The sequence below is a fragment of the Brachionichthys hirsutus genome, unplaced genomic scaffold, assembly GCF_040956055.1.
Source record: "Brachionichthys hirsutus isolate HB-005 unplaced genomic scaffold, CSIRO-AGI_Bhir_v1 contig_1025, whole genome shotgun sequence".
In the NCBI taxonomy this organism is placed as follows: Eukaryota; Metazoa; Chordata; class Actinopteri; order Lophiiformes; family Brachionichthyidae; genus Brachionichthys; species Brachionichthys hirsutus.
Window position 1 is genome coordinate 228889 of NW_027180325.1, and position 288358 is coordinate 517246.

At 40.7% G+C, this 288358-nt stretch overlaps 3 protein-coding genes across 3 annotated transcripts; 2 read left to right on the forward strand and 1 right to left on the reverse strand.

Moving 5' to 3' along the window:
- The first annotated feature begins 7239 nt into the window (after positions 1-7239).
- On the forward strand, positions 7240-10491 carry LOC137912779 (F-box only protein 40-like). The gene is made up of 2 exons (XM_068756917.1): positions 7240-9087; positions 10209-10491. Exons 1-2 carry the CDS (start codon positions 7240-7242, stop codon positions 10389-10391), a joined length of 2031 nt encoding a protein of 676 aa, XP_068613018.1. The 3' UTR covers positions 10392-10491.
- Positions 10492-11246: 755 nt separating this feature from the next.
- On the reverse strand, positions 11247-12771 carry LOC137912780 (tetratricopeptide repeat protein 36-like). Its single transcript, XM_068756918.1, has 3 exons — positions 12666-12771; positions 12256-12444; positions 11247-11512 (listed from the first exon to the last, which is right to left on the reverse strand). The coding sequence occupies exons 1-3, from the start codon at positions 12769-12771 to the stop codon at positions 11247-11249; spliced, it is 561 nt and encodes a 186-aa protein (XP_068613019.1).
- A 51431-nt stretch (positions 12772-64202) lies between these two features.
- On the forward strand, positions 64203-198123 carry LOC137912775 (nectin-1-like). The gene is made up of 10 exons (XM_068756913.1): positions 64203-64248; positions 110897-111376; positions 113031-113330; positions 114400-114517; positions 118399-118550; positions 166516-166663; positions 168006-168101; positions 175764-175857; positions 183815-183916; positions 197881-198123. Exons 1-10 carry the CDS (start codon positions 64203-64205, stop codon positions 198121-198123), a joined length of 1779 nt encoding a protein of 592 aa, XP_068613014.1.
- The last annotated feature ends 90235 nt before the right edge of the window (positions 198124-288358 follow it).

Genomic DNA, 288358 nt, shown 5'->3' on the forward strand with positions numbered 1-288358 from the left:
AATGATCCTGGCATTGTTAAGAATATTCTGACTTTGGAATTTGGGAATTGAAAAATAGTGATTGTCTAAACTTGCTACATAGAAAGGTAATTTTGGTGCAAGAAATGTTTTTGGCATTTTGCAATACATATGATAAGATACCAGTTCTGACATTGCATTCGCATTCATCAAGTATTTAGTATTGAAGCTCTTTATTCCAGCGGTCAGTGGAGTTTGGCTAAGGTTATATGCTTTCAGATGGTTTACGAAAGTAAGCAAAGATTGATGTCTTCCAATAAAATAACTAGTAAATTATTAGTAACATATAAGACATGTTTGTGTAAACATGTTTATGCTGGGATAGCCATTTACTTGCAGATTTGAGACTTGTGAAGACTGCTATTATTATTATTATCTGGAGCACAAATACAGGCTTTTAAGACAAATGATTAATGTTGACAAGTTCTGTGCCTGTGGTGAGTTTGATTCCTATTTTCTTTCACATAATTTGAACAGTGCTACCATGTTTGAGTCTTGACTTTCTGCTGCTGTGTTATTCAGTATTTCAGGCAATATAGATGGAGGACACAATATTTCTACAAAACCGGGATGACCAATTCGCAGCTCTGCCCAGAAAAAAAGTCTGAAAAAAACTTCATATTTGCCTGGTTAGCCATTCACTCCAGACTGCCAGGTTTTCCAAACAATAGTCCCATTCACGTGTACATTGTACTGATGCATAAACATGATCTGCATGCATTTAATAGTTCTGGATTTGAAGGAATTGTTTAAAAAAATAAAAGCAAGATTTGAATCTCGGAATAATATTTTTTTTTGGGGGGGGGGGGATCATTGTAATGCTGGAGTTGTTTGCTGAAGTCGCTCACAGACTGCAGTAAAGCACTTGTTTGCTGCTGACACACCAAGCTGTTGAGCTGTTGCTATCACAATTTCTAATTTAGTGGGCTTCCAGTGGAGATAGTCCAGTATTTGCAGTTAGACCAAATCAATACCATTAGTCACCCATTAAAGGAAGTCATTTTCAATTGACCTATCTGTCCCTGTTTTCCTCTATTGACATGCGCTCTTTGTGTTGAGGCTATGAATGCAGTAGCCCTGATATCTCTATGCAATGCAACATAATAAACATTTTGGAAACAAGTTAAACAAGTTAAAACTTGGAAGCGAGTGTGTCTCAGCGTTATCCTGGGATGTTTATTTGGTTATTTCTATTCATTCATTCATTTTCCAACCGCTTTGTCCTTTATCAGGTCACGGGCCAAGCTGGAGCCCATCTGAGCAGTCAATAGGCGAGAGGCGGGGTACACTCTGGACAAGCCGCCAGTTCATAGCAGGGCAAGACAGAGACAGACAATCAGCCACACACACACTCACACCTACGGGCAATTTAGTGTCACCAATCAGCCCAAGCTGCATGTTTTTGGTGAGGGGAGGAAGCCGGAGAACCCGGAGAGAACCCACGCAGACACGGGGAGAACATGCAAGTCGGATTTGAACCCGCAACCTCCTTGCTGTGAAGCAGCGCTTACCACTTCGCCGCCCTGGTTCTTCTTATTGCAACTTATTATTTCTTCCATTTTACAGTGCTCTTATGGTAGAGTATGTCGAGCTATGAGGGTCCTTGTAAGATGACCCGTTTTTGTCTTTAGGCTCTGTGCTTGCTGCTCAGCAGTACATTCCACACCATAGTTGTGCTATTCTGCTCCTTTCGTATGATCTTAGTTATTCTATAATGTCAAAAGGTGAAAGATACACACTTACACACATACACACACACACACACACAAAAAAAATGTATATGTATGAACTCGCTCCCACACACCTCTAGTGTGCATCAGCCAAGTCGTTTAGGAAGTGAAAGGGTAGCAAGAGAGAGTGACATCCTGTGGCTCTGCTGAATCCCTTATCTGCTCCTTATCACTCAGCTGTAGCACAGAGCTTATGCTAGCACCACTACGTGAGGAGAAATTATCTTCATCACTGTTGTATGAATTTGAGGTGTGTTTCCTCCCAGACGGAAACAAATGGATGATTTCCTGAGAAATACTTTTTTAAACACAGTAAAGTTCAGATGTTCGACTGAGAAAGATCGTCATCATCATTGGCCTATTTTTGAATCTGCATGCTTTACCTTTAGAGTCGCCAGGATATATAAAAGTCATGAAATCTGTGAATGCCCCAAAAAACAAACCAATCATACTGACATAATGTATTCATGCACTCCTTTTTTGCTGCCGGTTTTCCAGTAATAATGGCCCTGTGGTCATGACAGGATGTGTGGCACTAATATCCTGACCTCTGCAAGGCCTATCTATTATCAAGCTGATATTGTGGAATCTATATTTGCACTAATGGTTGTTCACAGTGAGAACACATTATACATATACGCTTCCTTCAGCAGGGACAATCTAGAACTGCTTGATTGCTTCAGTGCACTTGATTAGTTAACTTCATTGAGTCAAGCTTTTTTACTACTTTCTTGAATTTGATATCATCTGTCATTTATTACAGCAATATACTGGGCATGAAATAACTTGGTGCTGAATCCTAACCTCTCCACCTTAACGTCAAATGCATTAAACCCGTTTCTTTTCAAAAGCAGGTGGAGTGAGATATCTCATTTCACATTCTAGGATTTTGTCAGTCTTCATCGTGTCCCCCATTAATGATCCAAGATGGCATAATGTACGCTGCCCCCCAGGGAAACCTACAGACTTCATTACAGGGTGCTTTTAATTAGTCTTAGAAATTAAAAGCAGAATATTGGGTGCAGAATTGCTGGAAGGTAAATTGATATGCCCATAAACATTTGCATGCTCATTGGTCAGGGTTAGTGAACCATCTCGTTTAACTCAAGACTGAAGGAAGCTGGAGAGGAATTTAAAAGTGTATGACACCTTAGTAATTAAAAGGGAAGGGAGGAGGGAGGCTCTATAATGAGACGTGGAAACTGGTTGTGAAGTTGGCTATCCCCCGCCCCCCCCGTTTTGGCTGACCATATGTTACAATAAGTCATCCAGAAGGAGCTTACACGATAATGCTCACCCAAAGGCATATACTGTTAAATGTATCCTACAGCTGTAATTTGCCATGTCAGATAAAGTGACTTCAGTGCCTTGAGTTACTAATTTTAATGAGTTGAATAGACCTTTTATTTTTAACATTAAAAATATTTTTTTATTTATATTTTCTGATCCCTGGTGCAATCCCACCTCTACAATAAACACCCCTGTTACTCCGACTGTACACATTACTGCTGTCCTACAACTGTCATACATGTCCTGAACTACTCTGACATACTTCTCTGCCACTCCAGACTTCCGCATGCAGTGCCACGGTTCCTTTCTCTAGATCTACAAAGACACAATGCAGCTCCTTCTGACTTTCCCTGTACCCCTCCATTGCTAGCCTCAACACAACCGTTGCATCTGTGGTACTCTTTCTCAGCATAAAGCCATACTGCTGCTCACAAATACTTACTTATGTCCATAGTCCAGCCCAGGGGTTGGCAAAGCTTTTGCTTTTGCCTTGCCAACCCCTGGGCTCACGGGCCACAATGGATTCTGGCCACAATAGATTCTAAAATTTGACAGAAGGGCCGGCCAGGAACAGATGGATGGAGTGTTTGTGTGAACTAATATAAATGACATGTTAAAGCCATTACATGAAAGGATTTGGGCCTTATACAGGTACCTTTACAGGGAAAAGGTCAAATGAATGAGGTTTGATTATAATAAAATGCAATTTAATTATATAATTTGGACAAGTTCGCCGGGCCGGATTAAAAAGCCCAACAGGCCGTAGTTTGCTCATGCCTGGTCTAGCCTGAACTACTTTTCCCCACAACTTGACTCATTAGTTTTATCCCCTTATAGTTTCCACACTTCTCCATTCTTCTGGCATCTTTCCCCCTTGAGGATTGTATTAAACAATCCTGTTACGGCCACCTCTCCTAGACACTTCCACACCTCCATAGGTATGTAACCCGGGCCAACTGCCTTCCCATTCTTCTTCCTCTTCATTGCCTTTCTAACTTTATCCTTGCTAATCTTTGGCACTTCCTGGTACACAACAGGTGCCTCTACTACCCTTGTTCTCTCTCATTTTCCTCATTCATTAATTCCTCAAAGTAATTCTTCCATCTTCCTAGCACACCACTGGGCCTCTGTCACCACTTTGCCATCCATATCCTTAATCACTCTAACATGGTAAATCATGAAGAGCAAAAAAGAAGAATCAACTGGACTTGTTCAAGTTTGATTGAAGACAATTCAACTCTCTTCCATTCTGCGAGACTGGTAGATAGCTTTGATACTTATACTCTTGTTGGAGCAGAAAACAAAGAAGGACCCGAAACCACCAAGGCAATCTACCTCCCCAGGAGTATTAGCATTTGCTTTACGAATGCCAATACTCCCCGGCAGTCATGACACCTGACTAGCAAATCATCTGGAGTAATTAGCACCCATAAGGTGAAGGGTTGTTGCCCCCCTCCCTCAGGTTAGCCGTTATGCTGAGACGCATACAGGTGTGGCTGGGGGTTGTGGATTTTGGGAACAACAACAACAGAAATGGAAAAAAAACACACAAAAACAAAATTGGAGCAATTTTCTTGAGGAATAGTAATAAACAGTAATCGCAATGAGGTCAGATTTATGCGAGGTTCTGGAGGCTAACCTTTAATATGAAATTTGAAATCAATTAAGCTCTTATCAATCCTGCAGACTGGTGGCGACTGTTGAATGACTTTAAAATCAATCAAGTTTGACTTTTTTCTCTGTCATGTAAAACTACTAAATCACATTGGAGAACTTCTAATTAGAGTTAAAGGACTTTGCATTAATCATTAGTCCTACATTAATGAATTGCTCAACTATGTGCTACAGTGAAAAAGGAAAAGCAGTCACCTTTTTAGCTGTCAGGTTGCATAAGAAGAAAAGTGAGAAACACTGTATTATATGAGAGTTCTGTGCTCTTTAAAACATTGTGTTGCTTTTTTATCTGCCACTCATGATGATTATTACATTTTAAAATTAAAAGTTAGAAATAAATGTTAATGTAAAATGTAAATAAACCAACACAATTTAAACATGAACAACCAGGTGGAGAAGCAGTGCAATTAAATATATATATATATATATATATATATCAATTATTTTGTTCCTTCCTATTTTTAGGGAATATATTTAGGAAGGAGAGGTACATGAGGCGACTGATACCTCTGCACATTAATATACAGCTGCAGAGGCCTGCTGGCTAAGAGAAACAGTTTTGCTATCAAAAAGGAACAGAAAGTCGACATACCAGAACCTTATAAAGCCACAGACATCGTTTGATCTCTCTTAAAAAAGAAAAAGCATGAAAATGACACACATGGGTGGAGTTACTTCCTGGAGTCTCCAGTGGTTGCCAGGCAACTGTGCAGCATAGCCCCGTAAAACTCTAAACGGATGTTTTAAGAATTCGTTATTGTGTTGTGAGCTTCAGATGCGTTGATATTAGAACATTTAGCAGCAGCCACACAGAACTAATCCATTATTTCTGTACTTGCTTCAAAGAATTTTAAAGTCTGCTGAACTGATGCAAACCCAACCATAGAACTCTTCACTCTGTTCTGCTGCTTTATGGCAACAAGATGCTCTACGAGCAAGTGGGATTTTATTTTACTCTCTCTCTCCCCTCTTCCTTTTTTCTTTCCGTTGATGCATTCTGATTCAGCCCATGGAGAGTGCAAAGCAGCTGCCTCGGATAAGAAGTTCATTGTAATCTTTGCCAGGTGAAAAACAAATAAATACATTTCGCAAAGGCTCCCAGATGCAGATTGGAGATCCAGCACACTTTAACATGTGGAAAATGATTTTCAGTAAGTGTTTTTGGGGCAGTGGTGGGAGTAAACGGGGTGATGGTACAGCCAGCTTTAATGTAAATGAGTGTAATTAGCAGTTAGATTGGATCAATGCCCATTATTGCACAACAAAGCATTTCTGCAGAAGAAGGCATGAATGATGGACAACAAGGAACAGCTGCTATAGACTAGGGTGCAAAGTATAGGAAGACTTTGCAGCCTCTGCTGTTCCCTGAAAATATAGCATTCATACTTTAATGGGAGTCGACAATAACTCAGCTCCTGTATGCGTGCCATTGAATTACTGATGTTGTGGAGCAGCAGGTTTGTGTTGGGCTGAATGTTGATTTAATGAAAAGAAGCAGCTGCTTTGGTGCTTTTTTCATGAATGGTGCAAGGTGTTGAAAAATCACTTTCTGTAATGCATCAAATCATCTTGAAGAGATTCCTTTCCTCCAGCTAATTCTCTGAAAGAATTACAAACAGATCCTAAAGCTGCCAGACTTCAAACTCGGATATAATTAACTGCACAGACGTCAGAAGACTTTACATCGCCTGTGTTAAAAAACATCTTTTAGATTTTTACCTTGTAAACCAGCTGGATTTAACTAATCCATCATATGGAGCCGCTGGATAAAATGACAAAGGTGTGACTGACATCTGGTGGAGAACATCCATCAGGACAAACAGATGGTGCAACATTTTACTGAGAATATTTACACCGGAAGAGTCACTTTTAAGAAGGGATCGCTGAAAAATAATTAGTGGTTTATGATCTTAAATATTCAGAAAAATCCATTGGTAAAATAATCAGTGTCTTATCATGAATTCTATTTAAATATTTGAATTGTAGAATGGAATGGTGGGGCATCTGCAGACTGGCAATGCAGAGGCTAAACTGTTGAGAGCCTGGATTACCTGATACAATCATCGCCCTCTCACATACAGCAGCAGTGGGGGCAGTAACTTGACCTTCCCTCTTTATAGCCATGTGACAATGGTGCCCCCGTCCCACTGGCCTGTCTGCCCTCTGTTGTGTCCATTTATAATTTCCAGACACATTGCAGTTTACTCCGAGGTCCCAGTAACAGAAGGTGACAGACTCAAGAGGAAAGAAAGGGTGAGCGATGCTGGATTAGTTCTTACAGTTGCAGTTTTTAGAAACCTAAATATGCAATTAATCTTTGTAGAGCAATGGCACAGTATTCAGTTTCCATATTTAAATGTTTAATTTAATATACATTTATCTAGAACTATAATGGATATTTATGATGCATTTATTCTCTAAACAAACCTAAACATTATCTTTACTTTTCTATTGTTTACTTCTTGTGTGTTTGGAAATTATTGTCCATTTTGTGTTATTTCCCCCTTTTAAGGTGAGGAGCAGAAATATGCATCGTCATGAACATTGTGACAAGTGTTATAATATTGACTGTCAAGTTCCGGTGCAGATTTCCATGTCATGTGCGATCGTCAAGTGCGATAAAAACTGCGGTGCCATCTTTCATATGTGCAAAAAAGAGGAGCACCAGCTTCTTTGTCCCAATGAGATGGTTCCGTGCTTCAATGTCATCAATGGCTGTCCTCTCACCATGCCGCGACACAGGCTGGCCCAACACCTGCAGTTCTGCCCTGCTAGCATGGTCTGCTGCTCGCAGGAGTGGATCCGCTGGCCCGTCTCCGAAACTGAACTGACCTTCTATAAAAAAATCTCTGAAAGCCCTTTAACTGAGGTAAACCTTGATGTTTCTTTGGCTCTCAGGGACCAAGAGCTGCTGTTTCAATCTATCAAAATGAAAGATGTTTTTCCTGAGTTAATAGCTGAGGATTCTGCCCTTCAAGATGTGTCTGCTCGAGCCAGTAGCGCTGCAGAGAAAGCAAGGTGCGCTTTAGTTTGGGGTGAATTTAAAGAAAATGGCTGCATGAGGACCGAGGGAAAAGAACAAAGTCAAAAGGAAAGGGATGTTTTGGCAAAGAGCAAAGACGTAGCTGGGATTCAGAGACACAACTCCTGGGAGAAAATCTTCAAGGAGAATATGGATGCATGTGAACAACCCAGAAACCTGAGCAAGTCACAGGAAAGAGGAAGGGAAAGGGAAAAGCAAGAAACGGCAAACTGTCAAGGGGAGACGAGAGTTTCACACCTGAGCCAAGGGAGTGCTGCAGCTGTCACAAACACAACTGGTGCAACAGGCTTTGCACCATGGAACGACGGGGTCCTCGAGAGATTAAGTAAGGAAGCCAATATTGCCGAGTATAACATGTATCTGGCGCACAATGGGGCGATGTTGATCAACTTTGGCCAGCTTGCTGCATGCACTCCGAGAGAAAAGGATTTTGTTTATGGGAATCTGGAGCCCATCGAGGTCAAGAGCGTCCACACATTCAACATTCCCACCAGCTATCGAGCAAAACGCCATTACCTGAGGGACCCCGCACGGAAGCCCGTGAGCAGACACCAGGGTGTTGGCACTGCAGAATTGCAAGAGGATCTTCCCATGATTGACGAGGTTGAAGCCACACTTCTGTGCTGCCTGGAAAAGGAACTGAAAGGACATTTGATTTCTGAGACAGTGGGGCTCGATGGCCTCTATGTCAGCACGGGAACGCAGACGTACAACTTCGCCTCTGCTCCTTTCAAAGCAGATGCATCTCTTGCTGATGTCATCGCAGATACACACCATGGTCTTTATGTAAACATTGAGACAGAATCTGTCACAAGAAGACATAACAAAACAAGCTCCGCCTTCAGCTACATGTGTGGCCGCTTCTTTCGGCGTGACGAATTCTGCTGGCATTTCAGGAACGTGCACTCGGACATACAGGCTTCTCTAAGTGGCTGGTTCCAGCAGCGCTGTCCCTTAGCATACCTCGGCTGCACTTTCAACCAGACCAGGTTTCAGCCTGCAGGTCACACAGGTACAGTAACATTCTGCCAAGATGCCGGAGCCCTTGTCCTCCAGCCAGACACCCCATTATCCACCGGGGAACGTGGGGGACCCTTCAGCTCTCAGATGAATACTGAACATAATCAGGATCCTCTGAGCAGACTGCCCCTTGAGATTCTTCAGCACATAGCTGGTTACCTTGACAGTCTCACATTAGCTCAGCTGTCCCAGGTCTCCCCTCTAATGAGAGAAATGTGTGCAACACTGTTGCAGGAGAGAGGAATGGTCTCCCTGAAGTGGGAGAGGAAAACATATTCCCAGGGGGGGAGCTCATGGAAATGTCGAAAGAAAGCAAGTATCCTTAAGATGTTTTTATTTTGTCCTTTTCGAGTGTGAATATCCTGAATTTAAACAATGTGTAATGTAGTGTACATGCAAATTCAAATTCAAAAAACAATCAATCAATACACGATAGATAGATGTAACATAATGGCTGCTACATGGTAAACTATTGGTGATCCAAAACATTCTATGTGCTTGTTTTTGTTGTTATTGTTGTCATTATAAGAAAAAAGAGCAGAAAATAAGATGATTAAAGTTGTTGGAGAGGAATAACCAAGCTTAACGCACCTACCATGATGTATTCTTTTTAATGATAGTTAACAGTAGAAGCTTTAGGGGGGGGGGGGGGGGGGGGTTATTTGGCCATAGCTGGATTGCAACCAGGATTGCTGTGTTTATATTTACATTCGACCAGTGAGCGTGACCTTACAACACATGACTCGGACCACTGGGCCACAGGGCCACCGGGCCGCCCAGTGGCCCAGTGGTCCGAGCCGGTCGGATGCCACCAGCTGCTTCGGTTCTACAAGATTATCTAAATCCTGTTTTGGTATGATGAACTTTGAGGTAATTCCAATGCCCCGAGCTATAAACATTCAAATTCATCATATTGCTATAAAAAAGAAAATAAAAAAAATCTATTAATGAAACGCTTGGTGCCTGCCATTTAATTTTGGTTGCAAATGTATGCTGCCTCTCTGCTGGAGCTGATCTAATGTGTATTTTTACACTGACTATCTCAACACTGCAGTGATCATGGGATAGAGAGTGTGCCAGTCGCATCAGCGATGTGGAATGGCCTGAGGTCTTGCTGCAAGTAAACATAGTCCAAAACAAGTCAGATGTGTGATCATTCAAAGGAATCAAGGTGTTGATAAGTCTGTGTGCCGGTTGCATACATTTGCAACGAAAATTAAATGGCAGGCTGGGTATTTGCTGCGCCAGTGTAGGGCAGAATATTTATCTAAATTTGTCATGAGAGATATAAAACTAACATGCTCTGGCATGAGAAGAAATACTCTGATCTAGATCCCATAGAGAATTAAACACATCCTCCTGGAAATAGCTACAGTTTATTCCACGACAACCGCCTCCTACATGCACCTCATTTCTATCTCTGTGGTTTACAGGTGTGGGAGTTCAGCTCTTTGTTTTCTCCCGTGGACAGATGGAGCTTCAGAAATACTCCTTCAGTGTCAGATCACCTGAAAACCTGCTTCTTCTACCAGAAAGAGATGTGCACTGGTCCGGTGGCTTTGGTCTGCCTGGGAGAAGTTCAACCCCAGAAAGAAAGAGCAAACCATCAAAAATAATGATCATAAAACCTGCAAGCAGTGTGTGTGCTCCACGACATGAGAGATGCCATGTTTAGAATTAGTTATGCTATTTATCTAGTCACAGAACTGTTTAGGGGATAAAGCCTCTGAAACATTAACTGCTGTATGCACACAGATGAGAAGTAGTTAGCTGAAGTCACTGCAAACAGAAGGGGTGATATGCAAATGAGCAGAAAAAGCAGTTCATTCTCAGTGTTTGTTTTCTTTTATCATTTCATTTTGTCTGCAAGTAGTTTTTGTACATGGATTTATATTTAAGCATTGAGGAGAAAAAGACTCATGTAAACTGGCAGCCTGTTCCTTGACTCAAATGAGCAGTTATTGGAAATGAATAAGTGGATAAATAATAATTATCCCTCTATGAACATCAAATATATTCAGTTATTAAATTTGGGAATTTAGAAAACTCCTTAAAGTAATATAATTTCCCTTTGCATGGCTGATTGTTGTGTTGTTTCCCCCCCATTTGTATTCATTCTTGAGGTTAAAAACTTCAATTGTGATATGTTCAGTTTTTAGAATGACAAGCCTGACATCTACTGGAGAAAATGTGTATTACGTTAAATCTGTTGAGCCATGAACTATCCCCAACCTGTACTTTATGCCATCTGCTGAGACGGTGTGCGCTTCCTGATGATAATAGTGACAACTTTGTGTCTAATTTAGCGAACACCTCTTGAAGGAAAATAACAGGACTGTCATTTGTTTGTCACTTCCATTAAATGCTGCATAGCAAGATGAATTACTACTAGTCTCAATTATTCTTTAACAGCAGTGGAAATAAAATACCAGAAATGGGTAGAAACTTTAATTTATTGTACGTATAAACATCTACAACATATCAGACACCGGGTTTCTCATTTTGTAAATCACCTCTGACAACATTTTGTTGCACAGGGCTGCATAAGGATTTAGAGTCACAGCCTGTTGTCGGGCAAATTCGCTTCCAAGTGCAGCTGCCTTCTCAAAATCTTCCTTGGCTCCATCGTCCTGGCCCGCTAATCTGCGTAAAAGACCTCTTTGAACGTGCCCCTGGCAGGCAGTGCGTCCAGTCCCACCACTCAGGGAGATGGCTCGATCCAGGTCCTCCAGCGCTCCTGAGAGGAGACGCAGAACTGTGAGGCTCGCACATGCCCGGAAAGTTAATTTCCAATTCAGTATGTAAAGAAGGCCTCTCAGGCTGGATTTAAAATCTGTGTAATGCCTGCAGTAGCAGAATAACTTTGCTGCTATACACCAAAGATTATGCAGGCAAATAAAAAGGATTTAAAGTCTTTATATTAACTGAATAATGTAATATTTTTCAATTACTCATAAAATCTCAGATGCAGGAACAATAATCTCAATTATTCCCTATTATGCAGAATATTGTGAGATGAATCACGTGTCCTTTCTCCACCTATTAATCCGGCAGTAAATATAAGTGCCCTGCAGAAGCTGAAAGTGCTGAAGAAGTTATCTGATGTTACAAGAAATAAAAAGTGCAACATGAGCATTAGCAAGAACACGACATTTGGTCAAAGCTGTATACTTTAACACACCTAATCTCTGAAACACGGTAGAAGCTTGTTCCTTCCACTGAAGCACACAATAAATCATACACTTTTAGATGTTTGAGAAATTTCTGTGGCACTAAATTCCCGAGAGTCTGTACATTCGATTTCTCTGTCCCTGCTGCCTTTGACACAACAGTACCTAGAACAAAGCAAACTCAGATTCTTTATTGACAGTACATCAGACAAAGGTCAGACATGCTGCCACTCTGAGCTCAGGGTTGACAATCTGATATGTTGGCGCGCTCGTATCCGAGAGGGTCCTTTATTGAATTTGTGGCTTGTACCTGCTGTGTCCCCCTGGAGCCGCAGGGCCTGTGCCCGGTTGTTATAGGCTGAAGCTCGCTGAGGGAGAACGTGGATTGCATGGCTGAAGAGTTGAAGTGCAGTTTGCAAATCCCCGGCCTCTGCTGCAGAGACACCCTGCGACTCCAGGTCTTTCACTTGCTTCAGCAACTCTGTGTCAAAGCCACTGTCTGGCAGGGAGAGATAAACAGGTTGAAAAAGCATTCAAACTCAATTGACAGGTAGCTCGGCAAACAACACAGAGATGTCACCCGCAAATCATCTTGGATTAAAACGTCACGTGTTTAGCTCAGGAATAGGATGCGTTGAAATGAATTCAATATGCTGTGAAATGATAAACTGGAAAGTCGTTACATGATATGTAGAGAAACATCAAGCAAGAAGAACTCACCATTATCGTTTAATTCCTCGTCTCGGTGAAGACCAGGGACGTCTCCAGAAGGAGCGGTGGGGTTGAATATAGCCTGGAGAACAGCTTTGTCATGTGCCGAAGCCATTTTTGCTGGTCTCTGCAGAGATTGCCAAAAAAGATTCTAAAAAAAAAGAAGAAAGAAAAGTAGTGAGAGGTAAATTAAAGCAGAGTTTGAATTTGTTCCATCAGCCAATCAAAGCAGGGGGTGGCAACAGAGGTGGACTTTGAGATTTGACTCTCCTGAACACATTTGTATTTGGTTTACGAAAAAAAAAACAGGCACGTCACAGAGCTGCTGTGAGCTTAACAGAAAAATGATCCTGTATTCTGATGATTTCTGCTCAGTGGAAAGGGATTATATAAGTGAGGCAGTCGCTTACTGCAGTATTTATAACAACAATAATAAGTAATTTAGTTTTGTTTCTGCGGTATTTTGCTCTGAGCATTACAAAACTTTTTGCGAAGTAGCATTTTCACCACTCGGGAGTATTTTACCGTGTAATGTTGCAATTCCATGTAATTAATATATCAAACCACTGTCATCCATCATTGTGCCAGACAAATTAATCAGAGTGAAATCTCTTCAGGCAATGGCAAGTTTCTGGATTTCGACTGCAAACTCTCGAAGCAGAACCAGCTCATAAATTTTGACAGAATGATCAGCGGCAGGATTCCAATATTGTAAACAATGCGGAACCGTTATCGAGTAATGTCTGGTAAATAGCTTTTCATTGAAGCTTTGCAGGACGGGACTGATAAATCTGTGGCAGACCGGTTCAGGGACTATATGCTGTCAAGCCAGAACAATCAAACTGTATCAAGAGAATTGTCCATGGACCATCACTAGGCAATATACGCAGCTCTGATTATACGTAGCTGGAATTTAAATAGATGAGTTATAGAAGGTCTATGAAAAAAAAAAAAGTCTCCAGTTTCCCCTGTTGACTTGGAGCCGGATGCATGTTGACAACATGACAGAGGAAGCGATGAGATGAGAGTCTGGATCTGTTGTGGTGCTGGCTGGTTGAGCGATAGACTGTGGTCTAGTTGAGCAGAATATCCCAGATGTTCAAATAGTGACGGTTGCTTATCTTCTTCTGCTCGCCCTGACTGTCACTGTGGGTTCTCAGGTATTATGTGATACCATCTCATATCTATATGCACAAGGAAATTAGATGGACAGTAAAAACAATACATGGGTGATCAGGAGAACTGAAATAAATGTTGTCAGGTAGAAATGTAAAATTATAACAGAATAAAGTTTTCTCTCGTCCTCGTTTCTCTGTTCTGCAATGATTACTATACAACTTCAGAATCAGGATTGGTTTGATGAAACAGAAAAAGAAAACTCTCCCCCTGCTTAAGTCTCAGGCTATGATGAGGAATGATGGGGATTTGAGGTCACTAATGTGACCTGTAGCATTTTAATAGCACCTGTAATATGCAACATAAGCCGCAGTGTTTTCCAGCATACACAGTAATATGTGACCAAACGAAAGTGCTTTATTATAGCTCTGACAATATGTGCAGTGCATTCAGATTCAGAAAAAGAAAAGAGATCCTACTCCTCAGGGAGCGTTTTTGCTCCTATCACCATAAAGAGTGAAGAATGCTCTTACTTACGGATGAGAGGCTAGCTAATGGATACAGTGTGAATGGACAGAGTGAACGAGTATATGGGTAATGATCAAAGGACGCCAGACACAGAATCCGTAGAAGATTCCTTCCCTTAAATTGCTGAGTTTCAGTGGTGAATTGAAGAGCAGGAGCTCTGCATGGATCTCCACAGCAACAGATTCAACAGATTAGGGGAGGCAGAAAATAAAGGGATTTTGTTTCATGTAAAGTTAACTAGAAAAGCACTCAGAACGCAGAGCTCTGCCGAGCAGCTCATTCCCCTCATAATTGGATTCGATTCTGAATTAATCAGAGTTGATGTGTATTTTTAACAGATTTTTGAATTCGTAAATGGAGTTTTCAATGTTAAAATGTCATATTTTTTCCTCCAACGTCATACTGGATCCGATCTGGATGAGATAGAGGTATCCACCCTACATGACTTCCATAAACATTGTTCAATAATTAGCTGAGATATTAGGAAACGAATTTGAAGCTGCATTGACATCGAGCATTTCAAACTGATCCAGAATCCAGGATCTCTTCTGGATCATCACCAAAATTTAATCATCTGTTTCTGGTACTATTCCCAACATTTCCTGAAAATGTCATAAAGATCCATCCAAAACATTTTGAGTTATCTTGGCATCAGACAGACGGATGGAACAGAAACAAACGGCGCCGATCACATAACCCACGCCTCGGCGGAGGTAAATATTGCCAGCTGGGTAGGCAATAACAACCAACGTAGATGGCATGAATAAAAGAGGGACTGATCTGAGCATTAGAATCGAACTTGGAAACACTGTGCCGTGTAATAGTTCTCTCATAAGTGCCTGCACTTATGAGAGAACCAACATGTTTAAGTGAGTCTCAGATAGGAATGGTTCCAGCTCAAAGCCTTTTTCACTTGTTTCCAATTACAGACAGCAGTCAGCTGGAACAGGAGAGAGATCATGGAGGCACAGGCCTTTTAGACTTTCAAGTAGCTGGAGCATGGGGGGGGGGGGCTGGATGGTGCAAGTACAGCATGGGGGTCGCAGAGGCTTGCTCCCATGTTTTACCTAAGATACAGACACACACACACCAACACACTGAAAAACATGGTGGTTCCACAAGAAAATGTATACGTACAAGTATGAATGTGGAACGCTTAACGATTAGAGGTGGGCGACTATGGCTATAACAGCGGTGACGGAAGATCAAAAAGTAAGCGCTCCAGCGGTTTGTTTGTGGAAAGACAGAGGAGGAAGTGGACCCGCAACAATAAAAGTCATTGAGCGGGTTGGATACATGTATGATATTCTTAGAATATTCAAACCCTTAATGGCACCAGCTTGACTGGTCATGCAGGCTGAGGTTTCTAAGTTATATTTCTATCACATTATGCAATTCTGTATTTTATGGCCATTCCAGGACTTAATTGAGCTATAAAATGAAAATCTAATCTAAACAAATCATTGCAAAGTTTTGAAAAAGCAATGAAAATCCTCAGACAGAACAGTTATTTGACTGACTGATTTAAGAAAAAAACCCAATAAGATTAAAAACACTCCAAGTTGCTGTGCAGAAAGAAAAAACTTCTCTTTGTTACCACTTGAGAGAGCTCTTGCTGCTTTTATGTCTTCTGGGTCTCCATAGCTCCAAAGTCAGCAGCACAGAGAGTTTGATCCCGCTGGATTCCCGTTTTCCACAAGGTAATAAGTGATAAAGCGTGAGGGCTTGGCTATCGTGTTCACGGCTACTTGATAAGAAGCAGATTTTCAGCAGGAGCACAGTTTGTCTCCTCATGGACTCCCCAACAGGCGAGAAGCAATCCCGTGAAGATGATCAATCTTCTATTACTGCAAATGTCACGGCATCAGCACCGTTCAACGTGATTATGCCAATAAGAAAACAATTTGACAGTGCTTTTGCTGAGACAATAGCGCTGCTTCTGCCGAAGATCAAGAGGGAAATTAAGGGATAATAAAATCACACTGACCCTCAGTGGTTAAAAAAAAAAAACCCAACAACAACACATCCTGTTTGTTTCCTCTAAGCAATTTGCAAGGACAAAAAATAGATTAAATCTGACTGAAACAGTGGAATATAAATAATGGAAGAGCATTTATTGGAGTCTGAATACTGAATGAGACAACATTACTACTCAGTAGCTCCTCGGCAGAAATAGTGGACAGCTTCATTGGGCAGGCCTGAATTAAAATATTCTGTTGGAATGTCACAATTACAGCAAAAAAAATGGACTTGGATATCATAATAACCCTGAGAGGCTTTAGCTTTGCTCCACGTCTGTCTGTAAATCTGACATCAAAGCCTATGTTTCTAATCCTTCTGCCTTATGGAGGTAAACAGGGGACCCGTGTGTCGATACTTGGCCTGTTGTGGTGACAGGTAACTATTGCGCCTTGTGCATGGGGCACTGAGCTGGATTAGAACAAAGTAATCCTCTCTGCGGAGATAGGGGGAATAACTGCAGAGGTGCCACAGGTTACGCAAATAAAAAAAATGTGCTTCTTTTATGAGAGACTGTATGAAACACACAGCACTACAATAACTGCATGCATCTTCCTGCCTCCATTACCATGCAGGGGAAATGTTCACATTTCATTCTGATGGCTTTATGTGCTCTTCATAATGGGTTGCTACACAATATCTTTCATGCAGATAGAAAACAGAAAAAACAACATGAAAGCAATATATATCCAGGACATAATTAATTAGAATGTGCTGAAATACAGCAGGTATGCCCACTTCCCCAGTCATACCTAGTTAGAGCATGTGCTGTATTTCATGCATTTATTTGGGAATGTGTCGAAACATTTTATGGCACCACCTGTGAAGGAATGTCGGAATTCTCATCTTGTGGTTCAGCCAAGGCTGCCAGGCATTAGTCCCGTCTCCCACAATAGGATGTTGCATATAATGGGATCTTCATTTCAGCATTGTTTACTAGGTTATATCGTTATAGCAATTTGTTCTCTCAATTCAAGAGATTAGTTCAGGCACTGTATATGACTGTAGTCTGAATTCAGAAGTAAAATAAAATGTTTGCAGTAACATTCCATGTGTAATTGATTAACAAGCCACAATTCTCCATGAATAATTGGCTAGCGCAAATGCTAAATGGATGGCTAGCCTTCTGTTTTGCTCTGACAGATGTTAGTGTGATTCTGCATGTGATTAGGGGAGCCTTCCCAATTTATTTTATGTTTTGTTTTGTTTTGTGAGATGGAGAGACAGGTGAAAAGTTGTTGCAACATTTAACTAGAAAAGCACTCAGAGAGCGCAGACCTCCGCCAAGCAGCTCATTCCCCTCGTAATTGGATTTACACATCCACATGGTGATCTGGATCATCATCAAAAGGTTCTAAATTATTCTTGGTATCTTTATATACCAACCATGAAAAGTAAAAGTGAATCGGAGCTGATTTTTGATTCCATAAATGGGATTTGAAATGTTAAAATGTTATATTTTTTCCTGACTTCATTCTGGATCCGATACAGAAGACATTTGGCCTGATAGTGCATATCGGACCCATTTATGACTGTGATTTTTGGTGAGTGAATTGATACAAGATATTATTTTTGAAAAATCCTCCATTATAAGAAAATGAGAAAATCTGTATTTTTATTTTTGTTTCCAGACGGGTATCTGGATCACTCTCAAAATGTAATGGGATCTTAATTTGATCAAGACCAATCTTCAGATTTTTTTCCCCATCAAGATCCATTCAGCATTTTTTCCATAATCCCGCCAACAAACAGACAAACAACCGTAACCCGAACCTCTGTTCATACATCTCTTTGCCGGATCCATGCAACACCCCTCCATAAGGCTTTGTAGAAATTGTTTCAGCTGTTTTTGGCTGTCAAGAGAAAATTCTGAAAAGTCATCCAGCAGTGTTAAAGCGACTGGGGGGGAAATCCAGAATGCATCCATATCTGTGCCTAAATTTGAGATGTTCTCTACCATTTGTCCTACTTTTCCAAGAAGTTTCATGAAAAAAGACAATTGGTGAAAGCATGTCACGAATCCATTGTCTTGAATCCATTGTCTTACCTTCATCTGTGTTTTTTTGTTTTTGATCTTGAAACTTGGATTGGATTTAGTATGGTGTCGCTATACTGCTCCCCTCAGGCACTGCTAACAAAAAGCTTGTGATTGACTTTAATGGTTTCAGTCAATCAGCCTTAATATATATGCAATACTCACGTTTAAATAATCCAGACTAATTCCCCCCTACAGGGTTCAGCGTATATTGTACACACTGGAGGAACATTGTAACAGTGAGTAGATCAAGATTAAATAAATAAATAAAGGCAAACTTGTACGGAGATCAAGAGCAGAAAACTTGCGTTAAGCAAACATGGTTTCAGCGTCAATGCACACTCCCAGTCACTTGTTCCTCCAACAAAACAGCCATGATTGAAACCATGTTTGCAGGCACAGAGGCACTATGGGGACACAAAGCAAATCAAACTGAATGGCAACTTTAGGATTTGGGATATCTGGACATGTAACTATAATGTCCTCCTAAAGCAATGTGGTGGCGCGTATCTGGAACTGTCATAACCAACCATGGATGATTTATGGTTCACGAGGACACAGAGGACTTTAAGGTGCTGCAGGTGGCTTTATTAGAGGTGCTGGGTCACTGCTCACTGGCTGATAGAAAACAACACACTGAGACACTGAGGTAAACCAGTCATAGATTAGTGCACATTTCAGGCCTGCTATATAAGAAGGTGTTGCTGTTGTTGGGTGTAACCTGATTGTACTGTCAGTGTCTTTGTTCAGCCACTCATAATCGTTTTAGTTTCTTTAATTTCCTATATCACTGAGTATTCTATTGGCCGGATCCATACATATGTGAAACTATGAAGAATGTACCATGTAGTTAAAAGAAAAGTTGCAAAAATATAGAATCTATCAGTTCCAGCAAACAAGTCCTCTAGTGAAAGCCAGTATGGAGACAGTCCATGATCTGACCATTAGCGTACTGCCAACATCATTCTTAAAAATCCTACAGTTGGGAAACCTGCTCAAATGTTTATTTTCTGTGCAATAATGCAGCACCTGCTTGCATCACCGTCTCCTGCAGCAGGAAGAGGGGTCGCTCCTCTGAGGCATAGCGTTCTCTTCAAATTATGAATGGAGCTTCAAGTCAAAAGTAGACAACCCTCCAAATCAACTCACTGGGGCTGGAGACATGTGACCATTTTCCTCCAAAAGTCATTGTCTTGCTCAAATCAGCAAGAGAAGCATTACCCAGAGAGAACGTGCTCTAAAGAGGTGTGCTGCATTCATTTTGTTTCTCTCACTTTGTCAGTGCTTGCCCTCCATAAATTCATAAATTGTAATCTCAGATGATGCATCTGCATGTTCAGGGGATTATACAGTACATTATGGCTACAGCCAGTGTCTCAGATAGGCTGCAGCCTGTGGACACTGACTCTTTTGTTGTTGTTTTGCTATATATTTTTGTTGTCTTCCTAACTGACATCTCATTTAGGACAATAAACCAAACTCGACATGTAGAGCTCGTCAATCCTGATGGTGACACAAGAGAAGCTATCAGAAAAAAATCCAACATTTGCTCCATGACTGATAATTTTAAGACTTCAGATCTAAATAAGCAAAATCAAAAATGTTAGAATTTTAGTGGAATACCAGTAACTAAATATGTTTTCCATCCATCCATTCATCTTCCACAGCTTATCCGGGGCCGGAGAGCGGAGGCAACAGACTTTCCTGACTTGGCATTAGCACAAATAATGGATTGTGATTTAACTTTTGTTGTGAGTTTGGACCAGGCTGAACATCTTATAGGCTGCTTACGCTAACACAAGGTAGCATCCTTGGTTTTGTTTTGTTTTTTTCCAAACTTACTCTTCCTAATGAGCCATTCATTTAAATCAAGTGCAGGGAAACATCTAACATATGCAGAACAAGGTTCCTCAGGCCCAGGACTGAACAACACTGCTCTAGACACATGATGGAAGTTTAAATAATCATGCTCTGTGCCATTCTGCTGACAGACATGCATGTCTTTGTTATAACAATGTATAAAGCCACCTCAAATTTCCCTCCAGCTCAAAGCACTTCCCAGGGTCGCATAACATGATCACAGTGGCTAATTAATGGGAACGATTTTAAATTCAAAGCCCAGATGAAACCGAAAAGACAGCTTATACCTCCACAGACATTGTGCTGTGTGAGTGAGTGGCATGTTTAATGATGACTCTGGTACAGACTGTCCTGCATTTCTCCTTTATCTTGCCTTCTATTTTTCATCCTCTCTTCATCCCTTAAACCCGGGTCCTGAATCAATGCTGCACAGCTGCTGTGATATTTTATTTATGGCATTGTGTTGAAAACAAGCGCTGCATGCTATTTATGGGTCAAATGAAATCTTTCTATTGCATTTACCAATTCCTCTAATGTTATTCTCTTTCTAACACTGACAGTGCACACAAATACAGTCATCCAATAAATGTTGTTGTTTTTAAATTATCATTATTTGACAGTTCTGTTTAGATTTAAAAGCATGACTAAGCGTTTCCCTCTGTGCTGCAAGGACTTGTTGATACTGGATAAAAAAAGAGGAGCATTGCTATTACAGATTGTAGAAAGTCACTGAAATAAACGGTGTCATTTTAAATAGCTTTACAATTAAGTTTTCTGTAAGTGTTGTTTTTGTATGCATGTATGTATGTATGTACCCGTATACATGCATTCAGTGCTGGAATTTAATATTGCATGACGGATCATTTTCAGATAATTAGATCAATGATATGTAACTACTGGGGTTGAATAGTTTTAACCCATATCGTGCCGATACCTGCAATGAAAGAAAATAAATACACAATACATTTTTTTTTGACATGGACTTTTTCCTTGAAAGCACAGCTCAAAGCTCCGTCACATTTCCCATGCATTTTTTAGTCAACTGCTCTCATGGCAGGATGCACATGAAAAGGCCAATCCAGTCCTTCTGTGAAGCCATCTGCATGTTTTTAAAGTCCTCTATTAAAAAGCTGAAGAAGCACATGAATATCCCTGGAGATCGTTTACCTGCATTTGGATAGAAATAGGATTTTTATGGTGGAGTAGACAATGCAGTGCAGCCGCAAAGTAGAATGAATAGCCTTGGTCCAAAGCTTATTTAACACTTGATGTCATGCGGCTACATCATTTGTGCAGGCGGGATAACTCATTTGGAAAATGAAAAGTCCCTCGGAGTGATGTGTGGGATCTAATCAGCTGAAATATTGTATGGATTGTAGATTGCTTCTCGTCAGAGAGTTCAGTGGGTGCAAAAACGGTTGGTTAATATGTCATCCCGGATTGTCTGAAGGGCTAAGTGTGGCTGTGTAGGAGTCAGATATTTCTTCTGCCTAAGGGAACTTCTCATTACAGATATATATATCGCTCACTCCATCTGTGATAATGTCAAGAAACAGGAAATTCATTCTGTTGATGATATTCATTGCTTTCAACACTGCTCAGTAACCTAAAAACAGATTTGTTCCTGTAGTAATGCATGCTGACCAAAGGATGGAGCCCAAAGGCAGAGCTGTTATGGCTGCTTCTGGTCACTTCGTGGGATTCAGTCTGTGGGCTTTCATGGCAACTGAATTAAACATGATGCTTCTCTTATGCTTTCAGCAATGTGACAGCAATCAGACTTCATGTCATTACTGTCTGCCTAAATCTTTTTTTGATTTGTTTTGTTATAGCAGCAACTACTATGCCTACTTTGAAACACTTCAATGACATATGAGTCTGAGCTTGTTCTAATGTTTTTTTAGTTGATGTATTTTTTGTGAAAATTGGAAGCCCTTGTGCTTTTTCATTTATACACGTCACTCCCCTGTATCTATAAACGTTTGTTATAGGATTATTTTGATCATTGGAATCAGGGACCTCAGTTCAGGTCTCGTTAATATTCAACGTGGCGCAATGTCTCCAATTATTAACTTTACAAGAGCATGAGGTTCATAAATGGCGAAGTCCAGACATCCTCTATTGGGCAAAGCCCACTGATATTATGAATGGAGCCCATACATGGATGACTTCAAGTGGAGTCACCAATGGACAGGATGACAGACATGCGGGGCAGCTGCAAACACCCACCCACATATCCCACAGGTCATTGTGGAACCGTGACGGAGAGGGAAGGAGCTACACTCATACCAAATACCCCCCAGAGGGTAAGAGAGGTTCTGAGACATGAACTCACTGGGAGAAATAAAATCCAATCCGTCAACCAGACGCCCTACCAGTCATCAGATACACAGCTGGAATAGTAAGCCACCTCAATAGGATGTACATGCCACTGATATCAAAACTCAAAAACAGAAGGTTCCACCCAAAGACCAACACCCTCACAATATTTCGAGGGGGGTCGAGAACTCGTGAGCGTTAGGTGCCACAGCCCGTTTGAAACAAGGTGCATCCATGATCGCAGCAGGAAGACAGACAAACACACATGACCCCACCTTGTGCCTCACAGGTAACTTCTATTATTTGATATCATGAATATTTGCTTCTTGAATGAATTCAAACATTTCTGCATGTGTTTTCTTGGGGATTTTGTTGTCTCACAAGTTGAGGTTAATACACTCTATGTGGAGGAGAAAGCATCGGCATGGATCGTAACAAAGGGACATAGGGGAATATGTTGACATATCAAAAGCTGCAAAAGGCTTGCCTGAAGGACACCACATAATAAAGATCATGGCATCACAAGAACAAGCTTGAAAAGAGTCGATCCCTAGAGACGGTAAGCAGGACCCAAGATGCAGGCTGTGCAAAAATGTTCCTGAAACAGTGCAACACATTCCGCAGTAGCAGGGTGTGAGCTGCCGGGATACGAGAAGCTGACAGGCATGAGCAAATGGCTGGGACGGCGGACGAGAACAGCTGCAGTGAGTGTGAATTAGACGTCCCAAAATCTCAGTGGGAGGCGCCACAGAAAGTGGTTGGGAGCAGCAAAGCCGAAAACATGTGGAACTTCAAGTTCCAGATGGAATAACTACTGGCTATCCAACCAGACATAGTGACGGTTGATAAGGGGCATACGAGGGCAGGTATATGATAGCTGGCAATACCAGGTACCGGGGGGGCTGAAGGGGGAACTGGAACAGATGTGGACAGTGAGAGCCAACGTGGTTCCAGGGACGATAGGGGCATTTAGCCGTTGTGACCCACAAAGTAGCTCCAGCAGACTCCAGGTATGATATCTGAGTAGAACCTACGAGCAACCAGGGCTCTGGAATATACACATATATATATATATATATACTTTTTCCTGTTTACTTATTTGAGACTCGATATTTATGTCTGACAATTAAAAAACAACAACACGTATAAACACTTATGTTCACTTACCCATAATGTTGCTTCTCAAGAAATTCAACAGGAAAGCAAATGGTTTCAAGAAGTCTCAGTGAACATTAGAAAATAAATAGTCACATCTTGAGTCACATCTTCGCTTTGCGGGGCACTCAAACAAAAGTAGAAAAATTGAATCTGTTTAAGTGGGTCATATCAGCTTGGATAAGCAGGTGTATCTGTTCTGAGGAACAGAAATCCAAATGGGGGTGTTTAAATTTGTGTTCTCTTGAACGCTTTGTCTCGTAAACAATCAGCTGCAGCAATCATTATGCTTTGATCAAGAAGCCACCGCAACTAACAAGTGGATTCGTATAATAAACAGGCTTTTATTTCTCTGATCATTTACATGCTTACTCAGCCCCGGCTTTCCTACATGGCATAAGGTATCATTTAAAACATCAGAATCCACTCATGAAGGCTTTTTGTGATGTGTAATGCTGTGGGCAGCCTTGCTAATATGTTTTTTTTTTTTTTCATTTCAAACACCAACCACGTCCGACTGTCTCTCCTGGGTTTTTCTCCTTTATTTGCTCCCTCTCACCTCCACCTCTTCTCTTTATCTCATCCTGTCTTTCTTCCTGTGCTGTCTATTTATTCCCCACACCAAAAGGCCGTGCACACTCCCAGCACGCGCTGAACATTGTGTCGGTGTGATTCTTACGTCTAAGGCCAATCTTGTTTAATAAGCAGACGGTGATCACGCCACCAGATTAAAAGCAGTCAGGGGGGATGATGACGGGGGCTATAGTTGAGAGGGACCACATGACGTCTCTTGATCTAGCCATTCATTGAATATTTTTAACACTGCAGGCCAATCAGACTGCCAAACAACCCGTTATTCTCTTGATGCTTCCGATTGCCAGTCTGGTTCCGTTGTCAAGTCAAGCAATCTGGTAAGACTGTTTTGCTGATTGGGGCACAAGACGAGTGGAACTGCTTGTTGAGTCAGTGTGTTCGTCTTGTGATTTAGGCAGGACTGTTTATTGTACTGGGTCGCATTCATTATCATGCCTGATTTGACTGTTTTAATAATATGCACATAGAACTGTGATGATTAGTTGATTGGCAATGGAATGCCTAATATGAATATGTAAATGTCTCAGTTAACAGATAACTTCTTATACCGAGCCAAATGCCTTAATAATTGCTGTTTCCATACAGAAATGTAATGATTTCCTGTCAGATGTTTAATATATTTGTATGATTTTTTTAGGGTTATTTGATAAACAATTGGGATAATGAATCTATGACAATGATAATCGCCGTTGACCAACTCCAGCCAGTTGTCTCAAGAGCGCTTTGGCATGTTGACATGCAAGACGTATGTAAATCAATAATACCTCATTGATTGATGTCTAATTCACTTCTTCCCTTCGCCTCTGAAATCAAAACACAGCCGTTCCAGTCTCAAGTTTATGGATTTCTAACTTGGCTAACTAGTAACTCGAAGAAATAAGTGTATGCTGTCATGTGCACTTGGTTTGGGATGTGGAGAAAGAAGAAACACGACTCATGCAAAGTGAAGAAGGGAACGCGGCCGGTCTAAAAAAATAGAGCTGAAGATCAATGAAGCATCGACTCATTCTCTACACGTTTTGTGTGTAGTTTTCATTGCTGATTTGCTGCATGGAAACACTGTTTATTTATCAAGCAATCTTATACTGCAGATCAAAGTGTCGACTAACGTATGAAGATGTGAGAATGTATGGATGTTCAGACAGAGAAATATATTTTAGATTTGGTAATTTCAAATGGATTTAAAATCTATAGAGAAGCTAAATATTACTACATTTCAAGCTGATGCTTTTTCAATATCAACATCTTACCATTTAAAAAACATATATTTTATATAATAAAAGTCGATGTTCATGCAGCATTATTCATTTAATACATTTTACAATGATGATATCAAAAATGTTTTTGGTTGCGTAGAGCTGCTTAAATATGCTCCAACCACCATTAAGCATAAGGCCGTTATTATGATGACATTGCTTGTCAGAAGTACTGGTGTATAATTGCATAATATGATACCTGCAAACACAAGTAAATTAAGATAAATAGAAATGTATGTACTTTTGGTGTCTAAATGTAACCAAAACAAACTGAAACTGAGGTGTGAAAATAATTGTATAAATATTTTTCAACAGCTCATTGTGAGATCCTCTTCACCACAGCACCACATTGGCTTTGCCAGCTTTGTAGCTCTCTAGATACCGTTTTCTTTTTTTTGCCAGAAAGCCTTCAGGTCATCACTGATGACCTGATGCCAGGCTTTGTCTGACTGGCAGGTGAGCAGAGTAGCATCGCCGTGCATTTTGTCATGCAATGTGACAAAGGCCCACAGGAAAAATTGCATTTCTCACTGAGCCATGACTTTATTGTATTCAGTGAGGAGATTCTTCATTAAGTGCGCTGCTGAACTAAAGTAACCGTTGGCAAGTTGCTTTTGGGGCTGAATCGGCAACAAATTGTCTCAATGACAGGGAACATACTGTGGGTCATGGTGCAATTGTAAGCAGTCACATAATGCAGAGGAACTAAAGAATGCAAGTCGTCATTGACTGATATTCATTAATTAAGATAATGCATGCGCCCCTCGGTCACACACATTAAGAAAGCAGCATCTACTGCAAAGCAGACCTATACTCACAGCTTGTCCAAGCACGTTGGTGATGGGGTTTGTGAGATAATGTTGAATGACAGGTTTCATCTGCAGCGGGGGGGGGGCATGTAATGTGACAGCAGCTAACACCCTGGAACTAATTCATTCTCATCTTTAGGAAAATTGCATTTCTTGTCCGCCTGACGCACACTCAATACCACATATTATGTAGTTAATGAATTATAGCGACAGCTCATTGGCTGACCAGAGGTGAGAAATTAAGTGTTGGTCTGCCTTGGTGGTGTAGCAATTATTTCAGAGATACTTTGAATATTCGATGAGTTTCTGAGTTAATGTTCCTTGCAAATGTGAAGTGCTGATGGCAGAGCAGGTAAGCATATGACAAAAAAAACAAAAATAAAAAATGAACGTCACTTTTATAAATGGATCCGACTGTGAAATCAATTATAATTGATCCTTCATTTATGAAGCTTGGCATGAACATTTACTAAATCTCTGAGGGCTTGGACTTTGATTAAATGAGCTCAAAGCCAGGGTCTAGTTGTTTTCATGTCAACACAACACTTAGTTTTAGAGAGTACTTTTAATATTGTGTCACAGGAGCATTTATTGGCAAGGTGCATCTTACCAATTTATCAACAGTCATCCTTCCCACGCCCATGCTGGTATTCTTTAGCTCTGAAATATGAGCCTGTTTGTTAAATCAATGTTTCAGTTAATTGTGAAAGAAAGAAAAATCAAATTCATCTCAACACACACAGTGCACAAGAGAAGCTATTAAATTACAGGTAGATGTAACCTGTCGTTGTTCTGACATCATACCCTGAAGCTCTTTTCCATCTCGGAGTTATTCTGCTGTGAATTATTTTCTATGGTATTTTGGAGTCAGAAGACTTGAGTCTGCTCAACCAATCAGAAGCAACACAACTAACAAGCCGGGATGTGAGCAGCAAGCCATGTGTAGGCAGCGCATTATTGGAAGCATTATTTATTTGAGATTATGCCCAAACCCCATTCTGGATCAAATAAATTTAAACCACAAGGAAATATGGTCAAGGTATAAAATGAATCAGTGTTTAGTGTCATAGATTTGCATTAGGGCATTAGCCCCCCCCCCCCCCCCCCCCCCTCCCCCCATGCACACACACCACACACACGTAGTTTTAGTACCGGTGATCAATTTTATTTGCACCACAGACAATGTTGTTTCCACCAGAGGTCAATGTTGGAACCTTATATCAACATACTGACACAGTCTCCAACGCTGATGTCGAATTTACTTTTGGCTAAATGCCGCTGAGCTAATTGAAGATTTAAAGTATTTGGATAATGAAGACAAATCAATAGAAAGTTTTCCACCCGAGTGGAAAGGGGCTGACTGAGGTCTGCAATCTCCAAAAACAGCTCCCTGCATTTGACTGCTCCACCTTTTCCTCTGTGATCTGGCTGTTGCACATTCACTCTGTGTGATGCAACAGAAATGATCAGACGGGTAATTTATACCCACTCTTTCCCACTCTAATCGTCAGTGGATGCGCTGTAATGACAACATCTCTGTAATTATGGCATCACTAGCTGCGATATGAGAAAAATGTTGGATGCAGGCTCTCGCAGAGTAAAGTTAAGAATTTAAGTGGCGGTGTCCTTTTATTAATGCGTCATTCACTCATCCAATTTGCATCTGTCTGTTTCAGCTCCAGTATCTCTTCACGACATTTGAATAACACAAACATGATGCAGAGAAGGAAAGCCATGGATGCATGTTGAAAATGATCGCAGCACATTTAATCGCAGCAGTTTGGTTGTAGTCTTGGGAATTGAGGTGTTTCATACAAAGACCTTTGGAAATATAAAGGTGCTAAAATTCACATTGAAATGCTGGGGAAGGAAGCAATTTGCATGTTATCGAAGCTTGAAAGTCTTCCATGTCAAGAGGGATTGACATCAGTGCAAATATATGTGCAGTAAGTATCTGCATGGAGAAAGCCATGGATATGATATATAAAAGCCCGAAAAAATCCAGTTTACGGATTAAAATAACACTTTTTGAAACATTATGATATAACTAACAGCATGCTGTATTCTGCACTTCAAATGTTTGTTTCGTTTCGAGTAGTCAGAACAAAAGTTAAAGGATCTCTTATGTTCTGGTGCTCGAACCTGGGAATCATTCACATCAGCTGCGCGCTCAGATAAAACCATGGTTTAGTTTCAGCTGGTCGCCCTTGTAAACCCCGCGAGGGACCGGCCTTTAATTTGATAACTGCACATGGTGACCAATGACAATGCGATTGAAGTCAGTGGGATCTCAGTGCTAGTTCTTTGATCACAATCATGTTATAGATGTGCCTTTTAGGACATTGGAGTGCCATAATGGATTTATACTTGGGCAGACAGTCGGTCCTGCCCGAATACAGTCGGAGAGAAGAGAGGGAGTTAAAACTTCAGGGCAAAGTGAACTGTGTTAAACATTAAGATGTCATTACAGTATATCCTCTGGCTTACAATTCAAACTGAATTAGCATATGAAGTCTCCATTTGGATTAACTGCTTTGATTTATTGGGCTTTACTTATATGCAAACCTCACCGTTTTACCATGTCAAAAAATTCCTTTATTTCCAGAAACTCTTCTTGGTATTCTTGGACTCAAAGTGGGCTGATTTTGAAAACCGAAAGCATCATGTGTTCTAAAATCATGAATACAAGTCAACGAAAGACTGTTTGAGGCAAAGTAAAAACAGGAAGATTCAGAAATTGATTTAAAGAATAGCAGAACAATGGTAGAGGGATGGCGTTAATACAAATGTGGCGTTGGGTATATGGGGTTGAACGAGCGGCCGCTCTAGGACGATCGCATCGTTGCCGGCCACACCACTTTAGGCCTTTAACCTAAAGATATCTACTTTTTTAGTTAATTCCTCCCCCAGCTCGTTCTAGCGGGTTTCCCGAACACGCTTACGCACAGGTCCACTCACATTGAAGACCAGCACGGCATTAGTAATTCACAATCTTTATTCAATACTCTAAAATAAAATTCCATTTATAAACACTTTTAAACAAATTAATCAAGGTTAAACAAAGGGGGTGGGAGCTACTGCTAAAGTAAAGAAGAAAATCAAACAAAGAGATATAACCAACACACTCAAACTAAAGTCCAAACAAAACTAACAAAATAACTAAACAGTTTCTCCACCACCCGCCAGAATAACCCTAATCAATAAGGACACGCGCAAGCAACGAAGGAAGCTGACAAACTAGTAAATGAAAGTCTACAACCAAATAAACAAGTACAAAAAGAGAGGCAGTGACACTCCACGGCCAACCTGAATGAAAATAACAAACCCCGGTCCCTGGGATGACATAGCACCGTGTTAACGGAGTCAGTTTAACCGCCTTCGAGACGTGGAAAACAAGATGCCCACACCCAGCCGGCTCACTCCCACCGACGCTCCCTTCAGCTGGCCAGAGAGTGAGACCGGGAACGAGGGAGGGGAAGCGCCTATATACGCCCCCCCCATCAGTGGCAAATGTGTTACAGGTGCTCCCTCCCACACCTGCCTGCCTAATTACATCCAATCATCCGGTTACACAACCATGGAATTATCACTTGTGATTACAGTATTACCAAGATAGCGCTTTACTGTTAATGACTTGGAAGAAAATAGCTTTATAAGATATTTGTCACTGGTGTTTAATGGGTTCCTGTTCCTGTACCTTATCAAATAAATCCAAGCACAATTATGTCAGATGTGTTAGATTACTTTTCCCATTACATAGAAGGAACCAATCAAAATTGCACAGAACTTATTAACGGGGGAACAAAGGTGAGCCTTTATCTGTTGATTTCAGTGGCCTGGTTTCAGCCAGTGCACCTTGCCTTCAAATTACAGACCTCAATCTTGTTCAGGGAGGTGGAATCCACTTTGAAAAAATATGTGAAACTTTTCAACAGAATAACTGGAAATGTTCCTGTTCCACATTCAGAGGATATGGAATGAATGTTGCCATCAAAGTTTGCCTTGTCAAAAATCAGAATATAGACAAATGTGTGTTAGAAGAAACCAAACCGTGATCTTCCAATTTCCCAAAAAAACAAGTATTACAATAGATGTCAATTAATTATCTTCCTGTTGACTAATTATCTCTTCATTTCAGCACTAATGCCATGTCAAGGGGACGTGAGCCACAAACCACAACGTTGTGTCAGACAGTTGGTTAAACTAAACTAAATTAATTATATTTTAACAATTCCCAATACAATCCCTGCCATCTGAGCTGTAGATTTGGGAGCTACCATTTTAAATGGATAAAGGTCATCTTATTATTACATTGTTTAATACCAGATGCTGAAACTCTGCCATGGACAATGTAAATGATGGTAATTACTATCCATTCCGGAATATATTTAACACAAAAAAATCATCTGAAAAGGTATCCTTCTAAAGGAGCCCTTCCTCAGTGAGGTGGCAGATCATTTCCCTCCACAGAAATCCTACAGTGACATTATTTGACTTTTTCCACCTCATTATTTTAATTGGAGCATACAGAAATGCAAGCATCTCCTTTCACAACATTTGCATCCTGTAAAAGGGCGTGCGAGGACATCGTAGAATCCTTCACAAAGACACGATGTGTTGTTATCTGAGACCCTTTTAACTCCGACAGCCAAGCAGCGTGAAGAAAACAGACTTAATGGGATTTTGTAGTTTTAAAATACACCACTGAAGGTCACTCAGACTATACCTGAGTTCCCAGTTGCATTTACAAGAGCTGACCATTTCTAATTGCGCCTATATATGTTTATCTTTTTTTTCATTATAATGATTTGGCTTCTAGAACGCAGATGATCCGAGGCATGTAGAAAGTGGCGCACCGCGTGAAACAAGGAAAAGTTTACAGAAAAAACATAGCTTCCATTTAATCGCTGGGACGATGCAAGGCTCGTCGTGACACATTTGCTAAATGTAGCATTTTATTAGGGCTCACATGTGACATTCTCATCTGTGGCTTCCTGCAAGGGTTATATAACTCAAACATCCCTGCAGCCAGTCAGACAGAAAATGCCGTCTTCGGTTCACTGAGGCATACCAGCCCCTGACAACCATTACTGTTGCCCTGTGCTTCCTCTACATTGTGAGCATGAATACATTTCAATGAGTCCCACATGCTCAATCTTTCATGACAAGGATGTGTGTGTGTGTGTGTGTGTGTGTGTGAAATCTTAAGCTAGCCTCGCTTACCTATTGCGTAGTGCCAGGTGCACAGCTAGCGGTAGCAGGATACTAAGCTGACTGGCAGAGGAAGAGCATTTCATTTCCACACACATGTCCTGTCAAAGCTTTCCTCCCCTCACATCCTGTGAGCGCGTTTAAAAGGGGCGCGCCATCTCTTATGAGGCAGTGTTAAAAACAAGGCCGAGATAAAACAGTAACCAAGAAAATTTGTCATTTGCGGACGTGGTTCCGTTGGCATTATTAAGTAGACAAGATCATTTTCTTGATAATTGAATTTTGCCGCGTTGTAGTGGGCAGATAAGAGTGAGAATTCACTGTGAAGAGCAGTATCGCACTAATCGCTGTACTGTGCAGAATCAATTGTAATGCTGTCTAGTGCCACATGGATGGTGCTAAATATGCAAGAAAGAGCGGAGGCTAATGATGCTTGCCAACCGGAGCCCGAGTTGATATTATAACAGATTGCACTTCAGTCGGGGTCTAGCCAGAGGGAAAAAGGAGCAGCTTTTTTATTCATGTAGAAAATTGCAAGCACAGAGAAGAGAGGTAAGCGTCATGGATGGGAGAGAGTTGTTTACACTCGAAGGGAAATTTTACACTTCAAAGGATTGGTTGTGTCTCAGCTCTGACAGTGAAAGATAAAGGTTATTTGAAATATTTTTTTCCCCCCCTTTTATAGTTTCAAATCCAAGGAGCCATTATTGGTCCTGTAAGATCTCAGTCGTATATACATATTTTCAGAAAGATTATCAAAGTGTTCTTGAGTATGGACATTTTGGCTTTCCTCATCTGTGATTGTTAACGTTCCCATTCAGTCTGCACATCACAAAAGACCCCATGTGCAACTGTCAATGTGATTTGCTGATTCTTATTAAATGAAATGACATATGTAGGGGAGATTTGATTCTGGGATATACATTTGCTGGTGTGAAATATTGTAAGATGACTGACAAGAACAAATGAAGGCATCTATATGTACTGTTAGAATGATACACACACATCATTCATTTCTGTTAGAGGCAAACTGCCTGAATAAATGCTGCACATTTCCTTTGACGTGAGAAACAGACCCCTTCAGCCATAACAGTCTCCCATCCGGCCATTAATTTTCATGTGCAGGAGAGGAAATGTATCAACATTTGTACATGTATCAAACATGTTGATGAGTTTGTTTGATGACTCTGATGGAGATAAAATTCACGGCCAGGATAAGAGTACGGGCTTTTTATGCAAGCCACTTTCTCTTGAAACCTCTGTGCAGCTCTTACCTGGATGATTTGTCAAATAAGTTGCCATTTCCCTTCTTTTGATGTGCAGTATTTTGTCGTCTTTCCATGAGCGCCCTTTTCAGATCTCACTTTCAAAAATGTGCATCTGAGCTAATCAGATGAAAAGTGGTTTGAGGCATCGCAAAGCGTAAACACCCCCTTCTCTGAGATAAAAGTGGCATCGCTATGATGGAAGTGCTTACTAGATGTCTGGCTAATTTCCCCTTATTTCATTCTCAGCGCCGTCAGCAATTGGTTGGCATGACAGTTTTACAAGTTTAAATGCACCAAGAAAAGTGTGGCAAAAATACACAGACAATAGATACATGCAAGTAGCATTAAATAAAGGTAACATTTCATGACAAGTGTGTTAATTGTGCTAATTATATTGTGTTTGAACTTCAGCTGTGTGTTGCTGACTGCTGCTGTCAGGTTCCAGAGGTGCTAATGTGCTCTTCATTTCCATGATTAATCAGGTTGATCAGAAAGCCGTCGTGCCCCCGCAACAGGCTACAATCAGCTCCAACTTCTGCATGCGTCTGACCGCTCACACTGATTTCCACAGCGTTCTGCTACAATGTAAAATTCTCACTCAATCGCATCCCCCTCCTCCCCCATCATAAGTAACTATTTGCCTGTGCATTTAACATTATTGCACTGAAGAAGAGTTTACCGGTCAGGTTACGGTTAAGTATCTCATGGGTGTCTGTGAGATGTCATTTGTTATGCGGCATTCTTTTTTTTTTTGTCCTTTAGCAATATCAGTGTGAGGCAATAAAACATCCAAGTTCACCTGAGAGAAGTAAAAAGAAGAGAAGTAATTGCCTTGTGCTCAGCCGGCCACAGTCAGGGAGGAAACACAACGACACCACTGCTCGCTCTGTACGGGTACCGGTACTAACTGTTTATGCATATGTCCTCTCGTCTTTTGGGGTTGGTCCTTTCAGCCATTTATAAAAACTAGACTTTAAAGCACATGCTGTTGTACATAAAGGCTCGCTGCCCTTTCTTAAACCGCCAAATACTTACTCATACTTCTTTACAGATTCTTTACAATTCTCCATCCTTAATGACTTCCCAAGTCTTTGCTTATGTACTTTTGAACGAGGGATAGCTGCAGCCAGAGACGTTATGCCTCCAGAAGACATTTTGCTCATCCATCTGTTCCCCGCTTTAGAACGTATTGCCTCAGCAATGCCTGGAGGGGCCCAATTTCGCACAAAGGTCCATTTAAAATTATTCAATGCACTTCTAAACTAATTCCATTTTGGCGGTCAAAGATCACCGGTGTGAGCTCATAAAACATTTTCTAGTCCTACAACTTTCATCCTTTCAGATTATTTCCATCTTGTCAAAAAACATACATTTGATTCTTTACATTAATTTGTCTTTGCGGCAGACGTAGACGTAAACGTCAACTTGAGTGATGGTTGACTGCACTGATATGTTTAATTATCATGCTGTTATCTTATGGCGGCATTATATTGTTTCTCACTTATTGCTCTGATGATGGAAAAAATATGAAAGACCACAAATCACAAGTCAATATGACTGAAATGTTCTACACTGTAATTTTCCCAACAAGGGAAACATTATTTCGATAAAGCGTGGTGAATGCTCATTGTTGTTGTTGTTGGTAGTAAACATGTTGATGTGGGCAACAAGCAGAAACAACAAGAAACCTTGCTCGCAGCTTGGTAATAATATTATTTGTTAAACTAGTGTGCACACACAACTGATGGGCTTATGCTTAGGAGGTTGCTGGTTCTGCAGTCCGTGCCTCTGTTGTGTTAATAAAAAGATAATTTATACCGAAAGGAAGGACCAGCTCTTTCGTTCATTAGTGCTATGGTATTGTTATGATGAAAAATGTGGACTAACATTGGTTTCATTTTTTTGTGATTCTTACACATCAGCACACACAAAATAGATTTTTTCCGATGGCGGTGTTCATTTTAATATCCAGGGTCGTCTGTAAACGTGACGGTCTGCTCATCAGCATTTTAGGGAATTCTATAAGCGTTCAGGAGAATATGAGAGGAGCTGCTCTCATTCCGTGCTCTGCTCTCTAAAGCGTAAGAGGTTCTGGCTGATGCTTTCATTCCGTCATCATTTTCAGTGCTCCTTTACCCAGCAGCCTCAGACTCTTTCAAAGATAACTGCAGGGAAGCCAGTTTCACTCGTCTTCCTTCAACGCTTGTTTAAACCAGCCAACAGTTGTTTTGTTTTTCCTTTGTTTCACTGTATTATAAACTCCATATATTATATTTAATGACTGTATCTGAATAGATTGTAGTTTAAAGTACACAATATGCAACAATCTCATATAAGAACAATGCTGGCAGTTAGCACCGAGGTATGCATCTTGGAATTGAGTTCATCGCAGGCCAACACAGAGACAGGCAATCAGCCACACACACACACCTACAGGCAATCCACCTAAACTGGATGAATTTGGTGGTGTGAGGAAGCCGGAGAACCCGGAGAGAACTCACGCAGACACGGGGAGAACATGCAAACTCCTCACAGAAAGGCCACAAGTCGGATTCTAACCCACGACCTCCTTGCTGTGAGGCAACAGCACTTACCACTGCACCCCCTCTATAGGTAAAATATAAGAGAAAAATAAAATACATTTAAATAGTCGTTTGTCATTCTCATCACTGTGTGTCTTACCGTCGGTGCAGCATTACTTGCCGTGGAGAGAACTCTGTCTCACTGCCTCCCGACAGTTCTGCTGCACTCCTCCTGAACAGGAGGCAAATCCATCCTCTGTGAAGGAGAGGGATTTTCTCTCTGCAGAGATCCAGGGCCCGTTACTAAATCAGGCTGTGTGTGTCATCCCCACTCATGACAGACATAAATGCTTTTTACTGCTGTTTTGAGACCCACTCTCGATTTTCACACCGTTAACCAGTGCATCATTTAGAATCCACAATTGCTATCCACCAAGGTGGTGCTGGAATTAGCCCAGCCAGTCAATGGGTTTGACATCATTAGACTCTTTTAGATTCACATTTTCATGTTGAGATGGCAATAAAATGCAGCTTATAAGTATAACAGGCGGTGGGCAGGTTGCTCTCTGCCCCCCCGACTGCTTCAGCAAACATATAGACACTGTGCTCTGCCCCCTCCACAACCACGGTCTCTTTTATGCTATTTTACATTCCACACAGCACAATTCATTTTCAGTTTAAGCATGAAAGGTTATTTTTGCAATGACCTGGCAGAAAAGTGACTCTCTTCTGTGTCAAAGGGCTACCCGAGAGTTGTGTCTTTATTAAACCGAGTTCAGTGCTTTTATTTTGGAACTCCGATGGATGTCACTTCAGCAAACAGTCTGCAAATTCCTGGATGGCACTATTGTAAGCAGAGGAGGAACCCTCTACCTATGGAGTATAGTTTCTTTGCCCCTTTTGTACATATTGAGTTTTTCACTTATCGGTAATCCCACAGTGTGTGTCTGTAAGTCTAGAAGTACGGAGTTAGAATTCTGCCATCTTTGTTTGGCATGGGTGAATATTGCTTTTCATTGTACGATGCTTGTCTACAGGACGCCACTGAAGAGCATTGACCGATAATACCAAAAGCTGTCCTCAGGACATTTCTGTCTGAATAGTTCTATTATAATTCAATGTCACACCATGCAGATTTGCAATGAAGAGAAAATGAAAATGTCCTAAAAATACAACAGGTTAAATATTCTGTGCAGTTTTAGGTCAGTTCACTACAGGGGAAGTGTTTTCCTCTGACAAACTGCATGAACTGTGACACGCTCAGTTTCAGCCCCTGAACGACTGCTTTTTTCATTCCTTTGTTATTGATATTATTCAGGAGAAGCCAAGAGTATTTTCTTCTCCAGTGCTTCTGAACATCATTTTTTTTGTTTTTAGAAAGTTTGTAAAAAAAGATTTTTTTTTATATTTTCCTAGAATACAAACAACATACACAGTTCAAACAGTTATATTATTGTATCCTTAAAGGCCGTAAAACAAGAATGCTTATGTCAGTAAACCCCTTATGGTTTCAGATGAATAAAAATGTCTGAATTTATACATATTCATTAAATATTGACATATTTCTTGTGTTAAATCATTAGAAATCTGACATTGTTGTTACACTCCTCGTAGTTCCTTATCTGTGCTTGTGTAGTCTCTCTCTCTCCCTCCAATTACTCACCTGGATTAAAATCGCAAAGTATGAATTAAAAATTAGGAAGCCTAGTCATTTCTTTTAACGAGCGCAGTTGCACTAACCTTAATTGTCCTCACTGTGTTACTTTTTCTATCTAACAAGGCAGGAGATCTTCTGAGAAAACACACTTCACAAAGTCGCAGTAACCACTGAGCCGAATAATCACTTCAAACCAGTGTGTACTGCATTACCTTTGACTGGAACACTCCATTGTCAATTTTATGGCAAAAAATACACACAAAAATGAATGTCAATGCCTCGTTTGCCTAAATTGGGACCCAGCAGAATCAAACATACACCACAATTTATGCTGCTTTGCATTTTGGCCCACGATAATGGTCGCTGTTGTAGAAACAGTCGTGGTACAAACACAGCAGGCTACAGATGTGACCGATAGTTTTACACACTTTACAGTGATGTCTTTAGAAACAATTCTTAACATGATAAATTATTCCCAGACCAGAGGGAATTATAGACACACACCCAGTGATTTTAAGTCATTCATTCATTCATTCTCCAACCGCTTATTCCGTCATTGGGTCGCGGGCCAAGCTGGAGCCAATCTCAGCAGTCAATGGGCGAGAGGTGGGGGACACCCTGGACAAGCCGCCAGTCCATCGCAGGGCAACACAGAGACAGACAATCAGCCACACACACACTCACACCTACGGGCAATAACTAATCCACCTAGGCTGCATGTATTTGGTGGTGGGAGGAAGCCGGAGAACCCGGAGAGAACCCACGCAGACACTGGGAGAACATGCAAACTCCTCACAGAATGGCCACAACCTGCGACCATCTTGCACTCTTGGTCCAATGGCTCTCAATTAAGTATGTATACAAAGAATGCAGTCCCAGCTCATTAAACTACAGCATCTTATTAGCGCCAACCATCCAACCATGATGGTGCACCTTCCACCATTATCAACTCTTCTGCACTTTCAGGGATCCTCCATCAAGTGAGCGCTCATTATCTGATATCCAGTATTCAAAAATCAAACTTCCTGCTCTAATGGAGAAAAATGTGCCATCACTTTTGATTCAGAGGCTTTGGCTTAGGGAAATGTGTAAAGTGAAGTCCACTACACACCGGTGAGAGAAAACACGGCGTGATTACTCTGTAAAGTCAGTTCCTTTTCCTGTTATTTGGCATCTTTTGATATAAAGTGACAGGCTGGTAAACAGCAGCATGCTGTGTGCAGTTTACTGTCAGGACTTTTTGGATATTCAACCAGTTTATTCAAATATGCATTGCTCGTTGCCATTTAGTGCCAGAAAAGCTGCCTATTCTGGCTTTAAGTGGTTGGAAGAATGAAGAGCAGTGCACTTAAATGGAGCTATTAAACAAATGTGCACACATGAAACTACGAGATGAAGTTTTGAAATCGGTATGTCTCATTTTGAGTGAGGGATGCACTCTCCAAAGAACATTTAATCTGCCGGAACAGATGGCAGAACTCTCTATTACACATTAATTTTGTGCATCTTTTACACATTTCCAGTTGCATGAAAAAAAGAGGAAAAAACAGAGCAACGTAACAAAGCAAAACAGAGAGATGAGAGAAAGCAACATATGTGGCCATTAGGACATGGCGTTGCATACGAATATGAGAGGTTGCTCGCATCAACACTATAATGTCAGTACTTAAATATTCAAACAAATTAAAAGGGATCATTGGAACCATCATCTTATCATGACAATTGTCTGAGGTTAAGTAAATATGGCTACCTTGAGGCTTTTTAAAGGCCCTTTAGGAGCTGAAATCAGAGAGACTCGTTTACAGGACAGTAGATGCAATGCTGTATAGGTGGCAGTGGTTCAGTGGGAAGTGTGTGCTGGTGGCTTGAGAGGGGGTCAGTGTTAACCTTTTTTTAGGTTCTGCCTCATCACCTTCATCGTTCTCATTGTTGTCGAGGCAGAACAGAACCAGATTAGATGAATGCTGTGGAGACACCACGTCACGTATTTACACAGAATAACAAATATGGCGGAGCCGCCAGCGACAGAGCAACGGTGTGGCTATCAGTGCGCACCGAAGTGAGACAAAAATACAGCTAGATAGTAAATCACTAGCTGTGGCTCCTCGGCAGGGACCACCGATGGCAGTCACACTGCGGCGCTGCATTGGGGATGAGGCACTATGCTGGCAGTGAGCTGGGGATGTGTTTGACGTGATGAATAGTGGCACCCAAACACACAACATATCTGGGCACATCCCTTCTTGCTTAGTACACAGCCAGGGTTTTCTTTGCAGGATGAAACAGAATCACGGTCTCTGCTCAGCAGCAACGCCTTTCTGTTTTCGTCTCGTCCCATGTTTCTGCTCAAAAAAGGAAGACTGTGTGCACCTTTCCAGATTTTTCAATCTTGTGCATTCTAAATTCTGTATCGAAATGAAATCTTTTCGACATTCCTCTTGGAAGGATTCTTCAGTGATCCTTTGTGCTCATCTAGCGGTTCAGAATGTCTGCTCAATTCTTGGCAGAATCTTTTTTTTTTTTGTAGACTACATTCACGAAAGCATTTAAGAATCAGGAGGCAAAACATATCTAACTCTGCCAAACCGTTCTTCACTCTTTGCGTCAAAGTGCAAAACTCTCATCCACAGAAGTATTTTTTTGCATTTTGATCATACAATAATTATAATATTCAGTTACATATATACATATATACATATATTATCACTTGCACAGATCCCCTGAGATGAAGAGAGAGTCTTTTCAATGCAGCATCAGAGAAAAACATTGTATTGGCAGTGTTAAAATAGCACGCGTGCCTGAGGTGAGCTAATCCCTCAACGTTATGTTACAGCACCAGCCATCAAAAGTTTGCTGGCACTGAGCTGTATGGACAATGCTGCTGTGGCTGTCATTGCAGAGGGACCTTTAAAATGTAAAACAACCAAATGCTGGAAAACAATTTACACAGCCAATGGAAATATTTGTCCAATCCTCTAAAAAAAATAAATGCTGAAGCTTTAAATTCACTAGGGAGTAAAACCAAAATGAAAAACAAACCACAATTTAGTTTTAAGATTGTAAGTCCTTTTTCCCCCCCGGTCTCCCGGCTGTGAAACACAAGAGGGGCTCTGAGGATTAAAAAAAAATACCCACATCTAATATCAATACATGAGAGTGTTTGCTCCTTTCTCTGACTATGTTCCTTTTTTAAGAAATAAGAGGGAATATGGGGGGGGGGGGATATTTTTCAGATATTGTCACAGGGGATTAAAGAGGTTTGGAACATGATACACAAATATGACAAATTTGTGATAACAGTGACAGGATGGAATTGGAAATGTTGTATCCAGTTTAGAAAATGTCCTTTTATATCACAACAATACCTACCTTGCTGTCATTGTGATGTTTTCTCAGCTCTGCTCGGGAGTACCAGTATTAGAAAAGATGCTCTAATAGCTTTGCAGATTGTGAAGTATTTGTGTGTCCTGGCAGCTAAATGGTTCAAGTCTGGCTTCACCTCATCAACGTAACACGCTTGTAAGTTCAGTTCAGCAGTAGCACCATCGGAATATAAAACACAACAAAAAAATCAATAATAATCTGGTGATGTGTTTTCTTACGGCCATGCTACCACACTGCTTGGGGAGATGGTTTGAATTCAAATACAGAACGTTTCTTACATAATTTCTGATCCAACAGGTTCGGCGTGTCTTCATCGTAGTGGTCAGTGTATTTTTAACGAGTATAAAAAGGTCAGCTTGAAGGCAACAAGCAAAAGAAAGAAGTCAGAACTGCTGGCCAAGTTTTAACTGGGTATATTGGGTTGATTGACTTTGTTTAAATACAAAACCTTTGTAACAACCAAATAACAAATTCTTCTCCATGCACTGCAATAGCTTCCCAAACAGCAATGGCAGGCCACTTTTTCATGGACTGAGCATCTGTGTTCTTTGTTTCAGTATACCGATGGATGGGTCCCTGTCTTCCACATGTCTGCTTTCAAAACAGACGTCTCACAAGCAAGTTCCTCTTTCTGAACAGTATACTGAACTATATCTCTGAAAACCTCCTGAGAGAGAAATCAAATGACCTTCCTGTGCCTAATGGTAGAGTTTGATCAGCGATTATTCGACAGCTTGTGTACTACTTTTTGTTTTTGTTTTGTTTATGTTCAACTTTGTTGAGCAAATGGCTCAACACTTAATGACATTGCACCTCTCATAACATCAGCCATGAATTCTGCTCACATTTAATGAGATGATGAATTGTGTGTACTGGGTTGCTTGTTTGTTTGTTTTTGGAGCTTCCATATGGCTGTCACTCAGCTATTAATTTTATTTATAACATTTGAAAGGTAAGCTTATACTCCAAATTGCATAAATTGACATCAAAATAAAGTAGAAACACAGCTTTTAGATTCAGCTGCTGTTCTCTTCCTCTGCTTCTCCAGCGGCTGTGTGTGTGTGTGTGTGTGTGTGTGTAAAAATCCATTTGCATATATTTTAAACGTTACTCACAATCCCCATTCCAGCTTTATGGTGATATAAGATTTCCTCTGCTGCACAATAACCCTTGGGGATGAACAAGCGTGCATGCTTTCTTATAATTTTATACTTAGATATGAGGATTATGATTGGTAAAAATGCATAAAACAGAATAATCTGTACATTTCTATAATGTTCAGATACCAGTGATTACTAAAAAATAAATGGACTTTCAATTTTTGCTGTGCCTTATTTTGAAAAATGAATGAAGTAAACATGCATCACACAAGCCATGTATAAAGGATGGACTTTATCTTGTAATTCTGCAGCCTGCTCGACCTGTGCTGCCTCAGCAAACAATGCCATCATTCCTGATCGGCCTCTGCTCCATGGGCAGAAGAAGGTGTAAATTATACTGCGGCTCTATGTTCCAAGAACCAGACAGTGAATTCTCCCCAACAGTCACATTAAATCACTTGTGCTCAACAGAAAAGTATCTCCTTTGGTTTTAACTCTTTTCAGCATAGTGCCTCATCTCCGTTTTTAAATACCTCTCCACACGCCAATGTCCTGCAGCACAAATTACTGAACAGTGGAGTGGCAAAGATGGACTCCTTTGGAAGATCCAAATTCATATTATGGAAATGAGTAAATGACTTTATTTCACGACTGAATGCAGAAAGTGAACTATCTATTTGTATTTTTATTTTTTGCCAACACTGGATTCTGCTAGCCTGGAAGGTCGTCCTCTTTTTTCATTAAATGCCTGGCCTTGAGGTACTGCAGACCAAGTATAATCACTATTCAGCATTAATATGCTGATCAAATGCTGGGCTTCTGGCACAGATAATTTTCATCCTTGCCATCATGGCCCCACATTCCTCATCAAATTTTAAACATCAAATATTCACTAGCATCATCAGCACAGTTTTGGGTACACGGTAACAGCTACAGGGTTACTTCTTGACATCACACGAAGGATTGCACATTCTGACTTCCCATTTAAGAATGAAGAGATGGCTCTTGCAGCTACGCCTGGCTGCAGACATCATCTACAATCTTTTTGAGTCAGAGTGTTATGCATTCTAAATGTGTTTTGCATCACCTCACTATGAAGACTGCTTAACACACACTCTCTCATTACTTCTTCCCGGCAAAAAAACATGACAATCCTGTGTAATGCTGCCTTCTTCTACTTTAAACAAAAAAAATGCATAGCTTTTCCACCAGCTGGGCTGATCTATGGACTATGAGATCATTTGCCAAAGTTCAACATAAAGTGGATTGTTATCCACCTTTGTATTGGATTATTTTGTCTCTCTTCATTTTTTTCCCAAGGTGCAAAAATAAAAAAAGCTTTTCAGCAAGTAACCATGCATTGCTGAGCTTTGCATGAAAAACTACATTTTTTTAGACATCCTGTGGCGATGCCCATGGAGTCAGAACAAGCACAACATACCTTGCAGCATCACTGTCATGCCCATAATCACAGTAAAGAATGTCCCCTCAGCTATCATTTCTCTTCGGAATTGCATAAAGAGAAGTTTGCCATCCATGCCAAAATGATTTTACATATGATTTCCTGCCTATCAGAAAAGCCATATCATGTTATCCTGCCTGTATATTACAAAAATATATGTAAATAGAATAAAAAAAATTACAAAAAAACATAAAATCCCATAAAAACTTAAATTACCGGTAATGAAAATGTGAATAAAAACAAATAAAGAGGAGGAAAATTTGTAAAACTGTTTAGCTGGTGGTCATTTTCATAATTCAGCTATTCAGCCAAATCTTTAGGTATAAATTAAATATTGTGTAACACAGTTGCAAGGATCACTAATCCCTGCAGTCTTCCAACATTTGTACTTCACAAACTCACAGGACACATGGAATCTCTGTACAGTGATAACCATCATCCTGAAGGTCATGACTTTCAATAGCATGTCTTCAGAATTTAAGGTAGCCATAATATGAAGAAATAGGAAAAAAATAGATAAAAAGATTCGAGTGGAATCTGGCATTTTCTGGATGAATGCTCTTTGGCACTCTGGGACTGATTGTGAGTGACACTTTATGACCAGCCCAGCCTTTAGAAGCATCTGTGCTGTCAGCGACAGATCAGGGAGGTGCGGGGTGTAGGCTGTGTTATCATGTGGCTGTTATTCTCCAGCTGAATAACTTACAGCAAAAAGATTACATTTGACAACAGTATACGGTGAGAGTAAAGTAATTCTGGCATTATTTCCCTTTCCAGCAGAGGTCTGTCGGAAGATTTAACACAATGACAGTAAGAGTGGCAGTCCCTGTCTCTCAGCCTTGATGTTTTTTAGCAGCTGATAATTAAGACTGCCAACACCAGCCAGGGAACCTAAGTCCATCTTCTGGGACAGACACAAAAACAAAGAAACAAAAATTAGATTGAATGATTTACTAAGTGGTTTGCTTCAAGGAGTTGAAGTTACAAAGGGACACATTTTTGGTTGTTTCTCTTTGCTATGGAGTTTATATTATCAACTGAGCTGGTCGGTTGGTTGGTTGGCTGATTGTTGACTGATTAGTTGACTGCTTGGTTGGTTAGTTTATCAGAAACTATAGAGCAATTTCAAAACAGTTGGTACAAAAATGAAAATGAGCCATAAAGTCTTTTTGGTTTACCACATCTTCTAACTATGCCACTGTGCCACCCAAAGCTCGGGCTCATCCAGGATTTGTACCCAGCAGTACTTGCACCCGAAGCTAGAATCATAACCCCAGACCACCGAGCCACAGCTGGAATCAAAAATAAAAGTCAATAAGTGATTTTTTTTCTTTTCATCTTAACTAGTTGTCTGTCATTGCTCAGCAGCTGATAACAGAAATGCTACATGACAGCACTGCATTTCAGGTGGTTTTGTCTGATTGAGCCGTTTGGACAGTTTTCCGGTGGACTTTCATGATGTTTTCGGCCGTGGCTGTCAGGAGATTGATGATGCAATATCACATCCTCTGGGAGAAAAAAGAAAACCCTCATAAGATGACATTGGTCTTATATTTCTGCAACCCCTTCCTTTAATAAAAATTATCGTGAAATGTCTCAGTATTACCTTATCAGTGATATATGATGATCTCTGCACCTCCATTGTGGTGAGATAACATATTTGAAATCCTGATCTGATTCGAGTGCACATGAGCTGCATGGATCCTGCTGCAGAAACAAAGGGGTTCTGAGACTGTGGGAAGCAGTTAGGCTGCTTGCTTTTGTTCTCTCTGCAAAGCTCCAGCTGGCTTGACCTAAGTCAGGATGACATGTTCACCTCCTATCCGCAGTACCTATTTCTGGATGACTGTAACTTAGTCTGACATTGCTTGAGGCAGCATTTCCTTTGCCTTGCTCACAATACACAATCTCGGTAATTTATTTTGGCTGTTATTTATCTCGCCCCCCCAAAACAAAAAAGAAAAAAATCACAAAAATCCATTTCAGAGGAAGAAAAGGGAATCAAATGCATTTTTTTTGGAACATCATGACTGCTATCAGAAACATGTTATCTACAATTTTGAAAGTGTGAAAGAGGAACCAGATTAGTAATTTCATTTTGTTCACAATCAACAAGAGTTGTAATGTATCAAAGAACATGAGCACAGACACAAAGCAAGTGCTCCAAAATATGCAACGAAATCAATTCATGTTCCAGGTTATCGTTCAAACTGTGGGAGTGAATGAAAGCGAATGAAAGCCTCACAAAGGAGTAAATTATGTTCTATATGTGCTAATGAACAATGCACTGAAGAAGGAACCAGGATTCTTTTTATTGATGTGGCTTGTTTTCACACTCTCACACACACACGCAATCATAGACAAAGATCAAAGATCTCTAGACAGGTTCGTACAAGTGTAAGATAAATACTACAGGTTGAGTTATAGGATTACAAGCTTTTGCTCTTTCTGCAGACCAGAAAGATGCATTTCTGTATTATCATTTGTATTTTTGTATGGTATTTATGGAGAAAGCTCTACTACGACATGAGTAGGAACAAATAATACAAAAATGTAAAGAGCATCCTTGTGACTCGTGCAAATCTAAGAAGGCCCTGGGGCCATACACAGTCAGAGAGAGAAGGAGAGTTTCAAAAGGAGGAGGCAGAGTCAACTCAAAACTCATTTTAATCAACCTTTTCTCACCAGACATAATAGGCTACATTCTGATATCTAGTCCATCAGGATAATCACCGCTGCTTTCTCGTGGTGCAACCCGTTTGACTCTGTATCAAAATTTAAATCACAAAATGCAGCACAAAGAAGTCTTTCAGAGGACTGATATACCAAGAGGGTTCAGGCGACAAGGACGTTTTCAATAAAACACGCTTGTAGATTAAAGCTGGCTTTTGTCATTTTAAAAGATACGGAGGAATTCCAACAATCAAAGGTGCTCTGATGAAAAGCAGTGAAGTTTGCTTTGGATTAGAGTTGATTATTTTTCTCTTTTTCCAAAAGGAAAATAAATGAGAGGGATGCCAATAAAATGCATCTGATGCAATCGCTCACGCACTCAATGCTGCGATTTCGTTGTTCCCAGAAACATCCATTCTTCTGATTTTTTTAATGTTCTCTAGCTCCTCATTTTGAGCAGCACTTGAAACTATTGCCAATCATTTTTTTGAAAATGTTAACCCTGAGTCAATTTATCAGCTTCAACTGTGAGCAGAGAAAACACGACACGATCGGGGTATCAATCTCAAGCTTGCTGTCTAATATTGACTTCACCGTGGTAATTAAAGAATGTCAATAAAATTGTCAAATGAAATGATGCTTCCCCAGGAGGGAGGGAAAAAATGAACAAAACTGCTCCTTTTTGTCAACTATTATTTGTATGAAATGATGTCGCTTTGTGTCCATATTTCAGAGTTGCTGCATTACAGAGCTCAGCAACTGGCAAGATGCAGGTAGATCCTGAGCATGGCTGAAAGTGCTGCTCTATTTATAATGCATGGTACACTTGCCTGTCGTCATGAATAAACCTTACTCGGATGAATGCTTCCCACCGGTACTACAATATGTCAGTGAATAGGGTAATGTCCATACTTCCATCACACTGAGATGGAATACATAACTAGAACAGGTTAAAATACACAAATTAAATCCAATCACAAATAGATAAGGTCAGGTATGTGGATGTGGATGTGGATATATATTCTAAAATTATATTTTGCTTAAAAGAAAAATCCGGGGACACCCTGGATGAGGCGCCTGCTCTTCAACAACAAACAGAAATATTTAAAACTTTAGGTTTTAATACAAATATAAACTTCATCAGAACATGGGCAATTCAATCACATGAAAAGAGACAATATTCACTGTTATATAATCAATATACTGTAATTATTATATTATATATTATGTTATATAACTAAGAAAACATTCCATCTGTTGTCTTTGACAAAACACGAATGCTGTCTGCATGGCTGATGTGTTCTATGTGTGTTTAGGATTAGCTAACGGATGAATAAAAATAAATTTTGCTATTACAGATTGTTTGTGATGATTGATTATCTTATTGACCTCTGGATTGAGTGGGAGGAGAAAACTGATGACTCAAGCAAATAGGAAAAAGATAATGTGACTGCAGGAATGAAATTAGTTTCCTGCTTTTTTTGGGGGGGGGTTCTTCTTTTTTCTGTAAACACATATTTCTTCGGGATGTCTTGTAAGTGCACCGTGAGCAAATCACAACCGGTGTGCTGCTTAAACTAACACAAATGCTGTGCATCTCTGTAAAGCCAGACAGAGAGTCTCATACATGTCTTTTTAAAATAAATAATTGACTGACTGCTGATTAATGTTTGGGCCAATAAAATGCCAGTCAAATTTTACCAAAAGTGTCACCTTTTTTTTTTTTTATGAAATACCAATACAGACTTACTAATTTACTTTTAAATTCCCATCTCCAGCAAGGAATGTATCAGGTGACTGAATTTGTACACAACTGTCTCTGTTTTTTCCAACTCAGTGCTTTGATGTGACCCGAAGGTGATGCCAATGGGATTGACAACACGCTGCTGCAGGGCTTCTGGATTTGGAATAAATCACCAAGCTAGGCCCTATCCTCTCTGCGTTGTGCTCCTGGACACTAATACATCTCTCATATAGCTCACTGCCCCAGTCGCTCCGTTCAGATGAGAAAAACAACACGCTGCTCGGGGGGCAGACACACACACATACACCAGAGACATAACACCTAATAAATATCGGTATGTAAGGGGGGAGACTGTCAATTTGACAGCAATTAATTTATTCTCAACAACATGCTGATTGTGATACAGAATGAAGGTGTGAAACGTCCCATTTTTAAATTTAGGTATGTCACCATGGCAAAGAGAGAAAGTATCTGCCGTTACAGTTTACTTTAAATGTGTTTTCTACCAATATTTAGACAATATAATGATTAAACTGTATGGACGTCAAAGTGAAGCAATTTAAAATCCGATTCAGAGCTCGTTCTCAACAAATCTGTCTCTGAAAGCTGCATTGTGTTGCCATGCATAGATAAATGATTCTTAATACATTTTTTTTGTGATCAGTTGATTAGGTTTTGGCAGAAACAGCAGGGGATTGCACATTACATTACAGTCAAATTCATGCAAAACCAGTTGGTAGATTATGCTATGGCAACATCACATCCTATTTCACGGATAAATAAAGGATCCAGAGCACATTAGAGGCTACTCTCATATTTCATCAAGCTACACTTGGGCATTATCTGCACACGACATTATGAAATGTTTCATTTGAAGTGGTTGTTAAGTATTTATGCCACAAATCACATGATCTCTCAAAATATCTCTGCCTTTTTTTTCATATTTTATGCCTCCTGCGTAATTTAAAGGAAAGAATTAGAGCATAAAATTACTTTGCTCTCTGTGGGGGAGGTGCAGTGGACACACACGACATTAAGTGCTATCCTTCTCATCCCAGATGATAACAACAAAAGAGATTCCTTCAATGTAGGATGTGAAAGTGCTCAATGCACAGCCTTATTTACATAAATTAAAACGTGAATTAATACATTATTTATATTTTATATACAGACAGCTGTCGTTTCTGTATGTTAGGAACTCATTAGAACAGACAGGACCCAACACAGTGTTGAATGAAGAGCTACGTAATGCAAAAGAACAATACACTGATTAATTCAGATGTAATCGCTTCTCAGAAATATTATCATATCCACCATTCAAGTCATTTTATTTGTAGAAATTAAAGTTTTAATTATATGACTTTCTACACAAATAAGCCATTTCATGCTAGACTGTAAATAAATTACAATAATGATAAATTGTCCATCACACCTGAATAAAATGGTCCACTAATGTACCAAACATGGCATAAGTCAAATTATATGGCATTATAATTACAAAGTTATCAGCTGCATTTTGAAAATGCCTAAAACCTACTGCCTAAAACCAGATTAACCAAATGTAAAAATCATTTTTAATTTGGATTAAGTTCAACCTTCACACACACAGCTAAGAAAGAAAGAAGAGAAAAAAATAACCAGAAACAAAAGAAACTTAAATATTTAGGGACAGGCTGCACCAATGCCTTTTACATAACACATTCTACTGCACTGCATCGCGGACGGGTTTCTGTTGGATCGGAACATGATGGTGAACTGAGTCCAGGAGAAAAGACTTCAGGTGACCTGGTACTCAGTGACGAAGCAAACACACATACGAGTCAGCTCACTGCTCATTTAATGCCGCTGTGTGTTTTTGAATGTTTATTTAAACACGCAAGTTAAATGAGGAGACTTCCCTCTTAAGTGCAACAGTCTGCTGGGGCTTTATTAGGAGGGAGAGACATGCGGACACCGGCTTCTTGTACAATTGTGTGCACCCAGAGGAAAGAGAATGCACGCTGTGATCAGCACAGAACAGCAGCCTGCCAGTATGTTCACGCTGACATACAATGCATTTCAGACCCTTTCATGTAGTGACATGACACACAGCTGCAAAGGCCGTGCAAAGCATACAAGGACAGAATCCTTTAACGTGGATGTGAGCAGAAGCACACAGACTCATTTACGCCTCCTCGAAGATCCAATATTCCTGACAGAAGCTGTGAACTGAATTTGCAAAACCAAGTTCTTGTATATGCATACATATCATCCATATGCTGAAAGATGGAATAAAAGGAAGCTAGTCATCAGGCTTCAGAGGTTCTACAGCCCAACCTCACAGCATCATAACATGATGTAAAACACGCATGAGCAGTTTGCAGCATCCTGGGGACCGCTAGCCAACCCAGCTTTGACAACTCTTATATAATACTAATAGGGAATACTGAATGCGGAGACCTAACTGGTCTTTTGCGGTCTAGTGGCGATTCCGCAGCATTTACTTCAACAAATAATATTCCATTTCACCTCCCATGTGATTCTGCTCAGCCCATAATTCTTATTTGTTATTCTTTTTTTCCTCCATAAATGAAACGAACGACCCATGTGCCTCAAATGGACTTGAACGCACTGCCTCTCACACACCAGATGCACATAGTGCTCATTGTTCAGTCAGTCATTTCAAATGTAGGAAATTCATTACACATGCATCATTGATTTTGAGCTCCATTTGCATTGTGTGGAGCGTGAGGTGTTGACAGTGTTGGGGAGGGGGATCTCCCTGGCAAACAAAGGTCCAACAAACACTTTGGCTTCTGCCTTTTTGAGGGTTTCTTTACACTATCCTTCATTAGTTACTAAAAGCAAGAACAGATTGAGATTCATCACTGCAGAGACTGATTGTTAAAAAATGTAAATGGGAAAATATATATATATATATTTTGGCAGTTTGGCAATCCAGGCTTCATTCACAATGACGGTATCACCATCGTCAACTCTACTCTAATTATTATTTTGTTTTTACATTGGTATCTGGTGCTGTTTTTGGTATTCTCTATATTGAGGATCCACGCAAGGCCATAACTGAGGCACCGTCGACCACTGATTAGTCAGAGAGAATCGTCATTCAATGCCTCATCACTGAGAGACGGGAACAAATGCAAAAACAAACCAGTGCAAGTACTGAACAGAGTCATTTGTTCTTTTGATTTGCAATAGTAGTTGTAGTAGTAGAGTAGTAGTAGTTTATATTAGTAATTTGTTCTAGCAAGTGGTCAAAGAGGCAAGGACGTTTATTTTGTCTTTTTGTGGCACACCCCCTGTGTGTGTGTGTCCTGCAGGAAATGACTTGACAGCGTGCTTGTTGAGGGGACATGAAGCTGCTGTGGAAATGAAACCACAGTAACACCGGCAGACGAGCCCATCCCATTGGTGTCAAAAGACTGAAAGAGGCAAGCTTTGGATCTATAGCTTGTTGTTAGTTTGTTCATTATTCTATCCAAAAGTGTGGTGGGCTGATTATATACATGCTAGTCACTTTATGTTGATCATTTTAAACACATGGAGCTTTTGAAAAGGAAATTTAAAACTACAACACTGTCCACCATTGCATCATAAACCTAAATATCCATGCATGATTTATTTGCATTTTGCTTGCAGCAGACATTGAATGTGACTTCGTGACTGTGACATTGCCTTTTGGCAGGACTCGTTAGTTGGGAGACCTTTCCCAAAATAGGTTCGAGCCATTGTGACAGCAAGCTACTGAAGTGCCCCTGAGCAAGACACAGCAGCAGCTCAAGCCCTGCTGTTCTGTACCTGGAACACTGTGACCTCTGTGGGAAAACAAGAATCTGCAGCCCTTCACACATAATGAAAACTGTGGCAGCTTTCCCTCATGAGTTCAGAATAAAAAAAAAAAAAAATGATGTTTGTGGCAGAGTCGAATTCATGGGAGAAACTCTTTCTCAGATAAGAGTTTCAATAAAATTGTGAAGATTTGATCTCAAATGTAGCAATGAATAAGCTAATTGTTAATCAAGTCCAGCCATATTTAGTGAATGCCATATTGTCTGTCACTTTGTGCCTTTATAAACTGTCTTCCTAGCTACCCTCACACTCACGTCACATTTTTGTTGATTGGAAGGATGGAAAGTAAAAAGAATAGACGGAGAAGGAAGGTCTCCAGGGAGCGTTTGAGACAGACATGATTATCAGACATCTGTTCAATTAACTCTCAGCTTTCTCAGAAATGAATGAAAACGAAGCGAAAATACGGCACATTGATAAAGTCAGAGGACAAATTGAAACAGTGGCCCCATGCTTTTGGAAGCATGAAATATGTAAATGGAACATAATACAGAAATGGGGGAGGGGGGGGGGGGGGGAAATGGAGTGTCTAGTTAATTTCTGACCAAATATGCAAAATATTGATATCTTTAAAAGTGATAAAGATGGCGAGCTGCTGCTCCTGTGTTGAATGAAATCACATTATCTGTGTTACAGATGTAAGCCTCATTATCTGACCTGCGTTTCTTCACTTCCCTTCCCACAGTCCTTGCTCACTAAGCGCATCAGGCTGATTAGAGCACTTTTTGAGGAGACTAAGTCTATTTTATGTGTGGCTCCTGTGTTATCGCACTACAAGCACAGCCCCGTGCACTGGCAGCGAAACAGAGAGCGAGATCCACGCATCACAAACCGGGCTGACAGCAGCTCACCACCTCGCTCGACTCCTCAGGTTCGCTCTCCTTCAAACGGCATCGGACACATTCACAATCAAGCACACAAAGTGGACCCATTGATGCACCTGGGCGACGGACGGTAGCGCTCTCTGCAAAGCTAGCGCCAACTGAATCACGCTGAATCTCATTGAGATTCACAAGGGACAAAGGGTTTATAATGAGGGAGAATAAAAATGAAAATTATAATTTGCGCAAGAGTGGGAAACATTTCGTGGTTCATGCTTTTAAAATTTGAGTTTGCCTTTTAAGTGAGTCCATTTATTGCATCAGAACATTTTTGCCTCAGGGATCAGCTCTGAGTGTGAAGTACTGATGAATTCCAATCATCAACACAGTTTCAGTAAGATCCATGAATACATGTTTTTTTGTTGTTATTATTTATGTTTAAAGGAACATAACCAATGGCAATATGATTTTTATAGTTGATTGTCTATTATTATTATTATTATTATAACTCACGTATGACTTGTTATGTTATGAAATGCCTTTGCTCTTGTTTGCTGATTTATTATTTTCTGTTTTCTTGTTTATTAGCATTATTATGAGAGGAAGTGGGAAATCTGAATTGTTGTTTCACTCAGCACAAATAAATATTCCCACACAGCCGAGATTTGAGTGAATTCAGATAAAGCCCAAGTTTAACACAGCTGCAGCACTTTATACATCCACGGTAAATAAGGAACGTTGGATAAAGACAGAGGAATCCGTGTTACATTACTGCCATATGTTTAGCCTGTAAAAAAGTCCACTGCAAACAGTACATTGGGTGGCTTGATGAGTAGAGCTAGCAAATATTCTCACTGATGTTCTCATTTGTTTATGTGTACACGTAAACCAAAAATGCATTAAACATTAATTAAACATTAATAATAAACATATATTTAGATCATGTTTTTTAAGGTGAAAATTAGGTTACCACATTTAGCATACCCCATATATCTACACATGATCTTACAATGGTCCTGCTGCTTGGAAAGGTTGATGCTGTTCATGGGCAAAATGGTTTGAGCTCTGGTTGATCAAGCCTGTGAGCAACGGCTTCTCCCAGCTTGCACGGGGACAGATGAAAAATACGTTGTCAGATGGACTTATCATCAAAAAAGAGCCTCGGCCCATCAGCGTCTGGCAACCATGTAGGGCTGGGTTTTTATTCTTCGATGCATGTGACATAGAGCAAGAGAGCTAAGGAGGATGGCATTCTGGTTGCTTGACATGCAGGCTGCAAAGATAAATGGAAGCCAATAAGAGTTAGTGAGGCTTAGTTCAGCCAGTTTCAAAGGGTAACAGTAGCTGCCTGCACTGAAATTAAATTCCTAAATGTTTACTTGTTATTCCTAAATACATTTTAGAAAGATGACTGAATGATTTTTTTTTCTTCAGGGACAAGACATTAATCTTAATACCATCAAGAATGTTAATACCATCAAGTTGAAAAAGCAGCATAATGCTTTGCCAATTAGTCAATCAATGCTCCTGCAGGGATTGACAGAATGCCTGTATTGATCCCACAGGCCACAGTTCTGACATAGAGTGCATGCCGTGCTTTTTTAAAGGGTTAAATCTCGTCTATGTGGGGTTTTTCACCCATCTGATAATACTTGTTAATCCAAATGTTTGCATATGTATTTAGTGGTGATAAAACAATAGCAATGTATGACAGACACTTGCAAAATGTACAACCGGAAAGGTTGATAGCTGCACTAAAAACCACAAGAAAGCACACGAGTAATACACTTTGGCTCATAAATTGTCTGTCATTTCCCTTGATAATCATTTCACCCGTGTGCTACTCAACACCAGGACCAGTGTGAGAAAACAGGAAATGTGTAAATAGGTCTGGCAGTAGCAGTTTTTTGTTTCTTTTAAGAAAGGTAAGGTGGTTAAATTTAAAATATCATGAAAATCAATGATTTAATATTTACTCTTCCGGTCTTTCCACGTAAGACAAATGGCTCCTAGAAAATAAGCAACTTCAGTGGAAGTTGAAGGAAAATACTACCTCATTTAAATCTAGATTGGTTCCCATAAATGTGACTATTGTGATGCTTTCTAGGTTGTTAATTCACATACATTGATTTGTTTACGCTTGTATAAGAATAATAAGAATCTCCAAAAGTAATCATCCCATGGATTATATATGATGATGTCACTTTATTTGTTAAATGTCCCTTCAAGGTGGGCTCCTGTAATGTAAGTATCCAGCCATAATGTTCACAGATAGATTTCTTAAACTCTGCAGTATATATTTTTTTATTTGTTGCCAGATCTCATCATCTTTGGGGCAGAAGAGCCTCAGCATCCTGAACAACACCTATTCATCCTATTCTCAGAGGAGGCTTGAAGCCTGGGGGGAAACAGGAGGGGGAACATTCCTCACTGTTCGCCATACATGTCAGATGCAAGCAAGCAGAAATAGAGTGTTGGATCAGTCAAGAGGAAAACACCACCGCTCCCCAGATCCTGCTCTAAACATGAAGAGCCCTTTAGTGGGATTGCCTTGTGATGGAACTTGTGTTACAACATGCAATTATTATTATTTACTTATTTATTTACTTATTAATGTATTTTTTGCCACCAAGTAGAAAAGCAGATCTTGAAGGGATGCAGGAAATCATAAGTCAAAATCAGTACATTCGGTATGAGTTGGCGTGTTTTGGTCAATTCAGCAAATTCCACATGCTGAACAAAAAAACCCAAAAGTCTTATCCTTCCTGCCAGGTCTTATCCTTCCTGCCAGATCTTCTTCTTTATTCATTTCAGATTTCTCTCAACTATTATTACTTCAGCAGAATGAAAAAACAACTTTCACAACACCGTGATTCACCTTTCTTTCTTTTTTTACCAGGAGGTGAATGCTGATAACCCCCCTGACATGCTTAGTGGGTATTATTCAAAGAAACGGGTGACAGATTAGCTGCCGTTTAAGATTTCACACAGCAACATGAGACACCAACACCACAAGATCACGGTTTTTTCTGATTGCAGTTTTATTCGTATATGCAGCTTCTGATTGGGTTTTATTCTATATCAGACAGCCTGTGTTCCTGCAGCATGCTTGATCTTGCACCTTATCAGAGGAAACAGACTGCACAGCGCTATCTTAAGATACTGCAGCAGGGCTGCACGCTCAATCCTGTCGGTGCACATTAGGCACATGATTACTGCAGGCCCAGTGACACTATTGCGACTTTGAGGTAACCCCCTGTCGCCAGGCTTGCTAAATATCTCATTGAATACCAGATGTTTCTCTCACATAAGCATTAAGAGGATCGATTGGTCTCAAGCTGCTTCGGTTCCCCTCGGTGATAATACAAAAATAAACAAGATGCATTGGCGTACTGAAGATACAGCTCAGTCAGAGTGTGCTTCTGCTGGTCTTTCAAGAGGCAAACAATTAAATAAAAATGCTATTCCAACATGTCTGACATCTTATAGTTTTGTCACAGAGGATACTTTTATTCCAAGACTTATTGTCTTGATATTTCAGGCATATTAAGAGATACTGGATAATGGAAATGGCTGGTGCCTGCAGCCAGAATTTATACAAACAGATAAAATAATTTTGTCTCACGTTCACCTCCAGAGGTCCCTGTGATGAGTCCTATGTCGCCGCCCACCCATTTGCCGAGAGCCCACTGGTCACTCCTCAGCCATCTCATTTTCTGCTCCAGGCCTTTGAAGCCCAAGACTGAAATTAAAGATCTCCAGATATAATCCTGTCCTTGCAGGATATGGGTCTCCTCTCTGCATCTTGCTCAGCAGTTAAAATCCACAGAATATGCTGTAACTCAACTCATTATGTTGCAGTGCTGTAACTTGTTGTATTATATATGCATTATACAGATGTATAAAGTGTTCATCCATGAGGACCTTTGTTATTTCAGCTAAGCAGTGTAACAACGTTTGATCTGAATCTCGGCCATCAGAAAGTTGCACCTGCAACAGAGAAAAAAATAATAATTAAAATGAAATAAAGTTTAAAATATTTCTCAAATATTTTGTCAAACTCATCTTTTCCAGCATAAAGGTTTGGACATTCGGAGCAAAAAATAACTTGTAGCTTAAACTTTTTCATATGCTGAGTTTGTGACCAACAGCTATAGATCATAATCTCATTCAAATGAATAAAATATGCCTCCTGTCTGCAGTGCATTTCCTGAGAGCCTCACATAAGAGCTATTGATTGAATTTGGATAAGTATCGGACGGCATTTATAATTAGCAATATTGATGACAAAGCACAACATTACAAGGGAATTTGCAAGAACACAAATTGTTTTCCGTCTGCTGCCATACTGTTAAAGCATTAAAGTATATTTATGGAGCAGAAGGTTTGTCTGTCTTGCTTGTTACGTGCATGAATCAGCACTCAGTCTCCTCTAAAAAGTCAAATCAAGGCTTTTATATTCTACGCTGAGTGATTGAAAGGATGCGGCAATACTTTACTGCTTTGATTATCTTGCTATAATAGGAGGCAAACTGAAGGAGATTTTATTTAGTGAGGTCATGTAGCTATAGAACGAGCTAAACAAAAGAGAACCATGCCAAACAAGTTGGGTTGCTGTGTTACAAATAACAGAAGGAAAACGCAGTCATTTGCAAATAAACCGTTTTACAAGGTATTTTCAAGACCATATAGTATATCTTTAAACATCATGTGTTTTACAAAATATCAAATACACATATTTTCTTTCATTTATATTTTACATAGTGTTTGGAATCGGTAAAAGTCAAATGCACACAGACAAGTTAATTCAAATGACCAAATTATTTAACAAATAAATTGTTGGTCAATATGAGTTTGTACCAGAATCCCAAGTGATGATGCCTAAGTAGGTCCTAAACTATTATATAGAATGCAAAGTAAAAAATAATAATTCCCTTATATTGCACCCATAATGACACGACTCATAAATAGCTAGTAAAAAGTTATTTATATTCCAAAAATAAAGACTCAAGTCTTAAAAGGTTTTAAAGCAGCAAGAGAGGAAAAATAGAAAACAAGCTTTCTTAATAATTAAGAAAAACTTTTCCTTTGAATTATCAGAGGAGTTTCACCCCAAGCTGGAAACCGAGCTGGAATTCCATTTAGAATCGTCTTGAGATTTTACATAGTACTGTATTCAGTGACATTTCATTGTCAAAGCGGTAGAAGATAGAATATTTCTCACTCAGTTGAATCAAATGCAGTTTTACTGGCCGCACTGCCGAAGCAGACAAAGACTACCAGTAATACAACATGTACTGAGCAAAATTAAAATACTCTTCCGGCCACAACACAGATTCTGTCACATTAACAACTTCACTTTGTTGACCAACCAACCATTGGGATTTGTGTTTTACTTTTATAAAGAAATGGCATGACAAAGTAAAGGGATTATATTTGTGATGATGATGATTGCGCTTGTGAACCTTAAAGGCAGCGACTCACCAACCAGAACAATGAGCTGGAAAAACAAGGACAGAAGAAACTATTCATATTTTTTGTACATTTCCATATCATAACATCATTTCAGAGCATCATTTCTTCAAATCATAACATTATAGTATCATATCATAAGATCATTTTATAATGTCCCATACACATGCATACATACAGTCATGCATACAGCAACACCATACCATCAGATCATTGTTCATCATCTCATCATATAAAAGCATCATATTTCCAAAACATCATAATGTCATATCATGTCACCATGCCATTATATCATCATCATCATCATCATCATTAAAACTAAATAAGGATTTGAATCCTTTGCATCCTAATAGTGAGGCAGAATGCTGGTGACTTATCTGCCGCTATTTCAAATTGTCATTTTATTTAAGGGTTTCCTGCACCACTGTGAAAACTAGAGTGCTTTTTTGTTTTTGTCTTACTGCTTCCTCATAGATTTATGCTGATAAGCTGCAGGTAAATAAATCAGGAAATATAAATAGAAGTTCACGGGCACCAACAGATAGCATGTGTCTCTCTGCAAACACTTCTAATGATGTATTCCTTTGAAATAAATAAATGAAATCATCCCCCGCCTTAGGCGATAGTCTGGAATATCTTGAGTGTGATGCAGCCAGCATTTCAAAATGTCCAATCTAGGTTTAATACATTTGCATTGCATTTGCATATTCCAAGGAAAACAACATCGCTGGTCAAATCATTTCCTCTTCTATCGTCACCCAGTTCCCTATTTGCTGGTCGGTTTTCCCTTTGCATGCATCTGTACGTTATCGCTTTGTTCTGGCATTAAGAGGAAATACGCCCTCTTATTGCAATAACTGATATTGGCTGTTAACAAATGGCACATTGGAGGGGCTTAATATTATACCGTATATCACATTGTGAGTGACACAGGGATGGCAGACAATACAATTATAAAAACAAGTAATTTGGTTAGCGTAATGCTGAATCATGGAGAATCCCAACGGGTGGGTTGATCACAGTGCGTCACAGCAGCTGTGTCACCATCAGGAATCCTCTGCAGAGTAGAGGAGTGCTTTTTTTTTTTGCTATTGTTGAGTAACATTGTGAGATCGGCTGCATGGTTAGTGGGCATAGTGGGATTTTAAACTGTCCCTAAAACAGGCCCTGGTGTCCTGTAACCATGGAAATGAAGAATAGTTATTTTCTATGTTCTACAAGGAGTCTTTACAGGTCCACTGGGCTTGTTTTCCTGAATGGTAAATCCTTGTTGTATTGCACCGAGAGGGACGTCAATTATATTAAGCATTTTATCAGACAGGACAGGAATGGAATGGTTTCTCAAAATTTGTGAAGCACATTTGTTACACTGTGGATTTGAATTCTGGTACAAAAGCCTGGCTTCAAATATGTTTTCCATTCCGCAATCAATTCAGCAAAGTGGATATTCTTCAGTGATCATAACATTGGTATGTAAATGTTGTTACATTTAACTGGGGTATAAGAAAATTAATTCTCAAGCGAAAGAGGCTGTTTATTTTTTTATAATCCGAATATGCATTATTGTTCCACATATTTTCAGTTTCAGTTGAATGGACTGGAAACAAATCTGTCTGGCGCACGCCAGCAGCCTTTAGTGTCTGATAACGAATGTCTAAACCTTGCCTATAATATTAAGACTAATGATCGAGATAAATACGTCTTATTTCAACCAGGAACGGGCTGTGTGATTATAAAACCAAGAGTGATTTGGATATGGCTAATAGCACGGGAATGAGTTCATTTTTCATCTGGGATAAATGTGGGGGATCCTTCATGTGAGCAAAAACCTCCTTTTAACAAAGAAGCCGATCAAAGTGGAGAAGACTGCTGCCAGGCGAGCCTATACGAGGTTGACGTAGCTCAAAAATTAGCCCATTGGCAGAGCGTTAGAACCACGGCACTAAACAAGTGCTGCCGCGCATGTGAACCGTCTCATTACCGATTTCATCCTGCTGCCGCAGGAGAAGAGCTTCTGTGGTGAGATGATAGAAAGGCAACACTTCTGCTCAGATTCTGGCAGAGCCACACAAAACAAAGAAACAAAGATGGTTGCACTTGTATAGCTTTTAATATGGGTTAATATAAACACTCACAAATATTAGGGAATGAATTTACACTATCGATTCAGAAAACAAAACAAGCTTGATTCTCAATTGATTCTTAATGTTATTATATGTCAAGATGTTGTTTAGCCATAGAAAAGAGGATTTTCTGTCTCTCAGCTTTCTGCTGCAGCAGTTATGTCATTGTTTACCAGCACATGAGCTACAGATAATGCTAATTCATCAATTACCATAGCAGACAGAGGTCAATTGTATATCTGCAGATAGGCTGTGGGTTCTTATGCAGTCTGTTGTCAGCCACTGCTGGTCTACTGTAACAGGTGAGCCCCTCAATTGTGCTGACGACGCGTCCGGGGTGTTCCCCACCTCTCAGCTGGGACAGGACAGCAACACGCGCGACCTGCGAGGCGGACAAAGCGGCTGTCTGCAAGAAAATGCGTGAATGAATGGATGTAATAGGTGAGAAACAGGATGTAGCTGCTCTAGTGGAGATTGATTTCCTCTATCATTTGGAAATTGGAGCATTTTCCTAAAGGTTCCCTAGAGGAAGGATTAATACAAAGCATTACACACACACACACACACACACACACACACACACACACACACACAGCTATACCGGTAACTGGAATACATTGAAATTCACAAATGAAAGACTCAGTACCTGCCCAGTACTCATAATTTGAAATGCTGTCCCCATCAGCCATCCTTTTTGTGCTGTGGCGTGTTTTTATAATAATAATAATAACAACAACGACAACAACAAAAGCTGGCCCTTATCTCTGGATGAACGACTGCATTTGGCTCGTCAGAGAAACATATCTGGGTTTCTTACAGTAGCAAGGTCTTCTGTGTTTTTTATTTTATAGCAACTCTGCTTCCATTTTCCTGAAAATTAATACAGTGCCATCACATGTATTATTTATTTATTATTATTATTAATCATCTATTTTATTTTTCTCTATAAAACACATCTCAGCTTTAACACCCTTTCTTTAGAACTATAAGCTGATAAATCAAATTTAGTGGATTTGTTCAACATAAAGGTGTTTTAATCAAAAGATTGACCTGAAATGTGTGCATCTTCACCCCCCCCCCCCAATTAAAATTTTATTTTAAAACACCCACATGCATTATTTCTGACATTTTAAAAATTGTAATAGTCTCATGAACATTTTGAATGTCTCATATCTAGCAATTAATAAAACATAATGTAATTAATTTCATTCATATGTTAATAAAAGAGAATGAAAATGTGCCAGTTAAATATTTGAATTACTCCTCAATGCAAACACCGAGTCAGTAGGTTGTTCCTTAAATAAAAAGATGTCAAGGTGTTCTTGCCGTAACACGTAGAACACATTTCACATTTCAAATGACAGAAATCAGAGTCCAGATATCTCCGTCTGGAACTGCATCCGGTTGAAGCGCAGAGGCCAAAGGTCGGCTGCCAAATGTAAATGTCTGTGTATTAAAATAACTTACGTCGCTCCCTATAAGAAACCTCATGAGGCATCTTCCCAACGTTCTCAACCTTAGTCACAAGAGGCATTTTCCCCCCCTTCGATTTGTCCAACAAGAACAGCATCAACAAGAACAGCGTCTGCTTGCTTTTCGTGTTTTTCTTGGTATCGACAAAGCTTTTTGGCGTGCATGCTGCAAATGCCAGACAGCTTCTGTCCCTTTGGATGTTTGAAGGAAAGGATAATATGCCCCGTCAATAAAAAACACTGTAAAAGGTTGATAAGACCTTTCTTTTCCCTCTGAGGGAGATTAGTTGCCTTTTTTTGTGCAATGTTAGCATTTCCCTTCTACGTGTGTGTGTTTTGCTTTGGGAGCCTAACATTTTGGTGTGTTTCACCTACATGGGGTTGGAAGCGTGGCAATATGACTCAGTTGTTTACCACTGGACAGGTCAGGTTGGGTTATGCTGGTTATTTTGTGGATCCTGTTGCAGAATATAATCAAAATAAAGTCCATTATTATTATTATTATTACTATCCATAGAAATTGTGTCCAGTAATTACAATTTTAAATAGTCTCTTCTCCAGGAAGTGTACAAAGGCGTTACCAAGATTCGTATATTGGGTGAAATAATTGATGACTTGGAAAATGTCAATGATATTCTTGCAGCAATATGATTGTGTTATATTTAATACCGAGTGGTTTCATGAGCAGCAGCCAAGCGAGGATGTCTGTTGTTTGCAGAGGCTGCTGTGAACAATAAGGGAGTAGAACACATACCCCCACCTATAATTCAATGAACCTTGTAACTGTAATGCCAGGATGCGTAATAGTCAGCCCAATGCAGATGTCATGCTATTCTACTGCTCATCAGCACTTTGAGATCGGCTATCATTTTGGTTCAGAACACCTCTTAAATCTCTGCGGTGGTTCAGGTATCGCCTTCAGCACTTTTACAAATTGTAATTTCAAATAACTACATCACAATCTTCCGCTTGTAAATCACAACTGCGGCCAATCAATGGCGGGGGGGGGGGGGGGGGGATTTATTCATCCCGCAGCCGGCCTGCAGTTTATTTCAGAAGCTTTTGATTAGGCTTCACATGCAACTATTTCCGAAAGAATAAAAAGAAAAGAAAAGAAATTACCACCAGCCCGTTGACTTGATTGCTCAAGGGTACATTGTTGTAAATTGTCCTTGAGAAACATGACTTTTTCTTCCAGTCAGAAATGTCTAGTTTTATCAAAATATGTGCTATTTCTCAATAACCTCAAGCCCCTGCTGCTGCAGCTGTGCTGACCTTTCAAGGATCGTAAAGTAAATTGACCCCAAATAAATAACACCGGTTTGGTGTTATTGTGTTTAAAAGGATTGCAGGCATGTTTGTTAACTGGACACCCTTCATTTAATAAGAAGGACAGTGCGTGACTTCCCATTTGGCACAGCACGATTTATGCTGCAAGCGGCGCAAACACTACTCTGACCCGAACCACCGTTAGGCCCGGCATTGTCTTGTCAAAACCGGATCATTTATCTTGCTGTTCAGCAGATGCTGTTCATAAATCATCATCAAAAAAATAAATAAATAAAAGCACAGGACCGCTTACAAACTCCAAATGACAAAATGGACTCTGCTTTGTTGGCGCTGGTCTTTTATGATCTTGTGAAGAACCGGTGTCCACAAGAGGGAAGTGTTATCACATCCGTCCTCGCTTCGCAGACAGCACCTTCACGGACTGGCTTCTGCAAGAAGAGAGGATCTGGATGGAGAGGAGGAAAAGGACAAAAGAGGAGTGGGTCGAGTCGATTCAGGCAGCTGACTCGAGGCAGAGCAGACCCCCCCCCCCCCCCCCCCCCCATCACTGTGGAAGAACACACACAGCTGAAGATGTGACTTCATCTGGGAGACATGCTTTCCCTTTCCCTCTAAGATCATCAGAACATGTTTCATCCAGTCATTTGTCAGATAGAAGTATGACTGTAAGGAAGAGTACTTGGACCAATCAGCTTCCACCCCCCCCCTCTCTGACTGTTGAGGTTCAGAATGCCGCATCTGAACTTTAATTATGGCTTGAATTTGATTTATTACGTTATTAATTTGAAGTTAAGACAAAAACTGACAAACTTTTTTTATACTATTATTACCAGTTCTGTGTATTTCTTATATTGTTCCGATTATTCCTCAGGGCTCATCCTCACGCACCTCTTCCATTCTACATTCTGTCTCTCGCCTCGTGAAATGAGACGTTTCATTGAAGCGCCGCTGCGCCCTTGCAAAATGCGTTTTCTTTTTGCAGGACAATCCAGGCTCCTCCCCCTCGCACGACGTCACCCCCCCCCCCCCCCCGATCCCGATTTCTCCCGAAACGTCAGCGATAGGCAGAAACACACGGCGGTAATAGATCAGCGGGAAGAGTCCTCTTCATTCCATCTAAACATACCGAGAAAGGAGTTGCGCATTCCGGCAGAACCGGAGTTCTGATAACTTCACCGCTCCGGCTGCAGACTGTGAGAGACCGGGAGAGACCGGGAGAGACCGGGAGCTGTGACGCTGCCCGCAGATTATCCCTGAGGCGCTTTGTCACTTTTGCAGACGGAAGCAAAAGGCGACGTTTCCCCCTGGAAGAACTCTCCAAGTGTTGGAAACTTCCCAGCGCAGCATCGATCGAGGACCTCCCGCCCACGAACCAGATCCACGATCCTGGAAACGGGAGAGAAAGAGAGAGAGAGAGAGAGAGCGATAGAGAGAGATAGTCCCACAGCCGGTGGATGGAGCGACAAAGGCTGGATGGTTAAACGAGGAGAGCTGCTCTGACTAGAAACCCAACTCTCTCCCCTCAACGACGATCCAGCAGCCGCGTGGATCTCGCTGCGTGAACCCATCCACGCTCGACTTAGTGCAAACTCTCCGCCGCGGACGCGACGTTGATGCTTTTGCTCCAGACGCGCGCACCGCCGATCCTCGAGTTTACGCAAAGTCTCCAGCGACGCGGCGAGGGAGGAAGACGAGTTCCAGCCGAAGTGGGATTTGCAGAAGTTACATGCGTGGTCTCTGTCGCCTCTATTGATCCTTTCTCATTCCACTCTCGGGTCATCGGAGAAGATCGCTGAGAGCCGTGACGATGTGCGTGGGGCTGTGGATACTCCTGCTGACGCTGCACGTCCGAGGTAAGACGCACGCGTAAGCGCAGCGGGGAGCTCGGTGGGGACGAATGCGCCTTTTCGGATCGTCACGTCCGTGGGCCACATTGTGTGCGCGTGCGTGCGTGTGTGTGTGACTTTATTGATTCACGAGTGGGCGGATCGGGGCGATCGCCTGGTCTGTATTTTGAGACAAGGCGTGCAAATGAAAAAGAATCGGCCAGTGTTTCCGGTCAGAGTCGCGCTGAACGGCTGCGGAATAGTTATTATGTCCCGAACGCACCCGGGCAGCAGGTAGATGGCGACATGCGCGAACCGTGCGCGCCAGCAGTCTCCCAAGTTCCGGAGTGATGAGCAGGAACCTGCGGCCTGGACCCTCAGTTAGCTGCATGTCGTTTGGTCATTGGGATTATTAGAATCAATTAGAATTTTAGAGCCCATGAGGCTGATCTCTGTGTGAATGAAAGCCACCGGCCTCAGGAGACAGAGCAGGGCGACGTTAAAGGTTATATCTTTGTGGACGGATTAGAAGACTAGAATGACGGAGCATCACGGTTCTCGGTATAAGTCCTTCATATTGGGACGATAAAATAAGGCAACAACAAAACAGCTTGTGGTTATTGTAGTTTTTTTTTTTTTTTTGCTGTGTGTGTGAGAGCCATAGTTTAGAGATGTTTCTAGAGGATCAGGTGAAATTTGAACGACATCTGTTACCAGAATATTCTGTTTACTGCCCCAGGAATGGAAAAGCGTCAAGCGGGGTCAAGAAATGTCACATCCTGATGCTCATTAATTCTCTCCGACACTCCGCAAGTCGGGATGTTTTACTCGTGCAGGGTTTTGGTGATCTTGCTCGAGTCGGTTAGAAATAAAATGTCTTCTTCAAACAGACATTCTGAGACTCCTGGGCTCCCCGGAGCACAAGAACAACCAAGACGCTGACCTGGTTTGCTGTCAGGATCCTAATGGCGTTATGTGTTTGAGACTGATTGAATACTTTGATCAAAAGCCCCGTCTGATTTACATTGAGATGATCCCTTTGCTTGTGCAGAAGATCAGGATTAACTGGTTCCCTTGTGATTCTCTGTGGAAATCTTTTGAAGCTGCTCAGTCAAGGGAGTGGCGAATGTCTCAAATGTTGCACTTCCAGCGTCCTCGAAATGTCTCATTTTATTTCAACTGTTCTTTTTTTTTTACATGCAAAAACAAGAATTTGGTCTTTGGCCCCGGTGTCAAAGGTCAGTGCCATAAATGCCCGCTGTCTTTGATGGTCTAATTGATATACAGCATGTTCCAAGCTCTTCCCTCGTTACCCCCCCAGCGCAAACAAGTGTGGGAATAGCCCTTACAAATCCAAGTAGCAGCAAACCCTGTTGCAGTTATCCATTAGGGAGAAGCCATCTGTGCGTGTCATTGTAATAACCATTTGCAGAAAACACAAGTGTGCCAAATTCCTAAACAGAAAATATACCGAGCTCCTCGCCAAATAGATTATAAAAAAGAAGAGCATGGAGAATAATGGATCTGTGAACAACAACAGCAGCAGCTCTGTTGTTGCTTTCTTATATTAGCACTCGGTCTCTCCAGTATTCCAGAATGATATGTAATTGAGTGTGAATTGAGTTAGCAGCCAGGTGGTTGTTTATGGTTTGGCTCCATCCTCAGGTCCCGGAGCCGTACAGGTCCTCATAGATATCACTCTCAGCAGCGGGATGAAGCCATTTTCCAGATAATTCCTCATCTATTGTCGGATTAAACAGTTGGGAAATTATGACGGTGAAATGGAAATTATGTAAATGGTAAATGGACTGCACTTATATAGCGCTTTACATGAGGCCTCACATTCACCCATTCACACACACATTCAGTGGGCGACTGCTGCCTTGCAAGGTGCTGCCAGACCCACTGGGAGCAATTCGGGGTTCAGTGTCGACATGCAGACAGTCAGAGCTGGGATTCGAACCACCGACTCTCTGACCACTGGACGACCCACTCTACCAACTGAGCCACGCCCACTGTGCATTGCCATCTTTTTTATCAACACATGCAAGCATTCTGCTAGAAACTCGCCCTGCATCCTTTGTAACCTTTGCGGTTTGATTCTTGCGTGAGAGTCTGAATGATGTCGACCATGGGGGGGTTTCCATGTCGTTTTGACGGACAGCTGCATTGTTTCTAGTCTTGGTGGGTCATTGTGCTGCAGACTCTAATTCCGGCGCACCAGCTTGTCGTCAAAGCCTGACGCACAACAGTCGCATGTTGTGATGCTGCATCGTGCGTTTGGTTTCACACACAACCTGAGCCCACTGATGCCCACCTTTGTGTGTGGAATGTCCCGAACGGTTAAGACATTTGCAACAATTGTGATAAATGGTGCTGAAATTATGCCTTTGAATGCAGAAACAGGCAGTAAAATGTTTCCTCAGATGACTCAAGGAACTATATCGACGCCCCCTTAGGAACATTTTAATTGGCGTTTTGACTTTGCTAATTCCGTCGCTCTTTTGAAGTGCACTACTAAATGCCAGACTGTGGCATTTTGCATTTCATTTGGGCGACAGTTGTGATGTAGTGCGATGGAGAGAGTCACTCTGGGGTTGTCAAGCCTTGATGGTTTGAATGCGAATGAAAATTGCCCCCCCATTCCTTTAAGGGGAGTCTTCCCTCGGTCCCTGCTGTGGTGATGGATGAGTGGGATCTCTGCATCCTCGGGGAATAAGCGTGTGGGAGAGACGATGGAAGATGAAAAATCAAGTGTGCAATTGGAACTAATGGAGTCGCTTGACCAATCAAACTCGGTCCCTTTCAGCTTTGTGCTCATTGTGCTTTTACTGTCAGCTCCTTCTCCAAACAACGTGTTCAATGTCTTTTATTTGTGTGTGTCTGCAATGATTCTGGAAGTGGAGTCGCCCTTCATGTGTTTCAGAAACTGCACTCAAAGACCCGTCTTCTCTTTAGAGATATTTGAATTGAATTGAACATTCGAATGAATGTTGAATTAAGTTCGCCGCTTCGATTATTTGGAGTCTGGTGTTTTTATGCAAGATGTCAGCCATGATGAGGACGGAATGCATCTCTCTGTATTTCTGTCCGTCTGAGTATGAGTAACTTGCCTTTAAGTTTAGCGTGGAGCATACGCATTATAAACATGTCACCACACTAATAAAACACAACTATGAACACCTGATTGCAACTCTTTCCTCCTAAACATGATAATATGCCATCTTAATCCATCTCCTCTCACACACCAGATGTCTAATTGTAAAAACAAAAAAAAAAGAAAATAAATAATATTACTCATCTGCAGTCAGAAACAGTTTTACACAAACTCAGGTCTATATGTAAACACTGCATATTAGGAGTTATGTCCTTGAACATGTGGGTCAGCGATCCCTGCACAGTGGGCTGTCAGGCTGTACTCAGCATGACTTTAGCATTTTAGTCATGCTATTATTATCATCCACTGCTCGGTGGTGACTTTTATTATCCTGGAATGGATGTTTAGCATAACCCTAGCAAGGTGAATATTTTTATGTAATGCTCTTGAATGATCTTTACCTTTTAAAAATGGTGTTTAAAAGGATTCTTCAATAAATTGCATTGTGGGTTTGTTTTAGATTCATCATGTATAGCCTTACTCACAGCTCTTCCCACTTGAGATCAGTATCATACGCAGTGTTCTCTGCACGGCTGTTGTTTAGGCGAACCATGTATTTAGTATCCTGTCCTACAGTCATGAGAAACACACCTGTTGACATGGTGCCTTTTCATATCTAATCACAAAATCAGTAGAAACCAAATGAAGGGAAAGCAAATCAATGAATGAGATCAAATCTCACATTGAGCCATTGCGATTTGTGCATTAATCTGTGGAGTTACTTCCTTTCTGCTCGGCCTGTCCTTGTCCAGGGATTAGATGGTTAAAGCCAGTGCTGTTGGCTTTGAGGCATTACACTCGTTCCATATTTTCCTGGCTATTTTTTTATTGTATTTTTTTTCCCAGATAACTGTTCTAGCATCTGGGGATGAGTTTAATGGAAGTGCTACAGAACAAGTAAACTATGTCACTTTGAAGGAATTCTGAGAGCCTGCATTCTTTTCACGGGACACCGCCTCAGCTTGCCAAGAGCTCGCAGAGTTTCATAGGCGATGTTTACCTTTAATCAGTCGTTTCAGTTGAGGACAATTCACACTTCTTCACAGAAACTGCATCAATGTCTGTGCTCTAAAAGTTGCAGATGGAATTGCTTTTTAATGCAGTCATCTGGTATTTTCTGCTTCGCTTGTTTTAGAAAGCGAAACCGCGTGGGAAAATCATTGTGCCTGGGTTTACAACCGGAGTGTTTAGTCACGGCCTGATTCGGGATCGAGGGAGTGGATGATTCCTGGTCTTCCCCACTCGGATTGTATTTTGTATCTCTTTTTAAAATCAAGTCGATCTGATGAGCACAGCGCCGACCTCGCTGTGATTGCCTGGACAAGTCAACTTACAGCAGGCAGCTGGGTTGATGTGCCTCTGCTTAGTCGAATCGATGCCCTGATAACCAGTCTGAGATGCGTTGCTTTGCAGCAATTTCATAATTCCTCTCTTAAGACGTGATCTAAAGTGTTGGAAAAAAATGACTGTTGAGTAATATGAAGCTAATATGTTTTTAACATTTAATAATGTCTTCCAGAGTTTCTTCCATCCTAATTAGAGTCATAGAAAAATAGCTGCTTTCCAGACACCGGATGCGTGTGCATGGTCTCCATTTTCTGTCAGAAACCATCTGTACAAAGTTGAAAAAACAAATTTGTCAATCCCTGTTTCCGAGCCTTAGAAGTGGCCCGCTGCTAGTGCCATCCCCCTGATAAACAGCCTCTGGGATTAGGCTGAAATGGAATATTAGTTTGCTGAAATGAAAAATGTAACATTTCTCAAACGCAGCTTCGGTTTCAGTCTCTCTTTACGGAGCCGTTCAGCATCAAAGCGCAATTGAAATTTCCATCATTGTGACACGGGACCCACGGATTCACGAGGTTCAGTGCTGATCTCCTGCCAGAACGTCACATTTTCTCTTTCCCTTTTCTACTAACTTGGGCATAACCCCCCCCCACCACCACCACCCCCCATCTCTCTTCTCCTCTTCCCTTTTTCTCCAGTCTCCTCGCTCTGCCTTTGAAGACAACGCTTGCTGCTGCGAGTCGACTTGCAGATACAAAAGGGGGTTTGTTTCATGAAATGTTTCCCTTTTTAATGAGTGATGGTGTTCACTCATTTAATATTCTGCACTGATGTCTCTCCGGGAGCCAACCGCGTTTCAATGCCACACCGTGGTTGTAAAAGAGAGTGGGTGATGGGGGTGTCGGGGGGCGCATCAGCAGCAGCGGTGTTATATGGGAGGAGCTGGAGCTGCTAGAAAACACAAACACAGGTTTATTTATTCTCCCTGACATGCAGCTAAGCCTCCAGTGTGCTGCGGCTTTGTGCAAAGCTCCTTAGTGCCCTCAGCCTGTGCAGACAGTCTAGCAAAATATGAGTGATAACGGGTCAGCTCTGTGTCTGTCAAATTTCTCTCAGCATGCGCCTTTCATCCATATTTGCATCATTCCCTGCTGCCATCAAATGTACGTATAATCAACTACGAAAACACTCAGAGAGCACAGACCTCCGCCGAGCAGCTCATCCCCCCTCCTAATCGGATTTACACCGTCCACATGGTGATGGTGCGGATCATCACCAAAAGGTTCCAGATTGTTCTTGGTATCTTTATACACCAACCATGAAAAGTAAAAGTGAATCGGAGTTGATTTGTAGCAGGTTTTTGAATCCGTAAATGGGGTTATCAACGTTAAAATAAAACATTTTTTACTGACTCCATTCTGGATCCGATATGGATGGAATTTGGTGTTGAGATAGAGATCCCCACCCTACATGATGGGGTCAGATTCCATAAACATCGGTCAATAATAAACCGAGATATTGGAGAACAAGTATTTGAAGCTCCATTGACTGCAACATTAATGGAAATGTCAAAGTGATACAGAATCCAGGATCTCTTCTGGATCATCACCAAAATGTAATCATCAGTTCCTGGTAACATTCCCAACAGCTCCTGAAAATCGGATTCAGATCCGTCCAGAACCTTATGAGTTATCTTGCCAACGGTTGGACGGACAGATTACTAAAGTGAACTTTTCTGATTATATTCGAGTGGTCACGGCACGGCCAACACGTAGTTACCCAGAGCTCACTGCTGCACTGATAGAGGTCAGCCCACATGAGTGGAATAAACTCACAGGTTTGCCAGTTTTTTAGTGCCCATTGTTCATCTTTCCTGTGAAGAAGATAAAGACAAGCACAGATATGACCTGCAGTTTGGCATCGATCCTTCCAGTTTGACTCGGGTCGATGCCAAAGCAGCTAATGTAGTCTGCTACTGACTCCAGGTTCATTTCTGGCTGAATTTCACTCAAATGCTGCAATTCCTTCAGAAAATCAGGTGTGCCAAATGACACCTGCTTGCTTGCTGCATAACCTCTTTTTTTTGTTTTCTTTAAATCGCTGATTTTGCAGTGCTTGCAGACTGTGTATATTCAGTCACTTTTACTTTTCATGGTTGGTGTATAAAGATACTAAGAAGAATTTAGAACCTTTTTGGTAACGATCCAGATCAGCATGTGGACGGTGTAAATCTAATGATGAGGGGAATGAGCTGCTTGGCGGAGGTCTGCGGTCTCAGAGTGCTTTTCTGGTTATTCCAGTGTCTCAGTGCCCGACATCACAGGTACACCTCATATAAAAGTAAATGAAAGAAAGGGAAGGGAGCGCGCTTTCAACCCCCCCCCCCTACTGACATTTACAAAGGGAGCTTAAAAGGGACTCACTCATAAATACAGGATGTGCACATTCTCCACACAATTAAGGTCTGCCTCACAAAACGTGCACACAGAGCCTCTGCAGCATTGTCCGTTATGCATTATGAGGAACGCCTGGATGGAAAGCAGGTCTCCTTCAAGAGGACCTGGCATTGAACCCATCTGTCCTTCCTTTGTGTCTTTGAGACACTCCAGTGTATATTTAAGATAGAGACACGGAAATATGAACAGAACGTTTCTTCACTTCAAGTTCAGTTTGAGTCCTTCTGCATTTGCACCTGAACAAATTTAATAAGCCAAACGATTTTGAAATGGTTGCATATTTATTTATTTTTAATAGCAGTAAAGATGTGGCCAAGGCTGGATGTCTTAAACTTGAAAGATGAAAAGATGAAACATTTTATTGAGAGCTATCAGAAGATTTATTATCGTGACAAACTTAAATCAATGAAAACATAAAATTGGGCAGCACTCAAACCATCAGGGCAATTAAATGCAATTATATTGATGGCAGTTTGACTCTCAGGCAGATCTTAATCATGAAAATACAGGATTATGTTAGGAACTATTAAATGCAAATAGGAACTACATTTTTGTCCTTAGTGGTTTGATAATTATTCAGGAGAAACACTATTTCATAAGTCAATTTTCCTCTGGATCTAGCTGCAGCTGTAACTAGATTCATATATATATGACACATAACTCAATCTGCACAGAAGTGGCTTTTCCACGAGACCAATAAATGTACCGGTTCTGGCTCATCATATCTGGAATATTACCGATGTAATCTCCTTGGCGGCAATAAAAACATCAAGAAGGATGAACGTCAGTGAAACATGAAGGACACATTCTACAGTTTTATGGACTTGGGTTCCTTTTTGTGCAGATATAATGTGTATTTTGTTAGTAAAACAGCCTAAATTGTGACATAGCCTGTCTATTTCTCAGAAACAGTCTTTATGAAACCACCGGCCCAAGAAATTGACACACTAATTGCATGGATTGCACAACATCTCACGTGACGATCCTCTACCTATCAGAGCTGAACATTTCTATAAGCGCTGTAGCTCGAGTCAGGAAATAAGATGGCTGTTTTCTCACACAGGGGAGCGATGCGATTAGAGAGCAATCCTGTAAATCCTGTTAGATCGTTGAAAAATATGACGTCCCTTCCCTGCAGATTTATTCACAGGTGGTTTGCAAATGATCACATATTTTATTATCTCTTGTAGAAAGAAGAAAGTTCTCCTACGTCCTCAGCTTTAAAGTCACACACAATCTCAATGTGACGGTGAAACTAGAGTATGGAGCCCGAAATACAGAGACCTAAACCAGAGGGGATATATTTAAAAGGTGGTTTACTAAACACACAAATAATAAAGACAAAATGCAGAAACTAAGAACACAGGACAGGCAGGCGTCGCAAAAAGCTGAACTGAGGAGCACTGCTAAGAAAACTGAAACACACTATAAGTAACCGAGGGGGTACCGGCTGGAGTTCCAGGTTCACAACAACAACAAAAAATACACAGCCTAAACAAAACTATCAAGAAGAAAAGAATAATTGAAACACGCTATGACAACGAGACTGGAGCAATACGGGAGGCCACAGCAGGGAGAGGAACAGGTCTGAATGCGTGCTGGAACAATCATCACCTGGCAGGGAACAGAGGGCGGAGTCAGGCCTTTAAGAGGAGCTGATGACTGGTGAGGGCTTTCGGGTGTGGCTCGTTGGGATCCTGCTGGTTCGTTATCAGCCGCAGCTGAAGGTCACGAGGAGAGGGAACGTGATCAGCGGCAACAGAAACACAAAATTCATCCAAAATGCAGGTTCATAACAGCCCGGCTAGTTTACAGAGATTTCGCTTTAAATTGACATCGACTTTTATTTTCTTGGTTACTTCTTATAGGATTTTCCTTAATTTGAATGATTCTGATTAATTTCTAATGTGGACTAATTGGAGAGCGTCTCTCCCTCCACCCGGATGTCTCTCCTCCTCGCTTCCTTTTTTCCTCTACCGTTTTGCCTATTTGGCTCATTCCCTTTCCTATGGGAGCTTCCACTCCACTGGCAGTGCACGTCTCACTTGACGATGGGCTTGCAAATGGAACTAACCAGTCAGGAATCTGGAGTTTTTTTTTTTTTTTATACCAGTAAAGGAATCATGCAGGGTCATTTTTGTACTTCACATCAATTGTCTGTTGATCCACAAAAACTCTAAATGTCACATCAGGCCATAGAAACAGAAGATGTGGAGGCCAGAGATCTTCTCCTTCTCCCACCCACGTGCCCAACATAGGAGCTACAGCGTTTACATGATGATAAGTTATGCAGATGCAAATGGCCACAAGAACTCCCACTCACTGACATGCACCCACGTAGCACCGGGTCGCTCACATGTGTGAAAGTTAACAGTTTATTTTCTTGCCTGTATTGATGTGCAAGTGTTTATTTGCACCCCCCCCTCAACTTTAACCATATGCTCTGTTAAGTCGGAGCACAAACATCATGGACATGCTTCTGCACTGGTCCTCAGTCAGTATAATGAAAGCAAAAATGGAAAACAAAGATGAACAAATGTCAGAATGAGAAACACGATCATGGCTGTTTTATACCGCAGCAAAGACCCTTAAAATGCTTTCCCTCTTACGGCGCCCCCCCCCCGTCTTCGGGGTTGCCAAGTCTCAGATTGTCCTGCAGAATGTGCTCCTGGATTTAGCCTTGCTTCCGAAGCGATGGAAAAAAAATGTAAAGGAAAATGAAAGGGTATATTTTAAAAGGGAAAAAGGCAAATGGGGATTTACATTAAGACCCTGTGGGGGGAGGGGCGTTTGCAGAGGGTCACGCTGTTCCCGAATGAGGCTGTGATCCAAGAGTGACTAGTTTGCCTTGAATAGTGTTCTTGGCTCAAGTTCTTCTCTTTCTTTTTTTTTTTTTTTGCATGTCGGGGCTTCTCACTGGAAGAAAAGACTTGTGCAAATAAAAGTCGACAACATTTTTTCCAGCCCATTAAGCCTTTTTTTGTTTTTCTGCGGGAAGCCAGTGCCCCCTCCACTCCCACCCCCACCGACAACCCTCAAACCAACTCAATATGAGTTGGTAAAACCAGTCCTCAGACTACTGCCTTGCAAGTTAAAAACAGCAAATTAAATTAAAAGCTCTGCAATGTGCAACAGATCATATGTTCTGCTAAATTAGTTTCATTAATGCCTTTTAAAATAACTAATTAGTCATTCAGAAGCTCAATCAGATATTTTGCGACAAGTGTGTCCAAATCAAGATTCAATTGAAGTCCATTGTTTCAAGAGAACACTCAATGCCAGATGAACGTCGTTTGGGGATGAGACTGGTTGGGTTTGCTTTACATTATTGAGACATTTTGGGTGAATTTGAATGTTTTTTTAACACATTTCTGCCCGACCTGGGGCTTCTTCACGATAAGTAATCCAAATAACAAATAACAGGGACTGCCTCTGAATGCTCTCATGATTTAAAGGGTTAATCTTTTTAATTATATTGTGGGATTTAACCCAGTTCTAGTGCGTGGGGGGGGGTTCTCCGACTTTGACTACTGTTGCAAAAATTTGGTGTACGAGACTCAGGGGTAGTTAGTCGTGCGCCACACTTCCCCTGTCACCCTATTTCATTCTCACACTGCTGATGCTTTGTGGCTGGCATGGGGTGGGTATTTGTTTTTGCAGGGAGACCCAGGAAGGAGTGCAGCGAGGCGTGAATGCAGCCGTGCATGCATGTGAGTGCGTGAGTGCATGCGTGGGTACGCAGGCCCACAGCCAAGGCAGCTTCACTTTGCCTGCCCTGCTCCCCCCCTGATCCTGACCCACTTTCTTTTCCCCTCTCGTCGCTCCCTCTTTAATTGCTGCGCTGCACACTGAGGCCATCTGCTCGACTGAGGCCCGTCACCATGGAGACGCTGGGAGGCTTTACGGATTTGCTGCGGAGTGACCAACAGGGAGATAGAGGTCAGGGAATGGGGGGTAGGGTGTTGGACAGTCACAGGGGCACAGTATGAGATACTTGCCTGGTAAGAGAACACCTGTATGATCCGAAACGGATGCAGTCAGATCCTTTCCGAGCTTTTTGAGCACGTACGCTGAGTGTAGCTGCATTGGGCTCAACAGCATTAATATCTTTCATAATAAAAGGCTCTTTTTTTTAGGATCGGTGATGGATTGGATGAGCTCTGAGAGGTTCACTACGGGGCCCAGAATGTGCTCATCCTTCAGTTTATAATAATAATAATAATTTACAATAAAATCATCCAGTGTGCCACATCATACAGAAAAACAAAAAGGCCCAGGAGATTATTTGTCTGCGTTACATTTACTGTTGCCTCGGTCAGATATGTATATACCATTGTCTCTGCCTGCTCTGGTCATTCTGAGCTGTGCTACTTAATCCTCATGAGTGTCTTTGTATATTTCCCTGCTGCTGCTTATTTCCTTTCCAATGACACGCCTCAGCGAGGAAGCGGCTTTGCTGTGTTTCCAATTAACACTCAGGCATATTTCAGAGTCATGGTATGCACGACTTGGTCGCCTCTTGCTCTTCAGGCTTTTGGCTACAGTTGCCTCCAGCCTGCCCCGGGTGTTGCTTAAGCTTTCAAACACAGCACATCTTTTCCACAGGATTGTTGGGCAAATAATTCGGCAATTTATTCCCGGAGAATGTTAGACCTCGGGCACGTAATCGCTGGCGAGGTTTCGGAAGAAGCTCTTTATATTATGTACTCATTTTTTAAAGGTCAATTTTGGTAGCTGTCATTTCTGAAGTGTCATTTATAGGTCAATGTCTCATTAGTAATCTGGTTGAGTTTAGATCAAATGGGAGTGGCTGTCTTGCCGATGTCCCTGAACTGCTACCATTTACACTTCCAAGTTCAGAGCAAATCAAATCTCTTACTCTGATGCAGAACGTGACATGTTCAACAGTTAATAATTTTGCCCCTTTAGCTCTAAATAGCAATTATTTTCATTGTGTTGGTCCCTTTTTTCCTCCAATGACTTCATCTAGAACATCGAACAGTGATGACCAACAATCTCAAGGCCAACGATAAACGAAGAAAATCGCAATTCAAGGTCAAACGTAATAAAATGACTCCTATAGCATCAGATCTACCTCGACCGACGCTGTTCCTGCACGACGCTGCAGCTTTAGTAGGTGATAATGTGATCAGTAGCGTTTGTATTTCTCTCGTCAACAAGGCTTGGCAGACAGACTAAACCATGAAGGCATGGCAGCACTTTTTTTTTTCTAGATTGAACAAGAGTCAAACCTCCCACGAAGGCTGTCAGAATCCGCTGACTTTGATGCCGTCAGCATCTGCATAGCAGCATCAGACAGCTTATTCTGCTCCTCCATTACCCGCCAGTGACAGAGGAACATGGGGGCCGTGACAGCCGAAAAGGTAGTTCTGTCAATTTAGACTCCAGCGAGCGCTTGATCTGAGCTGCCCAGATTTACAGTTGGAGCTGAAGTTAACAAGACAATGTACCCCAATGCCTGTAATTGGACAGGCACCCCCTTTTTTCAGCAGTGTGAAAAGAGATGGAGAGTAACCGTCTGGCAAGCCCACGCTCCAGTCAAGGTCACGATGTTGAGTGCTGGATGGGTTGCGCGACCTTGCCCTTCAGCCTATCGGCAGCTGATGCAGCTGCTTGCTTGCTGTGCAGAGGTCGGGCGAGAAATGCTGGGCTCTGTGGGCCGCGCAAGAGATTATGCGCTCACAGAGATTAATCAAATGGAATGACGTGATGCTGTGAAAGTCAGGTTTCATCCCGCTTTGCCTGCCAACATGTGCCCCTAAAGCTGTGTGGGCGTTGATTTGCGTTTTTTTCTTCTTCTCCTGTCACTGCCAAAATGTCGCTACATTTATAGCTTGAGATGAGTGGCTGCTGTGATGAGAATGAAACTGCTTCCTTGTAGGATAGTGGGGCGCCGCGTGTGGATCTTGTTAGCTGAAGTTAGCATCGTCCTTGGGCCAAACTTCCGATTGCAGTTTGAATGGGAGCCGCACTTCAGGACTCTAATTACCCCTCCTTTTGCAATGCAGTGGGGCTTGTTCTGATTTGTGTATAACAGTGTACACTCTACATATTTAAACTTTATCACAACTATCAACCAGCTCCAGACTTTCTTTGGAAGCTCTGGCAAAGTCTGTTTTTTGCTCATAGGCCTTTCTATATTCCGGGAACAAAGGCTGCATGTTCTCTCCTCGACAGAGCACACTCCGCCCCACTGTTCGGTGGGATATTTATTTATTTACCCTCCCGATGCCATTTCGGTCTGCAGAATCCCCGGGGAAGAAAATGCATTAAGCCACTCACTGTATTTACTTGTGTGAGACGGATGCTGAGTGTGAGGACTGGCTAGACGATGGAGGATGAGAAATTGATCATCAGTGAATGAGTGTCGGGGGAATCTTGATATCCACAACTGCTTTTCCTTCTTTGAGCTTGAAGAATCCACTGGGCAGAAACTCAGCGCCATCTGAGAATTAAAGCGCTTACCACTTAGATTAAGACATTTCTGTGTTTTTCCAGACATACTTTATTTGACTGGAAGGGGTAATTGACTTTGGCTTGTTTTTACCCTCTATTCTGACACGCCCAAAACCTGGCATGCACACATCCTGATGCTTAGCCCGGGTTAAATGATAAATAATGATGACATTCCCCAAGGTGCGCTTACTCGTGAAGTATATAGATGTGCGATAAATGAAGACTACAGATGTAAATTCCATCAAGAAGATGTAGTCATGGATTTTCAAAATAAAATAAAATAAAAATCCCACTGAAAAATAGAAAACTAAGCAATATAGAGTCCAACACATATGCCAGTGCTGTGTGGTAGAGCTGCACATACATGATCTTATAAGTCCAGCACTGACAATGTGTTCATGCATTGGCTTCATCACAGGATATGCAATGTCAAGACAGTCAAATTAACCCAAGCATGTCATGCTACAAGTTATTGCTGCTTGATACAAATAGAAAATGTATCGTGTTGTTTGTGTTTTGGCTCCAAATCACTCCAAAAAATTTCTAGAATGATTCACTCTCTTTATACACATTTATTCAAGTCATCTGATGTAAAAAAAAGAAAGAAGAAAAATGTACTGCAAAAACATCGCAATGCTACATTTTTCAGATATCCTGCAGTTCGGGTGTGACTGCATAGATTCATGTTAATAATGATTCTCTGGAGCGTCAACTCAAACTCAACCGAGCATCATCCCGAGACATGAAGTCAGGCAGTCGTTGAACTTCTGCCAAGGGGAAACGCAGGGAATAAAATATGAGTTTTCAAAAACAGGTGGAGCTCTGTATTTTTTTGGGCAGGGAGTCATCGACTTACAACGACAATTGGTTCTGAGGGTTTTGTTGTAAGTGGACAAGATCACAACAAAGAATCCCAGTAAGAGCTGCCTTCTGTGAAGACGACGACGGTGGCGTGTCGGAATTGACACGGAACAGACAACTGAAGGCAAGTGGCATTAATTTTGATGAAATGGTGGGTTAGCAGTTTTTACTCGATATCAAAGAAGGATAACACATTCTGTCATTTGTATACGCAGGTAGTTAGTGCAGGCCTATTGTGGACAGTCTTTCTATTGAGTAGGTAGGGGAACAGTTTTCAAGGTAATCCCTCGAGCAAAGGTCTGGTTCATTTAACGTTTACACACAAAGCGTCTCCAAAATGAAGCACCGCACAGCATTCAGCAAATCCAGTCTGAATAATGAATGATATCTTTTTAAAATTCCCTGTGAGATAAACAAAAGCCAGGAATGAAAGGATTATCGGCGTGCCTTTGAGGCTTACCTTCCCACACACCTTGAACAGAGTTCTCATCTGACACATCTCTTTTTCTATCATTGAAAAGGCATGTAGAAATTCAAGAGGAAAAACTACAATTAAATGATGTGTTCTATTTTGAGTTGGACATCTCAAGGGCAGACTGAAGCATCTTTCTGACATGACTAAGTAGACTCATTTGTCGAGCTCGTCTACATGCAGGCGGTGCTGAATTTCATGTTGTGGGTGATTATATAAGACTTACGATGAGAAATAATATGAGGATTACAGTCTTTACCGCTAAATGATAAAGCTAGTTTGTTCAGATCCACATGATTCACTATTTCTCAATCTTTTCACGCGTCTCAAACTTGCTCCCACAGTCGTCATGCCTGAACAATACAGGCTGCGTTCAAGTCATTGTTGCAAATTAGGTTTTGTCTACAGCTAGACTCCCCGGTTAAACAAAGGTTTAATTAGAACTCGAAAGCCGCTCGCTGAGGGATTGCGCGCATTTTGATGCAGATAGTCTCACACAAGTGTTATAGTTATGACAGAGACATTGCCTTGTCCTTTTGTGTCGTGTTCTCTCAGTCAGGTAAATGAGACAAATTCCTGTATTCTGGAGGAATATCATTTAATTTATATTATCATCTGGCAAGTGTCTTTAAAATGATTTGGCAGCCTGACTCGATGCATAAATTTCTGATTAATATATATGTTAAAGATTGTCAGGAGCTGTCAGCCATCTATGAATCAACAAGGCTTCAAAACTCAAGAGCCAGTTGATGTGCTATAAATCAAAGGCTGAGCAGGGGGGGGAAGCAAAAAAAAGTCTCACCAAGACGAATAAAAAGGACCCATTTATAAATGTATAACCTTTCTGCAGAGAGACTAACTCCTTGATTTATTAGCACGAAGCCCTTTGCTCCTCCCTCCTCTATTTTACATTCTAAGTATTGGAGGAAATGAATATGTCCAACAGACTGAATGAGCTCAGGCAGTGTGGCTTCAACTCATGCATCACAATGGAGCGTGTGCTGCAGCATTGTCTACCGTGCAAAGTCACCTCCCAAAGGCACAGACAGAGCGACGAGGCTCTGCTCTGCTCTCCAGTCCCCTGAGAGCATGTCTGCATGCCTGCAAGTATGTTCAGTGACACACGTGCAAATCTGTGATTCCAACGCAATGTGTCAGGACAACATCATGTTAAGGATTCAGTCAGATGGTCCTCGACGCTTTGCCCTGAGCGCTAAAACAGGGATGTGTTTGCTCCCAGCACTGGGGGGGTGGGGTCACGTGCTGACCTCATTGTGTGCAAAGTAAGTGCACTGCAGCATCAGTGTGCAGCTCCCTCCCACATAATGAGAAAGCAACTTATCTAAGCTCTTATAGCTAATAAATAGATTTTTCTGGCACAGATATCCCAGACGGATATATATATATATTTTATCTTCAGTCAGTTCGAGAGAGACAGGAAGCAGGGAAAGATGAAAATGGATCCTGTCTTTGAATATGGAAGGATTTAATATTTTCATCCCCAGAAAGGAACTGGCACGCTTTATAAGTATGTGCTGCACCCCCCCACCACCACCACCACCCCACCCTCTCTCTCCTCTTATAGGGAACTGTGAATGGAGAAGTGTGTTGCAGTGGAAAAAAAAACACATGGCTCCTCTGTAAACGCAGAGGTCACGGTCTCATTTATGACCTGCAGCCTCTGTGGCTGACATGTTGGCACAGATGTGTCTCGCTGTCTTTCCGAAACAGGGCAAACGAAGATGATCCTGGACAGACAGATCCATCTTTTGCTGTCATCCTCACAGTGTCGTGGCCTTATGGAATTCTCATCCCCCCCCCCCCCCCCCCCACACCTGGACCTTCAAAGATTGCAGCTGCCCTGCTTTCTTTCACCAGTACATTAACTCCTGCAGCCTGGAACAGATGCAGCCCGATGAAAACAAAGCTCACAGGCCAGGGGGTTAATCACACCCATCTCGGGGTCTTTGGCGATGTTGCCAGGTGTGTCACTCTCAAAGTGCACGTGCCTTCCTTTTGTTGCTGCTCTTTGGCTTTTGCCTTTCACACCAATTGTGGTTTGTGTTTTTGAGCTCGTTAGAAAAAAAAGAAAAAGTCGGACAGATTTTTGTTGCCACCAATATGTCAAGTGTGCGTGCAGAATGGGCAGGAAGTGGGTTAAGTGAGGATTCAGTCAATTATCAGCGGTGATTCATTTTTCTGACCACACTATTTATATTTTATGTTGCTTTTTTTCTACTCAGTCAGTGTTTCTGAATTGCTCAGGTAAAGTATTGCTGCCAAAGATGAATTACCAAGCATCTTGGATTGCTTCACAAATCTGTGTCGTCACATTCCGGCAAACATCTTTTTTGTTATCGTTATATTTGCATATTCATTTTAACAATTTAAATGTTGGTGTACAATTCTGCCTACATTCTTATTCTTATTTTGCGTGATTGCTATTCCTTCTGCTTCACCGGTTTGTTACATTCACCTTGTAATTCAGGTGTCATTGGTTGTAATAGATGCATCGGCGTGGCGATATGCCACCTTTCTGTGTTCTATGTATCTCCAAAGACACAGCTGCCCACTGCCACAGGTTGTGTTTTGCAGCAGTGCCTTTAGCTAAAATCTGGCATGATGGCATTTGTTCTTCCTGCCCAAGGCCTGGTCTGTCGTATTTGTATCAGTCCACTCGGCAGACATGACTTGCATGTGAACCTTCTGGGTGATGGCACAGAGGAGATGGAGAGGTTTAATGCGCACAACCCAGACATGCTTATTAAAGTCTTCTTTTCCCTCTGCATTATGGTCTTCTTTATACTCTGCATCCGTTACGTTCAGCTCGGCGATGTCTAATCCTTTGTCCTTTCTGTTGATTTTCTTGAGCCGTTTTATTTATTTTTATCCTGCTCATCCAGAATGCCACTCATGTTAACCCATTGATTCTGTTATACAAACACCAATTTATTTACTGCAGAAGATTTTCCCAGGAGTTACGTGGCATTCAGGAAAAAAGAAAAAGAAAATTCTGGATTCTGGCTGGAATGATTTTATATTTCTTTAACTGACCATAAAATAAATGAATTAAACAGCTCCATTTAAGAGAATAGTGCTTTTATGAGGAAGCCTTAAACTTCTTCACTAAGATTTTCATGTCTTTTGCCTGCTTTCTGCTCTCACCGATGGCTCCATGTCAGGCGCAGACAAATGTTCATATCCATCAGTCGATGTCATTGAGAGACAGACTCAGAGTAACATCATTTCTCATCGTAGGGCCTTTGTTCAGCATCCTGTCTCACACACACAAGGCCCAGCAGCCAGTGTGAGGGTGGCATTCTATTTGACATGTGGGTGCAGATGCTAAATGACAGTGACACAAAGAGAGCGCACACCATGCAGGTCCTGACGGGGCTGTTTTCTATAGAGGGGAGGCTTTACTTGACATAAAGGTCCAACCCGGAATCCGATTACGGCCCCTCTCTTGACACCTCTTTTTTCCAAGTTTTGAAGTTTTCAGTTTTCCTCAGTGATCTGAGTAACAGATGCAGATAGAAGCTCTCAGAGGTTTCTTTGACTTGGTGTTGTTTGAAATTTAAATGCCTCCAGCGTTTTAAAGTATGATGAATAATGAAATGGCTTGCAAAAAAAAAGTATTTTCAACTCTGCGGGATTTAAATGTTGGTTTGTGTGGAAGTTTGGAATTACAGAGCCAATTTAATACAAAGCTACTCCAATATATCCCAACAATGTACCATTACAGCTCTAACAATTCCTCGAGCAATTTGAGTACCTTGATTGCTAAGACATCGGTCCCTGCAGCGTTGTTTACCATCAACTGTACGCCGAGTTTGCCAAATGGCTCAGGATTTACGGGAGTTGATGCAAAAATTCATGATCATTTCGGTTTACCATGTATCCATTTCCTCCTGTGCCTTAGAGGAGAAAGGCTTTGTTACAACAATGGACACAAATTTGCTTCTATGGCATACCGTCTGTTGAAATACGTCCAGGATACAAAGGCACCCTAGTCCCATTACACAGTTTTACCTTTTGGAAAGTTGTCTTTCTTGCTTATGTGTGTCAGGGAAGCTTTTGAATTTGCATCACTCATGTTTGTCCTTGTTCAGTTACTGTATCATCTGAGAGTTGTAATCTTACAGGATTAATCTCTTGTAAAAGCCTTTTCACTGCACCTTTCAAATTACGCTTGGGCTTATGTCTGCAGAATGTGTTGCAAAAAAGACCGAAGCTGTACAGGGAAGTTGTCCGACATGCATGGAAGGCTAAAAAAAATGTGGGGAAAATTAATGCCACAGTTTGTTGCAATTCTGTGTCCTGTACAGGGAAATGGTCAAAGCTCTTTCAACACAAAGTTTGTTGTTCACCTAATCCATTATCTAGGAGGTACTGCCTCTTTGATCCCAGCGGCGGTGATGACAAGGCAAATGAAAAAGGACATTGTTACAACAGTCACAGCGATGCTTGTCCACCTGTGACCACTATGACAATGATGATGATGAGTTACTGCTGCTTGTTCCTTGTGTTTGGGTTCTGTGGGTTGTTCATCAGCGGCGTATCTGAGAACAAACTATTTTACAGGTTTCCTGTTTGTTTTTTTCATCTGCGCTAAAATATTTAACCAAACAGATTGTTACTCGCTGATGTTTATCCATAGCAAGTTGGAATCAATAAATTTAATAAATGTCCATTTTTATAACAAGTTAAATCACTGTGATTGTTCTTGTGTATTTGGGACATTTTTTTGGTTTCTTAATTGAAGTTGTAAAGACATAAATTACAAGTTCTCTCCAAGACGTGATTCTGGAATGTCCTGACTTCATTCCAACATTTCCAGAACAATTTCCCTGCACCAAATTAAGCAACAATAAGGTCACTCTTCCTAGATTTAGAACCAGGACAGGAACATTTTACAAGCAGCTATGTTTAAAGCGCATGAGGCGAACACTCTTTCAAGGGTGAGAAGTACGGTGGCCCTGAAGTGCAAATCACAACAACAAATCGTATTGCACACAATAAAGAAGGAATCGCGCAAACAAGAAAAAAACACACGCACAAATAAGGAATCGCGCAAACAAGAAAAAAACACACACACAAATAAGGAATCGCGCAAACAAGAAAAAAATACACACACAAATAAGGAATCGCGCAAACAAGAATACAAAACACACAAACAAGAATCGAAATCACGCAAACAAGAATACAAAACACACAAACAAGAATCGAAATCACGCAAACAAGAATACAAAACACACAAACAAGAATCGAAATCACGCAAACAAGAATACAAAACACACAAACAAGAATCGAAATCACACAAACAAGAATTGAAATCACGCAAACAAGAAATGAAATCACGCAAACAAGAAAGCTCCAAACCGGAAATGCTAAATATCGGACAAGTCCAAACCGGAAATGCTAAATATCGGACATGAGGGGTCTGGTTGCTGATTGGACAGAAGCACTGTCAATCATTCTGACTTTCGCTACAGGTTTCCCGTAATTGAGCAGCAATTAGTAGCAATTGAGTAGTAGGTAAGAGAACAGCGTGAGATACGAAAATATGTTTTGCCGTCATTGTGGTAAAAAGTTACCCGAAGAAGAACGGCCGAACTATTGCAGTGGTTGCGGCAAGAGACTTCAAGGGATTCTGGACAATGAACCAACCGCATGTCAACTGCATCATAAGTGTGTCCCGCATCAAAATTATTACTGATAATGTCTTCGGTGGCAGCCATAATTACAAATGAACTTTCTCAGCAATCAGCATCCGGACCTCTGCATGTCCGATATTTAGCATTTCCGGTTTGGAGTTTTCTTGTTTGCGTGATTTCATTTCTTGTTTGCGTGATTTCTATTCTTGTTTGCGTGATTTCATTTCTTGTTTGCGTGATTTCATTTCTTGTTTGCGTGATTTCGATTCTTGTTTGCGTGTTTTGTATTCTTGTTTGCGTGATTTCATTTCTTGTTTGCGTGTTTTGTATTCTTGTTTGCGTGATTTCATTTCTTGTTTGCGTGATTTCATTTCTTGTTTGCGTGATTTCCATTCTTGTTTGTGTGTTTTCTATTCTTGTTTGCGTGATTTCTTATTTGTGCGCGTGTTTTTTTCTTGTTTGCGCGATTCCTTCTTTATTGTGTGCGCTACGATTTGTTGTTGTGTTTTGCACTTCAGGGCCACCGTAGAGAAGGGGTTAAAAAGCTTCAATTAAAATGTTCTCTCTCTCCAGGTGGCATGGTGGCGTAGTGGGTAGCACTGTCACCTCACAGCAAGAAGGCACCGGGTTCCACCCACCACCAACAACATGCAAATTAAGTGACTTGGTTACGCTAAATTGCCAAGAAGTGCGAGTGCGTGTGAGTGATTGTCTGCCTTTGTGTGGCCCTGCTATAAACTGGCGGCTTGTCCAGGGTGTACCCGCCTCTCGCCCGTTGACTGCTGGTCAATGGGCAAAACAGGCAAGAATATGAATGAATGATCACGCTAAATTGTCCGTGAGCGTGTGTGGGTGTGGCTGTCTGTCTCCGTGTGGCCTCACGATGCGCTGGGGACACATTCGTGGCGTACCCTGCTTGTCGCCCATAGCAACCCGGGATAAGTCACCAGCAACTGTGAACCGCAAAGGAGAAAAGCGGCTGCATAACGATGTCTCATCTACAAGAAGATGGATGGACCGTCGAGCGTCCACCTTTCTTTCATAATGGTCCAAAATCTAAAGGAGTGGCACAGAGCTTTTTAAGCACACTCAGACACCAATGCCTTGAGACCCTGTCACTATTAAAGGAAGCAGGAGGAGGGCTGTGTTTTACTGGCTTCCTGCTCTTTTAACAGCAGCATTTCAAACACCATCTCTTTATAAGACAGCCTCAGGTCTGTTAAAAAGAAACTTCCCACTCACCATTAGGAAAGATATGGATTTAGTGTACAGCCTAAAAATGAACTGTCTGCATCTCCAGAGAAGTGCCAAATGTACAAGTGTCATCTTTGGCTTTCAGCTGTGCTTCAGCTTCATGCAGTTTCCGTGTAACTTTGTGCTTTCTAACGCAGCATAAAGTTAAACGCTACAGGTCCGGTCATTATGTGAACTTTCAACAGAAACTAAACCAACCGCTGGTCATATCCCCTCTACTCACAGGAAAGGCTGACTCATCATAAGAGGGCTCAGCCGCCTTGGGGCTGAACGTAACAATTTTGTTCTTCTGACCTTCTGCCTTTTATTTATAGTCATAATAACCCAGGGAGACACTGAAGCCAAGCCTTTTGTTTCTCTTCATCATGCGATATTCCGACTGTAACAACATCCCTCTGCGCACCTTGCCATTCCTTGCTCTCCAGAGCTGAAATTCCACCCTGCTTCTTCTCCGAGAACTCGCTGCTGAGATCATTTTCTCTTATAGCCTTGTCACGTAAAAAAAAAAAAAAAAGGACACTGACCGAGCAAACAGCTTGCTTCTCGGGAACAAATCTATCAGTGACTATACGCAGACATTCCCATGCAAAACGGCAACATGGCCATTTCCTTTGGTTTCAGGGAAGCGGGGTTTTGTACATTCATGTCAGGATGCACTGTTTGACAACAGGTGAGAAGTGTCTGAAATGCCTGCTGCTGAACACACGCTGCTTCCTGTGACAGCTTCATCTGTGAAACCATATTCTCCAAGGATTCAAAGCCTGCCCAGGGATCACTGAGACCGTTTAAGATTACATGTCTGCTGGCAGGGAGCGGCAGATAGGTGAAAATAATTGGCTTCGTCACCACAGCCAGCCCCCACCTCCCATCCACCTCGCCCTTTCTTCTTGGCAGTGACAACAGTGGACTTACAAGGCATGTTTAAAGGAGCCCAGTCTCCTCAACACCCACCTCAGATGCTCATCTCATCTACACCGACGCTGCCGCTCTGTTTCTGTGGCAGAGAATAGAGGGTACCCCTCTACCCCCTGCTGATTGGGTGTAAAAGAGGTTGAAGACCTAGTTTCATGCAATTAGTGGTGGAATGCCAGACGCTAATGGAACACAGAAGTGTTGGATGAGATTGCTGGGACCACGGGAAGTAAAAAAGAGGATGTTTGCCCAGAGGAAGAGGAGCACTCTGCAGTATATGGAACAATAAACTGGAATAGACATGGGGGGGAAATTATCCACACACAGCATGCTTTGGAGTCCAGGGCTTATTAAAGAGTGGCATTGTGGGAAAGTGAGGCTGCTCAGCGTAACAAGATAAATATTACTGAAGTAACGCAGACAGTTGGGGTGCAGAGGAACACACAAGGGGGGGGGTATTTCTGTCGTAATTAAGCTCTAATTTGTGTTGACGGCGGATACAGCAATTCTTTCACAAGACTCGAACAAATCTGATTGGTGACTGCAGGGAGGAGGTGACCTATTGTAGTAACACAAAGCATCTTCGAGGGGACAAAAAGCAGGATACCAGAACTTGGGGGATTTATTGTGGATGCTTTAAATGTCATGTTTTGAATGTGTGATGCTCTGGTTGGGCTGCTCTGCAAACACTGGGTGTCAGACTCCAGAGGCTTCTTAATAAGGCCTGGCAAATTTCCAGATCGTATTTAAATGAAGTGCAGAAAGACTCATGTGTAAGTAATTTGGCTGGTTTATATACTTTGCCATTAACAAGCCACCCAAGTGAGTCAGTTGGACGATCTTTTTGTTTGTTAGAGTCAGCTTTTAAGTTGTGTTTAGTAAAGGCTGCAACAAATTGTAATTTTGCTATTGATGAATTTGTCAGCACTTTCTTTGTAAGTGGAATAAATTATGGAGTGTTGAAAAAAAGTAAAGTATATTCAGAATACACCGACATAAAAAGAAGCAGAAAATGTGTTCACATTAGATGAATTAAACCAGCAAGTGTTTGTTTTTCACTTGATTAACGTCTTGAACGCTCATCAGAACTTTTGCCAATACCATATATTAAATCCCTCAGTTTAAACCCTGGGCACCAATATAAAATTCAAGACATAAAAAAAAAAAAGATTTGACTTGTGATGCCTACCCTTAAATGTGAAGCTTTATTCTGGCTTCATTCTGAGTGGTGTTGCTTATGTCAAAGCTTAAATACATGCTTAAATCCTCAATGTTTTATTCATACAATTCACATCACGGAAGAGACACAAGGAATGAGCAGACGTGGGAGAAATAAGGATGCACCTTGGGACAGAGGCAGAAGTCTGCCAGTTCAGCGCTAGTTGGAGCCGTGGAATTATTCTGCGCTGAGTTGGTTATTGTGACCAGGTTAGCAACCAATTAGAGATACAAACGCCACGATTCACATCAAAGCAGGACAGAAAAGGCTGAAGATGCGCTGGATTAGAAGGGATTTTAACGTTGCCACTTTGGAGTCCTTTTACAGCTACTGGAGCATCGGAACAATGTCCCTTGGGGGGGTTTCTCGGCTCTTTACATGTCATTTTCTTATTCTTCGCCCTTCCCCCCTTAAGAATGCTGCGCTGCTCAAAGCGTTAGTGGGGGGGTTTCTAAATAAATAATCACAATATGCACTTATCAGATGACAGATTCTCTGCACCCTCCCGTAGGCCCACACTCTCCTGCTGGAAGTTCAGGTTTGAGCTCTGACAGGAAAGACAAGTCCCTGCCTGCAAATCCCGCATGAAACCAACTGTCTCTTAGCCTGTTGAAACAATTACTCATAATAATAACAGGGGCTCAGCACTCTGAATAGGCCTGTTGTTCAGCTGTTGCCATGCAAGACTTAATCACGTGCAACATTGCAGATAACCCTAAACCTGCACAGTTCACACACACTTCAACGCGTGCTCAGCTTCTCATTGTGGCTGTTTGCGGAGGCTCTAGGAAAAAAAAAACATGCACTAAAAGCCATTTGTGTTCCATAAAAACGGCCAAACAGATGGGCGACAGAGGGAGCGGTTGCTTCCCGAACAGTGTTGCTCTATTATTGCCTACATTGTTTTTTCTCCGGAGGCACAGTGTCCTTGGTGCAGATGTTGGGATTCGATGTGTGGTTAGAGCATTTTCACAGCCTTCCAGATACACTGTTTCTCGTGGATAATGTCAAGGGATGGACATCTTGATGCTTTGTTTTTATGGCGTAAAGGCCGCGGCCCGTGTGGCTGGCAGCGCAGCTCGCTGGGGTTTCAACCATCTCATCTTGGCCATGTCGTGGTTACTGAAATGTGGAGAAATTACATGTGACGCTGACCCGAGAGTAAGCTGCGGCAGAGGGAGGCCACACCCTGTTCGCCCACACGTCTGCAGCAAGGACAAAAAAAAAAAGCACGGATGACATCAGCTGTGGAACGAGCTGTCGAACCGGTTGTAATCTGAAAGAGCCGTTAAAATCGCCCTCAGGTGATTTGGAATGGTGTGTGTGTGTGTGAAAGAGGGCGTGACTAGCCTATTGTGTATTTCCATAGAGGATTTGTGTTTGAGTTTGGGAGAAGTGTGTTTTATTTAGACACAAGCTGTAAGGCCAGGGATTGGTACGCTTCAGTTTGCATAAGTGGACCCTGCCATTGCAAAATAGTGAACAGGACCACAACGTTGTTGTACCGTGCTTATGGTGGTGGGGGAGGGATGTGTGTTTGTGATTCACATGCAGGTCACGGTCATGCAGGTGACAACTTCCCAGAGTAGTCCATTGTTTGCCCTTAAGATCACCTTATTATTCATATTTAAAAGAACACAGATAATTAGGAATACTGAATATTAATTGTTCTTTTTTTTACATTTCACAGACAAACACAAGGTTACATTTGACATCTCTGGGTTTCCTTCAACCTTTGTGCCAAACAGTATTTTACGTCTTAAATGCCCAACATGACAGATGCCAGTGCAAAACGTTTTTTGCTTTTTTTTCTAGCGCCAAGAACTGAGTCGATGCTCGAGGACTGCTGTGACCGGACGTTTGTTAATCAGTAGAGCGAGAGCATCAAGAATGAGCGACAGCGTTTTGGTAGAACAATTGAAGCAGAGCCAAAGGCAACGGGAACACAGTTACTCACCTCATTATAGCCAGTTTGTGCGATCGGGCATATTCACCGGGAACATTAATTTGGGCAGTGTGGCGAGAAAATACAATGAATTATCCTTCAGCTTTTGAAAGGCTAAAGAAGGAATTTTCTCACAACACCTTTTCATGTGGTGTGAAGGCAGGTGTGAATCTTTCAATTTGAAAACTTGTGTTCACTGATGTTCAAGATGAGCTTGAATGAGACACTCAAAGCTTTGTGTGCATCCTGCTAACACACTGTATCATAGTTTCACAGCAGAGCCTCATCACACAGCCAGATCTCCATGGCCACTGATGTTTCAAGCAAAGTATTTTACATCAAATGTTTTCATATTAATACTAGAAGACCAGAGATCTCCACCAAGCAGCTCAAACAAACAGTGGTGATTACATAACCCCGGCTTCGGCGGAGGTTAAAAAACGTATTTTTTATGTCGGTATCTTCTATACTGGATGTCCAGGGTGTTTATCTATTGACCAGTGCTGGAACTGAGGTGTCCTCCGGCCTGAGTTATCGAGCAAGAGACACCAACAACAACCGAGCCCGCTATATCAACGCACTTTATTGCACAGAATTATTCCGCAGCCCAAAATCCTGTGCCGTGTTGGTGACTGTTGTAATCCCGTGGGCTGTTAAATCGTTTTTCTTTACACCCACATTACAGAGCACTATTTGTTCTGAATGGCACATCTGCTATCTGCATCTGCGAAGCGGATGCCAGGGATGAAAACCAGGTGTGCAACCAAAAAGACACAAGTATTACATAGAGACCCTCATTTTCACTGTGTCGCTCTCATCCCTCCCGTACAGAATGTAGATTCAGTCTGAGCTACACGGTCTGGGAAAGCTCTGCCCGACCAACAGGCTAACTATGTTTTACAGGATCGAAACGCAGTTGCTTCCATTTTGTCTGGGGTTTGATCAGGACACGTGTTTGTCAAAAGCATTTTTAGCCTTCGATCCTTTTTTTTTTTTTCTTTTGTCGTCAGGACCCGCAATTAAGTTCATTTTCAACTCAACCTTCATTTCAGCAATATAACATTTCCATTTGTTGCGACCAAAAGCATCTGGATAAAGCACAGCGACTGTGTCCTTGGTCGATTTGAATCCGGGGGGACATTTTTTTGTGAACTGCGTGAGCCAAAGAAAGGTTGCTCACCACGTGCCTGTCAGGACACGCATGCATCGCCTTCGTGAGCTGGACTTTGCACATTTTCATTCTGGTGTGAAACCGCCAAGCTGTCATGTTTGTGCAGAAAAAGCTGCATTTATTGTTGTGTTTTGGATAAAAGAAGAGTGTTTTAACTAAATGTATCTGTCATCTACACCAGATTCTTTTTAGTTATATTCTGAGCAAACGCAGGACCACACATTCTCTGTTGTAAATACAGGCCTTGTTTACTGTCAACAACAGTCCTGACATATTAGTTTGTGCAAGCGTTTTGGCAGTGAGCTCCAAAGAAAGCATCTCAGCACATGTTTGCGTAACATGAAGTTATAATACAATTCTCGTTAAAGCTGCGCTTGGACTGCTCATTAACTATTGACATTTGCATCAGAGTGAATTAAACGTAGACATCGACCGGAATATAATGTGTCACACTCAGGAATAATTGCACACTATTACAATATAAATGCATATTTTGCTCGATGGTTCGTCACTGTCCTTTAATTAGCTTAATGAAATCATTCAAATGTGTTCTCATTGTGGTCTATAAATAAATCACATTTTAATTTGGCTGTTCCTTAAGGATATTTTCTGCTGCTTTGGCTCCATAATGCATGTCTAAGCTGTGCTCATCTGAAAATTTGATGCTTGCCCCCCCCCATTGCCCCCCCCCATTGCCCCAGGCAAAACAAGAATTACCCCTCATATTCCCGTTTCAGCTGGCACCCCAGCTGTTTTGCTGCTCTCTGTCCTCGCCATCCACTACAGGTCCCCTCGCCATCCTTCTCAATTTCCATTCTTCTTATCTCTTCAGATGTGAAGAAGAAAAAAAACCCAGGCTTTGTTTTTTTTTTTCATAAAGGAGCCAGTGATAAACTGAAGTTTCCTCATGAAAAATACAACCCTGACCTTTTAGGTGTCAGGGATCGTACAAGCCTCGAAACATGGTTGGTGCTTTTTTAAAAAACGCTTTCCTGCGGGGAAAACTGCAGCCCCTGAAATATATTTAGTGTTAGGGTTGGGTCACTTTTGTCACTTCTTTTTTTTTTTACATTAGCCATTTGTTCCACTTGCCAATTGGAACGGACATGAATAGAAATTAATGCAACATGTTCTTTGTGATCAAAAAAAACCCCCACACACTGTTCACTATTAGTGAAATCACTTTGCCAAATGCTTGGAAATGTGGTGTTTGCAGCGTGGGCGGTGCTTATTCCCACAGTAGCGAGCAGCGTCATGCTAAAGCACCTAAAAGGATCCAAAGAAGGGAGAGGAAAAAGGAGTGCTGGAAATGAGCCTCTGGGGAATGGAAGCGCTCCTCTTGTCAGTCTCATTCCACTCTTCATCTATTTTTGTGCCTCCTGCTGCCCTTATAAAAGTCCCTCCTCTTCTGTTCTGTGATGGGAGGGTCCCCCTGACCTCGGAAGAAAAGGAACATGAAAGTGACTTCTTCAGTTGTTCTTGGAAATGAAAAGAGGAAGTGTTTCACAAGCACAGGCGCCCCCTTTGTTTGCCTACGGCTTCTGTGTTTCCCTGCCTCTGGCCCCTCAGAGGATCTGCTCCACGACTCCGTAAAACCGTCCAGAGTGTAGTCAGTGTAAACATGGATGGAGCCCAATCTCACAGCGACAGCCTCAGCAAGGTCAGTCAAGGCCTCTCTCAGCGACAGGACACACACACACACACACACACACACACACCTCACCAGGCAGTAATGCTGAACTGCTAGTTTCGTCGTGCTCCCACCACACTGAACTTATTGAATATTTAGACAAGATGAAATTTGAATTGATCGGCAACACTGTTTTTATTCATTAGCGGCTCAAGGTTCAGACGGAGGGCACGTTGGGTCATTGAAGTCTAAATGAACAAGAATCCCAACTTTAATCCTGTCTGTAGGTGTTTGAATCTAAATGACTTCTCTTTCACTGGATCGTGAACTGTGTGTAAAACATTCCACTAATTGCTGCATGAAGTTCATCTGCAGCAGTATGGCGCATTTCTCTTATCGGAACCCTCAGAAAGCCGCGGATGAACGTTATGCCTTTTTTTTTTTTAGCTACCTGCAGGCTCAAGGGCATCTTTGTCAGATTTTCAAAGATGAATTGCAGCACTTCTCAAGGAAAGAGTAGAAATTATAGTCTGTTTTCTGCTTGGAGTTTGCTGATATGATGAGTAAGAACAACTTATAGTGTGAAACTTAATGCGATGAGGCTTTTGGCAGCAACATGTCTGATTGCTCTTGTCAGTGTCGCTGAAATAGAAAATGGACAGCAGATCAGTCTGCCTCAAATGCAGCTCAGCAGAGCTCTTTGCTGCGCTCCATGTCCCACACAGACAAATGTCCCCAGTGTTGTCTCACTGATGCAGGAGTCCCAGCTGTTTGGGATGAACCAAGGCCCAGATGAATGCCGTAATTATTTTTTTCTTCCATTGTAATAATCTACAGTGAATTTAATACACTTTCTGAACTTCGCGATTCAAAAATGATTTTCTTCTGAGTTAATTTATTTCTCTGGCTTTTGGAAATTATAAAACCTTTTTTTTTATTCCTCTGCCAAAGTGGTTGGTTCCGTTTCTTTGTTTGGTTGTCTGTTTTAAGCAGAATACCGCAAATATCGAATGACGTTTTCACATCGGATGAGCCCTACCATAACCCTGAGGTGAATACACTATTCAAACAACGTCTATCAAAAATAAGGATAAACTGTCTGCACAAACTATTCCAAATCATATGGCCTTGACAGAAGCTCGCAACCTTGTTGCATCAAGGACTTTCAACGGAAACAAGACCGCAAGGGCTTTTTTGAAATGCTCCTCTTAGACAGGATGTTTGACTGTATTTGTACTGTAATACATGCTACTGTGTGACTGTACTTGTACTCTAACATTCTATGTAAAATATATTCATCATCATCATCATGATCAAATGCCGTCCGCTCGATTAATTTTAGTTTTCATGTTGATGCAGTGAAACTTTAAGTGTGTAGTGCATCTTTCTAAAGGCCGCTCGTGTTTCTAAACATCGATTCTATATTCATGCAGTAACTTAACTGCATTGGAAACTGCAAATCAAATCTTTCCAACATTTAAATGCTTTAACCTTCTTTGAGTTTCACTGAAAATAAGAATATGTTGATATTATTTTTGCTGAGGTCTGTTCCAGTCATGCATGTCAGCTTGTGTCTGCAGAGCATGATTTACATCCTGTGGCATCGTTGCAGCACCTTGACGCTTCATTTCTAGTCATTTATAATGGTATATTTCGACAGCTTACACCTTTACAAAATACAAGTGTGTGTACCTCCAGTATGGGGTATTTTTTTAAACCATTATTTTAACAGTCAGTCAAAACAAATACAGCATATTTATTTCAACAATTCAATCATGATTACTTAAATATACAATTTATTTGCCATTAAAAGACAGGAGCTGTATCACACTTAATGCAAGCATCCTTTTCCGTACACAGATAGCACTCATCCCTCTGTTAGCCAATCCAATTACACTGCCATCCGCCCTCAGGCTAATCAAACTTTAATTCTCTCATGGTGCCTCATTCTGTAATTGGTTTATGTAGTGAAACCAACAAACAGTGCAGATCTAGACTGGTAATCCCTCCAACAGCCACACATGATGATTCTGCTAACTTACAAAAAAAGAGAAACAAATAATAAAACTTGAGAACTTTGAAACATTCTACTTCTTGTTAGGCGGCTGTTGAAAACCAGTATAGACCTGTCAGAGTATTTGCAAAGGGGTTACTGGTTACTCTGTACTAATGTGGGAGAACTATTATTCACTAAAATTGTACATTGCAACATAATTGCTGTATTTATTTTTCTCATTTTCTGACTGTTTGCCTTCCTCGTTTGATCTGAATAACCCCTCATCACAGCTTATCTCCTGGTTTATGTAAAGTTGTAGCCTAAACTTGAATGTGTGAATAAAAACATCTCGCCTCCAGCAAGGTCTCCGCAGAGCAGCCGTGTGAATATTGTGCTGTTTGGAGATTGCAATGGTTTCCTTCTTATAGTTTCTCTGTTTTTAGATTGCACAAATGGTAATAGTGGAGTCACCAAGATCTTGGACATAATGTAACTATTAGATGTGTTATCCATAAAATTAAACTGCAGCATTAACAAGGAAGTAATTTGAAATGTTTTGTTTCTTTTCTGACATTCTCAAACGGCAGCTCTCAAAAATGAAATGAAATGCCGTACGTTCTTCATGCCTTTGCAGGAACACGAATTCATCTTTTGGGAATTCATCACACCATTTTAAGGGGGGGTTCTTTGTATAATAAGCCTGCAGAGGTTTATGGCACCTTCTTCCACTGTGGGATTTTCAAGTTTCCTGTAAAAAAATGCACAATGGCGGCCACTGATTGCTTTTGTAGCAGCCCCTTTGCGACCCCCCAGCAGGATGAGCTATTATCGTGCCAATGGAATCTATTTCAGCAAACGTGAAGGAGATGTCGAGGTACCTTGTCATGAGCTCGGACTTGCAGAGAGTGAGAAGAGGAGCATGAAATAACAGCCTACCCCAGTACACATGGCGCTTTGTAATATTTCTCAGCTGTGACGGAGGGGGGGTTATTGTAAACCTACCAGCAGAAACCACTACATTGTGCGTGGAGACCAATAAATGGAGCTGATATGCTCTTTAGATGAAGCAAAAATGGCCTCAGGAAGTGCTCTAGCCATCTCGTCTAACTCGCACACTTACTCAGAAAGCTCTGTTTAGATTGACTCGCTTTCAAATGTGCAATGTAAATCATGTCCAGGCAGGTACACAAAGCGCTGCTTGCATTGAAACACGAGCAGCTGGCTTGTGAGGACTGCAACTCTTGCTCCCTGACAGTGGAGATCCTTCAGCTGCTCACTGGAGTGTGTCCAAACTAACTGATATGAAGGTTGAGCGCCATCAGCCGGGTTCAACAATGCTTCACACTTCCGCTCCGACTGGATCGCCTTGGTGGTGGGGGGGGGGAGAGCAGCACAAACACAACCTTGGAGTTGTGTCCTGTCACAGTTCATCAGCCAAGCATAGTCAAGCAGGCTGCGCTGTGGAAAGGAGAGGATCGTCACATCAGCCTGTCCGGGCCTGCTCACCCTGCAGGGGAGTGGCAGCACATTAACAAAGCGTGGACGGCAACACGGACCGGCGCAGCAAGGGTCTGTCCTTCACTCATCTAATCAGCCAAGGAAGAGGGCACAGACCTGGCCGCCCTCCGTCCTGCTAACACACTGTCAATAAGGAACCACCGTCGGTCGATGTGGCCGTTTCTGCTCGGCTGGGCTCGCTGATGGAGGGCGGCCAACGCTTCTTCATGTGGCATTCTTCTAACTAGGTCACGAGTTCCATTTCAGTGCAGCCGAGCGAGATGTTCGTGTAGCTAGAAAATGGCTATATAAATATTAAACCGTTTTTTTTCTTGCCATGAATTTTCTCTCCTCACAACAATATTTCAAAAAAGGATAATACATTTGGATTCATAAGTTAAATTGCAAAACTATAGTTAAATTATGATGAGTGTAATAATTGGCAAATGAAGTGCTTGGGGGATAAGTATATTACAATGCACTGTTAGTTGCTGCACACCATTGAATTTCACACGTCCCATGAAACTCATATCTTTGATCACTGCTGGAAGAAAAAAATGCAGTTAAATCTAAATGCCTCTGCTATTAATGCTGGTGTATTGGTTCACCTGCTTCCATGAGGAACAATTATCCAACTTAATAACACGCTCCTCTTCTTCTGAAGACTCTCAGTGTAGAGTCATATTTGTTTTATGAAGATCTACTTTGTAAACGTAAACTTGATAAAGCATCTCGTTATTGACAGAACATGTGATGTTAAGTAAAGTCAGTGTTATGCTGCAACTTAACAGATGTTTGATACCAAATAAAAATATTTGATTGATCTGCTGGCATGCCAGAAACAACATATCGACTATATATATTTTTTACTCTTGGATACCCAACATTTATTGATGGTTAGTGACATGCAGGATCTGATCGGCGAGTGTGTCTCAAAACCAATGGCGCCACCTGCTTAGTAGAACAGAGACGTGGCCGCGTCGCCCTCGGCATCGGGTCGCTCTTAAAAAACACGAGGCTTATCTCCGGAGGGTGCATCTGGGGAGTGTTTATTTCTCAGTCAGAATTGTACTGGATTTATCTGTCGTGTTGCTTTGTCGGAGTCAGTTGTAAAACCTGGAGTAGACTTTGTCTTGAATAACAACTACTACTACTACAAAAAAAACATCATCTGTATCATGGTATGTGTCTCATCTGGTGAATCTAAGTAATCATATCACAATGTTAAAGAAAAATATAAAATTTGTTTTTCTATTGTTCAGCTCTAATATAAAGCATTTAAAATTGGCAGGGATGTTTTCTGTTTTTTTTTTTTGGCCTCTGCTTTGCACCAAGCCTTCGCCTCTGCAGCTACATTTACACCAGCGCATCTATTATACATGAAGGCCCGCCTATGTCACTGTACTGCATGTGAGCACACAGTGAGGCTAAGCTGGAACACATACAAACATTTTAGAGCCAAGTGTCTGTTGAAATCCTTCAGCCCACCACTGACTTTCATCACTCAGTCATCCTTAGCTATTTTTTTTTCATTGACACTGTGGGACAGGTTTTGGTATTTTTAGACTGTATTTTATTCTAATACATTTGTGTACAATTTGCCTTTATTTGTATGTAGAGAGATTATTTTTTTCGCCCAGTAATAAAATGCTAGCTTTTAGCTTTCATGGCTGTTCTGCTCAGATGAGCAGACGTCACGCCTGTCCTGTTGTGTGTCGGTAACCCCGTCACAAAGAGTTCAATTCTGGAGATTAAATTATTAATCCGATTTTTTTTCTGTTTTCCTTTCTTATCATAAACATATCCATCATCCTGCAATTAATACAAGGTGTAATTACCAAATGGATATGCTTGAAAAACAGTTTAAAATTAAAAATAGCAGCACGCCTGTCACAGCGCTCTGCCCTTCATTTTACGCACTTCTGCAGTGGCCCGTACGTTATTCCAGCATCTGCTCTAATCGTTGTAGCTACAAAAGCATGCGTCTAATCAACTTTTAACGGCATGGAATTTAGTTTTGTCAGTTGTCACTTGGCTCACACTCGATTCATTATCAATTTACTACATGCTCTGCAAGGCTGGGTTCACAGGTGAGTTAGGTGTGGGAGCACAGGTGCAACACATGTTATTCAATCTGCAAAGGGCACAGAGAGTTCTGTCATTTGTAGGCAGCACAAGTGTGTAATGCACTCCAGCTGAAAACACTGGCATTTATAATAGTAACCAGCAGTACAAGTACACAGTTCCAATCAGCAAGGTTTCTTGGTAGCAGCTGAGAGGCATTTCTCCAGTTCAAGTTCAGCCAAATAGATCTGTCTCTTATGAATTGGTTGCAGTGATTAGAGAAACAATAAGAGTGGTAACAACAATCATGTTTTATTCATCGTTAATGGAAGAAAAACATCTGCAAGTAAATACATTTCCAAAACTTGTTTCACTCTTGGAATTGAAGTATGGCAGTTTAGTTCAGCTATTCGATTGTCTGACAGTATGAAGAGAGAACAAAGCATTTTAAAGTGATGAAAACTGAAACACAATGCACCTCTGTGATCCACTACTGACTCACAACAGGACAGACACGCTGGAGAGCTGTGGAAATGGAAGCACTCTGGAGATGAAAGTAGTGATGAGTGGTGTGCGAGACACGGTTCCAGATATCGTCTGTTGAAAGTCACCCATGCCTTGAAGTCTTATCCCACGGCTAAAGGTATAGTATTAGGTTTCATTTTACAGATGATTGTGAGATACAATGTCAGAAGAGGAGAGCATTTTCTCTCCTGTGATGCTCCGGGTGAAAAACCAACCCGAGCTGATGAAATCGGCAAGGCATCAACAGAAACTCCGTCGTTCAAACTCAGGCCAGAGTAAATTGAAATGTCTGATTCTGGATTATGGCTCCAGAGTGCATGACCACCTTTTTTACAATATGTGAAATCTTCTTGTTCCATATTTAAAAAAGAAAAAAGGTGAGAGAAACAAGAGATAAAATGTGCAGCCAAGACACCATTAAAATCTGAGATTTGCGTAACTTTTTTTGGAGAGGCTTCAAATAAACTTCAAACATTTCTTTAATGATCTATAATCCTCGGGCAAATCTTCAGAGGCCAGCCGAGCTCTCGGAGTTATTCTTACCACGGTGTTGAAATGCATGATGAAATTAAATCTTGAGCTGGAAAAATCTAAAAACTAAAGAAGTGCTTGTCACTCTAAGTCTATTCAACACATTTTTGGGCTAAAGAAGCGCGTAACCAATGTCCTTGACTGTACACAACCGTGATAATTCCACATTGAGTACAGCACTTCCCCCTTTTTGACATGGCTGCTGCAAGAGAAGCAGAGAGAAGTGAAAAGAGGAAAAGTCAAGTGAAATGTTCTTTGCTCGCCAAAGTAGTGCTGTCAGGAAAAAAATAAAAATAAAGGAGACCATGTTGGGTCTTAATGGAGCCATTGATCCTGTACCAATGGAGGACATGCCCGGTAGGGGACTGTCTCTCCGCCAGGAGACAGGTGTTCGCTCAATATCTGTCCCACTTCTTTGACCTTAAAGCTTTTAATCAGCTCTACCAGGCAGCTTGTCAATCCTGTCAAACAATGAGCGGCGCGCAGTATAGACGCAGTAAGGGGAGGGTAAGGCGAGGCTAAGAGCTGCAAGTAATACTCCTGCAGCCCTGAGGAGAAAGCCTGCACATGCAGCGGACACCGATTTCACATAGGCTCCCAATGGACTCTCTTTGAGTTAGCTCGAGCACAGCCTCAGCCCAGTCAGCAAATTTCAAGCATCATTAATGTCAAAAATGTAGGCGTCCTCATGAGTTATGTCTCCTGGGATGGGATTTGTTTGTGGCTAAAACGAGTTTTGGTTGACTTCCATACTTGTGCTAATGCAACAAAACTCTGGAACGCATACAACAGAGTCTACAGTTGCGCTTTTTTAATTTTAATTATTTTCTTTTTTTTATTAGCAGGCTTACTGTTTAAAATAAACCTGCATGCACATGTTAATTTTGGTTTAGAAAATAGCAGCCCGGAAGTTCCCCATTGCTCATTCATGACGAGGATGCTAATCCGCCTTTTGTCTTAACAAAAAAATAACACAAAAAAAACTTTGTGTTCCTCCATTGGTCGAGTGAGTGACAGGGACTTCAATACAACCTAATTGAGTTGTTGAATCTCCCTGCGACTGCCTGCTTCACTTTCACCGCCTCTGATCAATAGTGATGCGCTATCAGGATTTGTCAGCTATGCTTTTTTTTTCTTTGTTTCATCAAAGCCCTGCGAGCCAGAACCCGTTTCATTCTTCGAGGCTCATTTCAGCGTGCATTCTGCATTTCAAGTCCGAATTGGCGTGCTTTGAAGTGTGAATACACAATATATTTTAACACACAGGGGGGGGGGGGGGGGGGCAATTACAGTGTCTGTTTGACTGCAGTTAATGGTAAGCTGTCATCGAGGTCGCTGCACAGTTACCATTTAGCCGCTCTGACATTACGCTGAGACCCAGAATCAGCTTCTCTGAGTGGGAGCACTCGCCTCTCCGTAGCTGTTTCTTTCTTACTTAATGTTACATTCTGCCTTGATGCTACTTAGTATTAATGCTCAAACTCAATGTTGTCGAAGCCACTGCCTGCAATCTGTATTCAGTCGTACACAATTCAACAGTAAAACATGTCAAATCTCACCATCAGCTAAATGCAGGGAAGAGAAAAACCTCTGAGTTAATTTCCTGGCTTTTTGCTTTAGCCCACAGGCCACCCACTATTTTCAGATGGAAACCAAAGCCAAATTATCATTTTTAATTCCCACCATCGATGACTTCTCACATCGTTTTTTGTTTCCTGCCACAATTCAGGAGCTCTCTCTGTGTAAAGTTTAGAGCAAGCAGCAAAAAAGGTTCTGTGTTCCTGGACCTCTGTGTCAATACGCATTGTTCAACATGGAGTCGGGGCCTGGAGTAACTCATACCACCCTACTCAGCTTTCCGACCGTTCCTTTCCCCTTGCTGTGGCTTTGTGGTTACATACTTATGTCTCCATGCCAGTTGCTTTCCTTGGAAGATTGTAAAGAGACATTTATTTACCGATATTTCATGTGTTCTTCCAAACCTCTTTTAAAAAAAAATAATAAAGTAAAAATAGTCCCACAGTGTGAATAATGAATGATAGATTTTTGGATTAGAAGAATAAAAATAACAATAAATTGCCTCTGAATTTACCATCTAATGTTATTCCTACCCTTGTTGGCAAATACGGAGAAATGGATGTGAAGTCAGTGATGAATTGGCAAAGATATTTCGTATTCATAGTTCAAACTTGCATGCATTGAAGTATATGCCTTATGGAAACATACTGAGCTGTGAGAAAGTGCGACGTATGGAGGAGCCTCGGCAGCTTATGAGAAAGACAATACTCTATCACAGCTGGAAAGCACATGCAGCAGAATACAAACATGGCCCTGAGATGTGGCGAGCATTCCAAGCGTTATATGCATGTGGAACGGGGAGCCTTGCTCTCCTTGGAAAGATGTGTGGTGCGGTTTAGGAAATGGTTTGGTCCTGGTCTTGGATTTCGACAGTAAACCGCTGGATTTCATAGAGATTTATGATCAAATCACACATGAAAAAGAGCAATTTTGGCAAAGGGCAGAATCCAAAATTTATGATGAAATGCTGCACGTTCCCATGTAGCATCACACACTTGCATCAATCGTATTTTTTATTAGTTTGTTTGTTTGTACTTTTGCTTAAACATCATGCAAGGTCTTGATGCTTCTGCTGCCACTCGTGCTGTCGCCCCCCAGCCTTCCAACGATCCCGTCTGAAGTAAAGGTCGCAAGAAGTGAAATGATCCCTGAACGCCTCAGTTGTTTGTGCGAACAGGAATGCTTATTAAATATGTACATACATTCCGAATGTGAAAAAAAAAATAACAAAATCAAATAACAAGATAACATGTTCAGAGATAAAATTAGACATGCTCCACTCATTTTATCAGCTTAAGTAGTGCACAGCATTCCTCCAGTGGTGAAAACAGGGTTCTAATCCATGCCTAAATGAAGTGACTGGAGGGCAAAATTCATAATCGTGTTTATTTGTACTTAATTCCTTGTACACGTGCACAGAGACAAAGTCCTGGTTTGTTGCAGTTTTAAATGGATGCTACTGGTGTGTTGATTTTGCACACATTGGAGCCAGAGACCATCTGATGGATTTTAGGGCTGGTTATCAACTCTTTGCCATTGTGACGACAGAAGCGCTGCATCTGTGTATTGTGCAGAGTTCCATTGTGATCATGACTAAGTCACATCCTAAATGTGCTTGTTAATTATATAGACCGGGGCGTCAGCTTGCTGCTCGCTCCAGCTGGAGTGTGAATTCCCTCTCCTACATGTTAATGGATCCACTGTATAAATGACCTGCGCCAACGATGCAAGAGAAAAATAGCTCAGTGCAACACATCAGCAGGCAGAACCGAGCACACTGCCCCCCCCCCCATTGGCCTGGTTATGTCCCCACCACAATTAGAGATGCACTTTGATGACAGCCAGTTCTTCCATTTTCTTTTCCAGACACATCTTTAAAGATTTATGATATTCACAACATTAATTTTCTTTGGCGGTTGTTCCGATATAATGCTGAGTGAAAATGTCCCCCAAAAAAAGAAACTCTAATCAAATATTGATTGTGTAGTCTGTGTGCTTAGTTTAATAAGCTACTGGTCATGCAACGGTGCTTCTCCCTATTCTGATTATCATCCTTTTTACCACCCAAAAGCTTTCTCCTGCTCCTATGCCTCTAAGACACCAAAAAAACTCCCCCAGTAAAGGTCAGCAAAGGTCAAATGGTAAAAACCATCATTATATGCTCTCACTGAGTATTCCTATAGGTCACCTTTTGTAGGCTGTATGGATTTAACCCCGTCTGAGGGCTTCTCAGAGCAGAACGCCTCCAAATCACATATATTTCTTAATCTCAGACACAACTAATAACTGATCATCCAGTTTCAGCTGAATCGTCCTTCGATTTCCGACATCATAATGTTTATGATGAGTCCGACACTTGTGCTCGGCATTATCACACAGGAGTTTTCAATATGTGTGCTCTATGCAACACTTATCTTTACTTGTGGACAATGGAACAGATGGTGTGAGAGAAGGATTTGTCATGCGTGGTTGTCCGGGGCCAGACTCTTTCTCAGCACTTTTTGGCAGGACTTGATATGCATTTCATGCTGCATTTGCTCAGAGCTTAACGGAGGTATATGATGGCGCTGTGGTGCCAGCCGAGACAAGTCACCCCGTTCCACATGTGCTGTTCCAAAAAATTATTATAGACGATTCAGCATGCTTTGTTGCTTTAATGCATATTCGGTTCACATGTCGGTATATAAGTGCATTCATGCTGATTAATGGAAGCAAATGTCACGGGCAGCAGCGTTTATACCTACAAGAAATGGCCCCCTATTGCCGGTTATTCTTCTGACTTTCTTTCAGGTGATTATTTTGAACCTGTAAAATGTCAGAACATTTTTTTAAAATACCCAGTGACAAGCTGTCAGCACAAGGTTTACCTAAGTGAACTCGACACCAGCCAGGGAAGCTATGGGGAGGGGATACCAACTTAATAAAGATCCACATGAATTTCCTTGTACTGTTCCATAAACTCTGTCAAGTTTCAAAAAGAGAGTGGCAGGTAAGAGGACCCCAAAATGCAGAGGCAAAGAAATGTTCAAAGTCTTCAATAATGTAAAAACACAAACTCTCAGCAAAAATATCGAATTGAGCAAGACGGGAAGTGCAAAACCAGAAAACAAAAATCACAGTCATAATAATTACCATCCAAAAACACAAACTGAAATACGGCGAAGAGGTGAGCAGTGATTTTAAGGGCAGTCAGGTGATGAGAAAATGGATCACAGGTGTGTCTGCTTCGCTCTGCCAAGGTGTCCTCTGCCACGCCCATTGCCGAGAGAGAAACAGAATGACTAACAGGAAATAACAGAAACACAAAATAAACAAAATAAAACTAACCAAAAACTGCCAAAAACTCGGGTCTGGACTTGCCCGACATTGTCATCTCGGGTCGCTCGCCAACCCGAAGGCATGAGTGGGAGCCATGCACCCTTAGCGTGTTATTTGCAGCATGATGTTGGCTGTGTCGTAAGAAATGTGGACACAGACTCCATGTCACTCTGCGCTAATGCTACATTTGTATGGGAAGTGTGATGCCTGCAGCGTCGCCTCGCCTCGCCTCCACTTTAATATCCTGAGTGCTGTAATCTGCTCATCACATCGAACCCCAAGCGAGTCGCTCTCACTGTTTCCCCCGTAGCGCCCGAAAAAACCTCATTAACATAACAACGCCCAGACCCTGATGCTTCCTTGGCTCCGCGCCTGCGTGCAGCCGCCGGAGCCTGACCTGTCTGAGGTCTTCATGCATCACTCTGCTGCACCCCTTTTACACTATTGAAAAATAACCAGAGAATATCGTCAGGCACGCTGAGTCCATTCCGCGGATGAGATGCTCTGTTGACTGATTGTCTGGTCCGTGTTAAGTGCACACACCATCCTCTTGGCTGGACGTCTCTCGGATAAACCATATTAATCATCAAAATGTGCTTTCTCTATCTCTGCAGCTTTTTGTTTGTGAGAACACACCACAACAATACCTGGACCCGGGGCAGCTATCCCCCCACCGCCCCCCACAGTTTCAGTCAAACAAGCACAACTGAAACGCTCACAGTCACTTATTTACCAGGCCAGAGATCGTGCCCGCTCTTTCACTCGTAGCCGGCCTTTTATTTACTGACAGTTGCTTGCTATCAGATATCAGAGGTGATGTCATCTCGCCATTTAGTCAGGTGACGTCAGTGGTGTTTATTTTGTGTCATGGAACCGAAACTGGTGGCCTTGTTTAGTTAGGCTGTATGGGAGGGAGGAGGCTGCTGGTGGTGGTGGGGGGGGGTCAGTCCTCCGTCCTGTGTTTACTCTCTAACTCTCCCCACCCCCCCCCCCCCCCCTCCCCCCTCCCCATCTCTCTCAAGGGCAAAAGTCTTTATTATGTCAAAGACAACTGAAATCCCAAATTAAGTTAGGGTTAGAGTTATACATATTTCCTATTCGACCAGAATGAAAAAAAAAACCTAGAATTAGAGAATATCTACAGGCACCATTTTCCACTGTATATACAAATTGCAAATTTGATCCCTAGAGGCCCTAAAAAAAGCACCTAGTATGCTCCATGGTTTCATCTCTCTGATGTTCTTTGAAATTGTGTGATAGCAAAATGGGGCGCAGTGTTTTCCAGTTTTTGATTCTAGCATGAATCATTATGCTGCTGAAATAAGATGAGAAGCTCCGTTTCAGGCAAACGGATGTGTCCCCTTGACATTTGGAATGCCTTAAAGCTGCCTGAGGGGGCCGTGGGTGTGGGTCTGAATCAATGTACGCAGCTGCATTAGGTAAGAATCAGTGTGTGCGACCGACTGGCTGATGCCTCGCGCTGCCAACTTAAAAGTTGTAATTGTATAACCACTGTGGAAAATGCCGGAGTCTCGGCTGGGGCTCTCAACTATCATGCCCCCCCTCCTAAATATTCAGCCAATAGGAATAGCTAAAAAGAAACCAACAGCACCCTTCATGGAGCAATCCCAGCTTGGGAAGTTTCCTGACATAATAAATATTCTCGATAATCATTAACATTTACGGCGGAGCAGATGTTACGTTGTCCTCGACGAACAAGTGTGTTGCACCAAAGACTATTTCAAATGCGAACCAGATAGTGGAAAATTAGGAGCAGGTCTACTAACCATCTGTTCCAGTGAGGTTTTGCTTTCCTCTGCAGTTCTGTGTTTGCTCGGAGAGACATAGGGTAAAGAGAGCGGCTTTGGCAGGTCTGCCATTGTTTACTCAAGAGACCCTCCTGAAGTACCATCAAATAGTGTCTGAGCGTAGATTAAAACTGAGTCTGTGACACATACTGGTTCATCTCACAAAGCTAGATGCTCATGGAGAGACAATACGAGAGACAGGCCATGGTGGCTCCTTCTTAACTAATAACCCTGTGTGTGACATTGATTTAGATATTCCCAAGAGCAATGCCCTGTTTTGTTTTGTTTTTTATTCATAAGGCACAAAAGGGCCCTTTTATCTACTGATAACAGAAGCAAAATGCAACTTGTTGAGCTCCAAAATGCTCACTGCTTCCACAAAGGGAGCAAAAACACAACTAATGTGTGTGTGTGTGTGTGTGAAACAGGAGATTTGGATTCCCCCTAACTAACCCATGTGTGGTCATGAATAGGGGGTACAGAGGCCTGGGGGGATTGCTGTGGGAACTAGGACAACATTAAACAGTCATTATCCTGAGAGACTCAAGCCACGTGTTATCCACCAGCATCCCAGTTAAGTAACAACCGAGCACCAAAACATTTCGAGCACAATGAGGTGCTTTCATAATAACATTTTAAAATAAGAGGTTTCCTAGCAAAAAATAGGTCTCACTCATCGGCTCAAATTCAAAAGCAATCCAGTAACAGACGCCAAAAATCCGAGAGATTTACCAAAATAAGATCGTCACTGAGAAGTAAACCTCACCTGTCAGTGTCAAGGGAAATCACCGTTCAGCGAAAAAGTGAACTGTTCAAGCGCTCCAACCCCAAAACCTAATTAGAATACAAGAATTGGGTCCGAGAAGAGTGTAGATAAATGACAGCACCCTATTTTTTCCCCCAGATTTTCAAACTTCAAACAGCGGCATGTCGCTGCCATTTGGGACTGACAAATGTGCCAAGTTGCCTGCCGAAGCTTTAAATAGAAGACGTTAATGAGTGCATCTTCTAAAACATGCACAGTTGTCTTTTATCTTTTCCTTCCTCACACTGCAGCAGCTGGAGGTGAATTGTGCCCAACTTTATTTGACTTGGGTGTGAATGGATTTCTTTTTGACCCAAGTAATGACAAATGAGCCAATAAGTGTCTTTCAGAAAGTTTTGTTATTTGCTTGTTCAGCTAAGGTAAATAGGACAATGAGTTGACCTGCCAAATAGCACTTATTTTATGGAAAGAACAATAAATAAATACGCTTCCTATGCTTATAGAGATGCTGATTCAAGGGTCTTGTGGTATTGTTGTTTATGTTGTTTTAAATGTAGCACTCTGGATTTGCATTGCATCAAAATAATAGCTGGGAATCAACAGCTGCAACAAGACTGTTGAAGCGTGTTGTTCTCACAGCAGCAGGGACAACACGCATTCAATGCTTATGCCATGTTTCTCATTTATTTTTGATTGGATACAGAGAAAAATCAAGCTTGTGCTTCACATTTGTTTGTTTCCCCACATGAATGATGGGAGCTGATGTGCAACACTTTCACCATGCAGTCTTTATGAACTGAACTATTTAGTAGTGAAGATTTTCCTGCAGGTCAGTGCGTTCTTGCACAATGTACATAAATGCAAAGCCATTTGACTCGAGGCTTTTACTTTAGCTACTCAGAATCAGAGTTGATTTATTAGGAATTGTTCTAGGAGCAATTACGCAACATGAAGCGTAAAAAATAATGAAAAATAATAAAATACGAAATGACAGCGCTCAGTTTATGGGGCATGCAATAAAAAATGCAACATGCCTCACACATTGTCTGGTGCAACACATGCAAAACAACACCAAGCACATGCTGCTTCTTGCAGCCTGGCAGGCCAGATCTTTTTGCAGTGAAATATTTCTTTTTCTTTTGGACGACTTTGTGCCAAGGCCTTTCGAGTCTCTATCAGTGCAGCGCCATACGGTGCAGCAGCTGTTTTAATAGTGCCCCCTTATGTCCCCTTTCCTCCAAGTCAGCTCATGTGAATCAAACCACTCTTCTGTCGTTCTGTTTTTTTTTTTTACATTATGCCAGCTCGGGCATATAACTTTCTGCTTTACTTGTCCTGTTGCTTTCCCATCCATAAATAGACCTTACTGGCGACTCTACAAGCAGTGTCTATCCTCAGGTGTGTTCCAGCTGCCCCCCCCCCAGTCACCACCATCTTGTTCGTGTAAGAACAAAAGCGGCAGCAGGACATACGACAACTGCAGCCGGCCTGCTACCTGCAGCACACCTACAAATCTCCATACAGCCCCGCCTTTCTCTTTCTCTTCCTTTCCACACTTATACATGTCCCCTACTTTTTTTCCTTTCCCCCCTTTCTTCCTTTGTTTCTTCTCACATAGCCCCCACAAAAGTCTGCCTTCTCAGTACCTCTTGCAATGCATGTGGATCTGCTCTTCAATGGCTTGGCCAGTCTGTGGTGCAGTCTGTAATTAGAACTTTACTGTGTGGTCAGCCAAGGACTCCTCCAGTCTTTGGGCACCCCTGGCCCTTGACGGCGGGGATTTGGGCTCTGCGGCTGTGTAATTATACATATTCCTCTATAGTTTCCATTTGCATTAGCTGCTGTTTATTTGGTTCAATCTGAGTTGGGAGCATCGGGCTCAGGGGAGGACGGTGCAGAGCGAGGGAGGGCGGGAGGGGATTCAGCTTTTCAAACAGTCAGCCCATGCCAATATTGTTTCAGCATTCAAGCGGGTGGGGTTTGGCCAGGTACATATTTCGGAGTTTTTTACAGCCCCTTACAAGCACAGTTTGAGATTAAACTTTAAACAGCATTGTCGTGCAGTAAATTGTGTTTACTTTTCAAAGAAAATATCGTAGTGCAGCTGCCACAACTGGTAATCTAAGCTGTGATCAAATGGAGTTAAGCATTGCCCTGAGGTGCACAAGGACACAGGTGTTTCTCAAGGCACGGATGACAAGGTTGCCAGTCCTTCCTGTCAAACCGTATTAGAAAATCAATCTGTCATTGCCGATCCCTCAAGTTTTAACCACTATACAGACAGTGCTGCCGATGTGGCAAGGAGGGAATGAAAGATGACGCGCACTCAGTAACTTCAAAAGGTTGTCACTTTGTTTGCTTTCTTTCTTTCTTTTTATTTTTTTCTATATGATTCGAGGTAGGCTGTACTTCAAGTGAAAGGATATAGAACAATGGCTAGAAATTGCTTTTCTCCTGTAATGCACCGCTTTCCAGTACAAACCATTCAACCTGACAGCGGCGCAACCGCAGTGAAAGATGGAAACAAGAACAGCGTTCATCTTAATTTCCTCCCAGCAAATGTCTGCGCCAAGTATTTTTTTTCCGTCGCCGAGCATGAATTTTGTCCCGGTGTCCTTCAACGGACTATCTACAGCTTTCATAATAAAAAAAGTAGCCACTGCCTCAACAGTCTGACAGCATGCACAAACACAGTTGAAGACAAAGACAAACCACGTCAGATATTTTATTCAGTGGGCGTATACATAAATGGGCCGCTCTCACGTACTTGTTTCACATTTCAAAGCCCGCTGTGGGAACTTTATCTCAGAATGTTGCGATTACCCATCATTGTGATGCCGTTTCTCAGTGTTAAAGAGCCACTCTGTTTGCGGTGCATGTGTCTACCCCCCCCCCCCCCCAATCCACGCTTTGAGACCATGCCACATTCTCTCCCAGTTTATGACTTGATTGCACTGGTTGCTTTATGAGTCCTGAGTGATTACGATGGGATTTCACTCTTTCTTCCTGTGGCTGCGCACAAATCTATAGGAGGTAATTATAGCTGTGGCTGCTTGTCACTACGAGCCCAGCACAGGCTTGCTGGACCAGGAAATGGTGCATCAACATGCTTTACCTGGAAAGGGACATAAATCTGAGTCTGGAGTAATAAAGGCAACCGATCTGAGGAGCCCTGCAGCTGTTCAGGTGACGGAAGAAAGAAGAACGAGAGGAGGAAGAATAATAACTGCAAAAATTACTATTGATCATGATTAATTTTTAATTTTTTCTGCAGTTTTTATCATTTTTTGATCAATTGGTTATTTTAGTCTATAAAATGTCACGAAAATAGGAAAAATACAACAATACATCTTTAAATCTTTCTCTTGTCCAAGCCATAGATTTAAAACCTGACAATATTGAATTTAAAGTGCAGTGAAAAGGCAGATCCTCACCTTTTCAGATGCTACCAAATGTTTAGTATATTTTCTTAATTAATAAAGGACTATAATGCTGATTACTGAGCATCACAGCCAGTTGGCATTCTGTCAGTCGTCTTTCCAGGACGAGAATGAGCATCCTAATGCAGGGGCGTAGAAATGAGCCGTTGTTGTTAATCAACCTTCTTTTTGCCACCTAATTCCTCACAGGCTTAAACAAAAAAAGAGGTTGGACCAGTTGTTGTTGTTTTTTTTTAAAATGGCAAACGTGTTTTAGCAGGAGCCACCAAAGTCTATGTGTTCTGTATTAATGGCAGCTTCAGGCAGCCAATGAAGCATTTGTAAGTGAAAGGTAATTAAAATGACAATGAGTTAAGCAGCCTGTTGCTTGGTGGGCGGAGCCGGCAGCAGGTAATCGCTGGGCTCCATCGCACCGCCCTTTTAAACATTCATTAGTGATGCATTGTTATCTCCCAGTCCTTCCCTCTCACCTGAGGCTATACCCTTGTGGGCAACAGAACATAACCCCCCCCCCCCAACATGTGTATGTCAGCATGTGCCAGCCATTTGCGCTGATATACAAGCACCAGGCGTTTCTCATGCAGCATCGGTGGAGTGTGTGCATCCATGAAGTGTGACTGAATAGCAGGCCTGTAAACGCTCATTGACTTTCAGTGCATGTGCCTGCTATTGACCGAGGATCTGTGCTTTGGCTTTCAAATGCTTGCTATTTGAAATTAAATGTTTGCTTTTGTCCTCTCTGTTTGTGTCTACAACTTCTAGCTGGCGATGGACAGACGGTGCAGATGGACTCCAGTAAATCTGGCTTTGTGGGATCACAAGTGGAACTGCGCTGCATTTTCAGCAACAGCAATCCGCCGGTCAAGATCTCCCAAGTCACCTGGCAGAAGCTGCTCAACGGCACCAAACAGAACGTGGCCATAGCCAACCCGGCGCTCGGCGTGTCCGTCCTGCCGCCTTTCAAGGAGCGGGTCAGCTTCAAGCAGGCTGCCGTCCGTCACCGTACGCCCCTGCTAGAGGACACCACCATTGTGTTCTCAAACCTACAACTGTCTGATGAAGCTGCCTACATCTGCGAGTACACCACGTTTCCTGCAGGGAACCGGGAGAACATGGTCAACCTCACTGTATACGGTAGGACCGTGAAGCTGCACACACAGTCTCGGTTTCATTGGCTTGCATAACGCAAACCTGTACCTCTGTCTTTTCATATAAGTTCGGAAACAATGAATTATTGATCATTTCCAAGTAATCGTCAGCTATCGACACGATTAGAAAACAGACGAGAACTGCCTTTTTTCCAATAGTCTTAAAAGGCTGACTATTGATTAGCATAAGAATCAACTCCAAATCCTGTTTGACAAAAATAGGAAAACAAATAATCAGACATGGGGTCAAACTGATGCATTTAGAAAAGTTGCCATGTGCTTTGCATGCTTTGACGTGATTGAAGTTCCTCGCAGGAGCTCCTGTAGCCTAAAGGGGCCACTCGGACCACGTACGTCTGAGAGTCCCAGCCTGTGATTGGTGAACAGCACCAGCAGCCACAAACAGGATTGGGCTTGTGGAGGATAAAGACAAAATCATTCTGAAGACGTCACGATGAAATGATTGTGGTGACGTTTTGTTTAACACCGAGCCCAAATTGACTCAAATCGCTACAGTTAAAGCAACCAGCTGCAGAGAATGGTCAATAAAAAATGGCAGGTGAAATGGAAATCAATAAGGCCACTTCAAAGTGAGCAATTTGGTTTGAATAATCCTCCTAAGGGGTGAAAAATGAGTGTCTGAGATGCAGTTTATCTTGGAAAGTGGCAGCTTTGAAAGGGTAGAGTACTTGCTGACTGACATGAAGATGTAGTAATAAATTAAGTGTTGGTGTGTTTTCCTTCAAGTCCCTTTTAAAGGAAAAAGCAATTGCCTCCAGTAGAGCCGCTCTTTTGTGTCAGTTTGTTTTCCAGGTCTTTTTAGGCTTCCAAGCCTCAATGAAGTCGGGAGCCTGTGCAGATAGCCAATCGACAGCATCCAAAGAGCCGTCTTCATGGGCTCATTCCCTCTGGGATTAATAAAGTATTCTGTATCTCTCGCATGTGTGCTTTTGCTCACATTCAGGTCTGCCTTTTGATGTACTCCAAGTGCTAATTGCCAACCCACAAAGGATCCAAATTGAATGACTGCGCGTATGTGCGGACACGTGCGTCTTACATCTGCGAGATATTTGACAATTGCTTCAGCCTTGAAGAGGGAAGGAAACAAATCTCTGCACTGTTTTCATCGCCGATTTTTTCAATTTTTTCAAGCCAAAACTAAATGAGATGGAAACAATAAAGGAAGAAAAAACATAAACACGAGATTTCTGTTTAATAATCTTTTATCGCGGCTCGGTGGCGCAGTGGTAAGCACTGTTGCCTCACAGCGAGATGGTCGCAGGTTCGTCTCCGGCTTGTGGCCATTCTGTGAGGAGTTTGCATGTTCTCCCCGTGCCTGCGTGGGTTCTCTCCGGATTCTCCGGCTTCCTCCCACCTCCAAAGACATGCAGCCTAGGCTGATTGGTGACACTAAATTGCCCGCAGGTGTGAGTGTGTGTGTGGCTGATTGTCTGTCTCTGTGTTGCCCTGCGATGAACTGGCGGCTTGTCCAGGGTGTCCCCTGCATCTCGCCCATTGACTGCTGGGATTGGCTCCGGCTTGGCCCGCGACCCGATTACGGAATAAGCGGTTAGAAAATGAAATGAAAAATCTTTTATCGGCCATATTTCTTTTTGATTTTCATTATTTTACTCCCACAGCTCGACCTATGACTCGCATGACCTTGACGACACCCACAATCGTCGCCAGGGCCCAGAAGCGCAAGATGACTGTTGCCACGTGCGTGTCAGCCAATGGGAAGCCTCCAAGTATGATCAAATGGGACACCAGGTTGAAGGGCGAAGCCACTCTCCAGGAGTTTCGGAACCAAAATGGAACAGTGACCGTACGGAGTGACTACGTGGTGGTGCCGAGCCGCGAGACCCACAAACAGAAGCTCACTTGCATCGTGACATATCGGAACGAAAGGTTCACGGACAGCGTGGTGCTCAACGTACAGTGTAAGAATCCACAGTCAGGCTCTCTCAGTGACTCACAACACATTTTCGGAATGAGCGGGTGGATTTGAACTCTTTTCCCCTCTGGCCATCATCTTCTCCCAAAAATAAACCACAGCGTTTTCGATTCCTGCTGCAAGAGTAAACCAGTTCTCCCAGTTTACAGTAAACAAGGCCTTCTTTCAAACGGAGCTCAGGAACCTTCCTATTTGCACACATTGAAAATAAATAGCTGAATGTGCACACAGACGACGTCAGTAAATCAGTAAATGAGAATATTAACAGATTATTTTTAAGTCTGGTTTAAAAACAGTTTGTATGTTTGATGTGCACAGTCACCTTTTTCTTCGATTCAAACTTTTATTGCATGCCGATCAGGGAACGTTGGGAGCCGTCGAATTATCATTTAAGATTTTTTAGTGAAAATTATATTAAAGCAGACCTCCGCCGAGCAGATTACTCCCCTTATAATTACCATCCACAAAGGTTCTAAATTGTTCTTGGTATCTTTAGACACCAACTACGAAAAGTAAAAGTGAATCAGAGTCAATGTGTATTTTTAACAGATTTTTGAATTTGTAAATGTTTTTTTTTTTATGTAATATATTTTCCTAATGTCATTCTGCATCATATCCAGATGGAATTTGGTGGTGAGATAGAGGTTCCCACCCTACACGACTGTGTCAAATTCCATAAACATCGGTCAATAATCAACCGAGATATTGAGGAAACAATTTTGAAGCTCTGTTGGCTGCAATGTTCCTAAACATTTCTAATTGATCCATAATCCATTATCTCTTCTGGGTCATCACCAAAATGTAATCATCTGTTCTTGGTAGCATTCCCAACAATTCCTGAAAATGTCATCAACATCTGCCCAGTTTTCTTGCTAACGGACAGACAAAACCCGGCGACCACATAAAAATGAAAATGAAAATGAAAAATGAACATTCCCTCAGAAAATCAAGATATTAATTTATAACTGACGTTTTAAATACAAATGGGGCTCTTTTAGCATTTGATGCAACGGTGGCTTTAGAATATGCAGACTCATGCTCTTTTTTCCTTGCAGATGAACCTGAGGTGAAGATCGAGGGCTTCGATGGGAACTGGTATCTGAACCGTCAGAATGTTCAGCTGACCTGTAGGGCCGATGCGAACCCCCCCGTCACGATCTACCAGTGGAAACTGTGAGTCTGGCTAAAGCCTGTCCAAAACCTGTGGAGACTCTTAAGACAAGATGCCGTGGCTTGTGTTGTTTCTCTCACGTTGAGTTTCTCACTGCAACAACAACAACAACAACAACAAAAAGGTTTCTGTGGAAGGTTCGCTAAAGCACAGAAAGCCCTGATTTTTTTGTTTTTTGTGCAATTCACTATGCAAGAAATTAATCTTCAAAGACTAAAAACACACCAGCTTCTCTTTTCCGCTTGTTTCTTGACTCGGTTCTTGAGGCAGAGCACAATGGGCTCTATTAGGCAGCAGCACACACCTTGAGCCACGTGACGGTCACTGATACCGGGAGATAAAGACAAACAGGACAGGGTTGTGTTTGCTTTTAGCATTTCGCTTTGAAGACCAGCATGCAGGTAGGGGGGGGGTCATTGTTAGTGTCGGCGTGTTCTATTGGACGACACAGAAAGTGGCAGTTTGTCTCTGCCACATGAAGGAGAGGGCTGAGATCTACTCCGGCATACCGCAGGGCTGACATCGGTGTTTTTTGCCTCAGAGGCAAGAAGAAAAGATGCAAACGTGTTTCTACGGCGTCTGAGTGTCTCCAAATCAGTCCGGGATTTGCTCTGCTCTTGAGTAATAGAGTAAAAATTGCTCATGCAGCGATGATTAAGTTTAAGTATCGGCGCTGAGACACGGAAGGAAATCAGCGAGGATACAGAAGTGATGGTGTGATTTGCACCGATACAGCAAGGAAAACAATGTGGAGCACTTTGAATACAAGGCAACGTTTGTGCTGGTGTCACGGTTTCTGAGCCGATTGTGATGTGGTTAAAAATGAGAGGCAAATGTTGCAATGTACTCGGCGATTTCTCAGCGAAGGCAGAAACGTGGATACACACACATAGCAAGCAGAAAGACAATGCAATAGGGAAGATTCGACCCGCTCGAGTTTTTTTTTTTTTTTAGCAGTGCTGAAGACAGATTTAGAGTTAGCGGAGGATGTGGAGAGGCGGAAAGACGTGATCTGGAAAGACGAGGGCGCAGCGCTGACTGATAGGAGGGGACGGCCATTGCTGCGCTGAAAATGAGATGCCAAATCTGTTGTGAAGGTTCCCCTGGGCTTCACTGTGGAGGTCAGCACAAGGCTGTGGCGGAAGGAACCGGAACAGGCCGGCTGGATTGCGTCACACTTCACCACAAACACACACACACACACACACACATATAAGGCTATTATAGAAAGCTTCATCATTTCCAGAGGCATTAACTCCTTAACATATGTATTGGGGATATTTCTGTAGCCATGACTCAAAAAATGCATTTATTTTTTTATCACTTGTATTCACATTTGACATCAGTTCTTTGTGTCTTAGCATTGTGTGGCGTCTGCAGGAATCCGAGCAAACAGTGCAATCCTCGACGAAAGCCCACGAGCATCTAGAGCACGATGCTGCAGCTCTGTCTCAAAATGGGTTTCTGGGGAGCCGCACGAAAATAGGATCGAAAAAAAGAACACACCCTAATTTAAATGTGTTCGCCTTTGAAATCTCTGTTAGCAGGCCATTCCCAGGTTACGTTTGTGAAGTTCGTGTTAGAATAGTAAATGAGGGAAGAGGAGGTATTTATTATCAAAAAAAACTTATTGGATTTGTTGAGACTTCATATCATCTTTTTCTTTCATGGAAAAAAGCTGATATTCGCCGTGCATGGCACCTCGGAGCTGCTCGTTTACAATCTGAAGTCCAGTCGGTGTAATTATCACTGGCTTTTATTTGTGTGTGTGATTTCCATTCACTTCACTCTAATTAACAAGCTCACTTATCTACATTGTGGAAACAGTTGCTCTTGTGATTAAAGGCCACCGTACACAAAAGGTGGATTCAGCAGCTCTGGATGAAACCAACACATTTTTGAATGGAAGCTTAGATGAAGTCAGTTATGTTTTAAAGCATCATTACTGCCATCTCAGAGTTTAATACTGATGCCTCGTTCATTTTACAAAGGCACTTATACTATTACGCTGATGTTATCTACAGCTCCTCAAGGACACGTTAGGCCAGCATCTAACTTTATACGTGAACCTAAGAGCACTTTAGGCCAGCAGTATAGATGAATGTCTGATTGAAGAAGTGATCTTTTAATGCCGAGAGCAGCCTCCTCCTTTGTAAAGAATTTTACAGCATCATCTAATCAATGTTCTGTTGCCTCATCAGCAACACAGTTTATAGTACCGGTATATTTTTTCTTTCTTTCATATTTAATTTTAAAGCCGCCTCCTCATTGGATATTGAATTGTGCTTTCACTGAACCATCATCTACACACATCACATACATGTATGCATGCACACACACACACACACACGCACACACGCAGGTCAGATGGTTCCCAGAGAATCCGAATCACTCTCAAGCTGCTGTTAGCCTTCCATTTTGCTGCCCCTCGGGCTCCCCACACACACATTCTGATAGCTCATATAAATGCAGACATCCCGGCAGGTTGGTGAATCTCAGTTTGCCAGCCTTTCATTTCTGCGGCAAATCAATTGGGCTTTGCAGAACTCAGCATTTTGACAGAGGCTCGTAAGGTAACTATTATTGAATGATGACACATTTTATTGAGTTTTTTTTTATTTAATTTTTTTAGCTCCATTGCAAATACAGCATCATATAGTGGCATTTGAAAAACAACTTGAGCAGAGCTTTCTATTACTTCATATCTGAGCTGTGCACTTTACTGACAGGACAAATACCGACTTTAAAAATGGAATTTAACCATGTTATGGATCAGCTGCTTTTAAATGATATTTTAAAGGGGGGTTAATTTAGATTTATTTGTATGTCTGTTTTTTCACTCCTCATTGAAGAGCCTTGTTGATGGGTTGTTTATTGCTCAAGTGCTTGAAAGGCGGCCATTGTGATCGTGAGGCCAAATTGTGTTGCCACTCTTTAATGGCATTTTGGTTTTAATCTCACAAACAGTCAATTTCAAGAAACAGCAAATTACTTCTGTTAATTCTATACATGTCAGCACATGTAAACATTTCCTTCTTTGGTTATGTCAAGTTCAAAAGCGTTTTTTTTTATTCCAAAGGAAGACCAAAGTAAGATTTTTCCAACTTTGAATAAATGTAATAAAAATGCTCCATGTGAGTCTCAGGATTAAAATATGAAACCACAGTCAAACAAAGTTGCCTTTGTATCTGTGCCTTTTGTCGCGCCGCTTGAACTACGACCAATCAGAGCAGCTGATGAAACTCTCGGGAAGGCAATTGGAAATGGGTGACGAAATGTCATTTTTCAGCCTCCAGCCTTCAATACGCGGTCCGGTTAGCGGCCTGGAGGGTTGGTGCTTGTGATGCATTAAGTGTGCTGACCTGATGAAAGTCTGAACCCAGTAGCGAAACCATGAAGGCAAACACCTGAGGCAGGAGAAACAGGCCCCAGTTCTCACTGACAGCCGAGCATTTGGTAGATGCTGCATTTATCACTTGATCAGCTGCGTCTCTTGACAGAGTTTTGAGTTCAGTCATATGAGCTGCGCTGTGGTCCTCCTAAAACTTAGCAGTCATGCCAAAAAAAGTATGTCTTCAGGAGTCAACCGTGTCTTGCCTGTTTGGACCTGTTGGGATTCCTGTCTTGGTAACTTTGTTTGGATTTGACGGATGATGGTTGAAATATACCGCTTGTCAAATATTCCTGGTATTTATCTCACTCCGACACACAAACACACACACACACACACATCCACGTTTGTTTGGCACTAGACTAGAGACTGTATTTTTTCCATATGCTTTGAATTGCTTTGCTGCTCCTGGGATAATTTTTTTTCTATTGTGGCCTCGTGTAATGCAGCCTTTTTATGGTGCCTGTATTATTGCTTCTCTCTCCACCACAGCTTGAACGGCTCGCTTCCCAGTAATGTGGAAATCAAGAACAACACCCTGTTCTTCAAGGGACCGGTGAACTACGACCTGGCCGGCACATACGTCTGTGACGCGACCAACAGCATTGGAACCCGCACCGGTGTTGTGGACGTCAACATCACAGGTAGGTTATTCATTTAAAAGCAGCCATTTACATTCTCGGTCTCTTTACCATCTCTGGCACTGCTTGCATCAATACAGTACCCTGCCGAAAAATTACTCTGATAGCCCCCCCATATCCTTGCACATGCACACACAAGCTGATTGGAGCAGATTGCTTGTATGTTCTTATTGTGATCCCCCACTTTGCTGGCTTTGCGGCTTCCTGCCGCACTGTGAGGCGTGAGATGAGAAGAAGCCCCGCTTTTCTTGTGTAGAGAGCGCCATGTAAAAACCCAATATGAGCAGGTCTATTATCAGCGCCTAAAATAACATCAAGGAAAATGGATGTTTGAGGTGAAAGTACTGTATTGATCATAGTTTGCTCGCATCACGCTCACATCTTTCTGAACAAGCCGAGCCGCGCTTGCTGATGAGATCTGCATTTGTTCTATTGTCTCTTCTGTCTTCTGGGAAAAAATGATACACAGGACAAAACTGATTCAGTTCCTTCATGTTCCAATTGCAATTTGTCTGCACACATGCGCTGCGGTTCCTCTGGGTTCTCATCCGTAGGAGACAACATTTTGAACTCAAACAGATCTAATGTTGCTTTTACGTACTACAAGTATTCCACTATCGCTACCACCTGTGTGTGTACTGTTTGGAAACTGCCACAGTTTTGCTCTGGTTGAACTGGAATGACTTCCCCCTTTTCTCTTCCTGCTGCTTGGTTTCTGGGAAGTCTTTGGGGGGGTGTTCTAACTTGCATCGCTTTGCATGTTGACTCATGTTCCGTCTCTGGGAATGCTGTGCTTGGGGTGACAAACAGCTGTGCCTTACTGTACCATTGCTTACCTATTTGTCTTTCTCTCTCTCTCTCTGCTATCTCTGTGTGTGTGTGTGTGTGCGTACGAGTCTCAACAGGTAAAGGCCTGGCTAGGACCAAGCAGAATTGTAAAATATGATGTTATTACCTCCATTGTGAAAAGTTGCAGGGCATTTAGTGTATAATAGAAATCTAAAAGGAGCATGAGCAGCCTTTACTAATCTAAAGGGAAATTGACAACGTCACCAACGGTCATGGAATCGCTGCGCCGACCTGCGTTTAGTGGCATTCTTTTACATAACACAACACGCTGTGTTGATCGCCTTCATTCGTAGACCGTATTCCTGTTCTTTCTGTTGGTTCTCCTTCTTTGTACATTTCATTTTAGTCAGTCAGTGAGATGAACTAGTAGTGAAAGCACAGTGTCGGTCCTTTCAGCTTCTGTTTGCGTACAGTTTGCATTTTGAATATTTGAGCCATGTTTTCAATTCACTGACGTCATTCATAGCATTTCAGCTGTAACTTATATACCCCCCCCCCCCCCCCCCCGTGGGGACATGGTGCATATCTCGGTGCACAGAGGCGCATGTACACACATATCCAATTAAATGTCCCAAGACACTTTGTTGTGTTCGTATTCTAGGTAATAATAAGATGCTTCTTGCAAATGGCAAAATTCCCAATTTTTTGCTTTGTATACATTCCCAAAGGCTTCCAAGCCTCTGAATATTGCTGCCCGTTCCCACAGTGACAGTTCCAGGGATGGGAGCCAGCCTCTCCTGCAGCATTTCAGAGCCTCGGCTCCAACAAAGCCACCCTTCTAATTGCAGGAATACACACAGAGTGGTCGAATAATTTCAAACAGGAGTATGATTTGGGGCTGCAGGTTGCAGAGAGCCATGCAGCTGCATGTTCAAACAGAGTCAGAGCTGACTTCACCTTGCTGATGTTTTGAAAAACTATCCTTTTCCTTTTTTTCCATGTGTCTTTGTCAGCATAAATTCCTGCACTGACACTACTAAGCGCTGATAATGTTTCATTATATTTATTTTAAACTTTTTTTTTTCAGTTCAGAAGATATTTTATGAATACTTTTGAGATAGACGTTGAATAAAATACTGCCAGAGGTGAGCTTCAGGGTGGGACCAGCTTCCCCTCTGTCTTTGAAGCCTTCTTTCCAGTATATGACATCGTCTGTGCATAATGACCTGACCTGGTGGTGGAGGTAAAAAAAAAAATAGAAAAGAAAAGAAGGTATGCTGATGCTTCACTAACTTCAAACACTATCTTTGTACTTCCCAGCAGCCTCGGACAGGCCGTGCTGAGACATGGAACGTGAGGGAGCCCACTGCTGGCTGTTGTTCATGGCTGCAGCGTTGGGTCTCAGTTATCACAGCTTAGTGTTCACTGCAGAAAGGAAGGCGAGCAAGTTAAAAGCTGCAGTGCAGTTGTTCAGCTGTCGATACTCAGGGTTAACAGTTTTGGTCTCGTCCCTGCTTAAGAGCACATTTGAATTATTACGGCTTCGGAGAGATTCTGACTTCTATGTTTTTAGAGACAATAACCCAGGCAACCTCTGCCTGCATTAAATGTATCACAGCGACAACAAATGTGACACTTGGCAATCCATCGGTACTTCACAGGTCTTCTGCTATCGAGGCCCAGATGTACCCAAACACGCTTCTGCTGGCTGCATCATGCATGGATTTGCCAGCAGTGTTTTTTTATTTTTTCCTTTTGAAGTCAAAACTGTAACACAGCCCTGTCTCCAGTGTCTGGAAGATAAAATGTCTGTGATACCTTGTTTGTGTCTCAGAAAAGCTATTTTGGCACACAGGGAAACAACGCTGATGGAGTACTTAAAGACGGCGCATTTTAATTATGCGCCACAGTTTTTTTTATTGATGGATTGCGGGATGCCTGTCACCTCCTGCAGATTTCAGGGCCACATAGCACTTTGTTTTCAGTTCATCTGAGGATAGCTGCAGAGATGGCATCAGGTACGATAAGTCACATGGGCTCAGACGGCTTTCTCCAAGGACATGCGTTGTGCAGATACGACAACCCTTGTCAGAATCTAATGAACCACTCCCCGGTTTTAATCAGCCCTCACATGCAGAATGAAGAGGTGGAAGAGAAAGTATGGGGAGCGGCAGGATAGATGAGCCTTATTTGATGGCCCCTATTTAGAAAATTCCTCTCATTCACATTCAGTTCAGAAATCTCTGGAGGGAAAGTTGACGAGTTGTCAGATCTGATTAATCAGCTAATTACTAATGGGCATCAGAGGCCATTTAAAATAGAGAGACAATTCGATGGCTTCACAATGAAAGCTATTTTTGATTATTCATCCTCGGCAGCTGTTAACCATCTAATGGTAGCACCAGTCAATCAGTGACTCTGTTAAAGTATAACTGCTGCCGGGGGGAGGGGGGGGGGGGACGACTTTGGGACATTCTCCCCAACTTAACCGAGCAAAATCAGTCTTATTAAGATAATTAGCTTTTCTACCATCGCGCTCTTTTGCGCTTGAGAGGAATCGGTGCTGCCATCTTCAATTTCTTTCCGGCACCATAATAAGACGTGATGAATGGTTGTTTTGCCAGGATGGCCTCACAATGATGTCATTACCGCCCCTGAGAGAGGAGGTGTGCGGCTTTCTATCTTGACGGGCAAACCGTTATGTGACATGTGGGTAAAATGTCTTTCAGTGAAACGGCGCATTCATTGCAGAATTAATTTGTTTACGCTCTTGAAGAATCATTGAAACTTGATTCGATATTTTTCAACCTTGACTTCTCCACAGAGGAGCTGTGTGGAATTAGGGCTTGACGGCGTTAAAGACAAAGCTCAAGTCCTTTCCACATTAGCGGGATCAGCTGTGAAGGATAATGTGAAACCAGCTCGGGGTCAGTCAGTGTGCGAACCTTTCACTGATTCCACTTACGGCCCAGCGGTGCCAACTTGCACCCCCCTTTGCCAGAGATGTGGCTCAGAGAGAGCATGAAGTGCATCGAGCTCTGCCTTTGCCACTCAGGTTTAACTGGATGCAGTGAGAGCATTCTCTTTGATTTACCAACAAAGCGTGAGGATGGACTCATCTGTAAGCACCACCAGCTCTGCCGACAGTCGTTCACGCTTGCCTGAACATGCAACGGTTCGCTCCCATGTGAGGAAGTGATGTCGAGAGAGAAAGGAAAAAAAACAAAACAAAACTCAACCATATGGTGAAAATGAGATGAATAAAACATAGCTAGTCCAATGGAGGTATAAATAAATAAATGTGTCCACGTGACTGAAGAGCACGCTCGGCTGGTTCTGGATTTTTGGAATTTAGTTGAAGAGATCAAAGTGGATTTGAGAAATGGGCTCCCGGTTAAACAGAAACAGAGGTGGCGAGGGCAAGATGCAGCCTCATGTGTCACCTCCTGGTGTTCGCCGCTTGTCACTTTATCTGTCCCCCATGTCCCGCCGTACAAGGATGGAGCGAAGACGGTGAGTCACGCCGTGTTTGTGAGCGTGGCTGACATTCTTAGACAAAGTGCCCATGCAGACCTCTTTCGCTGTTTAGTTACCCGAGCGTTCCACATTTCTTATATTTTGGCCCTCACATATTCAATAAAAGCAAATAAGCGCATCGCTGGGAATATTGCGTCTGTATAATAATTCCAAATGCCTTCCACCAGGTTTGGCAGTAAAGCAGTGAGGATTTGTTGGCACTGGCATAGATGTAAATTATTGAGCAGGACACGTTACTCTAGATATGGCTTTAACTCAATGCATGGCGTGTTTATTTATTATATGTGCATTAATTGCGAGCTGGGTATTCACCTCATTGGTATATGTTTGTTTGTTTGGTTATTTATTTAATTTGATTTGTTACAACAATCAAAGAATCGAACAGTTGACATGGATGGATTTGAGGATGTCATGAAACTGATGCCGGCGATCGTCCTGGAAAAAGATTTTATAAAATGTCAACTGTCACACCTTTCCCGGCTTATTAATCGTCGTCCTTCTCCAGGACTGATATCCCATTGGCTCAACCTCACGACTGGCACCCCCGACATTTAAACAGGACATGCTTCGAATTTAGAATGTGGTGATAACTATTCTCTGCAGCGGCAGCAAAACCGAAAAAAAAAGACAAAAAGAAAACGCAAACAAAAAATATTGTAATTTAAAAATGATACAATCTGCATAAACACCCCGTTAATGATTTCCACCCCCCTGCACGATCGTAAAATGTCTTCTTGTCCTTTCTGGCTTGTCTCAACAAGCATTAGCATACCGTAAATAAACAGGAGGTGTTGGTGGCATGGTGCATTTTTAGGAACAGGGAAGCTGGCACGTTGGCGAGGTCTGTTGCTTTCCTCTGCGGATGCTCTGATAGGAGAGACACGAGTCTGCAGCAACATCATCTTTAAATAAGACGCATATTGCTGCATGTGTTACTGATGTCTAAGAACAGGACTGTTCCACGCAGCCATTTGTCTCTTTCTTTTCTCTGACAAGACAAGAAACATTATGATGTCAGCTTTCTTTGCAGAGCCCCCCCCCAGCAATGTGAAATGTGTTTGTCTTCGCCTGTCATGGTGGACTTTGTCTCCATTGGTGCTATGGCTTAATGCACTGTCACATCGATTCTTGCATTATGCATGGCTCCGACGACCACATGTTTGCATCTTGTATATCATTACAGCCTCACTTCAGGTAGACACATTCATGCATTCAGACAGGCCGAGGAACACATTCAGGGTCTTGGTCTTCTGCTCTTCTGCTCTCCCTGCCAGCGTCGCAGCACCCTTGAACTCTCTGTCTTCAAACACAGAGGGATTTGGATCTGCCAGGCTGAAAGAGCGATTTTTCTATCCCCCAGATCCTCACTACAGGAGGGGATGCTCGCTGTTCAGATCCTGCAGCGCATACACCTCATTATCCAAATGAGACATTAGCATGAGACGCTCCCTCGCTCGCACGCCACAGGCCGCCCCATAAAACATCTCCTGTGTTGTGCTACTCGCTGAGAGGGAATCCATTGTGGCTGCAGCTCATTTTGCTTAAAATGGAGGAGGGGGGGGGGATGCTCCGTGTGTAAAGTGCTTGTTTTATTTGGAGAAGAAGAGCTCGCTTGGCTGTAGGAGTGAAATGGAAATGTCACCAGGGGAGAGCATGTGAGTGCAGAGCAGCTGAGATCGTAGTGATTTATCTTAACATTTGTTTCTGCATGGCTTGCTATTTCTGCTCTCCGGAGGATATGCAGGGGAGAGGGATGTGGCAGACAGATGGAGCAGGAGGATTGGCTGAGCCCCTTCGGCCCTGCTCTGCGCCTCCATCCTCCTCTTTCTCTGTGCCGTCCACTACTCTGGTGTCGGATTTGTCACGCCCCCCTGAGAGCCTGATGAAGTAGGTCAGACGCTGTCCCAGGGTCTGACCGCTGGCTCCAGAGCTGCTGCTGCTGCTGCTGCTGATGACGATGCTGTGTGGTGATTCACTCATTACACAAGGAGACAAAAAAACAACAAGAAAAGAAAAGAAAAAAAGAGAGTAGGAGCCCAGGGTACGACGTTGTGGTAAACAAACAAAGTGCCCTGACCTCTTCCGGCTTAACGCGTATTAACATGCAACATTTCTTTTTTCGCTGCATGTCTGCTGACCCAATGTTTCATCCTCACAGCACCTCCACTTAGCATTTCAGCCACACGGAGGAGAGCAGGGAAATGCATTTATAATGACACCTTATGAGCAAACAAGCTTTTTAAAATTGGTGTTTGGATGGGTGTAAATATTCATTGCTCATTAAAGGTACATTAAGAATGATTATCATAGACCCCCTCATTGCACAAAATGGCAATGCTAAATTTCCAAGGTCCACAAAAACGTGCTTTCCTTTGAAACACAAGGATCACCTCAAATCACAATATTGAGGCGTGATCTCTATTCTGATTCGTCGTGTCTGTTGTGCTCATTGTTGACATGGACCAAACGCGATTCAGTCAGAGTGTGTCATTGGTCACGAGGCCAGGCAACAAACCCCCTCAGATTATTCTCTGCTTCTGTTCTATAGATGAAAACCAGAAGCAGTCCCCCCCCCCCCCTGACAGGGCCCCATCCTGCAAGCCGCTGTATGATCGCAACACACCACACACGATGTCACAGATGTTGTGATGCCAGCATTTCACGGCGTTGTTATCTCCTGCAGCACATCCTGTGCTCCTTATCGGCTGGCCTTTTTTACATCAATTGAATTTGAATTGCCCGTCTGGAGGTTTAAACGGCCCGTGTGTCATTTACCTACATATGAGGCGAGCTCATGCCTCAGTTAAATCAGAGATATCGCCAAAAAAAAAGAAATTCATAAAAATTGGAAGGATGAGTACGATAGGGTGAAGAAGAGCTTTGCCTCGGCTCTGACACCCCCCCGGGCAGCATGTTAAATTCCTGTCAGTGAAGAGGTTTTATTCGGTGTGGCACCGTTACATATCCATGACTTAACAACCACTGGCAAATGCAGACAGGGGAGTAATGAGGATCGCTGGAATCACTGAATTAATGCGTCTTCCCCGATTGTCCCCGTTCTCTCATTATGCCATCCTTTATTTGCCGTTGTCACTTCACAACCTCCCAAAGACACTCACTCCACCCCCCCCGCCCCCCGCCTTGTTGCCACTCCTCAGTAGCCCTCTATTTTCTTTGCAGCTGTTGTCTGCTGCTTGTTCCTCATTTAGTCACATTAGAAAGCCACTCCCTTCGTCATTCTCTGAAACCCTCTTTAATTTGTCCTGCCTGTCGTAACGCCCTGTCCAAGGGATTGCGCAAAGACTGAGGAATTTGTGCCCATTTTCCTCTTCATGCGTAGACACGTCTGGAGCACACCCACAAACGGTTAGCTGCAGGACAGGGCTGTGATACAGTTTGTCTCACTTAACAGACACGCCTGCGTTCAACACTCCTCTCCTTGGATTCCTTTTGAACATCTTGCCGCTGCGACTTGTTTCGTGCCGTAGCTAAAACAGACATGTGAATCCCTGCTCCAAACGCATGCGGGTGTTGTTTTTCTTTTTTTATCGCTATGCTACATCTGCAAAACAAAGTACTTGACTATGTGCTGTATATCATTTGTTTCCCGAAAAGACTCACTTTTGTCTGTCTTACACAAATAACTCGGCGGAAATAAACCCTCTCAGAGTTGAGGGCGGGGTTGGGTGCAGATTTTGCCGCCAAAATCTTTGGAGGTAATAAATCATCCACTCAATCAAGTCCGATATGAGTGAAGAGAACAGTGTGATTAATGCAATACTAAATGGTTTCAGCATTTAAATAGCTGCAGTATTTCACATTATTTGTTGCCTCCAAAATCTATCATGAGCCTGGATTGAATTATTGCCTTTCATCGCTCATCTTGCCTGCTATTAATCTCACCAGAACATTTTAGCCTTTGCGACTCAAGGTTACCGATTATCTGCATATTTCCAGAGTGGTGTTAATAAACACAGCTTTTTGCTGCAGGGAACCGTATCAGGGCTCTCGCTCTGCTACGAGCCCCCCCCCCATCTATTTGTTGGCAGGTGTTGTTGGTGGCAATGGTGCGCTGTTGGAGCGTTGCCTTTACATCTCTGTGCTGTGAAATACCCTTATGCACCAACCATTTGAAATGGGTTTCACTACTGCTGTTTACGTGGTGGGACTGGTTTGCAGCTCAGACAGTTTTACATGCATTGACAGGTTGCATCATCTCGACGAAGCCAGGCTGCTGGGGAAACTGAGAATCTTTTGAAACTCTTCTGTCATTTTCTTACCTTTCGTGTATTCACAAGGCCAGTGCACTGCATTATTGGTGTGACCCTGCAGAGCCATAAGGACAAAGCAGATGTCTTCTGGATAATGCTGGTGGAACAGAGAGTCCCCTCCACCAACACGCTTCTTTGAGTTGTGAAATAAAAGCAGCTTGTGCTTCCAGCCGATGAGGCTTCCTTGCTTCTTTTTTTTTCCGTTGCTTTTAAAGCACACCTGAACACTTCAAACCCCCCTCTCGTAAAACATCATAATAAGTCCATTTAAAAGTCCATCTCCTGTTTCCCATATGGCGACTTCCCATGCTTCCTCGGAGGGGGGGGGGGGGGGCGTTGGCCATTGAGCAACAAAGACAGCTGGATGTTTGAAAGGGCACTGATGGAGGTCGTACAGACAATAACGCATCCTTTATTGTTGAAATTCTCCAAACGCCGGTGTGGACTGATGCTGTTACTTGATACTTTATTTGGGGTGAAGGCTTTAAATATAGCTGCATCATCTTTTATTGCAACTGTTCTCTGGTTTTAATTGCATTGTTTCTTTTACTTCATTAAGTGATAAACATTGGGGTCTCGGCAATCTTATTCGAGGCAAGAAGCCGCCTATTCAAAATAAGGTAGCTGATGAGAGCAAAGACAATCCGAGAAGAGGAACGCAGCGGATGGTGGGAGAGAGGATTACAGTTCAAACATTTCCCCCTTCTATCTTTGCTCCCGGAATCCTCTGGATTGTCACCCTTCGTTGGAGTCGGTTGGAGGATGTGGTCTCGAGCAGGGGTGACCTGTCTCTGCTCTCTCATTCATGTGTGTAATGAAGGCCTGTGTCTGAATAATCCCATTAGGTAGTCAGATTAAAACCTGATCTGATATTTGAGACTGTGCTCGGCACAGCTTTAGAATGTGAAAGCTTTGCCGTCCGCGCAGGGAGAAAGGGTGCAGAGGAAGAGCATCGGGAGGGAAGTGACTTTGTTTTGGCGGTCTCGGCTTTGGACTGTTTTGGAATTAAAGTAGAGAGGAAGACCTCCGGGCGGCTCGGTGGCACAGTGGTAAGCACCGTTGCCTCACAGCGAGATGGTCGCAGGTTCGTCTCCGGCTTGTGGCCATTCTGTGAGGAGTTTGCATGTTCTCCCCGTGTCTGCGTGGGTTCTCTCCGGGTTCTCCGGCTTCCTCCCACCGCCAAAGACATGCAGCCTAGGCTGATTGGTGACACTAAATTGCCCGTAGGTGTGAGTGAGTGTGTGTGTGGCTGGTTGTCTGTCTCTGTGTTGCCCCGCGATGAACTGGCGGCTTGTCCAGGGTGTCCCCTGCCTCTCGCCCATTGACTGCTGGGATTGGCTCCAGCTTGGCCCGCGACCCAATGACGGAATAAGCGGTTGGAGAATGAAATGAAGGAAGACCTCCGCAGGGTCTTCATCTTGCCCGTTTCTATCCTTTCCACCATAGTAACTCACAGTGTAATGGTTTTGTTTAAGCAGCTCAGTGCGGCAAAGTAAAACTAATCTCTTCTTGGAGGGAAATATGTCCATATTTGTGGTCGTGGGCGGGGATGGTACGGGTGGTCAGATCTGATGGACTTCATATTTGTCTCTACTTCGAAATAACTGAATTTGAATTATTAACATAAACCCTTACCATATTTACCATATATATTTTTTGTGTATCTAGTTTCCTCTTTTGCGTGATACTCGCTCAGTTATCTGCCTTGTGTTGCCTTTGCAGCAACCCTCAATAGCAACAAGAAAACCAAAGCCTGAACTGTGTCCCAGTTGAAGCTGCTCCATGCTGGCAGTAAATAGTCCGTGTAATATTCCTTGTTAGACTATTTACAAAGGAGTGGTTTGTCCTTTCTTCTCCGCTGCATATTTTCCCTCTTCTGAGGCCCTTTACACCATTTGTGTAGTAAAAGGTTTAATTCTTTGATGTTGCACCACCCCCCCCCCCCCCACACACCTTTCTGTTGAGGATTCGGCATTTACCATTGAAGTTAAGCGTGCTGCTGCTCTGCACGTTGAGACAAGCACTACCCGTGTGCCTCGTTTGATCATCCTTCAGATAACAGCCGCTCCACTTTGTACAATTCTTTTTCGTATTATTTTTTTGTCAGGTGAAGCTGTTTATGCGAGGGACAGGGTTTCCCTCGCTTGCTTGTCACCATAAACAACAACTGTGTTCCTCATGAACAATGTTTATTTCCCCGTGGGTAGGGCCGCATGCTCTCTGGAGTGTTGGGACCATTCTGATGGCTCAACTTTGCTCCAGAAATGCTCTTAGCAGTTTTGAAATGATAAATCTCATTTTGTATTTGTAGGGTATTTATAGTTACTGTTTGTCTCTAGCAGGCCATTAGTCATCATCACTGTTTTCTAGATCAAACCACATCTCTGACTCATTTTATCATTTCCTATCTGCCGATGCTGTATATGTTTTTCCCTCTGGAAGCATTTGGTGCCTGAATAGAATAGTGTTGCTCAGCCCTCTTGATGCATGGGGGGCTGTGTATGCTTGGCTGTTGACGATCATCTGGCAGCGCTCTTTCATGTCCTTAATTCAACATTCCAGATTTAGGTGGCTGTATGTCAATGTGAATTTCATGCTGGATTATTTGCGCACTGTTTCTTTTTTGTATTTACTTTGACTTCTGTGCAACCTGCAAAGCTGAATGTATTAACCAGCGGCTCCATTAATATATTTTTTTCACAGCTTGTTTATTAAACTTTTTTGTTTTCCTCGGTAACAGAAATGCGATGACGGTCAATGCATGCTAGCAAGCTTCAATCACTGTAATCTCTGCTAGTTGTTTTACTCATTTATGGCTGTGTGATGTTCCTGGCTATTTATTTCATGTCTGGAACTGCATGTGATTTTTAATTCCTGAGCGTTGCCACTCTCAGTAAGAGCTCGTTTGGGGTATCTGATGTTTCTTCTTGGGGCTGGTGGTCCTTCCTTCCTTTCCCCTTTGCTTTTCCATCCTTGTCTCCCTTACTTCATCTTTCCTAAAAAAAAAAAAATACTGCACCTGCACAAATGCACCTCCTCCCACCAGAGCACTGACACACTCCCTTCCATCTGTCTTTTCCTACCCAGAATTCCCTAACAACCCGACACCTGGGGATGACCTCCCGCAGGAGCAGCACAATGCAGGTGCCGCCATCGGGGGCGCTGTGGGGGGAGTCGTCTTGTTGTCCGTGGGGGCCATACTGCTCTTCATATTCCTGCGCCGCCGCCAGCGCACTTTCAAAGGTGACTACAGCACCAAGAAGCATGTGTTTGGAAATGGGTACAGTAAGGCTGGCGGCCTGCCTGCCCACCCTCCCATGCCCAAAAACCATCAGTACCCGGACGACTCAGACGACGAGAAGAAACCCGCGCAGATCAGTGGCCCTGGGGGCTTTGAAGCGAGTGACCGTGATTTTGACAACGAGCAAGAGGACCTGAAGAGGCCCTATTTCACTGTGGATGAGGGAGAGAGCCGAGATTATGATGAGCGGACTCTGGCTTTCCAGTACGAACCTGAATCTGAGATAGCTGACGATATGGTCTCTCAAACCGATGGCTCTGTCATTTCTAAGAAAGAGTGGTATGTGTAGCGGCATGCAACAACCAAACCAAACAACGCTTTGCCCCCCCCTCCCCCCACCTGCATTCCATTGCACCCGTCACCTCCATCACGACCCCACCCTACCATTTGTCAAACTGCTCTCTTCGCAGTCATATTACCCTTTTGGTCAACCTAGTACTCCCTTCCCCATGTCTCTCCCCTCATCAGACCCCATTTAACTAAAGTCATTCAATAAGTCACGTGTCTATTTAAAGCGCTAGCAACATCAACTTCTCAACATGACAGCCTTGGCATCAGTTCCAAGAGGGGCAATGAGAAAGCAGTTCAAGCTAAGGTATGTAAATGACCTTGTTGGCACTGATTTATGAGGTTAGGGAGGGGATTGCTTGATTAATATGGTGTAATATTATTATTTGTTTGCGTAATTTTCATGTTCTAAATGTATTAAATGTATAAAATGAGACTGCAGGTTGAGGTTTTGCAAGGTACATTTATGAAAGTCATACACTGGATGTGCAATTTGTGTGTTTTTTGTTTGTTTTTTCCATTACCATTGCTGTTTTGTTACTTTTATAATGTTTTGGGGGTTTTATTGTATGGTTTTTTTAGTGATCTGAAAACTGAGTGTCTTGCATAATTACAGATGGTTCTAAATGTTTGAAATGTTGTGGTCAAATCTTTCAGAGAAAGATCAAAATACCGGACCTGTATCATTTCCCTGTTTCACACTGTGGGGCTCGTGTTGATGAAACTGCTCATTTGTGTATTTTTACAGCATTTTCTTTCAGATATTCGAATGCTGTTTTCCAAAGACGTGTTAGTTATTTCTTTACCCCTCTGTCTAAGAGGGAGCGTGCTTAGCATTTTGGACTTTCAAACGTTTTCAATATTTCTTTCTCAATTCCACCTTCAGCTTTTAATGAATCAGATGAACGTGGGAGAGAAGGGCTGCAATTTCTTCATGCACAACAATCATAGTCACATCCAAAAAGAGATTTGGTCTCCACGGAAACCTGCAGTAATCCTCTGACAGATCAGAATTATACCTGTGTACAGGAGCTCTGTTTTATCACTAACAATTAAAATGTATTTTTTTATTATTATTATTGTCCAAATTATATCTTATCCAAACCTACTTTTATCAAATGGACGTCAGAGAAAACTGTCTGCAGGCCTTTACAATAGTGACTTTCTTCATTCCGCTGTGACGCGCTTCGAAATAATCTGTCTCGAGCCTCGTTGCATGCAACGATAGCATTTCTGTTAAGAGTTATCCATGGACGAAAACGTACAGAAAGGAGGACAAGGTCCAGAGAGGCCTTTCTTTTTTTTTCTCACCAGAAAAAAAATACATTTAATATGTAAAGAAAATCATGTTGGTGACCATGCTAGAGTTAAATACTGTAAGTTGCCTGCTGCTGTCATGATGCTTTCATTCCGACTCTGAATATCTGTAGACATTTCGGAAAATCTTAACCACCCATTAGGGATCCGATGACTGCGTTTCAAGGCATTCTATATATTTGGCATTTCAAAGTGCTGTTCACAGTTGCCAGTGGGAGCTACTGTAACACAGAAAAGTTATTATGTTTCCCCTCAGCATTAACATCCATTCCACAATCAGAAAATAGCTTATTATTTACAGGTAAAACAAGTTATGAACTATAAAATGAAAGAAAGGAGGAGTGAGAGTAAATCTGTGCATATAAACAACATATCGGACTGGCTCTGAACAATATAAATACTATATTAATCCTTATCTTATGCATGTTTTTTTTTGTGTGTTGGAGTGGATGTGTATCTGTTGCTATTTCTTATTTTTTTGTATCAAATTCAGTAGATTTGTGCTCCTTTGCAGCTGAAATTCTGACAGTTTGTCTACGGTGTCAGTATTCACAGACATTTGAGTTTATAGGCACATTGAATCTAGCAACAATACTGCAGTTGAGATGCAAAAAGAAAAAGAAAGGTAAAGAAAAAAAAAAAGATCTCCTTTCGAGCAGATCTCTCTGCCTGCTGGAAATGTGAATGTTTTACAGTCCATGCTTATCTGCTGGATGATATTAGATGAGCATGTTAATCATGACCATCAATTCACATTGTATTTTTAAACAAAAAGAGAATTATCATTAAAATTGGTTTTAGTTTTATTTCCTTTTATTTCAAGTTTTGTTCATTTTCTTGTGTTCATTTCCTTTGCATCAGTTTGAGGACAATATACAAGAGGCTTTAAAATAGAACTTTCCCGAGGAGGAACGCCGACTAGCATCGCTTTCAAAGCGCAAAAGCCAATGAGCCTATTCTTTATGTACTGATGAACTTCTTCTCCATTCAGTCGATTCCAATAGTTTGCATCGCAACATTCTCGAAACAAATGTGTGACTAGCAGGTTTTGTATCTTTTATTCTCGCATTCAGTGCCTATAAAAGTCCGGAGAAATGAGGTAGTCTAAGTAGTTGCTGCTCCATCATTTAAGTTATTCATGCCATAGAATAATACATAAGGAATATGACATGGACTGTGAACCTGAAATCAGACACATGATGGACACTCTCTCCTTGCAGTGACTTAAATAAAATAAATACTAAGTAAGTAAGTAAATGCTGGGGACGTTAATGCACCCCAACTCTCGCACAAAATGTTGCATCCGCACCTGATTTTTATTTTTTATTAATCAAGTGATCATTCAAAAATTTCATTAATCACCATTTTAGAGTTTAATGATGGTTGCATGGTGATACAGCACTTTTCTTTCCTGTCAAGACTGGATAGTCGAAGTCCTTTAGAGATTCCTGCTTTTGCAACTTAGTCACGAATTGCTGACTTTTCTAAGCACAACATCTGGAACGCTAATCTGGTGATTACATTTAACTTGAATTAACAAAATGTAATTTTGGCCCAAAGCAAAGTTCAACTCTGCCCCATATCAAAGCACAAGTTTGAGGTTTCATTTCACGTTTGTTCTGCATCCATCGTGAAACTACTTCCGCTTCTCAGAGATGTCGGAGGGAGAAAAACCTTTCAGATTTGAATTGGCCATCTTTACTCTGGTAGGAGTAAACATTGTCTTCATGTTGTCGGGGTGTTCCAAGTTTCTATTTTGTAATACTGATTGTAACTTCATTCCATCCTAATCTACTTTTTGTATTCAGTATGTTCCACATTCCTCTGTAAATACTGTACATAAGGTTGAGATGATAGCAAGGATTTATTTAGGGACGGCTGTGTAGGGACTCTTAACTTCATGTAAAATACATATTGTGGCTGCAAAAATAGAGACCCGATGATGGATAGATGAAGATGATGCATAGCTTCCCCCCCCCCCCCCCCCAAATGTCCCAACTAAAATGCTTCTCCAATTCATTTGAATACGCCACTAGCAGCTTCACTGTCATACAAGGGGGGTGATGCATACGGTTTGTTGATGTAATGTTGTCGAGAGAAAATCAAAAAGAGAGAAAAATGTCTGTATGCAGCCATGTGAATGTATATTTCTGAGGGTGTTACAAATATGAAAAGAAAAAAAAAATCTTGTTCAATTGTGATGACCCAGTGAAGTAACTTGTATTTGTTTTAAACATTAAATGAGTTCAATAGTCAACGATGTTCTGTCGCAGTTCACTGATTGGATAGATGTGTGTCATCTGATTGGATATTGTTTATTGCTAGAACACGTTTTCTTTCGGCGATGTATTGACTTGGTTAATTGCAGTTATTTTCCAATATATTTTATCAGTAATGTATCCCTATCGCGTCATGCAGGCGCAGATGGATTTATTTTTCAGCTCCATCGCCTCCTGCGAGCCTGTTGGATATAAAAGGTTTGTTCGTCAATAAACATTTCTTCAGTTTTAATGGATATAGACCTTGTTTGTATGGGATTTACATACAAATATTATTTTCTCAATGCACACAGGGTTTGTTGAGGCATCCAACCGTTACACAGCGACAGTCAGTATTCAACTCTTCATTGCCGAGGCTACAGAGGTGGCTGCACTGCTAATGCAGGAGGATTCTCTCTAGATGCAGCCATCATTCTCCCCATCGATCACTCTCAGTGTGCCTGAGTGAAACAAAGCCAATGTTATAAATAAAACAACGTTATCAGGATAAATATTACAGTGTGGAAGTATGTTACTACTTTGTTTGTGGCTAAAAATCTATTTACATTTATTTGAAATTTTGTAAATACATTTATTATAGTATAGTGATACTAATTTTAACCTAGAACTAGACTAATTCACATACTAAAGCTGCAGTGGCATGTTTCTAAATTAAAGAGAAAAGCCTGTCAGGCAGATGTTGATATTGAGTTCAGTGCTTAATGAAGCCACAGTGATATGATATGATAAGAGACGCACAGTGCAGATCCAGACATATCTGTCTCGGATTCTGGGACTCAAGTGCAGACATCTGCACTGTGCACATTAAGAACAGCCCAGAGTTTGCAGCTGTTGCCATCCATTTGCTAAAAGAGCCCTTTGTAGCCCAAGGGGCTTTGATGGCACATAGGCTTTTAACATGCATGGCCATCTAGTTTTATCCCCTCCTCACAGAGCTGCGAGTGGAATTCTACAACATTTCCTCTATCAAAGTACTCTTAGGATGATATGTGGCCATATTTTTTTGTTTTAAAATATTTTCTAATCTTCTCTGAATCCAAATGGGGGGAAAAGAAAACTTGACTGTGCCCGCCATGCTGTTCTACACAAGTGTTTATATGTTATATAACATACAAATATATCAATAAAATTTAATAAATATTAATAAATTATACAGAAAATATACATATATAATATACATACATCTATACACATATATACAGTGGTCCCTCATTTATCACGCGGGTTGTGTTCTAAAAATAACCCGCGATAGGCAAAACCTGTGAAGTAGTCAGCTTTATTTTTTTACAATTATTAAGTTTTAAGGCTGTAAACCTTTTACCACACACATTATATTGTACACGTTAAAGCCAAAAGGACTTCCACCCCTCTCATAATCGCTTGGAACGTTTCTGGTCCCTTTCTTGAATGATATTGGGTACGTGAGCTGTCAGTCAAAACCCTCAACCCGATGTCCTTCCGTCATGACGTTTGTGTGAGAGGACAGATGTTTGGTAAGTTTGCGAACAGCGTTAAAACATGAAATTAGCCCCAAATATCTAAAGACACGTAGCTGTTGTATTTATTCAGCCTGCTCTGTTTTGTGTGTATCAATAATAAGTTGTGTTAACTGTTCATCTTTACTGTTGAAAAGGTCCATTCTCTCCTGATTTGATGTGGCTGTGCTGCAGCAGAACACAATGCGCGTTCAAGCACTAAAAAAAAAAAAGCATGCAGAATTGCATTAAAAAAATCAGAGAAACATCCAGGACGTGAAAGATGAACTGTGTTATAGCAATGGACCACTGTATATATCTTTATATATATATCATACTCACAGATACTGTGTGTATGTATATACAGGTGGTTCTCACTTAACGAGTAACGCTGTAACAGCGTTACATTCTCCCCGTCACCCCGTCACTAAACAATTTGTTTGTTAAAAGAAAATCCTGTTGACCGACAACTTGGCCGACATTTTGTGTGGTAATAAAAAAAGTGTTACACACAAAGGGCCCTGTGAAGGGCTGGCGACGCTTCAGGGGTGTACCCTGCCTCTCGTCCGTAGAAAAGCTGGAATAGGCTTCAGCCACACCCATGACACGCAAGGCGGATAAAGCGGAGATGAAAGTGAATGAATAAAAAACTCCCCTTTGTACTTGCATAGGTTTAGCCCATTTATACTGCAGTGCACATTCCTTGTCACTAAAGACATACTTGTTAATTTCCGAAAGGCCATCCTAACTCCGAGTACTCGTTAAACGAGTATGTCATTAAGTAAGTGAGGGCCATCTGTACACATGTGCTTTTCATTGGCTGCATACTGGAGGATAATTTAACTGCCTTGTACTAATAGCACCATTAAAGGTTCAAAGTTTCAAACGAAGGACAAATATCAGATACATTTTAAATGTATTTAATTTCACTGAGCTGTGGACATGTCAGTACTGGACCTCCTCGTTTCTTCAGTTGTTGCGTTAATTCACACTAAATGTCTTTGTTAATGTTGCATCTTCGACAAAACATTAACAAAGACATGCAGAATAAACACAGACATTTTTTAATTAATATAGAAGAAATAGGGTCACTTCACAGTCCGATGACAAAATATTCTCCTTTTGGGAGGGAACAGAAATACTCCCTCAATGGAATCGCTATTAAGTCAACATCACAATATCTGATATAAAAAAAAACCCAATTCTACAATGATTCTGATAGTTGTCGTAGTTAACACTCAGTACATGGATAGGATTTTTGTTTTGGCCAGAGACTATTATAACCAGTATTCACTCATGATCACATATTGTATAATATTAACTTTACACTTAATTCCTTTAAAGTTTCAACTCAAGCCTACCAGTTCACAATGTTACTGCAGCAGCAGGTGACGTGAGTCCTTTCCATATGTTGACTCACGATACTAGCATGATCAAATTAAAGGTGAGGCTGATGAATTTCAATGGGTTTTCTCATAAAGAAAGAGACGACGTAAAGTTTCGACCTGATGATGGCACCAGATGAAACTATCCTTGCAGAGGGAAAAAATGAATGGCTGTATACTAAATGAAAATGTCAATCAAATTGATCGCCTGGGCCTAGATGGCGCCCCTGACTGACAAGGCCCCCCTGAAAACTGGTGATAAAAACAAGCTGGCTGTCATTTCCTGTCGAACAACTTGGTGTTATCAAACTCATTATGCGATCAAGCATGCTCAAATTAGTCTCCACTGTTAGAAACGTGTTTGTATTCAGAGCTCTGCTTTGTTCACATTCATTGTTTCACATGTGAAAATCAGTTGGCAACATTTCCCAAAGCAGACAGGATGCTGTTCACAGTTGAGTCTATCCGGCGATCCGCTTGACAGTAAGCACATCTGAGATGTAACGATATGGGAAAGTATGATTTTAACAGAAATTTAAAGAAATCAGGACCAAGAATGCCTCACATCTGTGGTTTAATGCTGCTGTAGCCTTCACATGTAATGCATGAGAGTTTAGCAGTTGTTTCCTGCCATATTCCATGTCTCATACTAAGGGGAATGTCTGTAAAGGTTGTCAGTCTCCAAGGTCATTGTAGATCTTTGTGAAAACCAAGTCAAATAAAAACTGAACTGCACTTGAGCCTGAAGAATTGAAGAAGCCTTTTGAATGAAAAGCAAAGCACCTTCAAACCTTTTCCTGCATGATTTTACTCAACTCCGAGATCAACAAAGCACAATGCTACCTTCATCTTTATTGGACATTTGTATTTATTTACTTATTTTAAGCGATTGGTCCCAAATAAATCATTTATTAGAACAGTTATAAATGCATATTTGTTTTATTATGAGGCTTCATGCTACTTCTTGGAACAGTATGTTCTGCATCCGATAAATAAAGTCTTAATCATTTCGTTGTTTATTCCGAACACAATGTTACACTCTAAACTATTTTAATATGTGCTATATCAGACTGTTACTTTGTCCTGATTTTTTTTTTTACGTTAGCTCCAAACATAGCTGCTGCTTTTGATGCTAACCATGAAAAATGCCACTTATTATGACGTGCTTTTTTATGGTTATGTTGCTCTCCACCAGGATTTTCACCAGTCAGCTAATCAAAGTCGTGCTAAAACAACTTGTTTTGCATCAAAAGCCTTTCTGCACCTCTTTGGCGCAAAATGTTTGCACAGAAGCAAGTCAGTCTATTTAAGTATAAAGTATAAAGTAGTATGAAACAAGCACCTTGATTTGTGTGGAAGCAGGAGTATGTAAATAAATAGCACTTTATTACAGGCAGAGTTTTCATTTCAAGTCATTTAGACATTGTGGTATAAAAATGAGCTCAGCCAAGCGGACTCCACAGCCAACAAATATTCTTTGTCTTGCGCATCCTTTATTCTGATGTTTGAATAAAAGCAATCTGCGACACATCACCAAGAATGTATTTTCTCTCAAGTGAATCTGTCAGAACTACATCCGAATTTATTTGATGCTTGGTCCAAAAAATACTAAAATCAGTCTCAACAGACTGCACAGATAATTCACAAACAGGGAGAAGTCTGTGTGGAAAAGTAACTACAAAAGAATGAACTGATTCCTTTTAAAGCTTTTTTTCAGCTCATCTGCAGACCATATTTATACTGTGTTAAATCATCGGAGGAGCCCTTCAACATTTAAATGTGCTACAATCATGTAGTGAAGTCGGAGTCTAAAACCTATTGTCGAAAAAAAATGTCGCCTTGTGGGGCAACAGCCGGTGATCCAGTGTAGCCAGCAGATATGAAGTGAGGGAATTCCACTTCCGGGCATCAGCCATTGTTTGCAATCCAGTTTGAGATGCGTTTATAGAACAAGGAATGTCTTGCTTACATGATCTGTTTTTTACATTCTCATGCATTCATATGCAGAGGTCTCTTTTGAGACACCATTCTCATTTTAAGACAATTCTGTTTCCAGAAAATGTAAAATCATGAATTGAAAATGATTCTGATCAACCCGAGATCAATCTGCTGAAATTATTATTGCCTATTGTTTTATAAATGAGACGGCTCGTAAGCAAACCGCACAGGTCCACGGAAGACGTTTGATGACATCACAAGGGACGCCTGCCGTTGCTGCCATAGGCGAACACAGACAAACCAGCCTGCTTCCACACCTTCCTGTTTTCAGATCCAGTCGGGCTGAGCTGCTCTGCTATCCAGCAGTGCATCAGAGATCTCCAATTAAACAGCAGAAAGGCCTAAACCCTCTGGTGAGAAAAGTGCTGACAACCCTCATCTACAAAGTCCTTCTGGGAATACTCGGTCCCTGTAACCATTTACCCAGTGCCAAGGAAGTGTGTGAGTGTGAGTGAGTGCACCTATGTGGGTTTAAGACTGGTACCAAGTTACTCTTCATCCCTTTGTTGACTGGTGCTCTTTTTTTTCTTTCTTCGATGTGACCTTAGAGACACAATAACTCTTGGATTACTGTATGACCACACATTGGTGAGTTCAGGGAGAACGTTTCCAGCGGAATCGGCAGTGTTCGTTGTTAATCATTGTGACGAAGAGCTGCAAGAAGATATTTATAGAAAGCCAAGTTGTGACGATCAGCATGCTGATGTTTCCTTCGCTCCAGTGCATCTCACACGTGCCATCTTTGCGCGGCCTAAAATTAACATCTCTTTGAATATTAATGGGAAGAAGCAGGCTGATAAGACCGATTGTGACAGACAGTGCCATTGGATTGGGCGTGGCTGCAGGAACGGAAAGGGGAGAATTCAAGGACATGGAACGAAGCCACTAAATGTAGTAGAGTATGCATGATCTGAAAGCACATGGGCCAGATATTTGTCTTTTGTGTATATCATACGAATGTAAAACTTTTAATTTGCATGTATGACTGTACGTATGTATATTATGATGTATTTATTTATTTATTGGTCCAGAGTCTGATTGGACGTCCATATATTATGATTGTGTGAGCAACCTCACTAAACTGTGATTGACTGGAGTGATTTATTTCATCACCTCAGGATAACAAACCACATGCATTTATTGATTTATTTCAGCTTCAGTGAAAAAACAAAAGCATGTAACTTCAAGGTAAACCTACTGATTACAAGTTGGCCTTAATATTTATCAAACAGAGCTGTTGTTGTTGTTGTTTTTTTAGCTAATGGATTCCAGTGTGATGCAAACTCTAGAGCTTATATTAGGGAGTAAACTATCAACACACCAAAAAGAAGATGCATTCTGTTTTTAGGTATCTCATAAAACAGAATGTGCCCTCTAGCAATAGAGAGCACACCAGCCTGCGGATACAGGAAGCTTCTAGGCAACAACAATAGCCATCTCACTGCTGATAAAAATCTCCTCCAGTGCCCCGGGCCTGGAGTGAGCCTAGAGACCAGAGACAGGAGCTGCAAGACTTATCAAGACTCCTTTCTCCAGGCAAGGGTTGAAACATGAGGGTTAATCTCAGGACACAATTGCGGCTCCCTTTAGGGATCGCCACCGCGTCAATCAGCCAGATGCAAATGCTGTTCAGGACTCGCTTCTCTTTGGGCTCACTTTCCCTAAGTTGGGAGGATGGCGTCCAGCCCGGATCATCATCATTTATCCACATGGAATGAGACTGTAGGGGCTTCATCAGCACATCAATAGCTTGGCTACTTTGGGACACTGTTGTAATTGGGCCGAAGCAGAAGAGAAGTGCTGTCATTAAAGAGGAAGGATGGGAGTTGGGATCCATCAAAAGGAGGGCTGCTGTACGTGGGCGGTAAAGAGAGATCCAGTGCTGCACCAACAGGAGATTTACTGGGGTTAAAAGAGCAAAGCATCAAAGAGCGGAGGACCAGGCTGATGACCCGGCAGCTGACCCACCAAAAGGCAGAAATATTCACCAGGCAGTAACTCACAATCGTGCAGTGCACATTTTACCCTTCAACAGAAGAACTGCCTTCACTTGTGTCTATGGATTCTGCCCTCAGGCTAAACCCACATCTTAGTCTGTCCTTGGTGATCAACATGCAGGAATCTGCCACTCTCACTGGGAGGGACAAAGCACATGAATCAAATCTCACTCAGCATCATTATGTCGGGTGAAATTAAAATTCACCCAGCCTCCAGACATCGATAAAACTTTTACCTGTTAAGAATCACTCAGCTCCCTGGCTGTAGAGAGAGAGAGCGAGAGAGCGCTATTCTATCCACATTCAGAATGATTCATCAACCAGTTACCACCGAGTTCCAGTGTCTGACAAATGAGGTAAATTACGGTTCCAGTGTCTCCCACCCCCACGCTCTCTTCCCTGACTATTGACTCTCACAGCTTTATCAGTGTACATTAGTGTCAGTGCCAGTCTACATTTAGACTAATGGTGCCAGAGGAGGCCTCCCATCAGCACATGCAGACATGTTTGTCGTCATACAGAGTCAACGACCCTTTGTCAGAAACAATCCCCGTCATCAGTCTGAGCAGCAGGCAGAGGTAGCTCTGTCCAACGGATGCAGCAAATAGACTCTCCTCGTCTCCAATCAAATCACGCTGCAGAGGCTCATAGTACAGGAATCATTAAAGACATTAAAGTCCAATTCCTGTCCTCAGGACTGAGATGGAATCAAAATGTGAGAAGCAGTCACACACATATGTTTAAATAGCGTAAAAACAAAAAAAAAAAGTAAAATATCTACCGGTATTTATATTACGACACAGATCGGTAAGACTGAAGACACCCATCCATCGATCACCTGTTCTTTTAATTAATCTCTGAGATTTATCATATTTGTATTTAACTGACTGTTTCACACTCGAGGCTTAAAACATGTGGAAAGTGTTGCATGAAAATGTAAATGTGACGAGAGTGGAGAGTGGTATGACAGCAGTATTTTCTGAAAAAAAATTCAGGTGGAAATGAGTCAGACATTGAAGAAAAGGAACAGTTTGGATCTTTGCTATATGCTAGGAGGGCCAAGTACCTATAGCTGCAGCAGCGGATGACTTATCTCCTCAATTATCGCTGGTCACCAGGGGTGATTACAGAATAGTTAATCGAGTGCAAAGTTATACATCTTGCATCTGAGTAAAGCCTTAGATGTGAATACTGAGGGTTTTCACCTGAGACGTTGATCTTTTAAGGTTCAGAATTGCTCCTTAGGAAAATAAATATCCTGATTGCCAACAAATACATGTGCAAAGAAAGTCATTGATTACATTACACTGCTATCTGCCAGCACATCTTTGAAAAGCTGATCCACGCAAAAATGGAAACAAACTAACAGATCCTTACAAAACAGCCAGCCGAGTTTTCCCAGAAGTCTTATGGCCGGTTGCCATGACAAGTCACAACTAATTAGTTACCCCAGAAGGGGCTTTTCTCCATCAGCAGGCTTCAGCGCCCAAAACCTGTGGTAAGTAAACGGGCCCGCGTCAGCACTTTGTTTCCGTTTATGTGTCAGTGGTGTTTAAGTCTCCGTTTGATGAAGTGGGAATGAGTAGAACTGTTTTTGATGTAAAAAGTGCAGAGGAATGATTCATTTCTGAAATATCACAATGATTAGAAGAGTGCAGATTTGCAGACCAAGGACAAGTTTCCCTTCTTCTATGATATGTAAATTTGCAGTGCATTCAGTTTATGTCTTGCACTGAACCAATCCTAATCCACTTGAACTGGATTATATTCCCTGATTCAGAGACCCACACCTGCAAGGATGTTTCTCTGCACCTCTATTGGTTCCTAGAGACTAATATTGCCTTCTAAATTACGTTGGAAGCTTTCTACATGGTTTATTATTAGTTGATTTACTAATCAAAGTAGCAGGATTTAATGTTTGCTGGGAATAAAGACCTGTTTATTTATGCCAGTCTCTCCTTGAGGGCGATACAGCTATCACTCTCTAAAGCGCTGTGTCATCTTGTTTTGCTGCAGACCAGTTGATTGTGTACTATTGATGTCAAAGAATTCGTTTTGCATTGGGCAGCCTCTGTTTGTGCTGCATACAAGTCTAAGTCTGATTCTTTTTTTTTTTTTGCTCTGGCACGATGACATGAACATGACTAGATGATCCTGGTACTCAGGATTTGAATCAGCTTGTGTGAATAAAGTAGCGCATAATGCAAACTGTCTGTACTATAATGGTTGAAAGAGTTGCGTGCTGTCAGTTCCTCCTGCAGCATGGACCCTTGTGGCTCCCTCTCAAAGAAGGAGCAAAGTGGGAAATGATTTTCTCCACTGGTTCGCAGACAGAAGAACTGTCAACTGAGTCATTTCATTAAAGTGAAATGTGATACACTTATATTGTCGTAACAGGCTTCCCTTCTTCTTATGAATAGCCTTGCAGGGTATAAACATCCTGTTGGAATGGAAGGGGTTCAAGAACAACAATGAATGCTTCATGGGTAACCGGGCATGGCGCGCTTCTTTTGAGAGGGATAATAGCCAAGAAATGAAGCTCCACTTTAAGCATGAATTCAACAACACTGTCACAAACCTCTGTGGCTTAGTGGTTAGTGCTGTCGCCTCGCATCAGGAAGTTACCGTGTTCAAATCCTATCTGTGTGGAGTCTATCCGTTCTCCCCGTGTCTGCTTGGGTTCTCCAGTCTCCTCCCTCCTCCAAAGACATGCAATTTAGGGGAATCGATTACTCCAAATGGATGGATGGATGCCACGGACCATAATACACATCAGGGAGTATGGCTGCTGCTGACAATACTGTCAGATGTGGTTTATTGGACCTGAATTTGTTTTTGATTTTTTTTGTTTTGTTTTCTGTTTCAAATAATTAAGACCATTTCTTGCTTTCATTGAGATTATCTTAAACAGCCGAAATGGTAAAGTTGTGTTTACCATTTTGAGGATAGAGCTGACCATAGAGATTTGTGTTTTTGCCAATTTCATGACTATAGCCAGTTGGTGCTGTTGCTTAAATATGACTGGGACAACCACACATTGAGGGATGTCGTCAGAAGCCATCTCTCTCAAAGCCAATGCGGGTTGGGGTGCAAAGTTGTTGTCCTCTCCCTGGTGGGAGACTTGCAGACTGCATGTCACTGTCCTTTCTTGGTCAACAAGCTTCCATAACAGTGTTAGTGTGGAAATGGCTTTGTCCAATCTTTCACAGTCCATCTAACGGCAACACTCTCAGCTGTGACAGAGTTCAACGAAACTTTATTCATTCAGGAATAAGATAAATATAAAAACAAAACAACAAAAAAACAATTTGATGCTGCATCAGCTGTACGCGCTACTTTCAAGTAGTGATATGTAAACACTTTGCCCTGGAGTGCACCAGTAAACAAGATCTGTGAGACATTATGGAGTTCTGTTACACTTATTGCTGTCAAATGCACTTTCAGCACTTGGGGAGGGATGTTATATCGCAAGACACAAGGCAAGGTCTGTTTTTTTAGTGTCGGCTAAATTGCTAAATCTGATTAGAGGCCGCTGTTTCAGGTTGTTGAGCAGAGAAACAGGGGATAACGGCTATTAGCTTTCCACTATAAAAGTCAAGGTCTTAATGTGTTCTGACTGTAATTCGTTCTGTGGTTGTCATAATAAAGTGTTTATTTGTGTGTGTGTTGGTTACACTTTCACAATGATATCCAGATTTCCAGACAGGCTGTAACCCTTGGAAATGTTCCTGTTGTACAGATCATTATCTTCAACCCTGGTTTGTGCTGAAACAGAAGTCCGTCCTGTCCTTAAATGTGAACACTTAGCCTGCATTTCCAAAACGAGCTCCTAATTGTCACCAAGGTCAAACGAGTTAACCCAGCAGGTTCTCTGCTGAGCGTCTTACCTTTACAAACTCACAGGTCCATTAACAAAAGTCAGCGCTGTGTATTGATAATATTGTAGCAGGTGCCAACGTTCCCAACAAGGCTGTCCGGAATGACCAGCTAATTTTGTCACTCATTACTTACTTCAGACAGGAGTTTGTGCAATAAATCTCAAGCCTGGGTGCCGCAGCTTTAATTTAAATACAATTGCTTCGACTTTATATGTTTTTTAAAATAATGACAACGCAGTCTACACTGACAACCTTTGGACGGAGCTGCAGGGCAACTTGAAAAAGAAAGAGAAGCTACGAAGGCTGTGAAACAATAACGTCAGATTTTTTATTTTTTTTGCAAAACCAAATGAAAGGAGAGAAACAACTCAAATGTGTTTTTCTGTGACATTGTTGGCCAAATACACGTTTATCTCACTGGATACTGATCAAAATGATGACTAACAATTTTGATTAAAATTCCAAACGCTGACAAAGCCTTAGAAAATGTATTATAGCACAGAAAGGGCAGTCTCACAGCTTTGAAGCAACATCTGTATCGACTGTAGGTAATGTTTGTTACAGTGCTGTTACATAAGATCATTTTGTACATTTGTCCATGTTGTCCCCCCCCCCCCCCCCTCCGTAATCATGGACCATTATTATCAGCATGAGGTAGACAAACCACAGCAGATGAGCCCATCTAAATAATGGAAGCTCTGAGCAGCGTTGCTGAAACAGAGCTCACAGAGCAGCTCAATCAGATTTCTCTCATCCCATAATTAAGTGTCCGTTCAGCCATCGGGTGGTGGGGTGGTTTTATTTTTTGTGGGGCCATGGCGCTTTTCAGGTTGTAGCATTTCTGTCACCTATTTTCAGTCCAGGATGAATCAGCCCTCTCTTTTCTTTTTTGTTCATTTTGACACCCGACAAAACTCATCGCCTCTAAGGGAATTGGAGTGGGGGGTCTTGTTTTGTTCTGGCAGTTCTTTCAGGAGTGGCCATCAATCAGGTGATCTATTGTGTTAGAGAGGGACCTTTTTCTATTGAATTCATGACTTGCTGCAAAAAAAGCAGATTCTACAAAGGTATTGAAAGTTTGCAGGGCACATTATAATCCAATGTGAAAGAGCCACGGTGAACGAGTTTCATAATGATTGCACAGCTAGTTCATATGTCAGGATGAGGTGACCTCGATGAAGTTGTATTGATATTCCCTCTCATGATTATTCTCCCTCAAACATGTCCCTGTACAGTGATTCCAACAAAAAAAAACAAAAGAGCAGAGCCATGATTATTTGGCCTTTTCCTGTAATTGGAAAATAAAGATTGTGATGAAGCACTGCAATCAAAAAACTGCCTCAAACTCATTTTATAAATGGCTTTGTGTTATTAAAACAGAAAAAAAAACACTTTTAGATTTCAGTCGTTTTATCTGGCATTGATTTTGTGTGTGTGTTTATTTCATAAGAGACCGTTAAAAAATAAGCAAAGTTTTTTTTTCCCTATGCAGCAGCCACATGTTAAAAGAATGGATAGAATATCAGGCAATGGGCTATGAGACAAAGCAGAGTCAAGACGTTGGTTTGGATTTGTGTATTTCTCCCTACGGTCTTGATGATCGACGAGGGGTTTCGTGGTGAGCTATCGTGAACACAGAGTAGTTTGTAGGTCTTAATTTGCCGGCATTGTCAGTCACCGCCTGCGTTCTTAAGGCTGGAACGGCCTGCGATAAAGGAAAAACAAAGTGTCGGCTGTGTTTAGAGAGCCGTGGATGGAGGGTGGGGGGGGGGGGAACCACAAATAACACAAGGATCCCAGTAAAATTCTAACTGTATGCAACATGTCTGTGGATGTGGAGACGGGAACAATGCATGTTTGTTTTAATACAAAGATTATTTTGACAGGCTTCTGGGTCAGTGATCCCAAAACCATTTCTGTGAACGCCAGACTGATGTCCGGGCTCGTTTCTCCGAATTTCACAACACTTGCAACACCATTTCAGGACCCCGGCAGAGCTAATAGCGCCTATTCAGATACTTTTTTGTTTACCGCTAAAACTTGCAAACTCCCACAACACAATGCATATCTGTTTCTCAGGTTTTTGTTCCAATGCAGTTCTATTTCACTTCTCTTCTCCTTACTTCCATGCTGCACTTCAATTACCCACGGCCCTCAACGTGACGCCTGAATGTGCATGTTGGTCCGACATCAAATATTGTTCAGATTTCAGTGATTCCAATGCTGTGGTTGTAGCTGTCAAGTGTAGAGTGGAAAAAGAGCAACAACAGGGCGCGCCCCCCCCCCATCAACGTTGCTGCCACAGAGAGTCTGTTCTGAGGTCTCCTGTGGAACCTTTTTGTGATGTATGAGTGGGTAATGACACGGTTACTACAGATTACTCTAATGAGTCATGACAGGCCAACAATGGAAGCCACCAGTGGTTATTAATTTCACTGGACAAGGCTTCATTTAAATAGTTATATCCCAGATGACATGGTGAAGTGGCTTTACATAATAATATCAGGAAAGAGAGACGGTTCAGGCTGCAGAGTGATCACTTCCACGCCACCCATATGCAAAGCTCCTCTGTTTGACTTTTAGGACACAATTTATTGACAAAAGTAGCTGTTATTTGCACATCTCCTTTTTTTTCTTCTAAAAGCTGTCATAGGGGAACAAAATATTCCATTTATGCCAGATAAATAATATTATGGTACTCTGACTTGATTGAAAATACTGATACAATTCCTTGTAGAATGCTCCAACATGTATATTATATGTTTGTATTTACATAAACAACCACCTCCTCTACAATAATTAACATCTTTTAAAAAAAATCATAAAAAAGATTCCCAAAATAATGCCCAACAGAGAATCAGAATGGTCCTAAGAAAGGACACTCCTCTGAAAGCTGAACAACACCCAGTCTCTCAATATAGCCTCCATAAAACTCTTGACACCGCTCCTTTCTCTTCAGCTGGATGCAACTTATTTCTCAACATTCGAGGCAAAGCCTTTTGCGGAGGAAGAAATTGTCTACGCGTTTTCGTTAATTCCCTTTGCTTATGTGAATCTCTTTGTTGGAACAAGGGGATTGACATGATTGCTCTAATGGGAAAATTTGCTCTGGGTAATTTAAGTCGATTGACAAGGTCATCATCATCATCAGGCGCTTATAAGTCTCACTTCAGCTGAACTTTTGCTTCCTCGCAATTTGCTTAATGTAGATTTTTCAGCTGCCATAGTGGATGCAAAAATGTGACTGAAGAGTTAAATAGACCCTTCAAAACACTTCAGCCTGTGGGTGACATCAGAGATGGGACTAAAAAGAGGAAGATTGTTGTCCACCATTATAATGTCCTTCTATTTGAGTCTATGGTGAGATGAAGGGAAAGGTTTTCCTTTGAGACGAGTGAGCTAAAAAGGTTTTCACTTCCGATGGCCTCCAGAGACTCTGCAGAAATGATTAGGTTCATGTGCCACTCAATTACCCGTTCCCTTAAAGCATTGTCTTTGAGGATCCAATTATACAGGATGGATGTGAATAAGAATGTTGCTGGGATGTGAGCATGGCCACTGGTGGAGCTTTACATTTAGTCATTGGTAATGTTTGTATATTCATTCATTAAAGAGTCTTATGTGACTTCATGCAGAGAAAGCAACGTTTCCCTGTTCCATCTTTTTTGATTCATTTGCTTTCAGAAGAGCAATCAGATTATTTCCTGAACTTCCTGTGTTTTTGCCTCCTTTATTATGATTGGAGGTCACTGAACGTCTTCAAGTTCTACCCTGCTGTTTGTTTGGATCCAGTGTTCTGATAGGTTTGTTAGGGGCTGGCTGTGTGGAGAGGTTTGACTGTGTGCCTCACCAGATCAGGTTTTTACTGTCCCCCCACTGGTCCTCCCTCAGGCCCAGCTGCCTGGCAAAGCATTCATGATTAAATGTGAGACACGAGCCATCCTGCCAAGAGAAAGCTGGAGGAGGGGCTGCTGGCTTAGGATGACCACAGTTTGGAATTTCTTTGCTGTTTGTCATACACACAGAGAAAAATGAAAGCAGATGTAGGGGCAGGGGAGCCAGTCATCAAAGACGAGCGGTCTCTCAGGCAATAGACACTGTAGGAATCGTTCTAAAGCAATATTTGTGAAGCTGAATACAGACCAGTGTGCCAAGTGGGGTTTTAATTGTATACACATTTCTCATGAGGAATAAAAAAATCTTATTGGCTGTGTTGTAAACCACAGTGGGTGGAGCACAAGAACTTCTTCTCAATAACATGCTCTGTTAATGATATAATTCCTTATTATGGTAAGGAAAGGAAACAATATTTTTTTCTTGTATTAGCCATGAATTAAAGGGCCAATTCCAAAGGGGTCTCTCCCTCAGTGATCCCGCAGAGGATTAACTTTCCTGTTTTGCACCATTGTGGACCTATTTAGCCTCTTTCAGCTCATTTCTTTTTGTTTTACAGCCTTCAGATTCACGGCTCTCACTGACCCAGCTTCCAGCTTCAGATAAACCGCACTCCCAGCACGTGGCAGCAGGCAGACAAAAGTTAGTGCTCTGAGCGAGTTGGGCAAGAACGTTGAGTATTTGGCAGCTGAAGAGATGTTTATTTTGGCCGAGATGGACATGAAGTGAGACACTAAAGAAATTATTTTAGAGCTTGTGTGTCACTTGGAGCCAAAACATGTTTAATGAGAAACATTAAACTTTAGCTGAATAGAAAATGTCAAGAGTAAATATGACATAATTCCCTTGTTTGTTGCCATTGGTAGAAAGTGCATTAATGAAAGTCACTCAGGAGCTCCAATCCTGAACTGCTTGCATTTAGCATTTTCACTTTATGCTGCTTCACTTTCACTCCACCACATTTCAGACTTCAACTTTTTTTTGCCTGACATTTACGTTCAAACAAGTCAAACTTTTGAAAACGCAGATTAATTTTATTAATAATTTATTGTGCAAACAAGGAGCATGACGTCAAATGTATGATACGCCAGGTTGGCAAACAACAATGGGATCGGAGGGTTAAGGAGAGAAAAGTGACACCTTTCGAACCTTCATTTACCACCTATAATTAGATAATGTGCGGTTTCATTGTGGAGGTGACCTTTTAGAGGAATATCAATGATTAATCAACTCTGATTTTCTTTCCAGTAAATAAACAGTAAATGACGTCATCTTCACTGGTTGAATTATTCCTGGTATTTTTCCATTTTGCCCAGTTGTATTTATTATTTTTTTTTGTTTTAATCTGACAACCAAAATAAAAATCATCATCATCATCATCATCAATAGGAACCTTTGATGTAATGTGGATGGAAATCAATGGGTTGATGCAGTAATAGTAAAAGGAAGCTGCCGACCTGCTCGACTGATTTAAGTTTGGCTTCCTTATTTGATGGTCTGTCTTTATGACACGTTCCAGATAGAGCAATTCTAGCTAAACTCTTTATAATATTTTTTTAGGGTTACGGTTAAGGTTAAACCTAACCCTAGGGGGATTTTTAAATTTTTGTGACAAAGCATTTTTAGAACTTTTGGGTGCAACAGTGAATATGTCTGTTTTTCCACATCTTTTGTGGCACGTGAAAGACAGCAACAGTAAAGAACAAGCAGGAGATGTATGATCCTGATCATGCCGTGGCATACCGGTAATCCTTGTAGCAGTGGAAAGCCACTGTTGGTGAGTTGTTTTATAAAGGAGAGACGGGTGTGCAGGACATCTCTCGGACCTAATTCAGTTGAAGAATAAATGAGTCCTGTTGGTAATTTGGAGATAACCTGTTCAGCGAACGAGCTTAAAGCCAGATAAGACCCGACATAGAAATGAAGACAAGAAATCGAGAACATTTTTCACCACGCCTCAGCTAAATTAAACTTTTCCAAGTCCTTCTCAAACTTTAATTAAAACACACACTTGCATGGCACGTTGTTCAGACAGGTTCACACAGTAAAGCCCATGTATTCTCACGTCGCCAGATAATCCCATCGGAGCAATCGAGTTGCTCAGCACACAGTGAGTGGTGAGCCTAAGCAGGACAGAGTGTAGCTTCTCCATTCCACTCTGTTGTAAAGATTAATCATTGAGCTGCTCAGTCACAATGGGGGGGATTTTAAAGGGGCAGTTGGCTCAAAACACACACAAAAAAAACACAATTCCCTGCTCACAAAACAATGTTGGTTTTGTACAGCTGTCAAAGCATCTTTTAGAGTAGACATTTATGCTGCTAGGCCGACAGGCCCAAAGTGAAAAGAGGCTTGGATTGTAACTTCAGCTATTCAAGTTGCGAAAAAATAAAAAGGAATCTGTTTCTGTCTATTGTTTCGGGTTGGCAGCAGAAGGTCATGGGGTTATTAAAGAGCGTGGCTGATAACTTGAGGGTTAAATGAAGGAATACAGGATGCTGCTCAGCTTTAATACAAAGCATATTTTAGAGAAGATACAATTTTAAGTAGCTTAAGGCCAAGACCAATCCTTCGACGCGCACCCTAATGCGGTTTAACTACACGTCAAGACAAACTGAAGCCACAGGAGAAAAGAAAGGAATGGAGTCGACGGTGTGCTTTGAGGTTAGTCTGAGAACACTGGCCTGCACAAACAATGCTTGATGGAAATTTTTAATCAGCTTTCAGTTCTTTAAAAAAAACATTTTTTGTGTGATTTGGTTGAGCTAAACTGTTGAAGAAAAAGAAACATCAATCTTTGTAGTTGAAGACACGAAGCAGCTATAGAACAATCACGTGTGGCATCAACCAGATGGCCGTGAGCAACGCTCCATCCTGCAGTCTGCTTGCCTCCCACTACGCTGTTTTGATTGTTTCGAGAGGCTGTTTGAATAAAGACAAAATCTAAAGAAAATGTATTTAGAGTAATTTCTGCTTCCAAGAACAAGTTTAGCACCTCACTCCTCTATTGATAGATATGGTCATCTGAGCATGTGGCGAGCAAGTTAACAGGGACCTTTCAAGCCTGCTTGAAATTTTGCTGTTGCCACTCCAGTAAAGCCGAACAAAGAAACAACCGGTTGCAAATGGTGCTGCAAAGCTCCAAATGGCAACTCTTTGTGGATTGGACCATTTAGCGATATTGTCTCTGAAGCAGCTCCCCTGGTTCCGACAAGATTACTCGTCAAATTCTCACTATGCACTTGTGCTTATCATCTTGTCTTCTCAGCATTGATAGTTGATGGCACCACTCTGATCTGTAATTAATGCAGTCACGTAACAAGTTGTGAGACACGCACAGATAGTAGAGCCGGCACACAAAGTAGGGCTCTTCACGCTGTGTGGGCTTTCTATTCAGCCTTTATCTTGGGTCTCTGAGGTGTTTCATTATGTCGTTTTCAAATACGATTAGTCACTGTTTACAGACAGTCAAAAATACAAACAGCATCATTAAAATTTGCTATTGGAGTGGTACATTTCGCAATCTGCACAAGCAGTTAGTGAGGAAAATAATTTGGCTTTTTCTTTGAAAGGAAATATAGAGAGTTCCTATGAGGAGTTGTCACAAGTCAATAAAATATGATAATGATATGAACCGTGTGGCTGCTGTTAAGATAGTGTTCATCTTTGATGTGTTTGCTTTGGATACCGGTTGGAGTGTGTGTGTGCGTGTCTTTGACTCTTAATAAATCATGTTCATAGTGCATCATTGACATACACACATTTTCTCTTTCTTTTCATTTGACCACAACTGATTGAGTTCCAAAAGACACAAACTGGATCCAATAAAGACGCATGTGTGAGCCTTTGCCATCATATATTCCATATATTGTGCAAAGCAGGAGGCTATTTTTAGCGTTCTTTGTGCATGTCTGTGCACATTTTTGAGAGGAAATCATTATGAAAGCGACAGATCAGAACAGACAGAGTCTGCCTGGAAATGCAACAGCACACTCAAATATCCCAGTGTCAGGGATGCACAAGTTTTTTTTCAGTGATTCTGTTTCCACAGATTTCCACGACTTAAGTTTGTTTGCCCTTCGTCTTCTCCTCAAACTTCTTCACCTCACAGATCATTTTCAGTGACCGCAGTAGAGTTTTAAGATTCCCTAGCAGTATTTATTGGTGGAAGTCAGTATAGCCTCAGCAGCTCGATGAAATGCCTTTGAAACTCTGGTATCTGTCATAGCAGTGTATGTGTGTGTGTGTAGCTTCACTTAGCTGGGGTGAGGGGGTGACGGTATGTGTGCCGAATCACAATAGTCACCCCTGTTACACGTGGTCTGAAGCCGATCTGAATTCAGGGCGAGAAGAGGAATCCTCCTCGTGTCTGTTGTGAAGAAGTGACGCTTCCCTCTTTCATCTTTAACGCCAGGTTTCATAGGGCAGGTCAGATTCATAATAACCCACAGCCCGTAAAAGCAGTCACTGGAAAATGTGCATGCAAAGTAGCATACCAGTGCATAATATTGCATTGTAGTGAGGGAACATGAGCTAAAATTGTATGGCGTCAATATGAATATAAGGAGAGGTACATTCTCTATTGTGACTTTGCTGGCTGAGCCGCATGGCAGAAATCTTAAATAGCTTTTTCTCCTCATCGGATCTAATGGATATAAAATCATTGTGCGATGGTTCATATACATCCCTTTGATCATACTTTGTGCCGCTTCAGCATACTTTCATGCAGTTATATCACCTGTCCGAAACACCTGCTGTTCTCACATCGAAGGGCAGATCCCATCTTCTTACGGAGATTTGACTTTTAAGCATGACAGATTTGGGACATAAATATATTTTCTTCGTGGCGGAGGTAGGGATTGTCGAGGATCTCCTTTGTGAATTTTAAGGGCTATTTTTCTATTCATATACTGGATTTACCCATATTGTGTTATTCTCTCCACCTTCCTCTGTGGGAACAAGGAATCAAGGATAAAAGCATTGCATCCATCCATCATTAGCGCCCTCCACCATGAATTCTCCCTCCTGTTTTCACTTAACTGTTTGCCATCTCACGCACTGTGAAGACAAACAGCTTTGGAGACCTTAAAAAGCAAGTTGGTCTGAACTATAATGAACGGAGCAATCGTAGCCTCCATTCAGGCCAAGCGACAGTGATTACGCGGGCTCATTTATAGTCAATATGTTCACTGTGCAATGATTGCTTTCACACAATTTTCTATTAAAATCACCAGACCTGAATTTTCCACTATATTCATTCTGATTTCTACACAGCATGTAAGCATAGTCTCCCCTACAAACACAAACATGAAGCTAACATGACATGTCAGCCTTGTGCTGATTGATGAGAAAAATACTTGTTGATTCTCTGGAAATTATTACCCAAGAAATGTTTGTTTTATTCTTGGAGTCAGGTTGTTTTCTTGTAATAAATTTTTAGTTTGGAAAAACAACCGCACAGTTGATTTGTAAAAAAATATAATTATGAAATGTTTGTCCATTAGGCAAAGACAGATTTTTCAGTTTGTTTGGAAATCATGCTGAATAATTTTAATCACATGCTGTGAATTGTGATTGAAATTGTAAATTTGTTATTCATTGTTAAAGCCTTTTTTTTTTAAAGTTGTCATCATCGAACTGTTTTGGTGCTTTGAGCTACTCACATTATTTATTCACTTCACACTCTGTAGTGTTGTGTTCAAATATGGCTTAAATGACTGAGTTCTAATCATGAAGCCCAGTAACCTACAGGTTAACTGCCCATCAGTAAGATGGCTGGGGGCATTTAGCTTAGGTGGTAAGAGTGTCATTCACAGGGAGGTTCGAGCCCCAGCCCATTATGTGCCCTAAAGGACTTTACATACTATTTTTCAGTATGTCTGGAAATATGGTTGAGCAAAGAAAGGATAAAGTAAAATTCTGAAAATATAAACGGGAAGTAGAAAGTCTCAAGCAGCATCATTAATAAGTAAGATTGTCGACAACTAAACATATGATGCTGCACACATTGGTTTTTGTGAAGAATCTGCCTTTATGGGAGGGATGAGACATGTTTTTGTCCCAGGATGGTATTATCCAAATCCAGAGATGTCTACAGTCAAAAGCAAAACAGGTTTTTAGCACATTAGAAGGCCTTTGTTTACTTATATCCCTGCCTGGAACAGGTAAAGCTAGACAAGATGGTTATCTCTGAGTTGGTCTGTTTTCTCAAGGAGCTTTATTTGCTATGTGCTTCTTTACAAAAAGAGCTGCAGGAGGTCATGACCTTTGAGAAGAATTAGTTACATCATCAATCAATCAAGTAAATTGTATTTGCAAAGCCTCAAATAATTTTCCTTTGAACACCCGCTAGCCTCGAAACAGGCAAACGTAAAGCTGGTTGGTTTGCAGTTGTGCTGCATTAATAATTACTCAGAGAACTTCTTATTCAGCCCTTGAGTTGTCTGAACATTCTGTGTTCTCCCTTTGTGATAAAACAAAAAAAACTAATATTTGTGAAAATAAATGTAATTTAATTTAATTTCCAGTACTCAAATGTGTCTTTCTGAGCAGAGACTTCCTGTCATTCATCAGAACCTTTGCTAGTTTTGCTTTAAGGGCAAAGAGACTGCACTTAATCAAGAGACACATGTTTTCCAAAATTCAATTAGAGGTTCATTATTAATAGGAATATTGCTAAAGCTTCTGCTTTGTACAAACACTATTTGCTTTAGCTGAAGACAGCTCAACTTAAAAATTTGTATTGCAATATATCTCACTGAAAGAATATTATTTACATCTTGAGCATGAAAAATTCAACGACAAAATTACAGGTATCTCCAACTTTGTAAAGCAATTGCTTGATGCACATGATCTAGATCTATGATCTACAATGAATAGGAATGCAAAAGTCTTATGTGGGTGTTGTGCCGGGAAAATCTGTGGGGCCAAAATTGACCAGAAGACAATCTTTGTACTTACCTAATGGACAAATAAAAACAAAGACAATGCATCCTTTTGTGTGGTGTTTGGTCACCCGTAGAAAGTTCAAGCTGAGATTGCCGCTGAGGCATTTCCTCCATTTTGGTCCCGCTTTAGATTCTTCGACTGCTGGCCTTCACTACTCAACAATGTAAGCGTGATAATAGACAAATGTACCTGCCCGTCTGTAACACTCTGACACGCTTTTATGAAACCTGACGTGTGTTGAAAGGGTATGTCATTCCGGGACAGCGTTGTCCTTCGTGTTTGACAAGTATCAGCAAAATGACTGACGACTACATTAAGGACCGCATTCACTGACAACCTAATTAGACGTGTTTCTTTGGAGAACACCAGTGGCAGCAACACAGGTGTTTTTTGGCTTAATGAATGCCTGAATAAATGCATTTGCTTTATTGCCGTTTCACTTTTCAGAGCAGAGCCATATCTAAGATGGATTGCGGGCGCGGACGAAAACAGGCAATACCCTCAAAGTGACAGCTGGCCTGTCTTCTGAAGAACGTAATTGTTCCTTCGCCTCGTTCTGTACTTAAAGTTTCAAACATTCTTTAATTATTTTCGTGACCACTGATCAATTATATAATTGTATACCTAATATCAGATGATTTAAAACATACATTATCTTAAATATGTACACTACCGTTCAAAAATTGGGGTCACCCAGACAAAGGAAGCTCTTGTCATAGCTTCTCTAACCAGCTAAACTGTTTTCAGCTGTGCTAACATGATTGCACAAGGGTTTTCTAATCATCCATTAGCCTTCTGATGCAATGAGCAAACACATTGTACCGTCAGAACACTGGAGTGATGGTTGCTGGAAATGGGCCTCGATACACCTCTGTAGATATTGCACCAAAAACCAGACATTCGCAGCTGGAATAGTCATTTACCACATTAGCAATGAAAAGAGTGTGTTTCTAATTAGATCAAAGTTATCATTGAAAAAAAAACATTGATTTTCTTTCAAAAATAAGGACATTTCTAAGTGACCAAACTTTTGGTCTCTTATTGTACTTTTGCACCTTTACTGTTTTGTGTACTGTTCAGAGACTGCTTAATTTTGTTGCATCACCGTGTGTAATGACAATAAAGTGCGATTCTATTATATTCTATGTTGAACTGTATAGTGCCATGCTTTATTAATAAATATGGCCAAGTAGTCTATATATAATACCATGTCCACAAATGACCCAAACCTTTCTGTCAGGACTAAAATGTACAAAAAGCCCAAGTCTCCATCTAAATAACTTTCCATTTAAAATTATGAGGGCAAACTCAATAAAATATGAACTATTTAAGATCATTGTTGATGAAAAGATTTAAATTGTTTTGCATTTGCATCCAAAAATCTATTATTATTTTCTTTAAATCAGTGCAATGCTGATGCATTTGTTCCCCAACGGTTGGATTTCCCATGCCTGTTTAGCAAGCTTTACACTTTGAATGGAATTTACACGATTGCAGAGGTAATAGTGCAGAAAATAAAATAAATCAGATAACTGAGGAAATCAAGTTTCAGGTATAAACGAAGAGTGATGCTCTCACATATCTGGAACATAAAGAAATCCAGAGTCGAGGTTAATTATTTTGTTTTGATCGTAACATGGAACACAGTGGTGTACACACACAAACGCACACAAACACACATTCTGGACTCATATTCATGCATTTAAATCCAACGAGCTACCAGCACATAAGCCATTCATTCATTCATTCATTCATCTTCTTCGCTTATCCAAAATCGGAACTGCTGAAGCCTATCCCAGCTGACTAAGGGTGAGAGGCGGGGCACACCCTGGACGAGGCGCCAGTTCATCGCAGGGGAAGTGTAATAAAATCAATTTTAATTTTAAAGCAAGATCCCAAATGTTCCAGACTAAGGATATAAATATATCAAACTTGACCCTTCACAGATTAGAATACATTGGAGTCTGTAGTTCTTGAGACCACACCCACCCACAGAAGCAGCAGTCGTTAAAGCAGTCGGCTTTTGGGATGGGATTGGATGGCATGGGATCTGCAGAATCACAGGCCCAGGTGTTGCTAAATTGAAAAGCTGATCGTGAACACATCCAGACTGACTGGGCCTGTTACTCTGTCAGCTCTTAACCAGGCAAAGGAAATGACTGCCATGACCTCCATGGCTCATGCTATTTGATAGAGAGAGATACTGAGAAGTCATTTTGCTTAGGTAGGAAAGGTAGGAGGAGGTGGAGACGGGAAGACGGATCTGTATAAGTGCTGCAGTTTCTCTGGTTTGGAGCTAGGAACAGACATTAAATTATCATTCGCCACATACAGGAGTTCAGCTGGGCCATGAACAAGCTTTAAAGTTAGAGAGCAGGGAGCCATATCACCAGCAATACACGGGCATCTCTTTTTATGGAGCCAAAGCTGTTTTTAAGATTCGTGATGATGCATGGCAAAGAAAACTACAGCAAAGTTCCATGGCATCTCAAATGTGTCGGTCATGAAGCAAAACAAACCAAAAAACAGCCACCTGTTGGGCTAGCTACTGTTTATCATATGTTAATATTTCTCTCTAACGAAAGCTGCAATGAATGGTCCAGTGGGCGGATTAGATGCAAAGTTGTGTAGCTCTTAGCTATCACATATTGACAGCAGCTAGAAGCTTCCTGAAGTTAATAAATGAAGGCAATTCACTTCCTGGAGTGACGTTGTGATTTATTCCCCCATAAGGAGGCAGTAGTCCACCCATTCCAATCATTCTTTAATTAGAACTGTTGTTATTTAGGCTGTCATGGGAGGTGATACCTCACGACAGCCTCAGCTTGGCAGCCTCCAATCTCATATTCATTGACAGGGGCTTTGGTGCGGCTTGTCGCCTCGTCATCAACCGACGTCGGACGTCGTGCTGTGTGCCAGACACTTCCAGCTGGTGCGTGCGTGGTTACAAGGGAATCTGCAGCTCGCCATGCTGACGTTGTGCGTTGTCTGCCTGTTTAAGCATGGAAACCAGCTAAGCTAAGCTTCTCTATTTTTGAAATTATTATTATTAGCGACTGCTCGCGATTACTCCCCCAGATTGCCTTGATGTATCAATAGTTTCACAAACTGGAAAGGAGCAGAGGAGGAAAGACAAGGGTTTAACAGGCATTTATTCATCCATCAGTGAGTTTTTAATTAAAACAGACAGATTTGATTAAAAAAGAAAAAAAAAACTAAACCGTTATAATACTATTTTACGGGCTCAGGTATTTTTATGGTTTCTCAGCAGGTGCAAGAGAGTAAAGTTCATAATGGGGTTGGTTTAATTCTAATAAACACATCCCCCATGTGTTAACAATTTGCCTTTAATGAAGTGCTGCCCTCTGTGGAGTGATATAGTAAAGAAATCACAGACTGGCACCGTCCCTCTTACCTCACTGCCTCCGGCTCCGATCTGTAAGAACACATCCGGTCTGAGACGTTGTTCAGAAGCATGCTCACGGTGTGAACCCAGGTGGACCAGGATGCAAACCTCTCCACAGGATAAACTACTGTGGAAAAGAGAATGGCAGCCGGATCTCTCAGAGGAAACAGCTATGGAAACATTGAACTGTAACAGGATTACTAACTCGGAGAGGGCTCAGAGAATTAGGCAAGAGAGAAGTGGCTGCTTAGACTTGGCAGCCAATTCAGGAATCTTATTAAAGCACATGTATTTCCCTTTATTGAGACCTTCATCATACAGTCAATGTTGAAAAAGGTGGGAAAAAATATCTTCCAGATAAATGACTAGCAGCCCTTGGATTTACTACCACATAAAGTAGCTGTGTGATTCATGAAGGTAGAGCTAAACACACCTGGACTAATTTGATGGTTTCGCTCTAGTGGTTGACTTTGAGCTGAGCTAGAAAGCCAGTCATTGTGGTATTTGGAACAGGTGGCCATCTCTGACTGGCATCGGTGGTGTGAAGCTGGCGTGGGTTAGGAGCCAGACTCTCAATCTGTCCATTTGAAAACTATACCCAGTATTGCTGGAAAGTACTGCGGCCCCTGTGGAGGAGATAGCAATTACAATTTCTGATGGGAGGGAGGGAGAGTGCCAGGAGCGACATCCCTTCTTGGAATATAATCAGACTTATGACTTGAACATTTTTACAAAGTACCACTGCACAAATGTCCTCTTAATAACATCCATGTGATTTCTTATAGTTTCAGACTCCCGTTTTACTGGCTTTTGTCAGAGTGCCAGGGGTGATCGTACATTTAAAGACATCATTAAGATTTAAATGGTCTTCCTTATGCCAGTATTTGATGAACCTCACCAGGCCTCTGCAGGTATATGGCAGCGATTTGCTGAAAGAAACCTGCTTCCATTTAAATCCTGCATTCTGTGACAGATTGGATTTGGAGTGGGCAAAGCCTTCTCCAGCTGGACCCTTTGGCCTCTCACCTGAACTCCTCCTGTTCTGGTATGTGTGACTAACATGTTCTATGGGAGGCTGGTAACACAAGAGAACACATGTTTTGGCTATCAAGGCCAGCTGGTGTTTGGGATTAGCCAGTTTCCACACGTTAGGATGGTCCAGACGCTGAATCACTGGTTCAGTCTTCATGTAGTTCACATTCATTGGAAACAGGGCCACGAACAGTACTGAGAATGCAATCAGTTTTCAGGCTTGCTCCATAAATATGTTGCCAGCTCCTGTCTATAGCAGTAATAATCGCATGCAACAATACTTTGTCCCCTCCAGTCCCACGAGGCCCCTGGTTGGCTGCACAGCTGAACTCTGCAGCAAATAGAGCAACCTGCAGGGGAGATGCTGCCATGATGCATTCTTGATGGTTTGTCAGGGAAATGTGATTCCCGGTGGGACATAAAAAAAAAAGAAATGCCACAAAGCCTTCCAAATCTGATGAAGGACTGTGTGCAGCTCTGTGACTGTGCCTTGTTTTTTAGCGCAGGCTAGTGCACAGCAGAGAAAAAGCAACAATGGCTCATACATCTGGTCCAGTTCAGTGGACACTGGGGAGTAAATGTGGCAGGAATGAAGATTGCTGCCACCTTGGAGGGAGTTGTACCCATTTAGAAAAAAAACAAGGTCAAGTGTGTCAACTCAAGTGTGGAGCGACAGCGCAGAGGGGCCCGCTGTGTGGATGGTCACTTTTACACTTATTGAAAATCAATAACAGTCTTTCAGTTGCAGCTACAACTCATACCTGAAGAACGTTCAAATCACATGACTTTAAATTGCAGCTTTAAGTGTGTGTGCTTTTTGGGTTCATCTCCTGTAAATCTACTGTATAGAATGCCTCTGCACAAAATTATGTGAAAGCTCTAACAAATACTACAAAGTATTTTGATGATAGAGTGAATACCACCTAAATGCAGCGCGTGGCCAGAAAAAGTACTTCAGTTGAATGACATTGTCTCTTTTTATCGGTAAAAATGGTGAATTTAAAGCAAATGTTTTGCCACCTGGCTGCCAGCCTGACCAGGTCGATCAGGCTACAGTCTCCCATGAGATGTTTGGAATGGCAGAAGACATTGAAAATGCACTTGAACTTCTGCTGAAACATTGATAATCTCAATAAGTTAATTTCATAATGATACATGAAGTAATAAATCATCGCCTCTACAGTAAACTTACAAAAGGAAATATCCTAAAATATCAGAAACTGCATATCAGAGTATGGAATTTAATTGGATTTCCTCTGAAATGTAAGTGTATTGGGTCAGTAAGTGTTAATTATAAGTACAGTAATACCTTGGCAGGTAGTATAATTCGTTCCTCTTGATAGCAGCCTTCGGTTTGAGGATTGTATATCACCGATGCACTTTGCATATAGTGGTGTGCCACCTCACTTACACAGACACGCAGTCAAATTTATTGATAATTTCATTCTTTATCGCCATCGTCATTGTGTGTCCTTTCTCACTGCCATCTTTACCAATCGCTTTCTTGGGACCCATCACTTATTATAAAGAATATTCACAGATACAGCCAAAATCACTGAACCAGTGGAGCGCGGTTGGAGTGCTCGGCCATCGAACCCCAGCATCTCAAAGCAAAATACTTGCTTACAGGCTGATTCATAGCTCGGAATGCTCATATGTTGAGGTATTACTGCACTAAAAGAAACTTAAAATACAGCAGAACTGTATATCACCACCAGCTAGATAGTTCACTGCATAGTTCACAAAGCACTGCCTTTGTCATTCTTTCCTGTGAATGGAGGAGCTCTCTCTCTCTGATAGTTATCAGCTTTAAAAAATCAATACATCCAGTATTGTTACAGTATTTCATTATTTGAAAGTCATGGCTTTAACAGCTTCATATGCTTTTCATCTCGCTGTGCAACGACTTGAGAGAGAGGCATTGTTCTTCCTGCTGCCAGCACGTAGTTCGTTTCTCTCCCGCCTCAATGTTTTTTATGATGACATTAATGGTGTATAGGAGGTAATGATGGTGCTGGTGGTGTTGCGCTGTTGGTGGCTGTGGAGGCAGGAAGCATACAGTAACTCAGGCCTTATTACTGTTGGCAATCCTGAGTTTATTGCACAACAATGATAAAGCCCTGTTCATGTGATGCTGTCTGTTGTGTGCCTGTGTGGGCGAATACCCACACAGGCCTTAGTCGCCATTATCAGTGAATAGTGACAAAACCGATACGTGATACTCAGATTAGTGCCCGCAGCACAGAGCTGTGTGCAGACCAAGGTCAGGCATAAATATTTGGTCGTGACTCGTTTAACTGTCATGCTTGCCAGATTGCTTAATGTCTGCTCAAGTCGTCAACTCCTCATTCTTGTGTTGACATTCTCCAATAACTCCTGTGCTTGAGTGGTTTCAGGCAGAAACTGCATTTTGTTCCAAAAAAAAAAACAAAAAACATTTATTGTTTATATATTCCGTCAACAGCTTTTGCATTTTGTGATGAGATGGTTGATTGGAACCACATCTTTGATGGAGGTTAACTTTGCAGCCCTCCCACTGGTTCCAAATTCTCAGTCATTCCTGTTCCCGAAAATTCATTACCTGCAGTAATTGAATCATCAGGCTCCAGTTATCTGGTACAGTTTATGCTATCTTACTAGGACTAATTTATTTATTTATTAATTAATTTGTTTCAAGCAGAATAAAAAATAAAAACAAAACAAAATTATACCTTTTTGCATACAAGAAACCATATATCGACTAAAGAAACAAACCCAACAAATATGTCCAAAACAACCACCAAAGTTCATGTACACAAAAATAGCAATAATACATTATATAGTGCTTGAAAAGGAGTGGGAAGAAGAAAAACGTATTAAATCCCACCCCCATAATACAACTGTTATTTCTCATCTATTGGAAAACCAGCAATGGAAAAAAAACAAAAAAACAATTAACACAATGAAGATGAAAAAACAAAAACAAAAAAACAAACAAAACAATTAAGTAACATTTATACATAGGATAAATTACGAAATATATCTATATATATATTAAGGAGCCATTATAATAGACCAGGATCAACATTAAGCCCCGCCATCTCTGTACTGCATCAAGATCATGCGTTTGTAAATGAATCTAAATTTTTGAATATTTTTGCATTGTTTATGTATTCTAATTGAATTGGAAGATGTGTTAGGTGCACATCTGCAGAAGACTTCACTTGTGTGGGGGGGTAGCGCTTTTTTTATTTATTTTTTTACTAGAAATGATCAGTGTTATGGTGCACAGTGCTGCAAATGATTCAACTACACTGGCCTCAGGAACCACTGCAATCCACAAGAGCAACATTAGCGAAGTATAGTACCTCTACTTACAAATTTAATCCGTTCTGGGAGTAGCTTCGTGACGTGAAAACTTCGTAAGTAGAGACGCATTTTGAATGTAAATGCACTAATCCGTTCCAAGCCCCGCAAAAGTATGATATTTTTTTTAAATATTAATCTACCTGTTAGCTGTTACTTTTTGTCCTCTTTGTTTACTGGTCCTTTGCGGTGTTTTCTGCCTCGCGTTTCTTGAAAAACTGATCCAATGACGTCTGCTTTTGCCGGCTTTTGACAATCCGTCGGAAATGTGCGAGGCAGACGTCATCATAATGAGCAATAGCCCGACTTGTCAACACTTTTTCCGGGTGACACGAGGGGGACACGAATAGCATGCTGGGATACACGCATACGCAACGGGTTGCCAGGCAGATTTTAGGCGATAGCCAATGGCAGAGCAGCTACGAGCAGCTATTTTTGACTTCGTATCCTGAAACGCCTTCGTAACGAGAGGCAATATTTTCCCATTCAGATACTTCGTAACCTGAAACTTTCGGATGTAGAGACATTCGTAAGCTGAGGTACTACTGTACATTCATTTTATTAACCCTTTGTTTAGCCTGTGATTCCCATTTTCAGTGTTTGCTGTAAGAAAAGAACCCATGTGATGAATTATGTTTTTGCATGAAACTCACTAACATTATCTTCTGCAGAGAATGTAAGCGATCATATTTGCATTTTGTGCCATGTATCTACTACCTGTTTCTCTCGCATGTCCACTTTGACATTTTTAGAGTTTAATTTAACTATTTCCACTAATGTCTTGGTTTTCTTTTATTCATCCATCTATCCATTTTCTTGTACCTATTTTGTTCTCCAACTAAAACAGTTCTTAAACATTTATTCCGTTAAGATTCCCTGGAATTTGAGATATAATATAATATAATATCTCATCTTAAAACCCAGTAATGCTGGGGTTTCATCAGACCTCCTAACATACGGTGAGAAATAAAAGCACCACCAAGACAAGGTGCAGACTTATGGGGGCAGTGATTATCAGAATGATTAGAACGTGTAATGATATTGAGGTATGATGATTGTCTGATGAGGAACAAGACAAAGCACTCAGACCTGTGCACCAGATGGCCCACCCTACCTTCATGTGTTCAGAGGTTGCGGCAGTCTAGATCCAGTGTGCTGAACTGCCTAAGGGTCCACAGCAGGGAAATTGCATTCTGATCCAGTCCAGTCCTCTGTGTGCTGGTGTTACACAATACACCATTGTGTTAGGCATTTGCATCAAGACCATGAAAATCAGCCCTCTGGCTTTCACTGTGCAGCACGAGGAGACAACAGTTGGAGTTGTAGCTTATCCGTTGTCATGCTACAGCATGATTACATTCATGCCCTGTCTTCATAGCTACTTCAACACCTTTTTTCACTGAACTGTATAACAAACAGGGGGGGGGGGCATATGTGGTGACTGTGTATAAATCTGACATGATGTGACTTTCAAGTGCCACACTGCAGATATTAAACCAACGGAAATGCTGCTTTCAAAGCAGCGGTTGTTGGTTATACGGTGTGTTAACGGCTGCTATTGTGTGGTTCTATTTGAAGCAACCCTCTGTGTATCCATCATTATAGACAATGAATCGAGCGAGCGATCCCCCCCGGGATCGAGGCCTTGTCCTGTCACTACCGGGAGGGACTGCAAGATAATAATGGAGACATCACGAGGGCAGGAGATAGGCTTTTCTTCTCACTGTGGAAGGTGGCGAGAATTTGCAGTATCCCATTACAACAGGGTCAAAGTCATTGATTGGTCCCTGGGATGTCTTAAAAAGGGCAACTTGAACTGTGAAACAGAGCAGAAGTGTGCCGTTTCTCCATCAGAAAAAAGAGCTCCATATCTTATTTTAGTAATACCTGTTATCAGTTGGCAGACAGTGAGTGGTGCAGAAGATGATTTAGCAGCTTATCTGGGTGATAACAGATGAATTACTCAAAGATGCCTTCTGATCTTGTATAATATCATTTATCGTAGACATCAGACGTAAAAGCATACAATTACCTTGTTCTCAGGCAACAAAAGAATTATGATCTCCAAATGCTTCCCTCTTCTTGCAGTGTTTTGAGCTTAAAAAGTTGCAAAAAATAAGTGCCATCAAAGTATTTATTTTCCAATAATATTTTCAAGCTTAAGATTTTCACTGGTCGCATACCTCTTTTGACAGTTACTTCAAACAATTAAGAAAGACAATTGCAGAGATTGGCTCTCAGAGACCCCCAAAATAAGTTCAGCAGATGATTACAGATCAGTCTTGAATTTTCCTCTACAATTATGGTGCCATTTTAAAGTTAATATCCTGCGCTTTACATATGTATTCTTTGTGGGAATATATTTTTGCATCCATTACCTACTGCTAGCATGGGACTGAAATATTATCTCGTTTTAGTGCTCTTAAGAGTCATTTGGGTTCATTGTCAAGTCCAAGCCAATGCAGGCTTCTTATATAGTTGATGGACAATGGCCACATCTTGAAATTCACTTTTGAAAATAGTGTTTGATGACAGAAAGCCTCAAGCATGGCAAATGTCATGCAGAAGTCGCCACAGCTGATTGTTTTTGTCTTCTTCTTTTTGGGAGGCCGTGCAGCTGTCATTTTAAAACATTTTACTCGGCCGCTGAAGTATGAGCAGGAGCCTTTTGCGATCATTGCAAAAAGTTTTCCAGCCATGGATGTGGAAAACTTGAGCTGTAACATTAATGCTCTTTGTCCTCACTGCCTTTTCTTTCAACTTTGACTCAGCAGCATCAATCACTCAACGAGCACCTTTCCTGACACTGTTATTTCTCTTGTCTGCAGAGAAGCCACAGCCCCAGGGTCCCCCAGGTGGTGTTATCGGGATCCTTGGAGGTGTTGTTGCCATTGGGCTCATCATCGGCGTGGCTGTTACTGTTTTCATGGTCCACCGACGACAGCAGAAGACCCGCACTGAGACGGATAATGACCTGTGAGTACCCAGCTTCTGACAGAGAATATCACAGAGGGCTGGACAGGCGGTAATATTCAGTGTGCCCTCTGTGCAGTGCACAAAACCAAAATCATTTTTGAAAAGAAAAAGCAAAGTTATTGTGTTCAGAAAGAGCGGCGCACACTGAGGAGGGCATGGCCATGCCTCCTGCTCATTCGTTCTATGATGCTGAATATGAAAAAATATCCAATCACACCTGGAGTTTAAGAGTAAAAGTTTATCTTGGTGTGCTAGTGCGGATAGAATTGATGATCTTCATTATAGCATGCAGCTATTAAGTGGGTGCTTGATTGTAAAGTGAGCTATAGGACCCCAGTTTCCCATTAAAACTTTTTTCGCTAATCAAGACTGAGCCGAAGAGTGTGTGCTGCAGTCAGGAAAGTTTCACTACTTCTATCAAATCTGGAGCTGCGGGAGAAGTTCAAATTAGAGCTGTGTTAATGTGATGCACGCAGATTGTTTAATCACAACAATTTAGATCACAATATGTTTTACAATACATAACCCAAAGACTTTTGTGGGTGCTTCCCTTCCCAATGGCAAGCCAGGTAATTTTGCTCGGCCTGAAAACAAAGGGAAATTACGGTAACAATAATTACCAGCTGCTGCCTGGACACAGAGGTGAGAACAAAGGTTGCAGAGGATGCGGCTTCCAGAACCACAATCAACCGAGCTGTGGAAATCCAAAATATATTCTGGTGTTTAATCTGAAGGTGACAGACGTCTTTGCCATAAATGCTATTCATTCATTCAAGTTGAATACCACTAATTGCCTCTGTCTGAAACACCTGGCCAAGACAGATAGCCCAATCATCGCCAGGGTTTCCATGACGCTGCAAGCTACACTGGATATGCAATACGCTAACCACATCCCCATGGGAATAATGCTGCTGTGTGTAGAGGTTGGCTCTCTTCCTCTCTGGGAATAACACCAAACCGAGCTGAGGCTGGGGGTGTGCAGACTCTGGCTAAGGGTTCACACAAGCCTTTAATAATCTCAGATGAGATTAGGATGCTTATTTTAGATGTCCCCCCTCCAGAATCATGTCATTGATTTAATATTCACGGCACTGATGTTAAAATCAAGAATTTACAAAACATCATGCCAGGTTTTTGGCCTCCATGATTCTGACTGCTGCTCATCTCATTGCATTGCAGGTCTGCTTCCGCTGCCTCTCAGGAATGCCTTTTAAGACAAATGCAGCACATAGGCACTTACCTCTCCCATTTCTTTGTGTATATTTCTCCCTTCTGTCTCTCTCTCTCTCTCTCTCTCTCTGATACCAAAGTAACTGCTCTGTTTCCCGCTCCCCTCCCTCAGCATTGCTGTTGCTGCTGTTGCTGATAGTTGTGAGAAACAGGCTCCAGAGAAGCCAGAGTCCCCCACAAGGAAAGTAGAGGCACCTGATCCCAGTCTGTCCCCTGCTGAACCCTGTCCTCCTGGATGCTCCTTTCTGTTGCCTGCATGTAATGGTGGGCTTCAAGTTACATACTTGAGCACGCCATTGTGAGCGCTGAAACCTGCAAATCGATGTTTTCCGAGACATTAAAAACTGGACTTGATGTCTGGAAATCTTTGAATAGAATATATTTTATTCATTTTATTTGTTTTCGTCCTTTTGACAACACCCAATCTAGGGAGAGAAAGAAAGTCAAACATCTCTATTTGACACACAGCAAAAAGCTCCATGAAATAAAGGTAATGCAGTTTGATAAACAGATATGAGTGCATGTTAATCAAGCAGAAAAAAATAATGCCAAGATAAATCAAACTTAATTAAAAGTGTTACGATAAAATTTGCAGCTCCACTTTGAGTTTATCAGATCCAGGAACCTTGGGCAGAGCAGAACGCCCCTCGGTGAGATCGAACATGCATGCAACATTGTTCATCTGAGGGAAATGTTTAAGCTTACAGAGGCTTTCTTCTACATAAACACAAACCCCTTTGTGCAGCCTCCCTTCTCTACCTCTTGCTCTTCCCCCCTCCTTTTATGTGCATGGTTGTCGTCAAATATGCATGACAGGTTTTATGTCAGTCCGGTGTAACTGTTGTCGTTTCCCACTTGTAGCTTGGCACTTAGTAAAATGTAATTCTAAGCTTTTAACTGCTCAGTGAGTATTCTGGTATTTGTGTCCACCGTGTTAGAACTTGACTTCAATCGTGTTCAGTGTCAAACTGTTTACTTTCTGTGAAATGTCCAATTATGTGAACACAACTAAGTTGCAAGAGGATATGTGGGGTTTATTTTAAATGTAGATGCACTGAGAGAGACTCATAGTTTTATATACGTGTCTGATGTCGCCGTCTAGGAGAAGCCTTTAGTCAGACTGTTTAATTCTGCGTTCTGATGAGCCGTTAATCAAGTCCAGGCATTTGATAACATGCCTCACTGCACCGTCAGTCACGCCTCTGTTTGCCCTCACTAAACAGCACAAGATGTGACTCAAAATTGGTCAATCCTAATAAATCACTGGCCCTTTAGAGGCTGCACTGGCACAATAGTCAACTGATTATCAAAATAGATGGGCATTGTCAAAAGCGATGTTCTCACAATAATGTGTTCATCACTCTGTCATTTGCCCGCGCATGATGTACGACCTCCAAAATGCCGAGAAGCACTGCCAATCCTGACTCAGTTCCACAGAAAAATGAATGCACTTGCTTGCGTTTGTGACACGCAGCTGGTGTTGGTATAGTTGCAAATTCCAGCTCGTATAAATCAGTTTGATGCCAACTTCCTGGACTTATTTACCTCAAAGCCTGGACAGAATTGCATGCAGATTGTGAAAAAGATGATGTAATTGTCACAAAAGTATGCCGACAAATTCTTCCAGTTAATGGTCTGTCTTCCAGTTAATGTTTTAGAGGATATTTGACGTTATTGATAAACCGGTCAGTGAAGTCAGTAAAAAAAAGAAAAAGTTGCAGTAATAACAAATACAATTTGAAAAAGATGACACGGGTAGAACTGATTCCCAGTGTTATTGTGACCCTTTGTGTTGAAGATTGTAAAAATGTGAACATTTTAAAATAATTATTGGATTCCCTATAGATTTAAGATATATTTATCATAGAATGGTCTTTCGTGTGTTCCTCAGTCATTCAAAATGTACTGGTGTGGATTCAAATCAACCGCTGTCATTTGTTTATGAAAGAAAAAAAAGTGCTGCTTGTTTTTCTCTGTGCAGAATGTTCTACATTTTCTGTGCAAGTGTCTATAAATTGCATATTTATTTTCAGGCTTTTGTATTAGTATCCATGGATACAGTGATTTAAAAGAGGTTTGGGAACTGGCCATGTGGGTGTAATTGTAAAGTTAAATGATCTGGAAAATGAATTATCTTCTGACAGAAATAGTTTTTGATAAAGTTATGGGAGAACATAACAGAAGTCCTTTTGTTTCATTTGTGTTTGGTTCTTTCTCTTATGAGAAAAGAAAAGAAAAAAAAACAGCTGAGCCCTGCAGAGTAATTGTTGTCCTCCTTTTTGAAAAGATTGCAGCAGGACAAAGCATGAAAGTAATTGCCTCCTGAAGATCAAATCACATTTATCCCGTCTTGCAATTAAAAGTATCATTAGCATTTAAATTGCCAAATAAGATTGTGATCAACAGAAATCAATGAGTGCTCCGCGGATCAGGTACGCATTCTCGTCTTCCACAAGGGCCGTGGTCACAGGATGGCTCTCAAATCCAAACGCTTCTGGTGATGCAACAATTTGCCTCAAAGGCAGCAAAAGTGTTTTCTCGCTGTCACAATGAGGGACATCTTAACTTTATCTGCAGGATCATTGTGGCAAAAAAAATACAAATAAAAATTGTCTATTAGAGAAACTGCTTTTTTGTGTGAGTGCATTGTAAAAAATACTGTTCCTTGCTGTAGCTCTTCCCTCACAGATTAGTCTTCTCAGTTTGAGGATTAGACATGTTTTCTACTCACTATCCATCTTAAATCTCCCCTTAAGCTGCCCTGAGCCTTTTGTAGCCAACGGAGCGAGGAGGAGCGAGGTCTTAAAGGTGGCTGTAGGAGTGCAAACGGGAATGTAGCTGCACAGTGCTTTCTGCTCCCCACAGGCTTGTGGTGCTTGTCAGCTTTCATTAGCGTCTGCGTCTCACAAAGCCAACGCCCACATGCTGCCTGCATCGCATTCGGCTCCGAGGAAGCCACCGTGCGATCGCACAGCTCACGACGCACACGAGGTGGTCATGCTGAGACGAGCATCATCGAGCTGCGTCTGACTAATGGCGGCTCGAGCAAACATTAAGTGCAGCATTAGATTGAGACGCATAATGAAAGAACACACAAACACAATATTAAAAAAACACATTTGAAGTGCTGAATATTTGGTGAAAGGAAGGGTGGACTCTCAAGCAGGCAATTAGAAATTTAAAAATGAGAAAGCCTGAATACAATAATCAACAACATTCACAGTATGACAGAAAATATGAGCCTTAAATGTGATTTAGCATGAAAGTCACTGACAAGGTCATTGACTCCTTTTGCTGGTATTGTGCTCCAGTATTATTGTGAAAGAAATGCTTTGAAACAGCACCATTAGCATGTCTGCTACCACTGCTAAGCTGTGTCTCATGAATCACCCAATAACAACGCACATTCACAGACACACTTCAGTCCAGTTTCCATTATTTTGTCCCGAGTTGGTGTTTTTTTTTTTGCTTAATAGAGTTTATGTTCTCTGACTACACCAGAAGTGTTCCACCCTTTTGTAAGGAGGAACGGATGCATCAAACAATGAAGTTACCAAGTGTAAGCATTCAGATGAACACATCTGAAATCCATCATCTCTGCAAAATGCAACTCTGTGTGATAACAGACATGTTGGTCTGATAAGGCAGCAGATGAGCGACTGGCACTAATGTGAAGAGTGAAAGTGGGCTCTGGATCGTTGTACATACGGCCCATCTGATTGGTTGGTGGGAGTCACTTAGTCTTGGTCTCAAGCAGTTCTTGTTCGAGTTCATAGCGGAGAAAGTGTACTCACACAAATTTGTGGAGACAAACAACCTTAACATTTTCTTCTCAAATTTGTGCCTGTCTGGAAATTTGCCCTTTTCCATTTACTCGTAAAAATATATATATATATAAAAAGAATAGACACAAGACAGAGCTTTGGCTGTTGCGTCTCCATCAGGGGTGTCCAAACATTTTCCACTGAGGGCAACATACAGAGAAATATATGAACATGAAGACAAGCAATCTATATTCTTTAGAAAACAGGCTACATCGCAAATTTCAATTGATGGATTTTCATTTATTTTGTTGCAAAATGAGTTAACAGGACATTATAAAAATAGCAACCTCTGATTGGTTCTTAGACAGGACTAAAATCCCTCTTCACAGCATGTATAAAGAGTGAATATAAGGGGGGGTATTTCAGTTACGCAAATGCATAATTTATATTGTTAACACATCAACCAAAATGTGCTAGAAAATGAAATATTTGACCATGGCAACATATGAATGAATAATATCTTTTTGACTTTGGCATATGATAAGAACCGTGTTGTCCTTAGTGGGAGCAGTGATGCTGCGTTTTGGACTGAAGGATGGCTGGCAGGTCTGGAGTCAGTTTGGTGGTTGATATGCGAAGAACAGATTCCTGTCAGTCATTTTGGTTCTCAATTTGCTTTTCTTTAAAGTTAACAGAAACAATGTTTGCCCACATGCGTCCGTTGAGCCAAACAGACTCCTCGTTCTTCTTGGGTAGCGTCGCATCAGAGAGACTTGTCCTTTTCCAAGTTCCGGTATCCCGAGTTCCCACTTTAGACTCTTGAGATCAAGCAGCTCATCCACAATACAAACGTTTCCATCATCTCCCTGCAGAATAGCGAACAGTCGTGTGGCGTCTGTGGCATCTGTGCTCTTCTCACCTCCTCACATGCGGTCGAGTAAAAATCAAAGGTTGAAGCTTTATGTGACACTTTGTGATTTAAGTTGGCAGACAAGCCTTCGATCGGAGCAGAGCTGCGTTTCTGGGCATGCTCTTGTTGATTTCTTGCGTTTCTTCTGCGCACAGCATTTCTGTTACTTTAGTGCGGCACCGTTAAATGAAGTCACGGTCTGAAAAATGTTTCCCGGAGTCTTGCTGTAAATTGAGTTGCCTCATAGATGGCTGTGATAGCGTTCTATTGTATTATATTGTATAGCATGGGGAAAACAATTTATTACTGTTGTTGAGTTTGCAGGTTAGCTGCCATTTTTGCTTTCTCTGCTCACTCGGCGCCAGTGTAGGACCTGTAGGTCTTATCTTTATGTTTCATAGTGCCAAATAACAACAGTATCAATGCAAATTAAACAGACACAAATCCCCTTGAATTCCATTAAGAAATATTCATTTTTCCACCGTGTCTATTTTCTGCTCTCACTTTTTGATGAGAAAAGTGACTCCAAAAATGTCCATTGGTGCATGTGAGCGCGAGTGGGTTTCTGTCTTTCTGTGTGGTCCTGTGATGAACTGGCAACTCGTCACCCATAGCCAGCAGAGAATGGTTCCAGCAGAACCTGTGACCTTTGAACTGGATGCAAATAAGAAGAGTCTTCAATAAATATGGGCGGCTCCACTAGCAGTGAAAATAAGAATTACAACTCGGTTAAGTGAAAGTTTAGTGTGCAGGCCATATTCCATTATGTTTTCTTTATAATTTGCTGCTGGCCAATTCAAAATGGGCCACAGCTGGCCTACGTGCCATAGTTTGGACATCCCTGGACTACACTTTTCATGGACTTGAGCATTGCCACTGTTAGCAGATTTCTGCAGCAACTTGGATGGATTCAGTATTATCCTTCAGGCCCACTCAAAGTTGTCAGCCTGCATGCTGAATTTGCTTCTTGATGGATATTACAATCCCGCTGTTCGATACTCAATGTTGGGAAAAGGACAACAAATTGCAGATCAAGCTGGAACAGCTTCAAGAGGAACTTTAGAAACCCATCATGTTGCTTTTCTCACAATGTTTAATTAGCTGTTGTTTGCTATACAGTATCTGAGTTTGACATTGGTGCACTCATTTATGTTTGTGTCTTATCACATAGCTGCACTGCACAGTATGCACACACTGCTTTATCAAAAGCTGTTTGCTACTTGTCACCCTGTTTTCCTGCTATTCTGTCAACCAGCAGTGACGGTCCATAAACCGACGGCCTTCCCGAGGCTGTTGCTTGTGCAACATGATGACAAATGGAGCCAAATTCAATCAGAAAAGGGAGGAAACGGAGGAGACTATGGGGTGGAAGTCATGAGACATGGGGGTTTCTTCATGTTTGGTCAGATTTAATGAATCCACTTGGCATACTGGGCCCTCACTTATTCTCTATTCAAACAGGCTTCTTCACATAATGTGTGATGCAACACAATCACCAGGGCTCTCTTGGGATATAAAAAAAAATGCAGCAGGATCTAAATGCAGATGCTTTATCATACACGAATATGGTTTCATTCTGCAGGAGTAAATCTGAACGATCATGAAGATATTGATGAAAACAGACGATGATGGCAGATTTGGCTTATAATGGAATCTTAATTTGGTCAGAATTCTTTTTTTGTGTGTGTGTGTTCCAGCAAACTAAAGACATTTGGTGTCTTGCAAGGCAGACAGAGGATGAAAATTACATTTGGGCTCCAGCATGTCTCATACATTTCTTCAAAGCAAATGATCTCGTCTGCTGTCGCAGCCTGTTTAGGCTCTCACCTGTATCACAATCCAGTCCTTCGACACAGATTACAATACGTTTTAATGAGCAATCCTCTGTACCCGATGAAACCGCATTTCCACTAGACTCATAATTATCTGCCTCTGAGAAAATGGATTCTTCGCCACCAAACGCTCCATGAAGAGGTTATTGTGGACGAGAGAGAGTGTGTGCTGCATGCTGCCTCTCTTTGTGCTTTCTGTGCGCCTCTCTGCTGAAGGCAGTCTGAAGAGGGTGCCACATGAATCTGGCGGTGGTACGGCAGCCTCGTCTGGAAACAGGGTGATACGGACTGGAAATAATGAGCGTGAAAGAAATAGTTAAGCGGTGCACTCATGCACAAATTTTCTGCACATTAAAACGCAGAGTTGGCCTTGCAGAAAGGTCATGTTATTCAATAAGGACGTGAACCACTGCGAATGGGAAGCGGAAGGAGCTGGAGATAATGCATGTAGGTACACAGCTCAGTGTCTGTGCTCCATGTCATTATCTTTGATCAGTGCTAATATCATGTCAGAATATGGCAGATGATATCTGACTGCCAGGATGTTTGAGGGAAATGTTTTTGTGGCACCAATATTCGTAGCGGCAACCCTTCTGCTTCTGTCTGAAATAATTATGTGCTTGTACTTCAATAGATTTCCACATCAAGCTTGCAATTACTGCTTCCTTTCCCATTCGCAATTTCATTTTGTCTTTGTATTTTTAAAATCGACGTTTGCGAGTCAGGGGGATCTTTATCGCCAGTGAAAAAATACATTTTTGATTTGGAGAATATGTTTTTTTTAACGGTCATTATTTAGGCTCAGCTGTTGTTTGTGGGGGGGGGGGGGGGGGGGGGGGGTTGTTCTTCCCAGTGTGTGTTAGAAGAGAGGTGAGGCAAACATGTTGGGATTCGGGGACGCCAGTAGCAGGTATCAGAGGAACGGTGGCGAGCAGTCGTTGCATGCTGAATCCTCAGCTGCAGCTCAAGGGGGCATGTCGAGCAAACAGTCATTGCACTTCCGACAAGGTGTTTGTCCATGTGGCAATCTGGATGAGGCTTAGTCCAACATGAGGACTTGACTCATGCATGCCCTTCTTCCTGCCCCTTTATACTCCCTCCATCCCCATCTCCTCACCTCAGTGTCCAATTACAGCCCACTCTCATTAGTCTCTCCAGCGAGAGCCTTTGAAAGGGCGGGGGGAATGGCTGCCGCCCGCAACAATGCCACCAACACAAGATCTATCAAAATCCAAGGAAAGAGTGAAAAAAGGCAAGTGCAGGCAGGACTTCTCATTATAGCGTGGTGGAGAAGGTGAGGGACGTGAAAAGGCTTAATCTCTCACTGTGCTGAGTGTCATGTTGTCTTTTCACTCTGTTAACAGGACCGACCTCCCACCCGCCCACAAGCCAGCCCCTCCCCCACCCAAAAAGAAGAACAGTGACGTGAAGGGACACTTGACATCCGATGACATCCAGGTAAGATCCGCCCCATCCACCCTCTCCATCTACTCCTTCTCTTTTCTTATTTGTGTCATCTGGCAGAGATTTAGTGTTCATCTCAGTCGACTTCACAGTCAGAATTCCAGTCGTCTGGTATTCTTGTAAATCCAGTGAAAACATTATGCCTATAGAACTTCTCTTCCAACAAAGATGTGCAATGGATTTTCATCCATTCATTCCAACCATTTTGTCCCTTCATCAAACCAGCGAGGGCACTGCCAGCCCAGAATGCTGGGAGATTGTTGCGGACTGGTGCGAGGGGACCCCAGTGAACAGAGGATGGAGTGGTGGCTTTGTATTTTACTGATTCGGGTTCATCAGAAAGCTCAATGTCCTGGAGCTGTACACAGGGTTTGCGGGGCGGCTGGAGCCCAACGAAAATATCTGGTTTAACAAAAGACACAGCTGAGAAAGAATAACAAAAAGGCCAGCTCTACTAACAATCGTTCTCAAAACAAAAAGAACATGCTACGCAAGACCTGGGCGCACAAATTAGCGGTGGTCAGCAAGGCGAGGCGAGACCCAGGGACGGGGACGGGGAGCGGCAGAAAGACGTTCTGCACCCAGAGGCGAAATCCAAAGAATAGTCCGACTGGGAACAGCGGGCGGAGCAGGGCTTATGAAGGCTGGTGGTAATCTGCCTCAATCTGCCTCAGGTGTGTCCGGGGGGACCGCAGCCAATCCGCACGCCGCAGGTCCTGGAGCGAGAGGCGGACACAGGTGTGCGTAATAAGGCAAATCCTGAATTGCAGCAACATGACCCTCACAGAGATATTATTCTAGAAATGTCTTTCCCTCTTACTGAGATGTAACATAGTTACTAATCTGAAGCAAATGTATTCCCCTAAACTAGATAATGGTCCATGACTCATTATTAATACTGGCCTTGCACTAAAGTTTACCAATTAAAAAGTTGCAGCTTCCATTTATGGCTTGAATGCTGTGGGCAGGTTGGATTATAATCTGCTCCTGAGACTCCATGTGCAGGTACAAGTAGCACATGTCTGACATGACACACATCCATTTGTTTGCATCAGTAAAAGTTAACTTTATTGTATTTATCCCGCATTGAATGAGTGGTACCACAAAGTATCACACATGTCTGATAATCAGCTTCACTGGTCGATTCTCAGCAGTGTTGTTGTTGTTGTTTTTTTTGTAAACCCAGCACTTATTTTGATAATCTGAACGAGCGGCTTTATCATTAATTGGAAACAAAGTAAAATGTCAGCATTGAGCGGATTAGTGAGGAGAATCAGATCACTGGTCTGGGGCAAATAAGCATAACACTCACCACCACTGTGGAGCTTGTGTTCAGCTATTAGCCAAGGTGCAGATGTGATGTAAAAACAAGGAGTTGCCCAAATGCCAACAAGGGCAACTGGTCAGATTGACAAAGCAGGAATTAGTCAACGTGCAGTATGTGTCGCCATGCAGGAGCTAAACTGTCCCAGGCTTGTCTCTAAATTTGAAATGCATCCTCTGGTCTCACCAGTACTGTCTTTGATTGTTGGCTCCTGTTCTGTTTGACCGATAGTTTCAACCAGCTGCAGGCCAGAGCAGCGTCACTTTGAGTATGAAGTGTGAACATGCAATATTTAAATTAAATTACGCTATTTAAACAGTAATCAGAAGAGGAGGTTGGGATTTGGTGGAATCTCATCTCCGTGGAGAACACTGTGGAAAAAACGTTGGTCATCCTTCAGACTAAAGGTGTCTTGTATAACCTGAATCCAACATGAGATGAGGGCGCTCGCCACATTCTCATAGGACAACCTCTCTTCTCTTCGTGATTGATCGTCCCATGTGACAGCCAGTTAGATGCAGCGGCGTAATGTGGGGGGAAAAGTTCTTACGAGGATGCCTGTGCACGCCTGTTATGTAATACCGACCACAAACACACACACACACACACACACATCCACGGTCCTACCAAATGCATTGGCCCATTAATAAACAGTAAGATACAGAATCCCTCATAATAGAAGCATTCACTCACAAGCTCAACCAGGAAAACAGTTTACACAGTATCATCGAGCAACGTGCACCGCACACACACACACACTGCTGTATTTGTGCTTTACAAACACAAGCAGTTTCCTTCCTTCCTTCATTAAATGTTAAAATTGGGCGTTTAAGGGAGGCTCATCCTCGCCTCGCGACAGTGTGTGGTGTTTATTTCATGTGTGCAAACAACAGCCACAAAGCAAAGAGGCAACTTCAGTGGACTAAAACATGAAGCTGCTGTAAATCCCAGCACAGCACCAGCAATGTATTTGCATGAAAGACCGAACGCTTACCTGAGTTCAGTGAGCAGTGGAGCCCCAGAATGAGAACGGGGTGTGCATTGCTCACGTTGTTTAAAGAATGCCTTTCTTCTGCCTTTAATGGCAGTGAAGAGGTCAAAGAGAAGATGAGGACAACAAAATACCTGCTGGAGAAGTTTCTCTTATCATCCACACTGGCTTTTTTTTATTTTGACATTGAACCTGTTGGTATGAAACTAGAATGAGTTGAACAGTATTGCTTGTTGTGTCACTCTTTGACCCTCCTGTTATTTTCTTCTTCTTTCGGCTTGTCTCGTCAAGGGTCACCACATTAAATCAACCTTCTTCACTTCACATCTCTTCTTACCCCGTTTTTGTCATCATTCAGTGTTTATCATTCAAAAACAATAATGGTTCACTTTCATATTTCATGACTTTTACTCATTGGATGGGTACAATTGATTAAGCAAAAACTTAGTATGATGATATGTTTTTAATGTGCTGAACACAAATAGCACACATCGGCGTTACTCTTGCGTCAGTTTGAATCCAAGCTGTCTCTGTATGTGTGTGTGCAGGATTCTCTCACTCTCTGTGTATGTGTCTCTCTCTCTGTGTGTGTGTGTGTGTGCGTGTGTAGGTGTAGGTGTGTGCGTGTGACCTACTATTCACACCTGCCAAAATAGAAGTAGGGCTGAGTATACTGCAATTTGTCTGTGTAGGTTCTCAGTCATCCAGGTCATGGTCAATCAGAGCAAAAAACGAAGAATCAACTGGACTTGTTCAAGTTTGATTGAAGACGTTTCACCTCTCAGTCAAGAGGCTTCTTCAGTTCTGAGAGACTGGTTGAGAATCCAGATGCTCTCTCTCTCTCTCTCTCTCTCTCATATGGTGAGGTTTTACCATTACAGCCTCTGCTGTCTGTTGCAGATTGAGTTATTCTCTAGTGTTTTAGTTAAAAGCAGCCTGTAAACAATATGAATGTGTCTATAATGTTCCGCAGTAGTTCAGTTCAGTTCAAAGGGCTCTGTGATTCTCTGGCAACATTGTTTTCTTTACTTCCTGCTTCCATCATAAAGATGAATCTTTATCTCTTCCAGACCAGCATGTCTCCATCTTCACATCTTAAATGGGACATCTGCTCCAGAAGGCAGGCGTTGTAGGTTATGAAGCAGTCCCGGCTTTGTTGGTGTTCATCAGTGTGTTCAGTTATTTGGTAGATGTTCAATGGCGCCATGACAGTTTATAAAGTCAGTGACTATAAATTAATTTAACCCTTTAAATCCCAGTCTGTCATATTTAATACACTTGGCCTTTCAGGATTTTTGAGTCTACATCAAGTTTTTATATCTATTTTTTCCTTATAAAAATAAGTTAATTATAATAATTATCTAACTCAAAAATTTGGTCTGATGGTGGCGCTAGAGGACAGGTCATGGTTTCATTATCAAGGTATTACTCATGTAATAACAAATGTCCCTGACACATGAACTTCAACCATTATCTGTAAATCATTTTCTGGAGACAAATATCTGTGGGGTCAGATTCACCCCAAGGATAAAATGTGTTAGTAATATTTGAGGATAATATGAGTGCTAAATTATTTTACAAAGATAAAAAATATATATATTTATGGAATTGTTTTCCCTCATTATTCTTTTCAGTGCTTGTTGTTGTTGTTAATGGTTGTTTGACAGTCTGTATTTTCGGTCATTCATATGCTCTACAATTTAGTCTTGCATTGCTAATAGGGGATCTGTTAAAGGTAGAGTTTGAATTAAGAGTGTGATAAAATCCCCGTTCTCCCAACTGCATCAAAGAATCCAAACGAATTTCCAGGATTCTCTTCAACCTTTCAGGTTGCCCTCCAGTTAGTGTATCGTAAAAGTTTGTCTGCAGCATAAGAAAGTCATGAAGGCATACTGCATTCCAGTGCACAGGAGTTTACAGTGATCGGATTCTGTGAGGCTTTGTGTTGTCAAGGACGATGCAAATAATCGACCATTCAAACTTGTGGAGATAAAGTATAAAAAAAGTATTAGAATCTGAATAATTGAAGATTCACATAAATGCTGAATTCACCACATCGCATTGGCACCTCTGGAATTTTAAATCCAACTTTATGATACTTTTTATGGCTCCAAGGTCAAATTCTTGGACATCTGAGTGGCGATAGAGATGGAGGGGAGGGAATGCAATGTTTCTCCTTCATGCAGAACTTCTGCAAGGACACTGGAACAAAGTTTGGACTCGCTGGTAAATCGTTAGACAGATGAACATGCATGCACAGCAAGCTTGCATCTAAGAAAACAGAAGTAAGCTCTTCACTTCACCCTGTCCTTTGCATTGTCCTCCCCAACACCAGCCACTCTCATGTCCTCCCTCACTACGTCCATGTGTCTCCTCCTGGGTCGACCTCTAGCCCTGCTCCCTGGCAGCTCCATCCTCAGCATCCTTCTACCGTTATAGTCCCCGTCTCTCCTCTGGACATGTCCAAACCATAGGGGTCTGGTCTCTCTGACCTTATCGCCAAAACAGCTAACCTTCATTGTCCCTCTTATTTTCTCATTTCTAAACAACACTCACAGTTGAGTGAAGAATAAACTTCACTCTTATACAAGATTGCAAGCATTAACAGACAAATCAAATGTGTGTTTTGTGATCATCACAGTGGTTGTACTCCTAACGTTCAGTCACTCCTTCATGCACATTCAATTATTGACACAAAAACTGAGCTAACACAGTAAATTATAAAGCAAGAAGCTGCCCCTTTGGCTTCACATCATTCCCTTCACCTCAGGTGAACAACTTTATACAACCTTTCTAAGAACGACACTGATATAATTATCATTATGTTTAGCCACAGCATATTTTGCATTCAATACGGTGCTATTTATTGTCCGCCATATCTGCGGACAGCTGCTGGTTTACTTTTTAGCTTTTAGATGTATCCAGCTCTTGACTCTCTTTAGATGTACAGCTGAAATTTACAGGACAATAATAAATGTATTAATTTCCAATAACAGCACAAGACAATTTAACAGCTCATCACCATCGTCTCAACTGCAGCTATCGCTCTCAAACATGTATGTACATTTAATTTGTGTGATGAGATGTATGTGTGATGCACAGGAAGCCTTCAGCATCTGTGTAAAAAAAAAACACACACACAAACTCCCAGCCAGAAATCTTTTCCTACTGATGCCGAAAATGAAATGACAACTGCATCAAAGAATACAAAAAAACTATTAGGTTACATTTTCAAAAATGTTTGGTGACTTTTGTTGTTGTTGTGTGTGACGAGCTACTCAACCCTGCAATCTATTCCTTTTGAGTAATTCTCACTTTCAATGACATCAACACAATGCTAATGGAGCTAAATGGTCGCTACTGTGTCCAGAAGCCAGGCTGGACTACACTGGACTGTGTGTGTATGTGTTGGGGGAAGGGGGGATGTGCAGATGTGTTGTGTATCTCACTCCGGAGGACATCAATGAAAACTGGAACCTGACAGAGTTGGATATTACAGCTTTATTTCAGGATAGGTTGCTAGGTGACATCGCTGGCTTGAAGAAATGCGCAGAATTTTAATTTTATCAATGCCCACTGCAAAAAGCAGAGCTCACAATGCAGCCAAAGTATCTGCGCTCACCACAAACACTCTCTGTATGCTGCTGTGAGACAGACTTAAGGAGCCAAACAAATACACAGGGGGCTGATGTCTTTATGCTTCCAGGACATGGGGCGGCTGTGGCTTAGACTAGTGGGGTTTCCAATGATCTCAAGGTTGGCAGTTTGAATCATGATCCATTCCAGTCATTCTCTGTTGTGTCCTTGGGAAAGACACTTTACCTACCTTGCCTCCAGTGTCTCACACTGGTGGATGAATATAAATGTCAGGTCATCATTATAAAGAAGAACTGGTTCTCAACCGACCGACCTGGTTAAATAAAAGGTAAAAAAATAAATAAATGCTTATAGTTTATGATGTCCAGCACATCTCACACTCAACTATCACATTCCTCATATTTTGATACAACATTAATGTGACATCAATACATTTCTGTTTTTAAATTATGCACAATCGGGCCCTTCTGGCAGGATTTCCATCCTTTAAACCGAATGGTAGGGAGAGGAAACACTAACAGATGAATAGCACAATTATTACATTGATGACTAAATTGTTCTGAATTATTATTATTATTCCCTTTTCCAATAAGCAGGTCTGACTAATTTCCCACGAGAAAATTAATTTGTTCTTTCATGCTGTGAAATGTCTTTTCATCCTGCTGAATATTTCACTGTAAAAAAAACATTCAAAGTTCAATGTCAGCCACATCTAACTTGCATTGTGATTGAGTTTGGCAGAACAATTAGCAGCATACTGTCCAAAACGTGTAACACTTGAAGGAGTCACCACACACACACACACCTACACACACCCACACACACACACACTTCTCAATTGCTGCAGAAAACCTAACAGCCGTACCTTGAATTTTAGTGAGAAGCTTAAGATATGGCTGAGCCTCTAGCTAGTCTGCTGATTGTGGGGAAAAAAGAAATAAGACAGCTGTCATGATGTTGTCTTCCCTTTTATTTTCAAACCTCTTTCAAAAAAGGGGCCTTTGCTTGCAAAACATTTGTGGAGTTTTTTTTTTTTTTTTACACATGTTGTTTAGAGTACCAATATATATATAATATATTTCTGTCATTTGTTTTTCCTTGGGAATATACATTCAATATTAAACAGTATTAAATTAAATTGAATCCTCATCTTCACCAGGTTCATTTCCTTCTAATGTTCCTCGTCTCTCCTAACATAAAATGGTCTTGCTGAACTTTCTCTGAAGAATTGTCTTTCCATCAACCCTTGATGTTTACTGTTGTTGAGACATTAACACAAAAATAAATGCAATAGCTACTTCATTGCAAAATCAAGTCATTGATCTCTGTAAATGAGAGTGGGAGGTATCATTTCTGTCCCTTCAAAGTTCCTCCTTGTATCCCTTTTTGTTTGTTTGGCATATCTACTTCAGTCATATCTACTTCACTTTGCAGAGTGTAATAAAACATTCAAAATAACTGTAGCCTCTCAGCGTACCTACCGCTTGAATACTCAGAATACATTTCAGTGGAATACAGCGGAGCCAAGCCACAATTGTACCGAGCCTCCATTCAAAGGTCACTGCGGGATGACAGGTCCGGTTTTCAGGTCAGAATAAATAAATGAATCTCCAAACAAGCAGAAAACTGATGAAAATAATTCATGCGGCTCCATATATTGTTTTAATTAATTCAGGTTATTGGTAATTGGTTGTTAATCTCAGTGCATTGCAAGGAGGCTATTATTATTGGTGTTATTCATATTAGTTTTTAACAAAAAATCGTTTTAGGCATATACAGAATTCAGCAGAGTAGCAAAGGTTAGAGCTGCTTTCCTTGTCAGATTCAACGTGTTGTTTCTGCTCATTCCGGCCCGACAAACAAATGCGAACAAATACAATCATGGTTTCATCATAATCCTCTACTGTGTGAACGCATTATGAACACTACAGTGTGCGGTGATGTGACTAGCGGAGAGGGCCGTGGAATCTTTCCACAATAAACTTGTCTGGATTGTGGGATTTTTGGAGCTCTTGCTGAGTTCTTGGTGTTTCCTGTAGGTGGTTCATCTCGACAAGGAAGAGGAAATGCAGAAGCTTCCTCTCCAGCCTCCTTATTATGACATGGTGCCGTCTGAGTCCACCCCCTTCACTGATAAGCCGGTGAGTAGTGACGTCATCAGTGGGATCGCGGGAGCATTTCTATGAAGGGGTCACTCACACCCAGTGAGTTTCCAGTAGTAAATTGCAGATGAAATGATGAACTTTCTGTGCCATGATGCTTGGAGGTATTTGAGAATTGATTTGCAAATTAAATGCAGCTCTGAAATGCCTCCTGGTTGCCTCTGAGGACCTGAAACACACCTGCTGGTATTGCTGACACGCCGCAGCCTTTCTATCACCTTGAATGCACCACTCGCTTTACGTAATCTCCTTCTCATCATTTACATTAGCATCATTCAGCTTCTTGTTAAACCTGGGTTATGTGTGTTTGTGTGTGTCCAACCCCTCCTCCCTCATGCTGACGTGTGTTTGCATGGCGACTGTGTGCAGAAACACTCCATTGTCGCACCTGAGTGTTGACTGTTAGCCTTGTAGCATCAGACGCCTTTCCTATTCGTGGTGCGCTTTGAGTGGAGCCGATGCTTCAACGTTTTGTGGCCATTATCGGCCTTGGTGGGAGTTTCGACTTTGAGTTTAAGAGCGTATGCGTCCGCCTTTGTGTGCTTGTGAGTGTTGTCAGCGGGAGCAAAAAACAGGGCTTTCAATTGTGTCAGTGGTGAATATGAACATATGCTGAGACAGTCGTACAGTACAACACCAAACACACAAACAACCGGCTTCATTTTGGGTTTATACCTGCTCCCTGCTGCTGCTGGTCTGAACAGGTGAGTACAACTTATAGAGAAGAAACACAGAGACACGTAATTGTTATTCTCTCTTCCGACTTATGTCTCTGTACACTGTAAGCAAAATAAAAATCAGCTGAGTAAACACATTTTTTTCAGGATTATTTTTATTCGAAGAATATCTATCTGTGTAACATCCATCCATCCAACCTCAATCGTCTTGTCGACAGTCGCTCTATCAACCTTGCAGGTTACGGGTGCTGCTGGAGCCTATTCCAGCTGACTACGGGAGAGAGGCAGCCCCGGTCACGTCGCCAGCAGATCACGGCACCACACATAGACAGACAACCACTCATGCACGCACACACCTACGGACAATTTGGATTAATCAATTCACCTAAGTTGCATGTTTTTTGGATTTGGGAGTAAAACGGAGAACTCAGAGAAAAACCCACACGGACACGGGGAGAACATTCAAACTCACGCGCAGAAAGGGATCAAACCCATAACCTTCTTGCTGTGAGGCAACAGCGCTGCACACTGCACCCCCCCCGTGCTGCCCTGCATGCAACATTACAGGGCAAATATTAGTGTGCAGAATGATTATGCAACTAAATGAAAAACGACAACTTTCCAATCTCACGTGTTTCTTTCCATTATCTAAATGAGTTAATAATAAACAACTCGTTAATTTTTCAGACATGTATTTCTGACATTTATTTAAAAAAAAGAAAATCTCAGCATCCACTGTCCTGTAGCCATCACAAGCCCTCTCGACATTGTTCCTTTCTTGAGTTGTCTGATCAGCAGCAGCAGCAGCAGCAGCAGCAGCAGCAGCAACAACAGCCTCCCAGTAACTGTTCAGAGGTACCTTTCTTTCTTTCTTTTTTTTAACCTTTATTTTACCAGGTAGAATCAATTGAGAACAGCTTCTCATTTACACCGATGACCTGGTGTGTTTGTATTTTCACTGTAAATCACACATTTGAGAAGGGCCTCCAAGTTCTCAGCTTTGCCATCATTGAAACCATGATCTTCTTTCAAGAGTCACTCTGATGTCATCTAGATATAAAACCTTTGCAAATTCTGTCTTCAGACATCTCTTGGCCCAGTCATGATGTTTCAAATTAAGAGTCTTGTTCGGTGTTTCAGCCTTTCTTTCCGGAGCCATGTCTCTGCACACTGAATATCTTGTACTGGACAATCCAGGTAGAGAGTATTTCTGGAATATGGCAACACTGGAGGTTCATGGGTTCCTGGTAACTTCACATTTGATTATTCACAAGCCAAAAAGAGCCCAAAATAAACTAAAATATATTAACCCGGACCTGGATGATCGAAAACCTGCACAGACATTTTCCTCTGAAAGATTCTTGACCTCTCAAAGTAAAACATTTCTTGATAATTATACAAACTTTAGGCCACACTCTCTGTCATTGCACAAATACACATCAGCTAATATGCTAAAATCGAATGAGTATTCAAGTTTGTACAGCTTGTGGATACAAAATACTTGCTTGTCTAATAATAGGCCACACTGTTCCATATCAGATGGAAAATTTATTTATTATCATGTTCCCTATAGAGCCAATATCACAAATCAACCTGTGGCTAGACACAATGATCTGTTCATAGAAATAGCCCCCAGCCAGTGCGTGATTTGATTAATCAAATGTATTTACATCGCGGCAAATAATCAGACAGTAGACCAACTATTTAATTGATGTAACTGAACAATGTATATGATAGCCTTTGCAAAGTCTAGTGTGTTATATTTCCCTAAAATGCATTCACTTAATTAGTGTCTGCTGTGTTTACTAAAGGATGATTGTCTTTATATGGAGCCTGACGCAACTGTAAACCTCTTAAAGGTCACATCAGGCTTTACTATACTGTTAAATACATGTTTTATATGTTTATACATTATTCCTACAGCTCCTGTATTTTTGCATTCACGTTGTCCTTTTTCAATGACTGAACCAATGAAGAATTGGTTCAGATTGTCTTTCGAGCTATTCGAGGTTATGAAACTATCATCTTCAATTGTATGCTGAAAGGAACTGGATGCTTAGTATTAGTAAAACGTGGATACCGAGGGTCATTTTTAATTCATCTCTTAGTGCTGAGGACATTCCACTTGAACTGAAGTTTCGGTTTGCTCTAAAGATGAATGTGGTATTGGAAAGGTTTTCAAAACACTATTTGTGAGACATGCATTGAGCGCTGAGTGTTGAGTGTTACTAATGATGATTTTCTAGGGGCAAAACACTATCTGCCAATTCTGAATGCAACGTGGCAGTAATTTCCCCCCTGATTGCACTCTGGTCATGACAAATATTCCACATATTTAAACATCCAGTATGTGCAGTAGCGGAGGGGGGTATGCAATGGCGGAGAGATTGCAGCGCAGACTTAAATTATTAATGTGGAAATTGTGTAAAAGATTCAATCATTTTTATGTAATCATTTCTCAAATGTAAATAAGGTACCCTGATGCAATGGGGGGACAACAGATATAATTCCAGCGCAGCTCCCACCTCCCACCCTGTCAGAATCCATCCATAGACACTGTTTATGTAGCTGTAGGCTGGACTTGACGTCTCTGCTTTGCATTCATTTTGGGATGATTCCCCATCTTCCTCTACAGTTTTATTAGTAGGAGCAAGAAGACGGACAAAAGCGTGGAAGGCTGAACCATCACTGACATACAGGATTGACTTTTAAGAAAGGAAACACAAACATATAGCAGCAGAAAATATCCTGGAGGTGTTTTTGTATTTTTATTCCTGTCGCCATTTAACTCTAATAAACTAGTCACCATTTGCTAGGGATCATGTTTTTAGGCATTGGTATTTTTAGCCAGCAGTGACCGTCTGTGCTCTTCCCAGATGAGTCCAAGTTTTGCTCCATGTTTTTTGTTGTGAACATCAGTTATGGTAGTGGTCTTTCTTAAAGTTACTCTGATATTGCTGAAATTTTGGCTCATATAGTGCATTTCCCAAAAATATTCATAATTTTAAAGATATAATTGGCAAAAAAAAAACATGATCCCTAAGCAAATGGTGACTCATGTAGTAGTTCTCACACATCTGATTCACATTAGTCCTCCTCAGTTAAAACATGATTATTTTATGAACATTCTTTTATCAGATTATGCAAAAAAAGAAAATTATTTTTCACCTGTATGACTAAATGAAATGTTAATGATTATTACAATTAACAAGAAGCGCACACCTTGATGTTTGTGTATTTTTTGAATGTATAATTATTTCGAGCCTTTTTTTTTTTGGTGCTTTTTTTCAAATTCTGTATGTAGTCCTCTTTTGTCAGATTATCAGATTGTGATATTTTCATATTGTCGTTAACCCCCTTAAAATGGAGGCTTTCTTCTCAAACGCAAAACAAAACTCTTAAAAAGTCATTTTGATTTCGAAGACAGTGCTGAATGCTCTCATTTTCATATATCGATTGCAGCATTAAGGCCATTTACTCAATCATCCACTTGGTCAATTTATCATCAAGTCAATCACTCAGTCAATTGTTGGTCTTGTGTTTGTGCAGGGTGATCGAATGCATCTTAAACAAAGCTATGTCTGTGTTTCCATGCACAACCATGTTCAAGTATTAAAACAACATACTCAGCACCTCCTGAAATGACCTCAGAGGTCAGCTCTGGATGCGTTCCCTAAACTGTGGCTCCATCCTTAATCAATCTAAATTAAACCACAGTTAGGTCCAATTCCTTTAAATAATTGCCTTTACTGTTATCCAAGCACAGCCCAGTGTGCTTCTGGATTATTGAATTATGGTGATTATTGTCATTTAAATCAGGTTTAAAAGCCCACGACTCTGAGTGTTCCACAATTTCAGAAAAGAAAATGCCCACATTACAGAACGAGAACGATGGATATATGCATGTAAACAAAGAAACCAAACACTATTTCATCTTCATCCTTTTAGTTATGGTCTTCTTTTATTTTCTGCCTGTCTGTTATTTTTTCTATGGAACATCTCCATCATTTTGTCACCTTTCTCATCTGGCATTTTATTAACACATTCCATGCATTCCCATTTTTCTTTGCCTCCCTCTGTAACACCGCAGCTCACAAAGTCAAAATGTCCCCATAACCATCTTCAATCAATATATGTTTTTTTGTCATCTGTGTCTGCCACTCTCTCTTTTTCAGACATTCAATCACACACTCATAGTTTTTTGGCTGCCTCACTCTTCACACACATTTCGCCTCTCTTGTCTCCAGAACTCTGGCCACAAGGACTGTGATGTCCAGTACGCGGAGCTGGATACTGCAGCTTTGGCCTCTTCTCCCAGCCCACGAAGCTCTGCTCACACTGGCCCAGGGGATCTTGTCGAGTATGCAACCATCCAGCCTAGCTCACACTAGCGCATGCCATTTTAGGCCTTTCCCCTCAGACTTTGGCCTCAAGGTACACGGACTGATGCACTCCTTTCCCTCATTCATTCCCTTTTCACGTGCACAAGCCTCCCTTCATATGCTCCACATGGTTCCCTTGTATGCTGCCTTCTTTAGTCTTGGCCATCTTTTGATCTTGCCCCCGCTGCTCTGCAGAAAGTTGGATTGAGGCAGGGATATTTCCAGGCTTTTATTTGCACTGCTACGACCCGAGGTGGAGCAGTGCATTTACTCGATTAACAGTACAGCATGAAAAAGTTTTAATACGTTGTATTTCTGGAACACTTTGTCCTCTTCTCAACTTTCAGTCTTGGCATGAAACGTGATAGAGAAACCTTTAAGAGGTGCTATCGACTATTGTCAATGTTTAACATTACATAACATCAAAAGGTTAGATGTGCTATAGCTGCATGCGTTTTTGCATGACCATCATGGAGGAATGTCGAATAACTTTACAAGCAACGGTATCTCTAGTTTGAATTTAACCGTTTAGGGTTTTGTAGGTTCTTATCAATCAGCATACATACAACAACATTGAAAGTGTCAAATGTGACATTTTATGCCATAAAAAAATAGTTTTTCAATCAAAAATGCCACAAAATAAAGAAATAAAGCCACTGCTGACAACGGTGATTGGCAGTAGGGCAAATACTGTTCAGATCAGTAAAATATTTGTCTGATATCTCATCTGAACCCTACAGCAGAGCCGGCAGAATTCCTTCCATCATACAAACAAACTGCCCTATGCACTGCTTGAAATCAGCAATATAAACACAGCAAAGTGGGATACAAGGGGCCAAATGACTGCATGTTACCAGCCTGGAGAGACTGGTCCTATGACAGGTCCAAAGGCTGGTAATTCTCCAGGCAATTCAGAAAAGCTTTCTTGAAGCAATCAAAGACAAGCTGAGGGTGCAGCAAAGTTGCTGCTATTGAAATACTGTAGAAGCAATTCCCTTCTCATTTCGGGGTGATTTCATCTCTTGGAAGTCAATGTAGATGTATAGGCAATATTGCACATAAATACTTAAAATCAAATTTACAACTGAAATTAGTTGTTTGTAGGTTTCAAAATCTGCCAGTGCACTGTTGTAAACAGGAGCAAATTCATCCGATGGATAGCGGAACACAATGCTACTGTTTGACATCTTGCTCTGAATTCATAGTTTAGAAGATTTGCAAGTTTCTCATCACCAGGCATGAGATGTTCAGGCAGTTTCCACATCTGTCGTTCAGTTAAATTATGGATTCCAGTTCTGGCTGAGTTCTACAAATGAACCAAGTCAAATAGTGACCCCGATTAACAGAGGAGGTTTGTATGTATGTTTTGATTAAACCATCTGCTCCTTGATGTTTGGTTGCTCAAATGCAGCAGCGGTTGTGTAATAAATAGCACAAACTATATATAGGAATCAGGGGGATAAGTGTAAATATAGATGTAAATAAGAGAGCTATTTGCTGTCATCAATAAGCTTATCTGCCAATTATGTGGCACATAAACACAACAACAAAGCAGCTACCTCACACATTGTCACTCGTTCCAAGTTGAACACAAGCTTGGAATAGAAGTTGATAGATTGTTGAGCAACAACACCCCACCGTAATTCTTTTAGCAACTTGGTGGGAGGTGGTGGTTGGGGAAGTCTGAGCCTATCCGAGTTCACATGTTTTAGGATAAAGCCGAAGCCTGTAAACATTGGTAGCACATGAGAAAAAGCCAATACAGCAACAGCAGTGGTGTATTTGAAAGCAGCTTTACATACTGGCAGACAAACAGTGTCTCAGCAGCGTCAGGATCACATCCATCTTTTAGGCATCACCTTCTTCAAGTGTGATCTGAATAAACAGAGTAGTGAAGAGAGTGTGTAAAGAATGATGGAAGAAGTCATGCTATCCATTCATCAATGTTTATTGAAGCAAAGACTCAAAATTAGTACTGTCCAATTGAATAAAAGTATGATCATCATTATTAGTAATCAATCATGTACGTTATCTGTACTCACACTGGGTGTGGTCTAAAGCTGATGGGTGGTGCGTCATCCTAAAGTAGGTGTGAGTTGTAGATATCAATTCAAATCTGAAACTGTGCTGGGTTGATCAAAATTAACTATATTTAATATTCAGTAGTGGGTAAAGTAATTGGCTAGTTTGGGATGTGAGGTGAACTTGTCCCCTCCTGCTGCAGCCACGCCCTCCAGGTAGCATCTCTAGCCATCCCGACCACGGCCACGAGATGGCGATAACTCAAACAAACAGAGAAGACCTATTTTATATAAGAGCAGTGGCATTTTAAAGAACTGAGACAGGAATGAAGGTACTATACAGATATATGTTTTTTTTAATGTGTTTTACAATAATAGAATAATATTTGTATATGAAAACAGTTACACAATTATGCACTTAAAATGTACATCAAATAAACTGTAATACAAATTTGTGAACTATGAGTATGCAATGATCACAATGATGTTTCAATTACACATTTTGATCTAAATAAGTTATTAGTTCAACCATCTGGTCGCACGATTCAGAGACAGGGCAAATGCTATTGATTAAATTCCAGTGTCCGCATTCACAAGGTGTTCAGTCAGCAACTTTGTACAAGATGGGATGCTGTAGCCGCACAAGAGTTTCAGCATGAATGACCTCCAAGGAATTGCCTGTTGACATTGCCTGTTTGTGATAAAGCATTAGGGCTCACCTTATCTCGAGCCATGAGGTTACACTATTCAATGAAACCTTTGTTTGCTGAGTCAAAGACTGAACCACTGGTTCATTTTATTCTCCCAGAAGAATAAAGGTATTCAAGTTCAGTTCGGCCTAAAGGCAATCACAGGAATAAATCAGCCAACGGTTAATCACAGCCTGATTGCAATTTTCTGGAATCCGTTTGCTTTGACTGAATTATTACATGATGAGATATAAAAGCCTTATTCTCCAAGTTTATGCTACCTATCTACCCCTAGTTCTTATAACCGACTTCAAGGTGAGCCAGATTCCATTTAGATTAACTCTCAATTTTGAATGAATGCATCTGAGAACATTTTCCTTTTGCTTTGTAACTGTAGAACGTTTTTAAAAAATATAGAAAAAATTCAAAGCATTTAAATCGATGAGGTAGATAGTCAGTGTCGCAAATGGCCTAGAGTCAGATTTATAAGAGTGAGTGATCTTAGAACTTTGCAGACTCCTTGACCTTGGGTCACTTAGACTTCAGCAGCATAGCAGGAAAGTCAACAGGCAGCGAAGCACCTGTAGCCAGATGCTGTATTTGCTGTTTGGATCACTGATTATGCATCGTCATAGAGACCTTTTGAGGTGCCGTCTTCTCTGATCGGAGTGTGAAAGCCCCTGTTAAAGCTGAATTAGTGACCAGCAATTAGTTTTATCTCTCAGTTCTTGGTGCTTTCAGGCTGGCAGAATTAAAATCACGATTGAAGATTGACATCAGGTAGCAGGTAGGTGTTTGCACTTTGTTAGTTTTCTGCAGAAATCTTTTGTCATTAAGTATAAAGAGCCTTTAGTAGGATGCAAGCTGCTGCCTTCTGTTATGTTTGGGCAGACAGATATGTGAACATGAAAGCAGCCTGTGATATCATTTTGCATAATATTATGCTTCTTCCCCACTGAAAGTACATTTTTAAATATTTATATTAGTACTGGATGAAAATTTAATTACCAAATTAACAAGTTTTAGACGTACAATATAATGGATTGGTTTACACTTCATATCTGTCGATGATTCATATTTAACTGGATTTGGACTGCAGTGAAAACAATAAGTATGATTCTCTAGATAGTGCAACTGCAATATGAGTTCAATTATAAATATTTCCCAACCAAAATGCTGAGCAAGGTCTAGGAAATGCATACTAGGTGTTCCAAAGTAATGACTCAAAACCCATCTCTCTATAGAGGACGACAGATCAGCCTGAATTCATGATAAGCGGAAAGCATCAAGATGGGACTGAATATCTATCAGCAGACATGGAGTGAGATATAATCATATACAGTTTCAGTTCAGCCAGTCTCTTATTTTTAAATATGAGATGACAATTCTTCAGAATGAGAATATTCCTCTAATTGATATTGACTTGATAGGAATGTATAATTTGACATCCAACTCATTCTGAGTTCTTACTTTAAATAGAAAATAGTTCTTAATCTTCTCCCATTAATATGATTTTTATGTATAACTTTTACATAAATGCATACGACTATTCTATATCATCACATTCCTTGTCGCAAGGCCCACAGTTTCATGTTGATGTAGCAGGTATCGGGCCGGTCGACCACTGCTGGCAGTTTATAATATTTATTTGGGGAAGGATTGGAGGGATTGGGTCTGCAAATATTCAAAAGAATGAGATGGAGACAAAGGTTATGCTGGCGTCTTGGCTCTCTGCTCGTCATCTGACCTTTACTTATGTAATTATACATAAAACATACAATTTCCAACTGTAAGGATTTTTACATCCAGGTCTGAAAAACAGTCATGAATTCTTAACTAAACAATCCAATCATTTATTATGTTACCTCTAAATGTCAATTTGACATTGTCAATGCGAGTCTGGCACTAAACCTTTCGGCACTTTATCTATATCTAACGAATTCACATATCTAAATAAAACTACATTTATTAACAAAACCAACCATATAAATGACTAAGGAAATAAGTACATTATGTAGTGAGCCAAAATAGCTAAATAATCACGACTATTTTAATCAAAGGCTTCAAATACTCAGAAACAGAAAGGGACACATGCACAAGGGGGTGTGACCTGGGGTATCTTTGAGTGTTACCTGATCTCCATAAAAACAAACATTTTGTTTAGCAGAAATATGTCATTGCATGCGGCTCTAACAGCGCTGTGATGCTTCCTGGAAATATGATTGACCTTTCTGTGTTCAGCGTCTGAGAGAGGGAACTCACCTTAAACTCCCTGTGCCCCCATGCAATGTTGACACACAGCACTGGTGCGTATTTAATAATTAATAAGGTGCTTACATCAGATCTGGAGTAAGCTTATAAATTAATCATCATACTGTGAACAAATAAAATTCCTGGTGAAAGTCTGCTTGTATGATTTGTCCAACTACTATATTTATCTCCTAACTGCAACACTCATTTCTGCACTGGAAGAACTGGAAGTGGAAGTGGCTGACACTTTAAATCCCATTTAAAGTGTCAGCCACTCTGTGATCGAGAATAGAAAAGCATATTTGGCTATACAGGCTTGTCTGATAAGCTTAATTTCGTAACAGGATAGAACAATCTGCTTGCCTGCACATGAAAAACTGTGGCACCTTTAAATGGCTTTATTAAATTAGTAAGTCTGTAAAATCACACGCATGCCAGTTTAAGATTTTGGATTTTGTGCTGACTCAGGAGCTGGTTAATTAATTACATTTTAAAGTTATATAGATTTGGTTACCTTTGAAGAACCAGGATTCTCTCTTTCTGCTCTTAAAAAAGTAGCTATGCTATTTAAAATGATACATTTTTAGTCACTGTTTAGCCTGTTTAGTTAAAGTTGAATGGATCTCATTCCTGTATTCTAAATTCAACAGTATCCAACACTCAGATATCGTGAAAGCAAACTTGTGAAGGCTGATCCTTCTTCTGCTGGCTGTAGTTTTGCATGGATAGCCGGTGTCTTCCAGCAGCATATAACTCAATAAGCTGACGAAGTAAATCATTGTCTTCAGTTGCTTCAGCGGCCCTTGATGCTAACCTGAGGCAAAAGGAAAGTTTTTTTCTGCGCTTCTGTCAATGTTTCCGGCTTGCATGCCAGGAATGGTTTAGTTGTGCGTCTTCCTCGACACCATTTCACCTTCGCACATCGCTGCCCGCTTGTCTTCCTGAGATTGGCTGTGCTTATATCTATTCATAGCTATCTTGTCATTCTTCTCATTGCCTTTTGAAAGTCGGTCTTTGCATGTTGTTGACATTATTATAAGATTTGACCAAATATTTCAAGCTTTATTATTTATAATGCACGCTCGGGGGTTTTGCTCGATAAATGATGGTCTATGACCTGGTTATTAAAAATGTCACTTTTCATTCTGCACATTTTACTGAGTATACATATATATACAGTGTTTGTGCTTTGAAGGTTTGCGTAAATTCTCCCATTTTCATTTTGTAAAATGCATGTAAGAGTTTGTAGACAGATTGAAGCTGTTTATGGTTTTGTTGCCCCCAATGAAACACTCAGAGTTGGGATCATCGTTTTCGTAGATGTAGAGATGCTTGAACAAAATTCGTAAGTTCCATTTTCACTCTCATCCATGTTGTTTGCATGTCTCTGACGTCTGACCGTGTTTCACCCATAATTCTGTAAAACCATCAAACACACGAAAATAACTCCTGCTGAGCTTAACCAGTCTTTCAGAGAAACTCGTGTTTGTTCCTCTTTGTCTGTAACATAAAAAATAAAAAAAACATCCCAATGCACTCTTCATCACTCCGCAGCTCGATGGTCATTGTCACATGACCCTTGGTTTGGATATGCATCACATTGAAGCAGTTTTGCTCAGCCATAACTATCTCAGCTTTCCACTGGTAGCTGGAAGGTTACCAGTGGAAAGTTCAAGAACTTTTGTTCTATAAGAAGTAAGAGTTGTGATCTTGTATGCAGGAGGCAACATGGTGCATTTATAGCATAAACTTTCTTTTTTGTCAATAGTCCTACTCACATACAAACACAGCGGTCCCAGTTAAAGGCTAGGTAACCATGGTTACACTGAGTTTGCAAAGCATGATGGGTGACACCCACAGGACACAGTTTACACAGCTCCATTAAAGATTTTACAGCTATTAAAACTTTCAAGTGGCACTAGAAGGACTGTGTTTTAAATCCTAATAGATCAGCATGATGTAACACACTCGCAGCAGAATAAAGGCTGCTGTTGTTTTGGTTCAATTCAATGGTGGCAGGAAAGAAGGCAACATTTTGCAAAGTCTGCCGTGACAGCGCTTCTTACAATCCTGAATAGATATCTGTTTGTTTACTTGTCAAGAAATACTCTAGTCCTTAACTAATGTTTTTTTTTAATAACTGTCAGGATTGGGAATTAAGGCTGCATGAACAAAACACAAAAATGCAAGTCAGTGGAAATATAACAAGCGGCAGGCAATTTATTTTATGTTAATTATGAAAAGACGTAATATCCACATCTAGATCCAGACTGCAAATTGGAAATCTCCTGCCAAATATTTCCACAGTTGTCTGCGTGCAACCGCATTCATGACTGCAGAGCCACATTTGCCCCGTTTGCACCACCGGCCACACAGACGGAAATATTACATATGATGAAGACAGGCTATTATTTAATACAAAGCTTCTTGCAATGTGTTTACTCAGTACAGAGAAATATATGTTTATGTATTAAAACCATGATTGCATGTGTTGTTTGCTGCTTAATAATCAATAGGAAAGCACATGTGCATGACATTGCATTTTATAATGTCTTTATTAGTTATTCTGTTAATCAAAAAATCAAAAAAACAATCAACTGGACTTGCTTAGGGATAAACAAAGATGTGTCCCCTCTCAACCAAGAGGCTGAGTCCAGATACTTATACTCCTGTTGGAGCAGGAAGCAACAAGCGGCCAAAACCACCAGAACAATATGACTCCTCAGGAGTCATTAGCATTCATATGGTGAAAGGTCATTGTTGTCCCCGACCCTCAGGTGAACTGTTATGTTGAGCTTCACCCAGGTGTGGCTGGGTGTTGTGGTTTCTGGGGATGGAGGTCAATCCGGCATTGTATGTTGCTGATAGATGGCTTCTTTAACTCCTCTCTAAAACCATCATTCTTCCCTGGCTAAACCCTGGACGATACTGTCCTCAGTGGAGTGCCTTGTGTCTTTCAGTTGCAGGTGGAGTGCTGACTCTTGTCCCGAGGAGTTGACTCTCCTGTGTTGAGCCATACGCTTGTGGAGCGGTTGTTTTGTCTCCCCAACGTACCGGTCGCTGCGTTCTTCACTGCACTGGACAGCAGACAATACATCACTCTGTTTATGTCTGGGTGTTTTGCCTTTCGGGTGGACCAGCATCTGTCTTTTGCCAGGTTTAAAGTGTTTGGGGAATTTGTTGTTTTCTGAAAATTCTCTATAATTTTTCAGAGACACCGGCAATGCAGGGGACAACAACAGGTTTTCTGTCCCTGGTTGTTTTTGTTGATATATGTGTAGGTCTTGACAAATACCCAGTTCGTATAGACACATGCATGCCGGATGGTTCAGGGTTCTGATGACTCCTAACTTCTGCTGCAGTGATTGATGAGAATCAAAGAGAATGTTCAGGTTGGTGTTGGCGGGTTTTCTGTACCCCTCAATGTTGAGATTCCCCATCTATTTCACTGTGTATTGCACAGTCCAAGACAGGCAGGGCGTTGTTCTCAACATCTTCACGGGTGAACTTCATGTTGTGATCCAGCGTGTTGATGTCATCTGTAAAGACCTCCAATTGTTGGGTCCTGATTTTTGGATAATAAGCAGTTCACCACAACAGCTCAAATGAGGGTGGGCAGGACAACAACTCCCTTGTGAATGGTTACGCTTCTGAACGAGACTTGTTGTCCCGGTGGTTTTGGTCCTTTGTTTTCTCCTCCAACAGGAGTACAAGTATCTGAACTCTCTGACAGTTCTTTAGAAGAGTCTTGGGCAAGAGGTGAAATGTCTTCAACCAACCTTAAGGAAATCCAGATTATTTTTTGTCTTTGTGTGTGTGTGCTCTTTTTGATTTACCTCAACCTGGATGACTCTTACCGATGTTCAGTCGATGCAAATCCTGTGACCCTGCAGCATCACTGTCTTTCTTGTTGTCTCCTCACAGGACTCTGGGCGGAGTCCAGAAGAGCTGTTGAACCCAGCTGAATACATGACTTACCAGCCTGTCTGCAACATGGACCACTTTCCCGAGTCTCAGCCTGCCGCCCCAACCTATTCTCCTTCAACGTTCTTGCCTCAGCACCCCTACCAGCAGCAGCCCCCCAACGAGCCTATGTACTCCAACACGAGCTTCCCCGCCGCTGGCCCCCGAGCTCCGTTCACGTTCCCTAAGGAGCAATCTGTGTGACACGCCACGCAACTTATTGCTCTGCGAGCGGCAACAAGATAGTGCCACAAATGCTTCATAGTACACAAAGCTCTGCTGAATGGATGCACATTCAATCCTTCCCTACCTCTTTTTATTTTATGCACGCCGATCACATTTTCATCCGACTCGATGAAAATGTCTGTAGTTTGTGGTCCTGAATCCTCAGTGCATTTTGCTCAGCCCACTCCACCGAGATTGTCTGTTGGATCCAGCTCACCTTGTGATGTTTGTGTCGTGAATGCCGGCTACTCTGCTCCACCACTCCACCTCCACCCGTCACCCTTCACATGCCCACTCATCTTGTGTGTTTTGTGCCGTTTCCATGTACAGAATTGTAGCACTCAAGATGCTTTTCTTTGTATTCCCCACAGTGGTAGTGATCTTGAATAGCAACGCATTTTTTTCTTTTTTATCTAGCGATGCTTGCTTATTTGAAATGTGCTATACTATACTGTATGTGTGATATAGTGTATTCCGGTGAACACATTACACATTTTTTTTCTAATACTGAATCGATAAAGACACAGACTTACCCCTTTAATGTGATGCAAATTGGCTTTCTTTGAAATACATCCTTCATCACATTTCATAATGGCTTTGCTGTTATGGAGTTTGACTGAATATTTTGGACTATTTAAAGTGAATGTTATCCTAATTAGTTATAAAGGAAACTAAAGGGCTTGAGATAGGAATTATTCACTTTCTTATATGTCTCCATGTATTATTATCCCCCTAGATTATTATTATTATTATCCAATAGTAGCTGCTAAAAAGCATTTGTTTCATTCAGTTTTTGCATATTTGCTTCCTTGCTAGCGTTTACATCAAAACTACCATGTCTGATGGGAAATAAACATAGTGGATTGATGATTTTCTAAACTTTCCCCTTATTGGTTGCCATATTCTGCATAATCTTATCTGTCTTTACAAACTTACTTGTAGAGGGTTTTTTTTTTTTGTCTCATTGCATTGTGGGTCCTTTGTGCAGAGTTATCAGCAAACAAATATATGTTTGTTTGTTTGTTTTATTTAGGTGCAATAGATGAAGACAATCACATTCCTTGTTTGTCCTGAGTAAAAAACAAGAAGGAAATATGTTATGTTGCTCAACTCATTAATAAAGGGAAGGACAGCCAACACTTGGCCTGTTTAAATATGTTTTGAATATTATTTGTATTAATATAGCTTAAAGAGTTTTAGATCAGTCTGAGAAAGACTGCAGAGAGAAGCTTGCTACCATATTTTTTTTAGAGAATGCTTAATTACATATGATGGCACTTGATTTTACACTGTGACCATACATAAGCTGATGTGGTGGACGAGCTAGTTACAGCATCCTGCCGCCGAAGCTCAAGCCCTGTAGTCGCTGAAAACTTGTATAAACTGAACGTTCACTTTTTGTTTTGTTTTTTACATGTCAGATATATGTTTGGAAAAAAAGAGCGAAAAATACTTGTGTTTGTGCTCAATGTAAAAAAAAAACAAATAAACAAAAAAAAGCCTTTGAAGGTAATTTAATGTTTACTCTAAATGGTGGTTGGTTAATGGAATAGGGTCAAATTTGTGAAAGTTTCTTCTGTGATCACCTTGTTGTCTTGAAATGGCTCGATATCTGTGCTAGAATTTAGTTTATGCAACCGAAAGAAGTTGATATTGCTGTACCTGCTGTGTGAACAAACACTGAAAACAGAACTTTTTGTGACACATTTACAAGATCATTCCGACAGTTTATTATTATTATTATTATTAATATGTAAGTGCTACAAAATGCTTCACAGTATGTTTATAGTAGCATTTACATAAAATCACATTTAATTATTTTGCGTGTCTAAAGTTCAAGGCTGTATTTGTTTTTGTTTACCTTTTAAACATTTTTTTAAATCATGTCTTGTGTTTTCTAATACAGTGATATTTAGTTTGACTTTCTTGAAACATTGTGTATGTATATACACTGTAGGCCTGAAGCACATTTATTTGACATTTAATGTACATATGTGAAAGAAGAATACCTAAAAAAAAATAGTTCTGAGGTTGTTTTGTTGCCCAGGCTTAACGTCTGACATGTTGTGGAACCATTTGACACATTTTCTTTTGTTTGTTTATTTTCTGTTTTGTTTGGTGTAAATATTAACAATGTATCTGATGTGTGAGAAAACAAGTCATGCAGTTTAACATTAAACTTCACAAACTACCCATGTAACAGCTGCTTTTCATTCTACTGTCACTGTTGTCTTACCGTAATTCCCGGTGTACAAGCCGCTACTTTTTTCCAATATTTTGAACCTTGCGGTTTATGCAACGACGCGGCAAATTTACGTATATTTTCCCACTTTCGTTACGAGCCGTGTTTCATTAAAGCCTATTTATTTTCGTTACGAAATTAACGCCCGCCCGCCCGGAGGGAAAGCCCCGCTTGCGCGTAGCTGGGGAGATCCGCGAGAAGGGCCCGGCGCGCGTCCAGAGTCGCCGCCGCCAGCCCGCCGTACCCGGTCCCCGGCGCCTGTCCGCCATCCGCTACGCGGCGTCGGACGCGCCGCCCCGCGGGGAAGGAACCCGCCCCCTCGACCTCCCGGGCGTCCCCACCCCTGCCGCACCACGCTCCCGCGGACGGAGGATGAGGGGCACGGGGGCAAGGGGGACGGGGACACCCCGCCAGGCGGGCGCGCGCGCCGCGCAGCCTCCGACGGGCGGAGAGGGGAGGGCGACGGGGCGACTGCTCCCCCAGCCGCGGCTCGAGCCCAGCCCCGCTTCGCACCCCAGCCCGACCGACCCAGCCCTTAGAGCCAATCCTTATCCCGAAGTTACGGATCTGATTTGCCGACTTCCCTTGATCTAACATGCCAGAGGCTGTTCACCTTGGAGACCTGCTGCGGATATCGTTACGAGCCGTGTTCCGTTAAATAGCATTTGTTTCAATGTACCGGTAGACACCTGCAGTTTACGAATATGTGCGGCTTATTTTTGTACAAAATAAATATTTTTTTAAAATTCAGTGGGTGCGGCTTTTTCACAGGTGCGCATAATAGTTCAGCAATTACGGTACTTTGTTTCGAGCTCGAACTGTAGTGTATCATGTTATAGTGTCAACATGTTAGCATAGAGCTGCTATTCACTCATCCTATAGGCACAGAGCAACATTATTTTTTTTATCACAGCTTGGTTACACACATTTCCTTCATCTTTAGCTGCTCCTTGCTCGCTTGCTTTATTACCTGTCCTCCGTTATACCCTTTTCCCACAAGTTAATGCAGTTCCAAAACACTTTGGTCAAAATAGCAAACAGATGCTGCAGGACAGCGTCCATCACTTCTGTCTCAAACCGCTCTGCCAGAAACGCTCTAAACCCGGAAGCAAAAGTATGTTCACAGCGAGCACGCACGCAGCAGCGCTACCATGGTAAAGGGACGTGATATATTTACAAAATTCTCAATAAGTATTTCTCATCCATCCATTTTCTTGTAGAAAATTATTGTTTTTGGAGGTTGGAGGAAAACAAGAACCCGGGGAAAACCTGCAAGGACATGCGGAGAACATGCAGACTCCACACAGACAACAACACAACAGCAATAATTATTTTAACCCAATGAAATACGAACCAGTATCCAGTACTCAGATACACAATAACGTGTAAAGTGTTGGTAAGCTAATTAGTCACACAGTTATACATGATCACTGAGTGATTATCATCAGTGTGTGCGTGTATGTACTGTTATCATTCCCAAAAAAAGAACATGGGCTCATACATACTTCTTTTTGTTCACCACAAGCAAAACTGATATTTTATTCTTATTCAGTGACTATTTAATGACTTTTTGATGCTGCTTTTTTAACTGTATATTTACACAAGGCAATTCTTTTTTTCAACATTAAGACACTTTAAGTTGTCATAATTTCAACTGGATATAATAATCAGCTGTCTAATATATCAACTGGACAGTTTTGGCAGTTTCAATGTCGGTGAGAAGAATCCTTCCTCTTTCGTAAGAGTTTACAGAGAACAAACCGGTCCTGGAGTTTCCCGCAAAGCAAAGCCTGATGCTGTCCTGAGCTCTGCTACCATGACTCCCCTTTTACGGTCACAGTTTGTGACTCTTTCATGTTAATAGTTGCAGTAGCTGTTTCATCCCAGCTTGGGAATTCATGGCTCAGCAAGGGAGAAAAATCAAATCTCAAATCCATGTTGCGTCCCGGCATAGGCATCGTCAGCCGCTGGCGGGTACAGACTGCTGCTGTTTCACTCCATGTACAGTAAATCACATCAATGGACTATTCCCCACAAGGTTGCCATATGCCCATTTCTCCCACCTCTGCCCGAGGACCCCCCTTTCACCCATAACTTTGGCTAAGTCATCCTGTCACTCCAGGCTGCTGAAGGAGCTGCGATTAGGAGAAGCCCGAAAGTCCAGAGTCCCTAGATACAATAATCCAGCCATGTCCTGTCTTGCCCTGATAGCCTCTCAGCGCCTCCTCCTTCCTCACATATGCCTTTTCCAGCATCTCTAGTCTGAAAAATAAACTGCTGGTTCTCCTTCAACCACAGCTGTCCTCCGTTAATAGGACAGTAATTAACTTTGGAACAAACATTGCTGGCTGAGGGTATGCTGGTTTCTGCAGATACTAGCAAGGAGGCTCCTCCTATAGTGCCCAGAGGAACCGGGCTATGACCAGAAAATGTAGCATGTTGTTTTTCAAGGAATGGTGATGACAAAATTCTGTAACATACAGTAGGATAGGCTTCAATAAGCATTGCTTCTGCCTATTTCTTTTTTGGTTGTAATGTATATTTAGTTTTGTTTAATTTGTATTTATTAATTTTTTTGTCTTAATCTGACAACCAAAATAAAAAATCATCATCATCATCATCATCTTTATATTGATTCCTAAATTGCTTAATGACACAGCCAGTGGTGAGTTATATTTGAGTTGTGATTAGTTAGTTTAAGAGTATGGCAGGGCTGAAGTCAAGTAGGTTTCTTAATACTACTAATATAATGATAATAATAATGAAATAATTTGCAGGGCAACATATCTTCAGTCGATGATGGCATTGCAGGTGCATAAGAAAAAAGTCTTTACTATTATACACCATCAAATTTCTAACAGATTTAGGAATTTTGGAACTTTATTCAATTTGATAGGAGCAGATGATTGGTTACACCACTTGTTTTAAATCTATTTTAAATACTATATAGTAGCTATGATTGGAGATAAGGAGATAAGGTCAGAGAGACCAGACTTTGATGGTTTGGACATGTCCAGAGGAGGGACAGGGACTATATTGGTAGAAGGATGCTGAGGATGGAACTGCCAGGGAACAGGGCTAGAGGACGGCCCAGGAGAAGATACATGGACGTAGTGAGGGAGGACATGAGAGTGGCTGGTGTTGGGGAGGACGATGCAAAGGACAGGGTGAAGTGGAGAAGGTTGACTTGCTGTGGCGACCCCTCAGGGGACAAGCCCAAAATACAGTAGATAGTAGCCATGTTCTGTTCAGCGATTACAGGCAGAATACTATGAAATTCATGTTACAACTATACGAGACTTAAAACTTGTACGGAGAAACACGACCCAATTCATTGCTGTGAGCCCTTTCTTATGAATTTCCATCTGATTGCCGTCAGGAGGATTCCCTTGAAAAGATTAAAACAGCTCTCCTCAGCATCTCCAATAACAAACACATGCCTGACATGGGTGAATGCTTGTCTTTGGTAGGACTGGATTCCAGTGCAGCTTTTTGATCTGTAAATCCAGAGCATTGTGTTTTAAAATCCTCAGGCGGCGGGTGAGTGTCGGAGAGTGACGTTTTTCTGTGCCTCAAGGTTTTTGTCTCGGGTCCAAAGCAAGATGCAAGGTCAACATTTTTATTTTGTCAGGTTATTGTGTCCTGAAGATATGAAGGTATGTTTCCTCAATAAGTCAATGCCGTTTGAGTGTATCATGAAGAAATGATATAATCGCTTGAAAACAAGAATACTTGTGATTAGCTGAGGTGCTGTGATGCTCGATTTGATTAATATGTAAATGAGCTAAAACATGCAAGATCAGCAAGGCAACCTTCAAATGCAATTCAGCCAATCAGACAAGTGATATAATTAATACTTGAAAGTAAATGACATGTTTATGTTGTTCACAATGTTACTAAGATTTGATTTACTTCCTGGCTCTAAAAATATGACAGCACTGGCTTTGACAAAAATATTTAATTCATGTCTTTCATTTTATGTATTACATTCTTATTGCACTTATGAACAGCTATTATCCATAAATAAGCACTCGATTTTTTACATGAGACCCACTGAACTACTGTCACAATCATTTATCTTTGTTTGAAATTCTGAAAGCTGTAGAAATAATAAGATATATACAGTAAACGTGAAGACCATTTTTATGTAATGACATCCTGTGATCTCAGGAAATGCTGCTTTCATTGTGTGGAGAAGGAAAACAATATTCCATCTATCCACCAAAGGGGAATAAGAAAGTAACTGGTGTGGTAGAACACAGTCTCTATTAGACACTGTTATCAGAGGTGAATTTATTCAGTCGCTTTAGTCGGTAGCTGTAAAAATACCCTTTCAGTGACTCCTATGCAGTGTTTGAAGCAGATGATCAAAATAAGAGTCGCAAAGAATCTGAACCAAACAGCGACTCTTTTGGTTACTCTTACAAAAGCAGTTTCCATTACCTGCATGTTTCAACTGCACTTCCTGAACATGCAGGGCTGAATCTAATCTGCCAGTCTCTGCGGGAAAAAAATACACAGATACATCAAGAAGCCTGTTCAGTTGCTGGAGTGGAAATTGTTACTACTTGACCCGCTAGTTGTTTCCTGTTTTAAAAAAAAATGTATCTGCCTTCTTGGTGGCACCTATGGTTGTAAGAAATCTGTGTGTAAAAGCTGATGGATCCGGAATAATATCTTGTAATTTAAAAAGATAAAATGCTAATTTCCTTCTTACTACAGGTTAACTGGAACACTTTCTTCACCAAGATGCAAGAAGAACTTGACGACTCATGTAGAAAAGCCCACTTGATTGGACTGGGTGAAGTCTCCTGGAACAAATCCTCTGTGTCGTTTCCATGTAACACGTCACGCCGCTCCTCTGTTGCTCTTCCCTAATTTGCTTTGTCTTTTCGATATCAGAGGATCTCAGTAATAATACCGTCTCCAGCTTGGCATTAGATCAGAGAATGTATTGCAGGTAGATAAGCTGTTAGACAATTAATTAATAGTAATATTGAGATGTTGTTTTTCTTCACCACCAGATATAATAAAGAGAAGTAACGTCACATCGCCCAGTGGTTTGAGGTCAACTGGCCATGACGTGATGTCTTGCTTCTTTTGTATAATATTCAAGAGTGATCTGAATAGTCCTTGTTAAAACCAACTCAGTGTTCAGGCCAAATGGAAATGTATCAGTATTTTTTCGATTCATCAGACTTTACACTGCTGCTTCTAAAGTCCCAAGAGACTGAAATGTATCTTTTTTAAATTTACTTATTATAGCACTCCTGAAGACATGTAAACAGAACTTCCTAGTTAGCTCAGATATTAGCAACAACCTCATCTGGCCGAGTCTAATGCATTTTGCTTTAGCCTACATCCTTTTGGTTCATCTGGGTTAAAAAGCCTTTGAAATATTTTTTCTTTGCATTTCATTGAAAACTGAACTGAAATAAAACAACAAAAATAAAATTCATTAAATTGCTAATTCACGGGCTACTCACTACAACTGACTAAATGTGACTCACGTCGCCCACTTTGCAGAGTTATTTGCTCAAACCACACACTATATCAATTTATTCTGACTGTATTACTGAAAATAATGAGTCATTGTTTGTGATTAGCTAGAATTCTTTATTAAACCATAGTTAACTTTATTTGTAATAACAAACAACAAGGTGTCAGATGTCTACTACAGAGTAAAATATTGAACAAAATATTTATTTTGCCGTCTTCTGTATGCTGACAAATTGATGAAATAGCTAACAAGTTTCCTAGTTACTCCGCAAGGTAAGCAAGAGAAAGGAATTACTGCAACATGTCTGTGACAAATTACTCCTGGTCTCCAGGCACCAAGAGTGTTTACAGGCTTTAACAGATCACTGTCACACCAGAATGAAAGACAGCAGTGGACAGGACAATATTAAAGAACATGAAGTGATTCATTATTTTCTGTTATGTCGATGAATATGCAGGAAGAAAGAAAACACACCAATCATTACAAGTGTTTAGTCGATGCATAAACAATTCCATCTCATTATATTCTCCAAATGAGCCGGCCGAGGCAATTTCCTTTTAAGACTTGACCTTTCAGACAAGAATATTAAATGCATGTGTTTTGATATGTGTATGTGTGTGTGTGTGAGGGGGGGGGGGGGGGGGGGTCATGTGTTTCGTTTGTTCTAAAACATCTGAATCCAAGTAGATTCAGTGCAAACACATCAAACAAGGACAGAAGCCGCTCAGATGGACATTATCCCCCCCCGCCCCCATCGACTCTTTCTAATGTATTATTACTGGAATACAATCGAAGACAAAAAACAAAACAGAGATGAAATTGATTGATTTCCTGCCTTCGACAAACAAATTCCATTGCAAACTCCTCAGCAGAGGGAGATGAGACTTTCTTCACAGCGGAGACGACCAATAAGAGCCATTTCTGCTGCTATAGATCATTCAGGAAATCGTTTTTCCCCCCCGTTTCCGAATCGCATATTGTTGGGAGAGCAGTTCCAGTAAAGCAACTTTGCCTGAAGTTTATTGATAGTGTGGTTCAAGTTTTGGAAACTGATTCATATTACCTGGGAGTGCTTCTCCTGTCTGGTAAATCTTATGATATGACAAGCCAAATAATGAATACGAGATAACATTTCTGGCCTGAAGGGAGGATGCACAGAAGCACAACAGTTATATAGCAAGGCTCATCAATGAGAAATTCCCAAGTGTCACAAAAAAACATCTCTGCAATAAATTACAAAGACGCAAAACACTTTTCCCTCATTACAGTTGCAGACAGTAATGGATTTGATTACCTCCGCTATCAGATGGGTCACTGACTAACAGATACTTAAAGGTAATCATGACAATGTGTCTGTCTTTTTCCACCAAACCCAAAATGGACAGCATATTCAGCTAAATATAGCGCAACGTCTTGAGTAAACTCACTTTGATTTAATAATGAAGCTTAGAAACATCAAGCTCATGAAACACATTTCCATATTTCTACACAGGGAAGCCCATTAAATCTTTATCATCAAAGATACCAATATTTCAAAAATTTGAAAGGAAGTAATGTACATTAAGCAATGTCTCAAGAGATGATTGCATCAGCTACAGGGCTTAATATATATTCATTACCACTCAGGGAGTTTTTATTCTTAACGTAGAAGCCCATAGGACACTTTATTACTTTCATGCTGCAAATTTGGAAATGAAAATATAATCACACAGCAGATTTATCATTTTCACACATGCATCATCAGCTGAGGAAAAAATAAATAAGTCAGGGTTTTTTGTTTTTTTACATACATTCACATATGTGCAGTGTAAATTATTTCAATAAAAAAAACGAACTACATGAAAATGCAATTTGAAATCAAAGTACAATATTTGTCATTTCTTTATCAAAACTTACCCTGCTAGGGCGAAAGACAGATTTTTGATGACAAAACACTTTTTATATCTATAGATGATCTGTAGGCATTATGCTGCAGATCCATGAGGAAATCAGACAAGCCTCACTGTCTGAGCATAGGATGAAGATGGCAGCTTTAGGTGTTTGCTATAATTTGGTTTAACATACCCCTATAATTCCAGACACGTCTGGAACTACAGTCAGAGCACAAGGTAATTCCCAGTAAAGGGTTTTGCTTTATTTACATTTTGCATGCATTGTGTTGGCTGTTGTTTTGTTTGTTTGTCACAGAAGATGAAGGGCATATTCTGGCTCTGGATGAGGATCTGGAATGCAGCTCAGGTGTGACCAGTTGGGTTGACCTGCAGGTTCGTTGGCAGCTGCACCGGAAAGAGCAATGATCCAACAATGTATATACAGACAGGTAGTGCAATTCAAATAATACAACTACACCATGTTACATACACCCAAGCCCGCGGGGTATGTTGTCCCGGGCCTCAGGACCATAGGGGCCCAGGAGTGACCCTTAATTTACTTTACCTAATATTTGCCCACACATTTTATATTGCAGTAAAACTGTATATAATTTATTATATCATTGTGTGTGTGTGTGTCTTGCGTGTGTATAGCAATTTGTTTCCATTGTTATTAGCGTTGATTTAAGTGTTTTCAGATGGCCTGATCTGATTAATTGCTTTCAGTTATGTTATATGGGAAGCGAATTGAGTTACGCGCTTAGTCCAGGAAAGAATTAAACTCGTATGTCAAGATATTACTGTACTTGAAATCAAAACTAATTAAGTAAAGAAACTGTGCAAAGTTAAAAAGTGCAGCTCGTTGCTTGAAGACATCACCACACCACCAAGGATTGAGATCCCCCAAGAATAGGCACTCAATATTCATGGCCTATTGGTAAGTTTGTAATATGTCTTCATTACAATAATACTGTACGTGTAGGTAGAGGAAAATAAACTCTTTCCTGTCTTGTCCATGTCCCAGCCTGTGCACTGAATCAGCATATCTTCAGGTGCCCAGACACCACTCTATCCCTGTAATCAGTAGCTCACCCATGAGATTACCAGAATTTTACATCGAATCATTTTTCTGGTGATTTGCAGATTAGCATTTTAAGGTGTGGATAATCAACCGTTGCGTAAATCACAGGGGTGATCGTTCATATTTAAATATGAATATATTTTTATCTTGGAAAAACTGAGAATTCGGTCAAAGTTGGTCCCATCTGGAACTTAAGCATGGATTGCAAACCTCCAAGGAAAGCAAGCAGTTGACCCTTTTGAACTGGCAGATCTCCTGACATCTGCTTCCTAACAGACATTTCATGGCCCTTTTTTATTGCTGCAGACACTTCCCTTGTCATCTCTTAGAAAGTCCAGCTATTTCATCAAGGTCTATTTGGCATCGTATATTTCCCCAAGTAACTGGAGGAAATGTAAGGTTTCTCAGTTGATGCAGAACTTTGACACTTGTTGGGACCCGGTTTATGTTATAGGTTGACAGCCATAGTTTGTATGGATGGATGCAGAACCCCCATAATTTTTAAGGTCAGTTTCACCTCACAGCAAGAATATCCTGGGCTCAAATCCTCCCGAGGGCCTAGTTCTGCTCTGAGTGGAGTGTCTACGTGGATTCCCTGCAGGTTCTATAGATTCCTCCAACACCAAAAACATACAATATGGTGGTTGCATGACTTTCGATATGTGTCATTGTGATATGGGGCTGATCCGAGTTCTGGGTGAACCCCAACTCTTGTTTCAGGCACTTAAAGACCTTCCAGGATACGTAGTTACAGAGTATAATATATGGCCTCTGTGGGCTTCCTTAGTTTTAATTATTTATCATTTAAAATTGTATTCATAAAATTGTTTCTATTGCAAAGTCAAATTCAACACATTGATTTTAGAGAGCTCTAGCTATGCTGGTAGGCTCGAGAGGCTAATGTATTATGGATGTGAGATCATGTATCTTCTTGAAATTCTTTTCATCTTTTTGTATGCCAACAGTAACAGGCAACCATCAACAGTTTGGCACCCAGTTGACACTTTGCATGTATCATAAAAAATATAAAGTAGTAATGATAGCAAGATAACAACTAATGCCAGACCAGACTGTATTTACTTACGAGAGGAAGAGCAATGAAGATGAGCCTTGATGGTAAGAGCTGTTGGTTACATTTTCAAAAAGAGCATGGGTATGTAAATGTGAATTCAAATAAATTTGGCAGTGATCTTTTGCTTAATTAATTTGAACATTATTGTCTGTACAATTGCTGAAGTCTTTGAAAATGAAATGTCAGAACATATTTTCCATTTTAATAAAGGTCATAAAATGCCCACACAAGTAAATTAACATAGAACAGCAAATTGGATTATTCTCTTTGCCCCATGATTTTTTATTGCACTCACAAACACATTGAATGAATGTGAAAATGAAATTACATTTCCATTTTCAAATTTGAATTGTCCATTTAATAAAGTCACATGTTGGATTCCGCATTGTCGCTTTGCTTCATTGTATGTTAAATAACAGGAGAGTGTGGAGGGTGCGAATCGTCAGAACTAATTAGGACATGCATATGCAGAGGCAGAAGCAAGAGCGTTTACAAATGCACAATGACCTTCTGTATCCAGAACTGGAGTGAGCTGTTCTATTGTTTGGTTTGAATTCATACAGACGCTGTAAAAATATTGAAAATGTTTGTATTATTACTAGATACCCAGTTATGTCAGAATGCTATTTTCAGGACGTTAAAATATGTTAAAAGAATGCTTGACAATGGACTCTCTAGTATTGAGGAATTTAAGTGTTTTTGATTACAGAAAGTCTTTGTAATCATATCTTATTTAATGTGTTTCAATCAAAGAGTTTTTGACAGTTTGTTCCAATATTCTAGTACTTGTTGCATGTTACATGCACATTGTAAAATTCTTACTCACCATGGATTATTTTGTGTTTTCACTTCACTATGCCTATAAAAACAAGACTTATATTCTTGCATGGAAGTGTTTCATGGACTGGGAACCATAATGGCTGATAAATTATTACCCTTTCATAAAAAAATGAAATATATTCAATGTTATTCCAATCGCAAAGTCTGGATGATGTGTTTTAAACAAATTACATTTGAAATTATACAATTATAATTAGTATTATCATAAAAATATTATTACAAATGTTACTTTAATTTACAATTGTTACTTTGTATAAAATTACAATTATTCATTCCAAATAGAAATAAATAACGTTTCATTTTCGACCATATTCAGCATCTGTTTACATTTTGAGAGCTCACATGATGATTTAATTGAATTTCCTGCTCCAACCGTTTCCTGGTAAGTGGTCTTGATGTGCTTTTATCTCAGAAGCAATCCTTCAGATTGTCACTTAAAGATGTAGGCCACAGTGGGGGCCACAGACATGACCCTCCCATAATGTTCTGATCCTTCCCTTTGCCATTGGGATTTTCCATGACAGGGGCGGGGGAGGAAAATTGCTTTAACAGAAAAGCCAGAAACTAATTTACACTAGATCAAAAGCATGAAAGAGCATTTCTGGGGAGAGATGATAAGACTTCAAGGCCACCGCCAGAGCCCCAGGACAGAGTTCCTGTCTCAGGCATGTGGACACTTTCCCCGACCACCTGTGTCCATCATTGTCCAAAAGACAAGCCACAGGGATAGTTTAACAGGAATGCCAGATTAACTGATAAATGAAGAGCAACCATGAGGAGACAGATGAACAAAAGAACAGACAGTGTTCAGGGGGGAGGGGAGGTTGCTGCACGCTATTATCTATAGTAAGACATTTTATGCATTGCACATGTTCAAATAGAAGCAATGTGTGTTTGTGTGTGAGCACAAGAAAATAAACTAAAGTGAATCATGATGCAAACCCCGTCATTTTTCCTTTTACATTTTAATTGTGTCTTTTATACAAGTGTCTTTTAAATTGTTGTACGCTGACCTTGCGTGCCTTTAAAGGTGCCTTATAAATGAAATGTATTATTATTATGATGATGGTTCCGATGGTCTATTATCAGGGAGTCTGACTCTGACATTTAGTTCTTCTTTGTATTCCTATTATTGCTTGTGATTTTGGAGATGAGGACATTTTAAAGCAGTTTTTACCTCCTTAACTCACTGGACGGTGAGAATAATGGAGTAAATAATAACATATGTTAATGTTAATGTGGATTTAAACAAGCATTTCATTATTATCTTTTAGTGCCTCTAATTAGTTTTCTGTCTTAATCATGGATCACGCCATAAAACAATTCTACCTAACATAAATATTAAGATTTTTTAGTTTAGAAGCTAAAGCCGTTTTCTGTTTTCTGTTACAAAGGCATTGACCAAGTCTCTACTGTGTTTCCGAAGAAGATCTTTATTGAATTGTTGAAGTGCACCAAAAATGTAGATCAAAAAGGTTTATCATTTTCAATATCAGTCCAATAAATGAAGTAAATATAATTGTTTATCACAGCCCATAATATGTAATGGGGAGATAGTGATTGAAAGGCATCTGACCTGCGCAGCAGCAATATAAATCCCCCCAGGTAGTGGCTGATGACTCTGCCCAGACTGAAGAGGCTGATGAAATAACGATGAACAGCTGATGTCTCAATTGACAGACACTGACAGCAGATTCATGTCATTTAGGCTTCAAGAAGCACCAAATATGTAATATAGTTTTCAAACCTTATACCTGTGCAAGAGCACATTGTAAATCATTAAATACTAAAATGACTTTTAAGCAATTACCCTTTCTTTATATATATATATTTAAAACAAAGCTAAGGCTAATCATGCTCAAAATATTGTGATTATGTTTGTTCTTTGGTCCAGCGTCAAAATGACTCATGTGTGTTGAGGAACACAAAATGATTGAGGTTGGCAGAAAGGTGGTTTATGACCGACAAAATTGATTACTCTGTCTTTTAAGATATGTTTACTGTGAAGTTTAATAAATTAATAGGCAAACTATTTATATGATGTGTCTTATGAGGAAGCTACAGTGAGCCAACTTTGATTAAAGTGGGATTTGTGTTCTTATTAATTTTCCTCTAAATTCAGCAACCGGATCACAAAGGACTGTGGTTTCATTTTTTTTTTTTTTACCCATTACTGGAAATGCAAACTCTGTGGAAACATCATAATCTTTATCGCTATGCAAGAGTTTTTGATGCTCTAAATATAACCCATCATAAATGACTTTTGCACATTATGCATCTTCTCTTCCCTAATTGCTGCAGTTTGTTCACAGCAGGAAGGGGAGTGCACCATTGCTTTTTTAGATCACTTCGAGCAAGGATTGTGACTCATTATGCAAAGAGAGGCAAATAATTTTCAATGATTTTCAAAACAATTTTTTTTTAGGTCTCCATTTACCATTCTCAAATTTGAAGTGTGTCTATTTTACCTTTTTTAATTAACACTGATCATGCAGCCTTTCCTAATTGCAAAAAATGAACTATGCTGCCTAGTACGGCTCTCATCCTCATGATTTTATTTTAATGTGACAGTATGAATTTGTGAGTCTAATTTGCGTTCACCATCACATGCAGTTTGGTGTCAGTTCTTGCATTAAAATAATTTCCCCTTTTGGAACTGTACCACCTTTTATTATGTACTTTTGCCTATTCATTTTGTTAATTGTCAGTTTAAGTGTATAAATATGCAATTAAAATTCAATTTACCTGAACAGGTCTTCACTGTCAAGCAATTCAAAAGTGTAAAATTGTCTTTTCTAAAATGAAGTGGACGAAATGATTGGCGAAATGTTAGGCCCAGATGTGACTCTTAAGAACTTTCTCCTTGATTTGTTGCTGCAGCAAATATGACCTTCATTTACACAACACTGCTGGTCTCTTAATGCTGACTCTAAAACCTCCAGAAAGCATTTTATGTCTTTGTGAAAACCGTTTCATCGAACAGAGATTTTCCAGGAAAATGACAGCTGCAATGGTTTAAACCTTGTTTTCTTCAAACCTCGAAAAAGTAATGAATTTCCTTAATAGGCTGAAAATCCTTGTTCTTTCTAACATTGTTTATCGATTTATTCAATTTAACAAACAATTCCGTGAAAAACACAAACATAATTCAACTTTTAATTGGGTTGCATTCATAAATAAAGGTTAAAGAAAAGTTAAGCAGAAGTAATCTACCCGACTTATTAGCATTTCACCAGAGACACTCGATTTTACAATGTCCTGTGAAACTGTCACAGAGTGATGGACTAATTTTCCCCTCTGACCCCCCCCCCCCCCCCCCTCTGTTACTATTTTTGAAGGCCATCCCATCTGGCTGCTATTCACAACAATATTGCCAAATGAACTTTAATTTCCTCTGTTGTTAAATATAAATTAATCTGCTCTCTATCACAGGTGGGAGGCACACTTAATTGTCTCGTGTTCACATCTTCCCATCCCTTGTACACCTGCTCTCTTTCTATATGCACATTTTATTAATGCCTTTCAATCCAACCGGGTGATTTGACAGTTTACCCACTGCTGGACAATCAAATCAAATCAACACAACATTCTGGCTTCGCATTTGCATGGAAGCTTGAATTATTGTGTTTAGGAAAGCATCTGACCTCATAGACTGAATGCCAATGTGATTCATAGTTTGTGAAGTGTGAAAGTGAAAGGCTAAAATGATCTCTGAAGGTCCACTTCAGGTAAAAAAAAAAAATATTGATTAGTCTGAGTCCAATTTGTATTCCTGTGCTCTGAATAGCTTATGCTCTATAAATGAGAAGCAATGAAAAAAGTACAACATTTATATTTCATTTCTGTGTATCACGAGCCTTCAAAATGAATGTCAATCTCATCTCATCCCCTGACAGAACTAAAATTGGTTCCCAAAGAGAATAATATGATAGAAAATAAATCACCAATCCATTAAATTTTCTATCAACTCATCATTATTGTTTATTCAATGGCTAAAAACCTTTTCTCATTTTTTATTGCAGCAACATTGTTGGCAAACGTTTTGATCCTAAATTGAGAGGAATTCTCCCTGAAACATCAATGACCTATTCCCATCCCTAATCACAAATGTCTGGTAATGTCTGAAAAAAAAGGTTATCTTTTTTGATGCTGGCTTATGCACAAAAGAAAAAAGAAATTATCTTCAACTTCCATCCTGTAATATATTAAACTGGAAATTAATCTGGAACAAGCACCAATTTATTTCGAATTCATCCATCCTCTTGCAGAGGAGACCGTCACAATCATCTTGTCTCCAGCTGCTCTTCTGCCTTGCGGGTCATGGGTCTTACTGGAGCCTATCAGAGCCGGCTACAGGAGGGATGCACCCCGGATGAGACGCCAGCTCATCGCGGGACATGTACAATTCTGATAATATTAATAATGTGTAGTGCGGTGCAATTACCACACAATCAAAGTGAGCTGATTTCTGTAAACGTGTTCCCTTATTTCCTCCGTAATTAACCTTTGGCTAATGCTATTTTAAGCCTTCAGTGCCCACAAGATGGTTCCTGGAAGTGATGGTAGAAAGATGAGAAGAGGCAGAGCTGAAGAAAAGTGACTACTGAGTGCCCCATGTATTAAATATTATACAATTACATGAATAGGTGGCATATATACATATAAACTAACTGCACGTGTTAAATAATTGAACCCATTAAAATTAAATTGAATACTTTGTGATCAGATTTGAATGTTCAACGTCTTCCATTTTCAGAGAGATGGATTATTCCAGTGTTGGTTTACCTGGTGTTTGTGTTCAGTAACTAAATATAGCCCGCCAAGCTTTCAAGGTTTGTCTGAAACCGGTGAACCCATTCTATTTTAATGCATGATGCAAACCGGCTTCAGATGCTATTTTCTATCCAGAACCAGCTCGGTGCTAGTTAGGAAACTGACAGGTTGTAGTTTATTTTTTTTCTCATGCTCAAATGCAGGGACTCGACCCACTGGGAGACGAAGCTGAGAGAATAGAATACTGAGAGCGTGCTGAGCTACTATCCACTGACTCATGTTAGGTTGCGTAAATCACAAGGGTGATCGTTAAAGTGGTCTCAGTAGTTCACTGTGGGCTCTGTGATTATGTGGGCAGATTAATATGGTGTTTTCAGATCGGGGGGGTGGGGGGGGGGGGGGCAACCTGCGACTTAATTCTTTGATCGCCTGCAGTGGTGAGTGTAATGATTTACAGAGACCCTTTGAAGCCCCGCTGCCTGGTCAAGTCCTCTGAGCCTTACTTTATTTATTTATTCATCTCTCTGAACCCAAACAAGATGATCAGACTCATCAGATGTGGGATTCAAGAGGTGATTTAGCCTGTTTTCTAATAGTTGACTCATAATCTGACACAGAATTGGTGAATTCATGAAAAAGTTTTTTTTTTTTTTAAATGTCAGACGGTCTTTGGTTTGCAATTAATTGTCGAACTACAAAAATAATGATCGGCGGTGCTAAATCTAAATGTTAAACTACAGGATCCACGCTCTGCATTTGTAAGTGTGCCCTTCTCTCTGCCACATTGTTCCTGTTTGTGCTTATAAGTTATTGTGAACTCACACCTCACATGTCTGTATTTTCAGTCATTCATTGTCTTGAAGATGAGACGATCATCTCGTCTCAAGCCATTTGTCCAAATCCCCGGGTTACGCTGGAGCCTATCCCAACTGACTGACTGACCCTGGACAAGTCGCCAGTTCATTGTAGGACCACACAGAAAGACACCCACTCATGCTGACACTGGGGGGGGGAGCTGGAGACCCCGGAGAGAACCGACTCTCCCCCAGGTGGAAATGAACCAAGGACCTTCTGGCTGTGAGGCAACTGTGCTGTAACATCACATGAAGAGATGCTACTGACATATGCTCTGCAAACTGAGGCTAGTTTGCTCGTACGATAACACAAACTTAAACTGTGATTTTTATTTTTGTTGCGCATGAAGTCAAATTATTGCTTATTAGAACTGATCAAAACATTCAGCTGAGGAAAGTATAACATAAAACCCTGCAAACACTGAAGACAAAGATCTCTCACGCCTGAGAAAATAATGCTTTGATATACCCAGGAGAGTTATATTAAGGTTGAGAGTGTAATATATAATCCTTACGATGCATATGGTAAAATGCATTCATATGAATTTGTAATAATGTTCAACATTTCTCTTTAAAGCTGCATTGGATCCTCGTGGCCCTTCACACTGCTGTGGGAGGTGAGTCACTGATGAGATGCAGTTTCCTCAAAAGTCTTTGAAGGTTTTCTCTCTTTCCCTCAGTGACATGTTCACGCCATCTATTTCTCTAGGCATTTTCCTAGTGCAAATATAGAACCACGAAGACTGTGGATATGCTGGTTTGACCGAGAATGAAGCAGTAAGTCTTAAATCCAAGTCTTTATCCACATTCATGCCAGTGATCCGTTGGATATAAACACCTGGAATTCCTGTCCTGAAGTTTGTTTACATTGTTACGAGGCACGTTCTCCACAAGGACACAAGTATCGACTTCAGCGTTCTTGGACTTGATAATTAGCTTTTATCTTGAGCAGTGGGCTGCACGGGGACCTATTAAAAATAATTTAATTACTATTAAAGTGAGATTAGAATATGCGAGGACTCTGCAGGGAAAATACCTTAGTAGCTCTGTTGTCCTTTAACGCGATTACGTTTGATTTATTGAAATCATAAAATTAATGTTGACTGCAGACACTGAGGAGTCTCAAACCAAACCCACTCCTAATGTGAACATGGGCAATACACTAATCAGAATATATATCCACCTGCTTTTCTTAAACAACCTTAAATTGAACAAAAGAGCTTATCTTGCATCAACATGTAAACCTGAGGCTTGCCTCAAGTATCTGAGCATTGTTCATATTTTACTGTTTTTTTCCGTAAAATGCCTGGGGTGTTTGTGTATTGCATGTTCAGCTTGCACAAAGCTCAGCAAGCGAATGTATGAGGCTGATAATGAAGGAAACCGAGAACTGTGAGCGCTGTATGGGAATGCTCCAAGAAATCTTAGTCATGCTTTTTACGTCCTAAGCCTCTTGTCTCTAATCTATCCCACTTGCTGCGTAGGTGTGTATGGGTGTGAAATATGCTTTCATTCTATGGCAAGGATTCCACTTTGTTCTTGCCAACAGAAATAAGAAAGTGTCTGGCAAGATTCGGTACAATTTTGTAAATCCAAAGCACCTACAAAGCAGATTCAATGGAGGAGAATAAAGAGATGCACTGCTCTGTGCATTCAGTGGCTTTGTAAACACCATGACATCATCATTTCATGGTTGTGAACAATTATGTCAGCTACAATACAGGCTTGAGTTGATGCATTGACCCTGAGATGGTTACAGCATTCCCAGGAAAAATTGGCTTTAATTATCTATCCATTCATTTTCTTGTAGCAGCGCAAAATCTTCCTTAGTGAAAACACCATATTAAAGCAGGTTAATGGAAATATATTTTCAAGGCTTGACAAAATAATTTTTCTGTTATATCAAATTGACTTCTTGGCTCTTTACATTTTATACTTTTTCTTTCGTAAAATTGTGCACAGAAGAATCCATTCAAAAAGGTTGATTTAATAAATGAATAGTAGTCATGAAAGTTTGTCTTTATATATTCAAAGATAAAGTTTAATAAGCTCCTCGTTTGAAGGCTTGACATTTTAAAATGTGGCACACAGATCAAACTGTGAAGACCAGTATGGCACTGGGCAAACAACAATTCTTTGACGGGGTCCAGGTTTACCCTGAAATTGCTAAATTATGTATAAATTATGTAAAATAAAAATATAGGCGGGGAAAAGTCCGGAACCTGCCACCATCAGTTAAGGTTACTAAATGTGTAAGGGCCAAGTTTTAAAAGTGGTAGATTTGAAAATTTTCATGTAATCAAAAGGCTGTCTGAGCCTTTCTATAACTGTCTCAACAATATTTAATGCAACTGTTTAGAGCAGTGAACATATACTAACATAGTATAAAATATGTTTACCATTTATAAAAGATTACCTCAGATACCTGCTTGTCTGAGGAGAGGCGCGATAATCAGTTTGAGATAATAGTGCTTGGTTCTGTATTCATCCCTCAAAATGCAGCCTGACACCTTAAAAAGCTCTCTTTTATAAAAAACATTTTGTCTTGCTTGTATGATCTAAAATTAAATCCATGCCACCTATTTGCATTTATTGACGAGAAGGCTTTCCATTTATCTTCTTGTCTTTTCCCATAGTAGCTAAGATGCCCGTGAAAAGGACTACAAGAATGCCCTTGAGAGAGACTCCCAGAGACCTACCTCTTCATTTACTGTAAGTGAGCATGTGCTAAATGGGTAACACACTATGTAAATCTGAGAAAGGAACAAATAGGTCATCCATGCTGATGCATACTAATAAACAGTGTGTACTTTGTGAGTGGGAGATATAATGCAGAAATCAATACATTTGTGGTTCGGCGAGGACCTCAAGATAAATGCTATTTAAGGTTTTATTTCAAAAGAGGGAGAAATGATATTCACATTTCTGTCAGGGTTTTGTTTTTGATAGTTTCATCATTTGTGTTCCTTGTACTTCCTTATATTCATTCTGTTTTCCTCTTATGGCAGTGGGCGTGGCAGAGGACGGCTCCCAAGAACGATCCTTCTCTGCTCTGAAATGGACAACTATGTTCTGACATATTAACCATATCCAGTTGATAAGTATAAAATATGTACCGGTACTTATCAAGACTGCTACATCGAGGGTTTGTGCCCCTACATAGTTTCAAATGATGTGTCTCAAACAGGGAGTAATTTAATGCACCACCCAGTGAGACGTTTCGTTTCTTGCATGTGTGTAATGGCTTTGGTGAAAGGCTAAAAGCTGAAATGCTCTCGGTGGATCATCCGGCGGTAAAGTATTTTGCTTATAAACTCCTACCCTCCGTGCGGTGTGTGAGGCTGCCTTCCACTATTCCTGTCACATGTGGGACTGCAGAATCTTTCAGCTGGAAATGTCTGAATAGTCGAGCAAAGAAGCTGAACCGAGAGCAAATTGCTGAGAGCTTTCTCTCTCATACACTCACACACCCACACACACACTCCATAGTTTGTGTGAACGCTATGCAGCTCTCTTTTCTTTAATATGTGTTGTAGCAGCTGCAAATGCAGTATCTTTATATTATTTATACCATATCTGTGTTATCTGCTCGGGTATTGTTTTATTGTGCTATTTTTCATCCCTGTTGCCTGACATTGCTTTTGATATTTTATAGCACATACAAAATCTATGATCATATTATTAATATGAAAGATTCGATCAATATTTCAGAAGTAACGTAATAAAAAAATAAAAAAGTCTTTTTCTCACAATAACCTTTTTCAGGTTAAACCTGGAAAGACAAACCTGAAATGTGTGTGTGTGTGTGTGTGTGTGTAAGCCTATATGTGTCAGCAAGTATGGCATGAAGCAGAAGGGATTACGTACAGGGAAGTGCAGAGAAGCAGCAACACGCTCAGAGGAAAAACAATAATAACTCTGCAGGTACACAAAGTTAGCATGGAAGGATGACAGCAATGACGTTCACATTAGACCAGCTTATAAACAGAAGAATATCATAAAACTACAACTTTTCTATAATTTTTGAGTTACTATTTTGTCTTTCCGTAATCATTTGGTTATATGTGTGTGTGTCCCGTGGGGATGCAAGACAGACAGACAGGTGTGTTTGTCACACTGAACAATCAAGTTGTCAATTAAAGATTGCAATTTGTGAGATCTGCATGAGTGAAATAATAAAATAAAGGGGAGTTTTATCTTCTTAAAGATGATTAATCTGCAGTTGCCACTTTCTCAGTTGCCATACTAATTATAATAAATAATTGTAAATCTAAAAACATGAAGAATACTTAATTACCAAACATTATATATACAATAAAATCGGAATAGAATTGAAATACCAGTCATGTGGTATTTCAATTCTATCTTCATCTTGAATGATAAATATGAGAAAAATGTGTTTGTGTGTTGTAAGCCTATTGTAGGTGGTATTATTACACAATGAAATGTGATTCAATCCTTGTATGCAGCAGCTCAGAATTTTCCTGTCTGTTTTCATCAGTGGTGTCGACGTGACAAGCAAAAGCAAATATGGCAGGCTGACTCATGCAGGGGCTCAGAGGGGGCCGCCTGCAAGGTTAATTGGCAATGGGAATAATTGGCCACTGGGCTCAATTTGTCTGATGGGAGAAATTGGAAACCAATCTTAGTATCTGTTTGGAAGCATTCCATCCAATTCCTAAAAGGAGGCATCTTTTCTGACGCTCGCTGCTTGAGCTGCATCCTCCTCTCTGATCACAGCGAGGATGATAGTTCTCCTGGTGCTTCACATCTGCCACAGATCTCTGAACAACGAGGAATTCTGAGTGTAGCCGTTGCCAAATCGATTTTAGATGTTTCACTTGTCTGTCTATGTGCACAAAGCGGAAACAAGAAGAAAATTAGAAACATTCATTTTGTGTTTTCCTGCAACCCAAACATGATGTAAAAAAGAGAACATGTGCGTGACACCCTTAAATCCATTATGCATCTACAGATCCGCATACATTTCTGGAATCACATGAAGTTTTGGATATTTATAAACACTACTGTTAATTTTACAAATATCTCTGTGAACAAATCAGTCAGTGTGTCTGGGATTCAACAATGCGCACTGTCATGTTATGTACAAAATACAAGCGGACCCCACAAAGCAGAGAACCGAGACCAGAAATAGTTTTTCAACTCTTTACTCAAACACTACTGAGCAGAAAAGAGGGTCTGCTGGAGCTCACGAAGTCCAAATAACAAAAATACACAGCCGAAAAATAAAAACGCTCAAATACACAAATGGAAAACGGACAGATATTATTTCACTCAGGACAAGAGCACGGTCAGGGAACATAAGAAGAACTAGTTCAGAACATAAGAATTAGTTCTGAATGGACAGGAAATAAACTAACTAAGGACATTGAAACAAAAAAACTGCCCGGAGAAGCTATCAAGATTAACCTGCAGTTGGTGCATGTTAGTCGGCCGTGACCAACAATAGGCAAGCCGAGGCGGAGAGAAATGTAAAATGTAAATGTTTTACTTTAGTCATTGAATGTTTGCCACTACAATCTCACATCAACGAGATTTGATTTACACCCTACAAGCAAGGAGCAGTGCAGCTCTTTATTCTCATAAATCCGTATAACATGCAGCAAATGGTTAATGGTATTGTTGCTCGTATATGTATTCTACTTACTTACTTTTACTTTTACTTTTGAAATTGCAAAAGAAAAATGCAGTTACACTCTGACTGATGAAGAAGCGGGATCGATACAGCGTTTGCGATAAATTTTATGCACTTCTTTTTATATTGCAGACCCTTCTGCACTGCTTTAGAAGCACAGCCTCGTCTTGAGGGCATAATTTGCTTGCCTTTCAGTTGATGGCAAGCGTATTTGTATAGAAAAAGGAGATCAACAGAATCCGCATGAGACATTGATTTTCTACTCAGACAACATGTAAATCAACTTGTTAGTGATTTTTAACTCAAAGCCTATGATGCAAATTTAATGCTGTTTTGACCTTGTCTTCACACTCTAGTTCATTTCAGCCATTCTTACATGGAGATAGGCCAGACTGCACTTCTCCTAAAATAAAATGGTAATAATGGAGACCTACACGATGAACACTTCAGTTGAGATGAAAATTGTGATTTTATCTGTTGTAAAAATAACATTTTACATATTCCAACTGATACTTAGATATCATTAGTACCCACCTAATTATCAGCTTTTTAAATGTTCAAATGAAATGTAAAGTTTTAATCTATGAATGGCTTTGTAATATTAGGCCACTTGTTGTTGGACTGGGGTTCCACAGAGTTATTTTGGGATTATCATATATATCAGCTCTATAAAATATGAACATAAAATATTTTTTGTAACATAGGCGATGGAGACATTGATAGAGATTACTGCAGGAAAAATACTTTCAAACTGTATGGTTACTGTTTTACTACATCTTGTCTAAAATTCTAAGTAAATTTCAGTACCAACCTAAGATATAGCAGGAACAAATGTATTTATTTACAAAAATAACCCCCTGGATCTCTCAGATTAATTTTATGACAAGGCCTGCAATGAAACAAGTTTGCAAATGTTATTGGCAGTTATGTCTGATCTTCTTGAAGTATGGACTTTACTATAAATCTAAAACCTCAACAAGCAGTTAATCTCACTTGGCATATGACATCTAACAGCAGAGGTCAGGGGAAACTCCCCAGATAAACAGGTGCTGAGGTGGCACCCATTAGTCCATAACCAAATATGCTAAATTTAGCGTATTTTTGTGTGCATTCATTAGCCCGTTTTCTCTGAGAGACTAACCCTAACCCAAATATTGATTGCTTAATATTACCCTGTAATAAGAACCTCTTGATACATGCCTGTTGTAACAGTGTTACAAAGGTTTAGATTGCAAGGTAAACCTTGAATCTATTTAATAATAATAATAATAATGCATTGATTTTATATAGCGCTTTTCTAGGTACTCAAAGACGCTTTACATTGTATGTGCATTATTCATTCACTCCATACTTGGTAAGGTGACAGGGGCGAGGCTGCCAATCTCAGCCATCAGTCCTCCTGACCCCCACCGACATTCACTCGCTCACTACATTCACACAGCCAATGTGGGTGAAGTGTCTTGCCTAAGGACACAACGACAGTGTACACATGTGCCCAAGCCTGGAATCTAACCGCATACCTCTCGATCATAGGACGACCCGCTCAACCACCTGCGCCACCGTCGTTAAAGAAATTCATTGTTGTAGCTCTTTTGGTTTGTCTGCTGGGAGTGCACACGATTGCTCTTTACCTCTTCTGTCTCTCACATAATTTGCAGAAAACCCTTTGTAAAACATGTAATTGCTTTTTGACCCGGCATCAACTATCATGTATCAAGGTAACGTCGCACAGTTCTAACCCCCGGATGGTGCAATGTGACAGGCGCTGGTCTGTCTGATTTGCACTTATGACAGTATATGATTGATGGCTCCTACTTATTTTGCATCTTCAACACAATTGCATCTTGTGCAAAAGCAAATATAAATACCTCTGTAAACCTGGCATCGTTTTCTTAAATAGTGTGGATGGTGGAGTTGAAATTTGCACTTCAAATTCAGGTCCCTCAGTAATGGTAATTAATTCCAGATATTGCTTACACTTAGTTTTCATCTGGGGATTTATTTACTCCTGACATGTCAAATCAAATTTGGAAAATTAGTGTAAGATAAGGTTGAAGATGAAAGCCAAGTGTGCATGTCTTTTCAATGAGACTCCAGGTCCTGTTTTAGAAATTACAGTGTCAATTACCAGGTTTTGCAAATTAACTTTTTTTTTTTTTGCAGACCTCAGCAATATAATTCACTGAATAAGGCAATTTAAGAAAGGTAGTTAGATAAAAAAGTGTTACCCTCTGAAACCTTTAAACATTTTATTCTGAAAGAGACAAAATGACGAGGAATGTAAAAAATGTATCATCTTTCAAAAAAGCAGTTAAAATGTCCTCGCTCCCAGTACAGCATCATTTCAGTTCCCCTTTAGCTGATTTGGCAACATATAGCTTTGAAACGGAGATAGTCATCCAGACTCTCTCCGGATCAATCCCCCATCCCCTTTTTTGTCCACCTACGTTGTACATATGATGTGTCTTTTTAATTTATTGTTATTTTGCATCAATGGAGTAAATTATTTTTATTTTTATTGGGATTGTTACATGTCGATGAATTATGTACGAAGGACTTTCAACGGAAACAAGACCGCAAGGGCTTTTTTGAAATCCTCATCTTAGACAGGATGTTTGACTGTACTTGTACTGTAATACATACTACTGTTTGACTGTACTTGTACTGTAATACATACTACTGTTTCACTGTATTTGTACTCTAACATTCTATCTAATAAATATATTTATCAAACTATTATAAGTGTTGCACTTTTAGCATCAAACCACTGAATATACAACATCATAGGTAATAGATTTAACACGAGTAATACAACTAGACGATGTAGAAAAGCTGGAGTTAAAATTTGTTCAACGTCATCCCCCTTGTAGAGTAATTTAGTTCATTACAATGCCATTATGGGATGTTCACCTCACTCTGACTTTCGACTCAAACTGTAGCAAGTCCACCTTTTGTCCAAGAGCTCTGCTAAACAATGCTTCCCTAATCAATGAAGTGTCAAAGCCTGCAGATGAGCTCTTTGCACTCCCATCACAGTAATCATTACTGACAGGACATGCAGCTGCTAATGATCTTCTCTTAATCAAACTTAATCAGGTAATAATGATTTTGACGTTAGAGATGAAGTGCTTGCTCCCGGCTTTTTTTTTATTTTTATTTTTACCGTTAATATGCCTTGTTTCACTTGACTGGTTTTGGTGCAATAAGGTGTCTGAAGGGTGCGGCGACTCCATACGTTTCAATTAGAACCGCTCATAGGGTTAATGGTTGTGATTTGAGGGACAAGGTATTAACAAATGAAGCCCCATTAGAAGTTTGGCTAACATTACTTTCCAACATTTAATCATGTTAAGTGACAGAGCAGGTTTTTTTAATATTGTTCAGTGTGAGCAATGTCCTTGATTCTACTAATGTGCTTCCCTCATTCTACCAAAAAGAATGATTAAATAATGTACAGATGACAATATCCTGTCCACAAGGAGAATAGGGAAGACTGATCCAAGGGAACAACCCAGGAGATCCAGACCTCAGCTGAGCCTTGCTGCTTTCTCTTCAAAGTGATGACCTCGAAGAGAACAGGCTACACAGAATAATTGTAAACACATGCTAAACATTTTATTTTATTTTGATATCAAAATACAGACGTATATAAAACGTAAGACGTGAGTGGCAATCTATAAGAAGACTCCCATTGAGTGCTCGTACTAATCCGAGATCGGCATTAGGAAACTAGAGTGAAAGAGATTCTCAGTCAGCACAGCAAAAAAAAAGAAAAAGAAAGGAAAGAAAGGAGAAAATGATGCAGAGACAGAGAGAATATTTGCAGCTTGAGGGCACGTAGCATTTATCAAGAGTTCATAGTTTGGTGTTGTACTCTCGTCGGCAGAACAAACGTGAGACAAGAACAACACTGTGAAACCTTTCAATGTCAATTCATACTAATGAACTGGCAGCAGCATTTTTACTGTCATTTAGAATTCGCATCACTGGTCTTCTAGTCATTCTTCAACAACACAGGTTGCAAGTTTGTCAGTAAATTACTTCATACTAACTGTATGTAAACTTGGAGCTCACATGTATCCTGTTTTTCCTAATATTTAAAGCATGTGATAGCACAACTGAAACTGCAAAAGCATAATCCATAATTTACCCATAGATGTGACTATGCAAGGCGCACCGACTCATCAGGAGCAATAAATGCTCACACACTGCTTAGGTTTTGCTGTGAATTTACATCAGCGTTTTATAGTGTGGGGTTAAATGAGTCACTGCAGCTGAGCCACCAGAGAGATGATGGCCACAGATATGAGGGCTGAACTAATCAAAGCATGAGCTCTAATTCAAAGTTAAGGCAGAGTGACTTTAAGTTTGGATTTAAAAGGCCTCAGTGGAGTCAGATTTCCTGATATCACCCATTTTAATTTCAAAGGAGAGGTGCACAATAAGAAAAAAGACCCTGAAGCCAGGGGACATCGTTTTAAGTCTGGGGACCTGGACCTGTATTCTGGGAGCGTCTGAGAGCATTAAATGTAGGATGTACAATTTAGTGGGTTACAAATATTTACAGTTTTGTCAGAATTATGGTCAGACAATATTTATTTTTGTGTGACATGCTAAAAATGAACGAAAAGTGGAATAAATTCATTAAGTCAGCAAACTGATTGAAAAATGTAATTTCATAACTACAGTTTGCTAAAATTAACTAAATTCAAATCCCCAGTGCTGCTGGAAGACACAAGATCAATGCAGCCTCATGGGTATTACGGGTAGTGCGGTTAGCAGGAGCTAATGTGGTATTGCCAGTTTCTCCCTTGTGCGAGTCCCAAGCCCGGATAAATGCAGAGGATGGCATCTGGGGTAAAAAATGGCCAAATAAAAAAAATGCAAATCAAAGTAAATAAGAAAGCCATACAGGATCGGTCGAGGCCCGGGTTAACAACGATCGCCAACAGTGTTGTTAACCCATGGGATGCTGCTGGAAATTGGATTACTGTGGATCGGAGACAGAGACAAAGAAGAGGAGGAAGAGTTTATGACTGAGAGTAGAGACTTTGAGTGTTGGGACGATGATGGTAAAAGCTAGAGAGCTGGTGGACATGATGATGAAGTGTAGAAGTGTATAACAAGGTTAGCTAAGAAGAAGCAGGATATTGAGTGGACAGACGAGAGTAAACCAGAGTACAGGGAGATGAGACGCAAGGCAATGGTAGAGGTGGGAAAGGTCAAACAGGGCATGTGTTTGGCCTTTCCAAACACATGCCCTGTTTGGAAAGGCCTGTATGTCAGGTTAGAATAGATAGTAAAGAGGGAGAGAAGGATCAGTAGATGATGATGAATATATTTATTAGATAGAATGTTGGAGTACAAGTACAGTCACACAGTAGCATGTATTACAGTACAAATACAGTCAAACATCCTGTCTAAGAGGAGCATTTCAAAAAAGCCCTTGCGGTCTTGTTTCCGTTGAAAGTCCTTAGTACATAAATCATTGGCATTTAACAATACAAATAAAACTAAATATAAAATTACTCAATTGCTGCAAAATAACAATAAAATAAAAAAAATAAAGCCACAGATGCAAAATAACAATAAAGGCTCGCCAGACAGAGAGACAGAGATGCGAAGGATGTTCAGCATGTTAGAGTGATTAAGGATAAAGATGGCAATGTGCTGACAGAGGCCAGTAGTGTGCTAGGAAGATAGAAGAAGTATTTTGAGGAATTAATGAATGAGCAAAATGAGAGAGAACAAAGGGGAGTAGTGGCACCTGTTGTGGACCAGGAAGTGACAAAGATTTGCACGAGCGAAGTTAGAAAGGCAATGAGGAGGATGAAGTAAGGGAAGGCAGTTGGACAAGAAACATACCTGTGGAGGTATGGAAGTGTCTGGGAGAGGTAGAGTTTTAAACGGAATTGTTTAATACAATTCTAGAGGGGAAGAAGATGCCAGAGTAATGGAGGAGAAGTGTTCTGGAGCCCATTTTTAAGAAGAAGGGAGACATACAGAGTTGTGGAAACTATAGAGGGATAAAGCTGATGAGTCATATGATGAAGTTATGGGAAAAAGTGGTTGAGGCTAGACTAAGGACAGAAGTATGTATTTGTGAACAGCATTATGACATTATACCACAGACATGAAGAGCAAAAAAGTAGAATCAACTCGACTTGTTCAAGTTCGAAGACGTTTCACCCCTTATCGTTATATATAGACACACTTTTAGTTTCTGATGAAAGAACAAACTTTAATCTTTTGTTTGATTGTTGCTTACATAGTCATAGTACACAATATTCCATGGGTCTTGAAAAATAGGGCAAAATGAGCAAAAACCTCTGGCAATCTGGGGGATGGCTGCTCTAAACATGGCTGACATTGAATGAGCTAACAGAATAACAACCCAACTCCTCTCCAGTCTCGGTCCATCTAATAGCCACTTTTATCACTCTGTCAGTAGTCACCCACCCTGGCAGTGAACCGTGGCCTTTACTAATTGTAGACCCAATGAAGCATTCTTAACAGATGCTGGTGGAACGGCTTCATTAAGCCATAGAGGCGCTTGCAGTCCACATATCAAAGCCATGAAAAGTCAAAGTGTCATTATCACTCCACTCAAACACATCTATCCAGCCGCCAATTTAATTCTTATTAAATGCACATTATAAGTAGAGATGGAGGGTCTTGGTTGAGTGGAGTTGTTAGTGCTTTGGAAAAACGTTTGCTAAAACAGACGTGCAGGACTAAATAAAGTCCATAATGTGGAGAGTGATTGAAAATATAGAACATTTACAGCTGTGGGATGTGATTTGAATGGATTTAGAAGATAAAAGATAGTCCAGAATTGTGTGCAGACCCCCTTTAGAGAGTGATTGTTCTGCAAAAATAAAGCTGGGACAGTCCTGTGTTGCTCGGCCAGCTTCAGTGTGAACAACCGCACGTGACACAATAAACAGGCTTTGGGCTGTGTGATGCAGAGGTTATAGAAACTGACTCCCCGACCACAATCCCTTATCTCTATGCAGCTTTATTTTTCTATAAATGGGGGATTAATTATTGTCTCGCAAATAAAAATAAAAAAAAGGAGTGAGCTGCATTCAGGAGATAAATCTACTGTAGCTGTTGCCTCCCTGGAGGGTTTCCTGTGAAAGAAGGGTGCTAGTGATGGTTTACTAAAGCAGTAAAGTAAATCAAACAAGAACAACACAATTTACCTCGGATTCTTTTCTTTTTTCTTTAATTAGCGAAAGCAAATAGAAACAATCACTCCTGCAAATTTTCTCAACTGGAGAGTGATGAATGTTTTCGCGGCTGCTGCTTGTGTTTAAATGATTAATTGATACACTTTACAAAGTAATTAGCATGCAATTGTCATTTTCTGTTTCAGCCATCCAAAACAAATCAAAGCAATGAGAAACTTTAACGTCTATAATAGCCATGAGATTATTTGCTTTGCTGTCATTTCTTCTTCCTAGTCTTTTATCGATTACTTCTACACTGTGCAAACCGAGTTACTTTTAAAAGGTAGTTAAAGCTCTGCAGGAATTTCAAACTATTGTATTAATGTGACAAGTTGCGTGGTGATCCTCCTGTGTGTGTAACAAGGCATCTGCTCCTAAGGGATATTACCACAACCCTTCAAAGTTGAATATTCATTAGGCACTGTTACGAGCATGCATCTGTCCCCACATGTGGACACACACACACACACACACACACATAACAATGCTCCTCTGATCAAAGAGAGCTCATTATCTCGCTATTGTGCTGCAGTTCTGCTGAAATAACCAATCAGGTGCCGCTTTCAGAATTCGGTTCTGTTTCTGCCTCAGCGCTCCATCTCATTCAGTTGGCATTACTTTAACCAAAGACACATTTGATTCGCTTCCTCTCACCAAATGTTGACTCAAGCGTCTGCTCTGAGAGAGCCCAATGATTGCATTAATGATAAATGAGGACGTGCATCTGATTAGTCTCGTGAGCTTTTGTTTGATTCTTCTATGACCAAGATTTCTGTCTGATTATCAGCCTCTTGAAATGAACGGCGGACTCATTGCTTCAGATGCGTGGGCTGCCATTAATGCATGCATGATGACAGGCAATTTCTGTTAAGCCAGAATGAGATTTGACCTGCATTATCCATTTTTGCCACTTTATGATAGCTGTGATAATCATAGATCAGATTTGTCATTTGACCTTCACGCTTGTCAGAATAGACCTGCTGCAGATCTATTAATGATGGCACTCACCAGAAAGCAACTTATGCAAAAGTAATCTTTATCCTGAATTCTTTGTCTGTACGTCATTAAAATAGTATTCAGCGAACAATTGACAGTGCCAAACGATTTGACTGGAATATGGCAATGATCAAAATGGGATTGCGATCAATATAAATTGATTGAATGGTACAAATTGTTTGAAAGTAATGAGACTTTAATGTAGAACTATTTTCAGGTTAGGTTTCGCTGTATAATGGACATAAGAATGGAGGGCAAAGACAAGATATATTAATTAAGATCTATTTAAATGTGCAAGGAGTCCAGTTTCAATAGCACAAATTAATAGTAAGTAATAGTCTGAGTGTATATTAAGTCAGGAAGATTATCTATTTGCACATGCCCAACTCCAACTGAACCATGTTATCAGGTTCTGAGCTCTACACACCAACACCAGTGTCTGGGCTGAAGGGGTCTTCTTCAATCTGTAGTCACAAAATTCATCAGATGGCTTCCATTGGTGATGCATTTCTACCAGGTCCATAAACATGACAATATAAAACAATACGCTACATATGTCATTTATTAATTATCTCATTCTATTGTTTGTCTTTTTGTAGAATATCCTGACTGAAACAGTAATTCGTAAAGTTAGTGAATATGTATTTGGATCAATACCAAAAACACATTAGTATAGTCATTTGACTAGCACTGGGTTTGCAGACGTATCTAAATATCTAAATTACCTGCAGACCCCCCCCCCCCCCAGTGTTTTCTTCTGGAAAAAAACTGCCACCATCTGGAATTTGTAGTTGGCTAATGGGCTTTAACAAAAGAGCAATCCACGAGGAGTACATGTGCCAGTTTTGGTGCTTGTTTCCAGAAATGAATGATTATTAGACTTATCAGCTCCACCAGTAGGGCGAACATGGAACACGCATCGTTTGTCACACTCCGTGACGGATGATCTGAACCTTCTCTGTCATTATATCATAAATGTTATCATATATTATAATTCGACCCATAACTCCCCTTGAATGCCAGTTAAACTTATATATTGTGTCGCGTAGGCAACTATTTATATTCAAAGTGAAGAGCCAGCCCATTGAGCAAGCTTCTAATTTCAGTCTGTTTAACTTAATGGATCGCTAAACTTTCAATAATGATCAGTTACGGTAATTGGTATTAATCAAATGGAAACAGGGGAGGAAGTTGCCTCTCCCAGTCAATAATGACCGCGTGACGAAAGTAAAGGACTAAAAACTTCACCCCGCTGAAACTGTAGCCCCAGCTTTTCTTGATTTATGGGTTGATGTTCACTTTTTGCCTACCGGCTAATTTAGCTGATAAAAATCAGCTGTACCTATATGAATATAAAGGGCGCAAACAACTCACAGACAGGGAAGATTGCAAGTGAGATTCAAAATGAAGTCACATGCAAATGCACAGGTTCAGAGGGGCGATAAGAAGCTTCGGAGCGCAGGATAACAGCGACGAGCATATTCACACACATCTTCTGTGTGTGTGTCGGGTGTGTGTCTCATCATTTCAAATACCTGCACATGGTGCAGAATTGAAAGCAGCAAGGCCTAGCCCAACACAAACATGATCAATGTTACATTAGTTCAGCACTTTTCGGGCTATTCTTGACTGATCCCAGTCCGCCTGAAACAGCAGGCATTTTTTTTATTGTTTTCTATGCCTTAATTTAGTTTTGCTTTCCCAGGCCAGTCATCTAATGGTTTTCAGCATTCACCCAGAAGCACCACCCGCCCGGGTTGTTTCAAAGTAATTTGGTTCTACTTGAGGAGACACACATGCGCACAGGTGCAGAATCAATATTAATCGACTTTGTTGGGGAGGGGGGGGTGAAGCATGTCTTCAGGTGGATGTTGTAGTCTTGATGTCTTAGGCGGGTTGAAGTGCTCGGGTCTCTGTCGGGGTTATTGATGACACCGAGAGGTCCTTTGTCTCTGTTTGCATCTTATTCATTTTCACACTCCCTCCAGATGTTTTGCACATCGTTCAATAACTTTGCAAATTTCCTCTCAGTTTCTTTTTCTGAAGGTTTATGTCAGCAATCAGAAATGGATCAACTGAACGTGAGACATCAGGCAGTATGCCATATTTTCAAGGGTGTATGTTAGGTTTCAGAAGATAGAGTATTGGTCACAAATCATGCCTTAATTTAAAGTTAGCAGTTGCATTAATGGCTCGTGCTCATCAGTCTTTAACCCATTGAGTGCCAGTAACGTCTAAAGACGTTTCTTTCTAACCCAAACATTCACTACCAAACCTGACATTGAAATTCGCCTCTCTTCAATGGCCAATAACTCCAGAACAAAAAATGGTAGGAACACACTATTTTCTTTTCCTGATGAAAGAAGAGACTCTAATCTTTCATTTGGTATGTTCGGTGTGTGCATCGTCATATTAAATAATATTCTGTGGGGCTTGGGAAATCGGGCAAAATGCACAAAAACTGGGACACCCAGCATATAGCTGAGCTGAAAATAGCTGGCACCCAATGAGTTAAAAGACTCGCCGGCCATCTTGATCAGGTATCACGCTTTATTTGAGTGCTTCTCATCTGTAATGTTGTGCAGAAAACTTGAATATTTTCAGACATTTGCAGGACAAACTGAGAAAAATAATAATTAAACAACTGGCCCTTAAATGATTATAAAATAAATGTGCTCTGCAAGTTTTCCTGTGAACAAAAGTTACACTCACTTTCAGCCTCTCACCAAAATGTGCTGAGAGTTCTTTTCCTCAGAGCATTTCTAAGTGTCCTATCAAGGCTACTGAAATATTAAGGTACAGCAACACCAGAAACACAGCCAATAGCTCAAGTTATGTGGTAACAATTAGCTGATATTAAATGTAATTAAACTGAAGTACTGGTTCTTGGCCTATCTAATTGACCCAGATGGCATCTCAGTGTCCACTAACACCACCGTCAAGAGACGGGGGGTTATCTTTGATCTGGACCTGAACTTCCATTCTCAGATAAATCATATTTCAAGGAATGCATTCTTTCACTTTAATTTTTTTTCAGAGATCACATTTGTGGAAAAGGTAATCCATGCTTTTGTAACTTGTAGCAAATATTCCATGATACTCCATTGACTGTAATGTTACCAAAAATGTTACATTAAAACATTGCAGTCAATGGAGCTTCAAAATATGTTCCTCATATCTTGGTTGATTATTGATTTGATTATTATTTTAACATTGAAAACTTAATTTGCGGATTCAAAAATATGTTACAAAAACACATTAACTCCGATTCACTTGTACTTTTCATGGTTGGTGTATGAAGATACCAAGAACAATGTATGATGATGATCCAGATCACCATGTGGATGTGTAATTCTAATTCGGAGGGGAATGAGCTGCTCGGCGGAGGTCTGCGCTCTCTGGGTGCTTTTCAGTATTTAGAATTCATTTCAAAGGATTTTTTAATAGTAAATCGTGTTCAAGTAGGAATTCATCATCTAAGGGTGACATCAGTTGATGACAATATGATAAGATGTTGTGTTTGTCCAATGACACTTGTCTGCATCTATTTTTTAACCAAGGTTCAGTTTTTATTGTTTTTTTTCTTTTATGTGGTAAATCATTCTGGGGAAACGAAGGACTTCACTAACCAGAGAGCGTGTTTGTACTGCAACATGGAAAATAAAACTCCTTTGTTATAAAGTACTGTACATGCAGAAAATTATTCCATGATGGTGATAAACTCTATAAATGCTGTAAATGATGGATTTTATTTTATTTTTGGTGCCTTGTTGAAGAGTAACTGTGTTGAATGTTGGGAAGCACATAAGGCTGTCACAGAGCCAATTTCTTAGCTTTATATTATCAGCCTGCAGCGAGTGTGAAATGTGATCTTTGGCTCACAAGTCCACATTTCTAACCTTTAAACCCGAGATTGCTAAGATTTCTGAACTGCCTGGATTTTTCTATTTGAAAGGGCACACAGTTTCTGGCAACACTACCAGCTTTCGCAATAATAAACCACAATGAGATGTAGAATTTCTAGAGAATTTAGGTTTCAAATGACCTCTTGTCAAAATTGTAGTTTTTTTTCACATATTACATGAAAAGCGAGCTAAACACATTTACGTTATTCACACTGCCTTAAGGCAATTTAAATTAATCAATGCTTTACAAAGTTAATGCAATTAGGAAGATTATCAACACGTATAATTGTTGTCTCCATGGCCACCTAATGGCTATCCAAAAGGGCAACGAATGCATCTTTGTATTCCAAATATTTTGCTGGAAACTGCTAATTTGCCTGCTAATTTAAATCTTGCCATTTTATAAAGAATCATAATTTACATTCTCTGACTTGTACTTAAGTCATTCATTTATTAAATATTTTTGCAGCAATATTGATGATATTTTCTCCCATTTTTGAAGAGATACTTAAATATCGGATTGCCTACAGGCCCAATTTTTAATTAATCAATTCAGAATCGTGGTGGAAACTGTTGATTGAGACAGACACACTCAGCACAAGCAGCATGTAGACAGGAGAGATGAAATCGTGTCACTCAGGAAATATCATTTCTCATTTAATATTCCTCCATTTGACTGTTGCGAAGGAGAGAGGGAAGAACCCCAGTTAATGAAGCTATCGCTTCAATTTTAGGCAGAGCGGCACATTTAGCTTTCAGCCCACAGACGGCTGTGGAATCCTTCTGCATAATATTCCAGCATCTTCCAAACTCTTGTTATATCAGCGGAAGAACGTCTGGAGGATAAACAGTTTCTCCTGCCCTTCAGGCAAAGCTTATTTTTCTGCATTTGTTTCAAGATGACTCAGTCAGCACGTGACGCCCAGCCGTTGCAGGACCGCCAGAGTTGTTGGGGTACAAACGCACCGATTTCGCAACAATCACAGGACTGCTTGAGTTGGGCGAGATGTAGCCTTGTGTTCACGCTGTTAGTGTGAGATAAAGCAAGGCCAATTTTATATATTTGCCCTGTTGACAGTAGCTGACAAGTGTTTTTCTACGGTTTGGCTATTACTCATTTATCATTCACAGACTTACAAGCCACTTTGCTTTATCTTTAGCCACAAAACTCTGGTTGAGGAGATCAATTTTCATGGCACATGACTCTGTATTAACTGTAAAATCTGCTAGTAATGTTTTACAAGTGCAGTGAGCAGTTATCACAAGACTGGTGTGAGAGTGATAATGTGGGCGATCCATCAGCTTTGTCAGAATAAAGAAATGAAGGTTATACATGCAAAATGTATGCAATTATGTAACAAATCAAAAAATGTGACCTGACTCAATCTAGATGCTTTGGGATGAAATGCACAACAAAAGTGAATTACCACCAAGCTTGCTCAGCACCTCAAGACTGTTGGAAACCCATTCGTGACAATCTCATGATGCTCATTGAGAGAGTGCCGACAGTGTACAAAGCAGTAATCAAAGCAAAGGGTGGTTATTATAAAGAAACTAAAATATAAAACATATTGAGTTACTTCACATTTTTATTACATAAAATCCAAACATGTTCTTTGATAGTTTTGATGCCTTAAGTGAGAATTTTCAATGTGAATAGTCATGAAAATAAAGAAAACCATTAAGTGAGAAGTTTTTTACTTTTGACTGGTAGTTTATGTGTATATATGTGTGTGTATATATATATATATATATATATATATATATATACACACACACAGTATAAATTGTCATCTCGCCCACCTGGACAGTACGGTTTCTCCTTCAAGCTCAGGTCCTCTACCAGATGCCTGGGAGCTTCACAGATCTTAGCTGTCCTTCGGACTGCACTCTTCTGGACGGAGATGTCGGAAATTGTTCCTGTTATCTGCTGGAGCCTTGCACCCAGCTTTGGGTTTACTGCCCCGATCACTACTACTACTCGAATCCTGGTCAGGGCAATAGCAACATCCAGGTGGCCCCTTAGGCAAGAGCCTTCATGCTACACGCCTATTCCTCAGAATGAGCGAAACAAGGAAAAATAGAGTCACACCGGCTCGAGCGTCGCCCGGGTTAACAAGGTTCGTGTCAGGTGTTGGGGAATAAGGACGCCCTGATGACAAGTTGGCTACTGGGACAAGACATAGGTGGAACACGTCCATAATTACCTCTGCGTCAACAGCTGCCATCCACTGCGTATTGCAAAAAATAAAATTAAAACAGTTGTGTGAATGTGTGGATTCTATTACTTGTCAGAGGGATCCATGCATCTGTCTTTGAAAAACTGTATCTCTGCTCAACAGCTGCAGCGTTGCCCTGTGCACTGAAAATAATCCATTTCACATTTGATTGAGTATTTATGAGTGTGCCATTTATTTATTTAATTTGATCAATGGCTTCTTTTTCATCCGGCTGTCATTTTGCTATCAGTTCAAGTAGACATTATGTGTCTTCAGTCCATCCTGCTAAGTCTTAGGTGAATTTTGAAAGTATTTGCCATCTGGAGCAAAATCTTCCTGCATTTTACTCATTCTGTCCATCCATTGTTTTGTTCATCTGTGCTGGAGAAATCATTCTGATTGTGGTTAAGTTTGGCGCTACATCGCAAAACAAACTGCCGTTCAGCAATCTATTACATTTTCTATATGTATTTGTAATGAGCAACGCTTTTAGACTCTCAAGAGATTGAATCGACCGACAGAAATACAACTGAAGCAATTTCAGTCTTTGCCATTCACTCCCGCACTGAAGTCGCAAAGTGTTGTGATTGTTGACTTGGACGTCTGCAGGGATTCCCCATGATTACCAGGTCTGTGGCTCTTCTCTTTGAGCTGACCCAGTGGGACCTTGGCAAAATGGTTTGATCCAAAATCCAGACCTGCATGACAGCATGGACTCCGAACAGCATCCCTGCTTCACAGTCGGATGTACCATAAAGCTTTTGGTAAGAGCAAAGTGGACTGACTTATTGCTGCATCAGAGAGAGTCAAACATTCTGTTCAGCACTGGTTTTGTTCTTCCAAATGTATCAAGATGGAGGCATCTCAGTATTCTTGGCACAAGTGTAATCCTGCAGAGATGCAGTCAAAATAAATCTCTTGCAAAGCAGTAAAATGCATGTTTATTTATTATAATATGTGAAAAACGTATTTAAGTAAACTTATCCAAGAGGCTTTCTGGTAAGAAGTCCAAAAAACCTGCAAAGTTCAAATGATTAGGGAGATACAAGCGCTCATCTCATTGTATCTTTTAATTTCATTTTTGGCCAGTATAGTAGCCAGTGAGCATGGATGTATTTTTTAAGAAGAATAATGGAATAGAGAAAATTGATTTGTCCAGCATCACAGAAAACCATTAAATTAGTTCCTTGAGGAAAGTGTCTGGAGAGCTCAGAGCAATTGTGCTATACGTGAACGGCAATCAGTCCCCAAATGCTCTCTCATGTTCACTTCACTCCTCTATAAGAGATCTGCTATGTGTAACTCAAATGATTACCACACCTATATTTACATTTCTGATGTCACTGGTTTTTGATTTAAAACTGAAACCGTTTTGTTGCATTGTGTATGCTATTTTGAACACATTTTTTATTTAATTTTTTCGAATCAGAAATAGCTAATTCAGCAGTCCAGCAGAAAGTGACAATAATGTTTCCAACTAGGGAACATTTTTACATTTTTTTAAAAATAGAATATTAATTGTCCCGAACTGATTTGTAATTCATGTTGATTATGGTAATAGGTCATGCTGAATCTAAAAAATATTTTCAAAATGAATCAAAGTGTTTTCAATTTATCTTAACTATCACATCGTATCTCTCACTTTGAAACGTGGTGTGTAGACAAGTAAAATGAAGGCCTGTAACTGCTTTTGTGAAAATTAATCCAGTATTTTCTTTTCAACATTGCTTGTTTATTGATTATTCATCTGACTAACAGTCCAATTTATAGGAACAAGATTGATTACAGGAACATGATTGATTAATTTAATAGAATCAGAAATCCCTTAACTGATGATTTTCAATGATTTTCTGCTGATGACGTCAATAATTCATTAATCTGAATACTCATCTTTCAAAAAAGAGTGCATGATGTTTACCCTTAAAAAACCCATCAACACTATTATGTCACCCGGTGCTTTGAATCAATATGATTCTACTTGGTCAAAGTGTTATGTCAGACAGGAAAGTGGTTCCAAAATAGCAATGCCCTGTTAGGACAGGAAACAAAAATGTAAAACAAACAATATACATTTTAATAAAGACATCTATTTCACTGAACACAAGATCCCCGTCAAAAATCTACAAAACAGATTGCACCTGGAAATGCTGGGAATTATCTTTCAGAAGAATCCAATCAAAGACAAGATACAAATTTAAGGACGAAGCTGGCACTATGTACTATGTAACTACGTGGATGAGCGTATTGTTCAGTGAATGCTGGTGATCATGCTGCAGGCGCAGCTTGGAGGACAAAAAGCTGTTTTAAGAAGCAATTTAGCCGCTGTGAAATGATCCTGATCTGTTGCTCCTCCTGTCTCTGCTGTAGTGTGGGAGAACATTTCCGTTGGTCACACATTCCTGCTGCTTGAACGACAGCCGGACAATTACAGGCAAAGTTGCACTATGTGTGATTTAAGATGATTTCACTCCTTACTGACTTGATATTTTTCAACATGTTAGCTGTTTTGGAGCCTTTTCTGATTTGACATCTGTTGTGTGAAACATTTCACGAAGGCTGGACTGCAAACTGACAAGCAACTCTATGCCCAAGACATGTATCAGTATATACATATTTCTGTGTACATATACATGTACATGTGATTGATTTTGCTCGCTCATTGATCCACCTTTTATTCAATATATGAGATTGATATTCTTTTCTTAGAAATTGCCATGTAATCTGTGAACTGTTTTATTGCAGTTCATCCATCTGTCCTGGATGAGAATCCCTCCCCTGAGGTTCTGCCATGGCTTTCTTCCATTGTCCAAAAAAAAAGCCTTTTTCCTCTCTAGAATTAGGTCACTGTGTTGTGTGATTCTGGGGTTTAAAAATTAAATTGACATGACTGGCCTTTGTTTCCATGGAAACGTCTGTTCAGTGAAGGGTTGTGACATGCAGCTGCATTGGTTAAGAATTCCAGTCAGCTTAATACCAGTACATCAATAATACAGTATATCTTCATGAATGTCGCCTTGGTGGATTACTTCTTCATGCATTCTGAAAACCAAGCTACAATCTTTTGTCTATAACAAATTATTCATTCAGTCAAATGACAGTTTTATTGATGGAATTTTTTAGTCTAAAGTTTTTTTAAGAATGAGTGGAAACTACTCATCCTTATGACCCAACCAAAGGTCACATGCAGTTTTATTAAATTAAATGTCTAATTACAGTTAGCAGGTAGTTAAATGACATTTTTATCTGCACAGTTATTCAATTCTTTTTTTTTTTGTACTGAATTACTGAAACGGAAAGTCTTTGTGTGAACTTCCTGCTCACAGATGCTTCCTGACCGGAGCTCAATGAAATTTCAAGTTGTAAAAACTCATCAGTCACACGGTCGACAATCAGCTCATCAAGTGATATTCGTACCTCCTTCTGGATGGTATCTGCTCCCACTGTTAGCACGTGTGTGTGAGATAGAGGAACATGATGATAGCTTGCTTGGGTGATTGAATATGTCATTTCTGGAATGCCAGGATTTCCAAAGAAAGCTCAATATTCTGTACCGCAGATATACATTTTAACACATCCTGTGATCTTGGCTACTCGGAACTGCTGTGCCACGAAGGCTGAGAAAATTGCTTTCTAGAATGGAACTTAAGCTCCTATATGATGTGTTATAGAGCTATTATCCTGTGACATCATAGTAAGGTGAATTAAATAAACCTAGTGTTGCAGTACAATGTTCATAATGGTTTGCTAAGGACACCGTAGGTCAGTGATGTCCTGATGTTCTGCCAGGGAAAGACAACCTTTGGCGAAACATCATGGTATTTAATCAGTTGTGTATGTTTGTGTACGTGTTGCACATCCTATGTTTCTCTTGTCTCTGTGTTTCCCAATTATATAATGTAACCTTTCTACCCATGCAAGCAACTTCAGAAAATCTGTTTTTGACAACCATTTCAGTTCCTGTTGTAGATCTCCCTGCCAAGCTGAACAGCCCTTTTAGGGACAGGTTCCATTCAATAAAATACTTTGCCTCTGAATATATATATATATATATTGTTTTATCCCTCTGCTGCTTATTATGCAGGGCTTTAGTGTTAAAACAGTTCTACAGTGCAGTTAAATCACTTTGCAGCATGTGCCCCTCTGCACGTGGGCCATTGTCGTTATATATATTCATGTGCCCGCTCCACTTTCAGCTGTTTTTTTCTTCATTTCTGAGGTCAAATGTGAAACGAATAGATGTGAGAAGCAGGAGATGTTTCCATTATTCAGTGCAAAGCACGCTTTTGCTATTCCAGCTGTCTAATTAAATAATGACAAGACATTTAATGACGCAGTTGTGTTAGGGGGTAACATGGATGGCCATTTAATGGAAAGTACGTGGTCTGATCACTGGTCCCTGCTGTCCACATGTCGCGGGTCAAAATACTGAACTGTATACAATATGTAGATGGATGGACAGATAGAGAAAAAATAAATATAATAATACATGCAAAATGTTTGCCTTGTTTTCATGCATGTGACCTCCTCCTCCTGACTGTCTGGCTGAAGTGCACTGTGATAGGCTGTGGTGCCTGTCAATCAAACAAATAGACAAATCACATTTGTTCCTCAGCCTCTGCATCTCCTTAATGAAAGAAGCCACGCCATTCATCAGATCCCATTTGAAGAAGCAGCTACTGAGACTCAAACATGTTACTGCAACATTATATTGACTTTGTGTTGCATTGGACCAGATGGAGGATTTTTCTTATTTGACGTCAGATCGTTTTCTCAGTCAGCATCTCACGGGGAAGGTTTGTGGCTGTCACTTGCCTCAGACAGCTAAATTAAAAGTTGTTATCCCCCCCCATACTTTTCTGAACTGGCTGACTCTCACTGCTGTAATTCAGGAGTGCCCTGACAGATCCGGAGAGTTTAATGATTTCCTACCCTTACAACATTGTCACAAAGGCGTGACTTTCATAACCAACAACTGAATGTAACAGTAGGAAGCAAACATAAGCATATGCTGTTGCTAATGCTGCCATCAGTAGGGCCTTCATCAGGGAGTAGAAATATATTCCATCCAATGGAATGGAATAACAATTGGCACTGTTCCTTTTGAATTATTTTGATTACGTAATTTTTTTATGTTTAAGGATTTAAAGCCAAAGTTCATTAATGGATGACCATGAGATGAAAGAACAGTCTGATTCTTAAATTACTCATAGCTTCCAGAGCAAATCAAAGATACGGATGGAGAGACACTAATATTATTTCTCCTGCCACAGATACTGCGACTGTAAGTGATGTAAATAGTGAGATGGTGAACAAGAGACCTTGCCTTTGTGGATATTAGCACGTCTATGCTTCAAAACAAAGTGTAGTTACCTTCTAGCTGAGAAGAACAACTCAGAATGTTTGAGAATAGAGCAACAGCCATGGGGACGCGTCACACTCGTAGCTTCTGGCTGCCTGTGACTGAGCATTATTGAGTGTGCAATATGGTTATAATGGCACATCAAACAATCACATGGATCACAGCAGAAAGTTTGAAATCTCACAAATACATTATTTTAATAAGCACTCTGTAGATTCAGCTCCAAAGTATATGATCATTTCACGGAATGTAGACACTGACTCTCTGGAGCATGCACTACAGTTATTATTCACTGTTAAAGGGGCTTCATGAGGACAATTCACCAACGTCTTATGGAGAACACGAGCTTTAAGCTGTTTTCATTGGGGCACAGTATCAGTGGGAGTGGTTGCAGACAGGACAGGATATAAAACCAATGTTCAAAAAGCTTTTTTGGGGTCGGGTCACAGCCTGTGACGAGATCATATGTTCAAATGATTGACATCCGTGACCCTCAATGCAGAAACAGCTGCCGATCAGACAACTGTTTCATCTGCAAGAAAATGAATGGATGCAATTCTTTGTTTTGACAAAGCTTGGGAATGTTTTACAGGTTTTAGTGCCAATGACATTGAAAAAGGTACATTTCAGTCAATCAATCAGCCAATCAAAGGGACAAATCCCTTTGATCCAAGTGTGATGCTGTCTCCCCTCCAGTGTCCAGGTTTGTGTTCACTCTTCACTCTTAGCTGTATCACATATGAGCTCCAATGATTATTATTATTTTGTCATGATGTTTCATATAAAATAATATTTTTACCATCATTGTATGATTTTTATGTTACCTACATTAACATAATGTCTCTTCTCTCTGTAAACTCCAGCCACGCATACTGACATCATATCCTGTGTAATCTAAGCTCCACTTATAGACTCCTAGCACGTCAGTACAAATCCATTAGTCACTGCAACTGCTTTCTACTATTATTCGTGTATCTGTCCTCTTTGTAATAAAATAAAAGGAAAAAAAAGTCTGTACGATTAGACTGGGGATTTGATTGAATGTCAGGATCTGTGGTTGGTCGACAAATAATATAGATGCTATCAAGATGAGTCTGGAGAGCAGAGACCCCCCGCCCCAAACACACACCAGCTGCCCCAGTGGAAGATGTCTATGAGCCATGATGGTGACATGAACTATTTTTCCAGCCTCTCAGCTTCAGTTTGTGGTAGGTTATGGATAGGCTTGTGTTTTACACTCTGTGCCACTGACTCTTTTCCAATCATGCTGATTGATCTTTGTGAACACCAACCATCAGCCCCAAAACATATTAATACAAGTGAACACTCCCAATAATATTTGTTTTTGCACAGTAACTTGTGAAACTATAGGATGTGTATTGCTATTTGTGAACCACTGGTCCCGCCCCACCGCATGATGTAAACAGTTCCAATTGATAAGAATAAAATATAGAGACTGAAATATGTGAGGAATATAAATTGATAAAGTAACTACCATTGGGTTGTTCTTCCCCATCTTCTTCTTCTGACACCTGCTCCTATTCTGCATCTATGTTGTTTCTTGTGTAGGTGTGTGTGTGTATTTTGTGATGTGTCATTGACTCTCTCAGTTCAAAAATTACCCAAATACAATCCTGGGACCCTGGTAGTGCACAGCTTTCATGAAAACATGAATGAAGGCAAGGTTTCTATCTCTAATGTTTGGGTCACTACAGGAATATTCAAGAAATGACATGAGATTTTTCTGCTGACAAACTGAACTGGTGGGTCAAGACAACACGAAGGTTAAGCCCATGTGATTTATTCTCCATTTGCTAGTTTACGTTTATTCCAGTAGTCATTTTCCTCTGACAGTTGGATTTTAAAGTCCCTTCAAGTCATTTTGATTGCCTCTGAGGACTGACTTTTGATATTTTACCCTTGCCTGTCATGTGATGCTGCAAGTCCTCGTTTCCATCACCTTTCTTGTGTGAAATAAATTATCATTGCTGGGCCTCAAGCAATAGAAGTGAGGGCCTGAGTGCAGAACCAGAGACTCAGTAGGAAAGGTTCAGTTCAAGGATTTCATATTAATAAAGGCAGACAATATCCAAACAACGATGGGAGAGACTGTAGAACAGGTTGGATAGATGGATAATCTAATACAAATCTACTAATACTAAATCTGTGATCTGAGGCAGTGAGAGACAGGAGCGTGAGGGAAAGGCGTGAATGTGCCGTGTCATGATCAACAAGACTGTTGGGGGACAGGAGGAAACCCAAACCACACAGGAAGACACGAGGTCAGTGGAGGAATGACACATGGGAAGACTGGAAAGGACGACAGGTGTGTTACACCATTCCTAAAGAAGCCTCAGGGAATAGGGAATAAACAGGCACATTTGTGGACAAATCTGTGACCAAACTAAAACAGGAAGTGCACAGCACAATAAAACAGGATACTATAACTAGACCGAGAGCCATAACCATCCATTAAACTAAAAATTAAAGTTTATAACATAGTGACATTACTTATGGACCACAACGTGATGCTGCATGTCCGTAGCCAGGACAAATTATTTATCACACTGTTACAGTTACAACGGGAAGCATGAAAAATATAAGTACTTCGTGGTGGATTCGATAACCGTGAGGAACATTAAGCACACATTAAAATGGTCGTCATCGTCCACGCTAACTGGCAGTGTGCTTTACAGAACTGTGGTGAAAAAGTTTCTAAGAACTGGAAAACTGAAAAGTAAAATGCACATCCATCTGTTAAGTGTGTTCAAACGTCAACTCGGATCTAAGACCAGGAAATTTGAATTTAAACTACAAGTGCAACCCTTGCTCATTGTTATGTTCCGTGCTCCGACCGCAGTGAGACGACAGTACTCAAAGGACACAGCTTTGTGTTAAAGCTTTTTCACTAATTGCTATGATTTGTTCAACATTCAAAGACTCTCCAGAAACAAGTGAGCCACTTCTCTGATGGAAGTGTACAGCGTACATTGTGACATATTCAGCGTCTGAGTCACTTTCTCCTTTCAGTGCTTCCATTTTCCTGCGGGGCATGTAAATCAGTTAAATATATCGTGGCGCGGCTACCCACTCAAAGCCATCATCAGGAGGAATTTCGTAATGCTTTTTCTTTCTTTGTATGCAATGTTGTACAATATGTGCATGAATAGGAAAATTGGAATGGCTCTCATTGTCTGCTGTATCGGCATTTTATTCACCACAGGACATGCATTTGAGAAATTTCATTTGCGCCGACACATCCCAGCTTCCCATCTTCCCCTCAGGCACTGCTCTCGATGCAAAGCCAGCTTTAGCCCCTGCTGGTCTGTGTCGTTCTGCAGAAACTTTCTGTTAGCCCTGGGAGAAATCAACAGGGGCAGGGCCTGGGTGGGCCTCTGTGTTCCTACACAATATGCTCAGAGGTCCAGCAGCAGTGGATGCACTTAATGAACAGGGAATAAAATCACTCGTATTCCTGTGAAAGCAAAGCATTAAAACATCACAAAAATGGAAAGTGAATTCTGCAAAAGCAAACATAGTGTGGAAACAGAGGCGTCATCTAAGCTAGGTCAAGATGAATTTGTATTTTTATTTTTTTCTCCTTTGGGCTACTTATTATTCTTTCTGCCTCAGTGCCTGCTGGCAACAGCAGGTATAACAAAGACAAATGACTAAACATTAGACATGTGAGATGTCACTGTGCAGCAAAATCACTCAACTCACCTGCTGTCTGGGCCCCTATGGTTTCATTGGGTTCTGTTTTGTGTGCGTGGCCCCAGCACAGACGCCCTATTCGTCCATACAGTATGAGAGTGAAGAGTTATCGTCCATCTCATCAGAATGGACAGCTACTTGTCTGACTTTGGCCAAGGACAACCGGAAGCCAGCCAGCGCCACATGGGACATCTGGATTTTCACACTTCTTGACACCCGTGTGTAATCGACAGCGACAGGCAGCGGGTCAACTCGGAATCTGGATACTCAGGTGGACAATGATTCCCCAATCATCTGTGTGGCTGGAACAGATCGGCGTCCTCGCAGCGTGGCGGTAGCGCTTTAGTCACACGCATCAGGACCTTTTCTGCCGGGATTGTGTCAGTTAACTGTCAGTTATTCGTCAGTAGATGGTGGATTATTTAGAAGATGAGTGACAGCTGCATTGTGATGATATATTCCTGAAATGACCATCGAATCATTTCCAGCGTAAATACGTCCTTTTACATATATTGACTTTTTTTTAGGAAAAAAACACAGTTCTGGTAGTTTTTATGTATATATATATGTATACTGTGGTGCAGTGGGTAGGGCTGTTGCCTCACAGCAGGGTTCCAGGTTCGATTCCTTTCCTTTGTCCCTGCTTCTGAGTGGGTTCTCTCCAGGTTCTCCAGCTTCCTCCCAGCTCCAAATACAAACATACAATCTATCACTCTAAATTGTCCTTAGGTGTGTGTGTGTGTGTGTGGTTGTCTTTCTTTGTGTGTGGCCTCATGATGCGCTGGCGACTCGTCCGGGGTGTATCCCACCTCCAAACAGGAGTCCATCCATTTTCCTGTAGACGAGATAATTGAGGTTGTCTCGTCTACAAGAAGATAGATAGATAGATAGATAGATATAGATATATAGATAGATTGCAGTGAATATGCATTATTCGTTTACATTCATGTAACATGAACTCTAGGAGAAAGATAGTGATTTCAAATTATGCTGGAAACCACATTTGAAACTCAGAGTGGCGATAAAGGACTTGATCAGACTCTGCAGACTTTGCAGAGTGCAATTTTGCTTTGAAAAAGTTCACTAAGGATGATGCAGTTCATAACAACATGGCACTTTGTAAAAGTTGAACGATGGGGACAGAAAACCAAATGTGACATCTCAATTGCAGCTATCATACGGCAACAATCTAAGTTGCATGCAAAATGTTAGAAATTGTCACCAACAGGGCGCAAAAAGCACAGTAATAACAAGTCAAGAGTCAAACATGATTATACTGACAGGAATAAATATGCATCGCATCTCTTTTTGAGCTAAGATAAATCCACTGAAGCAGAAAACATTAATTCAACAGTCAATGCTGTAAAGTAATAATATGTGAGAAAGAATATACCTGTCATCACGTCTCAAATATGCACAAGAAGCAAGTTGATGAGTATCGGACTTTGAACATGTTCAATTAAGTGTTTTATGTAATATAATAAAACCGCAGCTGCTGATGGCAACTAACCAGTTAAACCATTACATTGAATGATATCTCAGAGGTCAGATGCAGCATCTGCTGACAGCAGTGAGACATCCTCTTATGTTGTTTCACTACCATTGAGTTGATTCAAATCTTCCAACATTAGGAAGTTCATTAATAATTTACTTTGTGTCGATGTATTTGTATTGTTCATTAAATTGAAAACTATTAATACAATTTGTGATGTTTTTACAAAGTAATAAATACATGACGCATGCATTTATCATCACCATCAGGTTCTAAATTGTTCTTTGTATCTTTTAACACCAACCATGAACAGTATAACTGAATCAGAGTTTATGTGTATTTTTAACTGATTTTTGAATCCGTAAATGAAATGTTCGATGTTAAAATATAATATTTTTACTGACTCCATTCTTGATGTGATCTGGATTAAATTTGGTAGTGGGATAGAGGTCTCCACCCTACATTACTGTGTCAAATTCCATAAACATCAGTCAATAATCAACCGAGATTTTGAGGAACACATTTTGAAGCTCCATTGATTGCAATGTTAACAAAAATTTCAAACTGATCCAAGATCTCTTAATCTGTTCCTGGTAACATTCCCAACATTTCCTGAAAATGTAATCAAGAACTGTTTGAGTTATCTTGCTAAAAGATGTACGGACAGACAAACGCTGGTGATGACTTTACCTCCGTCTCGGCGGAGGTAAATATTAAATTCGGAAAACGTAAAACACAACTCTTTGCTAAACTTCAACCTTGATTTTTTTTCTGTCTTTCTCATTTTGATTACAATCTGAAATTTGATTTAACCATTAGCATGCATGTCCAAGATGTGATGGGCAATCACCAACCAACGAATTTAGGACATAAATAGACGGATTTAGACAGCTGTCACGCTCGGCACCTCCCGCAACAGCCTGAAAAATACGGTAAATAATTTATCTACATAGTGATCTGAAGTCTGCCGGAGAACCTGGACATGTTAATGCAGCTGCGTAATAACTGAAAAGCAAACTGGGTATGAGAATAAACACGTCCACACAGAAGTGCAAGAGACGCATCATTTCAGAGGCATTAAGCGAGACGGGATTCAATTTCGTCCTGCCTGCTGGAGCGTGTCCCTCTCGTCTGTCACTACTGCTATTTACCAACAGCTTCTGAGCCAAAGTATCCCAGCGTCACTTTTCCCATCAAAGCTCTCTCTTTTTGCTTTCACATGCTGGACATGTTCACATGGTGTAATCAGAAGACCTCACACTGATCATTGTCCTTTTGATGGCGGGTTGCACTCCATCCACCCCCCGCATTGCTGCCAGCTTCTGTCCATTGCAGAAGACAAATATAACACCAGGCTTGAATGTCCATCTGAAGTCAAGGGCAAAAAAAAAACATGGATAAAAGTGCTTCCATAATTTAAAGCCAAATTCCAAGTGCATCAGTGACCGTCAGGTCAGCCAGAACTTTTGACTAAGAATGTTTTAGCCTTTTCAGACAAGCACAGGCTGGAATACTGAGATTTTCTTCATCATTTCACATTTCAATTCTTTCCTGGGGCTCATTCACGGAATACAGACAATCCCACTAAGCAATATGCTGGAACTATTGAATTTTAACCCTAAAAAAAAAAATATATATATAAATAAATCCAAATCATTAAATTGCAGGACAGAAGGTCTAAAATTTTATGAAACCAGACTCTCTGTTATTGTTGTTTTACTCTCCTGTATAAGGCAGGTCTTGTGTGTGTGTTTTTTTTTGTCTTGCGACACTGAACTCTGTTACCTCCATTATAAATAGCCGCAACACATTTATCGTAACACAGTGTGCAGCTCCGGTCTCACATAGTCTCTATCCAGGTCCAGCATGGTACTGTTATATATGGAATAGCGAGCAATCCATACAGCAGCTGTTATAATTAGCTCTCTTGCTTCCACCGTCACCTGAGACACTTCCTCTCACCCTCTCCTCTGCCACATAGCTCAAACCAAGCTCCACTGACACACTCATTTAAAAAAATTATATATATATATATATATTATTAAATTATGTATCCTCTTTTGCTGGATTCATTAAACAATACAGAAATCTGAAGTTTGACACATTTTGAAACTGAAAGTAAAAATCCTATTTGCGATGACCTCAGCCGCTGCTGTTTGCTCTTGTGGTGTCTCTATCCATCTCCTGAATTATTGCACACAAACTATCACCTTGTCCTTCCTGCACTGCTGTTGTGTTAAAGGTCAATCAGTACTCTGATGTGTCACAGGCCTTCAGTGGTTGACCTTAGATGCCTCAGTTGTTGCATTGCCTCCTGCAAGAGGAGGAGGCCTTATTTGACTCTGAACATAGTTTCATAAAGAACATAAATATATAAACTTCAGATGATGATGTCGATGATGGGCATGCAGATGAGTATCCCTGACATATTTTGGGTCTGTTAAAATACTTGTATGGTTAGAATGAAATAGAGGCATATAAAATGTGTTAAATATGATTTTATTTTGCAAACATTCTGCTGCAGATGACACATCCATCAGATGAACAGATTATCTTTACAAACAAGAAGGACTCACCAACACAGATTGATCAAATTAGTGAATACATATGGAGTGAATGTATTTTAAATAGTAGCGATAAGAAAAATTACTACTATTAGTATAGTAGACTAATAATGATAAGAAGAAGAAAAAGAAGATCACAGACCTCCGCCGAGCAGCTAATTCCCCTTCCCCTCTCTTCTGGATCATCACCATAATTGAATCATCTGTTCCTGGGAACATTCCCAACGTTTCCTGAAAATTTCATGAAGATCCCTCCAGAGTGTTTTGCATTGTCGTGCTAACAGACGGATGGACAGACAAACAAATGCCGACGATTACCTAACCCTCGCCTTAAAGTTGCATTCCTGTTTGATTAAATCAGATTCACAAACTTCCTTTCTTCGGTTTCAGTAACATCCAACCAAAATAAGCTCAATGTTGCTTCTTTGATTTGAATATTGTTGTAAACTTCTATGATAATGAAAACGACGACATGACAACAGTATGTGCTTTCAGCCATTCTACCTAAGCACATCCCATCTTTAACTAAAGGTAGTTTTATCCCACATCCCCAAATCTCACATGGAACATGGAACATGGAGTGTGGAATGTTTGATTTCCATGTTACATTGGAAATTCTAACAAAATTACAGACACTGGCAAAATATTTTAGGACAGCTACTGCAGAATGGCACCCTTTTTTTTTAAATCGCCGGTGCTCTTGGTCAAATGCTACAGCATCGCGCTTTAAATAGTATAATTCAGAAAATGGCTCATGTTGTGTTGCTATAATTGCATATTATCATTTTACATAACGCATCAGTTTAATTTTACATTGCACCGATCTTAAAGTTATGTGCTTCAATAAATGCAGCAGCATTACAGATTGAAATAATGACTTTTGCACTTTTGGCAGGCAGAGATAGGTGAATGGTGAAGGTCAACGGTTTGACCACTCTTGCGTCTGGACAGCAGACAGAGGCAGTGGATGGGAAGCATTCAAACTCATTTCCAGAGAGAACAACTGTTCCCAAAGTGCCAGGGCATTCATCTGATGGCTGCCATCACCTGATAAAATACTGCACAACTTTTCAACTGTCCTGGCAGCACCGAAGAACAGCCACAGAAGAATGTTGTCCACTTTGTTTTTTAAGGGTGCTGACGATGAATATATTTATTAGCTAGATGCTCTGTTTTCAAATGTCATATGTGATGATATAATTGATCCTGAGTTGGTATATTCTGGAGATTGAGACAAAGCCTAGGCATAAGGTTGAGCACTCACGTCCCCACCCCAAGAAACTCTACATGTTTAAAGTCGCTGCTCCATCTCTATATGGCCAGATTATGAGCCGTGATATGTTACATTAAAACTGGAACAAATCAAGGAGAAGTCCTTTTGGTGTTCCATTGAATATTAATTAAAGTAATTAACTGAGGTAAATTGCAATTTAGAATGTAATTGGTGGTGAGATGACATTTGAAGTTCATACAGGACTGAAATGCATTCACCCCTAACCATATGCTAATGGCATTTCCCTAATCTTTAGTCTCACTTTGGAATGAAATGGATTTTACTGTCCAATTAGTTTTGACCAAACAACCTCTGGCTCAGCAATGCAAGTGAATCTGGATAGAATTTGTAGGAAAATGGAGGGGTGTGTTTGTTGGGAAATTGTGTGACACACGCTACGAACTAAGTGCAATGAGCTATGTCAGCGGTGAGTGGCAGACACGACTGAGAGTGGGTTGAGTGAGGTGAAAAAGCAGCACATGGAGCTACTTAGAAATAGGAGCTGAAGGCTTTGTGCCGCGCTACCAGAGGTCAGCTTTGTACTGATCACTTGAATGAAGAAACTCATACTGTGCAGCTTTATTGTAGTGCCAAGCAATTTTTAACCTCCCTGTGCTCCAAACAAAACACTTGAGCAAAAGATGGACTGACTTTTATTTCTGTTAAAAGAGTCACACTGGGGGGACAGAATGAGCACAAAAATGGCATTTGACTGTACATCATAATATACACCTCTAAACTCCAGAGGTTCAATGGGCTGACTTAAACATTGATGCCGCACCACCACTACAATGTGACCCGCTGCTGTAACTGGAAAGGTCACACTTGCAACACACAATGGTATTTCAAAAGAATCATTTGACACTTGGGGCACACATCTTGTGTCCAAGACAGCGCAGTGAGGTACTGTCGCTTCGATGTGCTGCATGAAACTGGATAAGTGATGGCTTTGCTATTGGCGCAGAAACAGGACAGCAGCAGATCATAAGTTAATTAGCTATTAATTAAGAGTCTCATTATGTTCATGCTGAGAAGCTCTGTGTCACTATAGCGGTGTTGAATATGTAAGAGTAAAAGATTACGTTCTTCTCATATTACCTCATGCATGGCATCTTTCGTACTTTCTTTCTCTATTTATTTCGACCATGTAAACAACAAATAATAAAATGTTAAAGCAACGCCAAATACATGTGCACACATATACATAAACATATACATAAATACATATATATACTGTACATACATATTCGCACACATGCAGCACATGTAATATTAATTAACAACAATAACTCAAACAATAAATAATAGCCATAATGCACTAACTATGCAATTTACATGAGCGAAAAGGAGTAGGAAGAAGTATGTACTTATTTAATCCTACCCCTTCAACCGTCTTTGGGAGCTGCAGAATGCAAACTTCTAAGGACAATAAAATAAAATAACCCTCCTGATATGAGGAGAAAACGATCATTTGTCTGAAGGTACAAAAATATACATTTGACCAGAGGAAAGCAGTTCAGCATCTTACAAAACTCCCATAATGATAGTTTTCACAATCCTGGCCAGAGTCTTGTATTTATTGAGTTGAACTGCAGTTTCCTTTAAAAGTAACCGCCGGAGTCAGCGATGTTTAGAAGCACGGCAACAAATAGTCTCAGGGGAGTATAGTCTCTGTTATTTGTATAGCTGTCCAATTCCACATATATGTGGAAAGATGAAGAAGCAACACAGTGGTTTATATTTCTCTACTGAGAAGGCTGCGTCCCAAACATCATAATACTAGTGCAATACATTTATGCTATTGTTCACAAATACAGCTGATTCAGAAAAGTAATGTTAGAATATCGTGATTTCCATCTATCTGATTTACTCCCTCCTTCCTTTTTAATGCTTTTGTAAAGGAAGGCAATTGTTGGAGAATAAGAAAATGTCAAGGGCAACACAATTTACCCGTTCTGATCCACATAAATACATTCAGCTGCTCGTCCACAGGTCTTTGGTAAAAAAAACAAAAAAATGTATAATAAATATGAGAGGCCATTTTATTTTTTGTTTTGTTAATAGGTGTAAAAATATCTATATTATTTTAAATGAAGTTGCAAATATTAATTTCCATTTAATTGCCTATACATAAATACACCGTGTACCTTAAAAAAAATTCACTGTATAGTCATGTCTGTGCCATTTCCTGATCAGTGGCTGTTAGATATCAGATATGGCTGAAAATCACTTTGGTAATAATTTTACAGACACGGAAAGCAGGAATCGCTGGTCTGGATTTCAAACATGATTGCTGGTCGTGTCTGTATAATTTCCTGACATCGTTCATAAGTCTTGAATCTTCTACAGATAAGACAAGCTCACAAGGTATTGTCCATGACTTGTTTGCTTCTCATCATCTGTCAACAGTTTCTGGCCTGGCATGAATCCTACATTCTAATGTTATAATGCTGGTGTTGCATGAATGCTTTGAACATTTGAAATCTGTGATTCTAATAGTTAGAGATTGTCCACTCGAGTCTTGAAACTTGTGGTTTGTCTGCGCTATGAGCAACGTACTCTGAGTGGTGCATTACAAAGTTGGAGATAACCAGGGTAGGTTATCTTTGGTTGAGCAGGCAAGACAAAAGCCAATCCATTACATTGCAGGGCTTGTAATCTTCAAAAGGTATATTGTCTCCCTGTCTCCCAGGGCTCACTTTACTATATACAGGAAATGTAATAATGCAATAAAGGTTTTATCCTCATAATAAGGAAATATGGCAAATATTTTGTTTTTATAATTAGTACATTATTTAACAAAAACATATTGCATTTAGGTCAACAACCTGCAGACCCCAGGCCAAATCCCAGATATGTTGATTTATTCTACAATCCTGTGCACACAGACACACAACACACACAAAAGATACCATCATCAAAAAGAGAGGCTGGGTATACCTAGGACATGTCACGGGGCCACACATGGACAAACAACTACGGTACTCACACCTATACAGAGAATTTGGAGTGACCAATTCACCTACATTGCTTTTTTTTTTTTTTGAGGTAGGAAGTTTATTGGCAATTAAGACAGAAAACTTGGAGAAACCCCACGAGACATGAGGAGAATATGCAAACTCTGCATGGATTGGAATCAAACCCAGAACCCTCTTGCTTTGAGGTGACAGAGCTGTCCACTCTGCCACTATGCCCCCTCGCTCCCACCTCTTTGTCTAAATTAAAAAGAAAGAAAGAAAGAAAGAAAGAAATACTTTATAATATCCAATTGTACCTGCTATGTTTCATGTATATCTCCAAGTTAACTGCACAGATGTTTCTCAGGTAGATGTTTCTGCTCCCAGAATTAAACAGATGGCCAAGAGCATCAATATTCTAGTTTCCATTATTTTGTATGGGAAATATATTGGGGTTTTTTTTTATTACAAATCATATTTTGAACACTATTAAGGAAAGAATTATGTTTGAGAACTGATATTCCACTGTATTAGGTATCCAACAGATTTGAGACTGAGGAAGGTAAATGAAGCAGCAAATGATGCAGTGGCCACTGTTATCATTAGCCCCTTACTTGTTCATGGTTATACATGTCCAGAGTGGCTCCCGGGCATAAAAGTAACTTTAAACTCCTTGATTATTCAGTAAATTAAATGCAAATAAATGACTTAGACTTTAAAGTCCATTTTAACTATTGTAGATGAAGCATCTCCCTGCAGGCAAGAGCAGGACATACGGTAGTTCACATATATTTATATGCTCATCAAATCCAACAGGCAATCAAAGTTGTACTTTCAAGGCCAGTATATAATTTAATACCTTTAATCAGAAAGTTTCTGAGAGCAACTTGTTCTCTACAACACAATGTTGTTTATGGCACTGGTGTTTCAAAGTCCTTGTGCTCAAAGGATAAAGGAGTAATATCCTTACTGCTGGAGTATTTCTGATTTGTTGTACCTTAATACTTCAGTATAAATGTGTGTTAATATACACAAAGAGTCTGGGATTTAAGATCTTATGTCAAGCAAATGTAAAATGACAAATACACAATATTTGTATGATTCTAAGCTGAATGTACATTTAGTCATTCATCAATTCAAACAAACCATCAAAATAAGTCATTTTTAAACGTTATAGTCATGTATGTCAGATGCACATCAGCATGCATCAGAGATGAAGTGATGTCTTTCAGGAAGTAAAAAGAAACATCGCAGAGAAAAACATTATTTATTATATGCACATAAGAAGCTATTCTGAGCCACCTCGAATCATAATGTACATACTTCACTATTTTACTCATTGAGTGTGTTTCAAGGTGATAAATCTTTACCTTCTCTGCTGCAACTTACCTTTGACTGTTGCGTATCCAGATAACTTGATAAAAGAACAGGGAACGCTGAGCCATAACGGCAGCAGATAACTTCGTATTTCATCATGCTGGTATTGTTTGTTTCAATGTTCATAACTTGTTTTCTCCACTTTTTTTGTGTCGTGGAAAGTGCATTGAATGCAATTTAAAGATATGCATGTATACCCTGGACATCACCTAAATAATATACAAGTCAGAAATGAGGGAAGAAACATGTCTTCATTTATAACTTAGAAAGGTTTATTGCCATCAGGATGGTCCACACAAGAACTTTAGAGCAAAATAAACCATTTGGGGACCCTCTGTGCTGTGGTGTAACCCGTCTCTGAGATGAACAACGGGCATTATCCATGGTCCCTCAGAGACAGTCTGACGTTGATGACTATTAGGGTGGGAATCCTGGGCCTCCATTTGACTGGCACTGACACCAGAGAGCACCTTGCATGAGCCAAGGGTCAAATTGTGTGCAGTGTGAGGTCAATGCTGACTCCTAGACAGGTCTTCTGAGTACCGGTAATCTGATAAGTGAGGAAGGTGGCTGCCCCAGACCATCAGCCGCCAACTCTGAATCCCTCTGGATTTCATCCTTTGCTTTCAGTTTGCCTTGCGGGGGGCATTAAGCAAGAATTCCACTGCGCTGTAGCGCAAAATGCTCCTAATATAGCTGGAGGGAGTTGTTGATAAATACCAGTGACTCCATGATTACCTCACAATGTGCTGATCTTTCAGGCATTAAAAACTTTGGTCTTTAACTTATATGTCTGTCATGCAAGAAATAATTTATGATGCCGCCCCCTTATTTACACGTTTGCAAATAACTTCATGTGAATTCCCTTGTGACAGAAGGACGTTAATCCAGCTGTGTCTGTTTGCTTGAGTTGATTATGTTGATAATCTAATTATGCATTGGGTCATTAAAGTTGATGAGACAGGACCTTGCATTACAAGATGCAACACAACAACCAAAAGCGTACCTTGCAGTTTTTGTTTTTTTTGGTTTACCACATGGTGTTTTTTATTTTAAGGCTTTTCATTCAAGTTGCACTCATTGAATATAATGTGGCTTTACTGCTTTTCAACGTTTATAAATACGCGGAAAAAATATATTGACTTATTTGAAGAGATTGTGTATGTTTCTGTGCTTCGAGCCAGCCATCTTAAGACATTGACTAAAGAGGCTGAAACAATACAGATGAAGTTCCTTTTACCTTTGTGCAAATACAAGGACACTAAGAAAAACATGATTTAGTTCTCCATCCTTCTGCTGCACGGAGAGACATTTGCAGACATTCTGAATGCTCGTTTTCTTTTTAGACTAATGTTGTTGTTTTCCTGAAAATATATAAACCCTCAAAAGAAAAAAAATATCTTTGCACGAGCCATATAATTATAACGTGTCCCTGAGCCTTACAGACAGTCTGGGTATTGCTCAAGGACACTTCGACAGAGCTGGTCCTTAGTTTTATGGATGGAAACTTGTCCGTCCTCATTCTCTTATGATGTTCATTCTCGGAATATTTCTCATTAGTCATTTACTAATGCATCGTGGTCGGATATATTAAATAAGTCATTCAAATAAAGGACATAAAAGATCATGAAAAAAGCATTAACTGTGATAAATAACAGTGGCTTTTCTCCATTAAATTGACATTTTGTCCACACCTAATCATATCAATCCATTTCAATAGTCTCACACCATAACATCCCATCCTCTCATTGGAGTGGCTGCAGCAGAGCTCTCAGCTTAAATGGTCAAAGTAGAAAGTGCTCAACAGTATATGGCTAGTTTAATATGTGAATTAGATGTGACTGTCAGGTTTTTCTTTCTTATAATTAATTGTACATTGCTACAGGCATGTAGCTCATGTCAATAAATGCTGTATAAGGCTCTTGTTATTGTTCCTTTACTGGTTACATTATGATAGAATTAATCAATAAGTGAGAAATTGATTTTTCCTCCAGCTTAACATTGGTAGATTTATTTCATATTTAGTAATAGGAATGGTACAAAACGAAGTCTGTAATTCAAATAATCACATTAATATGTTCATTTTCTTCTGCTTATATGGAGTCTGGTTGTTGTGGCATCAGAATTAGCTGAGTTTTCCCAGATGTTCCTCTTCCTGAGCCACACTTCCGAGGTCCTCCTGAATCTGAGGTCTGACAACCGGTCAGCGGCTGTTTTCAAACTACCTGCAGAAAAGTTTCCCCCTGGAAGAGGAGCAGTGCACTACCCTGATAATTGGAGCTCACCCTTCTGTCTACCTTTAAAAAAAAGTGGACGAATGGGAGAGGTTATTTCCCTGACCTCCATGCAGCAATCCATGCAGCCACAAAATCCCAACAATGTCAAGAGTCTTCAGCATCGAAACCGGGTCCACACCGGCGCCTTGACTTCATTAGTGACCTCCACCGAGGACATAGGTGAGACTTCCACAACAGTTCAAGAGCTCCTCAAAGTAGTCTCCACTCAATTATATCCCAAACACCTCTTATTCACTAAGTCAGCTGTGCCCTTATTATCCCAGACAACAGAGTTGAGTGCTTCTCCAGGAGGGAGCGCTTTTTTTTCTGCATCCACTTTGAAGTGGGTGAAGTTAAAGCGCAAGCAAGAGGTGACATTCTGTGTCTGCAGCACCAGGAGTCAACATCCACAGGTCTCCTCGTCTAACAGCAAGTTAAGAAAGCGCCTGACCTTAATTCCAAATATGCGAGTGGTGGTTCGGCAGAGCGGTAGTATCACCTAGCTCCTCTTGGCTGTTCCTAGTTGAGCCGTACAGATTAACAGCTGGCTGCCAGACACTCACCAGTGAGCTCTCCTCCTAGGTCGAAATCCAGAGGAGGCCTAATAAACCTGGACTGAATATTACTTTTAAATGATTAAAAAGACAGAGCATGGGAAAATACCCTGGTTACGTCTCAGTTGATTAATGGACCAATAAGCGCTCTGCTGTTCCCTGTGACTTAATTGAGCTTGAAAGCAGGTCTCAGCTCCTTGTTCAGGTGTCTGGATCACAACTAAACTTACTTACTCACCACTCTTATAGAATCATTTTGTATCTTAGATCTTTAATGAACATGTACGTCTCCATTGGGTCAATCACCCTGTGTTTCTTTCTGTAATAAATATTCAATAAAAGCATCATTGGAAAAGTCCTTCCTTGTTTAAATCAAACAATCTCTGAAGTTGTGCTGTTGAATAATGCCAGTGTTCACCAAGGGGCATTTCCTTTCAGACAGGGCCTGATTCATTGGTTTTATTTTTATTTGTATTGTTAAATTTGTATTGTTAATTGTGGATGATTTATGTACGAAGGACTTTCAACGGAAACAAGACCGCAAGGGCTTTTTTGAAATGCTCCTCTTAGACAGGATGTTTGACTTTATTTGTACTGTAATACATGCTACTGTATGACTGTACTTGTACTCTAACATTCTATCTAATAAATATATTCATCATCATCATTCATTTGATCCTGATTGGTTCACACAATGGTGGAACTATATAAATTCAGCAGATTTATGAGAACTACTCAAAAGGAGATGGAAATCACATGGCTAAACACAGCATCACATTTTAATCCCTTTCGTTTTAGTTAATTTAGGCACAGTTTCTGCAAGTCAAGCATTGAGTCCATGGAATCAAAGCGAATAATGATGAATCATCTTTGAAAGAGCAGCGTGTCTCATTACTGAAATAACAGTTTGCTGCTCTCTCTGCTCATTCAGTGATCAGTCAGGTGTGATAACATATCTGCGTTGTTGTAAAATATGAAGGTACAGTTGGACTTCATTATTTTGATGGTAGTCATTTTTCTACTTTATTAAGTCTTGAACTCATCTCTACAATGTTTACGTGACACCAATCGTGCCTCATTATCTGTGCTGAGGGTTATTGATGAATTATCTTTGAATGGAAATAAAAGGCTGGATATTATTTGTGCAGAAAACTGCTTCTATTCCCTTCTTTTTTATGTTTCTCGTGCTGAGGTGAGAGCAGACGTCGTTCCGTTGCATCATTTCTATCCAGAGTTAGCCAACTGGTAAATATGCCGCTTAAATTCATTCAACATTGGTTCATAAAGAGAGTAATTACTGGGGGTCCTGTGCCTTCATCCGGTTAGCATAAGAACCAATTAGAGTGAACAACTGAATGTTAACTGGCTCATTAGATGGTGGGAAACAAAGCAAATGTCACATTTCCATAGAAGTGCTGCTGCTTTATAGAGGAGAGTTAGCAGGGCACCTCACGGCAGTTAGGTCAGGCCATTCAGACAATTTATTAATTATGCTCAACATCAGCGCATCACCAAACACCAGTTGTTATTAAAGTGAGAAGTCAATGTTTCTAGTCCTGTTTTGAAATAGGAAGTAAGTGGCAGATATTAATTTTATTTGTATTAGATGAAATTAAAATTATCTCAACTATAATGCAAATAATATAAGTCTTTTATGACTTCCAATAATTACTGACACTTAAAGCAGATGAGCCACAGTATATATATACTGTATAATGACCACTGGATACATTTAAGTTGCTTCAGTGTTCAGCCACAATCATGATTTCTTCTAAAGGTCATGTTCATTTGAACTGTGTTTGTTTAAAGAGGTGTGATTCATGTCTCAACAAGTGATGGGTCGTAGTGTTATCCCCAGATGTGAACTATCGTCCTGAATGGTGGTTTAAAAGGCCCAAATAGATGCTTTATAATACTATGAGCTTATTATTTTAGGTAGTTACATCACGCACTTCACATTAGTTCTTAATGTTGCACATTTGTTTATATACACAGTCTCTCAGAACTGAAGAAGCCTCTTGGATGAGATGTCAAACGTCTTCAATCAATCTTGACCAAGTCCAGTTGATTCTTCGTTTATGGTCTTTGTGATTTACCTCGACCTGGATGAATGAGAACCGACACGAACATGTGTATATATATATACTGTATGTCAAAAAACAGACACAGAAAGTGACGGAAGGTCTGATGGACATAACAAATCTTTGGTGTGAATATGAGGAATAAGATGAGTCATCGCATTTCCTTTCAGAGTGTTGAACGAGGTGAATCACGGAGCTGGCTGCAGCCGCGTCTCAGCGGCACGACACATTTTCTAAAAACGAAAGACAAAGAAAAGAACAGAACCAACAAAAAACAAACACAAACATCTGAACCTAATCAAACAGCTGGTTTTATTCTGCTCGTTACAAGAAAATGCTCTAAGTGTGAGCTAAATATTCAATTGTTATTCTCATCCATCAGAGTAAATCCCCATGACTCTCCCGAATGTGTTTTCCTCTTGGCAAATGTGGCAGTGCTTCGGTAATAAATCATGAGCAAAAGCTGCGGCCTCCAACACAGCTGACATGATTCTTAACAATTGGATTTCTCTTGTGCATATGTTATTGTGGCAGCAGGAAACAGTCCAGCCACCTCTGAGGCTCTGGGCAGTCCAGCACAAGCAGAGATGCAGCATCCACTGCTCCTCTCCCAAATCTGAAATTAGTATGAACATTTTTGTCATTTCTTGACATTTGTATTCCCATGAGGTCAAGGAAAGGTCAATATGAACGCATTTTCAAGAAATTGTAAATACGATTAAAATATTAGGTAGTGGTTTTAGTGTAAAGTGCGCTGCTAAAATAATGTTTCCAGAACAATGAAAGCCATGGTTTATTCAACATATCCGTTAATTAAGGAGGGATAGGTTTCTTTATCCCAGAGCCAAAATGTAAAGCTATGTAAATTAAGTAGGCACACATTGCATAAATTCAAGACTTATCTCTCTTTCAAAATACAGCTAATACAATTCTGAGCATAACAATTGGGTATGGAAGTAAGGTTAAACATTTGCAGCTGTGCCCCCTTGCCTGTGCTATTTCCATTTCTGTCCTGAAAATGGTGACAAATGCTTAGTGAGAGGAGGCTAAACAGAAAAAAAATATATATATGGAGATTAGTCACCAGAAATTGGATTTGTGCTTACCAGAGAGGCATCCTGAAAACATGTGAGCCTCTAACCATCATAAATGATAAGACAGTGAGAGGGGAAAAGAACGAAGTGGGAGTGGAGGTGGGTGAGAATTACTGCTACTGTAAGAGTTTTAAAGAGACGGCAAATGATTCTGGGGTAAAATGGAGAGTGGAAGTCACAAACATAACAGGATATAAGTGCAGGATGCCTATAAGGCCCTCTCTTCATTTGGTCTTTGTATTCGGCTGAGTTTGTTGAGTGACAACCGTGAACTTTTTCCAAAATGGGTTTATGTTTCTAAGGGTTTTCCTCTGATGAAAACAAAAAAAAAGAAAATTCTTAAACTTATGATTTAGTCACTTTGCTTTTTCATGCTTGCATCTTTGCCACCAAGTCAGCGCATGTAAATTATTTCCGTCAGTAAAGCACTTGTGTGGTAACAAATCTGGAGCAAAAGAGCAGCAGCGCATGCCAATATAGTGAGTCTAGTGATCAAAGGAACCAGTCAAGCAGCCGCTGAAGTCATTACCAACCATTGTAGTTGTGCCCAACAAACACCAACTACACAATCCTCACATTGGATGCGACCAGGATTAGAGGTATCCTAGACATCAGTGGCTCCAGCATGACCTGCGACCCAGTAACGGACAAAGCGGTTCGGAAGATGGATGAGTGAATGAATGAATAAAATGCAGACCACTGAGATAATTAAATATGAAGAACATGAAGATGCAAAGTGTCAGTTCAGTGTTACAGTGATACAGTGTTACAAGTTACAAATCCTTCTGTAGCAGTGCAATACTGCAGCTGAATTTTATTTGTGTGTGAAGAATGATGCATTTGTGGTCGGTTTTGACACTGTTCAAGGAGGAGTAAGATAAAGTTCATTTATAGACACAATTAATTTTTCTCTCCTTGTGGTCGGTCTGAACACAGGTTCACTGCTTCATGTCAGGCATTCATTTCTTAATGTTTAAATACCCACACTTTTATTTTCATTGTGTGGCTAATGAGATATATCCCCTTTTCCTGTGGAGTCTAATGTTGACAGCTAGCCCTGATATCATTCAATGTTGCATTATTGATATCACATATTTCTGATTGCATAAGAAAATAAAGATTGTCTGTCTCAGGTTCTCATTTGTGTCTCCTGAAATGTAAATGTAAATATATTAGCATGTATCAAAAAGTGGGCCGTATCTTAAGCTTTGGCAAAATAAAATTTGTTTATTTATTTATTTATTATGTACAAACCCCAAAAATAATGAAATCAATATGAAAGACTGTGGAAACTATAGATCCTCAGATTAAGAAACTGGAACCAGTGACAAACAGATTATTCATCTAAGCATTTCAGATCCAGGTTGGAAAGCTACTGCAGTATGCATCTGTGGCTTCATTTTGTACATTCAATAACTATCGGTAAAGCATGATGAATGCCAGCAGTGACTTCATATCAAGGGGAACACAACATAAAAGTAGTTTTGCAATTTTAGCAAAAAAAAAAAAAAAGTTATCTGCACACAAAACAACATATTTTTCTTTTTTCTTTCTTTTTTCATCTAAATACTTGGAAAACCTATATAGAGTGCTCTCTTCACCTAAGCATTACTAATGACAATCTTCCATAATGATGTTCTGTGTGGTTAATTAAAACACTTATGCACGAGAAGCTGCTCTAGAATGCCAACAGGATTTCAGCACCAAGGACAGCTCTTTAAATATCAGCACGTGCCAGAGAAACAGCAGATGCATGTGTGATGCAGGGAAATGGTTCGTGTCAGGAGGTTTGTGCCATTAGCATTCACATTTACACGCTATTAGCCATATTGTTATCACCTTGAACATCAATGGAGAGAACTGTGGTGTTGGAGTTTGGGCATAGATTATAGGATTGTATTATTATTTTTTATTTCTCCTCCACTTTGATTGCTTATTTCCCACCACACCTTTAGAGATCACACAACGTGACCCTCAGATATCAACGTACTGCATAATAACAAGGCTCTGCTTCAAAAGGACTAGAGCGGTGTTTTAATATTTTTCAAATCATTCCCAATCATTCCGAAGGTCCGTCATGTAATATTTGAGCAGGCAGCCCATCTTCCTTGTTAACGTGATGAGCAGTGGCTTATGGGGAAAAAGAAAAGAAAAGCTCAACAAACTTTGCTTCTTAAGATCTCATTTCTCTCAAAAGTACCAGTGAAACTGACCATAGATCAACTATTTCACAATATTGCAATCCAAGCAAATGGGAATTTAACTATATTTATTCTATTAAAAACTGTTTTAGTTTAAAAATGCATCATTAATGATATTATTAATTCAAAGTTGAACTGAAACCTACAGGTGATGTTATTATACTCCCTACATTAGATATACGTATTAGTGATAACAGGGAGTATTTACTGTCAGTGGTACAGCTATTTCAGTAAAGCGACTCCTCGTCTGCACAGTACCATATGTTTTGTTCTGAAGCATCCCCTGTAATTAGATAGACAATAGGTGTTATTTTAAGAGGAGCTTTGAGCATTTGGCTGTGTTTTCTTACACCCCCGCTGGTATTTGCTGCCGTGCAGACTTCTTTCTGAACTCCAATTAGTGCAGAATAAAAGAGAGCTGTCAATTATACAGTGCTTGACATTAAAATCTAGCGTTAAAGCTTTACTTGCTGTTTAGAAGTCGGTGCTATCAACTCCGCCATGTGTAAATGAGTGACCCTTTTTCATGCATTGGTGGGAATGACGTCGCTTTGATTATTTCTCATAGCTACGGAAAGCTGTTTGATTGTAGGAATGACAAATAAGATATCATCTGCTCTGTTCCAGACAAGCCTTCATTCAAAAGGCCTTCATTCTTACGTCCCCGTACACTGTGTAATCCGCTTCAGATGCATTGGAAAGCTGTGTTCTCTTTCATCTGTCAGATGCCCTGTAGGTCAACATTTCTGCAGATGGAAGGCCTCGCATTAAATGGAATCAAAGCTTAAACAGGAAGCCAGTTCTACCTTTTTCCACGACATCTCTTAGGACAGAATATAAGTGACATCCATGTCGCTGGTACAAACAGTAACAGCTTCTTCCACAAAGCAGTGTCCCTGGAGAGGTTTTCGTTCAGTGAAACACTAAATTGCATAATTTTACAATGTGCAGGACACACACACACAAAAATAACTGTGTGTGTGTGTGGGGTCCTATTTTTTTTAACAAGGGGTCCTGAGTACAATAGTATAGTAGGTCATGATGGCCTCAAAATCCTCCAATACAACGCCTCGCTCAAAGTTTGGAATATGATCAAATGTAGTTTAGTTTAGGTTATTTGTTTGTTTCAAGCAGAATAAAAATTAAAAATTAAAAAAATAATACCTTTTCGTGTACAAGAAACCATATTTCAACCAAAGAAACAAAAACCCAATAAATATGTCCAAAACAAACACCAAAGGTCATGTACACAAAAATAACAAATACATTATATAGTGCTTGAAAAGGAGTGGGAAGAAGAAAACGTATTAAATCCCATCCCCATAATATAACTAAAATTTCATATCTGTTGGAATACTAATTGTATTAAAATAAAATGTTTTTTTTTAATGTTTTAATTATGTCAGGATTTAAGTAACTGTGAACTTGATACTCTTGATAATATTTATTCTTCTTCATTTCCTCTTATGCATTCAATCCATGCCCTTTGTGTGATTTGCTTTTAGCTTAACCCAATGAGGCTCTGGCAACTCATCTCCCTTTATTCACTGAAGCGTTGGAGCACAAATTTACACTTGTGATCTCTAGAAAGTCTCCCTTGTTGTAAAGTCATAATCAATTGCTGGTAAATGTTGGTTGGCTGCCCAAAGACACCTGCTCCTGCCTGCACCAGGCTAAGACCCAAATGAATTGTATAAAACTACAGGTAGTAAATCTCCCCCTCCCCTACATTAACCATGAAAGTCTTACAAAGAAGCTTCCAGTATTCCTAACTGTATAACACAGTAGCCCGGCATAACAACTTATTTTCCACTACACTAATTAGCAGAATATCCCACCCAACCGCCAGTGGGACTTTGGGCCTAGCTCCATTTCTTTCCTTCAGCTTCCTCTTTTGTTGTGTGCTCGGCCTTGCTCCTGTCACACAGGGAGAGGATGAAGGCTGAATATTAGTTGATGCCCCGGTAGCACTGATTAGCATCGTGGCCCTCCTGGTAGGCTGGCCGGACCGCTTGGCTCGTCAGTGAACGTAGTCTGCAGCAGAGAGAGCGTGTGGAGGTTCTGATGACAGTGGCTATAGCCATCCTCCAGATGTTTCAAGCATTCATAAACAGTCACACACCAGTGTCCACTCAGAGTGGGTCTATGTTCTCTCTGGCTGGAGGTGTTTCGGCCTGAGCGGGTGCGAGTGGTGGTGTCTTCAGTTGGACGCCCGGGCTAGTGCATGCTCACCTGGGAGGAGGTGGCTAGTTACGCAGTGTCATTGCTCGCGTTTGTCAGTAAACATCCCAGTCACAAAGATAGCCATAATTGTCTTCTACATTTGGTGTTGAGCATTTTCAATAGCGTATGGAATCTTGGACAATGATGTTTCACCTTGTTTCTTCTCCCATAAGAAAACAGTCATGTACAGCTTTTAGCATCTGGCAACAGGATGAGCTAAATTAATTGGAGCGCTGCAACCTGAGTGAATAATGGGCTCTTCTTAGTCTTAGCATCATTAGCATCATCAGCCGCAGAAGAGAGAAGAGGACCTAAATGGCCCGGTGAGGTATGCCGAAAATTATTCAAACATTTCCCACATTAATAGCTTAAACATAACGCAGGAGAAACTGAGGTCTAAATGGTGAACAGAATTTAAAACAAAGCCCTCAATGTAACCTCATTCTGCATTCCTCAATAATGCATTACCTCTAATTAATTCAGTAGTAGCATGGAAAATATTATTATACCATTATGGAGGTGACTCTTTGCGTCAGCTAAGTTGCTGCTGGTACTGATGAACTACGTTAATGGGCACATTATGGAACCTGAGGGAAAATAAACAATAGAAAAATGTTCTCAGGTTGATATATATCCCATTAGTTTACAACAGAATTAGCCGCCTGTTTTTCCTTTGTTGACTTTGCCCTCTAAACTGGATATGCATTCTGAGGTGTCGCACATATTCTCAAAATGTATGACAAAGACCTGCGGAGCTTGCAAAGCAGGTAGCACCAGCTTCTCACGAGAAGAAAAAAACAAATAGAATTATTTATGGGTCTAAAATATGTATTTGGGATCTGCCTGTGCCTCAGTAGCTAAAAAATTAAATAGGTGAAAACTCGGCGCGAGCTGAACATTGACAGATCTCATTTCTCTGATACACCAGCAAGGTGGTTGGTGGTTTTTGACAAGTCATTAAAGTGTACAGTGAAGTTACATAGCCTAACTCATTCATTCATTTTCTAACCGCTTATTCCGCTATCGGGTCGCGGGCCAAGCTGGAGCCAATCCCAGCAGTCAACGGGCGAGAGGCAGGGGACACCCTGGACAAGCCGCCAGTTCATCGCAGGGCAACACAGAGACAGACAACCAGCCACACACACACTCACACCTATGGGCAATTTTAGGGTCACCAATCAGCCTAGGCAGCATGTCTTTGGAGGTGGGAGGAAGCCGGAGAACCCGGAGAGAACCCACGCAGACACGGGGAGAACATGCAAACTCCTCACAGAATGGCCACAAGCCGGAGACGAACCTGCGACCATCTCGCTGTGAGGCAACAGCGCTTACCACTGCGCCACCGAGCCGCCCATAGCCTAACTAATTTACATAAAAACATATTTTTAAAAAAGGATGATGAATCAAAGTTACTCCAGTATTTTATTAGATGTTATTTCCTAAATAAAATAATACAATGTAACACTTTCACTTGCTCTGCTTGGATTGGTCAGTTTGGAACAATACTGATGAATGACAATGTGGGAGCCAAAATGAAAAGGAGGATGACCTTGTTCCTTAATTGCTGTAAAAATACTAAGTAAATGTTCTCCTTTCACAGTTTCCAAAACAGATTTAGAGCACTCGTTTTGTATTATTGAAAATCATTTTGTTAAGAATAAATTCCTTTATTCCCTTTAAACGACGTATCGCCATTCTTGTCATGGCTGTGGGCGGGCCCGTCAGGGAATTTATTTTGTCTTGTCTGGTTGGAGGCGGCGCGCGTCAATCAGTTGATTTGTATCAGGTGAGCGTTTGGTCTGCTGCTCTGTCATTTTGGGTTTGTGCAGGCATCCGTGGAGTTTGCTGTGATTCTGTGTCCTCTTTTGAAGAGTGTTACTGTGTTACTGTGATATATATATATATGAAAGCATGCTGTCACATAAACCAGGTACGCACGCATACATGAAACGACGCATGTGCGGGATGAGTTGTCACAAAGCATGTATAATGTTGGGAGATAATAAAAAAAGTTTAATGCAACAGCAATCCCAACAAATAATATGCCACCCTGTTTACACTGAGCTTAGCTGCATGTAATATGATTAAAAAAAAAAGATAAAACCAGCAGCTCAAGGGGACATGGCACAAAGCCAATTCAGACCACACACATGATGTCAGAATCCATATTTGACCTGTGCGCAAGCAATCAAATGGCAAAATAATAATAATAATAATTTCTAGCACTCTGCCAAAAAAGAGACTCGGTCTCAAAGTGTTCCGCAATCAAAATGCTGTGAGATGGCGTCTAGCAAGTTATGCAAACATGCTAGCAAGAGCAGCAAAAAAAAGATGCTGAATCCTGCAGGAAAACTTTGTGGTGACAAACAGCGGCGAACCTCACAGATTAAGAGGAGCAGCAGAAGGATTGGCTCTGATCCAGTACGGTCTTGATCAGTTCCTCAATAAATAATCTCCAAAGCTAAATGATCGGACTGATGGCATCCAGTTTAATGAACAGCAACATAGCTGCTAATAGACCTGCAGCTGACAGAAACACAGTGCAAGGTAAAGCAAACAGAAGAGGAGCTGAACAGATGAGCTTTAAAACGTATAGCGCAACAATCAGACAATGCCCCTCTGTCTTCGGTCTGAGATGCTCTTACTCAGCATAGTGCAGCTTTGCTTGCTGTGTAACATCCTCAAAGCAACAACCCTGAAATACTTGCTTGATTTCTTCTTGGCGTTAATGGCAAAAATATTGCTCATTGTCATCTCAGAGGACTTTACAGGAGCAGGGGATATCATTTGTTTATTTTGGCCACTCAAACAAATAAGATTAATTAATGCATAACAAATTAGATGCTTTTGAACTTTAGACTTTGAAATGTGGCCCAGCACAATTCCAGCATTGACAAATAGGCTTTTATTTTCCAGATCATGGATCATTAGGCCTGAAGGAACACATTCATAAAACATGTCTTCATGTTTCTTTTAAGCAGTGACCTGAATCTCGTGTCATATGACTTTAATGAAGCACAATATTTGCCACATTTACATTGACATTCACTCTGTCTTTTGGAATTCTGATGAAATTAATCCCATGCTCTGTACTGCAGCTTATCTTGTACAGGTTCATAGCTGGAGCCAATCCCAGCTGACATATGCAGGAGGATATATAATATAAATGAACTGGTTCTTTGAGGGAAAGCAACATGCACAAACCATTACATACTGGGCGTCGTGGTTTGTCGGTATATTAAAGTGAGCTTTTTTTTTTTTAACTGACCTGTGGCACTCATTGAAAGGAGGCGGCAGCATTTTATGCACGTTATTCACAGCCACAGTCGCTGGTTCATTTGTATAATGATGGAAATGGCCAAACTGCAATAACTGGGCTGATGTGATGCTGTCCGCTGACGTCCTGTGCATTTTTCAAGTTTCAGATTTTAGTCAGATTTGTCGATTAATCCCAATTCCAGAAGAAAAGCATTTTTTTCTTTGCAAAATAAGTGATTTGTGAATCTTTTGAGCACGACCCAATAGCCATAGCAGCCATTCTGGAGCTTAACTCTAGGTTATATCTATGATTGGAGAAATCCACACGTATCTTTACACTTGGTCTAGTTCCAACTATAACAAAGTCTGACAGATAATAGTCAAGACATTTAATGTTTATTGTTTAGTCTTTTACTGTGTATTTGCAGAGTTGGGGAAGCTTATATAAAAAGGTAAAACCAAGCTCTGCATGAATTAGTAGAGATGTGGCTGTGTCCTGGCAGACATACTCTCCAGCTGTGTGCACCCGGTCTCCTCAGGCTACCAACCATCATTAATGAGCAGAGTAAGTAGCCCTTTCTCTCCTCCTATTCATAGTTTCGCATAAATGTGAGCTTCCTCTGTTGGACCTGGCATTTTTTAAATGTCAGAAGAATTGTCCCAAGGCTTTCTGGCCCACTAAATTAAGCCAGACATGGAAAAACTGTTCCTCTAATGAAGTATATTAACCTGGAAAACCGAGCATCCATTCACAGCATTGTGTTGTTTGCTTATGCCACCAGTGGGAAAGGAAGTGAGGGTGGGGAAGTGGGTGATACACTTGACAAGCGTTTCATTGCGATTAAGAGTGTGCAATGACTTTGTGGTGGCTGGAATCCGCTGATGTATTCGAGTATCTTCTTCAAGGACAGAAACAATATTAAAATCACAGAGATACCACAAAAGAAGAACGAGGAAGAGAAACTTAACTTTCTGCAGAGCACATCTGTCGGCTTGACACGGCTGACTCGTCTACAGAAGGTGGTGCCGAAATGAGAGTTTGTCCAGGTTTTTTTTTTTACATGAACTGAAAACACATTTATTCAGAGGTTTGTTTGCGGTGACTAGGTAAACAGACAAAACCCGAATAAAAGCTTAAAAGTTTATCGTTGATGTACAAAAATTGCCAACAGGGAGCCATTACTGATGCTTGCTCTTATGTTAACATCAAATATATCCATTTTATAATAATAAATAATTATTTCATATGTAATAGATTAAAAATAAATCTCACCAATAATCAGTCACTGAAAGTCATCAAGCGAGTAGGAACATCTGAATTTATCCTTCGAGGGAGGTTTGCAGATCTAATTTCAACCGGACAATATTTGAGAACGCCTATCAAAACGTCTTTGTTTTGTGATTTGTGACGCCGTGCCCTCTCATTCAAGTTCCGCTCTTTCTGTTAAAAGCAATAACATCATCAAACAATTACTTGGCATTTGAAAATAGTTAAAAAATTGTAAAGGTTCCTAATACTTAAGAGAATCAAATGTTGTCTACCAACCGTTAAACTTAAGAGGCCGCTCGTAATTAGCTTTTTGGCATTGAGACAAAATGTGCTGCCTGCGTTTTAGGACCAGTCATCATCATGCAGTTGTAAACGCAAGGAGATGGAGAAAGCAAGAAATGTCAGCACTTGGCAAAGTAATTTTTTTAATCATCCATGCAGATCAGCATCCCTACAGCAAGGCCTTAAAACTCAATTGACAACCAGGGAATGCTTTACACTTTATTATTAATCTGGTATAAACTGCTTCTGCTCCAACTTTAAGTGGTAACTGGCAAAATGCTGGATAATATGCTATTCCTTTCAGCACACATGGGCTTCATGTTGTACACTCTTATGAATAACTCACGCTCTAAGTCCGTGTGGCTCACATGTGGCTCTCGGGAGATCATTACACTTGGCCATCACACCTTCTTTTCAACCAGTCCATTTTGGGGCTCCATTTTTCTCTGAGCCATCAGCGCATGTTTGCAAGTGATTCTGATTCCGTTTTTGGCATGTGCACGGATGAGTAAGAGAAGTAAGACTCCGAAAGACAATGACGATGTTTTTGTATGTGGTAGAGAGCTGAAAGCTTCAGATGCGGAAGTGAAGAATAACGAGAAAGGTGGCAGCACAGGAGGCGAAATGAGTGACGACAGTTAACTGAGCTCTTGTTGTTTTCAGGGCTGGAAAGTTTGAAAAAGAAAACTGCTATATAGAAAAAAAGTATTGTTCAGAGGTGGTCTAATAAAGTAAGGAATCCCAATGGCTTAGGACATTCATATTTCTATGAGGCATTAAAAGAGAAGTTATTTTCCATTAACTGATTCACAAGTTCATTAAATCCATGGTGAGAAAATATGATGCCTACATTCACAGGCTGAAGCTCTCAAATGTACTCCGTGCCTTCCACTGCCAAACATATGTTTCCACTATATCTGTGCTATTTCATGCAATGTGATAACTGTACTTGTAAAGCTGGGAAAACCTTCAGTGAATGGTGAATCATAGAAGCTCTGTCAATGACACGGAAGCATTTATCATGTACCCTGCAGCTTGAAATTCCTGCAACAGCTCCTTCGTCCATCCATCTGAAATTAGCCGTCAGATAATACAAGTTAGTGATGTGCCGGGACCGGGAAACAGACTCCGTTTATTAACTTGATAAATTAGGATTATGATGAAGAATGTTTCCAAGAGGCTATTGAGGAGCTTTCAGAAGAAGAGGGTTTGTCATGTCACCCAAAGGGAGGTTACAATGAAAATCTGCATTTGAACGCCTGTCTTTTCGTAATGTTGTGATGCTATTGTTTTCACAGGTAGTTAAAAGTATAGTAATATGGTAATTTATGTGTTTATAACACAACAAAATTAATTTTCTCCAGAATTCCTCCTCATTGTGTTGACTCCCCAACATTTCTGTTCAAATGCAATCAAAGTAGAACACATTTTAAATTTACGTTACTGTAGTTTTTAATGTAAAATTGCAGACGTTTCTCATTTTATTGTCACTGTGACACCTTACATGTTAAAAAGGAATCATTGGAATTTCCAGTTAACCGCTACAGCTGGCACAGAGCTGCCTCCCTGTATTATTATCCAACACCTTATGTTGGATTAATACATTCTTAGTGCTGATGAGAAAAAATAAAGTTTGATTTCCTCACACTGTGTGGCCTGGAGTCATTTATTTAAAGCCTGACTGATAATTCCCACTGTGCTGCCCACTCCTCTTCTTATCTACGCTTTCAGCATGGCTGTGGCTGGAGGCATTATGTTTTTCAATTATCTGTCCATCATTTGTTTGAAGATGATGTCTCAGGAGCGTCTTTGTGAAATTCCTTATGGATGTCACCCACATCCATATTAGACTCCAAGATGAAATGATTCATGAATGGTAGTTGGAGGTCACTGTGACCTTATCAGACATGTTTGTGGCCATAATTTAAGAAAATAATACATTTATCTCAGCAAAATTACAGCTGTGAATGGAAAAATGGCTTGTTGGAAAATGTATGGTTTGTTTCTTTTTGACAGAAGCATGCTTGTTTGAAATCTTGTCTTCATGGCTACAGCTTTGCTTTTTGTCATTTACCTTTACTGGCAAATATGTGAACCCATACAAGCAACAAACGATAAAAGACATCCAGCAGCCATAGGCTCAATGATTTCGTAGGTACTGAGCTTAAAGTGATCTTTTCTGCACCATGTGATGAGCTGCTCTCTTTTAGTCTGCTGTCCTAATCTCAAATACAAAAAACAGTCATTCACTGAATTACACAGTACATGAAGATTACAATGATAGCTTTAATTTTACTGAAGGACTTTGCTATATGAATTATTGAACTGTAGACAGACCTGGATGTAAATTTCAGATTGAGGCAAATATCCCAAAATAATTATCCTTGTTGAAATCAACATCTTCTGACATACCTTCCAGTGGTAAAAAAAAAAAAAAAAAAAAGTTTTTAAAAATGTTTAAAAATCAACAGCAGGAACATTGGAATATTTGAACATATCAAACTGAATGTTGATCTGATGACATTGATTATTATTCAGATAAAGCAGCCACAGACTTCTTGTCATTTAAATCCCAGAAGCAGGAAGACTCTGGAATGATCAGCTGCTGATGAATGTCACCACTTCCCTCTAATCCTCTGACGAGGCTTCTCTTGATTAAACAGAAATACTTTCCGGTTCGCTGATGCGCTCCTGGACAGGCGTTATGGACTCATAAATGTTGGAGATATTCCAGCTCACAAAAGTAGAATACAGTTCATGGAATCAAATATAGTATGAAAGAGCAGCTTGAGAAAAAATAATAATAATAATTTGTTTTGTGTGTACCGTATTTTCCGGATTATAAATCGCGGTTTTTTTCATAGTTTGGTCGGGGGTGCGACTTATAAATCGGAGCGACTTATATATGCTTTTTTTACAAAATCTGTGAGCGCAGAGACAGTAGCCTACACATTTCTATAACAGGTGTTACAGGGAACTCTGTGACCCGTCAGAATCTGTCGCGGTTTCTGGAGGTTCAGAGTTATCTGTCACACTGTCCCAAAAACTGCCAGCGGACTTCCAAGCCAAGGTTGACAGTTTCCGCGCGCTCATTGAGAAGCATGTAAGTGATCACAACGTGACACCGGATCATATTATTAACATGGACGAGGTCCCCCTCACTTTTGACATCCCCATGGGCCGAAGTGTTGCAGAGAAAGGGCAAAAAAGTGTGAATATTGTTACAACTGGTCATGAGAGATCACACTTCACAGTGGTGCTGGCATGTTGTGGAGACGGATCTAAACTGCCACCGATGGTCATTTTCAAACGAAAAACCATGCCAAAAATCCAATGCTCCTCAGTTGAAGTCGCCGTGAACGAGAAAGGGTGGATTGATGGAGAAATGATGAACTTGTGGCTAACAAAATGCTACAATAAGCGACCGGATGGCTACTTTAGAGCACGCAAAGCTCTGCTTGTGATGGATAGCATGAGAGCGCACATCACACCACAGTTGAAAAATAAATTAAAATTTTTCAACTCCATACCTGCCATCATCCCTGGAGGCTTAACCAAAATACTCCAGCCACTTGATATCTCCGTGAATAGGAGCTTTAAGGCAGTTTTGCGTAACCTGTGGGAGCAGTGGATGACGGATGGAGAGCACAGCTTCACGGCAACCGGGAGAATGCGCCATGCAACTTTCCTGGAAGTCATTGAATGGATCAACAAAGCATGGGCTTCAGTGACAACCGAAACCGTCCTGTCGGGATTCAGAAAGGCTGGAATAATTGGAACTGCAACTGACGACGAGTCTGATGTAAGCGACGTAGAAGAGGAAGCGGCGTCTTGTCTACCTGCCGAGTTGGCGGAGTTATTCAAAAGTGACACCGAGGATGAAGATTTCCTTGGATTTCGTGATTCCGAGTAAAACCTGATATTTTGGTAAACTTGTTAGCATGTTCTTTGTGCTATATGTTGTTTGGTGTTGGATTTTAGCAAATAAATTTTCCCCAAAAATGCGACTTATCCTTCAGTGCGACCTATATATGGTTTTTTCTTCTTAATTATGCATTTTTTGGCTGGTGCGACCTACAATCCGGAGCGACGTATAATCAAAAAAATACGGTAATATAAAAGTTACTTGTACATCAAATTCATAACGTTCAGAGTGTCAATTTTAAAACATTAAAGTGCACACAATTTGTCTTAATTTATGTGGTATTCCTCAACATGATTAAATTTGTACTCAAATAGCTTCTTTTACCTTAGTTTAGCATGAACTGTAGAAGCAGACAGAATATTCCTCCCTAAGGAATTCTGACTAAAACTTGTTATTGCCCACTATTTATGCTGTTTATGCTAAAATAATCTAAGTGGGCTTATATTGAAGGGAAACAATCTTTGTCTTCTCCTGTTGAGATGTTCCTACAACTTCCACACTGGTTCTTTGCTTCAGGGCACGCTGATGGTGCTGAAAGATCAGTGTTGTTCAAACCTCACGTAGATTTTCAGTATCGAGTGTCAGTAGTCAGGTAACCAGTTGGTGGTTTGATTAAACCTCAGCCCGGAGCTGCTCCTGTATCATCGCCCTCACCTCAAGGGGATTCCACCTTAAAGGGATAATAAGTACATTTTAAGAGGAGTTGAATAGAAACTCACAATCTGAAATGAGACCATTAAAATGAATTAGAGCTGTGCCGTGCCAGTATTTTGGCAATGTAATTATCTACATTTTGGATAATAGTACTTTTATTCATTTTTATGTTGCAGCCCTTCCTTTCATTAGAACATTTCTACTGGGTTAGATAAGTTAATTGAAATATAGTGCTGCAGTGAAAGTAGATGTCAGAATGAAAAGAATTCAACACTCTTAGATATTTGTCAATTATAGCTAGTTTACAACAAGGTCACCTTTGTTTTTTCACATTCATGTGTCGTAGCATTAAGTTCTTAAAGAGGACATATTAGCTGACAGATTGGCAACAGGTGCATTAATAAAGGTGTCTCTCTAAATAAGCTGATATTAAACTTGCATGCATAAACCTTACTTTAATATCTCTGCCTGCAAGCTGATTAATACCTTTAATATATTTATATATAGTCACCCATCTCGATCAACTTTGAACTTTTGGGGAAAAAAGGATACGCCGCATAAATACATCAATGATAGGACAGCTTTTTTTCCAGAGGTACCTTATTTTCATAGTCACCTTCAAATGTATCCATTTGAACTCTACTTTGATGAAAGTCTTTTCATGATTTGTCAGATGAAGCCGGAGCTCCTGCAGAGTTGACAAAAGACACCTTAGATTGGACGTCACAGTCCTATGGGGGGGAAAGCACACAGGCAGATGCGAGGTTACATTTTCACCTCATTTGGTGAATTGATGTGAATGAATGAACTGGTTTATACATTTCATTTTCTCATATGGTCACTGTTTTTTTTTTTTAAAGGCCCTGGAATTTAAATGGATGTTGCAGCAATTTAGACAAAGGCAAAAATGTAACTTTTGTCTGATATCAACATATTTCCTTGCATGTGTTCACTTCAGACGCCGTCATAAACACTACATGCCAGCCTGCCAGTCACTCGCTATCAGCATGCCACATTGACAGGCACGTAGGTGAGTGCAGACGGGGCCTTTAGAAAGCCTAAGGATGGAGATGCAGGACAGCTGCAGAAGGATAAAATGCAGATTACAAGCGTGCAATGTTTGGATTTATTCTTATGCAGTGACCTGCTGGGAGACGTTTTCAGAATTGTGTTCCCCACCATGCATTCTAATTAATTGATCTCAGATAAAAGAAAAATAGTGAAGTCTAAACTACTGATTCAGGCAAACAGGGATGTAATACAAATGAATACACAATTTAACATTTGGCGCTGCTGGACACCCACATCGTAAAACATGTTTTATAACCAAAACTATCAGCCAACCCACAACAACAGGCTGCAAGCGAACACATAATGTATTGAATACTTTTACAACGACAACCAATCAGACGACAGCTGGATGCTCCATGCTAATGTTGTCAGTTTTTTGGCATTTAACGCAGAAATTTACTCGATTAAATTTCATGTTTTAGACAATATAGACATTCTTTCTTTATTTTATTAAATAAAGATAAGAGACACTGTGGAACAGTCAGCCTCCAGATGTAAACTCATCGAACTGAACTGATGTGTGACATTAACCTCGCCAATGCTCTTCTTTACAATTCTTTATTTTCCCACAGAACAATGTTTCCGAATGAATTGTCAGATTTCTGTCAGGATTATTGCACAATGAATTGCCAACGAAGCCATCGTGGCATGCCAAATGGAAACAAACAAAATGAATTCAAATCCTGGCGAGGTGTTCTTTCCTTCTAGATTAAGTAATGATAATCTCTTGCTCACTGCGACACTTCAAGGTGTCAGTGTATTTTTTGTAAGTGACTACTAGTCAAGAAGACATCTGTTTTATGTATTTTATGTTCTATCCATCACCATAATATATCATTACCAATAAGATGTTTTGTAAAGATTTTGCCTCCTAACAGTCCTGTTTTTTTTCAAGAGGTCAATGTTCACATTTATCAGAATTATGTAAAACAAAAAGAAATCACTGATCTTTTAAGGTGTTCATGCTCTAATCTGGTTTATCAGACCTCCCAATGTACTGCCATAGAAAACAAAATGGGAGTAGGAAATCAGAAAGACTGTCAGCTTGCAAAGAAGCAGCACAACACAAAGATATCTGTAGCCTGGAACCCCGAAAGGGAAAGCCAAGACATGTGATTGCAATCAGAGTTCAATCAGATGTTGAGTGTAATAACCGGTTGGGTGTCGCCTGTTCCCAACAATGTAGACGAGATACTACTGTCACTGAAATTGGCCACAGAGCTTGATTAACAGTGTCCAGTGATGGGCAGAGGAAGCGGGGCAAACATCATTTAACTTTTACTGCATCCTGAGCTGCGATGACTTGTGCCTGCATGTAAACAGAGAAACGAGGGGATCGATCATTTTTTCCTTGCTGGGTGGTGGGAACAGTGGGGCATGCCGAGGCTCTCCTCTGGCAGATCCCCTCTCTAAAGCCTGCAGATAAAAATCCCATCACGGATGAAGGTGAGGCCTGACAGTAATAAAGCTTGGGAGTCTTCAGAAGGGCATTTGTCTGTCTTTTACAAAATCATCTTAAAGTATAGCACATTCCTGCATTTAGTGCAAGATACCATTATGTCTTGGTTCAGTTCGTTTTGATGATAATGGCTTATATATAGTTTCTCTTCCATTCATCCAAGCATAATTAATGTGAGTAATTAAGATTTCCATTACAACAGAGCAGCTGTTGTTAGCTTCATGCTGATAATGGACTTAGATCGGACTAAGATAAATTTCCTTTGTTGATTAGGTTAGGAATTGCTCAGCTGTTTAGTCATAACTTGAAGTTGTTTAGTTTTATCTTATCTTAAGCAAGCCAATGCCAAATGAGCATTATGTATTTTTTTGAGTGTTTGATGGCAAAGATGTAGAGTGGATCAAATATAATTAATGCTGCAGCAAAGTGATCACATGCATGGTCATTGGACACACCTTTCTACATCACTTCCAACTTTCAGCTGTTTTTGTGTTCTAAATATTTCCTGCAGCTTCTGGAAACCTAAGAGGAACACCGCCTCAATTGTATGTAAATTGAAAAGGCAGTCAAATGATCTTTAATTTGTTCTTGTTTACTTTATCCAAAATATGTGAACTGGTTTCAAAGACTGCACTTTAATCTTTAAATAAACTTTATTTCTAACACCAAATTTAGTCATTTGTATTCCCATTGTATTTTCCTTACTGTTGCACCATACGTAATATTCATCAACGCAGGCACGATGAAACCCTGACATGATCGCTGTGCTCTGCTCCAGGCTATGAGCTCCCGGCGGTCTGTTCTGTTATCTGTTGCATATCATATCATGTCCATCTTAGAGAACTTATTGTACCACTTTGTTTTGGCTTTAGTAGTAGTATTTTAGTGCTGAATTCATTACACTGCACATCAATTTGCTTTTGTTTTTTATTTTGTTGGATGTCTTTATGCAAAATGTTATTTCATTTTTGATGCACCATATAGAAAATCTTTACTCTGACAGCTTCTTTATTTGTGACAAACACTACAAAGCCAGGCTCTATCACAGGGAGAGCTTGTGCTGCAGTAGATTACATCATTTCAACATATATTTCCATGTTGGATGGCCTTGACCCAGGTCTGCACTCCATCTTTTTCTTAGAATGGATGTTTGAGCAAATTGAATGCAGCATTACCAAACACTATTTTCAACTGACTCATCAACTGGATTCTAGGCTGACTGATACATTGTGTAATCAGCTGGATTAAACTATGGAAAGTCAGTCCAGCGTTTTTTCGTTGACTGATGTGTATAAACATTAGTCAAATAACCTCTGGAACATACGACAACCTAACGATGGATCTCATTCAACTGTGACTTCTTCCATTCCAGTCAGCAATGGTCTTTGTCTACAGCCAATATATATCTTTTTACTACGATTTTGTGCTTGTGATTTCTGATTTGTTGTATTTTCTCTTTTGTTGATTTGATTTGTAATTTGATGTTGTGGTTTACTGTATGTTTTTTTTGTAATTTGGAAATAGTTTTGGCCTTAAAAAAAATGCATTTTTGTCAAAGCCCTTATTCAGAACTTGAGGAGAGAGTATCAAGGCAGGAAAACCAAAGCAAACATCGCATTGAAACTGAACTACAGTCTGATGTAGCATATGCTGTTTGTGCATGATGGCATATGGATTGGTTGAAAATCAAAAACAGCTTGAGTTTTAAATAAATGCAAGTGAGCCGAGCAGTCTGTGTTACGAGAGTGTAAAGTTGTTTCCTTGAGCTGTGATAAGCATTGGTATTCAGCTTGCATCCATAGGGGTTTTTTTCTGTTTTTTTTTTTACATATGGAGGCTGGATTAAGCCATCTTGACTATTTTCCATTTTCATAAAGCCTTTTCCAAACTGCACTTTGTCAGCCTGTGTATATTCATGTTCTCTCTCATGGAATGTACGAGACATACTTGCTCAAGTGTGTAAATCCTGCAGTGTTCTACTGATCTAGTTTCCATCATGCTTATTTTTGTATCACGACAAGCACACATCACCATGGATATCATTGATTCTGAGGAGCCACATTGGATTTATTTGTCAATTATATTGTGTGTGGTCCTGAGACACTCGTGCCTTCAAATGTTTGTGAGATTTCGGTTTAGTTGCCACCATCACCAAAAACATGTGTGTGTGAATGATTTTCTATGTGTGGCCCTACAATGGACTAGGAGTATTTTGACAGTGTATTGGACAGCCAGGTTTGCTTTTGAAAAGAATGTGTGAAAATTAATATTGTAACTGTGGAAGGTATGACGTGTTAATAATATGTCCTATAATAAAATATTGGTTAGACAAAAGCAAACCAAGAATGGATGGAAGTTATTGGGTGTTTTATTTTAAACCTATGTGCAATCCTTCAACATGCACTACCGTTCATACCAGTGCAAGAAAAACTTTTTTTTTTATTATGCTGGAGGGCAAAGTACAGACTAACTATAGTTTGAAGAAAACTGACGTGCTATATGTAAGCGTGGTTTGACACACATACTGCCGTTTTCTGTCGAAAGGTTGGCAGCCTTCACTGAGCTGAGCTCTCCATGACAGCGAGAATACAATAAAAATTAGATGCTCAGCTGGTTGCTTCTATGAATATAAGATCCATAAAGTGCTGTGAGAGTTTGGAAAGCCCTTTAGAATTTGAGTCATGAATATTTTAAGAACCTGTCCAATAAAATATGAATCAAATACATGAAGGAGGAAGTCGTGTAAATACGTATTGTCAGACAGTAGCATGCATCTTTAAGGACCGTTTATGAATGCATGTTTATCTTGTCAAGGTAGCAAGAACTATTTGCATTTATTTAAATTTCAGCATGTTCTAATGATTTAGAAAGAAAGAAAGTTCCCTTTATTAATCCCACATGGGGAATTTCTTTTTTCACTCGACATTCAATTTATTTTACATCCAATTTTTGCACACAAATTGCCGCTGGGTACTGCTATGGGGCTTGCCCTCCACTTGACCGTTGCTCAAGGGCACCTCTGCAGTGCTCAGGGGGCAAACTGGCACCTCTCCAACCACCAGTCCAAATACCACACTTCATGGACTGGGCTGGTCTTGGACCGGCCACTCTGGTTCCCATGCCAAGTCCCGATGGGCTGAGCTACTGCTGCCCCATTTAAATATATTTAAACTGTAATTTAGTTCTTAATGTTAACATTGCACATTCATTCCTAAACTCCTGACCCAATAGTTGTTTTTCAAATGCTGTACCTTAGCCTGAGTCACTGGGTGTTGTCTGTTGGGACATGCCTGCCATTGAGTTTGCATGTTATCATTGTGGGGTGGAAACAACAATCTTCATAATAGTAACCTGAATGCTGAAATTGGTGATTACCTGGTCTATGAAACTTCACAGATGATACTTTTTTGAGTTTTAAGTTGAATTATTGTTTTCTCAGCCCACTCTCACTCCCACTCCATCTCACCTGTTCAGAATGTTCAGACAACAGACAACTGTTACCTGATATAACCTCTACAAGTGTGAGGTTATATCATCTGGTGCGGCCAGAGCTACATTAGTGGCAAACCACGGCAAAAATAAGTGTGGCAGTGTGATCTGGATGTGTAAATGAACTAAAACACCGTCTTCAATAGCAGACTATATAGACAATGAACAGATTTAATGGAGTATAGATTTCTCCTCTTATCCTTGCTTGTGAATGTCTGCTCTGATCCGGATGAAATTTGGTGGTAAGATAGAGGTTCGCACCCTGCATATCAAATTCGATAAACATCGGTCAATAATCAACTGAGATGTTAATAAATAAATAATAAATAATGATGCTCCATTTTTGCAATGTTAATGAAAATGTCAAAGTGATCCAGAATCCAGGATCTCTTCTGCATTACCTGGCAAAAAAATGTCCTCCTTGGTTGAGGTAAAAAAAAAAAAAAAAAAATACTCAAATCTGTGCAATGATCAGTTGAAGACCTACAAGCCAGCATTTATCTGTTCACACTTAACACACAGGGCCTCACAGCAGCGGCAAGCAAACCAACTGCTGCTTCCAACGCTGCCTGCTCTTCAGATAGCCTTAATCTATTTCTTCAGAAAATATTGAGGCTTATATTTCTTTATAGAACTTAAATCTTCCGACAACCCTTTTTATTTTTATAGAGCACTTGCTTGCATTAATTTGACATCTCTGGTATACGTTTCCTGTCTGAATTATTATTCCAGTGACATTTTGCACATTTCCATGAAGGTAAATAGAGAGGACAGTGTAAGTGCAAAATTGGGTCACACTTGACTGAACGCTGAATGAGACCTGGAGCCATGTTCGAGTGACCTTTTCTAATTGAGTGATGGGAAACCTTCGGATAGGTGAGGTGTATACTATAATGCTGCAGTTGACATTTACATACATATGAGGCATGAGATTGGTCATTGGATTCTTGTACTGAGTTAAAAGAAAAGAAGCAGACATTGTTCGTCTGGCACGAAAGCAAGGTGGAAAGTAAGAACAAATCCTCTCTGGTGGAATAAAACTGCAGTTAGGATTGACACGTAGGGGCCACATGGCTCTGTTGGAGCACCCTTTTGTTCAGTGACACTGTTTTTCTGCTTCTTTAAGCCATGAAATCTGATTTCCTGTGCATAAAAATTGAGATAATTTACAGCATACAGTTCTAGTCCTCTGACAAACTTTTAACAAGGCAGGTTTGTTGTCCTAACAGTGGTGATACCGTCCCCATTGAAAATGTAAAAACTGTAAACAGACGAGATAAAACTCCTCTCCATCGTGTTATTCTACCTAAAAAACAAACAATAGTCTCATGACTGTTTCACCCAGATAGAATGATTCCTCGAGCCTGTACAATCTATCTCTGAAATTTGACATCACATTGCTGTTGTTGGTTGGATGGTTAGTCTAGAAAAACTATATTTAAGAATGGATGGTTGAAGCTCGTCATCTAATTTGACATCAAATTCAATCAGCAGCTTCAGCTACACATGTTTTTTTTATTGTTATGTTTTTGTCTGTTATTGTTATCATATATGTTATCTCTACCTTTTTTATATGAATCAGGAAGGTAAGATTATTTGCGTTTGTAATTGTGACTTTAAGCTCTGAGTGATGATGGTGATGCTGAAGGTCATGATGAAGACGTCCTTCTTCCAACAGAGTTTGATGAAGAGCTGATCATTTGAGTCAGGGAGCCTTCAAACACACGGGGGATGTGAGTGGCAGCATTTGTCAGTATCGTGTGCGTTCACCTCTTATTTCTCCTTTTGATGTGCCATTGTCTGTAAAGGTTGTGAATTTCAAACCTGAGTGATACTAATGGACACCATGTATATATATTTTACTGTATAAATTTAAAATGTGACATTGAGGTTAAATGATCATTATGGTGAATTCTGCTGATAGACCCTCCTGTATTTTTAATTAGTCTCCACTTTCTGCTTTTTCATTTTCTGACTGCTAAAAACGATGAGTCGTGACTCTCTGTTACGAAGCAGTCATGAAATAGTTATTGATCTAGTACTTGATCAAATGGTGTAGTGGGAATGAGGATCATAATTTCAAGCACATTTCACCATCAACATTTTATTGGATATTTTTCCCTCTCAACCATTCTTTATTTTTGTCTTTTTTATTTTAATTTTACAAAAGACAGAAATGATGCAGAGGATACAGTCAGAGCTTTGAGATGAACTGGGATTTCAACAGTTTGGACAGCCCAGCGATGAGGGCCAGGTTCGGAATGCTTTCAATGGGGATATTGTTTGTGGGTCTGGGACAGCTTTCTGACAGCAGTACACTCTGTGCCGGATGCTTTACCTTGGAATGAATAAAGAATGTCAAGCTATTGGTGTCGAGAAGAGCTTCCATCGACCAAAGAACCCAAAGAGCCTCTCTTAGTTAAGGCCAACTGGCTCTGAAGAAGTGAGCTTACAGCCCTTAAGGATGTGGAATGCCTTTGCTCGTGATGATAAAGCAGTAGCTTCTGCAAGAGCTCCTGGCTCGTTCCTACCAGGGTTTCAGAAATGAATCCATTCCCTGAGGATCGACTCACTCTCTGCATTGTACATGGTGAACATCAAAGAGACCAGCAATATGCATGTGGGGCAGCAGCAAAGAGAGAGCTGGGAAACCGTTGCCACTTAAATAGACCACCAGATTGTGTGTGTGTGTGTGTGTGTGTGTGTGTGGGGGGGGGGGGGGGGGGGGGGTGTTGAGGAGAATGAGTCACGTCGTGTTCACGCGTGTGTTCGCAGCAGTGCAGCTTGACTTGTTTGCCTGAACTAGTTCACAGGCTTCACGACACCATGAAACATTACACTGCCTGAATTACTCTTTCAATATCCAACTAATAATGTTATCTGCCAAGTCACAAAATATTTCTCAGCAGATTTCTCACTTGCATATTTCATTATTTTCCACTTAATACTCACTCTGGAAGTACAAAATCATTTCCTGAAAATCCGGCAGCAGTTCATCCCCTTTAAAATATGATTGGTGAGAAATGGTTGCGAATTTTTGACAATTTAACCAGCAAATCCGCAGAAGTCACATGCCGCCCATATGTTCACAGTTAACACTAAATGCTTGCATTGATATTTGTCTAAACAAAAAAACAGACAAGTTAGCCTGGAACTGGATTCATTAATTTCACACCATGGCAGCCACTTTCAGAGGAACTTGTGCACAGGCCGAAAGATGAAGGGTGATAATGTTTGTTCAGCTGAGCTGTTTGTTTGTTTGAATCTTTGGAAAGCATGACAGCCAGTGACTCACAGGAAAGATAAAGCTGCAAGGGAGAAAACGGTGAAGACACACGGAGTGCGGAAAAAGCGCATCAGCAAACATCAACGACCAAATAAAAAGTACACTTGTTGCTCCTCAAATGATACCGGGTGGTAATGGGGCAAGAAATTGAAATTTGTTTCGTTGTTTCTCCTCCTGACTGGAGTAAGGGGAGGGTAGACGCGTTCAGGTGACAAACTTTGATGGCCAATGCAGGTTTCAGTATGAAAAAAACCAAGAAACGAGTTAGGAGTGTAGATTGCGTCTGATTGGTGCTAGATTGTGTTTCAGCGAGTCACAGAATGATGAGGTGCAGGGCGACGGAGCAGGTCCGCGTGTTGCGTCACCTAACTTCATCAGGTAGGACAAAAGGACTGGTACTGTGCCGGTATTGTGCTGGTTCTCCAACTATCATGTTCAGACTAGAGTAGCGCACTGACTGTCCCTCCTTGCAGGGATTACTGTGGGTATTTTCTGTTATTTACTGGAACAAGGTTTATACAACAGAACAGAACACACTATCCTCCCACTTAAACGACACATCTGCATTACTGCCAAACAATATATCATTTGATCTGACTTTTCTTTGTCTTTTTTGACTTTGTTATGTTTAGTTTCATGGTGATTTTTCAGGCTGTGCTTTTTTTTTTTTTGGCCTGTGTTGATTTACGAGTGGCTATGCTTTATGAGTGAGTCCAGAACATCGCTGTTCTGGACTCCAGAAAGGAATATTTCATTTTCATGCAGCTTCTGTTGCCAGAAATAAAACAAGACATAAAATGATAGTTTGCATTTTATACAACAATTAGCAGAATAATAGTATAGAATTGGAGGTAGCCGCATAGTGCTACATGCACTATGTATCATCAGAGTGCCAGGTCTTATCAGTGACCTTTCCTCAAGGTCTCATCTGCTCTGAGATGCTATCTGCCTCATGAAAAAGAGTCGAGTTGGCAGTTTAAATTTGAACTGAAATTGCCTTGATATTGTATTTGATTGGAGGAGAGCTGTTTTCTTTTCTTTTTTTTGGCAGGCCATTTTTCATTTTGCAGTCAGTCTCTCCAACTTTTAGATTTTTGGTGTCCTTGATACTGTTTTGTAACGACTTTGTATAAACTGTCAGAAACTAGATTTTGTGTAACTGGCTTGGATATCATTTTTATGTCATAATAAATTTTAAATCACATGGTAAAATATTTCGTTTAAAAAACAAAGTCTGTGGAAACTGCGAACAAGAGGCAGGGAAGGAGCAAGAGAAAGAAAAGCCGAGGAATGACGGACAGTGGATAGTAAGCAGGGAAATGGCAGATGAAAGCTTTAAGATGTTCAGGGATTTTCTGGAAGTGATTGGCTGTCTTTGTGGTCTCTGGCTTTTATAATTCCATCCTGTGATGCTCTAATCTCCCCTTTCTTTTGTGTGGAGTAAATACCCTGATTACATGGGGCAAAGCTGATGACATGTTATAAAAATAGAAACGAAGATCCGAGAGAAACCATTTATTAAATACTTGTCTTCGTATACATACGCTGTCGGGCCACGTGCGCCCACACGATTACTGTAAAAGATAATCCCACTGCAGTGCGTAGGACCTCAAGGCTCAATGAGGAACTTCAAGGCTTCTATTAAACACTGAAGGAAACAAAACTGGCTCTAGATTTGTTCAGCCCAGCTTCTCACCGAGATGTTTTGTTTGCTATAATTAATTGGGAGAATTAACAGAAATTCATCCTTTCTAAGATCCAGGTCAGGTTTCTTAAAAAAAGCAAGTAATAATAAACCATTTTATGATTAAAAAATGAAACATTATTGTCTGCAGTGGGAAAGAGGGCCGTTCTCAAGGAAAAAATCCCACATCTCTTGGCATAAAATTGTCAGCAGCACCCATGGCCATAAATGCAGAAGAGTTGATTGGGTGGCAGAGAGCAAACACAGAGTCAAACAATATCACAAAGTTGTCTTTTATATGTGTTTGCATATTGAATCTGCACATGTTGGGAAGTATATTTATTCACTTTCATGCCTACAGATCGATGAGAACATGCAACTCTAATGCGTCTGTATGAAATATGAAGCCACTGCACCCAAACGCACCGTTCTCACAGCGCACACACACTAATGTGACCCAAACCTCATTATAAATCACATGAGAGAGAACTCTCCTGACACTTGATAAGAATAAAATGAATAATAACATGCTGAGAAGGAAATGCATTAAATTTCTCTCACTGGGCTTATATGGACCTAATTGATGATGATGCGCGGTGGGTTGTTTTCCCTGTCTTTCAGTTGTATTTGCAGATAATGCATTGCAGCATATTACATTTCAGTACGTTTCACTTAACATTTCAATAAAATCATTTGAAGACATTATATATGTTGCTCAGTTCTCTTCTTAAAAGCACTCATTTTTGTTTAACATACAGCTGTGGTCTGAATGTGATTGCAGTTTCTAATATTGCTCCAGAAGCATTTCCATATTAGTCCTCTATATTCATGATCCAAATAAGAAAAGTCATTCAAGGAAAAAATGCTTCCCAAGAGAAAAAAAAAGTTTAACGGGTTGCGATAACTATTGTAGTTTATTCATGCTGAAGAAATTGAGGAAATGCAACAACTCTTCGATTGGCATTTTCATTTACCGGTATTTCCATGGGATTTATAGATTCCCAAAAACTCATCAAGTGTGTTTTGTCTTATTCAGTTTTTATGCACGTCTTCCCTAAATTATGAGAAGAATTGCATTAAGCTGGTTTGAATGCATTGCTGAAGTTAACATTTTCACTCAATCACTCGTACTGTAATTTTCAATTCAAGATTTGTCATATAATTGCTGCCCTGCGGCACACAAGCCATGCCAATCATTGGCACTTCATAAAATTGTTATACGATTTGCCCTCTGTACGACGTCTCCTGAGATTATTCACTGCTGAGACTGGAGACAGGAAGGAAGGGTGTAAATACAGATAGGAGCTGTAAAAATTAATGGCCTGGAGTACGCTGGGCACCTTTCATAAGTTGTGGATAACAACATGTGACTCAAAACGGAGCAACTGTTCAATAAATTGCAACACTTGACATCTTAATTCTGGCATTAAATCTCTGAGTATGGCCGTAATTGAAGCATCATAATCAGATTAATGTGTTAACGTGACGAACAGCAAGTCTACTTCACCATTCCTATAATCACATTAGCATCAAAGCATCAGTAAGCATGAAAAAACGTACAGATGTCTGCATTGAATGCAGAACAGAATGTGGAACAGAATGTCTCAAAATGAGGAGCTTTACATCCCACTGCCAAGGTTGATCCTTCGGGCAAGTTATGTAGCAGAAACTGGACTGGTTATATGTTGTTTAATGGGAAAGAAATGGAATTGTGGACTTGAATTTGAGGCTTTAGGGACTGGTAGAGGAAGACAAAGTCCCTTCTTGACTCGTTCTCCCTCATCTGACGGCATTCTGTTTTCTGTCCATGGCTCAGAGGAGTTTACCCAGAGGCCGCAGTGACCCTGCTCACACCACTGCTGTCTGTTGGAGAGAGAGGCCTGAAAACAAAGAACATTTTTTTAATTAAGGAGTATTCTCTTGCTTCTGGTAAATCTAATGATGAGGGGAATGAGCTGTTCAGCGGAGGTCTGTCCTCTCTGAGTGCTCTTCTAGTTATTGTATAGTATTTTGTTCAGTTATTTTACTTCCATTATCATTTTACGTGCCTCAGTGCAGTAACGAATTGTTTAATCATGAATCAATAATTGAAAGCATTTTGAAACATTTTCAAAATACATTGGTTATAAATATAGTTTATAATGTTTTATTGGTAGTATTTACTAGTATTCCCTCTAGTTGCTTTTCTTTTGCTTTAGTAACCCAAAACAGATATATGTTGTTGCTTTTTTGTTTCTAACGGTTAATGGAGCAATAAAGCTCTTACAAAACACCAGTTTGACCTTTGGGGGTAAAAACTTATTTATGTGAGGCTTTATTGTGTCTTTCACCATTTAGCATCCATCCATCAATCCATTTTCTTGTAGATAACAGAAGCTCAATCGTCTCAGCTACAGCCGCTTCTGGCAAGAAGACTGGTAATTAGCAGAC

What these genes read in the sequence shown, in the direction of transcription:
- LOC137912775 (XM_068756913.1), top strand. Translation starts at nt 64,203, where the DNA reads ATGTGCGTGGGGCTGTGGATACTCCTGCTGACGCTGCACGTCCGAG. An exon ending in ACTGAGACGGATAATGACCT is followed by an intron (nt 166,664 to 168,005) that starts GTGAGTACCCAG and finishes CCCCTCCCTCAG; the next exon opens with CATTGCTGTTGCTGCTGTTG. An exon ending in CCCCCTTCACTGATAAGCCG is followed by an intron (nt 183,917 to 197,880) that starts GTGAGTAGTGAC and finishes GTCTCCTCACAG; the next exon opens with GACTCTGGGCGGAGTCCAGA.
- LOC137912779 (XM_068756917.1), top strand. Translation starts at nt 7,240, where the DNA reads ATGCATCGTCATGAACATTGTGACAAGTGTTATAATATTGACTGTCAA. An exon ending in CATGGAAATGTCGAAAGAAA is followed by an intron (nt 9,088 to 10,208) that starts GCAAGTATCCTT and finishes TGTGGTTTACAG; the next exon opens with GTGTGGGAGTTCAGCTCTTT.
- LOC137912780 (XM_068756918.1), bottom strand. Translation starts at nt 12,771, where the DNA reads ATGGCTTCGGCACATGACAAAGCTGTTCTCCAGGCTATATTCAACCCC. An exon ending in CGAGGAATTAAACGATAATG is followed by an intron (nt 12,445 to 12,665) that starts GTGAGTTCTTCT and finishes TCTCCCTGCCAG; the next exon opens with ACAGTGGCTTTGACACAGAG. An exon ending in GCTCCAGGGGGACACAGCAG is followed by an intron (nt 11,513 to 12,255) that starts GTACAAGCCACA and finishes GTCTCCTCTCAG; the next exon opens with GAGCGCTGGAGGACCTGGAT.